The 254,385-nt window shown below is 44.6% G+C and overlaps 4 protein-coding genes across 9 annotated transcripts; 2 read left to right on the forward strand and 2 right to left on the reverse strand.

Annotated features, from left to right (window-relative positions):
• Positions 1-2,622: 2,622 nt before the first annotated feature.
• GM2A (ganglioside GM2 activator) lies at positions 2,623-32,040 on the forward strand. 2 transcript variants are annotated; one of them, XR_014216607.1, is made up of 5 exons: positions 2,623-3,012; positions 12,101-12,253; positions 27,623-27,805; positions 28,768-29,750; positions 30,472-32,040. XR_014216607.1 is itself a non-coding variant. In XM_082211845.1 (4 exons), the coding sequence occupies exons 1-4, from the start codon at positions 2,890-2,892 to the stop codon at positions 28,936-28,938; spliced, it is 630 nt and encodes a 209-aa protein (XP_082067971.1). In that variant the 5' UTR covers positions 2,623-2,889; the 3' UTR covers positions 28,939-32,040. The 2 variants fall into 2 exon arrangements, 1 of the variants encoding a protein (XP_082067971.1); XM_082211845.1 differs by having other exon boundaries at positions 28,768-32,040.
• A 12,827-nt stretch (positions 32,041-44,867) lies between these two features.
• Positions 44,868-91,538, forward strand: LOC309525976 (proton-coupled amino acid transporter 1-like). Of its 3 annotated transcripts, none has more exons than XM_082211797.1 (11): positions 44,868-45,011; positions 50,167-50,314; positions 52,191-52,281; positions 55,220-55,308; positions 56,159-56,254; positions 57,230-57,314; positions 58,204-58,422; positions 59,609-59,707; positions 61,973-62,139; positions 71,252-71,421; positions 86,263-91,538. In XM_082211797.1, the coding sequence occupies exons 2-11, from the start codon at positions 50,172-50,174 to the stop codon at positions 86,523-86,525; spliced, it is 1,422 nt and encodes a 473-aa protein (XP_082067923.1). In that variant the 5' UTR covers positions 44,868-45,011; positions 50,167-50,171; the 3' UTR covers positions 86,526-91,538. The 3 variants fall into 3 exon arrangements, with proteins under 3 accessions (XP_082067923.1, XP_082067924.1, XP_082067925.1); XM_082211798.1 differs by lacking the exon at positions 44,868-45,011 and adding an exon at positions 45,576-45,678; XM_082211799.1 differs by lacking the exon at positions 44,868-45,011 and adding an exon at positions 46,828-46,887.
• A 10,477-nt stretch (positions 91,539-102,015) lies between these two features.
• Positions 102,016-113,846, reverse strand: LOC309525990 (melatonin receptor type 1A-like). Of its 2 annotated transcripts, none has more exons than XM_082211829.1 (2): positions 112,768-113,846; positions 102,016-104,769 (listed from the first exon to the last, which is right to left on the reverse strand). In XM_082211829.1, the coding sequence occupies exons 1-2, from the start codon at positions 112,802-112,804 to the stop codon at positions 103,991-103,993; spliced, it is 816 nt and encodes a 271-aa protein (XP_082067955.1). In that variant the 5' UTR covers positions 112,805-113,846; the 3' UTR covers positions 102,016-103,990. The 2 variants fall into 2 exon arrangements, with proteins under 2 accessions (XP_082067955.1, XP_082067954.1); XM_082211828.1 differs by lacking the exon at positions 112,768-113,846 and adding an exon at positions 108,849-112,710.
• A 2,292-nt stretch (positions 113,847-116,138) lies between these two features.
• On the reverse strand, positions 116,139-235,500 carry FAT2 (FAT atypical cadherin 2). Of its 2 annotated transcripts, none has more exons than XM_082211730.1 (24): positions 235,352-235,500; positions 195,178-198,450; positions 194,462-194,776; positions 178,132-178,193; positions 174,237-174,548; positions 173,275-173,485; positions 168,413-168,552; positions 164,970-165,245; positions 163,664-163,874; positions 157,797-161,852; positions 156,869-157,065; positions 155,135-155,288; positions 154,067-154,300; positions 151,734-152,123; positions 151,138-151,352; positions 149,710-149,847; positions 148,843-148,986; positions 147,312-147,509; positions 145,634-146,444; positions 144,225-144,370; positions 128,380-128,821; positions 124,037-124,193; positions 121,540-121,958; positions 116,139-118,018 (listed from the first exon to the last, which is right to left on the reverse strand). In XM_082211730.1, exons 2-24 carry the CDS (start codon positions 198,440-198,442, stop codon positions 117,495-117,497), a joined length of 13,017 nt encoding a protein of 4,338 aa, XP_082067856.1. In that variant the 5' UTR covers positions 198,443-198,450; positions 235,352-235,500; the 3' UTR covers positions 116,139-117,494. The 2 variants fall into 2 exon arrangements, with proteins under 2 accessions (XP_082067856.1, XP_082067855.1); XM_082211729.1 differs by having other exon boundaries at positions 121,378-121,958.
• Positions 235,501-254,385: the final 18,885 nt, after the last annotated feature.

The raw sequence follows: 254,385 nt of genomic DNA on the forward strand, positions 1-254,385 counted from the left end.
AGTATGGACATAGCTGGGGGAGGGGCAGGAGGAGCAGCTGCCCCCCAATCAAGTAAATCAATAAAAATACTTAACTAACTGAGGTTCTGCATCTGGAGCACCAAAGGTTCCCCACCTCTATGGTGCATTTCCATTGGAATATACAGCATAACTAGAAAGTGGAGAAGTCAACAGAGTCTCCTCTATAGTTTCCTAGGCTCTCCAGTTCTCCAGCTGAAGATAAAGGTGGGGAGGAGAAAAGTGAATTAAGTTCAGTGGTACAGCATCTGCTTTGCATGCAGAAGTTGCATGCAGGTAGGGCTGGGAGATCCTTGCCTGCAGGGCCACCCATGAGGCAGACTGAGGAAGCCGCTGTGGGAGAAAAAGTGTGTGTGTTTGTCTGGGGGCTAAATTAAATCCATGCACAAACACATCCTGCCGTCTGCAGATTTAGCCAAATAATGCCTGTTCCTTCTAAAATAGGAGCAAAGGAGAATGAAGCAAAAGGTGAGGGGGCTGAGCCACACCTGCAATTCAGGCATTGGTACAGAGCCCTCACCTCTGTTGAATATGGGAGAACAGCAACACATTTATTCTAATAACTCGGCTGTTTATTGTTTACAGATGCCCAAGTCCAGGGCCGGCCTGCCCATGCGGTAGACTGAAGCAGACGCTTTTGTTGGTGGAATCCTGCTTTGATGGCTATGGCAGAAGCTTCCAGGGTCGGAACTCTCATGAGATCTTGTGAAACTCCCGCGTGATCTTGCGAGAACTTGCCGGAAGGAACTTATGGCCCTGGTAAGTGAAGCTTTGGAGGGAGAGGGCAGGTGTTGAAACCAGATGGGCCACTCCTGCCCAGGGCAAAGATCTCAGGCCAAAGAATTAATAATACAGTGGTACCTCGGGTTACAGACGCTTCAGGTTACAGACTCCGCTAATCCAGAAATAGCACCTCGGGTTAAGAACTTTGCTTCAGGATGAGGACAGAAATCGTGCTCCGGCGGCGTGGCGGCAGTGGGAGGCCCCATTAGCGAAAGTGGTACCTCAGGTTAAGAACAGTTTCAGGTTAAGAACGGACCTCCGGAATGAATTAAGTTCTTAACTCAAGGTACCACTGTAATAAATAATAATAATAATAATAATAATAATAATAATAATAATAATAATTCATTTATACCCTGCCCATCTAGCTGGGTTTCCCCAGCCACTCTGGGCGACTCAATAGAATATTAAAAAGCAAGTTCAACTTAAGTGGGAAACTGGCCCTGATTAGTAGTCCATTTGGGCCTCTCAGGTAGCTAAAGAGAAGTTTATTCTGGCCCAACCACTTAACACAGGTCTCTGCCTCAAAAATAAAACAATCCTACTCAGTTCTCTCACACGACCTACTTATGCTGAGCCCTTCTGGGCTTGCCTCTTGAAGAGGCAGTATACAACACCCACCCACCCACACCACGTACACATGTACCCTTGGCCCAGAGGTTGCTGAATGGCTCCCCACCCTTCCCTGTCAACAGTTGCCAACAGCAACAGCAGCCCACCTGTGGCAAGGATGGGGAAAGGTGTAGCTCCCCAGGCGTTGTTGGCCTCTGTCTCCCTCCAGACCCAGTCACCGAGGCAGAGAGAGGAGTTTACCAGAGGATGCAGGCAGATTTAGCCCCCAAAGGGCTGGTGACCCTGAGGCCTGAGCAGATGCATCTTTACTTCCTCCCATAAAAGTAAATGACTGGAATTTGTGATGGAGTGGAGTGGAACCTGCTCAGCATCCAAGCATCAGATGCTTTAGTTTTCATCAGCCAGATATATTATCCTTTAAGAAATTAAGGTATTGTGAATTCAAGTGAATGGGGCACATAACTCAGCTTCCTTCATGATTTTTGTTTCTTAGCTTGAAGGGTTGCTTTATTTTTTTAATATCTCTACTCAAAAACAAAAACACCCCTTGCATACAGTACCTTGGATATAATTCCACAGAATGACAATGTATGCATCTTTTCAGTGACCTTTAAGTAAATTATTGTTTGTAATTTGGGTCCCCTGCATTCATCTGCAATTATATGTTTACACTGGCATTCCTATACATGTTGCATCCCACGGATTTTAATGGGATTTACTTCCAGGTAAATGTGTATAGAAGTGTAGCCTTATTATTAACAAATGAATTATAACCAACAACCCTTGGCCCTCAAACTAAAAAATACATAAAAACCATTCCCCAAAAGTGGGTCAAACCTGAAGTTCCCGTTTATAAGTACCACTTTATTTGAACAGGACTCGCTCTCCCTCCCTCCCTCCCCACAAAACTATTTCTTAGGCTCCGGAATTTATGGCTACAGAAGATGCCTTTGTGCGCGTGCAAAGGGCCCTGGCCTCATCGCTCTAGAGTAGCCAAGGCACAGGTGGGGTGAGAAGGATGCGATGCTCTCGAATGCCTGATCCTGACCTTTTATTTAATCAATGAAACACGGTCTGCGCGTGAATGGAAGCCCCTGCGTCCTCCTCCTCCTCTCCCTTTCCTGCGTTATCTGGGGGGAAATGCGCCTTCCATCCCAGCAGAGGGCAGAGCCGCTTCCCTCCATCAAGAGCATGCTGGGTGATCATTTCCCGGTGCCTGACCTCGAGGGGGGGGGGGGAGATCCCTCTTTAAATGCGATTGAGGGAGGGGAACCTGTGTGTCTAGTGCCTGCGGGGGAAAGGACAAGCCGGTACTTGAACTGAGCAAGCGTCTTCTGCTACGCTTGCTTGGGACGGTGTCAGGTGCTTTCTGTCTCCGACTCCTGAGCAGCTAAAGTCCAGCGTCTCGTTTTGCACCCGCCCTTTCGATCCGCCTACTCGCTTCTCTTCCTCGGTCTCCTTGGCGCTGCGTTCAGTTTCAGCCTCGCCTTCCTGCGTTCCGGAGCAGACCCAGAAATGCCCGCTTTGGCGCTCTCGCTGGCGCTGTGCGCCCTGCAGATGTGGCCAGCTGTGGTCGGGGGCCCTCCCCAACAGCGGTTCGCCGTGCTGGACAAGCACTGGCCCCTGAAGCTCACCAAGGTAAGGGGCCAGCTGTTCGGCATCTCTTGCGGGGTGGAAGAAACACCACGGACAGAATCATTGCCACACACAGGGAGAGTTCCTCTGAGTTCCTCCCTTGCGGTTTTAGAAATCATTTAATGTGTCAACACGAATAGAAGTGCAGTTGTTGGAGGAGGGATTATTATTGTGGCCCATCTTTTCGTGCCTGCCTAACAGCCGTGTCATGCTTATAATATTTTATTCTCTTGTTAATTATGCTGTCTTAAATGTGCATTTTATATTTGACTTCTCTTCGCAGTGTTTTCTTTTGAAATGTTTAAGATTTTGTTTTTTGTTAACTTTGTGTTAAATATGTATTCTGTAGTTGACCTCCTTTGTAGTGTTTTCTTTTGAAATCTTTTGAGGTGGTATTTTGGTTTCCTGTTAACTGTGTTGCTTTGACTGTACTTGATATCTAACTTTCTTCAGAAATGTTTGAGTCTGCATTGTTTTATTGATGTTTAATATGCTGTAAACCACTTTGAGATTTATATTTCTTAAAAATATTTATATTTCTTAAAAATATTTATATTTCTTAAAAATATTTATATTTCTTAAAAATATAAAGCGGTATAGAAATGAAATAATAATTGAAATTAAGATTTTGGAATGCAGAACTACTGTAAAGAAAATCATCAAATCTAGCACATGGGGGGGCAACTTTATCTAAATTATATAATTCTGGATTTGAACGATTGGTATTAATAATTGTATTATAAATTGATATTGTTATAATGAGGCTATAATTGGATTGTAATTGAAAACTAATAAAACTTACTATTAAAGGGAGTGTGGGATGGGGGTGTTGTTGTTAAATGGGAAATATTCGGGTGGGGGGCATGTCTCCAATGTTTGCACACTGGTGGTACCCATCTTGGCACTGGTGAGTCACACACATCTCTGCTAGGATAGCCCATTATGGCAGGGCTAGCCAGCATATCTTCCTCCAGATGTTGCTGGATGAACTGCTACTCCCCTTATCCCTGACCTTTGGCCATGATGGCTGGGGTCAATTGCAGGTGCACTCCAATATCTGGAGAGCAGTATGTCAGCAATCTCTGCTTCAACATATTTCTCGGTTCCTAAATTTGCTTCTGCAGAAGTGTGTGCCTTGTAAAAGCCTTCAAAAAATTGCTTTCTCTTTCAGGCTATGAGTGCATTTCTGCACAGAGATGCATTTGCATGTGGAAAACACTTAAACTCTTCTCACTCCATGTGGTGGGAGGCTATTCTCACAGTTGACGCTGCCTGCTTCCTTTAGCCTCTCTGTTGCTCTCTGCATTGATAACTAGCCCCTTCCAAAAGTCGATATAATTAATGAAGCTCTAGCAACAAAGCTAAGAGTCTTGTGGCACCTTAAAGATTAATAAATTTATCATGGCATGAACTTTCAATGTGCTGCAATCAGGAGCTGTTCAACGGTGGAATGGACTCTCTGCAGAAGGTGGTGGGTTCTCCTTCCTTGGAGGTTTTTAAGCAGACGTTGGCTGGCCACCTGTCAGGGATGCTTTAGCTGCATTGCACAGGGTTGGACTAGATGACGCTCGGGGAGCTGTGCTATGATTCAGTCCTTAAACTTCTGTTTCCATAGGCAGCCACAATGACTCTGCATATGCTAGGTTTAGTGTTTCAGTTAATGCTTGCCACTTACGGAAAGTGAATTAGATAAGTGTTAATTGGATAAGTGTTAGATGTTCATCAGTGTGATGGTGTGGCATTAATAGGTTTGCATAACATAGTCCAGGCTCTAATTGGGCCAGCTTGACTCTGCCAGGATAATACTGCAGCCGCTATTGACAGGTGGAATGTGGAGCATTACAATCTGCCCAGCTGACGTGGGATGGATCAGAGCCAGTTATTGGGTTGGAAGGTTTTCAGACTGTAATGATCTGTGGTAAGCTCATCAAGCGTTATTGCTGTGTCATTCAGCGGCAGCGTCTTGACCCAGGCGAACATGGCTACTTGCAAAGCTACACCTGGGTCATGTGGACTTGTACAAGTCAAGATGTAAGGTAGTAATTACAGTTATAGTGTACGACTTATTTGCACCAGGTTTTCCTGTGTGTTTGCAGCTGTTTGCGTTCCCATTTAATTCGCAGACCACAGGACATTGCCCTCAAAGAACAGTACAGCGGTACCTCGGGTTACATATGCTTCAGGTTACAGACTACGCTAACCCAGAAATATTACCTCAGGTTAAGAACTTTGCTTAAGGATGAGAACAGAAATCATGCTCTGGCGGCGCAGCGGCAGCAGGAGGCCCCATTAGCTAAAGTGGTGCTTCAGGTTAAGAACAGTTTCAGGTTAAGAACGGACCTCCGGAACGAATTAACCCGTGGTACCACTGTAGTCTCAATACTTACCCCCTGTAAATTCAGGTTTGCCCAAGGTAGGGGAAAATGGGGCTCTAAACTGCTCCACCAGGGTCACAGGCTATTTGTTTCAGTGTTTTGGGGTGGGTGGATTAATGGTCACTTTCTGCTATCCTCCTTTCCATGCCTGCTGCTTCCTTAATGCTTTCATTTCCCCCCCAGCTGTGGTCATAACTACCGTATTTTTTGCACCATAACACTCACTTTTTTCCTCCTAAAAAGTAAGGGGAAATGTCTGTGCGTGTTATGGAGGGAATGCCTACGGGTGGCATGCCTACGGATTTTCCTCCTCTAAAAACTACATGCGTGTTATGGTCGGGTGCGTGTTATAGAGCGAAAAATACGGTATTTCCGGTGCTCTCCCGATCTTTTTGATCCCTCAGATTTGCAGAAAGCCAGAAAACTGCAGAAGCAAATCATATTTTAAAAAACATCACCAGATATATTGGGCAGCAATCCGAAAAGTGTGTGTTGAGTGTTTACAATCACTTTAATTTCTTTTCCAGCATGCCAGTAATGGAGAGTCAGGCACTTAGCCTCTCTCTCTCTCTCTCTCTCTCTCTCTCTCTCTCTGTTCCCTCAGATTTGCAAGAAAACTGTACAAGCAAATTTACAAGTTGCCTGATGGTGTGCTTTTGCAAACTTCTTGAGTGGGGAATCTTTTTTTTAAAAAAAGGCTCTGTGCACATGCCTTGTCAGTATTTAACTGGCGTAATAGAAGCAACAAATTTGAAGGCAAACACAAGCACAAAAGGGAAAGCCTGCTGTTATGATTGGGAAAAGAACAAAGCTGTTCCTCATATGCAAATTCACATGTGTGGGTGTGGATTTCTGTGGTCTAATTCAAACTGGTGGGGGTAGGATGGGGAGAGAGTTAACAGCAGAGTAATGCTCAAGTGTGGACAAGCCCATGGATCGTAGTAACTGTTTGTAATAGGAAAATGCCCAAGGCTTTGCAGCTGAATATGAATTTGAATCAGAATTTGCCTACACGCCCCAAACCTCCCATTGCTCAATATGCTGATTTCTCTTTCTTTCCATTTCATTTCAACCATAAAAACGATGTTGCAAGTACAGTTAGATGTCTCTCTTGGCACTATGTGACTAAGCAGCGTACTGCGACTGATCCTCAAATATTATAGCTCAATTGGTAGAGCATAAGACTTGTAATCTCAGGGTTGTGGGTTCGAACCTCACGTTGGACAAAATGTGCATTGCAGGGGGTTGGACTGGATGACCCTTGTGGTCCTGTCCGACTCTACAATTCTATGATTCTCTATAGCAATAAGATCCTGAAGCAAGTCATTTGTTCTATCTGTTCAGTACTGTGTATAATATAAGAGTTTCTACATCAAAAATGGGGAACCTGCGGGCCTCTATATCACTTCAGCTGGTGGTTGGGCCCTGCTTATATGCAGATGCTGAAAACTGAAACTGATCTTTTGCAATCAAAACATGTGAAATACAGCACTTCTCCATTCCACGCCTTGAGTCCACATGCTACCTGGGGAACTTGTTTTGTTAAGAACACTTGTTCCATGTCTGAAAAAAGAAATTTTGTAGAGGTTATGACAAGCAGAAGTGTTTCTTCCATAACCTAACTGTAAACAGCCCCCTCTCCAATTTGTTTTTTGTTTTTTTGTTTTTTTTGCTACCTCTGAATTCCAGCTTTGTATTAGTAGCAACCTTCCCAAGACATTTAAACCTTGGGAGAAAACTTTCCTGTCTAGAATGGTTTGTTTTTATTAACTTATTTTATTAGTTTATGAATCACCTTCTACATAGGTCCGAAGGCAATTTACAAACATAAAAACAGCTGAGAATAATTTTAAAAAGAGTACCCAAAATAAATGGTGATAGGTTTAAAAATGATACAAAATGAGCAATACAGAATTATGTGTACTCAATTCCTGTACTGGCAACATAGGAAGCTGTCTCATACTGAGTCAGACCATTGCATCCCATATTTTCTGGCTCTCCAGGGTTTCAGGTAAGGAATTGTTCCCAGCCGCTGCATCCTTTCCCAAAATCTAGTGCCTAAGAAAAGGATCTAGAAATATGGACAAATTTGAAGTTATCATTGTTAGGCCGAATTGCTGTGATAAAAATGAATGTGCTGCCAAGGATGTTGTTTTTGTTTCAAACATTGCAAATTTTGGATAAGATGGACTGTTTCAAGAAGTGGCAGAAAGATATTTCTAGATTTGTTTGGCAGGGCAAAAAGCCTCGAATAAAATATAAGATACTAACTGATGCCAAAGAAAGAGGTGGATTTGCCCTGCCAGACCTTAAACTTTATTATGAATCAGCTGCTTTTTGCTGGCTGAGAGAATGGCTGCTTCTTGAAAATACTGACGTGTTGGATCTAGTAGGTTTTAATAATGTATTCAGTTGGCATGCATACTTGTGGTACGATAAGGTAAAAGTACATAAAGCGTTTAAAACCATATTGTTAGAAAAGCATTGTTTAATGTCTGGATAAGATATAAGGATTTGTTAGAAAAGAAAACCCCAAGATGGTTGTCACCAATGGAAGCGAAGGCACAGAAAAAACTCAATATGGAGGCCAAGTGGCCGAAATATTGGGAAATTTTGGAACAAGATGGAGACAGATTCAAATTGCAGAGCTTTGAAAAATTGAAAAACAGAGTGCGAGATTGGCTCCATTATTATCAAATAATGGAGGCATACAATTTGGACAAAAAAGTTGGTTTCCAGGTGGAAAAATCAAAATTGGAAACAGAATTGTTAGATCCAAAAATCAAGAATTTGTCAAGAATGTATAGCTTGCTGTTGAAATGGAACACTCAGGATGAAATGGTGAAATCGGTTATGATTGAATGGGCACAAGATGTTGGACATAACATAATGATGGCTGACTGGGAACAGTTATGGACCACAGGTATGAAATTTACGGCATGTAATGCCCTAAGAGAAAACTTAATGAAAATGATTTATAGGTGGTACATGACACCAGTCAAGCTTGCAAAAATTTACCATTTGCCCGACAATAAATGTTGGAAATGTAATGAGACTGAAGGTACATTCTTTCACCTTTGGTGGACATGCCCAAGGATTAAGACATTCTGGGAGATGATTTATAATGAAATGAAAAAGGTATTCAAATATACCTTCCTGAAGAAATCAGAGGCCTTTCTCCTGGGCATGGTCGGCCAACTGGTGCCAAAGAAGGATAGAACTTTTTTAATGTATGCAACAACAGCAGCAAGAATACTTATCGTGAAGTATTGGAAGACACAAGATTTACCCACCCGGGAAGAATGGCAGATGAAGTTGATGGACTATATGGAACTGGCGGAGATGACTGGCAGAATCCGAGACCAGGGAGAAGAGTCGGTGGAAGAAGACTGGAAAAAGTTTAAAGACTACTTCCAGAAATACTGTAAAATTAATGAATGTTAGAAAAATGTTGGAATGAAGTTATATGGCTTTAGTAGAAATGTTATAAGGAATTAAGTATAAATAGATTAATAGAGTATTAAAGGGAAAAATAGGGTTAGAATCTGTTAAGATAATTAAAAGATAGAAAGCAGAGGAAGATGGAAAGGAATTGCTGAAACAATTAACAGAAGTGGAATACAAAAAGGGAGGTGTGAGGAGGTCACTGAAATAAGTGAATGAAAGATAAGGTACGGAAATTGTTTGATGTTTTTTTAAATTGTTTTTGTTCTGTTAGTTTAGTGTGTTGTGTAGTGTTTTTGTATTGTGTTGTGTTGTTCTTTTTTCTTTTTATTTTCTTGTGTGTTTGAATTGTTGGAAAAGTAATAAATATTATTTTTTAAAAAACCCAAAATCTAGTGCCTAAGGTTTTCCCCTCCCTCTTGGGTCACATTTGGAGCTGATCTGCATTGTCAGAAATGCCACGTAGCATTTCTGGAACTGTGCTGCTTCAGAATTCAGGCATGCTATTGTACGATGGAACTTTCTTCCATTTCAAAACTTGTATGCCTGTGGGAAGCTAGCATAGAATCATAGATTTGGAAGAGATGCCCAAGGCATCTCTACTAAAGCGTCCATGACAGGTGGCCATCCAGCCTCTTCTTCAGTGAAGGAGAGTCCACCACCTTCTGAGGAAGTCCGTTCCATGGTCAAACAGCCTTTTCCATCTGTGACCTCTGTGAAGTCCAAAATGAAAGGTTAGCTGGTTGGTCAAATGTAACCAGTTATAAAAGCCATGGGTATTCAGTACTTTAATTTACCCTTTCAAAAAAATTATATTTGAAGGAGGAATGTCGTTCTTTAATTACAAGGGCAAACCAACGATAATCGTCTTGGTGAGATGTTGTTCACTGCCAAAATGTTTCAGATAATTTCCATAACCAGCACTATAGTCCACATTTCACCAGTCACAGAAGTCAGTTACAGAGCTAATTGTAGCAATCACTTCAAAGTATATTGCGTAACTGTGGCTAACAAACTGTGTCGACATGCTGATGTGGGAGGAGGGTTGTACATTCTGAGCATATATCTGAGCAGGATGGGAGAAAGCCAAGGTTATCTTGCTTCTGGAATGCCAGTGCCTTCCCTCCTGACAGTTCTACTTGCTTTAGGGCAAAAACTAGGCCTGTTTAACAGGACCCACAGTGAACTTGCGAACATAAGCTGATGTCCCAGTATCCTGTCAAATTCTTTACTACTTTTTGAAGTAGTGTACTCTTGCTGATTGCTCAACACCAAACTGCTGCCTTACTCTGGATGTTCTAATTATCATAGAATTGTACAACTGGAGAGTTGGATGGTACCTCGAGGGCCATCTAGTCCAACCCCCTGCAATACCGGAATCTTTTTGCCTAATGTGGGGCTCGAACTCACAATCCTGCGATTAAGAGTCTCATGCTCTATCTATTGAGTTACAGCAACCCAGAGTCTCTGCATTGACCACTCTTGAGGCGCATGGAAATTGTTTGTGGAAGTCCCCATTTGCACCCGCAGAAAACTGAAACCTCTTTTCAGTGTTGCACTGAAGACCTTACTGGCATGCCCAAACCTTTTCGTTACTCGATATATTTTCATGCTTTGTTTTATACTGTTGCAAACTGCTCAGAGGCTTGTGAGTTTGTTTTGCGGTGAAACAGTTTGTAAATGTTGTCAAACAAGAAATAATGCCCGGCCTTAGACATGTTTTGGCAACGTGGCTTTTCATTTGCAAAGATACAGTGGCCCAGTATTTTGGTCCTTGTTGGGCTAAGTGGATGGTCAAGGGACACTTTAGACTACGCTTCCTCAAACTCAGCCCTCCAGATGTTTTGAGACTACAATTCCCATCGTCCCTGACCACTGGTCCTCCTAGCTAGGGATCATGGGAGTTGTAGGCCAAAAACATCTGGAGGGCCAAGTTTGAGGAAGCCTGTTTTAGGCCAGCAGTGCCTCACTTGTGGCCCACTGGTTTTTCCTTGACTCAGCTCCCATCATCCCTGAGCATGGGCCATCCTAGCAGATGGGATTTGGGTATCCAACCACCTCTGGAGGGCCACAGGATTCCCAACCCTGCTCTTAGACCACCGCTTTTTAGAGAGAGCCTCATGAGAACACCCTTCCATATCACTTACTTAATGTTAAACGTTGGGAGTCTGATCTCTGATAAAGGACCCTAAGCTGAAAAATGGGATGGGGGAGCCTTAGAAGGATACGTGCCTTTCTCAAGGTTGGTGAATCATTGAAGTTGGGCTGTACCCCAAACGGAGGACAGCGGGCAGGACACCATGAGCTTCACGGAGTGTCTGAGGAGTGCTGCGGCTCCAACATGTAGAGGCCTGGAGTGGTGTGTGATGAAATAAAATTTTGGTGCTGTACTCTGTCAAAAGAGATCCTTGGGAACATCTAGGCAGGTGCCCTTGAGATGACAGAGGTTTTACGGGTGGGGCCAAGGGGAGTTGCCCCTGTCTAACCAGTCTGTTCAACGGCTGAATCAAACATTGGGAAACTCCTAAGGCCCAAAAAAAGCACTTCTGGGAATGAGTTGGAGTCTCAACGGCAGGCATGCTTGCCAGGTGTGCTGGATGCTGATTACAGAGCTTAGGAAATGGACGTCGCCTGAGGTGACCTTAAAAGTGCCGTCATCACCTGCAGATGAACATGGATCATGGATGCTTGCCGACAAAAGGGGAGGGGAACAGCCCTCCAATAGTGGTGGGAAATGAATTGAAGACCACCATAGGAAAGCCTCCCAGCCATCCAATTTTATTATGTGCATTTGTCTTAAAATCTGTTGGTTTCATCTACTTTTGATAATTTTATTACGTCTGCTGGTTTTGTTGCAATTTTTAAATTAAGGTTTCATGCCTTTTTGTTTGTAAGTTTTTTTGTTCTTGATTAAGTGGTGCAGAACTTTTGCCAAATAAAGCCTCTTCCTGGAGGCTGGCGTAAGGCAATGGCATAGTCTGCTTGGTGCATCATCGCCAAGTTTTCCAGTACTGTGACGCCTGGGTAGATAGAAGCTTGTTTGTGTTATCAGAAGACAGGAATGCAAGGTCCACGGAGCGTTGTTTGAAATAGGACTCCCGCTTCCCTTAACCAAGGCCTGCTGGTTGGAAGATTCCCACAAAAGTCTGCTTTGGAATCTTCCGCTATGTTCACCTTTGCTTTACTTGCTGAGTGTGATGGCAAGGGCCAGACTCCTCCACTTTAAGCTCCACACGTTTATTCTAACGTATTTTCTCCTCTAAACCCTTCAGATCCAAAACTTCGCATGGCAGAACTGTGGCCCCCCCTCTGATCCTGCTGTAATCAGGAGTTTGTCCATATCTCCAGATCCTGTTTCGATGCCGGGAGATGTGACAGTCAGCGTAGCCGCTGCTACCACTGTGGCCCTCACTTCACCTCTGAAGGTATGTATGTGGAAGGCCGGTGGGCCAAGCCAAGCAGAAGTGGTTCCTTCACACTGGGAACAGTTTCAGTGCTCTAATGAGGACAAACATGACTTGATGAAGCGTGTTTGCAACTATGGGCTCCTCTGCACTTCCGTTTGCCCCACTGCTTTCTCCCAGGAAAACCCGCGGTTTCACACGGAGTCAGAACAATCTGCAATGGGGTTTTCCACAGGTTGCCGTTTGTTCCCATTTTGCACTAAACCACAGGTTTACCCGGGAAAAGAGGCAGGACAAAGGCAAAACTGCTTGGACTTGTGCTTTTTAGGCATGGGACAAGTGGAAGTGCGGACCGAGGCCTATCTGGGACTGGCACTAGATTGCATTGGGCAATCAGGAATGCCAAATCCAGGTGTGGACCACAGCTTTCCCCACTTCCTTCCTTTTTCTTCCCCTCCAGAGTTGTGGTCAGAAAGAAGACATCTTTTCCAAAAGGACAGGCATGGGGAACTTGTGGCCTTCTAGATGCTACAAGACCTCTGCTCCCATCACCTCTGACCATTGGCTGTGCTGGCTGGGGCTGGTGGGAATGAGAGCTGAGTAGCAGGAGCTAGAATAGAGGATATACAGTGGTACCTCGGGTTACATACGCTTCAGGTTACATATGCTTCAGGTTACAGACTCCGCTAACCCAGAAATATTACCTCAGGTTAAGAACTTTGCTTCAGGATGAGAACAGAAGTCATGTGCCGGTGGCACGGCAGCAGCAGGAGGCCTTATTAGCTAAAGTGGTGCTTCAGGTTAAGAACAGTTTCAGGTTAAGTACGGACCTCCGGAACGAATTAAGTACTTAACCTGAGGGACCACTGTATTCAAGATTTACAGGCCCCTCTTTTCTTTTCTGTTTTTCTTTTCCAAGTAAAGGAATTTGATATGTAAGTGCATGTCAAGAAAATATGAGCCAAGAGAATATGATCTGGGGGGAAAAGGACTTCATTAGATGGGACGAGTCTCTCTCATTGACATAGGATCTCCGTCCGAGTCTCTGAATGGAAAACTGAAGTCACAGAATCATAGAGTTGGAAGGGACCCTGAGGGTCGCCTAGTCCAGCCCCCTGCAACACAGGACTATGCAGCTGTCCCATACAGGGACTGAACCTGCAACCTTGGCATTATCAGTACTGCTCTCTAACCAGCTGAGCTATCCAGTCCTGTGTTTAAACGGGAAATATCCCTTAGGATAAGGCAGAGGGGTGTGCACTGCCTTTCCCCCTATAAATCAGCCAGCATAATACAAATCTTTAGATGGGGCAGGGCTTGTGAAAAGCTCCTGAGGGATGTTTTCCCTAATTAGAGGTTTCCTTTCTCTAACGTGCTAATGTGGGGTAATTTGAGCCCAAAACATCTAGTCATTAGGTAGACGACATATGAACATTTCTACTTGACATGTCGCACAGGTAGGCTGAGCAGAAAAGGGAGCTTCTGCACAACAATTCAGACCCCTTAACAGGCTGCCACGGCCAAAGAAACAAAACTGGGACAAGCTAGTGCTCCAGAATCCCCTTGTTGAAATAGAAGCATGTTGTGCTGAGTTGAGCAAACCCCTTAGTCCTGTGGCTGGTAGGAGCTGGCCTTACCATGACCACCTATGCTGAAATGTTACTGTGTGGTTTTCAGTGGGATCAAGTTCTGCTGGTGTGGGTATGAAGCACTCGAAATTCCTGCTATGCTAACCACCGCTGAGCACCTGACTGCCTATCAGCAGGAACTGGGCTGGGCCCAGCCGCATCCTCCCCTGTTAAGCAACTGCACGACCATAGAATTGTAGACTGGGAGGGACCTTGGGGGTTCCACCCCCTGCATTGCTGGAATAGGATGTTGAAATCTGTTTCATTTGCATGTGTTAAGTCTCAACCTTACCTCTTAGTGCAGCCAAGTGGGGCGGGGTAGGGGGTGGGCTTGGGGGCTTGGCAGAGAACCCTGGAAGAGGCAGTGTCAGTATTGAAATGGCCTCCCTTTTGGAAAGATGGTGATTATTTATAGAGAATACTCCTAACGCAGGCGAAAACATGCTGGTCTGTGTTTGTGGGTTGCATTGAAGCAACACATCTGATCAATATCTTGGTAGCTAAGATATGTATACAGTGGTACCTCAGGTTACATACACTTCAGGTTACAGACTCTGCTAACCCAGAAATAGTACCTCGGGTTAAGAACTTTGCTTCAGGATGAGAACAGAAATCATGCTCCGGCGGCGCAGCAGCAGCAGAGTCCTTATTAGCTAAAGTGGTGCTTCAGGTTAAGAACAGTTTCAGGTTAAGAACGGACCTCCGGAACGAATTAAGTACTTAACCTGAGGTACCATTGTATGTCAAATGCCTACACACAAAGACCTTCTCTTTCCGGGCCCTAGGCCTGGAAACTTTGATTGTGTGACTTCGATGATGCAAGTCATTTGGGTCTTGCTAGTACAGTCATACCTTGGGTTAAATGTGCTTCAGGTTGAGCGTTTTCAGGTTACGCTACGCAGCGACCCGGAAGTAACGGAGCGTGTTAATTCTGGGTTTTGCTGCTTGCACATGCGCAGACGCTCAAAAAAGATGTCACGCGCATGTGTGGAAGCGGTGAATTGCGATGCACGCACGCGCAGACGCGGGTTCCGTTCACTTCAGCATGCAAATGGGGCTCCGGAACAGATCCTGTTCGCATCCAGAGGTATCACTGTATAATTCTGCTGGTGATTTTCAGAACTGCCTTTATTCTCATGCCCATGTTTATTTTTTTTTTTAAAAAAATGATATTTATTACTTTTTCAAAATTTCCAACACAGCACTACAAACACAGAGAAAAAGAAGGGAAAAAAAGAAAAAACAATACTGTCAGAGCTGCTACCAGGTCCCAGCTCACATAGGACCACGCCACACAGCGTCCACTTTAAAAGAGTCTTTATTGAGTTACAGGTTTCATTTCCGAACTGCAGCGTGCAGCTCTACACCTTCTGCTCTAGGTCGGCGAAGACCCGTCTGAGTCCCCGCCTCTTGCACACCAGCTTAATACCCTAGCCTTGCTCCACCTCCTTCGCCTCTCCCTACGTCTCTGGGTCCTTCTGCCCCCCTGGGCCTCCTCCCTTCTACTCTCCTCTGACGCTGACCCCCCTGATCCTTCTGCCTCCTTGCGGCGGGCTTTAGGACCTGGCTCACTCTCCGGGCTGCTTACTGCTCCAGCTTCCGCTGCATTTGAACTTGGCGCGCGCGCCCAACTCTCTACTTTCCTCTTAACCGTTGCCTCGCTCTCTGAGGAGGGCGTGACCACCCCTGACTCGTGCCCTCCCTCCTGCTGACAGCCTCCGGAACCCGATGCCTGGCTACCTTCCTCCCTGCTGCTCTCAGTCTTGAGCGTGGGTCCCGACTTCCAGCTGCTGCCGCCCTCAGTTATGAGCGTGGGTCCCGACTTCCAGCTGCTGCTCTCTGAATCTCCTCTGTTCCCTTCCTCCTGGGGTGTCCCCCCGGATCCCCCCCTTGCTCTGCTCACTGGGGCTCCCTTTTGGGAGTCCTCTGACTCACTGCTTAGGCTTGGAGATCTCGGGTCGTCATCATCACTCATTCTCCCTTCGGCTTCCTCCCCCTCGCTCTCTGTTTCCACCCTTCTCTGCGTCTCTGCTTCTGAACCCCTGACATCCATCCCCCCCTCGAAGCCCCCCCTTCCCCCCTCCCCGCTGTCAGGTGTGGGTGCTGGGCGCTCCATCATCATGGGAGGGAATGCTGGATACAGGTCGCTCCCCGTGGGTGGCCGCCAACTGAAGACCTCCGAGTCTTCCCCCTCGCGGTCGTCGACGTTGACTTGTTGCTCTTCCATCTCTGTACCGCCGTGCTCGAACCCGAGGTCCTCCCCGAACACGTCCATGTCAGTCTCTGCGTCGGTCGCTCGACCTGGCATCTCCAGCCACTTCCTGCGCCATTGCTCCTCTGGTCGATCGTCCCACCAATACGAGTTGCCTGATGCCGAACCTGCCGGTGAACCTTCTGGGGAACGGGTGCTCCGTGCGGGTTCCCCTTCTGAGTCGAATCCATGGAACGTGCTGGAAGAAAGTGTGGGTGTGAACAACCAGTCGTCGAAGAAGCTCGCTGGCATGGGTTTGTGTGGGAAGAGGGCATGAAACTCGTCCTTGAGCAGGGGTTCCTCCAAAGCGTAGTCTGGTACCCAGCTATTGGCGCTGGCCCGGGTGCCCTCTCTGGCTAAGAGGTATTCGACTCCCTCTTCCCCCCATCTGGAGTCCAAAATCTCCGTGACCTCGTTGATGTGGTCCTGGTGCTTCACCTCCCGCGTCTCCGTCCGTTCCCGGAGCGGACTTGGCGCCGTCCCTGGCTCCTGGAACCTGTGAGGTGCCTTGTAGGGAGTGAGCACCGACCTGTGGAACACCGGATGCATTCTGGAACCCTCCGGCAGCGCCAGTCGGAAGGCTACCGGGTTGATCTGCGCTTCGACTTGGTACGGACCGATCTGCTTGTGCCCCAACTTCTTCTTGGCAAGCGACCTGGTCGGCACTGCGTGGGCTGCCAACCAGACCCAGTCTCCCACTTGGATCGCTTCGCCAACCCGCCTGTGCTTGTCAGCTTGCACCTTGTAGGCGTGCTTAGCTAGCTCCAGCTGCCGTCTGAGTTGATCGTGGACCGCCTGCAGCTCTGACGCGAACGCGTCCGCCGTCGGTGGTTCTCCTTCCCCCACTCTCTCCAGTCCCGGGAAGGTTCTGGGATTCCTCCCATTGTTGGCAAAGAACGGCGTCACTCCTGTGGACACGTGCTTCGTGTTGTTGTAAGCGAACTCGGCTAGCGGCAGGTAATCCACCCACGTCGCAGGCTGTTGATTGGCATAGCATCTCAGGTACTGCTGCATGATGGCATTGACCCTCTCTGCTTGCCCGTTGGTCTGCGGGTGTCTTGCTGATGCCAGATTGACCTTGACATTTAGAAAACCCATCAGCTTCTGCCAGAAAGACGAGATGAACTGGCGTCCGCGGTCGGACAGGATAGACCGTGGCAGGCCATGCACTTTGAACACGTGATCTATGAACAGTTTGGCGGTTTGTTCCGCCGTGGCCACCTTCGCACACGGAATGAAATGTGCCATCTTGGTGAACAAGTCCACCACCACTAGCACAGCTGTCTTGCCTCTCGAGCTGGGTAAATCCGTCACAAAGTCCAGGGCCACCCTCTCCCACGGTTCAAACGGTGTTTGCAGCGGTTCTAACAGTCCCGCCGGTGGTCTGTGTACCGGCTTGGCCCTCTGGCAGGTGTCGCACCTCGCGACGTAGTCCGCGACCTCTCCTCTCAGCCTGGGCCACCAGAAGTCTCTCGCGACTAATTCCATCGTTTTCTCTGTGCCAAAGTGACCGGCCGTGGGTGCGTCGTGCAACTGTTGCAGTACCTTGGCGCGAAGGTCGTCTCCTGGTACATAGACAGCCCCTTTGCGTAGGAGCAAGCCGTCCCGCACCTGGAACTCGTCCGTGGTAGCCGTGCCTCTGAGCAGTTCCGCCATCTTGTCTTGCGCGAATGAGTCGTCCCGCAATGCACGTCGCACCGCATCCAGGTCTACTGTAGCTGAGGCACACGCCCACGCCGTCGGTGCGAAGATGTGCATGGCCGCCGCTGGCGTCACCTCTTCTAGGTATTGCGGTTTTCGGGACAGTGCATCCGCCATGATGTTGGTGTCGCCTGGGACGTACTCTATTCGGAAATTGAAGTCAGCAAAGAACTCCGCCCAACGTATCTGCCTCTGGTTCAGGAACTGAGCCGTGCGCCAGTGCTCCAGATTCTTGTGGTCCGTGCAGACCTGCACCGTGTGCTTGGCGCCGATTAGGAAGTGCCTCCACGCCTTGAAAGCTGCATGAATGGCCAGCAACTCCCTGTCCCAGATGGTGTAGTTCTGCTCCGACTTGCTGAGCTTTCTGGAGTAGAACGCTCCCGGCCGCCACACCCCCTGCGGGTCTCGCTGCAGCAGGACAGCTCCCACGGCTCTGTCTGACGCGTCTGTCTCTACCCTCAACGGTTTACTGGGGTCGATATGCAGCAGTTGCTTCTCCGATGCGAAGAGATGCTTGAGCGCTTGAAAGGACTGTTCCGCCTGCTCCGTCCAGATGAATTTCTTTTTTTTGGAGCTGAGCGTGTCCGTAATTGCTGCCGTCTGCATCGCGAACCCCTTGATAAACTTGCGATAGAAGTTGGCGAAGCCGACAAACCGCTGGACCTCCTTCCGGTTGCGCGGGCTTTTCCAATCCAATACCGCACGAACCTTGGTGCTGTCCATGGCTATCCCCTTGTCCGACAACTTGTATCCCAGGAAATCCACCTCCGTCGTGTCGAACTGGCACTTCTCCAGCTTGGCGTACAGTCTATGTTGTTGCAACCTGCTGAGCACCTCCCTCACGTCTCGGTCGTGAGCTTGCTGCGAGTCAGAGAAAATCAGGATGTCATCCAGGAAGCAGACGCATGTCTTGTAGAGGAGTCCCTCCAACACGTGATGCATAAAAGCTTGAAAACAGTGAGAGCCATTTTGTAATCCAAAGGGCATAACTCTGTATTCGTAGGTGCCCAGCGGTGTGAACATGGCCGTCTTCCACTCATCGCCCTCCCGCATGCGGATGAGATTGTACGCCCCTCGCAGGTCCAACTTGGTGAACACGCGTCCCTTGCGCACCGTCGCGAGGAGGTCGTCAATCCTGGGCATGGGGTAATCAGACGGTTTGGTCATCTGGTTCAAAAGGCGGTAGTCCACAACTAGTCTTTTTTGGGGCGTGTCTTTCTTTTTCACGAAGAAAACGGGACTGCCCCCCACTGCCTTGGACTCTCTGATGAAGCCACGCTCCAGATTATGCTCGATGAACTGTTTGAGTTCCTGCATTTCATCTTCAGACATGGAGTATAGCCGCCCCTTCGGCAGCGTCGCCCCCGGTAGGAGGTCAATCTTGCAGTCATATGGCCGGTGAGGGGGTAGCTTGTCCGCCTCCTTCTCGCAGAAGACCTCCAAAAAGCTCGCGTATTTGTGGGGGACCGCTTGCAACGTTCCCAACTGCAGTTGTGATTCCTCCTCCTCTCCCTCCCGTCGGGGCAGGATGCAGTGTTCTGCGCAATAAGAGGAGCCGAAGATCAGTTGTCTCTGGTACCAAGCCAGTGTCGGACTGTGCCTGTCCAGCCAACTCATGCCCAACACAATGGGCGTGTCCGACAGTTGGGTGACATTAAAACTGATGACTTCCCTGTGGTTGCCAAGGCGCATCACCATCGGTGGCGTCTGCTTCACCACCTGCCCCCCTAGCAACTCTCTGCCATCCACTGTGACGACTTGCAGGGGCAGAGTGGCAGGCAATAGCTGTATAGCGTGCTGCTCCACAAAGCTCTGCGCTATAAAGTCTGCGTTGCTTCCAGAATCCACAGAAAGCGGCACTTCGATAGTGACGCCGTCGGGTAGCTGGAGAGATGCTGTGAGCTGCACTACTGGTTTGGGTGGGAGGGGATCCGTGGGTTGCAAGATTGCTGGGGACTGCTTCACAGATGCGTCTGGCTGGGCCCCAGTGCCTCCGTCTCCAGCCAGACATCGTCGTTTCCCTGCTGTGGTTCTCCTTGCTGCGTTGCTGCAGTCACCATTGCTGAGGCTGCAGTGTGCTTGTGGAGCCTCCGGGGACACTCCTTCGCCAAATGGCCTGGATCCTCGCAGATGTAACACTTCCTGTTCCCTCTAGGAGGCTTCGCATTCACTGCTGCCGGTGCTAGGGCTCTGGCTGCTGACTGAGCCCTTGCACCTCCAACCTCCATCGGTTCCCCTCCCCCTCCTGGCGGAGGTGTGGATTGCGCACGCGCTGCTTCCCTCGGAACGAAAGAGAAACTTCTCGCTGCTTCGCGCCCTCCACGTCCTTCATCTCTGCACCATGGACGTTCTTCCAGCCTCACCCCCACAGTCAGCGCCCTTTGGACCACCTCCTGCGTGCTTCGGGGCCTCTCCCCCCTTGCAATTTCATCCTTAACCGCAGAACTTAGACCCTCCCAGAAGAGGTCTCTGACAGGGGGCGAATCCCGATCCCATTCTAAAGCACTGACCAGCGCAAAAAATCGGGCGTGATACTGCCGGACGCTCGCCCTCCCTTGTTTTAGTCCATGAATCTCCCGTCTGGCAAGATCCACATCAATAGTAGACAAAAAACACGCATCCATCGCTTTGATAAAGGCATCTGCATTCTGAAGCGCCGGATCTTTATCCCTCCACAAATTGCGCAGCCAGGCTTTGGCATCCCCATGCAAATGGGACAATATGAACCCCACCTTCTCTTCCTCATCTCTAAAGTCTTTTGCCAGCAGTTGCAGTGCGCACATTACGTCTGCTCTAAAATTAGGGTACTGTTGCAAAGTCCCATCGAAGTGAGCCACAAGCCCTCCTGCTCTCCGTGCCAATCCCACGCCCTCCGGTCTGGGTCCCGGTTGCCCTTGCTTAACAAGCATTTCAAACCTGGCGTGTAGGTCTCTGTAGGCGGCTGTAGTCTCCTCCTCCCGTTTCTTGGAAGCCAATACCTCTGAGGACAACTGGGTCACTGCCTCTTGCAGCGCGGAGATCCTCTGTTCTTCCGTCATCTTGCTAACCTTTGTGAGCTCGCTTACAGACACCCCTCTTCCTCCCCTAGCGGCTTCTGCTCCCGCTGCGAGGTTTCAGGTTTCTGAAGCTTTGAGGAGACGGGTCTTACTGTCAGAGCTGCTACCAGGTCCCAGCTCACATAGGACCACGCCACACAGCGTCCACTTTAAAAGAGTCTTTATTGAGTTACAGGTTTCATTTCCGAACTGCAGCGTGCAGCTCTACACCTTCTGCTCTAGGTCGGCGAAGACCCGTCTGAGTCCCCGCCTCTTGCACACCAGCTTAATACCCTAGCCTTGCTCCACCTCCTTCGCCTCTCCCTACGTCTCTGGGTCCTTCTGCCCCCCTGGGCCTCCTCCCTTCTACTCTCCTCTGACGCTGACCCCCCTGATCCTTCTGCCTCCTTGCGGCGGGCTTTAGGACCTGGCTCACTCTCCGGGCTGCTTACTGCTCCAGCTTCCGCTGCATTTGAACTTGGCGCGCGCGCCCAACTCTCTACTTTCCTCTTAACCGTTGCCTCGCTCTCTGAGGAGGGCGTGACCACCCCTGACTCGTGCCCTCCCTCCTGCTGACAGCCTCCGGAACCCGATGCCTGGCTACCTTCCTCCCTGCTGCTCTCAGTCTTGAGCGTGGGTCCCGACTTCCAGCTGCTGCCGCCCTCAGTTATGAGCGTGGGTCCCGACTTCCAGCTGCTGCTCTCTGAATCTCCTCTGTTCCCTTCCTCCTGGGGTGTCCCCCCGGATCCCCCCCTTGCTCTGCTCACTGGGGCTCCCTTTTGGGAGTCCTCTGACTCACTGCTTAGGCTTGGAGATCTCGGGTCGTCATCATCACTCATTCTCCCTTCGGCTTCCTCCCCCTCGCTCTCTGTTTCCACCCTTCTCTGCGTCTCTGCTTCTGAACCCCTGACAAATACGAATGGATCAAGCAAAAACAAACAAAAACAATTTAAAAACACCTCAAACATTTTCAATATCTTATATTTCATTCACTTATTTCCAGTGATTTCCTCACACCTCCCTTTTTGTATTCCAGTTCTATTATTTGTTTCAGCAATTCCTTTCCATCTTACTCTGTTTTCTGTTCTATAATTATCTTAACACATTCTTGCCATACTTTCCCCTTAATTTTCTATTAATCTATTTATACTTAATTCCTTATGACATTTCTACTAAAGCCATGTAATTTCATTCCAACATTTTTCTAACATTTCTTAATTTTACAATATTTCTATAAATAGTCTTTAAACTTTTTCCAATTTTCTTCCACTGACTCTTCACCCTGGTCTCGGATCTTGCCAGTCATTTCCGCTAATTCCCTATAGTCCATCAACTTCGTCTGCCATTATCCAACACTTCAGTGTTTTCAAGAAGCAACCATTCTCTCAACCAGCAAAAGGCAGATGGTTCACATCAAAGTTTAAAGGTCTGGCAGGGCAGGTCTACCTCCTTCTTTAGCATCCATCAATATCTTAAGCTTAACTCGAGGCTTCCTGCCCTGCCAGACAACTCTAGGAGCATCCCTCTGCCACCTCCTGAATCCCTCCATCCCATCCAGAGCTTGCAATGTTTGAAACAACAGCAACATCCCCAGCAACACAGCAGCCCCCATCCCCGCCACAACAACTCGGCCCAACAGTAACAACTTCTGGTTTGTCCATATTTCCAAATTCCCCTTCTCTTCAATCCAACATCCTTCACAGTTGTCCTTAAGCAGATTCACATTTTTGGCGGTCATACTAACCCCCAAATACCTCTCTTTCTCAACCAATGTTGGTCCTGTCACCTCCTGAAACTCTGTCAGGCTTTCCTTCTCCAACTCAGACAGGGCTCTGGTCCCCAAATTCATCCGCTCTTCTTTAAGTTCAATCATAACGAATGTCAGCTTATGTTCATCAAGTTGTCTTTGTATGGATGGGACTCTCCTCTCCAGTTGTACCACCTTAAGTTCAGCAGCAAGGGTTTTTCCCCTGACTTCATCTGCAGTTTGCCGTATCAGAGTAGATTCCTGTATCAGTTTCAGAGTGGTTTCTGAATTGGTATTCACCTTTTGTCCCAACTTATTTAAACTTTCTACAATTAAATCAGTCTCAATATTTGCAACATCCAATTTCACATTCCTCGCATCTGTTTTCTTATGGAGTTGTTCCAGCGAATCGTTCATTTTCAATAATGCAGCCACTAAGGCCTCCTCTGTCGACATCCCGTCTGTTTTTCCCCTTCCGTTTGCCATAACACTTAAGAGATTCAAGGTCAATTCCAACGTCTCAAACTTTTCTTATCTTGCAGCTGGAAATTCCCCTAGCCCAGCTCCTATAGAGTAACCAATTTCAAAAGCTTCCACTAGGGGAAAACAGGTTGTATTTGTATCAGTCAATATGTCCTCTTTTAAACACAGTTTCAATAATCCGAAGTTAGTTTCAATTTTCAGTTACTTTCCTCCTTTTTTAAAAACAGCCGGAAACAGTAGAAACAATGTATTTCTCTTGTTTAGCTAGCTGTCAATGAACGTTCTAAGCGCTGTCAATGAACATTCCAAAAAAAGAAAAAAAGAAAAACATCAGTCTTACTAGCAGCCCGTTTCCAGGGTCAGAGCGGCGGTGTTTTAAGCCTCTTCACTCTCTCCCGCAGGCATACTCAATCCACAACTTCCCCCTCTCTTCTCCTGCCTCCAAGAGGGGGTTTAATGTTCTTTACTGTTGGAAATTTGATATTTTACAAAAGACCTTCCAAGACTCCAGCTTGCAACTTCATTGCCTCAGTCTGTTTACAAAAAGGGAAGGCGGACTTCCTGTTTTGAACCTCCCCGTTACGATACCAAATTAAACTTTTAGAGATCCAATTCTTCCGTTTCAGCTCTACTCATGGGTAATTACTTTAAAGTCAAATTGTCCACAGGAAAAGGTTAGCGCTCTCCGGCAACAGCTATACGGCTTCACTCCGTGGAAGAAGCAGACGATTCGATGCACCGCGCCGCTCACCCCACGTCGCTCCAGAGCCCCAAAAACCGGGGTTCCCCGCGAGTGGGGGAGGCGCAAAAGGTGCCCGCCGAATCCCACGTTCACAGGCTTCTCCCACCTGTGATTTTAACGGGTCTCCGCCTTCGCCCAGATTTCCATGGAGCAGATTCCTCCCGGTCAGAGGAATTCTGCCATTGCCGGAGGCGCCTCCCCCGGAAGTCCATTCTCATGCCCATGTTTAGTGGTGGTATTCCTGCTTTAGAGATGAAGGAAACAGAAGCACAGAGCTCCTATGTGTAGAATCATAGGTGAAAGGGATCTCTAGTCCCCATACAATGCCAAATTCACATCTACAGAATCCCTGAGGCCATCCAGCCTCTGCTTAAAAACTTCCAATGAAGTAGAGTCCACTACCTTCTGATGTCCGGTAGTCAGTTCTGCTGCTGAGCAGCTCTTCCCTTCAGAGAGTTAGGTTTAGTCGGAATCTTTCTTGTAATTTGGATCTGTTGGTTCAAGTCCTACCCTCTACAGCAGGAGAAAACAAGCATGTTCCCTATTCCATGTGACAGCCCTTCAGATATTTGAAGAAGGCTATCGTATCATATCTCCTCTCAGTCTCCTCTTTTCCAGGCTGAACGTATCCAACTCCTTCAACCATTCCTCTTAAGGCTTGGTTTCCAGACCCTCCTCTGCACACGTTCCAGCTTGTCTGATGACCTGCAGGGAAACTGATGCACTCCACTGACCATGGGATAACCTATAGGACTTAACTAGCAGGGAAGCCCTTTAGCCTCCTTAAAGACCTTTCTTATAAGCAGCTCCACACTCGAGCTTATATTGGGCCTTTAGGCTACCAATTGTTTTTTGCCACTTTCTCTCCTGTGACAGATTCCCTGGACAGCTGCAGACATGGAATTCTTCCTGGGTTGGTCCAGGTGCCACAGCAAACCATGATTTGTCAAGCGCACGGACTTGGTGTGAGGGTTCGATCTTGGTTCCTTATTCTTTCCTGCAGGGCAAGCACAAACCATAGTTGGCCCGTTAGGCCAAAATGGCAAACCGAGGTTGCCGCAAACCAGGAAAGGAGGCGGGAAATTGCTACAAGGGAGGGAGAAGTGTGTGCTTGGATGCTCAGTCCGGGCTCACATTTGTAATGCCAAACCGTGGTCTGCCATTCCATCTTGCCACAGCAAAAGCATGCACCTTTCTCGAATGGGCTTGAGATATGAGAAAGAAGGCTGTGATGAGTGTTTATAACCAAGTAGATGTAGAGAGTTTAAACGTGAGGCATCGGAGGAAGTGCAAGTGAGCTTCACTTCCTTTTACGAGGCTTCAGATACAATATGGAAAGAGGAGGTGACCTCCAAAGAGGAACCTGTGTGTGTGTGTGTGCGTGCGTGCATGCACCACCTGTTTCCCATTCAGAGAGCTGTGGCCTTTTGCTTCATTCTCATTGTGGGTGCCACCATTTCTGGGACCCCAGTGGATGCCTTGCCACCCTTCCATTTATACTGCCTTCCTGCATCTCCCCACAAGCTCCCTAATTATTTTTTTTTTGCAAGATTCCTTTTTTGAAACATGGGGAAGAAGCGTCACAAGAGGTAGCATGACTTGCTTGTGTGTTCCTGTCCAGTGCTGCTTTTTAGGACTCTGGCACAAGGGGACAGGAATCCTCCTTGAGCTGGGGCTGGCGCACTCTCCCTGGTACCTGTCCTACTTAGCAAGACCACATTGGTCCATAATGGCAATTCCTAAAGAAGGACACTGTCAGAGAACAGCTTGCAGGAGAAAAGACTTGGGGAGGCAATGCCGGGTGCTTGAGCAGTGGGATCAGGTACACCCTGGGAATATCCTTACACTGCCTCTGGTTTTCTCAAACCCTCCATGCAAAGTGACAGCTCAGGCAAAGGAAAGCACGAGAGCCAGTGTGGTGTAATGGTTAAGAGCGGTAGTCTCGTAATCTGGGGAACCGGGTTCGCGTCTCTGCTCCTCCACATGCAGCTGCTGGGTGACCTTGGGCTAGTCACACTTCTCTGAAGTCTCTCAGCCTCACTCACCTCACAGAGTGTTTGTTGTGGGGGAGGAAGGGAAAGGAGAATGTTAGCCGCTTTGAGACTCCTGAAGGGGAGTGAAAGGCGGGATATCAAGTCCAAACTCCTCTTCTTCTTCCTCCTCCTCCTCCTCCTCTTCTTCTTCTTCTTCTTCTTCTTCTTCTTCTTCTTCACGGTTAAACTGTGGAGGCAGTGCTCACCACCAACCTGGATGGCTTTAAAAGAGGATTAGACAAATCCATGTGGAGGAGATGAGGCTAGCAATGGCTAATAATCACAATCTGTTCTCCTTATACTGTCAGAGCCAGTATTCCTCTGAAAGCTAGTTGCTGGGGAGTGCAAGCATGGAGAGTGCTCTTGCACTCAGGTTCTGCTTAGGGGCTTCTCTCAGGCATCTGGATGTGAGAAGAGGAATCTGGACTAGATGGGTCTTTGGCCTGATCCATCAGGGCTCTTATGTTCTGATGACAGTGAAGATGCAGCTGGGGCAGAGGGCTATGGGCCCACTTAGGCGCCACGGCAAATGCCTGAATTCTCCGATGTTGCAGAAAAATGGAACTTTGCTCATTGAGGGAAATGCCTGGCATTATTATACAGAGCAGCCTTATGTTCAATGAGAAGAAGGAAAATAGCTAAGCTCAGCTGCTCCTGAAACATCTCTGAAAGCAAGAGAGGCCTTGTGAGCTATCATGCAGGTAGGGCCTGTTTTCAAACCAGTTGGAGCTGGGAGGCTTAATTAGGGTTGTTCCTTGCTTATTCAGCCAGGTTGCATGTTTAAACCCAAGTGTGGCAGAAGTACATATAGAAAAGATCTAGGGGTCTTGGTGGACCACAACCTTAACTTGAGTCAATAGCGTGGTGCAGCAGCAAAAAAAGCTAATGATCTTCTAGGCTGCATCAACAGAAGTCGAGTGTTCAGATCAAGGGAAGTCATAGTCCCGCTCTGTTCTGCCTTGGTCAGACCACACCTGGAGTACTATGTCCACAAATTAAGAAGGATATTGACAAGCTGGAACATGTGCCGAGGAGGGGAGACCAAGATGATCAAGGGTCTGGAAACAAAGTCTTACGAGGAACAATTGAGGAAGTTGGGTATGTTTAGGCTGGATAAGAGGAGACCCTCTCATTGAGAGGGAAGATGCAGAGGGGAGAAGGAATTCTGAGCAGATCAGTGTCTGGGAAGGAAATGGTTAAGCAGTTCCTCTGTACACAAGCACACTTTGAAGCAGGAGCTTTTCATATCTGGGACAAGAACTTGCTCTAATGTGGCCATTCATTTGTTTCTTCTCAGTTTTACGTATTGCCTCTGCCTGTCGAATGTTGCAGTGTTGTTCTGTGTTTCTTTATTGTTGCATACTGCCCAGTAATCTGTTACAGTGAAGGTCAAGTCAGGGGGGGGAAGCATAAAGAAATAATGAATTGTTGCTCCTTACTGCCCTCTTGTGGTGGTACCTAAGAGCTGACTCCAATCAAAGCTGCAAATTAGAGCCCACTCAGGTGCTTCTGGGGACTGACAAGTTCCCAGCCTCTGGTAATAAGAGGTACCATATATTGATGTTATCAGTGGTGATGATGATGAGGCCAACGATGAGGGATAATGGGAGTCGCGGTCTTTCAAATGATGATGGACTACAGGCTCCCCAACCTTGCCCTATAGGTAGGATGGCCAGTTGTCTAAGCTATAGTAAGCATTGAGCTGTGGGTGATTTTTGAGGAGGAAAGTCGGAGGTTAAATTAATGTTTGTGTGTAATGTTTACTTCTAGGGAGAGGTTGTTTTGGAGAAGAAGATTGGCGATATGTGGATAAAGGTCCCCTGCGTGCAAGATCTTGGCAGCTGCACCTATCAAGATTTGTGTGCCATACTGGATCAGGCTATTCCTCCCGGCCAGCCATGTCCGGAACCATTGCAGTCTTATGACATTCCTTGCCATTGCCCCTTCAGAGCGGTAAGTTTAAGCTTCCCCCTCTTGGGAACCAAAGAAACAAATCCCACATGAGATGGGCAGCTGCAAGGCATGACACCAAATTCCACATCCCTGTGGAATGTGCAGGTCCATCAGAGAAAGACAGGGGTTCCATACAGCTGATAGGCTTAACCAAGGTTTGCAGTCAAATTTGCTGCATGTTTAATAATCAAGGAAGTACGGGGGCAGGGCAGATAAGAAAGCTTATAGATACATCTCCATGTAAAGATTTGAAACCCCCGTAGTGCAGTGCACTGCACCTATAATTAAGCCCATGTGCATTAAAAGAAATTAAGGGAGAATGATGAAGTTCAGTAAAGGAATGATGGAGCTGGCTGTCTTTCCAACAGATAGCTGGGTTTCCTCTGGAAAACCAAGACTTGGAGCCTGAAAGATGAGTTTTAAAACGGCATTTCTCATGCAAGTTTTGCAGACCTTTAATTCAGTCCGATTTCTGCCCAACTCTGCTCCACATCTGCATCCTGTAAACCGAAAAGGGGCAGCCTACGAGGTATTTTTCAGGGATGCTTTTAGCAGCTCCTTGTGTCCTAAGGCAAGGTTCAGAGTTAGTGCATTGCTCATATAGGGATATCTCTAGGCGGCAGCTTGGGGCTTATATGCGATGGAGTAGTCAGAAGCTGCTGACTCCAGCTAACCCACTCATTCTTCTAGAAAAGAGCATCTTCTAGATTTTGACAGGCTTGAGTGCATTGGTTTGTATGTTTTCAGTTGTGCAAACTGGGTGAGCCTGCTGGCTCCCAGTGAGGGGCTGGAATATTTCAGTGGCCATACCTATCAACCTGTAATTTCTCCTTGATTTCATACTGTAAAAGATCTGCTTATTGAGTGTTACCTATTGGCACTGTTAGTATACCTGATGGAGGGAGCAGAAAGTGTTGGCTGATATGGGCTGACAGATTTTTGTGTGTGTTTTCTCCTTTCAGGGTTCTTACAACTTGCCTTCCTCCACCTTCTACATCCCCACCTTGGATTTGCCTCCCATGCTCACCAATGGGGACTACAGGTTCCAGGTTGTGCTGAGCAATGGTGACCAACAGCTGGGCTGTCTCAGGTTGTCGCTTTCCCTGCACTCTGAGAGCCGGTGGTATTGGTGACTACAACGCAGGCATCTTTGGGCTTGAGTGCCACATTTCTTACCCTCTCCCCCCCTCTTGAATTGCTAATACTGAGACTTCTTAGCTGCAACTGCTTTTATGATGGCTTCTGAGGAGGAGCCAAGATGATGATGTGAACAGCAGCCCCTATCTTTCACTCTGCTTTAAAAAAAATTTTTTTTTAACTTCTGCTGATTGCTTTTAATCACTTGGAAAAACCACCAAACTCAATGAAGAAATGTTCAGAAATATATTTTTAAAAATCAGAAATTGAGATGTCTGTGCCTAACCAGTGTTTATGCATTGGTTATAATGAGGGCAGCTTTCCCTAACCTTGGTCCCTTTTCCCCCAAGGCATTGTTGGACCAGAGCTCTCATCATCTCTAAACATTGGCTAGCCTGGCCGGGGATGGTAGAAGGTGTAGTCCAATAATGCCCAGGGGAGCCAGTTGGGGAAGGCTGAATGAGGACCACATCACCCTGGATATATATGCTACACAGGGGTAGGGAGTGCATAATGGCTTTGAGAATAGATGTAAGTGCAGCTTCTCAGCGTGGTAAAGTAACACATGCATAATCTTTATGCGTCACTGTCCATAAGATTCCTCTACACCCCCAGGGTCTCAGACTATGGGGTTGTGAGAATACTGAAAGGTTGTTGGGGTATTCTGACAGGATAGCTTGAGCAGACTCATGAAGCAGTAACCCAAGGAAGAAACCACACTTCCTGCTTTCTGCATCACAGATCAAAATAGCCAGGCAGGCTCCACCATCTCCTCTGTATTTACTTCTGCAACCCCTGCTTGGTCAAGGTGGCTCCTTCACTCTGCCATACACCAAGCACGCTATATGATCAAGCAGTTCCAATCCCTCAAAAGGCCCATATCTGTTAGTCTTGTGCTGCCTAAGTTGAACTTCGTGCATGAGGACTAGATCCAACCAAGAGAGTGGGACAATGAAGGGAACTAACCCTTCTATAACACACACACACACACACACACACACACACACACACTTTACACCTCCTGATTCCAAACCGTATATGCTGTTTCATGCTCCTGTTTATCTTCTGAACAGAAGTTGGGTGCTTGGTTAGAGAGAGGGGTTTTGGGTGGGATTGATCTGTTCAAGTTAGCTTCTGATAAAAGCAGAAGGAAAACACTCAACATAAAAGATCTGTGTGGTATTTCATGCAAGACTCTTGCCAACTTTTCTGGAAAAGGACCAAATGCTTGCAGTGCTCTCCCAAGGTATCTGGACAGTTTGGGGACTGTTGGGCAAAGTGACACATGTCCATCTCTGTGGGAATTTTCTCTTCTTGTTCAACTAGAAAACGAAAGATACTTACTTAACTTCTATTTCCTAAGGAACCAATTAATCCCACACTGATGGGAGTCCGGGGGGGGGCAGTGGCGGGGGAATCACAGATCTCTATTATTCTCAAGGAGATGTGCTCTGGATTGAAGGAGAACAAAAATTCTAACATTCTAAATGGTACCATTATGAACCAAGTAATCTAATTGCATGAATCAGCCAAGTAATCTGGTGACATGAATATAAGATGTATAGTTGTTGTGCCATATGGCGACTGTTTGAGTACTGTGTATAATTTCTGTGTTCTTTGAGGTGATGAACAGATTTGTCGAATACATATTGCATGTGCGGAACTGGTAAAAGACTGTTACAATGAGCCTGGACATCTGGACTAAGAATTAGTCACCTGCTTGGTTGGTGCTCATGGAAACTCTTCCCTCAACCTCCATAATGTGTGATGGAGCCCTTGGGTGTGTTTCCTCCTTTTCTTTCCCTCCACCTTGCTTTCCTCCCAATGAGACCTTAAGCTTGTAAGGTGATTGTTTTAAGCCTCGCACGTTTTTAAGGATTTGTACCTGTACTCCAGGTATACAACATACTTTGCCCTGTTTTATTACCCTTGTTGGTACTGACATTAACTCTGCCTGATGTATTCAGTGGTGGTGTTAATTGTAGTAACCCTCCTTACCTTGTGCCATACTGGATAGGCCATGATGACTGTGCACTTTATTTCACAGTGCCATCTTGAATATCTGAACTCCCCAAAAGCTGGTCCTTCCATGTTCCAAACATACTTTTGTGTCTAACCCATCTCTACCATGCACCATGTGCTTCTTGTTCCCCTCCTATGCAAACAAATATTGAGACTCGGGGGAAAATGCATTGCAACTTATAGAGGAGCAAGAGTCTAAAGGAAAAACTACCGTACCATCATAGTCCTTCCAGCCAACTTCCGTCTCTAGTCCTAACAAATCATTATTCCAGTCCACTTAAAATATCAGCCTGGAGGGCCTAAGTCCTAGTGACAAATCCCTTTGTCAGTGCTAGACTTGGCAAGGCAGCATTGCTTTATCTGCGTAGGTTTTCAAATATATTTAATATATTTAATGTGCACACATCCAGAGTTATGGGGAGTGGCACAAGAAAATATATTGCCCTCTAGCTTACAAACAACACTTTCGTTTCCTCTTGCATCATACAATAACCCCACAGCCTCTTCCAAATAATTGCACCCAAATGCATCAATAAAAAAGTGTTTCCCCACAGCACTGCCTAAGAGGTTTGCACACAAAACCACTGCTGTGCTGTCTTGCAATGTAAGCATGCAGTTGTTATTGTGCTCCCCATGTTAAACTGTCAGACCTGTGCCCTGGGTATATGGCAGCCTGCTAGTATTACTCCATATTTTTATATGACCATGTTGCTAAAGTGCCTTGTAAGCCTTAAATAATAATGGCCGTGGTGTGTCCAGGTGCTGGATATAATCACATGGATAGATGTATGGAAAATGATGGATGTAGCATATTACCTGTGGAATATATTACTTAGGAAAACACCTTTCATTCTTCAAAAAAACCTTTTTGAGCTTGCTACATTTCACAAATAATCACAATTTCCTACTGATTTCATCTGCATTCTAATCATCTCTTAAATTATCTTTACCCTGAATGCTTAGCAGCGGCTAGCTGATTTATTTTGTGGTATCCATCTTTATGATGGAAAAAAAATCAAGTGGCCTTTAGTGTTGGTGCCATAAGAGAGTATTGAATAAAATCTTTTTATTCCATAGCTGCTGTGTTAGTGTCTGATTGGTCTACGGTTGTGTACTTATGTGGAAGTGTAGCACCCTGCTTGTGGTTAACGCTTAGCTGGAATGAAATATTCAACGCAGCAATAGAGAAATTAAAATAATTATTTATTTGTCAGACAAATAAATGAGAGGCACAGTGGTATATGGTTACCAAGCTCTGGCCTGGCTCCTGCCATTATGGCCAGCCCTTATATTCCCTTAATCCAGCCCCCTTTGCTCCTCCTGTGGCTGCCTCTGTCCAATCAGCCTAGTTGGATTTCCTATTGGCTGATTGCTATACCCAATCCTAAAAGATACACCCACATCCTCCTGTCCTTATATGGAACACAAACAGCTATATATTGTTACATCTATAAATGACAAATAAGTAGTAATATATCTTACATGTGTCTCAACAAGGAATCTTAATTACCAGCTCACCTCTTGCCCTCCTTGCCCTTTTGCCTTCTAAAACAAATGGTTAATCTTAAATTTTTATCTTAAACATATGTCAAGGATCTTGAGTTTCACATCAACATTGAAAGATCTCCTTCATTTGAAGGTTTCTAAACAAATGTTTGACAACTAATAAATCAGGACTGCTCAGGACGGCGTCTCTTGTCTAGCAAGGGGGGGCAAGACTGGTGGCTGACTTAATTTCAAAATACAATTCTTAGAACTATATGAAATCTAGCATTTCTTAAATCCTTTGCATAATTACATTTAAGACAATATATTTAATACATAACATAGGTAGCCTTTTAAAAGGAATAAGGCCTTTGTAAAGTAAAAAGGAACTCAGTAAAAAAACAGCTTCAAAAGAAGCCTCTCCAGTTTACAACCCCTCCTTCAGCCAGCTGCTTTTCCCATTAGACAAAAAGACTTGCTAGCTAGATGCTTCCCCATTTGGTCTTGGCCTTTTAACCTTAGAAAGAAGATCTGGGTCATTTACTGGGAGGCACATTGATATTATTTTACTATTTACCAACTATTAATTATGTTTATCTCTGCCTTTTTTATCTTCTGTAACATGTAGGGTCAGTTTCCTGTAATTTCAGCTTTTACGACTTTGAGAATTGTTTTCTGCTATCAATCAAAGGGGCCCTTGTCTAGAAGAATAAACATTACCAAGGTTGTAAACTGCTGGTCTTCTGGCTTGAAACTTTTGAAAATCTTTAAGCTCTCTTTAATATACAAGTCCTGATCAAACATTAATAAAATGCAGGCTTATGCCTGATGCCTCATTCCCCCCTTTCAAGCTCAAGGACCTTCGTCCCAAGTGTCCTTGATAGCTTGACCTTCATCATATTCCTGAGGTAAAGCTCTGTATAGGGCCATGATATGAGGTAGAGTTTCATTTGAAACCATCTTGCTAATTGTACTTCTAAAACATGAAATGATACATGGCATCATACATAAAACCATTACCACTACTGTCAAGAAAAACAAGCAAGACAATAGTATCCCTTTGAGTCCTGTGACATTAGGTAACCAATTGGTGAGCCATCCCATATCCCATCCTTCCCATGTTTGTACTGGGACATGTGCTATATTCTCCATCTTTGTGGCCAACACACGGATTGCCTCACCATTATCTGAAATGTTAAAGCAACAGGCATTCCCTGTCAAGTTCAAGACTCCACATAGGCCTCCCTGCTTGGCAAGTACATAATCCATTCCCATTTTCAGCTGCAAAATGGCGGCTCTACTTTCATCCAACTGTTGTGCAATAAGTCTCAAACTCCGGGCCGTTGCATTGGTTACAAGTTCCACTACTGCTTGCAATCGAATTATTCTGTTTAGATTATAAATAGGATCCCGTGCCCCTTGTATGAGCTCACCAGGATTCCAGGAGGCAGGATCATAATAGGCTATAATGCGCTCTGGTGGCCAATCATCAGTACCGCTCCAACTTTGGGTACTTCCTCCTGCTATATGAGAAATATCAGCGTTTCTTCGTGTTCGCTTGGCCAAATTAGTGGGCATAATCCACATTGGTGGCAATACCCATCCCAGGAAACAAGTCCCACTCCATTTGGAGGGGAGTTTCTTGTATGCCCATTCTCCACATATCCACCACAACCATCGTGTCTGAGGTCTTTGGTACGTGGAGTACAGAAGGCGAAATAGCAAAAGAGGTAGAGAGTTCACAGTGCAGTATGTTAGATTGCCTTTTTCTGTCACAGTTATGTTCCATACCACTTTCCATGCATGAATAAAAGGAGGTGCACAGGGCAAGGCATCCCGAGTTCGATAGGTAGTATCGTGTGCCCAGGTATTCTTAATATTATCCCAAGTATAGTGACAATGAGAAGAGCCTATCATGGTAGAATCAGCTGCATCTGATGATTTATGTACACAGAATTCCCCTTGTACAGGTATAACTCGTAATGGTTTAGTTGAGTTCCATCCGGGGAAATTCTGTACTTCTGTTTGGTGTGGTATTTCGCTTACCATACCAATGGCATCTAATGGTATCGGTAATAAGGGCATACCTCCCTCTGAATCATCTGGCCCGAGAGAGCAAACAAGGCAATTGGTCCTATTTGCAACATTGGCTACCATTTCAGCTAAACCTACCCACATATTGTGGTCATGGTGGAATCCATATTTAGTCAATTTGGCCAGATTCAAGGACCCTTCCCCTTCCCAAGGGATCAGGATTAATAATAGAATCATGTTGATGTCTAGCATATGCATTCCTTCCACAAAAGATTACCTTATAGTGATAGCAAATAAATATTAGTCCCAATATAATTCCCCCAGTGACAGGAATGGGGAACCACCAAGACCAAAACATATATCCCGAGGATCCCCAATGAGTAATATCTCTGATAATTGTTCCACAAGGGGGGGGCAGTCAATCAATTGTATAAGAGAATCTTTCCTTTCACAATCGCTGGTTCAGATGCTCCTCAAGCTTCAGGCGTGCGCAGGTCAGCCAGCTTCCAGGTTGTGGCTGCAGCAGGCCGGTCGTCTAATGTTGCCCGTGACCTAGCCCGTTCCCGGTAGGGCTAGATACAGGGGTTTTTGGAGAGAGTCAGTTTAAGAGGATTAGAGGGGTCACCTTTGCACGTCCAACTGCCTTCGGACTTCTTCAAACGGGAGTGATGAATCCAGGGGGTCACCTCAGCTACCTTCACCGCTGTTGGAGTAGAGAGCAAGACGGTGTAAGGTCCACGCCACTTAGGTGCAAGTGGATCACGTTTCCACTCTTTCACCCATACGCTATCGCCAGCCTGGAACTGATGAATCGGCTCGGCAATGCTGCACGGCGTGCGCTCGAGGGCCCACCTGTTAAGAGAAACAAAAACACGGGAGAGAGATTGCACTTGTCCCTGTGTCACATGGTCTCCTATTTGTTTAAGGTCAACTGAAATATCCTGAACAAAGGAGGGCGGTCTCCCATACAGGAGCTCAAAAGGTGACAACTTAAGTCTTTTTGTGGGTGCACACCGAACACGAAACAGTGTTATGGGTAACACATCTACCCATCCCAATCCCGTTTCCTGGGTTAATTTTGCCAATTGGGTTTTCAAAGTCCGATTCATTCTTTCAGTTTTCCCTGAACTCTGAGGTCTATAGGCTGCATGCAGTCTCCATTTCACTTGTAGGACTCGACATACTTCTTGTACTACTTGATCAATGAACGCTGGCCCATTGTCACTTCCAATGCATCTAGGTAACCCAAATCTCGGGATCAATTCAGTGAGGAGTCTCTTAGTTACCTCTCGTGCCTTTTCAGTTCGGGTGGGAAAAGCTTCAACCCATCCGGTAAGAGTATCCACAAACACAAGGAGATACTTGAATCCCTTAGAAGGGACCAGCTCTGTGAAGTCCACAATTAGGCTTTCCATGGGGACATATCCCACATGTTGGATTCCAGGAGGTTGTACCGGTCCCTGCCTGGGATTGTTTTTAGCACAAAGAACACATTTCTGTGAAATGCAAGTTGCTAATTGTGATAGATTAATAATATACAACTTCCGACTGAGACTCTCTCTGGTTGCAGTACCGCCAAGGTGAGTAGATTCATGATAATTTCTTACAATTGTGCCTGCTAGGTGATGAGGTACATAAATCCTATTGTCCGGCAGGATCATCCAACCGTCCTTCACAACCGCTCCTTCCTGTTCAGCCCACTTCCTCTCTTCTGGGGTATAGTGAGGTTTAACTTCTTCTGGAACTACCTCTGGTATGAGGGCTGCTATAAATCCTCCCACAGGCTTTTGGGCTGCCTCTCGGGCTGCTTTGTCAGCAGCATGATTTCCTCTGGTTATTGGATCCCTTCCTCGTCCATGACCTTTGCAGTGCATTACAGCAATCTGTTCTGGAGCCCATACTGCTTCTAACAGGATTTCTACTTCAGGTCCATATTTCAAGGCCTTCCCGTGGGCTCCTATTAGACCTCTTTCTTTCCATAGAGCACCATGTGCATGCAGGGTTAAGAAGGCATATTTAGAATCAGTATAGATGTTTGCCTTACATCCGGCTGCCAATTGCAGAGCTCTAGTTAAACCTATAAGTTCAGCTTTTTGTGCCGAGGTGCCAGCAGGCAAAGCTTCAGCTTCCACAACTTCCTCATTGGTGACCACAGCATATCCTGCTCGTCTGGCACCTTCATGCAGGTAACTGCTACCATCAGTATAATATACAACATCTGGATTTTTCAATGGTTCATCTTTCAGATCAGGTCTACTGGAATAAACTTCATCCATTATTTGGAGACAATCATGTGATTCTTCATCATCTACCTCTGGTAGGGGCAGCAAAGTCGCTGGATTGAGCATATTCACTACTCGTAGATGAATCCTGGGATTTTCACACAATAGGCCTTGGTACCTAGCCATCCTTGGGTTCGTTAGCCAATAACTACCCTTATATTCCATGAGTGTCAGAACAGCATGAGGTACATTCACATACATCGTCTGGCCGAAGGTAAATTTATCAGCTTCTTTGACAAGGCTGGCAGTGGCCGCTACTGCCCTTAGGCATGGAGGCCATCCTTTTGCTACTGAGTCCAATTGTTTTGACAAATAAGCTACTGGACGGTTCCAACTTCCTAATCTCTGGGTCAGGACTGCCGCTGCAATCCCATTCTGTTCATGTACATACAGCTGAAAGGGTTTTTCTGAATTAGGCAGTCCAAGGGCTGGGGCCTCCATAAGTCGTTGTTTGATAACTAAAAAAGCTTGTTGCTGCTCAGGTCCCCATACGAATGGGTCCTTTTCTGCACCTCGAGTGCTTTCATGTAAGGGCTTGGCCAGACTGCTGAAATCAGGTATCCATAGTCTACAAAACCCTGCTGTTCCCAAGAATCCTCTGAGTTGTTTCCTTGTGGTAGGTTCCTTGATAAGGCAAATAGCTTCTTTCCTCTCTGGTCTCAGTGCTCGTTGTTGGTGTGAGATGTCAAAGCCCAAATATTTGACCTTTTCTAAACATAACTGTGCCTTTTTCTGGGAAACTCGATAGCCAGCTTGCCAGAGCAAGTGGAGCAGTTCCTCTGTACCTTCTTTACAGGTATCAAAATCCTTTGCTGCTAGTATAAGGTCATCTACATATTGCAGAACCACCTTTTCTCCAGGTATTGAGGGGTAACTTGTTAGATCCTTCGCCAAGGCAGTGCCAAATAAAGTTGGGGAATTTTTGAATCCCTGGGGCAATCTCGTCCAGGTTAGCTGGCCTTTTGTTCCTGTCAAAGGGTCTTCCCACTGGAAGGCAAATATAGGTTGGCTCTGTGGTGCCAGCCGGCAACAGAAGAATGCATCTTTCAAGTCCAATACAGTAAAAAATGTTGCTTCTGGTGGGATCAAACTCAGCAGGGTGTATGGGTTTGGTACATTTGGGTGCAAGGTCTCGATAGCCTGGTTTACGAGCCTCAAGTCCTGCACTGGCCTGTATTCATCTGTCCCAGGTTTTCGAACAGGCAAAAGGGGTGTGTTCCATTCTGATTGGCAGGGTTTAAGCAGACCATATTTTAATAGGCGGTCCAAATGTTTTTGGATGCCCTCTGCTGCTCGCCGGGGTAAAGGATATTGCTTTACAGATACAGGGGTAGCCATAGGTTTTAAGGTTACTACAATTGGAGCTATATTCTTGGCCATTCCTGGTGGGCTATTTTCGGCCCATACTCCTGGTGGCACCTGTAGGGTTCGGAGGAGCTTGTTTAACTCTGTTTCCAATGTGGGTTGGACTTGCAGGGCTGACATTAGGCGCCATGATTGTTCCTTAGGTACTGAGAGGGAAATTATTCCTGCTGCCTTTGATGGCAGTTTCATTTCTGGACCTCGAGGAGTGAAGGTGATTTGGGCCTGCAATTTGGACAGCATATCTCTACCTAAGAGAGGTATTGGACACTCAGGTATATACAAAAACTGATGGGTTAAACGATGCCCCCCAATCTGGCATTCCAAAGGTTGGAGGAAAGACCTCTTAGCTGACTGACCAGTGGCACTTTTAATGACTACACTTTTGGATGCCTTTTTCTGCAATAGTTCTGGGAGTACTGAGTATTCAGCCCCAGTATCAATCATAAAGTCTATTAAATGGCTTCCTAATTGAATCGTGACCGTGGGCTCCTGGAAGCCTAACTTTATGGAGTCCGGTCGTTCCTAGTCTTGGGTAAAATCCTCCTCTGCCAGTCCAATGAAATTGTCTCTACTCTGTCCTTGTCCAGGTCTCTGATATCTTCCATCTCGGATCATTCCCCGTCCCCGTCCCTGGTTTCTTGGGCCGGAGCCTGGGCCTGGGCCTGGGCCTGGGCGTACTTCTTCCAACCTCAGGGGTTCAGGACACTCCCGCTTCCAATGACCCTCCTTCTTGCAATTTGCACATTGATTCCTTCCCAGTGGTGGATTCCTTCCCCGCCCTCTTCCTCCATTTAAGGGGCGGTAGTCTTGCTTCACTGCTGTGGCCAGCATTACCATCTTTTCCTTCTGCCACTTCTTCTTCTCTTGCTTCTCAGCCTCATCCCTATTCCGATAAACTCGGCGTGCAATGGCCATAATTTGGCTCATCAGCATCCCTTCCCATCCTTCTGATTTCTGAATTTTCTTACGAATGTCGGAAGCGCACTGGGCCACAAATGTAGCAGTAATCATTCTGCTGTTTTCAGGGGCTTCAGGGTCAAAAGGAGTCCATATACGATAGGCTTCCTGCAGCCTCTCTAAAAAGTCTCCTGGACTCTCATTTGATTTCTGTTCTACTTCTGAGACTTTAGACATATTAGTGGGCTTCTGGCATGCCCTGCGGATACCTTGCACAAGCGTCTGGCGGTAGGTGGTAAGCCTGGCCAGATGAATTGCATTGTTTGGATCCCAATTAGGATCTTCCAAGGGAAAGTTGTCTTGGAGATGACGGTCAATATTAAAAACATTTCCCACTCTGGCCTGCTCACGCAAATATATCTGTGCCTTTTCAATTATGTCTCTCCTTTCCTCAGTGGTGAACAGAGTATTCAGGAGCTGGCGGCAATCTGTCCAAGTAGGACTATGAGTATTTATTATTGAAGTCACCAAGTCCATCATAGCCTGAGGTTTTTCTGCGAAAGATGGGGTGTGTGTTTTCCAATTCATCAGATCCGTAGTTGTGAATGGAATGTACTGAAGGGTCGAAGTTCGAGGTGGCCGTCGTCCGGGTTGCCCGTTAACCAGCACAGGCTCCTCAAGTGCATCAAATACTCTTCTGAGAGGGGCTAGTACGTGATCTTTCTCTTCGCTTTGCTCTAGGGGCCTCAAATCATAGGGGATGGTATTTGTCCCAAGGCGTTCTTTTAGCAGCCTTATACGCCTGGCTGTATTGCTTGCTGACCGATTAAGGTCTCCCTGTAACTTCTGTAATAATTCTCTAGGACTTGGATGTACAGGGGTTTGGGGTAGGCAATCAGTTGTTCCACTAAAAGAGACTGTAGATGGAGTTCTACTGGGACTCACAGATGGAATAACCACTTCTGCTTGGGCTTTATTATAGGCCTCCAATGCCTCCTGAAGATATTTATCATAATCTATCAAGGAATCAAGTTCTGTGGCTCCAGCCCCATTATTCATTCCACTTTCTTGCCTTGGGGTTACAACTGGTGGAGTGTTTGGATTAGGCTCCCTTCGATGTGGAGCATAGGGTGGAGGTGGAAGCAGCTCTTCCTCTGGTCCCTCAAAAATGGGTTTGAGTTTATTTGGCAAGATTCCTTTCCTGGCTTCGGCTTTTACAGCCAATAATTTGCATCGTTGGACTTTGCATTCCCTTATCCATGGAGGATTTTTATTTAATGTGCTCAGCCAGGAATCTATATATGAAAATTGTTCTGGGCATCCTCCAGTTTCTTTGGCGATGTTAGACCAAAGTTTGCTTACTAAATTTATATCAAAGGTTCCTTGAGATGGCCATTCAGTATTTTGCTTCGGCCACTCTAATTCACATAACGTTCTCAGGCGCTCTGGTGTCATTTTGACTCCATATGCCCCTGAGAAGGCTTTCTTAAAATTACTTAACATGCATTCAAGAGGTGTATTTCCCCCCTTTGAACCCCCAACTCCCATTGTATGGCCCTGTGAAGTATCCACTCAGTCACTCACACACACACTTCGTGAGTTTCCTTGCTCAGTGAAGTCGCCTTACTGAGAACCGAAGTACTACCCACTCCACACTCAGGTCAGCTACAGATTGCTCTGTACTTTCTCACACATACAATGCGCTAGATACTTCACCACACACTACCTCCCATTCTTCCCTTTTCCCCCACCAGACCACCATCTGATATACCCAACCACCTAGCGTACTCAGTTCCCACTTACTGAGACGCAGAAGTTTGATCAAGACTTCTCTTCCTCCCAATTAATTGGAGGGCCAAAAATCCCTTTGTGCACTTACCCTTGGTTGGTTCCGTTTCCCCCCGGTCCGTCGCCGCCAGTGAGCAGGGTATCAGACAGATGAGACTTCTGCGTTCCCCTGGAAAAAAACTTTCCAGTGCGCGCTGGGTAAGCAGTTTAGAGATCCTCTCTCTTGTACCCTGCCCAGTAGGGCGAAGGGGCTGCGTTCCAGCAGACCACTTATCCGAGTCGCAGGCACCATAAAATGTAGCACCCTGCTTGTGGTTAACGCTTAGCTGGAATGAAATATTCAACGCAGCAATAGAGAAATTAAAATAATTATTTATTTGTCAGACAAATAAATGAGAGGCACAGTGGTATATGGTTACCAAGCTCTGGCCTGGCTCCTGCCATTATGGCCAGCCCTTATATTCCCTTAATCCAGCCCCCTTTGCTCCTCCTGTGGCTGCCTCTGTCCAATCAGCCTAGTTGGATTTCCTATTGGCTGATTGCTATACCCAATCCTAAAAGATACACCCACATCCTCCTGTCCTTATATGGAACACAAACAGCTATATATTGTTACATCTATAAATGACAAATAAGTAGTAATATATCTTACATGTGTCTCAACAAGGAATCTTAATTACCAGCTCACCTCTTGCCCTCCTTGCCCTTTTGCCTTCTAAAACAAATGGTTAATCTTAAATTTTTATCTTAAACATATGTCAAGGATCTTGAGTTTCACATCAACATTGAAAGATCTCCTTCATTTGAAGGTTTCTAAACAAATGTTTGACAACTAATAAATCAGGACTGCTCAGGACGGCGTCTCTTGTCTAGCAAGGGGGGGCAAGACTGGTGGCTGACTTAATTTCAAAATACAATTCTTAGAACTATATGAAATCTAGCATTTCTTAAATCCTTTGCATAATTACATTTAAGACAATATATTTAATACATAACATAGGTAGCCTTTTAAAAGGAATAAGGCCTTTGTAAAGTAAAAAGGAACTCAGTAAAAAAACAGCTTCAAAAGAAGCCTCTCCAGTTTACAACCCCTCCTTCAGCCAGCTGCTTTTCCCATTAGACAAAAAGACTTGCTAGCTAGATGCTTCCCCATTTGGTCTTGGCCTTTTAACCTTAGAAAGAAGATCTGGGTCATTTACTGGGAGGCACATTGATATTATTTTACTATTTACCAACTATTAATTATGTTTATCTCTGCCTTTTTTATCTTCTGTAACATGTAGGGTCAGTTTCCTGTAATTTCAGCTTTTACGACTTTGAGAATTGTTTTCTGCTATCAATCAAAGGGGCCCTTGTCTAGAAGAATAAACATTACCAAGGTTGTAAACTGCTGGTCTTCTGGCTTGAAACTTTTGAAAATCTTTAAGCTCTCTTTAATATACAAGTCCTGATCAAACATTAATAAAATGCAGGCTTATGCCTGATGCCTCAGAAGTGCAGCCATGCAAATCTTTGGGAGGGTCACAGTGACACATGCTACAACACTGGATTTCATTGACAAAGAACAAAGGTTACAATGATCACATACAGAAGCAGCCCACTGCAAATTCAGAAGACATTGTTGTCTGGTCCTGGGTTCTTGGAGCTTGTCGAACTGGCAATTTGTTGTGCAGGCAGTTGTATTTATAGTTTCTTACCACAAGCTGCTGCCACATCTTTTCAACATGTGAATCCACCTAATGGTAAAAATGTAAGAATAGAAAAAACACTCTCTATCAACATGGAGCCAAAAATTTATCAATCGTCCCTATAGGATCCTTTCTAACTTACACTTTTCGGCAGTTGCGTACACCTCCGTTTTATGTAAGTTTTGCATTTATCTTCAAGTCTTCAAATGCAAGGCTTATTTTAAGACTGGCCTAAACTGGGGTTGCCTAGGCATAATACAAAATGCACCCACGCTGCAATGCTGCTGCATCTTTTTTCCACTATTTCCTCTGATTATTATGCCAAAGTAGATAGGAGAGATATGCTGAAGGTTGAGGATTGGAGTATTACTGAGCCTTGCGCTGGATTTTTACCATTACTCTACATAACTACATCTGGATAGAGTGGCTGATAGTTACAGAGATTATGTAGTCCATTTAGCCTCAGACAGAATACAGTGGTACCTCGGGTTACATACGCTTCAGGTTACATACGCTTCAGGTTACAGACTCCGCTAACCCAGAAATATCTCGGGTTAAGAACTTTGCTTCAGGATGAGAACAGAAGGCAGCAGCAGGAGGCCCCATTAGCTAAAGTGGTGCTTCAGGTTAAGAACAGTTTCAGGTTAAGAACGGACCTCCGGAACGAATTAAGTACTTAACCTGAGGTACCACTGTATTCTTGTTTAGATGTAGCAGTGAATACAACGCTATGGAAATCCCATTATAAGTGAATATGCAATGCGTACACAAGCTCAGTTGAGTCTCAGACCTTGAGATGAATGCTGCTTGGTGGTGGCATCTGAGGAATCATCAATTCTGTATTTGGAAATCAGCTTTTTTGTGACCGTGGAATGCAGGAAGCTGCCTTCTACCAAGTTAGACCCTTGGTCTATACCTGGGATGGGAAGCTTGTAGCCCTCAAGATATGTATGACACCCAACTTCCATCCGTCCCAACCTGCATAGCCAATGATCAGAAATTATGAGAGTTGATCTGGAGAGCCAAACATCCACCCATCTCACCCAACAGTAGCTGGTTTTCCAGGGTGTCAGACAGAAGCCCCTTTCCCCCAATAGCTGGAGCTTGCACCTAGCACCTTCTGCATGCAAAGCAAGTCCTCTACCACTGAGCTGCACCCCTTCACCAGTCTGGTTTGGTGCTGTAGTCCCAACCTGGAAGCTCAGGAAGTGTCCTGGAGAAAACGCAGGTAAGCTCCCACATCCCATCACCCTCTCTCACTGTAGAATGGGAGCAATGTGCATTGTGCAATTTGTTGTGGTGGTCAGCTATAGAATGAGGCAGAGCCTAGCGCAAGCCTGGCCTGAGGCGAACTGCTCCCAGTTCTTGTAGATAAGGGAAGAAGACAGCACTGCGTGGAAATGGCCAGAGCCCGGCCCTCCACCCAGTCTAAGCTTTGGCTTGCTTTCTTTGAGCAATCAGGGTGTGGTTCTGTTTTTGTCATTAAAGCAAGTTGCAATTTTCAGCTTCTTGCCTCTGTTGTGGAAGCCCTCTGTCGTGAGAGAGAGTCAAGATTGCTGTTTACACACACCACACCTTTTAAGCACATATAATTTTGACAGAATATATACTTTTTAATTTAATATGTTTTAATTGTTTTTAATGATCGTCTTTGGCGGTTCTTTTTATCTGCAAGCCACCTTGAGTCCCATCGGGGGGAAAAGCAGGGTGTAAATAAATATATAACAACAACAAGTCACCCTGTAAGGGGTAATCGATAGGGTACCCAGAAATCTCTGAGGGAAAGAGTGTGCTTTTAAAAGGCCTGAAGCATTTGTTGCAAAACTCTTTGAAACAGCTCAGTTGGTAGAGCATTAGATTCTTAATCTTAGGGTTGTGGGTTTGAGCCCCACATTGGGCAAAAGATGAACTTCGTGAGGGTTGGGCTAGATGACCCTCGTGGTCCCAACTCCACGACCACATGCAAAGAAGGCGAAGGTGACGACCAGGTGGGGCTCCTGCAATGGCAGGTCACCTCAAACGCCCCTGCTCCTTCCTACTCTGGGGCTGGCTAGCCAGCTTGGGGTCCCCAGATGTTGTGGGACTACAACTCCCATCAGCCCTAGCTAGTGGTCAGGGGTGATGGGAGTGGTAGTCCAACAACGGCTGGGGGGGGAATCCACATTTGAACACCCCTGGAAGAGTTCCTTTCTGGCGCTGCCCTCTAGGAGGCGCGCCTAACCGGCAGCAGCCTCGCCGTCCAACCTAGGCGATGCTCCGGCTTCGCCGCTGCGCACGCGCGTTATCCCCAGGAGCGCTCCTTGTCCGGGCGGAAGTGGAAACCGGCAGCGTCGGAGAAATCCCCACCCTGGGCTGGAAGAGTTCGGCGTGACGTCCGCGCCTCCGGCTGAGCCACGTGAGCATACAAAGCCGGTTCGATCAGATGACCTGCTGCAGGAAGAGGCCAAGATGGAAAGGCGGTGAAAGGGGAAAGGCGGAACAAGGATACTGCCTGCCGGGGTGGGACTGGTGAGTGATGGAGCGGGGGTCAGAGCGGGGATGTTTGCAAGGCTTGCGGGGAAGCTGGCACGGGGGGGGGGCGGGCGCTGGGGGTTGCTGGGGCTGGTGCCAGCCTAAGTGGGCGCGGACGCAGCCTGGCAAAGGGGGCCACGCGCGTTCCCTGCTGCACGACGGGGAGATGCTAAGTCGGTATTGTAGATGTCTCCAGGCAGCAAGGTTAAGTGGTGTAGTGACTCGGCTCCAAGGATAGGTGCGCAGCCCAAGGAGTGCGCGCAGAGGTGTGGGCTCAGGAGCCTGTCAGGTGCATCTGCATATGTGCTTGCGCATCAGTGGGGGGGGGGGGATTGATTGGCCGTGTTTTTGTTTTTGTTTATTGTTATGATCTTGAATAACGTACAGATCTGGAATGGGTCACGAGACAACGTACCCCAGAAAAGGGCACGTCAGAGGCTAGATCATGAGATGCATGCTTGGTGAGGACGAATTATGTTGTTGTTTTTAACGTTAAGCATGCAGATGTCATGGGTGACTTTGTTCTTTGCCAAGGATAACGTTTGGCTTGCCCTGCAGGGCTGGGGTGGGTGGGTAGCAGTCATTGGAGTGTCAGTTCAGGAATCATGAAGGAGGGAAACAAGAGCTGCTTAACAGAGGAGAGAAGGCTGCACTTGCGAATCGGGTAGGTGTCATTTTATTATTCTTTGTTTAATGCGCTTGGACGCTGCTGTATGCAGCAATGTCCAAATTAGTAGCCGCAGCAAATGACTGCACGTGGAGATGTCCTTTTCATGTTCTAATCAGAAGCTATTTCTGTTTGGGAAAGCGAGGGCCCAAGTGGAGGAAGTTGCATAGCAGAACTGGAATCCAGTTACCGGTACTTTGCAGTAGTTACGCAAGTTAGGTGGAAGTAGCTGCTAAAAGAAGGTTTTCTTGCTGAGGAACCAGTGTAGATTGGGAAAGCCGTGAAGAAATGTAGTCCAGCAGAGAGGTTGGAGCGGGCGGAAAATATATGGTGGATTTGAAGTGCCAACTAAATCTCATAGACAATATCTCTCAGCAGTAAGTGCTTGGGATACAGAGCTCAGTAGGAAGACACTGCTAGGTTAATTAAATTTAGGTGAGGATGCGAGGAAGGAAGCATGCCTCAGGGACTGGGGCTGTCATTGAACTGCTGTCTTCTAGGAGCTACCTGAGCACTGTGTGTACACAAGGGTGGTCATGTAAGTATGTTATGGGCATTTCTCCTCCAAGACTTTCTTTTTCTTTACTTTACTCCTTACAAAGTATTATTACTGTTGCTGGTTTTGGTTTTTCCTTAACAATACAACCAATGAAGAAAAACAAGAAAAGGAAAAAGAAATCTCTGCAATGGATCATAGCAATTTGTAGTGCGATATCAAAGTAAACACAATTGGGGAAAAACTAAAGGAAGGACAGGGGTTGGGGGGGAGGGAGAGTCCAAGTCGTGATTAAAAGCAGTGCAGAATCTGGAGCAATTCACAAGCTTGTGATTTTCCGTGGCAAGTAGATATTTGCATTTACTTCAGTGAAGGCCCCTGTGAGTGACAGCATTATCAAAGAATTGGCGAGGGGTCGTAACTCACTGGCAAATCCAACATTTGTATGTGGAAGATCACAGCTTCAGATGGTATCCAGGTAGGACTGGGAAAAATCCTTGGAGAACTGCTTTCATTTCATTTTCTGGGGGGACGCATACCCCTAAACATTTTGTGAATCTAAGTTTGGCCTCATTGTGGGGCAGTATTTCAATATGAGTGGGAAAATGAGAGTACCCTTAAACATTTTTTTAGATAAAAAGCACTGGGACCAATAATGCAGCTGTTTTGCAGTACTGAGGAGGCAGTCACCTAGGAGACAACAAAGCTATGTAAACTTTTTTCTTTTTACAGTACTGTTGCCACGATTGATTTTTCACTAAGGTATATGACCAGTTATGATGTCAATATCTTCTCAGGATCTCTCTGTTCTGTGATTTTTTTCTTCTTGTATCTGAGGTTGTAACCCTTCCTCCAGTACTTTTCCAGGTCTCACCTCCTCTAGCTGTTCTTGCTGATTGAGTGGAATTGGCCTCTTGCGCTTCCTGCTACTTCATAGTCTCTAATCTAATCCATGCCATCAGTGGGGAGGAGACTTTTTCCTGGCTAGTTTTCAAAAGAGAAGAACCCCACTACCTACTGATGGGGTAATTATAGGATGGCATTATGCCAGGGGTGGATAGGAGAATAAGAGAGCGATTATCTGTGCCTTGCAGTACTCAGACTCTAATACCTAGTTGCTGAGTGTTCCGCTTCAGCTATGATATATCTAGTGGAATAGGAGGGAGTACACAGCTATTGCTGTGTAATTATCTGTACTTGGACTACTTTGTGCAAGAGTTTTCTTTGTGCACAACAGCTTGCAGTTTAAGTCGTTAGGCTCTGTGTAACTAGGGTTTGCTTTGTTATATAAAGGTTGGAAATTGTAGCCTTTTACAATTGCAAAAAAGGATAGAGTTTAGGGTCCATTTTTGGTGAAAAGGCTGAGATTGCTCCATGTTTAATATGTTTTGGCAGTGGCAGGTTATTGGAATATTCTGGATGTATGTTAAATTCAGCTAAGATGGTGCAACAATTGTTTTTGTGAGAATTTAATGATGAAACTGAAACTTCCATTCCATTCTGTGTACAGTGAAAACTTATCTCTATACTATGCATTTGCATAGCTTGCATATTTCTGAGGTGTGTTCTGTAGTACGTTTCTATTGCAGGTTCAAGATATGAGCTGTTGGAATAGAAATCCAGATAAATAAATTATACAGTTACTACTGGCACTGAATTTGCATTACAGCAAGATAGCCCTATGCTGAAGAGTGAAACAAACATATTAATATAAAGCAGAATAGGTGCCAGACAAATTCCAGCAGAAAAGCAGTTGCCAGCAGAAGAGCAGCAAAAAATATCAAAAAACTTGCACCTGGCAGTCCAAAATCTTGGCAGATTTTAAGTCACATTAGAATTTATAATACCTAAGGGAAGTGAACCTACAGAAACTGTTGTTAATTAAATATATGAATAATTTGGTTCACACATTATGTGTATATGGAACTGTATGGGCTGCATGGCCATAAAACAGACAAAAAATCTTTTAAATTCTTCTTAAACAATGCCTCAGATAGATGTAACACAAAACCATGATTTGGTGGTACATGAATGAGTATTCCACTTTCTCATTCTTTCCTCTTTCTAGTTGTACAAACTATCATTTGGCTGTAATGGCAAACTGTAGTTTATCACTAACTCTGAATAACAGGAGAGAATTTATGTCTTTGGAAGGAGAGAACAGAGAATCACAAAATAGGTTTTTGATCTTCTAAACTGTGGTTTGAAGCACTGGGAATAGTAGGTCTGAAGCAAGGCAGTCCAACATGCGGCTCTCTAGGCTTCTTTTGGCAGCCCTTGGCAACATTTGACGCCCCTGGCAGCCCTCATGCTCCCTTCCCAAAGTCAGGTAAGGAGGTGCTGGGCTTTGGGAAGGAGGCATGAGAGCTCTGACAAGTTCCTAGAGTCCTCCCACTTCCTTCTGGAAGCCTGGTAAGCACTTTTCTTTTTGGGAAGAAGGTGGGAGGGGTCTAGGACCCTGCTAGAGCCTTGCACGTTCCTTCCTAAATCCTTGCACCTTGCTTAGCAGCATGAGGGCATGTGTGTGTTAAATTTTGGTCTTGCTCCCCCTTTGCGACAAGGCAATGCACGGCCCGCAGGTTCAATGGGTGTGCCTCCCTCTTAGTTAGTCCTTATTAGTCATGCCACTTATATGCATCAAGCCTACTGACATATTTCTAGTTTGTTGCTCCTAAAATCGCAAGGAACCATCAGACTTGCTAAAACTGTTTTCTTGGAAATCAAAAGCCATAAAAGCTTGGCGGGGGGGGGGGAGCCAAGAAATAAGTTCTTAATCTCCACAGTGAACTTCATTTCATCCAGTCTTCTGCAGACTGAGTATCAGTTATCATCATAGCTGTCAACATTTCCCTTTTTAAAAGGGAAATTCCCTTATTCTGAATAGGATTCCTCACAAGAAAAGGGAAAAGTTGACAGCTATGGTTATCATTTCCAAAAGAGAAAAAGAAAGGTGTTGAGTAGCATCTGTTTGTTTTCTTGCATTTTATTTCCCAATGGAAAGGTATATTTTAGCAACAGGAGGTGTCTAGGAAGAACAGGAATAGCTGAATTGACCTTTGCCAATCTGGTGCCTTCCAGGTGTTTCATACTACAGCTCCCATCAGCCCCTCTGTTTAGGGACAACAGCTCCCATTGGCCTTGCTGGCTGAGGCTGATGGGAGTTGTAGTCTGAAACAACTGAAGGACATCACCTTGGCAGAGGTTGAGATAGATAACAGTCTTTGTAGGTGAAAGTACTGTAGGATTTACCTGCTTAACCTAGAAACATGTGGGAGCCTGTATCTGATGTTAATCACTGCAATGTTTTAAAAAGGTAGGGGTGAACTCTTTTGTACCCAAGTTGATCAGTGTGCATGGAAGAGGAAGCAAAACTTTCAGTTCTTTGCATGAACACTTTCCTTTTCCTGAAATCTAAGCCCACCTCTTTAACCTGGGTGATAGAAAAAGCCCCCGCCCCCTTTTTTAGTTTTTCATCAGTATCACTCAGGGGCAAATTGCAGGATTCAGGAAATAGGTGTTGACTTCTAATGTGCCTCTTATTCTGATTGTGGGGGACAGGCAACCGACACAAATGCAGCAGCTAAATTTGGATACCTATACAGATAACGTTCAAGGTAGCTGCGATGGCTGAAGAAATCAAGAGTGGCTGTCTCGGTTTTGCCTTCAGGGGGAAAGTGTGGGTGTCCCGGACTTTGACAGGGTTACTCTTTGACTCCAGTGATAATTATAGCTAAGTGCTGGTGCTAAAGCACTCCTCTGATCTGGAGTTCTCCTCTGAGGTTGCTCCTGTTGCAACTCCTCCTGCGTAGGTCAGGAGGTGTGCCACTATATAATAACTCTCCCTGGCAGCTCCTGCTCCACGGGATCAGAGCAGGGCACCGGTGCTGCAGCAATGTCCCATCCAGAGAAACCTCATGCGATGGATGCAGCCCCAGGAGGAAGCATTGAGCTGGCAGGGGCTGTGGTTTCTAATGCTTCTTCTCCCGCAGCCACAATGTCCACCAGGCGGTTGCGCAGTGAAGACTACAATGACTACAGCTCCACAGAAGCGTCTCCGGATGGTAGCCCTCCCGAGGGCTTGAGCAACTTTTCCAGCCCCTCGTCCTATCAGCGGTTTGGAGAGGCAAACGGGACAACGTAAGTGATTGTGCTCTTCATCGGAATCTCTTTGCTTGCTGTTGCACAGACAAATTGCTTTCAATGAGGTGAGAGAGATAAAATTAGTGGACATTGCAAGGCTTTATCCAGGACATAAATACCAAAAAAAAACCCTCAGAGAGTAATCATATGCACCACTTATGCATGGCTAAGTTTCTAAGTTTGTTGGGACTTGAACCCAAATTCTTCTTTCATCTAGCAGTTATGTCACTTGTTGGGGCACTTCTTAGACCCTTGGGTGCATGAATTCAGTCCACCAAGGTTATTGTGAAGTTTCAGATTATTTAAGACCAGGGCTCTATAAATTTTCTGGCCCCTTTATTTCCACAGGACTCAATGATTTGCAAGCACACCTTTTTTCCAAGAGGCATTGCACATCTACATTACTTCCTCTGGGCTACTCTGAACTTGGAAAACCTGCCCTCTGCCCACGTTCTGTGTACTGAAACCAATTAAAACAATGAGCCCTACTTTGCTTTGCTCTCTGTTTATGTATTGGGTTCCTTGAAGTCCCAGGCTTGGTGTCCCTGATCAGTAACAGTTATGTGCAGGAGCAAACCAAGACTTTGCTGTAGAGAAATGCAATAAATTTGTGTTAGTTTCCAGGAGAAAATGCAACGCTTCCCAACCATCAAAAAGTATTTGATTTCATAGTTCTTCATTAAAATGACCGAAACATCTCTAACTTATATCGTATGTTATTTTGCTCTTTGCCCTGGCTATCGTTCTTATCACTCTTTTCCCATACAAAAGGAGTTTCAGGTGCAGCTGGTTAATCCGTTGAAGAACTTAGAGCAAACTTCAGAGCTGGGTCCTACCTGAAGCCTGGAGTTTGTTTTTACAGCTTCAGTTGATTCACCTGTTGATTCACCTTTCCTGCAGACTAGAGATAGACAACATGATGGCCTGCAAGTGATGTTGGACTACAGCATCTATAATCCGTGTACACTGTCCATGCCAACTGGCACTGATAGAAGTTGTAGTCCAACAGCATCTGGAAGGCACCATGCTGACTATCCCTGCTGTAGACGAAAGATCTGACCGTTGTTCTGAAGGCTGTGATATGTCATTATAGCATGCTCTCTGTACTCTAGAAATCTCAGCTGGTCTAGAATGCTGCCAGCTGCCAGAAGCATGTGAGAGCAGTTGCTCATTGGCTACATCCTACTGATTTGTTTCCAGATTAGACTAAATGTGTTTGACTGCTTAAAGCTTGGGCCTGGGTTACCCTTAAAGAGTGTCTTCTCCCATATATTCTGTTCTACCTTGTGAGAGAAGACTAATGGGAATTATTCTGCTCTAAATGTAAGACCTGAAATAAGATTGTATGCCCCAAAATTCAGTTCTCTTGGTGGTTTATGCAGCTGCCTCTCTAGAGAGGCTTGTCTAATGCATCAAAACCTTGCAAGTGTCTAGTGAAGATTCATCTGTTTTGCCTTCTTTCAAATGAACTTAATCCACCTCCATCTTTCCTTCTTCTTCACCTTTTTTATTTTGTCCACATTATCTTAATCATGATGGTTCTTTGTTACTACGAAGTTTATAAAATATGTTAATAAAAGTAAAAAATAAAAAAGATGTTAGTTGGCCTTTTATTTTTATTAACCACTTAGAGCATCTTCTGAGTGGAAATAAACAAATAAGTTCAAATATAAGTTAATAACAGAATCAGTTTTTCAGCTTGTCCATTAGTGCATCCTAATCCTTAATTGTATCTTAACTTTTGCATGGAGTTTAAACCACAATTGAAAATAGTTTCTCAGATTATATACAATTCACTGTCTCCACTGGGGAGAAATAGGGATGCTCCCTTGAATGTTATTGATGGCCTTCTCTCCATTTGTTTTCTCCTCAGATGGTTTCAAACCTTAATACACCTTTTGAAAGGCAACATTGGTACCGGCCTGCTGGGGCTCCCATTGGCCATCAAAAATGCTGGCATTGTGGTAAGACTTTTGCGTTTGTTCCAGTGGCTCAGATTCTGTGGTTACTTTCAGCCAGCTTTTGTACAAGGCAAGATGAGCTTGCAGGTTTCATTGTTTGACAAATGGCGTGTGTGCTGATGGCTTAGGACAGAAGAGGGAACCTGTGGGGTTCCATATATTTTTGCACTACAACTTCCATCATCCCTAAGATCTGAACTCTCGGTTCTAATCTTAGTTGGGCTACCGCAGTCACATAATAATCTAATCACTAGCAGTTGGTTAGCTGCACGTTCATTTTGTGGTGGGCATGGGAGAATCACCAAGATAGCAAAGGTGAAATGAAATCTGTGGGTGACTTCTCCCCATCCCTCCCCCCCTTTTTTCTTCCTTTCTTCCTTGGGGCTTCTGTATCAGACCATGTATATTGAGATGCTGGTGCATTTTCTGTGTACCTGTATCTGGTTACCGATTCACTCGTTGTGGGAGGGAGAATCAAAGGAAAGAATAAAAGAAACCAAGGGAGCAATTTCTTCATTAATTAGAGTTGTAGCATGGGAAGTAGTCCTTGACTGCTTTTAGCAAGCTCCAGCATCCTACTTCAGGCTGCAAGCAGAACAGAGAAAGCATGTACTAAGACTACCCGCCCTTTTAAATAAATGGAAGCTTTCAGCCACAGAGCTGATTTCTAGCAATTTCAAAGGAGCCATCCAAAACATCTAAGCAAAAAACATTATCGGGGTTCTCTCCTTCCTGTTCTACTAGTAAGTCCCCACAACAGCAGGGAAGTGCCTGTTTGTGCATTATGCAACAGCAGCCCAGCCCAGCCCAGCCTGAGCAACAGATCTACTCTCTGTTTTGTAACATTGCTTGGGTATTAGATGTTTGTAGGCCATAACCTAAAAAGAATTTCCTCAAGCGTGTTGAAATTATGCTCCCTAACTTTCTTCTAGGATACACAATGTGGGCATAAGCATTCCAGCTAAACATTCTGATGAAACATCAGGAGAAACTATCTGGCAGTGAGAGCTGTTAGACAGTAGAACAGACTCCCATGAGAGGTTCCTGGAAGGTTTCTTCAGCAGAGGTTGGATGTCCATCTGTCATGGATGCTTTAGCTGAGATTCCTGCATTGCAGGGGGCCTGACTAGATGACCCTCGGGGTCCCTTCCAACTCTGCAGTTCCGTGATTCTTCCAACACAACAAGGTTCTTCAGGGACACATAATCAAGATGATGAAAACTGCAATTAAGCTATGTTGCATCAAAATAGTTCTAATTTCATATTACGAGATACTGTATACAAAAGAATTTATGTTAGCTACACACAAGCTATTAGCAATATTTTAGCCACAAACAAGTTAATCTGTAATATTTATTGTTTTTAAATCCTAAGTGCTTGATACCGTAAATAACTTGAGTTAAAAAGAACAAACTCTACCCATGGGCTTACCAGCAAACAAGGCAATTTGGAAAAGGGAGTGGAAAGGACCGGAGCAGGTACATAACTCTCCCAGTGAAATTGGCTGAGAGTGGCACTTAAGCGTGGCTGGATCGTGAGCCGCCTTTTGCATACGCCATGTTTCCAAGGAGGAATGGTCAGAGCAGAAAACAAGAACCAAAAGGAGCCAACAAAGAAGTAATAGAAGAAACTGAACTTTTTCAGGTGAAAAAAGTGAAATAGGACTGAAAAGAGTTTCTTCAGGATATAGTTGTGTTTAAATAAAGCAATAGGCATGCACAAACAACTAGTGCCTCCTCTACTTAACAGTGGAACCTCAGACGCCTCCATTTTGAAGCACCATCACCTCTGTGATTGCGTTTGGTGTATGCGCCTTCCACCCCAACCGTGTGAGGCAAAGAGCCTGCGCATTAAGAAGCGATTCCGTTTCCCCCTTCCTTATCCTTGTTCTAGTCCTCCTCCTTAGCCCTTGATCTATCAAGCGGTCTCCTCCTCCTTCTGAGCTGCTGATGTTCTGCTGCTCTTGGTTTGCCCTTGAAGTGTAGGAAGAGCCTCTAACAAAGGGTCCTTCCTAGCCAGCAGTGAGCAGGAGGTGGTGTCCTTCTTCAGCACTGCTGGCAGAAAATGGACTTTCCTCCTGCAAGTGTAAGGCTGAGATGTGTGTCTTCCCAAAAGGTGAAACCTAGCAGTGCCATAAGGAGGGGAAATGGCCTTTGCCAAGACACCAGGCCCTTTCCGTGCCTTTCTTGATTACTGTGGTAACTGGACCACTTGATGCCCATCTTCAGAGCTCCTCTCAGTTACACAGACCTCTATGCTCCATTAGAGTTGGTGCAACATAGTAGCTGAGTGACTAAGTTGTCGATTAGGAAGTCCCAGTTCAAATGTGACTTGGGTCATCAACTAGTATTCAAGAGGAAGAGCCTTTGCCAGATCAGACTAATCCAGCCTCTTCTTCCCACATTGGCCAACCAGCTGCCTGTGGGAAGCCCATAAGTAGGACTAGTGAACAAAAACACTCTCCCCATTTGTGCTCTTCAGAGGCAGACTGTCTCCGGTGGTGGAGGCATAACATAGCCATCCAGGCAAGCCAGATCTGGTAGCCTCCCACCTGCAATGTTAAGTTGCCACACAAGGTGGTGTGTAAGCCAGGAATGGGAAACCAAAGGCCCTCCATACGGCCTTGGACTACAACGCCATCATCCCTGGCCATTGGCCGTGGTGGCTGAGGCTGATGGTAGTCGTAGCAACATCTCCTGGGCCATGACTTTGCCATTCCTGTTGTAACAATTAAAAGATACAAGAGCACACGCACATGCTATGTTCTATCATTGTTAACCCAGTGATGGTAAGTCCCTCGGAAACAAACCTCTTGGAGAGCGTGAGCTTCTCTTTCTGACGAGTGGCTATGGTTGGGTTTACTGAAATGAGAACTTGCATTTCTCTCTTCAGCCACAAGAGAGTGTACTCCTAATGCTCTTCTCTTTCTTGCGCTGTTTAGATGGGTCCTCTCAGCTTGCTTGCGATTGGAATAATTGCGGTGCACTGCATGCAGATGCTGGTTAAGTGTGCTCACCACTTCTGCAACAAGTAAGAAGAAACTCTGACTACTGTTATTCCTCAAAGAACATGAATTTGCCTTGCCTGTCAGTGACATCCCTCTCTGTATTCCTTTTCCATTCTTTGAACATAATGGAACTTGGGGGAGGGGGAGGGGACGCTGGCTTCCAGGACTGCCAGTCTGGATAGACTAGTTGTACCAGAGGCTTTCAGGTAGGCTGGCACCAAACTCTTCTTAAGATCCTTCTATCCCTGGATGGGATGTTTCGGGGGGTCCAAGACAAATATTTAGGAGGGGAAGCAAAAAGAGCATCCAGCTTTTGCTTCTCTCTCTCTCTCTCTCGCTCTCCAGAGCCCAAGGTAACTTGGCTTTCTCTGTCAAAGCCCACTTACACACACGCACACATAACATGAACCAAGTTGATGAAAGTGTGTGAGGAGAGGCAAGTTTTCTTTGAGTCTCACTCAAGCCCACCCAAGAGTGAGATCCAGTGCCGGGGGCCTTCTGGCGGTTCCCTCATTGCGAGAAGTGGGGTTACAGGGAACTAGACAGAGGGCCTTCTCGGTAGTGGCGCCCTCCCTTCAGATGTGAAGGAAATAAGCAGCTATCCTATCTTTAAAAGACATCTGAAGGCAGCCCTGTTTAGGGAAGTTTTTAATACTTAATGCTTTATTGTTTTTAACACTCGATTGGGAGCCGCCCAAAGTGGCTGGGGAAACTCAGCCAGATGGGTGGGGTATAAATAACAAATGACTTTTATTATTAAGACTTGAGGCCGAGCGTCAGGCAGCAAACAGTCTGAGAGGCTTCCAAATTGTCTTCGTTTTCTCCCTTCGCTCCTTGCTCACGTGTCCTTTCGTCCCCTTTCTTTTCAAATAGGCACCAGAAACGATTTGTGGATTATGGCGATGCTGTGATGCATGGACTGGAAGCCAGCCCCGTTGCGTGGCTTAGGGCTCACTCCATCTGGGGAAGGTACTTGCTCACCTTAGTTGCATTGCTGGAGGTGTGAGTCTGGGTGTAAGCAGCTTGTGCATGTGGAAGAAAGAGGCTAGGGAAGCATTACAGCGACATCTGGAAGGATGCAACTCTCATCATTCCTGAGCTTTGGCTATGCCACTTGGGCTGATGGGAGTTGGAGTCTGACAACATCTGAAGGACACAGATTTGACCCCCCTCAATCTCTTTAGCATCTTAAGTGTGTGTGGGCGGGTAGTGGCTGTGGTGGGAGAGACAAATGTTCTGTTTAACAATGCTTTTAAAATATTTCCTTCATGGAGCGGGGAGGTGCTCATTCATTGCAAAAGTTCATGGTTGTCCCCCCCCCCCCATGGTTTTTATTGTTGGTTTAACGATTATAAGCATTATGTGACTTAGCTGCATTAAGCTGTAAGTAAAAACCAGCCTGTTTGGCACAGAATGTATAGATCTTCTATATTTGGCAGATGGTAGATGATTGATAAGGTGTGTTGCATTTATTCTGCAAAGTTCTTGCTATGAAATCAGCTTTCTAAATATGAAAAACATTTATATATTAACTTGGTAATCATTATAATAGAAAACATAAAAAAACAAATCTACTAGTGCCATTGACGTCCCTTTTGGCAAATAAGCTTTCAAATTTCTGAAACCATGAGGGCTTTTTAAAAACTGGAAGTTGGAGTTCTGACACTAGTGCTGAATGCTGAATTTATCTATTTAGACCTGTGGTTCCCAACATGGGGCACATGCCCAGCAGGGGGCAATTTGATTTTTAAGGAGGAGCAATTCAAGAAGGAGTTATTAACAGTTAATGGCCTTTTAGGCTTTCTCCAAGTGAGTAGGAGTTCACTTTTTGAATAATAAGAATTATATGTCACAGAGTGGGGGGATATGCTTAGGTGGGGCATGGCCAAAAAAGGTTGGCAACCACTGATTTTGACTGAATTGCTATAATTCATTATTTTTCAGGTACCTAATTGGTTTTTTCTTGATTATCACTCAACTGGGGTTCTGCTGCGTATATTTTGTATTCCTAGCTGACAATCTGAGACAGGTAAGTCTATAGATAATTGACTGGTTCTTTAGTCTGCAGACAGCATAGTTGAGAATTCAGGGATTTAAGAGACCTTAGCATCTTCATTACTGCTGTAATTAGTAGAAAATGCTAAGACTGGCAGAGAAGGGACTTGTTTCTACCACTAGAGCTGTCTTAGCTGGTAAAAAAACCCAACCCTTCTTATTCTCCTTTTAACTCGTGACAAATGCATGGCTTAGCTATGATATACAAAACTCAGGACTCTCTTACATATCAGGCTTGGTCTTGCCTTAGACCTGTTGGATAATATGTTGCCCCTGTATTTGGCCTGGAATAGGGTGATGTACCCAACAGGCACCCTGTGGCTGTGTACCTGCAGATACAAATTATATAAACACAGGTTCTTTGCCTCAAAGTGCAAGTAGATAAATAGGTACTGCTCCGGTGGGAAGGTAAACAGCGTTTCCGTGCGCTGCTCTGGTTCGCCAGCAATGGCTTAGTCATGCTGGCCACATGACCCGGAAGCTGTACGCTGGCTCCCTTGGCCAGTAAAGCGAGATGAGTGCTGCAACCCCAGAGTCATCCGCGACTGGACCTAATGGTCAGGGGTCCCTTTACCTTTACTTTTAAAACTCAGAAATAGTGGCGTCCTGAGATATTGTGAACTACATTGCTTATCAGCCCCAGCCAACATGGCCAACCAAAACCTCATTGGCTACTCCTGCTCTAATTCCTAGCCCCTTATAGTCCCCTAGTTAGAATTAGATATTAACTTACTGACAATCACACACTCAGCATCGTATTACAAATCAAGCAAAAACCACCTGCTTGTTAATCACCCATTCAACTTTCTTCTTCTTCTTCTTCTTCTTCTTCTTCTTCTTCTTCTTCTTCTCTTGATCCTTAGGTGATATCTGCGGCCAATGGCACAACCAACGACTGCAGTGCCAATGAAACTTCGCTATTGGCTCCAACCATGAGCTCCCAGCTATACATCCTGTCCTTGTTGCCATTTGTGATATTGCTCGTCTTTATCCAGAATCTCAAGTTCCTTTCCATTTTCTCCATGCTGGCCAATCTTCTCATGCTGAGCAGCCTGATAATGATATACCAGTACATTGTGAGGGTATGTACAAAGATCAGTGTGGAATCTTCTCAGAATTTCCCTGTAGCAATGGTGGTGCCATTTTGCAGGGCCTCCTGCAATTGTAGGAGGTTGCTGCATCTCCAAGGTCACCACAGTCCCTTGGATGGAGTGTTTCCATTTTAATATAGCACCCTCAATGTACATGGTGCTATATAGAATAAGTAAACAACAAGACAGGTTTCTGCCTTTATCGGCCTACAATTTAAATTTCAACAGAGAATGGCAAGCAAAATGTGTTTTGCTTCAGTTGAAAGGTGAAGATTAAGAGGTTAAAAACCAAGCCTTTTGCATTTTGAGTAGAATTCTGACCCAGGAAAAAGTGCAAAGAGTTAGATTTTTTTTTTAAGTTCAACAACATCTAGAGGGCTGGAGGCTCACCTTTCCTGATGTACAGGAAGAAGCAGAATGCTTTTGCTATGGGTTGAACACAAGGAGAGAGAGAGAGAGAGAGAGAAAACACTTTGTCACACGGGCTACAATACATCCCAAAAGATTAGCCACCGCTAGTGTTGCAGAACTGATATTGGTAATGTGTTAGGCAAGTTTAGGAATAAGCATAGTGTTACATGGGCAAGTTCTCTAATGTTAGTTGGCTTTTCCTTGCATTAGTTCTGTTGTGAGGAGGGTGTAGGAGTGGTAGATAAATATTAGATATTCTACATTTCCTCTCAGAGCAGGTGAGCTAAAAAACAAAGTAGCTATGTGGTACAGCTGATGCTTTACAAGCAAAGGGTAGAATTTGATGTCAAGCTCTTCCACTTCTGATCACACACACACACACACACACACAGAGAGAGAGAGAGAGAGAGAGAGAGAGAGATGCTGTCTAATAACAACAGGGAACATTCCTCAGTACCAGGAAGAACATACGAGGTGGCCACACCACACTCGCTGTCCTTTCACAGAATTTGCTTAAAAGGTACCTGCACATTTTGTCCCATAGCTTCCTAGGAGGGTCAACAACACTCTTTAAAAATGAAAGTTCAGAGTCTGGGGGCAACTGCTTGGGGGCACCAGTGAAAGCCTTTATGGGCACTGGGCTAGATGGACCGGTGGTCTCAGCTGGGATGAAACAGCTCCGTTGTTCCTATTGGAACTCCCCCAAGGAAGTCTTTGGGACCTTTTCTCTCAAATGTAAATGACCTTTTCTCTTGCCCTTTGCCAGGGCATCCCAGATCCTTCCCATCTGCCTCTGGTGTCTCAGTGGAAGACCTATCCTCTGTTTTTTGGCACAGCCATCTTTGCTTTCGAAGGCATTGGAGTGGTAAGTCTTTTCCTTGTGTGTGCTTGGCTTGTTTTGCATAAACATTTAATTAGGGGTTTGGATGCAGCAGCTCCCTGGCGTGCTGTGAATCCTGTAGCACTTAGGCATCAGTTGCTGAACATATGGGATGGCAATCTATGCATTCTAGTCATAGATATTTTCTTGTTGCCTCAGTTTTTGGAGAGAGTCCATGTTTCCCTTTGCAGACTATTGATAAGCCTGCAGAAAAATGGTCTGGGGTACTGGGATCAAACACTTTTAGGTTGTTTTTCCCCCCTAGCTTAAAATTTGTAATTTGCAGTTGTGACGCATAACCGATGTATGTGAGTTGACTTGCCTGCATAGCTTTATTTTCGTGGTCTTCAGAGCTGGCTTGCTGGAGGAAAGTGGGGTAAAATGGGAAATGTTTGATCTCTCCCATCCTTCCCTTTATTCCTCAGGTAATTGTCTCTTTTTATGGAGCAGTGGTTTTAGCTTCAATTTAGTTCAGTGGCGATCTTGTTTCTGAGCTCCTGGTGCCATTCTGCGATGCATTAGCTGAAAAAGCCTTGCGTTCACAACAGTACACTTCTAATCAACACTGGTTAGGTCACAGCTGGAGCAACTGAGTTCAGTTTTCAGTTCTCTCGTTGAGAAGTATGTCAACAAATTGGCCAGGGTTCAGAGCAGGCAAGGTGGTAAAAGGCTTAAAGTGCAAGGTGTATTATGAGACTCTGAAGGAAGTAGATATTTGTTTAGTTGAGAGGGAAGGTATGAAATGGGTTAGTACGATCGCTGTAGGGAGGTTGAGAGGCAAAGAGGTTATGCTGAGTACATCTAATCAGAACAGCAAGGAATGTTCTTAACTGGAAAAGATAGTTGATTTGCACATTTATAGAATCTCTTGTTCTGGTTGACTTGCATGTTTGTAGATTTGAATGAAAAAGACTTCAATGTTTGGGTTGGTCTGTGTATACACTGTGAAATATCTAAATTCAATAACTAAAAATTCTGTTGGAAAACTGACCTGCATCTTTGCTGTTTTGATCTTTGTTGATTGGTCCACAGATTTCTTTCTTTCTTTTTTAAAGAAAGCAGGATATTTAAAACATATACATGCATATATGGCAGAAATGCAATTTAAGTCATGTAACGTTATGAATTTGTGACTTGTAGGTTTCATCCATGATTACTTGTGTTTGGTTTTGAAATCTCTAAGTCCCTTCTATATAGAGCATCTCTGCTTGTTTCTGTTTTTCTTTGTAAAGTGCAGATTGGCTTATTGGTCTATGAATTCATCAAGGGTCAGGGCTGTATTGTGTATACAGTACAGTATACACAATGTTGAAGAGTCGTTTTTTCCTCTCACCTATGTACACTTGTATTCTCTGGAAGCAGCAGTTGTATTTGAGTCCCTGCAGATTGCTTCTTGTGTGTGTGTCTTTTTGAATCCTGTAACACAAGAAAAGTGTCTTACATTTATTTGGCAAGGGCTAGAATGGCAGAAAATGATTTTCAGACAGCTTTTAGAGATGGACTTTGAGCTTTTCATTATTGGTATACCAGGAAGGGTAGCTTTAGCTGCCCAGAACATCCGAACATGACCCACTGAATAAGGGGGAGGAATTTGAAGCTTTGGATGGAATTTTACTTAGCAACTGTGCTTCGTGTCCTTTATCGTTATTGGGTCACTGTGTAAACATCAAAGTCGATTAAGATTTCTTCATTGTTACAGAACATCCTGTACAACAATGGCAGTAATATGTGTTCCTTAAATGAGCAGTGAGAAGAAATTAAAACTTTTAGTTTTTGCAGTCCTTTCTTCCACAAATAGAAGCCCGTTAAAAATAAGGTGCAAAATCATTAGTGGAACATAAGATGCATCTCGTATGCCACCAAAAAATCCTTTATATTAAAAAACCCCCATATATTGGGGGGTTGCCTGGGGGCTCAGTGGTACTCCAGAGGTCTTTCCCTGGTGACTGGATTAGAAAGCTAACTGTTCAGTAGATTTATTGGTGGCTATAAGTTATCAAGATCTAGACATCTTCAGTGTTCAAGAGATGGTGTATTTTGTTACCAGATGCTGGGGATTAACAGCGGGCTGATACTGAAAATACATTTTTGGCATCTGGCTGAATCCTGAGGAGACTGGATTGATGAAATTGGTCTGCCCTGGTGCATTGTGTTATGTTTTTTGAGGTTCTGTGGCAGAATTCACGGGCTGAAGCGTCGTTCGAGTGAAGAGTAAGGTGACTTAAAAGATGTTTCTCTTTCCCCACCAAGGTGCTTCCTCTGGAAAACAAGATGAAGACCCCTCACCATTTCCCCATCATCCTCTATGTGGGAATGGCCATTGTCAGCACCCTCTACCTCAGCCTTGGAACCCTGGGATATTTGCGCTTTGGAGAAAACATCCAGGCCAGCATCACTCTCAATCTGCCTAACTGTTGGTGAGTTGAGGCAAGGGAAGTCTCTCTCCCGGTGCAAATAAGCTTTGGAATGACAGGTTACTCTTGGCTGGTTTAGAATGGAAATACGCAGATAGATGCTGAGGTGTAGGAAACAATGTACAAGAGACCTAAGGCACTCACTCTGTGCCCAAAAGATGTTCAAGTGGAGTTCACTGTGTGTGTTTGTTTGTGGCCAAGCCTTCATGGCTTCGGGCTCCTCAAGAGTCATCCTTCTGCCCTGTGCTCATAATCACTCTTAACAGTCCACTTTTCTTCCACTCATCTTTGTGTTTTGACTGAGATGACCCAGAGACCGGTTGTGGTGCTATAACCAAGCAGATACTTCCTGTCAAAAACTGATGATAAAGACAAACACTTCTGAGTTGCACTGGGTGTAGCCATACAGGAGGCTAGTATCGCTCTGGGGAAACATATTTAATGGGTTGCTGCCATGGAAGCATTAAACAGAGCAGCCAACGCCTGTAATTGCAATACGTCATCTTGCTTTTGCAAGTGACCTGCCTACTTCTTGTTTGACTTTCTTAGGATCCGGTACCTGCAAAATTTCCTCCTTCCTTATTCATGTCCCTGAAAATCTGTTTACTATTCAAGTAATTTGACTGCATGTGTTGCCACATATTGGACACTGCCTCTTCTGAAAGTTCATTGCTGGTTATGAAACAGTGACTATGACCCAGTCTGCAAGCACTAACTTAACTTAAATCTTTGTTTCTTTGATGCACGGCTCAATTCATGATGGAAGCTTTTTTGGGGGTGATTATTCTCCACATTCCTGTGATATATACTTTACAGGCTACTTTGAACCTGAAGGCGCAGTGCAACATGAGGCATCTTTAAATCCAGAACTCCTAAGGGAGTTTGCATGTTACATTCGAGAGATATATTTTAACCTAGTGTGATTCTTGGGCTCTCAAGCCCTTCTCTCCCTTGGAAAGAAAGTAATAAAGGAACTCGTATGTGCCATATTATTGGATGCAAGATCTTCCTGACAACCTAATATTCTCCAGGAAAGCATGGAAAATTTTCAGCTGGTTAAGGGAATACTGCATTCAAGGAAACACAGCATGGGGAGTTTCAGTCACTACTTTGTTTTAGCAGGAAAGGGAGATATGTATTCATGCCAGGTCAGGATTTCTTAATAGAATATAATAAGAAAAGAGACTCCCATACTTATTCAGACATTAGCTGTGCAATTCTTTGTGCATCTATGAGAACTTTTGCATCAAACGTTCGTTTTCAGGTGGACCTGATTTTTGAAAGCAGTAGTCCATTCTTGTATTTCAAAGGATGTTGAAATAATCTTTCATCATTGCCAGTGATGCTTAAACTGGAACTCTTTCAGTTTCTGTTTGTCATCTGAGTTTTTACCAGCTAACACTTTGCAAACTTGTCCATTACCAAATCAGAATGAAGGAAGGATTGAAAGGTGGATTGAATCTAGTGGATTCCTTGCTCTACAACCTGCTGCTTCAACCTGAATCTTTCTGAAAATGAAGGGTAATAGTTTCCACAGCGCTCTGAAATCAGAAGTGCAAAATATCACATTAGGTTAGCCTTGTGCGTTGCAGTGTGACACATTTTTCTTAGTAATCAAAGGCAACTCATGAAGATACTGTTCAAAGCCAAATGGGTCCAAGCTGTGCCACTTGTAGCACATGGCATTAGATAGTTTGTGTCTTGGTTTTTAAAAGATATGTGTCACAATCAGATCTTTAAACACACTGGCTAAAAGGATGACGCCTAGGGCTGCATTTTCATAGAGAATAACATTAAAATTCCATAGGAGGCCCTAGACAAAGCTTTTGCTGGTTGCAGTGATCTATAAGCCCTCAATGTCTCTACATAGCTGCTTTATCTTTTGTGCAAAGCCCATTTCTAGGGACTAAGCAAAGCTGAGGTTTGCGTCAGATGAAAAAATATATAATTAAATGCCTAGTGGTGGCTGCTTTTGCTGTCAGTCTTGGTTGCTTGTTCATTTTTTGGGGGGGAAATTTAAAGGCCATGTTAATTGGTCAATCATTTTGTCGGCACACTTTATAAAGTGTCGGCGATCGAGGTCAAAGAAAAGGGGTATGTCTCTCTTCCGCAACTACTAGCCTGAACTTAGGGCCTCCTCCTGGCTGATGCCAGTCGGTCTGCTTCAGATGCTTCTAGGCGAACTCAAGTCTGCGTGAGCCCACTGCTTTTGCAGCCAAGAAGTCACCTAACATGAAGCATCTGAGGAAACTGCGGATACAAAGCTGGATCTCGCTTAACTACATTTTAACAAACTGAACACCAGCATCAGGCATGTTCACAAATTCTGTCCATGGTAGCTAAATAGTATGACAGCACCAACACTGATCAGATTTCTCCTGGATCTGACTTTTACTTTAGACTGTGATTTCAGATCTCGGGTAAAAGGGGACGCTGATTCACCATCATAATGTGTGTATTCGGACACATGGTTTGTCATCATTTATTATGGGGAGCATCAGTCGTAGGAGGTTGCATGAGATTGCAAAAAGTGTCTTGTAGTGTGTGAAATGGCCCCCAAACTGGCTATACCTGGAGACAAAAATACATGCCCCCCAGCAACTTCCTTTGGCTGTGATGCTGGCTGGAGAGATTTGGAAAATAGCACTGAGTTAAGGTCGATTCCCACCCCCCATCATGGCATTTTCATTGGTTTGGGCTGTTTCATGTCACAAAGGTGCCTGAGGGTGCTCAAAGAAGATCTATATTAGGCGTACCTGCAGCACACAAAATGTCGCTGGTCTACTGCTCCCTGACCATTGGTCACATGGACTGGGGCTAATAGGAGTTGGAGCCTGGCAACACTCGCCCCCCCCCCCAATCTAAATCCAGAAGTGCTGGAAGAAATCATTGCTGGGTGTTGGGGGTGGAGAGGTATGATATAATACAAGCTTTTTCTCTGCCAGCAGCAATGTGGATTTCGGTGCTTGCTCTGAGCTCATTTTGCGCCGCGTATCACTGCTACCAGCCTGCCACGCAGATGGGCAGGGAACAACTGTAGGCAGAGTGGGCACGCCACATGACTTCCAGGCATGGGATGTGCAAAATCAGCACTTCTAATTAGGACTGGGAAGCTTTGCTGTGCTGCGGAACACACCTTAGGGAAGTGTTCCATTGCGTTGCCGGAGCTTAGAGACCTTTTTTGCAAGACAGGGAACAGACTGTTCAGTCGGGGCAAGGGGCGGGGATTGTACTGAACATGGACTTTGAAGCCACCGAGGATTGTGCAAAATTTCTGTTCTTGTCCTGTGGCAAGCAGCTGCATGGCATATTATTTCTGTTCCTTGCAAGGCAGGAACACTTTCTCCTCTTGTCTACTGTTCATTGCATTTGTTCAGATCACCAGAAGGCCTAGTTCTCTGGGTCCACATCTTTCCCATCAGTCAGACCTTATATGCAGCTCCTATTGACCCTCTTTCTGGAGAAAATAGCCTAGAGCAGTGGTTCCCCATTAGCTAATTCAGGGCCGTATTTAGGTTTGATGAGGCCCTGAGCTACTGAAGGTAACAAGGCCCTTTATATGTCCTGCTGTCCTTTGTCAACAACAAATTGTCTCTTTTTTGTGTTGAATATGTGCTGTATGGTAATTTATGGACCTAATAGGTATCTAAAGCCATTTGCACATAACAAACTATGTATTTGATCAAAGTAATTGTTGAACTGAAACCAGTAATATTTTAGGGAGCAGGCTAGCAGGCAGGGTCCATTACTTACATCATAGGAGCCTACACAACACAGAACACTGTTGCTGTATGTAGGTTTTATTTTATTTGTTTTTTATCTTATATTTTGGAAATGTACTTACAGTTTTTTTCCCCTTTAGATTTTTTTGGTGCCCCCAAAAGAGCGGGGCCCTAAGCTATAGCTTGTTTATCTTATACGTAAATCCATTACTGAGCTAATTACTGAGAAACCCCTATTTTTCAAAAGCCAAGGCACGCTCCCTACTTTTGAAATTTTTGATAACTCTGTGATAGTTACCTCTGCAAAAATTTTTTTTTGACAAATATGTGGGATAGCCTCTAAGAGCAAAGGATTTTAGGTATACTAAAAAACAGACTAGGACTGAGCAATATCTAGTTTTCAACATTATATCAGCAGCTAAACAGCAAAAATGACAAAAGTTTAGTTGTGGGGGAGGCAAGGAATGGGGCTGCAGACCCTTGGGTGTGTTCTGCGGACCCCCAGAAGTCCCCGGACCCCTAATTGGGAACCACTAGCCCAGAGCTTTGTCATGCATTGCAAGCTGCAAGGCTCAGAGGACAGAGAGAGCTTTACATGCACAAATGCATCCCAATCTAGGCTTTGTAATTTGGAATTTATGTGATGTGATTTGATTTGATTGGTCGGTTAATATATATATATATATATTTTAAAAAGCTTTATTTCTGTTTTCACTAGGATGCTAATCAAATGAGAATTCCAATTCATTCGCTTTCTTGCTTAGTTCCTTGATAATACATATAACTCATTATGTGCCTTCTGAATTATTCATCTTAGTTCCAGTAAATTATGCGTTTGATTTTCAGTAAAGCAGTTGATATATTTACTTATTGTAATCTGACCTTTCAGCTGTTGCTGTGGATAGTCAAGTTTATTTGTTTGTCTTCGTAATTCAATAACCAAGGGGTTAATTAATTTGTAATCCAATTCATTAAGTTATCACTTTAGAGTTAGTTAGTAATTCAATTATTCATTAAATAATCACTTTGTAATCCAATTTATTGTTTTATTATTTCAGTTCAAAGTTCATTTGTTTGACTTGGCTTAGTAATTCCGTTCCTTATATGCCTATCACTTGTGTATGAAATCTTTGATCCACTATTTCCTTATCAGTTTATCATTGGTTAATTTATATCTTCAGCTTCTGTACATTCCTTGTTCCTTTCACCAAGTCCTAGTTTAACTTTGATCTTATTTCTTTCTTCGCTCCTGTAGTTCAATGTCCAGCCACCTTTTTTCTTCTTCTTACGGCTGCAAAGTATTCCTTAAACTGCACGGCGTTCTGCCTTGCTGCCTCACTTTTTGCCAAAGCTGCCTGCCAAAGTAGCAAGTCCCTCTTGGGGTGCTGCACCCTAGTGGCTGCCTTGCTCTTTATAGGCCCCTGTTGCTACTGAACCCTCCTCTCTCTTGAGATGCCTGTTCTGACCAGCTGTAGTGGCTGAGAAGCAAGCTCAGTTCAGCATAGACTCGGAAACTGCAAATAATCTGGAATGTGGCTGCCAGACTTGTGACTGGGAACGGCTGTCGGGACCATATAACACCAGTCCTAAAAGACCTATGCTGGTTCCCTGAGCTCAGTTCAAAGTGTTGGTGCTGACCTTTAAAGTCCTGAGCAGCTTTGTCCCTATATACCTGAAGGAGCGTCTCATTAACCTGGACACTGAGATCCAGCTCCTCTCACACCGATGGCTCGCTTTCCTTCTTTGCTTGTTTGTTCTTTCCCGGACTTTGGATCGTTGCCATTTTTACGTAACACGCTGTCTTCCACGTAAACATGCTCTATGGGTAGCTCCTGAAATAGCTTGCCTGTGAGCCGAGCTGGTGAAAGTGCAAGCAGCGATGACGTCTGTATTGCATAGGACTTACACCCGCGCTAAAGCTGGCAAGTGCTTGGCTGTGGGAGAAAGGGAATAATCAAAAACTGTGAAATATTCATGACTGAAACTGATAAAAAACACTTTGAAGGTATGCTTCAGCTTTTCCTTTAAAAAGAATAAAGTCAGGGTAAAATCATGCTTGCTGCTGCAGGATGGGACAAACGTCTTTTCAACTGCACATAGAAATTCCTCAGAAAGATGCAATGCAAAGGTTTTAGGTTACTGATCATCGAAGTAGCCGGGTGTGTAGTTACAGCAGCTGGCACAGCTCAAACATTGGAGTGACTGGTGCTGTTGTGGAGCTACAGTTTTAGTGGCCTGATCAATTTCTGGGTGCTCTTTCAAATTTTCTCTTCCCTTCTCCATGCCCATCTTTCTTCATTCACTTGCCAAAACAATGTTAACGCATTTTGATGCTCTATAGAGAAAAAAATAAGTATATGCAAATTTGGTTTTAATCTGCGTGATTGCGGGCATGTAAATTTGGCTTCCTTGACGTAATCGTTGTGTTTTCGGAGGGATTGTTTACAGTATGTATAACCCTTGGCATATGGCTCCAAATTATAGGTTCAAAACCCAGTGTTGGCTTGTGAATGCGGCTGATAGCTGGCTCCTTCTTTTGACAGTGCGAAAGCAGACTTCCAGAATGTTACAGCTGTTCTTGGGCAAAACTTTTTTTTTTTTTGAAAAACAGAAATTGTGATTATTGCAGTCCAGCTAATCTTATAACCATCTTGGCCACTCCTCTTTCCACCTGCTCCTCTTTTAAATCGGGGAAGGAGAACCTTTTTCAGCCTGGAGATCACATCTTCCCCTTCCAGTGGCCTCAGCCTGCAGCGGGCAAGGCAGAAATGTGCAGAGCGTTAAATGTAACTTTTACCTTAGGCTAGTTTCTTCACACTCATACACAGACATGCCTCTCTCTCCTCCAGGCTAGCAAGAAGCTCTATTGGAGTTCAAGTCCAGGCAAAAACCCTCCAAGAGCGGGCAAAGTAGGCTTGGTGAAGGTTATAGAATCATAGAATGATAGAGTTGGAAGAGACCACAAGGGCCATCGAGTCCAACCCCCTGCCAAGCAGGAAACACCATCAGAGCACTCCTGACATATGGTTGTCAAGCCTCTGCTTAAAGACCTCCAAAGGAGGAGACTCCACCACACTCCTTGGCAGCAAATTCCACTGTTGAACAGCTCTTACTGTCAGGAAGTTCTTCCTAATGTTTAGGTGGAATCTTCTTTCTTGTAGTTTGGATCCATTGCTCCGTGTGCGCTTCTTCGGAGCAGCAGAAAACAACTTTTCTCCCTCCTCTATGTGACATCCTTTTATATATTTGAACATGGCTATCATATCACCCCTTAACCTCCTCTTCTCCAGGCTAAACGTGCCCAGCTCCCTTAGCCGTTCCTCATAAGGCATTGTTTCCAGGCCTTTGACCATTTTGGTTGCAAAATGGTTGTGAATCAAGTAGGTGTGTGGTCTGAAGAGAGTCACTAGGGCCAAAGAGAGAGTGACCTGGAAGGCAACTTTTGCCCCCCATCCCCAGGCCTGAGGTTCCCCATCCCTGTTGTAAGCAGATGAACCAAATAGGATGTAGCATTCACTGGCCCCACCCAGTGCCTTTCATCAGTACTTCCTGTTTCATTAAAAGAGAAAAAGAACCCTGTTGGGTCAGACCAAAGGCCTGCTAGGGCCGCATCCTGTTTCCCACAGTGGCTAACCACATGCCTCTTGGGCATTCTGAACCACTGTTTATAGTCTACCGCCAGAATATTTTTTTTATATATACCGCAAAGCTTTGTTTCATGATGCTGTAGTTAAAAAACATTCCGTATGCCACTCAGAGAACAGTGGGCAGCTTTTATATACATTTGTGGGCAGTTTTATATATAGAAAGCCCTCAACTTACACAGGGGTTATGTTCCGGGGATTGCCAAAGCTGCGTATTGTCAAAACCCATTGGGTGCATTGGCAGGTGGGATTGCCCCCTTTCAGCTCCCTTTTTTAAAATTTCAAAAAAATAATAATAATAAATTGCCAGGTGCTTAATGTGCCTAAGTTGCAACTTTACTGTACGTACAGTAGATAAAATAAAATAAGTAAGCAACATGAGCAATAGTCCTCTCCTGCTTTTGTTCCCCAGCATTTCTAATCCTAAACTTCATCTTCTATGGGTTTTTCTGACTTTTTAGAAGCCATCTAAGTTGGTGGTGGCGGCCACATCTTGTGAGCTCCATAGTGTGACAAAAGTGCTTCCTTCTGCCTTTCTTGAACCTTTTATCCTTCAGTTTCAGTGGATGGCCCTGGGTACTGTAGTATTTATTATGAGAGAAGAAGGAAAACCCCTCTCTGTCCACTTTCGCTGTGATCACTATACATAACTAAGATAAAATTACCCTGAGCTGTGCACAGTATTCCAAATTTCAGTGCGCTGTTGAGCTGCACAGGGACCTTACAGTATTGGCAAGTTTTAATTCATCCTCCATTCACACACACTGCAGTTGCAGAGTATCCGGAAATCTTTCCTGCTCGTTTGTTTTCAGCTGTTGAGCCAGCCAGTAATGAAAATGCATAATTACATGCAGAACTTCAGTTCCTTTCAAGGATTCTGTTTATTTCTATTTTTGTTCTGAAGAACAAAACACCCTATTCACCCTTCATATCTATTTCTTGTCTTTTAGCAAGGCCATCTAATTTTTCGGCGTTGATGGGTTTCATCAGTACAATCACATGTCGTGGTGGGATGGCCTGCTGTTATCTTTGCTGTATTTACTTGTTTTGCTTGGAGATGAACTTTAGGAGATTGATTTCTGACACTTCACAGGCTACGTTAATGAAAGTAAAATCCAAACGGAAGAGTCTATGAAAGAAATTAACCCTTCGGACAAACATCTGTACATAATGAGGAGACTTCCCAGTGTCCATTTCAAAGAAGGATCCTTAAGTTGTCTCCCACTAAGTTATACCCTTATGTAGACCCACTGTAGGTATACACATGTAACCTAAGCCCATTGATTTTGCTGTAGGTCTTCTCCGACTATGACTTGATTAGATACAATCCCTTGATTTTTGCAACCCGTAAACTTGTGATTATTTATGAAAGAAGAACTTCAGTGATATCTGGACAGATAGCTTTTCAGCATCCTTCCTCTTGACTCTGAAAAAGACATTGCTTGCCCAAGGAAGTCCATGCCTCATCATACCTCAGCGAAGTCATTAGATCAGGGCAAGTGCCTTTCCGTGTTAAGCTTGGTCTCTGCAAAGCCCGGGATTGGAACAGTGTTCATATTCTCTCTCTCTCCCCCGCGCCCTGCAAATGGAAATTGCACACCAGAGTCCCTTGGTACTCACGGGATTGGGGAGCAGAAACATTCCAGATATGCTTTGTCTCTGGGTTGTGTTCATTTTTGGTTTTGACATAAATGCTTCACCTGGGAGGATGAGTGGATGTAACTCTTGGTTCTTGTATTATTTTTGCAGGTTGTATCAGTCTGTCAAGCTGCTGTACTCCATTGGGATCTTCTTCACTTACGCACTACAGTTCTACGTCCCTGCAGAAATAATCATTCCTACGGCCATCGCTCAGGTCCCTGAGCGCTGGGCATTATGGTGCAATCTGCTGCTGAGGGCATCCTTGGTCTGCGTAACATGTGAGTAAGAGATCAGAGTGGTTGTATATTTTCCATTCCATTTTGGCACAGTGTCCTGAACAGGGGAATTGCAAAATTATGACTACTTACTCCACTTAGTGAGATGGCTTTACTGAGGTGTCTGAAGCAAGTAGTAATGATTGCTGCTGACAAGAAGTTACTTGGTGGTTTTTTAAAAAGCCCTTGTAAATGTGAAGGGAAAGTTGCTAGCATGGGTTTCCATGATAAAAATCATTTCTATAACTTATTTTGAGTTGAAGCCCACAGATGGAATCTAGTATATAGAGTTCCTGTCAGTTGGCAAAGGGGCAAGGCGGTTTTGAATCTCCATGAGGTCCTTCTGTGACCCCATGAAAATTGACTCTGGAGGTTTGGGGGACCCTCCAGACCAATGTGGGAAGGGTGAATTTATTCTAAAAGCCATTGACAAAAATTGTGTATAGCATAATTTTAGAACCAGAGGACAAATCAGGCATCTTTATGGGAAAATAAAAAGGGCTTATATGACAGGAATTGAACATCAAAGAATGGAGATGGAGATAGGCCAAAATCCTACCAAGATTGGTTTTCACAGATATAAAAGAGAACTTCCTTAAAACACAGTATCTCTAGTATCTGTCGCTACATAGACCAGGCATAGGCAGACTCGGCCCTCCAGATGTTTTGGGACTACAACTCCCATCATCCCTGACCACTGGCCCTGTTAGCTAGGGATGATGGGAGTTGTAGTCCCAAAAACATATGGAGGGCCGAGTTTGCCTATGCCTGACATAGAGTATTCTGGATGTATTCAGCAAAACAGAAGATGCAGAGCTACATGAGCAAATTTCACATACATATTTGGAAAGCCCCATAATCTGGGTGTTTTGAAATACCCCCCCCCCCAAAAAAAAAAGAATTGAGGGGGAAATGTTCTATTGATGTCAGAATGGTTTATTAAAATCTAGATGTTCATAATGGTATGTAAATTAAAATACTGTAAAAGAGCAAGTAACAAATAGCCAGACAAGTTTTGCTTTGACTTCTCTGTTCTCCAGCTTGAGAAGAAGTGTTGGTAGATAAAACTAGTCTGGCAAATGTTGATCATCACTGGTGCCAAGTGTCAGAATGGTGGAAGCCTTGCATATGCTATTTAGGATCCAATATAATTTTATCTCCCAGCCAGTATCACTTGACACCACATACTGTCAATGTAATTGCTGCTGGATACAACCCAGAAGTGGCTTGTCGTAAAGGCTTCAGGCAGAGTTCATTGCTGCCATAGAATATATTCATTTTCTCCTAGCCAACGTGCACTCATTCCTGCATGTGCACACAGATGCAAAGTGCTTGCCTAACTGCGGCAGGGAGAAAGGAGGTATCTAGAAAGGATCCTGCCTGAACCTTGTCTACAGATAAGTAGATGAAGAGTAGTATACAAATGCAATAAATCAATCAATAAATAATGAAAGTATTGAAAATTAATGTTTCAAAAGAAAACAAACTAGTTCAAATATGAAATGCACGTTTAAAACAGAATAAAATAGTATCCTAAGCATAGAACGTATCTCCTGCTGTTGCTGCCAATGGTAGGCGGTGGCTGTGGAAGCTCGGGCTTCATGATCTGGGTCTGCACTAAGAGACAGCCAAGATGGTCTCTGACCTCTTCAGCAGCCTCAGCTTTTGCAGCTGGAGTCAGTCAGGGCCTCTCCCTTCCAGGCCAGGTGGGAAAAGACCTCCATGGCTGGGAGCAGCTCTTCTAGGACTCACAGCCAAGATCGTCTAGCCCAGGGGTGTCCAACAGGTCAACCGTGATCGACAGGTCAACCCACGGTTCTTTGAAGTCGATTGCGGTCTCTTTTTCGTCTGCAGGGGGAAAGGAGTATTCGGCCCCTCCCTCTTTCCTTTATCTGCGCACAATTTCAAGAACGGAAGACGAAGTTTCCACTGGCGGGATGACTTATTGTTTATCGATTTATGTTGCAGCCCCCCCCAAGCAGCAGAAGTATTTGCTGTCCCCCCCTTTAAAAATGCTCAACAACTTTGACCTGCACCCACACCCACACAGTGGGTAGATCATTGCCAGTTTTTTATTCTGTCAGTAGATCGCAGTCTCTTGGGAGCTGGATGTCCCTGGTCTGGACTAATCCAATAAATGCTGTTTTATTCTAATGGGCACAATTAGAATCAGAAGCAAAATTCTGCAACAGAGACTGATGCATCAGTCCAAGGGTGCTTCACAGCACCATTGGAGATCACAGATGTGCAAGAGTTTGAGCATTTGTGCTGTAACTGAAGCTGCCATTACATCACAGATTGCATAGAGTGCTCAAAGAGATTTCATTTTTGATCTAATGAAGCAGCTGGTTTGCAGGCATAGGTATTGTATTATATATTACAATGAGACTATCTAACCCAGTGAAAAGAAATTTCACCAAAACAAAATGCCTTTTGAGGAGGATGAGTTAGGACTGACACCCAGGCCATGTCTGCACACTTTTCGATTTGGTGGTGTGGTGTTGAACAGGAAGCATAAGAACAGCACTGATATCCTGAAGCCGATTCTGCAGTTCCTGCCATCAGTTTATTTATCAGATTGCTCTCCTTCTGTGGCACAGATGGCTATAGCAGTGAGGCTTCAGTCCTATCAGCACTTTTTGCATTCATACTGCAAGTTCAGGAGTTCATGTTTTTGCCCCTTACAATGCACTTACATTTAAAAATGTTTAAGTATAGCTATCTTCATAAAGATTTATCCCATCTCCAAGTTTATTTTTCAGCTATATTAATTCCTTCCTTTCCATGTTTATTCTCGAATGGCTTACTGTTGCTCCTTTGAAACTGAGCGGCAGCAAAGATGTGGTTAGCAAAAAGGGCTGTTAAAACTACTTGCCTTGCTTTCTTTTTTATCTCCTCTTTGAATTAAGTGTAATCTTAGAATGCGGACAGTTGTATTTTATAAGACTACAGTGGTACCTCGGGTTAAGTACTTAATTCGTTCCGGAGGTCTGTTCTTAACCTGAAATTGTTCTTAACCTGAAGCACCACTTTAGCTAATGGGGCCTCCCACTGCCACCGCACGATTTCTGTTCTCATCCTGAAGCAAAGTTCTTAACCCGAGGTACTATTTCTGGGTTAGCAGAGTCAGTAACCTGAAGCGTATGTAACCTGAAGCATATGTAACCTGAGGTACCACTGTATTCAACCAGGGAGATGGGTTTTTAACAGTTTGGCATGCTAGAAACCTGTATGTACTGTACAATGGGCGTGCTTGTACAATTGTTGCTTGCTGCATGTGAAGAAAACCTTACACATACTTTCTGCTGGTGCAGACTGTGGAATTTGTTTGATCTGGCGCGACCCCCGCTAATTGATTTATGATCCTCAATTAGCTCTTTACTGCCCGGCACACTTCTCCTGCCGCACGCTCTGCTCCGATCTCTCAGTCATGCCGTAGCAGAGATTACACAGCGGTGTAAAACTGTCATGTAGCTTGGCTTCCAGACAAACACACACAGTCCAGGTTTGTCTATTTACAGCTTTTATTCCAACATTTCTCAGGAATTTCCAGGACTATTTGCAGCCATGACAAAACTGCATCCTTTCCCCACAAAGTACCGAGTGGGACTGGCATACTCTTCCCAAGCTCCTCCCAAGCTTCCAAAATTGACGTCAGAATGGTGTGGCATCATGGGAAGAACTTAACCCGTTAAGTTCCAACCTCAACACCCCCCCCTTGCTGCACATTCTGACAAGACCTTTTTGAGCTCAATACCTTACCCTTTGCCTTGTGCTCCTTCCCAGCATCTTTCCCAGGCACCTGTTGAACCCTTTCAACACTCCCAGAATCACACTGTGCGAATCTCGCCCACGCACATGTTGCCTGGTATCTTTCAGGTGGAATGCCCTTTGTTGTGCGACTAGACCTTCTGGGCATAAACTCAGATGTTACCTCTGACTCACTGCCACCAGGAAATGTGTCCTCAGCATCATGGGATTCCCCCTCTGACTTAAAACGTTTTCGAATCCTCTCCATTACACTCACAGGAGAACTAGGCTCGCTTTTGGCCTCCCTTTTTACAACTTGTGGAGAAACTACCGATACCTCCTCCTGTTCCTGACTTTGGTCAGTTACCTGATCGTCATCATCAGACTCAGCTTCTTCTTCCTCCCCCTCATAATCTTCCTGTTCTGAATCAGAGAGACACTCTGAAAGAACATCACGCTTGACAGCAGCTTGTGTCTTTTTATCCTGCTCATAGAACTCAGCGTGTTTACTGATCAGTAACTTACTCTGATCACCTGATGGAAATGCAAATCTCCATGCACTCGCTGTTGGCTCATACCCACAGAAGATCATTTTTCGGAACTTGGATCCGTCTGGCCCCTGCAAAGCAGCAGGTACCGGCACAGACGCACGTGACCCGAACATACGCAAAAAATGAATCTGGGGTTTCCTGCCATGCAACAACCCAAACGGTGTGTCCCCTACCATGGAATTGTAGGTGCGATTCCAGGTGAAGCTTACATACTTGATTGCCTCCAGCCAAAACCTTGGAGGTAACCCAGAGTCTTCCAGCAACACCTGTGCAGTTTTAACCAGAGCCTGACACTTCCGCTCTGCCGCCCCCCACTGATTGGGTGAAGTCACTGTGTGACGTATCCCTTTCTTGCGAAAGTACTTCTGCAAAGCAGAACCTGTAAACTCAGCTCCTCTGTCACTTGTGACAGCTTGCACTTTGGTGGAAAACCTTTGTTCCACCTCCTCAATCCACCCTTTGATCAGCTGTGCTGCATCATCCTTGGATTTGAGGCCATGTATCCAGGAATTCTGAGTAAAATCCTCCTGCATCGAGAGCAGAAACTTTGACCCTCCCAGACTTGGTTCCTTTACAGGACCCCACAAATCTATGTGAATCAGTTCAAAAGGCCTTGTTGTTATCCTTTCAACCTTTGGATAACTGCATCCTTTTACCTTTGCCAGTTTGCAAGTTTCACAACTTACAGCATGTCCACATTCTGAGATCTTACAACCATTGGAAACTTCCGGCAGCACCTGTAGTTCTTCAAGAGAACTATGAGCTGTACGTGTATGCCAAGCATGTACGCATGAATCATGATTGGGAATTGTAGCACGCAGTGCTTGTGCTTTCTCAACCTTCCCACCACCCTCCAGAGACGTTTTAAGAATGAAGAGATCATTCTGCCCTTTTTTAACCTTGGCAAGCATCCTCCCTCCTTTGGAGATTGTGCACACATCACCCTGAAAACAAACCGTAAATCCCTTTTTCAGTAAATAAGGCACAGATAAAAGACAGTGTTGCATCCCAGGAACAGTACAACACTCCAACGTTTCCTGTAAAATACAAAAATGCAAATTTACAGCATTAGTCATATTTCTTTTCTGTCCATTTGCAAACAGTACAGTTTTCCCGGCAGGAATTGCCGTGCAGTTCCACCTCTCGACAGCAGGTGTCTCTGGAATCAAATTGCGATTAGCTGCAGAGTCAATAACAAAACTTAGCTCTTGGCTTGTCCCACGGCTGTCTTCAGCCAACGCCAGACTAGCCGTGATTTGATAAGTCTCCTGACGTTGTTTTCCTCGTCCTTCTCTTGCGTTCTCACGCTGACCTCCCCTTCCAGACTGGTTCCCATGGAAACCCGACTGATTTCCATGGAAAGTGTCCTTGAAGCCTTCCTGTGCAGCTGCTCTCTGTGGGCAGTCTCCTTTGAGATGACTGTGAGATCCACACACGTAGCACCGACGAAATCCAGTGGAAAAACACTGCCTGGGGCTCCTCCCAGCTGGCCTCCTTCTCCTTCTTCCGGAGAAGCACTCCTTGCCAGATCCGCCCCCCCTGAACTGCCGCTCCATTCCAGCAGATTCAGTGGAAAACTTTTCAAACTTGCCTTTGGAACTTTCCGCCCCCCCGACTTGCTCACTAGCACTCCTTGAGGCTAAATCATCAGGAACAGGGGCTCCAGCCATCTCTAGGCTTTCAGCTTCCATCTGCCCTAGGCCTCCTGCTGAGCCTTCACACAGACGTTTCAGCACACTCCAGGCCTCACACGCAGATTCAATGCTTTCCAGATGATGTTGCAAATTAGCATGAACACCTGCTCTCAACATGCAGACCTCAGCTCTCATAGCTTTCTCCCTCTGCATTTTCTCCTCCAGAGAAACAGACTTCAGCTTTCCTGCATCTCTGTCCACCAGTTGCACTGGTTCCCTCTGGGAAATGTCCCAAACTTCCGTGGCTATGAACCACGCTCTCACCCATCTTGCCCAGGTATTCCACGCTTGGGCGGTGAGTTCCTCAAGCTGTTCAAACGGAGCTTGAACCACCTCCTGGCCATCTGCCATGTTCTCCCGTTCTCCCAAGTTGGCCCCAAGCTGTACTTACAAAAGCACCAGCTCTTCTGGCGTGGAGAAACGTTTCCTTGCTGCTCTCAGCTCACAGCTCCACAGCATTCAGCAACAGCGTCTTTCAGCTTGCTTGCTTGCTTGCTCCCGTGCTCCTCTGCTAGACACCGCAGATTTCTCAGCTCCCGGCAGCTCTTCCGTGACAGTATTACGATAGGTGGTTTAGGTTACCCATAACCTGTGGAATTTGTTTGATCTGGCGCGACCCCCGCTAATTGATTTATGATCCTCAATTAGCTCTTTACTGCCCGGCACACTTCTCCTGCCGCACGCTCTGCTCCGATCTCTCAGTCACGCCGTAGCAGAGATTACACAGCGGTGTAAAACTGTCATGTAGCTTGGCTTCCAGACAAACACACACAGTCCAGGTTTGTCTATTTACAGCTTTTATTCCAACATTTCTCAGGAATTTCCAGGACTATTTGCAGCCATGACAAAACTGCATCCTTTCCCCACAAAGTACCGAGTGGGACTGGCATACTCTTCCCAAGCTCCTCCCAAGCTTCCAAAATTGACGTCAGAATGGTGTGGCATCATGGGAAGAACTTAACCCGTTAAGTTCCAACCTCAACACATCACATGCAAGGTTTGACTTCATGAAAGGTAAACCATTAACTTTAAGAAAATGTTTCTAGTCCTCATCACCGTGGAGAGCTCTAAAAAATAAGAGCAGTTTCTGGCCCAAACTAGAGGGAAGTTGAAAATCATTTTTTGCATTGATGGAACAGATCTGGTAAGATACCCATTGCCTAAAGCAGTACAGAAATGAAATGAATAATAATAACTTGAGAGATAACCAGCACCTGCTAGGAATGTAAGGCCAGACTTGAGCAGTGGGTAGGCTGCAATTCAAGTTTTGTCCTGAGTTGTGTTGGTGGCAGGATGATGACAAGAGTGGTACAGACAATTGGGCTCAGCATTCTAGTCCAGAGACCCTAGTTTCTAGGTCCATGGTGCCTTATGCTTTCATCTTCTGCTACCATGGACCCTCTATTTCTAACAAAAAAAGAGAGAAAATCTCCTAAATGTAGCTCTGGTTTGCATGACTTATTTTTTTGTTCACACTTGGTTTTGCCAGGTGGACTGGAGAGTTCCAATTCTGAAACAGAATCCTCTGATTTAGAAAGTAATCTCTTTGCTTACAGTCCTCACTTACCTGAGAGCAAATTCCCACTAAATTAAACTCAAGGAAACGTGTAGGATTGCACTGTCAGTCACTCCTATTACAGTGGAACACTGCTGTGCCCCTGAATACCACAAGTGGATGGAGTGCTTTGGGGTTCACGTCCTGCTTTTGAGCTTCTCGTATGCATCTGGTTGGACACTGAGAGGGCAGGATAGTGGACTAGATGGGCTATTGGCCTGATCCAGCAAGTCTCTTCTTACATTTTTGTCAGCCTTGGTCGGAAAGCCAACAGGATGGTGGGTTCATGTAACTGAGAAAGATGGGCTTCGGTGAATCCAGAGCTAAACAAAAGTGAAGGGCAAAGATTTAAGGCAATGGCTTTAGGTAGCTGATGGCATGTGGCTGCAAGTGGTTCCCCCAGATGTGGCGATGGGGAAGAAGTAGACCTGTGCTGGAAAGGTGCTCAGGGCAAGCACGCTTTCCATTCTAGAAGATATCCCTGATCGGCAAGGAAGTAAAAGCTTCTTGGGATCTCAGCAATGATAAAAGCAATTAAGTGGGTTGCATGAATATTAAATGAAATGATCTCCTGGCCTCAAAGCACGTCTGCGTCACTGCTTGGGTGTCTGAAGAGAGGATGTAATTTTGGGTTTTGAAGTGCTGAGCAAAAGGAAAGAGAGGTCTAGTTTAAAAGCCCTTTGAATTGATATCTATGGAAAGCATAACCGTTGTCTCCTGAGGGCTGAAGAGCTGCAGCTGGGTAATTTAGTTTTGCTGCCTGTCTGTTTTTATTTTTTTTAAGTGGGCGTTTAAAATCCTGTTTGCTGTGAGATGAGACAATTGGCTGAGTCATAAAGGGGCTCATGACGCTGGGTTTGGACAGGCAGCTAATCCGCTGGTCCTGCTGAGCACTCCTGGGTGGGGGCTGTGTCTTGAGAGGATGGAGGGAAGGTAGAGATGAAAGGGAGAACATGAATCTGCTTCCGCTTATTTCCCCTTGCGATCAGCGTCTTCCTCCTCTCAACCCATAGCCATAGACTCTCCCCTTTGGAGGGCACCTTCAAAAGCTGTTTGTGCAGCTTGACCCTCCTGCGCACGCTTATTAAAAAAGTTAGGCCCACATTTCAGTCTTCCTCAAAACCTGCTTCCTTAAGTCAAAACAAGCTTTTGCTTTGTGAGGCAAAATCTGAGAGGTGTGCTGTGGGTGGGGAAGGCAATTGTCAAAGTTTCTCCTCAGGTCTTTCCAGGTCAGGTTGTCTCTTCGATGTCACACCACACACACTGCACTGCTTTCATATAAAATGAAAACAATATTATCTTCAAAATGAGTTCCCACGTTGTTTTTGTTTTTTCCTGAATGTTTTTTTGGTAGATACATGTGTGGATAATGTTGAGAAACAGACAATATTGTGCTCTGGCCCAAGACAGCAGAGTTCAATGGAAGTTGCTTGCCCTCAACCCCTGTCCCTGTCAAATAGATACCATTGAATAATTGTGGGGGAAAGGCACCTTCTGTTGTGTTTGTTTTCTGGCACCACGATTGTAAGGCATCCCTTAGAACACTGGGCTTTGGTCAATGTCCAGCTGTGGATCTGGTAGGGCAGGACTTTGGAGTAGAAGACCAAAACTCCACTCAGCTGAATGAAGAAGAGGACCCCCAAACAGAGCAGAGTTGGCTTGCCACATGTTGAAGTACAGTAGTACCTAAGGTTACATACGCTTCAGGTTACAGACTCAACTAACCTAGAAATAGTACCTCGGGTTAAGAACTTTGCTTCAGGATGAGAACAGAAATCGTGTGTGTCGGCGCGGTGGCAGCGGGAGGCCCCATTAGCTTGAAACTTCAGATGCATTTGCTGACAGAGGTCCTTGCATACACGAAACATAGAATGTATGCATTTTTGATTTGCTGTTGTAAGCTTCCCTAAGGCTGGAGGACAGTCTGTAAACATGGCAAATAAATACATAAATGGGACCTGTCTTTGCATAAGCTTAAATCCACTGCTACTGAATTGCGAATTGGCTCCTTCGGGACAATGTTGTGTAATCTGGACAAGTTAGCTTCCCTTTGCCAAGGGATACATAAACAGCAAAACGTGATTCCCAAACTCAAAGCCTCAGCAGATTGTTCAGGCACATCCTAGCTGTTTGGGTTAGATAAGGGCTGTGACTTGTTTGCTTGCTGCGCTGCTTTAAAATCGAACTCCGTCACTGTGAAATAGCTTCATTCACTTTCCTCAGTTTCACAGTGAAGCTGGAGCTGCTGCATCCCTTGGAAGCTTCCACCTTGTCAGTCATGGGGAATCCGTGGCACAGCAGAGGTTGTTGGGCATCACTTCTCATCAACCCTTACCAGGATAGCTAATGGGGATATTATGGGAGTTGGAGCTCAGTAACATCTAAAGAGAGCCACAGGCTCCCCATCCCTCATCTAAACAAAGCATCCATTGTCTTGCTTTGCAGTACAAATAAGTTCTCACCCCACCCCAATACCCCACCCCTGTGTCACCCATAAAGCAGCTGAGTTTTTCATTTTAAAATACTGCCTTGTTTCTTGCCTCCCTCTCTAAATTTGATTTGTCCTAGTCCCCCAGGCTTATTGAGAGCGTTCTTCCCACTGATAATATGAAGCCTATAGGAACTGGAAAAGCAACATCCTACTTTGAAAACACACCAGATTTTTTCAGGAAATAAACCAATTCCTCCTCCTCTCTGGTCATGGTATTCTTCTCTTTGAAGTGCCCTACTTCTTTGCCAACAAAAGCCAGCTTTATTATGGAGAATTCTCCTCTTTTACTGCTTCATTTTAGCAGGAGTTGTCTATGCCTTAAAATACCACAGAAGCACCAGGCAGCAGAATCACCCCCAGGTTACAACTCTAATAATAATAATAATAATAATAATCATCATCATCATCATCATCATCATCTGCCCATCTGGCCATATTACTTTATGAATTGAATTTATACCGCCCTAAAGAAGGCCAGGGTGGCAAACTCATGTGTTAAAACAATGCTATTAAAAGCATAGTAAAGACAATTATGTATATTCACAGAGATATTTTCAAGGTTGCCATGCACAGAAACTTTCAGAATTCAAATGCACGGGTAAACAGCAATGTGCTAATGTTACTTAAAGGCTTAAAAAAAGGTAAAGGACCCCTGACAGTTAAGTCCAGTCGTGGATGACTCTGGGGTTGCAGTGCTCATCTCACTTTACTGGCCGAGGGAGCCGACGTTTGTCCGCAGACAGTTTTTCCAGGTCCTGTGGCCAGCTTGACTAAGCCACTTCTGGCAAAACCAGAGCAGCACATGGAAATGCCATTTACCTTCCCGCCGGAGTGGCACCTATTGATCTACTCGCACTTTGTCGTGCTTTCGAACTGCTAGGTTGGCAAGAGCTGGGACGGAGCAACGGGCGCTCACCCCATCGCGGGGATTTGAACTGCTGACCTTCTGATTGGCAAGCCCAAGAGGCTCAGTGGTTTAGACCATAGCGCCACCAGCATCCCACTTAAAGGTTTACCTCTGTCTTAATTCTCTGACGCACTGTGCCTTCAGAGCATCAGTTTCAGGGCTTAATTTCTGGATGCAACATCTGGACAATTAACATTGTGTACTGTGTACTGTGTGTTGTTTTGGCCAACTTTCAACCATGGCTTCATGCCTGTGCTTGTTTTGAGACCATTACCCATAGCTTCCCATAACATGCAAACCCGCAAACCGTGGCTAAGTTTATAACATGCTGCGCCCTGACTTTTATTACACCTCATGCATAGGATACAACAGAGGAGCAGGGAAGAAGTTAATAAGCCAGGGATTTTGGCTTAGTGTTAAATGCATATTTGCTGTGGGTCAGCGTGCACCACACAGGCCTCCTGCTAATATACTGCAAGCCCAACAGAACAAATTATCTGCATCATATGCTCCTTGTTTGTGGCACTTGGTCATGCTGGCTGGGGCTGATGAGAGTTGTAGCCCAACATTAGCTGGAGGGCCACGGCTTTCCCTAGCCCTGTATTATTTAATAGACTTGTTTACAGGCGTTTTTATTTTATTTTTAGGAGTGTATCCCCGCAAAAGGAGTAGCATAGCACACAAACAAAAGAACAACGAATATGCAATACAAAAACACTGCTTAAAGCTTATTAAGAGGCCCAAGATCCTGAAAAACAATGGTCGGAGCATAAATCACAATCAGCCTGGCATTATCATAAAACAGAAAAACAGCCCCACTGTTCCTCAGTCCAATTAGATTCAGTCCATAAAAGCAGCAGAGAACAGATGAGCCCATTTAAACATTTGTCAGGATGGGACTTGTTTTATCTTAGATTTTTCAAGCAGGGTTGTCTCTCTCTAGACGGGCTTTTACATTCCTCCAAAACTGTTACTGCTGAGAGAAGAAGAGAGAGGAGAGAGCAAGATGGCAGAGGCTTAGGGAAGCTCATGATATACATGTTTTTGATAAGCTTTGCCTTTGCTGGAGCAAATTTGTGTATCATTTTATCAAATCCCCCAATATAAAAATGGTCTGGCTTATGTTTAGCTCAATATCTGTTTTCTTCTAACCTGAGTGCCTAGTTGTTCTTTTTTGATTTCTCATTTCCTTCAATACAATATCTTCTTCTTCTACCTGAAGTCCAGTATTGTTGGTCTTCAGGCACAAATGAACTTCTTGTCGCATTTTTAAAAGAGAAGCCATAGCTTCTCAACCCAACTTACCTCACAGGTTAGTTGTGAGGATAAAGTGGGAAAGAGGAGTATGGTGTGTGGCTGCTTGACTTTCTTGGAAGAAAGGCAGGATGCATATGTAATAGTAGATAAATGAAGCTACAGAATATGTCAGAATCCTAAATGAATAAATTCCAAAGACTGTCCCTCCCTTACAATATTACCTGCTCAAATTCTTGTGCTGAGGGTGAGATAGAATGAGATGAGATAGAACTGCAATGCACTCTATGTGGGGCTACCTTTGAAGGTGACCCGGAAACTACAACTAATCCAGAACGCGGCAGCTAGACTGGTGACTGGGAGCGGCCGCCAAGACCATATAACACCGGTCTTGAAAGACCTACACTGGCTCCCAGTACATTTCCAGGCACAATTCAAAGTGTTGGTGCTGACCTTTAAAGCCATAAATGACCTCGGTCCAGTATACCTGAAGGAGCGTCTCCACCCCCATCGTTCTGCCCGGACACTGAGGTCCAGTGCCAAGGCCCTTCTGTCGGTTCCCTCGCTGCGAGAAGCCAAGTTACAGGGAACTAGGCAGAGGGCCTTCTCGGTAGTGGCGCCTGCCCTGTGGAACACCCTCCCACCAGATGTCAAAGAGAAAAATAACTACCAAACTTTTAGAAGACATCTGAAGGCAGCCCTGTTTAGGGAAGCTTTTAATGTTTAATAGGTTATTGTATTTTAGTGTTTTGTTGGAAGCCGCCCAGAGTGGCTGGGAAAACCCAGCCAGATGGGTGGGGTATAAATAATAAATTATTATTATTATTATTAATATTATGTGCTGCTTGTTCATAACTTATTGCCCAGAAGCCAGTAGCACAAGTAATACCTTAAGATCCTCAAGTGGATTTTTCAAACAGAAGGGGATGAGTTGCCCCCAGGGACCTGTGATTGGGAGTTCCAGATGTTAAGGCTGCAAGGGTTTTATTTGGGGTTATGAGCCTAGCCTCTGATGTTAGGATGGAGTGGTATGAGCAGCTGGCTGGGGCTGAGACCCAGGGGGCTGGTTGGAGCTGGGGAACGAGCCAAGCTGACTTCATTGGTGGTTCTTTAGTGGGAAAAGGCCCTGTTAGTCTCTAGCCATGTCCTTCCCAGGCATGTATCCCCCTTGAGTATGAAGCAGCTGCTCTTACAAGTCTCTGGAGGTCCACTCACCCAGCCATTGCTCAATCTTTGGGAATTTCTAGCTCTGGCAGGGAAGTCTTGGGGTTTGCTGTGCTATGGATCTGAAACAACATCCCTGTTCATCTATGGATAATAGAAGGGGAGGTTGTTGGTGTGTGGGTCCTTTCAACCTAGCCTCAAAACTTCCTGGAAGAACGCAGATGCTATGCTGCTCCCAAATGAGCTAAACTGAAGCAAGCAAACTTGTGCTTCAATCCAAAGCTCATTTATTTGAAATGTGACCTTTACCCTATCCATGCATAAAAGTTGTAATGGTCTCCAACTAATGGTAGCAGTGTGGAATAGCATCATATGGTTCTCTTTCCAAGTGGACCATAGATTTCTGTAGTACTCCTGAGTAAACCTGAGAGTCTAACATGTGGAATGTACAGTGGTACCTCGGGTTACAAACACTTCAGTTTATGGACTCCGCTAACCCGGAAATAGTACCTCAGGTTAAGAACTTTACCTCAGGATGAGAACAGAAATCATGTGGCGGTGGCGCAGTGGCAGCAGGGGGCCCCATTAGCTAAAGTAGTACCTCAGGTTAAGAATGGTTTCAGGTTAAGAACAGACATCCAGAACGAATTAAGTTCATAACCAGAGGTACCACTGTATTTCTAAAATTCAGTGGCATGGTAGATCTGGGGATTGAATTTCCAAATTGCCCAGCCTCTTCCCCACCACTGTACCATCTCTGCTACTAGAAGGAACCTCTAGACTGGTTCTTTGGAAATTTTGTAGCTGTTGTTCACTGAATTGGACCATTTGCCCATCTAGGCCAATACCGTTTGTTCCAGGCGTAGCCAACGTTATTGGACTATAGCTTTCATCATGTGCCCTACTAGAGTTGGGACCCAGTGGCCTCTGGGGCGTGCCCTGTTGTGTTCCCCAGAGTGGCAGCAGGTCTTCAAGGTCTCAGGAAGGAATGTTTTGCATTACTTGCTACTTGAGATTTAATTAGGAGATGTTGAGGATTAAACCCAGAATCTTATGCATGCGAAACATTCTGCTGCTGAGTTTTGATCTCTTCCACTACAGCCTCCCTCTACAGCAAAGATGCCAACTTGAATAAAATATGGGGGGGGGGCAGGTAAGCCATGCCCACATAATCGATCACATGACATGGCACACCATTTGAATGGCAATGCCTATTAACCTCGGGGGGGGGCTAGGCCCCTCAAATTTTTTTTGGGGGGGGGCAAAGAGACCTTGGCTCCTAGGAGTTGGCTCCTATGCTATACAGTGCTGGATAAATTCACAGTTTTAAAAAAATCAGCCACAGTGCTCTGTTTTCTCTTATACATTTAAAGTTGATGGCACCCTGTTGTAGCATCTACTTTGGCTAACAATAAATGTTTTCAATCAGATGCATTCCTAACCAAGTTTTTATTTCCTCTTGTTTCTTTGTGTCTCAGGTCTGCTAGCAATCCTGATTCCTCGACTGGGCATTGTCATCTCTCTGGTGGGCTCTATCAGCAGCAGTGCCCTCGCCCTGATCATCCCGCCCCTTCTGCACATTGCCACCTACTACTCCGACGGCATGCATCCCTTGACCATTGCCAAAGATATCCTGATCAGTTTCATTGGTTTTGCTGGGTTTGTGGTGGGAACCTATGAGTCTCTCTTTGAACTCATCGTACCAACTCCCACCGCCGTCAATGCCACCCGTGCCTTATAAATGACACACTAAACCTGTGCACACCTTTCTATTTTTCTTTGCTATAGAATATTTCGTCAGCCTGGCTGGATCCTGGTTTCCTTTGTAGCAACTGCAGTGACTTGTTGCCACTTCTTTGCTTCCCAACCGTATTTATTTTGCTGATTTAAATGCAAGCAGACAGTGGAAAAGGCAGGACTCCGATCCGCGTCTATGCATCTTTATGTACAAGTCAGGGGCGGTTGATTTAAGAACCTTCACAGCACAGTTATTAGTCTTTGATAAGAGTGGAATACTGTTGTCTGCGCCAGTGCACGTTTCTCTGATAGAATGATGCTGAATGGTCTGCAGGGATCTTGGTTTATATAGTCTCCTCTGGAATCTAGAGAATTAATAATTCCAATACTGTCAGAAGGGCGACAAAGCCCTTTAAACATCATGTTACCATTCCTTGGGAAGAGAACCCAAGACCCAAGTGTATGGGCTGGAGGCACAAGATGCCACCACTTTGCTGATGCTAAGCAGGGTCGGGTCTGGTCAGTGTCTGGATGGGAGGCTGCCTGGAAACCACTTGAATGCCACCTTGGATTCCATGACAGAAGTATGATGGGATTGATTGATTGATTGAAACAAACAAAAACCCTTGAATCTCTTTGCTGCTGTTCTGAAATGCTTCTGTCTGACAGCTTACTGATTGCATTGAGCTTCAAATGTGTATCTGCATTTTTGGGGAAATGACGTATAACTTGGAAGTGGCAACAAGCACAGAACAGGAGAGAAACCAGCAGAAGTCTGTTAGCAGTTTTTTTAAGTGGACTGAACAGATTGAAGAGCCTGTTGGTTATGTTCCCTTCTTGCTTTCTGCCCTGCCCCCTTCTCCACCTTTGGGTTCATATCAGCAGGAACGACGGAGTTGTAGGTAGACTCAAGCACAATAAAATACAATGCACAGTACTTGAACCACTCTAATTGGGCTGTATGCAAAAGATGGCAGTTTCTGTTGCTTCTCAGCAGTACTCCTTGGCAGGGTATACTTGAGACCCTGTGGTTTCAAGAATACTGGGAGAAAGGTGCATGTATGAATTGGGCATAGGATACAGTAATAATTTCAAATAGGGAGGTAATATTGATTATAATTCACGGCAGGACATGGTCAACTGTAGGATACAAGCCATCCTCTCCTGTTTTGCAATGGAAGTTGCAACAAGCAGTTAGTTACTAAACATACGGTTTTGAAGAAAAGGAAGCAGTGACCATACAAAATGTATAGAAATCAAAACTGTTGATGCTGTGCCCATGTATTGGGCCATAATTCAATGGAATCTAACTTTGCCTACAAACGAGAGCCATTTTACATGAGAGAGGAAAATAAGCACACCCATCTAGAGAGAGAGACGTGAATTCGGCTGCCCCTCTTGTGACTCCTATGTGCACTATTGGGAGCTTGCTGTTGAACATGACTTTCGTTTATTCTCATCTGTGCGGTCTTCACATGTGTATATTTTTTACTACACCTGCCGAGTAAAATGTCCTATGTTAAAAGGCCCTGAAAAACTAACCAATCAAAGCCCCCCGCCACCAAAAAAATAAAGGTGTTGAATATGTACATGAAAAGTCTTTTTTTTAAAAAAAAACCTTGCGTTTTTTGTCTTCTACTATATTATTTCCTCTTCTGTTGATACAGGTTTTACAGAAAAAGCAAAACTTAATGTGCCAGCTTGATTTGATGAAGTTATTTTGTCTAAAATCCAAATTTTGCACATAGCTAACCATAACTTGGAGTGCAGTCCTAAATATGTCTACTCAGAAGTGACTCTTACGGAGTTCAACTTAACTTTCAGTGTATGTTGCATGGTATTGTACACTTACCCATTTTAAACTTTATAGTGGAAGCAGACCAACTTCCTTTTTAAAAAAAATTGCTCAGAAGTATATTTTAATTGTTTGTTACGGCATTAATTTATTGAGTATGTAATATAACTGCTAAAGTCCTTGCACATACGTACAGTCCTTGCACTTCTGTCTTGATTCGTCAAGGCTTCCGAAGATTCCTGTATTTATTTCTCTGGGTGTAAGCCCTATTGAGTTTAATGGGATTTGCTTGTGGGTAAATTTGTGCAGAATTGTACTGTTAGTTTCTCAGCTAAAAAAAGAAAGATATGATGTGCATGGCAGCTAGAAACTTAGAGCAGCTAAGCAATATGGCTGCCTTTAAAGAACTATAAAACCCCAAATTTCAGGCCAGGGGGTTAGAAGTGGGAGATTTCATGAGTGCCAGAGATTACACTTCAGACATTGTACTTTACTGTTCATAAAATAAGTTTCTGAGATAGCTTTGCCCAAGTGTAAGTGTAAGGAAGTACTTATTCATACTTCCTTTTTAAAAACGTTCCTTTAACTCACTCTCTCTATATATATTCTGGCTTTAAATATGTAATCATGATGCTTTATTTACTAGTCTCCAATATAAATCCTACTACCACTCTCAGAGAAATGTAGAATAGCTTTCTATGCCCCTTCTTAATTCTCATAACACTACTACAAATGTAGCCTTTCCTTTGAGGTAGACTTTAGGTTTACACTGGAAAAGCGTTTCTCTTCCTGCATGGTAAGGAAGGCAGGAGTTTAGAGAAATAGAATTAAAAACTGGACAAATTCACTATACAGTGGTATCTCGGTTTAAGAACAGTCTTGTTTATGAACTATTCGGTTTATGAACTCTGCAAAACCGGAAGTAGTGTCCCGGTTTGTGAACTTGCCTCGGTCTAAGAATGGAAGCTGAATGGTAGAAGGGCACCAGCAGTGGGAGGCCTCATTAGGGAAAGAGCGCCTCGGTTTCAGAACGGTTTCAGTTTAAGAATGGACTTCTGGAACGGATTAAGTTCGTAAACCGAGGTACCACTGTACTGTCTTGTTACTTAACGCTGAGACATTAATTGAAATTACTTACGTTTTGCCCACTGGATCCAGAACCTCAGTGTGGGCACTTACAGTGCAAAACCCTGCTGTGTCAGTAGGTAGAAATTAGGGCACAATATTTTTAGATTATATTTTACAGAACACTCACACAGCTTTAAGTAAAAATTACAAGAGATAAAATTAAAATGGCTTTAAGCAGTAATTTCACAGTAGGGACTCCTTTTTTATGAGCTGGCATTTAGGCAGTCCATTCCTTCAAGACTGTTTCTGATTGTTTTGTATTAGTTTACTAGAATCATTAGGCTTACAACTCGTAGGGACTTTCACTTCCAATGTTGTATCTTAAATTTTAGTGTCCGATTAGTGTCTAAAGACCAGCAGCTGTTTGTTGTAGGGTAAACAGAACAAGGGAACTTTAAAGGGGCGATGAAGCAATCATCCGAGAACCTGAATTGCCTTCGTTTAGCCCTGGAGCTCATCCAGCTTCTCAGTTGAGTGCCATTTAAACTATTTTGCATGTCCTCTTAAAAATAACCTTCTGGAAGAAGATGGTTTTTGCATTCTCTGGGTCAGAATGCTGCCCTCTTCCTTTCTCTTCGTGTTATGATGTGTCCTCCTTGACTTTCATCGCTCCCATAATGTCCAGCATGGATAAACATTGAATTAAACATTCAGTACCACTGCATTTAGAAACATTTTAATCTGTCTTAATCTGTTACTGTGATGGTACCATAGTAATTTCTAGTCTATTTAAATATTAGTTGAAGTGCTCCTTTCAGTGGGAATAATGGTTCTACCTGACTCGTAGATAAATAAACTGCTTTAACAGCCATGAATCTTTAACTGGAGATTGTGGGGGGACACCACAGATTAGTATCTGGATTACTGCTAAATATACTATGCATTGTTTGGGTGGTGGCAAATACTCTTATCTGTGCAGCCCTGTTACTGTTACTGGGTATATCGTGGTCTTTGGAGATCTATGGTTTATGAAGTACCCATTTTACTTGCTGTTTAAAGTACCATGCAGGTGAACCAAGGCCTAGTTGTGTTTTGTACAGAATGCAGACAATAGGAGATTTTCCAGAGGCACTGAACTGAATATTTTTGCCCTGTTAAACATTTCCAGCACCTTGTGATTATATCCAGAGAAGGGTTTCTATGTCCCAGATTATGGACAGTTGATATCTGGTGAAGTTTCAGAATAGTCTCTTGGTCTAGTTGAGACAATAATCTGACCTTTCACATACTCTCTCCATGAAAGTCATCTGTATTGTTATTTCTGTGTTGACTTTGAAAAAGGATAGAAAGGGCATTTCCGTCTCAAACCAAATGTATGCTTCATTTATTTTTATTATTGTTGTTTTAATACTACCATGGTGACCAGAGTTGTGGGAAAGATGCTTACAAGATCCAAACGCAACTCAGGTCTTCCATTAAATTTCTATGGGAGGAGAATTGCTGGCTGTGACCTTCATAAACTCACAGCAGAAGCTCCAAACTGGTAACCTTTCGACCTGCACAATGACACAGACAACATGGTTGCCAGATTGAAGCACAACATGTATCTGCCTCCTTATAGAAGACTATGGGAGAGCCTTGTTGCCTGTGCAGATCCAGCCTCCAGGATTACTTTGAAATCCCATGAGGTTATTCTGGGTTTGCCTAGAGGAGAATATGGGAATGGCTGTGTTCCTTTGAAGGACCTTCCTATGTTGTCTCATTTTTTAAAATATATAATATAGGGCAGATTCAAACAAACCAGTTTTTAGAGCAAGTTAAATTGGGGAATATGTTGTTGTTTCTCAAAAATGACCAAGCAGAAGGAAATATATAGGATTATCCGCAAAATGGTTGTGAAAGAAGAGGTAGCTTTGAAGATGGGCAAAGGGGTGTGTGTGTGTGTGTTTGTGTGTATATGGAGTCATTCATTATGTATTTATTTGTGCCTAAATTTGTCTGTTGCAAGCAAATATTTTGTTTGCTGCTACTGTGCATATCAAATGGAAATGCTCAGTTGTGTATGTGTGTATAATGGTGCTCTACCTGAATCATGTTCTTTGCTGGATATATTATTCAATAAAGTCTGTTTTTTACTTTATAAGTATTCAACAATGACTTTGTTTGGAATGTTTTTGGATTGTTTGTATACGTCTCCTAATATCTAACTTCAGCAGATTACTAATTTTAGTTTTTAAGCCTCTGTGGGTGAGGACTGGGTAGCCAAACCATGAGCTGGGTTGCTTTTTTAACCGGAAACTTGGTGAGATGTCGCACAGAGTATTGTATGTTCCGATTTGTTTTACCTGGATTTTAATTGTCACTGTGTTTTTCTTTTTGTAAATAGCCCTGGAAATTTTGTGTATAATATAATAATAACAACAAAAATAATAATAATGGTATGATGATTTCTGAATATGAGATCTTGATAAGAAACATGGTTCTAATGAAGAAAAATAAACTCAAAACTGTCTAGTCCTCCTTTATTATGCCTTAATGATATGTTTACCATCAACCTTTGATACACTGTTTTGTGAGAGCACTGTTTTCAGGCAAACAGTCTCAGATTCTGAAAAATATATTGGTTTTCCTCTCTCAGAATGGAGGTTTCTTTTGCTGATCAATTTACAGAAGTGCTTTAGACACCATATTTTTATGGGCTGTCCTAAAGCTATTTCAAGGTAACCCGCTGTTGCAGGCACGGGCAACCTGTGCAATCCCTTGGCCCTGATGTTGTTGAACTACAAGTCCCATCATCCTTGACCACTGGCCATATTGGCTGTGGCTAACCCTAACCTCCTCCCTGCTCTGAGGCCTTGTTCCCACAATGTGGTTAAGAGCTGTACTGTATCTGAATTGAACTTGACTGCAAGTTGGGAGCTCATGTGATGGAATATTGCCCATTTTGTTCCCACAATGTGGTTAAGAGCTGTACTGTATCTGAATTGAACTTGACTGCAAGTTGGGAGCTCATGTGATGGGATATTGCCCATTTTGAAGGAAGGAAAATTTAGATACATGGTAACCTAGCTTCTCAAGAAGAAAACTAAGCTGGGAACTTTCTCCTTATCTTACTTTTCGGGTTGGGTTTTGTTTTTTTGTTTTCTTTGTATGGGACAGTATTTTATCATTTTAACCCTCTTCCCACCTGCCCTCTGAAGAGGAGTGCAGTCCAGTCCAGTGAGTGTCTACCATCTCATGTGTTTGGGATAAATACACTTAATTTGATCTTGTCATAATTGGACTTCTAATCCAGTATAACACTTTTCACAAAGTACTTCTTGCATCAGTTTCTGTGTACTGGATTCTGCTTCATCAGATGCATGAAGTGTAATACTCATTTGTGGGGTGTATATAAATGTGTATAAAAAGGAAAACATGAAAAATTTGGGAGTTTAATTGGCAATTAATGCCATTTAGGGAAGTTTTTAATGTTTAATGCTGTATTGTGTTTTTAATATTTGATTGGGAGCCGCCCAGAGTGGGTATAAATAATAAATTATTATTATATTATTATTATTCTAGTGGCAATGCAATTGGGACTTCAGTTCATGCAAAATAAGCACAGTGCTTTTCACGACTGCAGGAGTTGGTGATAATGCAATCTTAGAATGGTTGAGTAAACCAACCCCCGTAGTGTGACAGGGAAACCAATGTGTCTATTTGTTTGAGTCTGAATAATGACTTGCTGGTGCACTGCAGGTGTTGGTTTACTGAGAGTGAAATAAAAATAATCATAAAAACTCATTTTTATATCTTCCCCGTTATCCATAAGAAATAGATTTGACTAATTTCTAATGAGATCTTTATTATTCATAACACCCAGTCATTTTCCCTCCAACTCCTCCCATCTCTCTCCTCAACTACTGTGTCCTCTTCAGGACAAACCTTTTAAGCCCAGACTTAATAGTTAACTGTCTATAACACCCATCTGTCTGGCTTGCCAATCAATATGAAATTGGAAATGACATCAGTGGTTGTAAACTAGTCTTCCCAGTGAATGAAACTTCAATATATAAAACAAAATCCCAACACCTGGGGTCTTGAAGTCCTAGATTCCCAGACTGGGATAGCTTGGGAGGACTTGGGAATGTTGACGCTTGAGTGTCAATCTGAAGTTTTTGGAAACACTCCAACATCTGAACATCTGTGTGTTCTTTGAGGTTCTGTTTGCCCAGACAGCATAGTTGCTGCCTTTTAAACTACTCATGAACATGATGTTTCAATGCATGACTATATGTGTTTCTTCTGAAGAAGAAGAGAAGAAGAGTTTGGATTTGATATCCCGCTTTATCACTACCCGAAGGAGTCTCAAAGCGGCTAACAATCTCCTTTCCCTTCCTCCCCCACAACAAACACTTTGTGAGGTGAGTGGGGCTGAGAGACTTCAGAAAAGTGTGTCTAGCCCAAGGTCACCCAGCAGCTGCCTGTGGAGGAGCTGAGACGTGAACCCGGATCACCAGATTACGAGTCCACTGCTGTTAAGCACTACACCACACTGGCTCTCTTCTGCCCAATGAAACGAGGCAAGATTCTGTTTGATTGAGTTCAAAACAAGTCTGCAGTTGGTAGCTTGAAGAAGCATCTCCTGTTCATCTCTTGTGCTTTTCGAATCAATGTCCAGAGATGACCAGAGTACATCTAATATTTCTCTTCCTTCTCCAACTTGCTTTCATGCATCTCTGATTACTGATGCCCTGATTACAGATCCCAATGTCACTCTTGATTCTTTGCAAGTGCTTCTTCCCAGTGTGTGGATCCTGTGTGCAAAGGGAGTCTTCACAGTCTCCCAACACACTGGTGATTTGTTTGTGTGAAGTAAATTGAAGGTGGCAGCAGAATTAAAGCTTTTAAAGTTGGTTTTATCCCAGCTTGGTTTTTTTTTTAATTATTAGGGTGCATTTGCATCAGAAGAATAATATACATTTAAAGTGCAACTAGAGAATTACTCATGAGGCTAACTTTGCTCCCTGATTTCAGTTTATTTTCTAAAATGTGACATCGCCTATAAAAGCAGTGCTTTATCACAAAATTTAGCTCTGTGAAATATAATGTAAGTTATATCATAGCATAATAGCCACGATCCAGTGTCTCTTAATTGTTTTTTTCTTATGCGCTTCACACACTCTGGAGAGTAGGACTGCAACAACTTAAGGCTGCCATTGATCTCTCTCATTTTTCATTATGATCTCTCATTTAGAATTCAGAACATGGCACCACTGGCTAATAGTCTGTGAAATTAGAATGTTTTAGTACTGAAAATTGGAAACCCAATTTTGAGATTGGCACATTTAAGCTCTGAAGTGAAAAATGGAAACCATACTTCCCGAGGTGCGGGAAGAGAAATGAGCAAACAGGGTTTGTGTGTCTCTGTACATCTTGGCCATGTCAGACATTCAAACAAGTGATTTTTTTTCCTCCTGGGGACTGAGTAGATGATGGCCAACAACTAAAACGTCATTATGCTTGCACCAATGATCTGAGAGGTGAAAAATTCCAAGGATTCCTGGATGTATGCAGCTTCACTTCATTTTTAAAAGGACCACACAAGGCTTACGGCATTCTCAAATATTTGCTTTTATTTACAAATATGCAGTTTTAAGCTGTGAACTGCCACTTGTGCTCAAATCACACCACAAAACACTGTTCCCTATCATATTTGGGGGATTGGGGACCCCTTCAGAGTGCCAAAGAAATACCCAGCACTGACCTTGCCTTATAGTGGGCTGTATAAAACTATATTCAGAATGTAGGGACGCGGGTGGCGCTGTGGTCTAAACCACTGAGCCTCTGGGACTTGCCGATTGGAAGGTCGGTGGTTCAGATCCGTGCAACGGGTTGAGCTCCTGTTGATCTGTCCCAGCTTCTGCCAACCCAGCAGTTCAAAAGCAAACTAATGCAAGTAGATAAATAGGTACTACTGCGTCGGGAAGGTAAATGGTGCTTCCATGCACTTTGGTTTCCGTCACAGTGTCCTGTTGCACCAGAAGCAGTTTAGTCATGCTGGTCACATGAGCCGGAAAGCTGTCTGTGGACAAACGCCCGCTCCCTCGGCCTGAAAGTGAGATGAGTTGCCTTTTACTGTACTTAATTGTACTTAATTTACCTTTACCTTACCTTTACCTATACTCAGAATATAGCCACTGAAATAAATTGATTTAACATTACTCGTGTCCATTGATTACAGTGGTTGTGGTCTGGGTGTGACTTAGTCTGAAGCAACTCACAGATTCCAGCTGCAGCCACAAGCTGCTTGCCTTTATGCAAACACTGGTTTGCATGGGCCGTTGCTGTGAGGGAGGAGGGAGGGAGGTGAGCAATCTCCCTAGCAAAGGAAACATACTTGACTATTCTGTTAATGACTCCAACAGCCTGTTTACTGAGCATCCTGATTTGCTTGCATAAAGCATATGTCAAGGTTAGGCTAGTTTTTCTAAGCATGCATCCCAACTTGTTTGTAGAGGGTTTAGATGACAAGGAGTATTCGTCCCACTTTGCTAGTGGGTTGTTAATACATCTTCTGATTAATTGTTCATCTGAAAATTTTCAATACATTTTACAGCCTCTTTCCGAAATGGTTTTTTTTTAAATGGATTTTTTGAGCTAAGACAACAATTGTTTAACCCACTTTCATTATGCAAAACTATTTTTTCTGACATGTGCATTTATCCCACCCGCAAAATAGTGAACGTATCCTAAAACAATCTCCAGTTTGGCACTTTTAGGATCTAGAATCCTAGATGTTTGGAGGGGGCCTGTGAGGACACCCAACCCCAATCCTATAAAACTATGAACCTAAGTAAAAATACCCAAACCAAGCATCAAACTTCAGATAAACCAGTATGTAAATTTGATGCATCAAAAAACTGTAGCTCCTTACATGGGAAACCTCAGTGGAGGCAGTTCACATTGTCTGCTGCAAGTCACAAAATGCTGGATAACTGAGTGGTGTCCATGAATGTGTCAAGTGGCCTTTTGCAATGGCAAACAAGAAACGAGTCTGACACATGGGACTTTGCCAGTTCTGTATGTCAGATGTGTGGCTTACTCTTCTGACAAAATGTATTTTTTGGTTATTTTTCTACAGTTCCCAAAATGACTTCAAAAACACCCCCGGGGAATTAGCAATCATCACATCATACTTTCCATGGGTTGATTATTTACACAGGAATGCCTAGTCTTGCCCTCAGATGTTGGGGAGCAGTTTGGTGCTGAGGGGGCGGGACAGGACGGGACTGGACCACATGTTCTTCTATGTGACACAGTTGCAAGATTCTTTAAGATACTCCAAGTATGAGGCATAGCGACATCTTAGTCTATCATTTCAAAAGACTATTGTTGCACGCCACCCCATTCTCCGAGCGATGCAAGAATCTAGAGCTTCTAGGCACTTACCAGAGGTCTAGGTTTCCTTTTGAGGCACAGAAAAGACTATGGTGTCCTTGTGATATACCGTTTATTTCAGGGACGCGGACTTATAAAAAATATTGGGGGGGCCCGGGAAAGCTCATGAATAATAAATAAGCTCATGAATATGCAAATAAAGTGGCTCCGGCCCTAAATAGGGCAAGCCACGCCCCCCAGCCAGCCGATTGGCTGGCTGGGAGGTGTGGCCAGTCGGGATTACCCTGTTCTCGCGGGGGCTGAAACCGCCAGGAGGAAGGAAATCCCCCCCGGCAGTGCCTTGGCAGTGGCGGTGGTGCTGCGAAGCAGCGAGGCAGGAGCCCCCGCCCCTGGGGATTCCCTAATCTCGCGGGGGACGGCCGGGGCTCTCTGGCTAGGGTGCGCGGCTGGCTGGCTGGCTGGCGAGGGAGCAGGTGGGGAGGAGGCGGGGGACGGTGGCGGCGCTCTGCTGGAAGGGCGCCCGAGATTATTGGGGGGGCTGAGCCCCCCCAAAATTTTTTTTGAGGGGGCTCAAGCCCCCTCAGGCCCCATGGAGTCGGCGCCTATGGTTTATTTACACAAAAGAGGTTTAAAGACTCTCTCATGGCAAATCTAAAAAAATGTGGTATAAACATGACAACTGGGAAACACTGGCCTGTGAGCTCTCCAATTGGAGAGCAGTATTTACCAAAGGTGTCATGGGCTTTGAAGACACTTGAACTCAGGACGCAAGGGAGAAATGAGCTAAGACGAAGGCACGCTTGGCAAACCCTCACCGTGAACAACTCCCGTCTGGAAACCAATGTCCCCACTGTGGAAGGACGTGTGGATCCAGAATTGGCCTCCACAGTCACTTACGGAATCACTGTTAAGACCGTGTTCATGGAAGACAATCTTACTCGGTTATGAGTGATTGCCAAAGAAGAAGAAGATGGTGGGGCTCGCAGCACTGATACCCCAAAAGGGTCTTGCTTCTCCCATAGCTGCAACCTTGGATTCAAACAGAAATCAAACATGTGGCTCTGACCTTCTTCTCAGCTTGCTGCCTGCAACATCACTGCCAAAAGCCCATCAACTCTAAAATTCTGATCTTGTCTTCAAACTAACTCAGAGCTGAGGGAGGGGCCTGTCCCAAGTTCCATCTGCCACAGAGTCCCCTCTCTCTAGCTTTCCTGATGGCCTATTACCTACCCTATGTTTTTGGTTAAGGGCTGATCTCCCAGGTCATTTCCTGCACACAGGAGGTTGGTATGGCCTGTTATTTTAACGCTTTGCCAAATCCAGTGTCCGGCAGCCAATTTTAACACTCCAGGCATCAATTAAGTTCTAGCACCCACCAGTCCCAGGAATTTAGGGGAATCTGGCACTCACAACTCATAACATAACTTTAGGAACATTTGTTGGCAACATATGTTTGGCATCTTTGTGTGTGTGTGTGTGTGTGTGTGTGTGTGTGTGTGTGTGTGTGTGAGAGAGAGAGAGAGAGAGAGAGAGAGAGAGAGAGAGATTATGATAAAGTATTGCAGCCGATTCCACTTGATTGTTGAAGCTTTGGCAAGCCCTAACAACCAGCTGATCCTTGATGCTTGCAGAAACCCCTGTGCTGCACTTTGAAGCCCCAACAATCAGCTGATAGTTGGGGCTTCAAAGTGCCTTTCAAAGGGTTCTGAGGGTGCAACCTCCTTTTTGCCCCAGCTGTGACTTTACACACCTGATAGGGCAGGGTGGAGGTTCCCCACCTCTTCTGTATACTATAGCATAGTATTGGATAGAAATTTGAAGCTAGAGTTCTCGGAGGATGGAATTTTGCTCTGTTAAGAGGGGACACTCCTGGAGGAGGAATGGTGTCATGGGGAGGCTTGTTCTCACCAATGCCTCTTTCCTCCCCTGCAGCTCACATTCTTCTCTGGGCAAACTTCTGGAACAGGGTGGGTAGTGGTGGCTGCAGGCAAAACTGCAAATCCTCACCTCCCTCCCCCCCTGTGGTGCTACCAAGGCAGGACTTCAGGACAGATGTCAAAACTCATTTTAGGGGGAAAAGCAGACTTAGGATACAAATGTGATAGGAGCGGGGAAGCAGAAAAATCTGGAGCTTGTGGTAGATTTTTATTGTTGTTGTTAAATCACTCCTAGGGCCTGAGAACCTCAAATTGATTTTTGGTTGGAATTTTTCATAGGGTTCAGCTGAAATGAGTTCAGCTGAAGTCTGAGCCAGATTCCATTGTCCAGTTATTGTATGCCTGGGAAGCGAGAAGCTGATCTTGGCATCCTAAGGAAGAAGCATCAGAAATATGATGTTCCCACATTGGCCTCTGGAAAAATATTGTGCCGTTAGGAAGAATCTGTGTGCTTTCTGTCCACCAGAGGGCACTTCACTTGGTTTCGAATGTGCCATTGGCACCTTTACAATTGACAACTGTGCCAGGAATAACACAGCCGTCCAAGTTGGTCTCCCCAGGCAATCAGTGTACAGTGTGAAAATGCACAATCTGTCAATCATTTGTTGAAGGGGACTTGAAGCATCTTCCCATAATTTCTTCTATTTCAGTTATGTTTTCCCAGCAACCAAATTGCAAACAGAATCCTTCCCTCCAGCAAACATAGAGTCCTAAGAACTGGAAGGCATAAGACCCATTGAGTTCAATGGAGTTTACTCACATATAAGTGCACAAAATATTGCAGCCTTAGCCAATCCATAAATCATTCCATTAAAAATCTAAAGCCATTGATTGGCTGCTTCTGATTTTTTAATGGGATGATTTAAGTCCCTGGCTTTTCATAAAGATTTGAACTCTCCATGCCCTGAAACTCAACATACGTTGAACATTACTTGTAGATTCTGGGAAATGTTAATTAGTGTCATGGTTTTCAAATCCTGATAAGCACACCCTCCCCCCAATTCTTTTGGACTTCATCAGATATTTAGAGAGCAATTTTCTACATCACTGCTGATCAAAGCTTCCATGTTCCAGTGCCAAATTTCTCCTCATGTCCTTGTACTGAAAATATTTGTATTGCCTGAATTCTATTCTGCGGTTTTGAGATGGCTGTGAGAATAGAGGGGCTTGGTTTGTATTTTTAAACAGTGAGAAAAAACTTGGCTGACATAGTAATGAGATGTGCTTCATTTGAAGGTGAAGAGGTTACGTTTTCCTCCCCCCTACGCATGGGTCCTGTAGCTTCCCAAGTGCCATCTTTTGCATTATGGTTAAATGCACAGAGGTTCTCTCCACCTCTGCATCTGGCCACTTTCCTGTAGGGACAAGCAACCCATGGCGCTCCAGATGTTGCTGGGCTCCAATTTCCATCAGCAGCCCTTTCCCCAGTGTAGTCAATAACTAAGGATGATAGAAGCTGTTGTACATCATCTGGAAAGCCACAGGTTCCCCACTCTTGCTTTAATGGGGAGAACCCAAATTTTCCAGTTTTAATCATGGAAAACATGTTGTGTACTGTGACTTCCAAAGCTGCTACATCCATCCATCCATCCATCTATCTATCTATCTATCTATCTATCTATCTATCTATCTAATCTATCTATCTCTATCTATCTATCTATCAATCATCTATCGAGCCAGCATGGTGTAGTGGTTAAGAGCCGTGGACTCGTAATCTGGTGAACCGGGTTCGCATCCCCACTCCTCCACATGCAGCTGCTGGGTGACCTTGGGCTAGTCACACTTCCTTGAAGTCTCTCAGCCTCACTCACCTCACAGTGTTTGTTGTGGGGGAGGAAGGAAAAGGAGAATGTTAGCCACTTTGAGACTCCTTCGGGTAGTGATAAAGCGGGATATCAAATCCAAACTCTCCCTCCCTCCCTCCCTCCCTCCCTCCCTCCCTCCCTCCCTCCCTATCATCTCTGTTTCTATCTCCATCCATACACACACACACACACACACACACACACACACACACACAACCGTTTTAACAGGGAATTTGCCATGTGTATGACACGTTTGTTTGCAGGTGTGTTAAATCCATACCTGTTCCAATGCTCCTGCAAGATGTGCCACCTCTCAACATTTAAGACAATCTGATCCTGCACATTTCTTTAGAAATGTGATTGGCTGGGCTCTCATTCCTAACCCAGGACCTATCCCTAGACTCTGTTCCATGTGTTAAATTTTTTAAAGTTTCATTTGTTGCGGGGACTCTGCACACCAGTTAACAGTTTCTAACTTGCTGCTGGCCACCTTGAGGTTTTTTGTTTTTTGCTTAAAGAAAGGTGAGATGAAAATGTTACCTTAAAAAAATACTGCAAGTGTCCCAGGAAGCGAATTTAAAGAGAAGGCAGGAAAGATGGGGGCCAAGAGAACCTTTTCTCTGTTATTCTTTAGTGACGTATGGTGATATATGTAACAGATAAAGGCAGAGAAACTTCCAGGCTCTTAGTATTGGAAGGGAAGGCAGTGCTGTCTCCACACACAGAAGGACAGTTTCAGTTTCTCATTTTTCCAATTTTAAATTATCCATATTTTTGCATCCCTTTGTGATTTTTTCCATTAAGAATCCTTCACCCGCATTTCTCCTAATATGAATGTTTGCATGCAATATTCCCTAATGTAATCTATTTTTATGTGATTTTCCCTAATAAAACACATTTTTGTATGTTATATTCACTAATCTGTGTGCACTAATTTCTGTGCACACTTTACCCTAGTATATGCAGTTTTGTGCACATTGCTTGGCTGGAGAACTGCACTGCAAAATTCAGAGAATGCGAATTTTGAAAGATGGCAGTGTTTTGGTTTCTGTATTGTTCCATAAAGTGTGAATTATGTAAGCCCTGGACTGAATCAAACCCTATTTCCACAGAACACTGACACCCTTTGAAAAATGACAAAGCCCCTTGTACGGTGGGAGGAAATGCAGCTGTTTGCTTTTCCAGAAGAGGAAGCAGATTTCACAAGAAGATTTAGCCCAATCCAAGTCTTACTCTCCCATTTTCCCAATGTACAGGGATGGGACCAGAGTATCCACAGCCTCCATGTCACATGTGTCAATTAGCCCCACCCCTGGGGACTACATGTAGCTATGCACACCAAGGCTCCATCCTTGCAGATGTTTGTGCTGTAAGTGTGGACACCAGGGAGCTGGGACTAGTTTGCACCTGCGACATCAGAGGTATGGCTACTCAAAGAATTCAGAGCAAAATTTCCTGTGTTTATAGAAATTCCCAGTGCAGGCTACAGAAAGAAATACACATGCATTTAGAGTAGTGGGTTGCATTTTATATGTCAGAGGGCAAGAGAAGGCTTCAAGCAGTTCCATATCCATCTCCTCTCACCATCAGTCTTTCAGCTTGTTGGATAGGTCACCCTCTATTTATTTACTTTTAAATGATTTATTGCATTCTGATCCATATCCATGAGAGTTGTTTCAGCAGCAAATGTTCTTAAAGCCTGTTGCACCAGGATTGCTGAAGATTCCACACAGAAACTTGGCTCGGTCTTTGGGGTCTGCTGCTCTTCTATCAACCTGGAAAGGTTGTGATCATTTTCTGTGGAATTTCATCTAACCCAAATGAGTTGTAATGATGGGCTGGGTTGTAGAGTGTCCTTCTGACTACCTTCATTTTTCATTTAAGGGCTTTCCATTATCCTTGAACATCCATCTCAATAGTATTCACATTTGACCATCAACTTCTTTTGAAAGTTTTCAGAAATACGTCTTCTGCTGAATCAGACCATTGTCCTCTCTAGCTCAATAGGGTCTACACTGACTGGCAGCAGCTCTCTAGCATTTTAGACCCTCAGTTTTACCCAGAGATGCTGGAGACTGAAAATGGGATCTTCAGCATTCACAGCAAATGCTCTACCACCAAGCTAAGGCCCTCCATAGACCTCTCTGGTTCTCTTACCCTTTCTGGAGATGTGCTGGGTGTCTCTGTACTAGGCAGATAGACAGACAGGGACCTGGCCTTCTTCAATATGCTTGGTTGTGCTTGGCATAAATGAGCAAAATGTGGGCAGTAGAAAACTGGAAAGATTATCCTGCTGGACTGTGCACTGACCTGGTAAGGCCTGACTATCCTACCCCTACTTGACTCCATCCCCTGCCTTGCTGAGTTCAAATCTGCTCTGGGACAGGTATGAACAGTGGAAGGATGGAAAGCCGATTTCTGCATTGCCTGGAAGGACATGGCCTCATTCCCACCTTCACTCCAAACAAGAAGAGCCAAGGGAGACACTTCTTCAGGTAGTCAAGGAATAGCCTCAGGGATTAGATCCCTGTAATTGCTTATTTTTCATTTTGGGGGAAAAACACAGCATTTTGGAGCAGGCACACAGACTCCTCTAGCTCACAATATGGGACTTTCCAAAAGTTCAGCCTGAGGTTTTGCAGTGGTCTTCCTGAAAGCTAGCCTTCTCCTGTCCCTTTTTCCTAGCTTGCACTCAGTTTTGCATTCCTCCACCAAAAAAAAATGATACCCAAAGTGAATTACGCAGATATTTTCCAAATCATTTCACTTTTCATCAAAGAAACCACAAGAGAAAAATCTGTGCACACTTTTGGAGGTCCGCGATGCATGTGTGAACATAGATTTTTGAACTGGAATAAAAAATTGTTCATACCAGGACTATTTCAATTTCAGCAGTCCATTTCTCTCTCTCAACCCCACACCGTTTTTGTGTACTCAGCACAGCTGATGATCCATGTACAAAAACCTACAGCTCTTTGCAGACTGCATTCTCAGGATCTACCGAAGAAAGAAATCTACCAAGAAAGCAAGCAAGCACCAGTCTTAATTCTTTCCTAGTCAAGGTCCCTGGACTTCGTTCAACAAAGCCCATTTTGGGGCTTTTGGATAGCTTCTCAATAACAATCTCAAATGCCGTGGGACTTTAATAATCAAGTGGAGAAACCAGCAAGATGTTCTGTATGGAGAGCAGGTCAAAATTATTACAAGCATTATTTGCTAAGAATTATTTGGCTCAGCTCTTATCAGCCACCACGGTGATTTTACTGATAAGAAAAACGGGGCAGGTTGTGGGTGGGAGAAGGATTTAAGGAAGCTGATGTTTGCTATGCCAACACAGCTCTCAAGTGCTACTCTCAAACCTCATTGAACAAGCCATCATTGAGTATCCTGTTGCAGGCAAGTAACAAACAACTCTTTTGCAAATTACTTTGCTATCCGAGACCCAACCTCTCCAACCCATTTGAGCTTTGGTGGATTTCTTTCAGTCAGTTCTGCAAACCAGCTGGCAAAGGGTTAGTATGATTTTCTTGTACTCCTTTCGGAAATTGTGATTCAGGGCTCCATAAATCACGGCGTTTAAGCAGCTGTTAAAGTACGCCATGAAGTAACTGCCCGTGAAGAGCCATTTAGGGATGGAAGGCTCCAGCGCTGGATTCAGAGCCACGACAAAACCAATAAAGTTCAGTGGCGCCCAACAGATGGCAAAAAGCACAAAGACCATAAACATGGTGAGGAAGTTCCGGACGTCGTGTGGCTTCATTTTGGGCCGGACGTCGGGCTTGACTCGCCGCCGCACCTGGAGTACCAAGGCCCAGATCCTCAGGTAGCAGAAGCTGACGATGGCAATGGGCAAGAAGAAATGGACCACCACCACCGCAATGGTGTAAAGGGAGCTGACGGACTGGGCAAAAGTGCAAGAGTACACCCGTGGGTCGTACCTGAGGGAGTCCACAAAGAGGTTTGGCATGATGGCCAGCAAGGTGAGGGCCCAAACGCCCCCCACGTAGCCCAGTGTGTTGCTGAGGGAGAAGACCTTGTCATACTTCAGGCTGTGGCAAATGTAGCAGTAGCGGTTCAGGGCGATGCCGGTGATGTTGAAGATGGAGCCAATGACGCTCATCCCCATCAGGAACCCGCTGACCTGGCAGTGGAGGTAGCCCATGACCCACTCGTCGTGGAAAATGGCGATCAGGGCCAGCGGGTAGGGGTACAGAGCTACCAGCAAGTCCGCAAAAGCCAGGCTGACCACAAAGGCATTCCCTAGAATTCAAAAGTTGAACAGTTAAAGGCACTTGAAAAGTAACCATTGTTAATAAACAATTAGCAACGTCCTTTTAAAAATAAAAACTACCGGTGCCTGCATACTTGTACCCTTAAGCTTCTTGTCTATATTTGAAATACAGTCGTACCTTGGAAGTCAAACGGAATCCATTCCATAAGTCTGTTGGACTTCCAAAATGTTTGGAAACCAAAGCACGGCTTCTGATTGGCTGCAGTCAATCGGAAGCCGTGTTGGACATTCAGCTTCCAAAAGAACATTCGAAAACCGGAACACTCACTTCCGGGTTTCGATCGTTCGGGAGCCGATTTGTTCAGGAGCCACGGTGTTTGAGATCCAAGGCACGACTGTAGCTTGAGTTTTCATTCCGCTGCAGAAAAAGGGACTAGATTTCATGACAGCAGGAGTCATGCAGGAACAGAGAGCTGGCTCCTAGGATGGCAGAGGTGGAAGGGACCATGAGGATCATCTAGTCCAAGCTGTTGCGATGCAGGAATATTTTGCCCAATGTTAGGCTTGAACCCACAGCCCTGAGATTAAGAGTCTCATGCTCTACAGACTCTCAGAGGGTAAACAGCCCACCCACTCAGTAAAAAATGGCCTGCTTTCACCTGTGTCCTTGTCACTCAGCACAAAAACAAGAGGAAGGCATTTGTGCACTTGATGTTCTCGAATTTTATTTATAATAATAATACTTTTTAAATTTATATCCCGCCCATCTGGCTGGGTTTCCCCAGCCACTCTGGGCGGCTCCCAACAGAATATTAAAAACACAATAAAACATCAAACATTAAAAACTTCCCTAAACAGGTTTGCCTGTTTTATTTTAATTACAGGTTAAATGAAATAGCCCTTAATCAAAATATTTTAGACGATGTACACTTGAGTTTCTGCCCTTTCACAACTTACCGGTACTTTGAATACTGAGATCATGGGCCTCTGGTATAAGCGGAAAGTGAAATAGAAGTGTGGTCACCCATGCTAATAATTGTGAGCGCCTGGTTCTGTTTCACTATTGCTTATGGCTAGAAAGCCCCTGCTGTTTGATTGACCCAAGGACAGAGAAGGTGTATTTATTATTCCAGATATGGATCTCAGCAGTAACCCCAGAGCTTATAATTCTGTGTTTTTCCCACCACCCCTTGTCTACGAAGCATTTATAAGAAGTGTGTCATTATTTTTGCTACTTTATATTAGAAACACTGCAAGCACGCAAGCTGTTTGCAGTGTCTACAGATGGACAAAACCAGCAAGAGAGCCCTACATGTTTATCCCCAAACAGAAGTGCAGCTGCTGTTTGCTGAAGCTGCTCACAGCAAAATTTCAATAGACTGAAAGGCTGTTTGTTCCAGACACCCTGGGTCAGGCACAAGCAGAACTAAGCAGAGAATGCAAGTGGACACAGCAGAGCCAGCCATATCCTTAGGCTCAAAAGCTTCAGCCGTGTTTTCTACTTGAAGATAACATGCAATGAATTCAAACTACTTGTGCAGAAGTGTGCTTGAGATATTATTGCTCAATGGGGTTTTCGTGTAAGCACAAAAAGGACAGCCATTCCGAGCCAGGTGGTGAGACCAGTTTCCGTCCCATTTTATCTAGTTCACCCTTCTCCAAACTGATGACCTCTAGATGTTTTGGATTTGCAACAGCCCCATTCAGAATAGTCAGTGATCAGGAATGATGGGAGTTGTAGTCCACAGCCTCTGAGGAGAGGGGAGGGACACCAGCCTGGTCTGTTATCTTGCATTAACAGGGATTAGTGATGTTTACATATCAGACAACAGCCACATAGGTGAAGCTGCCCAGAAATTATCAAGTAACCTATGGCTTGTAGCCAGAGGCAGAACAAGGTGCGTGTGGTCCGCCCCAGGTGTCATCTCGGGTGTGTGGGTGTGTGACATCGCCGCAGGCTCCACCTCTGCCCGTCCCTATGAGCACTGCATGGTGGGCTCTGTCCCTAGCCCCTATGGGTGCCATGCTGCGTGATGCAGACCGCCCCAGATGCCCGAGAAGGCTTCCTCTGCCACTGCTCGTAGCTTATCTCCTTAAATTCCTTCAGTGCTTGCTTCATGCACCACTGAGTCCACCATGCCCCACAACCACAAATTCAGTATTATGGGAATTCTGTCAAACCTCCCTTCCCACTGCGGTCGGACAGGACCCCTTCCTGTTGAACTTCCAGCACCTACTAAGGTCTTCTAAAAATTCCAGCAGACATGTTAATTGAAGTCTGCTTTTATAGTTTTAATCTTTTCTGTATTGTATCCCTTGTATACTGCTCAGAGATGCGTGCAGTTAAGTGGTATATACATTACTGAGTAAAATTAAATTATGCAAAACTGTACTAAAACACCCTGCACTTTCCCCACCTTCATGTAGCTGATTCCGAGTCTCTGTGTTTTGGAGATCACTTTGAAGGCAACTTCAGATAATTTTGAATCAGGGACAGGGAAGCCTATGGCCAGATATTGTTGGATACCCCCAGCCAGGATCAGAGCCGTCTTTCCCATAGGGCTTAGTGGTGCATTGTGCCAGGGCGCCGGCCTCTCAGGGGCGCCCCAGCAAGTGGGGGAACTGCACGGCTTTGCCTCCCCTTTCCCTGAATGCCCGCCAGCTGCGCCCCGTCAACCACATGGCTGACAAGTGTGCAGCTTCCTTCCCAAACCTCCACGGAAGGAGAGCAATCCCTGCAGAGGCTTAGGAGGGAAGCTGCGCCCCATCAACTATATGGCTGGCGGGTGCGCAGCTTCCCTCCCAAGCCTCTGCGGGGATCGCTCTCCCTCAGAGGCATGGGGGAAGAGTTGCGCACCCCCCATGGTTGGCTCCCTCCCCCCACTATCCGTGGTAATTTGGGGGGCGCTGAGTGGATATTTGCACCCTGGCACCGCATCTGCTAAAGACGGCCCTGGCCAGGATGGCCAACTGGACAGCCACAGGGTCCCAACCCCTGCTTTACAAGTTGTGTTTTCTAGAAAGCAGGACATCTTTCAGAAAATGAGGTGTGAGGGTGTTAACAATATCTTTCCAAAGCAAATCTCTCTAGTCTTCAAAAGAGAGAATTGCTATTTAGAATGATGGTATTTAATAACCAGGGCACTTTCAAACCATCTAGCTATTTTGGGGTGAGATTCAATCACACACCAGCTAATTCAGGCTGCACAATTAAAGTTGATTTTATGCTCCTGCACTGTGGACACACTCTCCTAAAAGATTGGATTGGGACTGTGTGTGTTTTGCAATAAGGAAAGTTGCAGGGGAAATGTGCTGGAAAGTGTGGCTAACACACTTGTTTTGATGCATGGCTGCAGCCAGGATTTTTGTTAGGGGGGAGGCAGCCAAAGTTCAGCTTTTTTTAGGAGATGCCCCCCCCCAAGTTGTGGAGCTTTTTGGGGGAAATATACCCGCCCCAAGGAGGACATTAACGAAGGCAGGCTTCTCCAGGGGAGGGATGGGCACAACCTCAGTTAATTGAGTTCTTTCATTGCTTTTCAAATATTTTTGTGGATCTAGGGTTACGCCCATATCATCTAATGTCCCTGCAAACAGTGCTCAATAAACATGCCACCTGCACCCTAGAAAGGGAGTTTGTTCAGGACACAGGTGCCCTTGAATGAACCCAAGGTGGCATCCTGCACTTCTTCTGACCAAGAAGGAGGGTCCTGCTCAGACAGCAAATATCTGCATGCCTAAATAAAATAAACACAATGTCTTCTGCATTTCATCATAAATTGTGGGGGAGAAATGCCTCTCCAGAATCTAATTTGGTGCTACAAGAAAATTTATCTTGGAGATCCTGCTGGGCAGACACAGCATGATATTCTGCTTCTGCTGGAGTGAAGACTCTCAGCAGTTCCTCAGACAGGCGGAGGAGAATGGGAACTTGGAACAAGGAGGGCAGATTCTTCTGCATCCTGCTACCTTTACAGGCAGGTTAAAGAATGCGCAGGTAACCCCGTCCCAGGCAAACCCTGGTCAGTTATGGCAGCATCGGAGGCTGAACGAGAGCGGTGCGGGATGCTGTCTCTGGGGACAGGTGTCCTTTGGCCAGCAATGCCATTACCTGCTTTCCTCAGCTTCTTGTTCTTGTACACGGACAGGATCACCAGCAGGTTGCCCAGAATGTCCACGGCGATGGTGACAATGAGGACGACAGCGAGGAGGGCCGCCACCCAAACGGGATAGGGACCAGCCTCTTCCCTTTCCAGCCGGGCAGACTGGTTCTTCTGCGGCAGCCACCCTTCCTCTTCCATCCTCGCTTATCGGGGGTTGGGGTGGGGGGCGCCCACCACCTCCGATTTCCGGGCGGGGGGAGGTGAGCGTGCAGGGCAATCGAGGGCGACCCCCAGTTTGAGAGGAGGAAGCTCATCGCGCGGGGATCGAGGGCAACGCTTCCCAGGCTCCTGCCAAAGCCGGGCGCGAAGGAAGAGTCCAGCAACGCTGCATGGCCCCTTTGGAAACCGGCGCAGAAAACACTAAGGCCGGAGGAGAGCGTTGCGCGCCGCCTTGCAGAAGTTTTGCAGAGAAGTTGCTCGCGGCGGGGAGAGGCGCATGGCCTGGACTCCTCCTCCTTCCCGCCTCGTGGTAAATCCTGCTGACTCGCAGGCAGCCGGGTGGCTTCTTTGGAAAGACTCTTGCCGGCCGATCCACAACTCCGGGGTTTGGCAAAGACTCAAGGCAAGGGCGGAGGACTCGGGGAAATCTTCCCGGCTGGTTTCGTCTGGGCGCTCCGTTCCCCGATCCCGTCTCGCCTTTTCTTAGGAGCCGCGGACGGATCGTCCAGAAGCTGCTGCGCCCAGCGAGATCTCCCGGCTCCTTAAAGTCGTGCGAGCGAGGCTGAGCAGCGGGGAGAGCAGCTGAGGGTGACCGCGGGACACTTGGAGAGGAGGAGGAGTGTGGGCTCGTCGAGGGAGCCTAGCCACGCCGCGGCTGCTATGGCCACACTTCCAGTTCAGTGCAGGGCGCGCTCACGCGCGGGAAGGATCTGCCCTGCCCCTGCCTGATGCAGACGGGCTCGGGTTCAATCCCCAGCGTGCCCAAGTAGGGCCGTCGAGCCGCCTCTCGGCGCAGACAAACATTCAGCTGCATGGGACGGATGCTCTGACTGCAGAAGGCAGCTTCCGAGGTTCCCGCGGCTGTGTCTCTCCCCCGAAGCTGCTCTTGTCATGCACGCGCCTTGCGACCGCCGACCAACTCGCCTCGTATGGCTCTGCCCCCATTCATACCCGCGATCCGCCCCTCTCCCTTTCTTGCGCTCCGCCGGCCGCACTGGCAGGCTGGAGGGGACGCGCGCTGGAGGGGCAAAGTTCTCTGGAGATGCGGGAAAGGCGTCGGCGAGGCGAAGTTGCCAACTCTTTGCCCTCTTACTTTGAGAACCACCCCATCAATTCTTTCTCTCTCCTCCCTCCAGAACAGCCCCGGGTCTGGCCCGAGGGGGCTACGATTCGGGGGTGTCTTTCCTACCCTCCTCTCGGCTCTGGACGCGTCGGAGGCAGTGATGGACTGCATCCCGCTTCCTGCGGTTATATAGTCGCTGTGCCTGCACTTGTTGCTGCCTGCGGACGCTAGTTCGGGCTATTAACTCCTTCCAGCCCGCGAGGCAGACAGAATGTCTGGCCGGGGCTCTTCAAAACAAGCCTATCTATTGCTTTTGGTTGTTCGAAGGCTGCTCGACGATTACGTCTGCACACGTTCTCGATTTAGTGGGATATTTTCTTTGCAATGAATTACCACCTTTTCCTTCCTATTTACGAATTCCATCAAAAACATTTGAATGCCAGTGGGAGGATGTCATGAAGCCCACAAGTCTTTTCTTTCCTGAACATCTCCCCACCCCGTACCCCGCACCTGATTTTGTCTGGTTGCCATTCATTCCTCTTGAAAATGGCTCATAGGCGGACTTTTTCATGGGCATCGATGTCATTGATCAGGACAACGAATTTGGCCAAGGCAGAAATAGCATTCTAAGCTTGATTATAAGTTCCAAAACCTTCCGTGAACTGAAGTTTCCTCTTACCTGAAGCTTAAAACGTTCTCTTTGAACTGAATCTTGTGTATGTCAGCGAGCCTTGCTTCCAAAATAAGACTTTAGCCTTAACAAAATAACATATTTCCAAGTCAGTGGAACTTACTTTTGGGAGTAAGGCGGTCATTCCATGCACTTGCCAGGAAGAAAGACCATTTACTTCTGAGTAGACATGTCTAGGACTGAGTTACAGTCTTTTATGACCGTCTCCTGGAAGCAAAATTAGCTTCCCCACAAATCTCCCCCCACCCACAAATAAAACTATGCCAAAGTTTTGTGCTAGTTTTGCAAAATTACTGATTCGTTTCTGGGCTCATGTCAAAATACCGGTTAGCCCTAAATGGCTTAAATCAGAGGGTTCATGTGCTCTGGGTCTAGTGGCAGGTTTTTCCTGGGCATATGGTTGGCCATTATGAGAACAGGATATTGGACTGCAATGAGCCTTTGGCTTGATCCACTAGGCTGTTATGTTCTTATGCTCAAATCTATGTGCACTTCTTACATCCAAGTATACCCTATTGCATTGTTCAGTGAGATTTGTGACCTCCGAAGTATGCATAGGACTGAGACCTTGTGCTGGGATATTGTAGGTGTTGGTGCGGGGGGAGTTCATTTGGAAACAGAAGGTTTCCAAATTTTTTGCTAGGTTGTTCCTGGACCCCAATATGTCATGGAGTGGTTTGAGCCTTTCCCAAGCTGGTGTCCAACAGCTGTTGCTGGACTACAACTCCCATCATCTCTCACCATATCGGCCGGGACTGATGGGAACTGGGGTCCAACAACATCTAGAGGGCATCAGCTTGGGGAGGCCAGCATCACACACTACCCCAGCCCACAAATATTTTCATGTGATAAAGTCACTGGCTAGCAATGGCTAGACACGGAGGGCTTGCCTTTTCCATTGCGCACCTGTGTCTTAAAAGAAGCAGAGGGCCCAAACATTTATTTATTTCAGGCTTATTTAGATTTTTAATTGAATGGATAATCTATTGCTTTCCTCTTCTAATTTTGGAACCTCTTTGAAGCGCCTATGAAAAAGTGGAATAAAAATGTTTGAAAACAAATAAAACTTGCCCCCCCTTTGAGATCATCATCAGAAGCTCTCCTAGGTTTCCCAACATCTTGCAGATGCCTCCTAATTGGCACCAGGAAGAGGATCTCCAGTGGTTTCACCCCAGCTCTGGAACTCCCCCATTCTGTTGGCCTGACCTAAGTTAGTTAAGTAAAGGAGATGCTATCCCATCAAAATTAGACTGGCAGAACAAAATGTGAGAATATGTAGAACTAGCTAGATTATCAGCAAAATTCCAAGATGTCACTGACCAAAAATTTGATAGAGAATGGAACGTATACAGAGTCTATCTGTAAAAATGTAAATCCGTTGGCAGGCCTGGATTGACTTTCTGCATGAATTAAGAGTACTTTACAAGATTAATGTAACCGAAACAACTTAGAAGAGGTAAAGCTTAGTTTGTAGTTAAAGAATGCAACTTGGGAATCACAATGGGATGACCGGAGGTCATGATCACAAAACGTCACATACAATAAGTATTAGGTTTGGAATGAATATTTTATCCCCACCCCCCGTTGATTGCTTTGTGTCGTGTTGTTTTTAGAACCAATAAAGCATAATAATAATACTAAAAATCCCCAGGTTAGTTAAAACCTTCCCTTTTAGGATTTTTTTGAGGGTCACAAAATGGTTGCTCCCTTTTTAAAGTGGTTTGATTTCCATGATTAAGGGTTGCCACATTTCTCTCTGCCCTTTTAGTGTTTCCCGGCTATTTTGTTGCATTTATTGCTGCAGTCAAATTGTTTCAGATGTTGCTAAGTGGGCAATCCTAACCACCGGATCTGGAACTAGTGTATTTGATCCCCAGCCACCACCCACCCCATTGGAGAGGCCGTAATAAAATAAAAATACTAGGAGAATGCTACTACTAATACATTTTCTCACCTCTTGCCTTGGTTAACACAAACCACTTTACACCCATAGTCCACCCACAGTCCCACTCTGATTAGGGCTGCTAATCCATGCTGTTTGTCACCATGGGCTTATTGAGGCAATGAATGTTTAAAATGAACAAACTGGGGCTGCAATCTTAGACCTGCTTATTTACTCAGCAGGACTGATCTCTGAGTAGGCACTGGAGTCTGTAAGTACTGGTATTCACTGAAGTGGGTTGTGAAGTAGCAGCAGTCATTTTCAGCAAAGGATTATGAGAAAGGCACACGGACACTAGGCTTCTTTTTCTCTATGGTGAAGCTGATTGGATTGCAGTTTAAGGGGACAGCTCAGCTGGTAGAAAGGGACGTGGGTGGCGCTGTGGGTTAAACCACAGAGCCTAGGACTTGCCAATCAGAAGGTCGGTGGTTCGAATCCCTGCGACGGGGTGAACTCCCGTTCCTCGGTCCCTGCTCCTGCCAACCTAGCAGTTTGAAAGCATGTCAAAGTGCAAGTAGATAAATAGGTACTGCTCCAGCGGGAAGGTAAACGGCGTTTCCATGCGCTGCTCTGGTTCGCCAGAAGTGGCTTAGTCATGCTGGCCACATGACCCGGAAGCTGTATGCCAGCTCCCTCAGCCAATAACACGAGATGAGCGCCACAACCCCAGAGTTGGCCACGACTGGACCTAATGGTCCTTTACCTTTACCTTACAGTTGGTAGAGCACGAGGCTTTTAGTCTCTGAGTTTGTGGTTCAAGCCCCACGTTGGGCAAAAGATCCCTGCCTTGAAGGGGGTTGGACTAGATGACCCTCGTGGTCCCTCCCAACTTTACAACGCTATGATTCCCTAATTTTAGGGGGCAGGGATTTGCTCAGTGGCCATGGACGGGAATCCAAGATCAAAGGAGACTTCCCTAGAAAGGCAACTGGGAGGAAGACAGTTTGGTTTGACCTCGTTTCCACAAGTTCGCCACCTGGGTCTTGCTTTTATAATCTTGGAACGCCTGCAGAGGCTTCTAGTTAGGAGCAGATAAAAGGCGCCCGTCTCTCACAAAGCAACCCAGTTTCTTACATTCAAAGCAGTAGGTCAGAGAGAGTGGCTGGGGAGGGAGGGAGGGAGGGAGAGAGAAGCTGTTCTAAAATAGCAATTTATTTCCCCTGTCTGTGTCGGCCAAAAGGTTGGGGAGAAATAACAAACCACTGGCTGCTCTTTTCAAGGCAGGCTTCTCCACTGAACTCGAAGGCTCTCTGAAAAGACATTTGCAGCGCACCAGGGTGTGAGGAAAGTGGGCAATGAGGTGCTACTTCCATCAATGCCATTTTCTTAGACAAAGCCGTTCCCTTCTTAAAAGGTCCCTTCTCACTTGCAGCTGCACATCTCACAGTGTGTCTGACTTACTCGAGTGTTGGCAACTGGTTCAATGTCACTTCTAACCCTTCTTTCTTCCCTTGGTTATCTTGAGGAATTTAGGGGATGGGGGTGGGGTGGGGCAAAGAGGAAACCCTGCAGAGATTACAAAGCAGAAACTAGCACAGTCCGATTATTGGTTTAGAATTCTTGTCCCAGAGAGCCTCACAATTTGGGGGGGCACAGAATCCCTATGGAGACATGACAGGCATATTTTCTGGAAACATAAGAAATTTATTTTTGTTTCAGTGAACTTTTCCATCTGGATGAAAAGGTCTCTGCTTCAGGTTTTAAAACAGTACAAAATAAATATACAAAAAAGTTCTTCTGCTGTTTTTTAGCTGTTTTGTGGTATGTTTGTAAATTGCTTTGGGACACATGTAAAAGCAATTTATAAATATTTACCACTTTTTAATTTTTTGCTCAGAATTCTCATAGGGAGACACCAGCAGAAGCCACTTCCCACATGCTCTCCTTTTTCTCTAATGGCAGCAACTTAAATGCCTTGAAAGAACACAATTGCCACATTACCTGGCGATTTCTTTTTCTGGCATCAGGCAACAACAACCCCAGTTGGACCAGTTTTCCAACACATAAGCTCATAGGAGGAGGATAGTTCCTCACTTCACTGTGATTGTCTTTTCCTAATACAAAAGAATGAATAATAAATAATCACCGCAGCAGATAGTTGGTAAGGTAAAGGTAAAGGGGCCCCTGACCATTAGGTCCAGTCGTGACGGACTCTGGGGTTGCGGTGCTCATCTCGCTTTATTGGCCAAGGGAGCTGGCGTACAGCTTCCGGGTCATGTGGCCAGCAGGACTAAGCCACTTCTGGCGAACCAGAGCAGCCCACAGAAATGCCGTTTACCTTCCCACTGGAGCGGTACCTATTTATCTACTTGCACTTTGAGGTGCTTTCGAACTGCTAGGTTGGCAGGAGCAGGGACCGAGCAACGGGAGCTCACCCCGTCACAGAGATTCGAACCGCCGACCTTCTGATCGGCAAGTCCTAGGCTCTGTGGTTTAACCCACAGCGCCACCTGCATCCCTAGACAGTTGGTAGGGATGCCATAAGAACAACTAACAGTTGCTATGTTGCAATTACTTGGTTTTTCTACATGAAAAACTCGTTGTGGTTAAGACTTTGTAGTCAGCAAGCTTGCATTAGAGGTTATTTCCATGTTGGGAAAAATATAAATAATGCCTGATAAGAGATGCGGACTTCTATTTTCTTAAGACAAGAGAAGGTAGGAGAGTTTTTCCTATAGTAAGGTCTGCTGATTGCTTACTGATAGAGAAACATTTGCCACTGCATTGTACCAATCATCAGGTGCCTTTTTAAGCTTTCAAATATCATAATAGAATAATTGGACAATGATGCATGTGCATAAGCAGTTTCAATGCATTTAACCAACGTGGAGGTACAGCTACATCTCAATGTACATCTGAGCCCTATTGAACTGGACGCATGCATGCATGCATAAATAAATAAATAAATTGTTGTGAAGGGGGATGTGCAGTGAGATTTAGGGGCCATTAGTTGTTATGTCTGACAAACGGCCTGAAATTTGGATGTGAGAAATTCCTGGAGGATAAGCCAAACAATGGCTATGAGCCATGATGGCTGTGTTCTACCAGCACTGGTAGAGGCAATATGTCTCTGAATACCATCTGCTGGAGATCACATGTGGGGAGAGTGCTTGTGGGCTTCCCATAGGAATCTAGATGGCTAGTGTGAGAACAGGATGCTAGACTAGATGGGCCTTTGGCCTGACCCAGCAGGGCTCTTATCTTCTTACGATTACAGTGGGGTCAAGGCCAGTGTCTTACTACTGAGCTGACTCAGTAGAGCTGAATGCTCCTGCGGTTTGTTTGGTTTGGGTAAAAATTCCATAGCCCTGTCTTTAGTGTGATCTGTGCTGATTGCTTGCTGCTGGACAGCTATCCAGTAACTCAAATTGATCTGCAAATAACACATTTAAAAAAGTCCACTTTATTGCTTTTGATAAACAAATGTCCATAATAAACTCTCACAGAGAAATATTTCATTTAACTAAAGATGCACAGTGCATTAAAGGTACAGGCCAGCCTTGTATTAAATAATCCACTCCACACCCAATTTGGGCTCTCTTTCCCCATGTTTGTCCGTCAGTAGAGTCGCACGCATTCTCACACACATCACCTTGCACAAGTATGTCCATATGTATATCTATTTATATATATATATATATATAGAGAGAGGAAATATACAGTTACATGCCCATGGTTCATGGCATGTACTAAAGCTGATGCAGATGGAGCCAGCACACTCTGTTTACTCATTTCCTAGGGCAGCAACACAGTAACACAGGCTCTCATAAATTATGGGAATTGTAGGAAGATAGACTGATCATCAACCACCACCCTTGACTTCCTTGATCTGGTTAATATGGCGCCCTTGTGGAGGACACCACTTACAGGTAACAGACAAGGCTTGTGGTACAAATATGGCACATTGCCTCTATGCCCTTTCCTAGTCTGCCATCTGCATTCATTACTTTCACTTGACCTCTAGTGCCAGTGACAATTTGTGGCCTAAGATAAGGAGACAATGCTTTCTCCTATAAAAATATAACTGTTCTCTTTCTTTCTTTTTCTTCCCCAGGCCCTTTTCTTTTGCAGGGCTCGAGGGTGACAGGCCAATGAATGAATGGATGTGACAGTAGAGTCCCCCTCTCTATGAAAGGAGCAAGGGGACATAGAGCTGCAGGGCAGCCCATTCTCACCCGCCTCCTTTTCTCCTCGGGGAGCTTTCTGCCTAATGTAAACCTTTGATGCCAGATCCAAAGGCAGCACTAAGAGATTTCTCACCGCCACTCCAATGTTTCCCTTATATTTTACAATAAGCAATCAGTTCAGCCCTAATTACTGCTGCTTTGGCGACTGACAACCACAAGTGCCCGTTGTTCTATGGTTACAATGCATTCTAACGTGTTCTGTGTAGAACGTGTCCATGCAAGGGGTTGGAAGATGGCGTTGAAGTTCTCTGTCCACTTCTGAAGGACTCCCTATTGCTCAGAAGATGCCAGTGTTCTCTTTGGCTCTCGAGATACAATCCAGCTCAAAAAACAAACAAGCTCTATTTGAAATCCAGTCCAAAGCTGAAGTGGTTGTTGACCAGGGCTGTGGCACCAATACTAATTTTCAGTGTAATTATGTGCATGGATGAGGCTGCTTAGAATACCACAGGAAGTCGCATGTTCCGGGAAATGGATACTCCAAAGAAAGTTGCCTCTCCTTCATTGTGCAGATGAAATTGGAAGTCCTCCTCGTTCCAAACACGAGTCCTACTAAAACATCACCTCCTCGCAGCTCCCATAGTCACTCTCCACCATGTCAGAGCCCTCGTAACTGGGAGGCGGTACTGGCTGAGTTCTGATAGTGGACGTAGGCCTCACCTCGCAGTCTGCGTAGGACGGCTGGGCCACACTGAGTCTCATGCTTACTCTCTTGTACCCACTGTCTGGGTGGTAAGGTGGCCCCTCGCTCTCTATGCGCTGAGAAGGGTAGTAGCTAATGGCAGTATATTCATTCTGGCACTGGGAAGCAGGTAGCTCTCCAGGAACAGGAGGTAAGAAGTCTTCCAGATTCTGGTTGCTGTAGCGGGGTGGTATTGGGGCCCGCTTGTTGCTTTGGTCAAGCGGGAAAGGAAAGCCACCATAAAGGCCTGTTGCCTCTGAGTCTACGGAAGGAGGAGGAGGCCTACGGCATGGAGAAGGTGGAAGAGGGCCTTGAATCACTTCATACTGATGGTACTCTTGGAGATCGGCTGGCTGGTATCTTGGAGGCCAGTAGGTTGTTTCTCCTGGGTACACTAGAAGAAAATCAGAAGCATGTTAATAATACCTCCCAAGGAATGTGTAGGCTTTTCTAGCCATCTCTGCACTTTCTGTCTAGAATCAGTTCATCATAATAAGTTAGAATGAGCTATTTCCAAGGGAACACAATCTTTCACACTTGATCTTAGCCAAAAGGCCCAGAAGCGATTGGGGAACACAATACTTGAAGGATGAGGAAGAATTTGGATCCTCACACAGTAAACTTCTCCCCTCCTTCTCCTGTTGGTTTATATAGCCATTTGTATGTGTGGTATTGTCAAGGTGCTCAAATTAAATCTTCAAAGCGCTAAATGACTCAGGCTCCAAATATATGAAAGACCATCTCTTTCCCTGCAGGCCCTCTTGGGTGTTAATATTAGCAGTAGGAGTCCTTTTCTTAATTTGGCCATCCTCAGAGGTTTGTGGGCAACACACTGGGAGAGGGCATTTTCAAACACTAAACTGTGGAATTAGATCCCAGTTGCATCTGGAGTCTTCACTGTGCAGTTTTTGTCCTATGCACCTCTATACCGTTGACACTTCAGATATATGTTTTTAGACCCACCCCATTCTTTTGATTGTAAGTTGTTTTAACTGTTTTAACTGATTTGAATATTGTATTTTTAAATTGCTGTATCCAACCCTTATGGCGAATAGTGGGTAAGAAATCTTTAGCAACAGCAGCAGCAGCATTATTCTACTCAGCCCCCTCAAGCATGGATAACCCACATGTTAAACATCTCACTAGACATCAAGGGGATGTAGCCAATGTTAGTTCTAAGAGTAAGGTAAAGGTACCCCTGACTGTTAGGTCCAGTTGCAGACGACTCTGGGGTTGCGCATTCATCTCACTCTATAGGCCAAGGGCGAGCTTCTGGGTCATGTGGCCAGCATTACTAAGCCGCTTCTGGCGAACTAGAGCAGCACATGGAAACGCTGTTTACCTTCACGCCAGAACGGTACCTATTTATCTACTTGCACTTTGACGTGCTTTCAAACTGCTAGGTTAGCAGGAGCAGGGAGCAGGGACCGAGCAACGGGAGCTCACCCTATCGCGGGGATTCGAACCACCGACCTTCTGATCGGCAAGCCCTAGGCTCTGTGGTTTAGACCACAGTGCCACCTGTGACCAGCTGAAGAGTAGACCAACTGAAATGAATGATCTTAAATTAGTTATGACCATTAATTTAAATGAGTGTGCTTCGAGGACTTAACGTAGGCTACAACCGAATGCTATTCCTTTGTACCCGTCATGTTGTTATAGCACTGAATACTGAATAATTCAGTAACAGTATGCAGTGTGAAGTTTGAGGCACCTCTTGGCAAATATTTTTGCTGTTTGAATCACATTTAGTGGTGGATGGAAGAGTGGTGCAAGCAGATTATACAGATGTATTCTAACATCTGACAGTGGGCTCTTGCTAACAATGCCACCCACTCCCCTTGGCTAATTCTTGTAATTAATGTAAGCATCATGTTGGGGCTGGGGCTGATGGGAGTTTGAGTCCAACAACATCTAGCGGGCAACCCCCCATTGGGCTGCCTTGGGATCAGCAAAGGCCTCTTGTTATGGGGCCAAACTTACCATGGAGATGCTGTTTCTAGTAGTAGCCCCATGTTGAGTGTATTGGGCAGTTCCATTATTTCACCATGGAAAACAGGTGGGAAGACTTCCCACCTCTTTTTTACCTAGCCTCTAGTGATCAGAACATTAATTACCTCCCACATATTAAAAAATTCTGGGATCAAACATGCAAAATTTCTGTTCTGAATGTGACCATTCTTCATTTCTAAGCCTGTGGTCATCCCATCCTCCCTTATCCAAAATGCAATAGTGGTGGACCACGATATTTTCTCCCATTCTGATCGGTTATCTCATTCACTTTCCCTTTAATATGGCACATCCATCCATCACATTACTTTGTTACTGAAATATGTTGTTACTGGCATTTGAGATTCATAGGTGGCCTGTTTGACTGCTATGTGAGAAGTGAAAGCAAGTCAGTTTGATGGACGTGATAGCCTCTGACACTGAAACCTGGCTTAAAAACCATGAAATATTTCCATCATGAACTGCATCAGAGCTCAGCTTGCCCACTACTTTGTCTATGTAATTAACTCCTGCACAGTAATGAACTTGGATATATTATTGCCCCTGAATGTTGCATCAGAGTGAGTGTTGAAACTAATCAATAGAAGTTTTTGTGTGGGCTGTGGGTTAGAGTTAACAGAAACCCAGAAGTGTCATAGCAAGAAGCCATTCAATCAAGACTGAAACCTACATTGAAATTAGCAATTCCCTGCTTAAAGATGATTTCATCTTATTTGCACACAGCTTCTGCTTGCAGGGGAAGGAACTTCAAGCTGATAAATGCCATAATATTTCCCCCCAATAAAAACTGATTGCCAAGCTGCTCTCTTTTTATAGACAGGCAAGTATAATCAAACTTTGCAGGCCCAGACAAAAGCACTGCTGCATTGAAACGGATCTAGGCAACCCAGTCTTGTTTCTGGTGTGTGAAAATGCCCTTTCTGACAGAACATCAGGCTCCACACATTTCAACAGCAGGGCATACAAGGCTGCATGAAGATTCCAGGGATCAAGAGCAAAACAATGGGGCTGGAAGGAGCAAATATTTTGCCTGCATTACTTTTGTCTCCTATCTGAGCTAGTGGCTTCTTGTTGTTTTGCTGACTGCACACTCATTCTTTTCAGATAATACAAAAGCACAGATCAGACCATTTCCCCATCTAATGGTTGTGTGTGTGGGGTGGTGGTGGCGGTAATCTTGCCTTGGTGTGATAGTCATACAAGTGGTCACCAAATCCTTTTACTCAGAGGGAAATCTGTGCACTGGTGTGAGAGATAAGGAAAACCTACCAATCAACGATTATTATTTTTTAACAATATTTTAAAGTGTTGCATTAATGAAGGATGTGAAGGTAGCCTGGCTAGCTAGCTCACTTCTGTTTCTTTTAAGGGCAACATTAAGTTCCCGTGCTTTAGGGGTTCAGAGTGGAAAGCTTCTCAAAAATTAAAATCCATTTTTTTTGAAAGACCACAAAATGGCGTAATGGGCACAGCCAAAGTTACACAATACTCACATCAACCCTAGCACAACCAATGATCTATACTGGGGAGGGCAAAGTAGAAAATATGTTCCCCCAGAGACAAAATATTGTGTTTTGAAGGCAAGAAATGGAGATCCCTGTGACAGAATGGCTACTGTGAGACACAGACATCTCACACAATAACAACTGCGAGCACTAACTGCTGGGAAGGAACATCACTTGGAAGCGCCCCAACACAGCAGAGGGAAGGGGGGGGGGGAGAGAGAAAGAAGGTCAAACAAACCCATCTTTTCTCCAGCCCAGGTGCTCTTGATGACGGGCTCATTTTCAGGTGAGGGTGTGGCAATTGGGAGATTGGGGGCCACACTGCACACAATGGCACCCCGCTGTTTCTGAACATGGTTTGTGTTGAAGGTCGCAAACTCCGATGTGACAGCAGGCTTGCCTGGGTCTAGTGCATCGAGATGGTGGTGGTGACCGTCGCTGAGGATGTTTAGTTCAATGGGGGTAAGACCTTGAGTGCCAACCCCGACACTTTTGGATAATTCGCTTTTGGAGAGCAGGTCTGGGTCTTCTTTGGCCACAGGCTTGTGAGCCTTGACTTTGTGGCAGTAGAATTTGCGGATAAGTATAAATGCTGTCACCAGGATGAGGACACCTAACAGCCCAGCAGAAATCACGGCAATTTCTCCAGACCCCAAGATCCAGCTGGATGGACTAATTGTTGGAGTCACAATTTTCTGCGTGCAGAATGCTCCCTGGAAGTCGCCCGTGCAGATGCAGTGAATGGAACCATCAGAATTCACACAGCGCGCAGAGTTCAGACATGGGTTTTCCAGGCATTTCTCCGCAGCTTTTTCACATCTGCGGAAGAGATGGTAGAAGGCATCATTAGACAATGTGACATCACATGTATCAGAGACTCTACCTGTGAGATCATCGGGGAGTTACAGTGCCAGAGGAACCAAAAAACTGCATTCCACTCTAGCTAAAAATGGTTGTGTCCATAGTACCATTGAAGAAACAATTAGGTATCTTAACTCATATTGCCTTCAGTGAAAGAATTACAATTAAGTGTAGCTAAATCCAGCCATTGGGATCTAATTCAGAAGAACTGATTCAAAGTGTATAGTTGTCAATATGCCAAAAAAAAAAAAAGAAAACCAAAACCCAGGGTTAAAAAAACAATGTTCTGTTCAGAATGTTCATTTAATTCCTTTTTAAATGTTGTTGTTTTTTCCCTGTAAATATTGCTGGTGTGCTAACAAAACCATTTCCATTTTAATACTATAAAAGTTCATAATAGTTCAAAATTTGAAGTCATTTCTCTTCAGTGATAATCATTCTATAGGATGACCACACTTTGAAAACACTTTGGTGTATAGCCTGTGTATAACATGGTATCAAAGATAAACATAGAACAAATGTTCATAGAAGGCCAGACAGTCTCATGGTAATGGCATGGGAATGCTGGCGAACAGGATGAGAGGCCATAAGCTTTATGAATGCCAGATTTTTGTTGGCCTATGTCATCCTAACAACAGCTCTAAAAGTATCCTTTTGACAGAGAGGCCCAAGGCTGGTGCCAAACTTCAGGCGGGTCATTGGCACAATCCAGCCAATGTCTCCCCCCCCTTGACCTCCCCGCCTCCAGTCTCCTTTTTGCTGCAGCAATTTGACCACAATTCCCTTCCCCCTGCTCCCCACAGCCCCCTCTCCTACTTTTTTTTTTTGTTTACAACCACTTCTTTGCCATCTGGGTTCTGAGATGGAGCCAAAGGCATCCTTCTTCAGACAAAGAGATTTTAGGTAAAGTCACTGAGAAGGCCTCTGGGGCTAATGTGCATTGCTGTGCTGGAAAGCACTTTTACAACTTTTAAAGCTTAAAAAACCCACTGAGTTTAGAAAAGCCACAGTAGCGAAAGACTGCAGTGGGTGAGGCATTTTTCTGGCCACCTCAACTACAACACCTGGCTCTGAGGATACCCTTGGACCTTTCTCAGAGCTCCCAAAAAGCAGGTGGATGGAGGAGGAAGGGGAACAGCTAGCTGGATGGGAGTCAAGCTTTACTGCCAAGTGAAGTGATGCCTACACAATGCCATCTGGGCCTGGTGGTGAGTGTTGGTCAGGCTGGTGAGATGCTCTTCCTAGCCCCGAGGCTTTAGCCAGAGCCTGACTTGGGCAATTGTTGGTGCCCCAGCTGTCTCACAAAAAAGGGGGGTAGGCAAAAATGTCTCAGCCCCTAGGATCTGGTGTGTACAGTATAGCCTAGGGAGATCCATAATTGGGTTCCCATAACCCCAAACATCCTGCTACTTGCCCAAACAACTGTATTTGCTATGTGTGTAAATAATTTCCCATTTAATTAATTAATAATAGTGACATTGGTGGCAGGTAATAATAATGAAAATACATTACTCAACACTTATGTAGCCAAAGACCTACAGAATAACCTGATGTGCTTGTACAGCAGCACCATCTAGTGACGATTTGTGCATTTTCCTCACATAGGCAAGATGAGGAGAGTTATTCTCCTTTTTCATGGTTGTCCTCAAACCAAGATTATTATAAATATTAACTGGCCTTTCCTTTTCCTCTAATCACCTGAGTGAATTCAAAGACCCGCCAACAACATTTTGTTCTGGACCTAACCACGAGATCTCACCTGACTTCATATTTAAGTAAGAGGCTGCCACTGGTTGATAGTGAAACTCTACAGGCAGTTATCATTTCGCTGTGTTTTTTTTTAAAAATGGAATTAGGGCATCCATTCTGAACGAGCATGTGTCTGAACGAGCATCTAGCGTCTGAAACGTGTAAACCGACTCCTCTGACAGATGTTGCATTTCAGACGTGGCATGAAAACTATTGGTAGTGCTATGATTCTCTGCTTCTTGTGTCATTCAAGCATGGAGGGGGTAATGCTTAAGGGCCACACTTACCTTTCTCCCCAGTACCACTCTGGGCAATGGCAAGTATAGCCGCCTTTCTCGGAGAGGGCACAAGTCCCCCCATGCAAACAGGGCTTGCCTTCACAAAGGTTATCAGCAACTTCGCAGTGGTCTCCAGAAAACTGGATGGGGCAGATGCAAGAATAACCTAGTGACAGGAGGGGGAAAAATGGAAAAGGTTTGAAAAACAAGTGAAACCAGAATGACATTTTTTCATGTGTGGAATCAGGGAACCAGCCCGGAGGCAAAGGACAAGATAGGGCCTCCCACCCAATTCAATATAAAGAAGCTGGATGACAGTGGAATCCTACGCCCTGCTGCCCAGAAATTTGATGATAGTGTTTCCCAGTGCACTTGAGGGTGGTAGAGTAGTTATGAGGGAGAAGGACAGCTCTGTGGCACGTATTGCTCAGATCTGCAAAAGGGGAGAATGGCCAGGGGCTCAGGAGGAATATTAGGGCTCTTGCCCTCCAATCTACTGCCTGAGGCAATTGCCTCACTCTGCCTTATGGTACAACCAGCCCTGTGTGGAATGCACCGTTGTTACAGCCATCCATTCCTGGGAAATAACATTTACAGTGCACCGAAACAAATGTTGAGTTGCTGGGAAAATCGGAACCGTTCACTGCTCAAACAACTACAGTAATTATCACTGCAGCTGCACTACCTCAACTGCGCCAGCGTCATGGGCACCTATTGGACAGCACATGTGGAATCACGGCCACAAAAGACATTACTCTCCATTGCCATTTCGCTTACTATATTTTGCACATTCCTGTTTTCTCCCAGCACAGGTTCCCAAGGGAAATGCACTTACAAAATGATCAGACGATGCTCAGATACCAATTCCAGGGCTGTTCTAGCTTATTGTTGGCATTCCAGAACACCACAACCATGGCTACTGCATTTATGCAGGCACACACTTCGTACGGGCATCTTCCCACCATCACACGGAGACCGTCATGCATGTCCTCAAGCATGCTGTCCCCGCGTGCTGCAGAAGCGCATGTAAATCTGTGAGGACATGAACTTATACGCCCTTGTCTCTCTGAAAATTGTTGTCTGACAAGTGCGCCTGAGCTGCTGATCTGACAAGACAAGAATTGTAAGCCTTTTGCTCTGAGCTGAAGGAAAGGAGGACGTGTGCTCTCCACCTTTTGCTAACTGCTCACCTGTCAGGGCATGCAACTCGACAGCAGGCTTCAGGCAGAAATAACAAAAGGTGCACATGCCTACAGAAGGTGATTCAAAGTGTTTCTCAGTGTGTGTCTCCCATTACCACACACTGCTATCCAAGTCACCTCCAAGCACCCATCAGTCCCACCACCACCCCAGGATAGGGAAAGGAAAAATCTCTACAAGCCAAGGAGCACCTTTGCTGGGTGCCCTCCTTGCTTATAAAATGTGTGGCTTTGTCCCATGAGCATTAGGACGGAATGCTTTCCACAGATGTGGACACTAGTGACAGAGAGTGTAAAAAGGATTCTGCTTAAAGCTCATTGCACATCATGCTTGTGCACTAGAGCTGGAGTTTATGATTTGTCTTTCCCCCCCAAGTGAAGCTCATGGGTTACCGAATGGAAATAAAACCAGTCAATCAAGTGTATGAATGTAAAGCCCCACTTAGAGTGTACGTTTATACTGCTTTAAAGAGTCATAGCTTTACCCAAAGAACCCTGGGAAGTATGGTTGATAAGGGTGCTGAGAGTTGTTAAAGGTAAAGGGACCCCTGACCACTAGGTTCAGTCATGACCGACTCTGGGGTTGTGGCGCTCATCTCACTTTACTGGCCGAGGGAGCCGGTGTACAGCTTCTGGGTCATGTGGCCAGCATGACAAAGCTGCTTCTGGCGAACCAGAGCAGCGCATGGAAACACCATTTACCTTTCCGCCGGAGCGGTACCTATTTATCTACTTGCACTTTGACATGCTTTCGAACTGCTAGGTTGGCAGGAGCAGGGACTGAGCAATGGGAGCTCGCCCCGTCGCGGGGATTCGAACCGCCAACCTTCTGATTGGCAAGTCATAAGCTCTGTGGTTTAACCCACAGTGCCACCCGAGTTGTTAGGAGACCCCTATTTCCCCCACGGTTACAATTCCTAGAGTTCCCTGGGAAGAGGGGCTGAATGGTAAACTGCTCTGAGCTCTGTGAGGGGAATAGTGGTTTCCTAACAACTCTCAGCACCCTTAACAAACCTCAGTTCCCGGTATTCTTTGGTGGAAGCCATGACTGCTTAAAGTGGTATGAGGCTGCTTGAAATGTATAGTACGGATAACTTCTGGGGTCACCATTAAAGCCATTTGTTCAAGGATCAGTGTTCTCATGTGGCCCCCAGACTAGAGACAGCTGAAGGCCTAAGCCCCCCCGCTCAGTGGGCACCAGAACAACACACATTTTGCTATATGTGATTTTGCTGGGGGAGAAGGACTGGTTTAAGTATGGTGCCAAACCCCTAAAAAGCCCTCATCTTTTCCTCTTCTAATGTGCTATCGTTCCACGTCTAGCTTCCCAATACACCTCCATTCTAATTGGAAATTATTACTCACTGACTTTGGGCCTGAGTACATGCATGCCTTTGTAATGAATATGCCTCTCTTTGGAGTTCCCAACCCAATTATTTAAGCCCCTTTCCCAGTGCCACTCGCTTGCCTTCCAAAATACTCACAGGCCAAAACAGGTTCCCCTGCTCCTCCCATCCTGCCAGCCTAAACATTCTTGTTATCCAAATCTTCTTCGCTGGCCACAGGCTAAAACCTTCATCCATTCCACACCCTTCCCCCTTTGCAGCAAATGCTGGCAAAGAGAAAATCCCACACTTTTCACATTCTTGTCCCTTGCACTGTTGATTTAAATGTAAAGGGGGAGAGGCTGATGTGTAGGAATTCAGCAGCTGCCATTTGTCTGGCAGCCCCGCAATAAGCTCATTGGGTGACTTGAGGCTAGTCCACCCAACCTCAGCTTAGGGTTGCTATGTGGAGAAAATGCCTTGAGCTCCTTGGAGGAAGGGCAGGATACAAATATTGGGTAGGAAGGTACAGAGAAACCAAGTAAACCTCTACGCCTGTCTGACAGTACAAATGGATCTAAAGACCAGACTCCCAAGTGCTTAAGATATTGAAAGAAGGGACAGGAACAGAAAATTGGAGGAAGAACTTTATTTCTGCTGCCTTTACCCCCAGGCATATTTGAATGAAGGCAATGAAGCAGTTTGGTCTTTCAATGATCAAATCATTTGGAATTTCCCAGTTGACCTTATCAACTCAAGAAGTTCCAGCTAGTAGGAATTCCTGGCAACAGCGGCCAGAGTCACACACAAGCCCAGTTCACCTGTTACACTGCCAGTTCCATAAACCATGGCTTAGGAAGCCTGGGCCAAGTCTCTTGCCTCTGCCTTCCTCCTCCCCTTGTGTGCTGGCTTTGACATGAAGATCCTGGCTTGTTTAAACCAGAGTTCCTTGGTACATCCCAAACAGAGAAGTCTGCTTTAATGTTGGTTAACCAATCAGGATATTAAGCAAATGTAAAGGAAGTGTGGGCAGGCAGTGTTATTTTTCTAAAAAAAGAGGTGCTAGAATTCACCACGAACACCTCCCTCATTCTCTTAGAATGGCAATGGTGCCCACCTGAGAGGTACTGGAACCCACCTGAGAGGTGCCGGGCTTGAGTTTCTGTGAGTTTCTCCTGAAAAAAAGCCCTGTGACCAGGTTTTAGGCTCATTTCTGGCGGTTCCCTCATTGTGAGAAGTGAGGCTACAGGGAACCAGACAGAGGGCCTTCTCGGTAGTGGCGCCCGCCCTGTGGAACGCCCTCCCATCAGATGTCAAAGAGATAAATAATTACCGGTACCTGACATTCAGAAGCCATCTTAAGGCAGCCCTGTTCAGGGAAGTTTTTAATATGTAACGCTGTACTGCCCAGAGTGGCTGGGGAAACTCAGCCAGATGGGCGGGGTATAAATAAATAAATAAATAAATAAATAAATAAATAAATAAATAATTATTATTTCTGGCTTCTTAAGCCATGCTTTATGAAGAGGCAACATGACATCCTAAACAGACCAATGTCTCCAATATTGTTCATATTTTCACAGAAGCCATTTTCCTTAAATGTGACTAATCCCTGCTGTTATTTCTCTAGGTCAGCCTTCCCTAGCTTTGTGCCCTATGGATGTTTCAGAGTACAACTCCTATCAGCCTCAGCCAGCATGGTCAATGGTCAGGGATGTTGGGAGCTGAAGACCAAAACATCTGGAGGCTGTCAAGTTGGGGACGCTGCTCTACCCCCCCAAAAAAAACCTTGTACATTGCCCATTACTGTTATTAACACAGCTCTTACCTCCACCTTGTATCTCAATGCAGAGTCCGTCATTGAGGCACGGGTTGCTCCTACAGGCACCGGTGTGTGGGCAGCATTGCCGAACGCCTGCCTCTTCAACAACACCCCTGGACCTCTTTTCCTTTGGTATGGCCACCAGGTCTCTTCCATCGAGCGTAATGGCATCCAGGCACCCTCTGAACCCATCAGTGACCCTCTGAGCCTGATGGTGCTGCACAAACCCTCCAATGAGCAGATCTCTTCTGGAATGGGAAGGGTTGCAGGCCTCGGGGAGCTGCAGAGAGGCATTTCCCAAGCTGTCAACAAGCAAACGGATGGAATTGCCTTTCACTTCCAGGAAGACAGAGTGCCACTTTCCGTCACCCACAAATTGGCTGGACGAAAGGTTACCGCTGAAACCACTCCGACATCTGTACCCAAGGCGAGGCACTCCATTCGCAAGCTGCAAAACATACCAAAACAGGCAGAGGTGTTTGCTTTTTAAATAGATAGATAGATAGATAGATAGATAGATAGAGTCCATTTTGCTTTCTTGTTCTGTTTTTAGACTCTGGGGCTGCATTCACACTATACCTTTAAGCACATTCTAATCTAAGCACATTTCCCTCCTCAATGAATTCAGGTCATGGCAGTTTGCTAAGGATGTTGGGAATTGTAACTCTGTGAAGGGTTAAGTATAGTGCCCAGAATTCTTTGACTGGGGGTAGGGATGTGCTTCAAATGTGGTTTAAAGGTACAGTGTGTTCACAGCCTAAGCATCAAACACAATTTTACAGTGGTATTTTATTGTGGGTTCCCTCACCAAAACGATATAGATAAACCAAACAAAATGGAAACGTGAATCCGAAGAAGCTAAGAAAATACAGTACATACATGTCAGGGGTTCAGGAGCAGAGACGCAGAGAGGGGAGGAAGCAGAGAGCGAGGGGGAGGAATCCGAAGGGAAAATGAGTGATGATGACGACCCGAGATCTCCAAGCCTAAGCAGTGAGTCAGAGGACTCCCAAAAGGGAGCCCCAGTGAGCAGAGCAAGGGGGGGATCCGGGGGGACACCCCAGGAGGAAGGGAACAGAGGAGATTCAGAGAGTAGCAGCTGGAAGTCGGGACCCACGCTCATAACTGAGAGCGGCAGCAGCTGGAAGTCGGGACCCACGCTCAAGACTGAGAGCAGCAGGGAGGAAGGTAGCCAGGCATCGGGTTCCGGAGGCTGTCAGCAGGAGGGAGGGCACGAGTCAGGGGTGGTCACGCCCTCCTCAGAGAGCGAGGCAACGGTTAAGAGGAAAGTAGAGAGTTGGGCGCGCGCGCCAAGTTCAAATGCAGCGGAAGCTGGAGCAGTAAGCAGCCCGGAGAGTGAGCCAGGTCCCAAAGCCCGCCGCAAGGAGGCAGAAGGATCAGGGGGGTCAGCGTCAGAGGAGAGTAGAAGGGAGGAGGCCCAGGGGGGCAGAAGGACCCAGAGACGTAGGGAGAGGCGAAGGAGGTGGAGCAAGGCTAGGGTATTAAGCTGGTGTGCAAGAGGCGGGGACTCAGACGGGTCTTCGCCGACCTAGGGCAGAAGGTGTAGAGCTGCACGCTGCAGTTCGGAAATGAAACCTGTAACTTAATAAAGACTCTTATAAAGTGAACGCTGGCGGACTTGGTCCTATGTGAGCTGGGACTGGGTGGCAGCTCTGACAGTAAGACCCGTCTCAGAAAAGCTTCGGACACCTGATATCTCGCAGCGGAGAGAGAGGCAGCTGGAGGAGGGGATCGGTGTTTGGGAGCAAGCTCACGACGTTTAGCAGAGATGACGGAAGCAGAGACAGTTGCAGCGCTGCAACAGGCAGTTACCCAATTGAACGCGGAGGTACTGGCATCCAAGAAGAGGGAGGAGGATGCGGCAGCCGCCTACAGAGATCTCCACGCCAGGTTTGAAACATGGGTTAAACACGGGCAGCCAGGACCCAGACCGGAGGGGGTTGGGTTGGCACGGAGAGCAGGAGGGCTTGTGGCTCACTTCGATGGGAATTTACAACAGTACCCCAATTTTCGAGCAGACGTAATGTGCGCACTGCAACTGCTGGCAAAAGACTTTAGAGATGAGGAAGAGAAAGTGGGGTTCATACTATCCCATTTGCATGGGGATGCTAAAGCGTGGCTACGCAATTTGTGGAGGGATAAAGATCCGGCGCTTCAGAATGCAGATGCCTTTATCAAAGCGATGGATGCGTGTTTTTTGTCTACTATTGATGTGGATCTTGCCCGACGGGAGATTCATGGACTAAAACAAGGGAGGGCAAGCGTCCGGCAGTACCACGCCCGCTTTTTTGCGCTGGTCAGTGCTTTAGAGTGGGACCGGGATTCGCCCCCTGTCAGAGACCTGTTCTGGGAGGGTCTAAGCTCTGCGGTCAAGGATGAAATTGCAAGGGGGGAGAGGCCCCGAAGCACGCAGGAGGTGGTCCAAAGGGCGCTGACTGTGGGGGTGAGGCTGGAAGAACGTCCATGGTGCAGAGATGAAGGACGTGGAGGGCGCGAAGCAGCGAGAAGTTTCTCTTTCGTTCCAAGAGAAGCAGCGCGTGCGCAATCCACACCTCCGCCTGGAGGGGGAGGGGAACCGATGGAGGTTGGAGGTGCAAGGGCTCAGTCAGCAGCCAGAGCCCAAGCACCGACAGCAGTGAAAGCGAAGCCTCCTAGAGGGAACAGGAAGTGTTACATCTGCGAGGATCCAGGCCATTTGGCGAAAGAGTGTCCCCGGAGGCTCCACAAGCACACTGCAGCCTCAGCAATGGTGACTGCAGCAACGCAGCAAGGAGAACCACAGCAGGGAAACGACGACGTCTGGCTGGAGACAGAGGCACTGGGGCCCAGCCAGACGCATCAGTGAAGCAGTCCCCAGCGATCTTGCAACCCACGGACCCCCTCCCACCCAAACCAGTAGTGCAGCTCACAGCATCTCTCCAGCTACCCGATGGCGTCACTATCGAAGTGCCGCTTTCTGTGGATTCTGGAAGCAACGCAGACTTTATAGCGCAGGATTTTGTGGAGCAGCACGCTATACAGCTACTGCCTGCCACTCTGCCCCTGCAAGTCGTCACAGTGGATGGCAGAGAGTTGCTAGGGGGGCAGGTGGTGAAGCAAACGCCACCGATGGTGATGCGCCTTGGCAACCACAGGGAAGTCATCAGTTTTAATGTCACCCAACTGTCGGACACGCCCATTGTGTTGGGCATGAGTTGGCTGGACAGGCACAGTCCGACACTGGCTTGGTACCAGAGACAGCTGATCTTCGGCTCCTCTTATTGCGCAGAACACTGCATCCTGCCCAGACAGGAGGGAGAGGAGGAGGAATCACAACTGCAGTTGGGAACGTTGCAAGCAGTCCCCCACAAATACGCAGACTTTCTGGAGGTCTTCTGCGAGAAAGAGGCTGACAAGCTACCACCGCACAGGCAATATGACTGCAAGATTGACCTCCTACCAGGGGCGACGCTGCCGAAAGGGAAGCTGTATTCCATGTCTGAGGACGAATTACAGGAACCCAAACTGTTCATAGATCACGTGTTCAAAGTGCATGGTCTGCCGCGGTCTATCCTGTCCGACCGCGGGCGCCAGTTCGTCTCGAATTTCTGGCAGAAGCTGATGAGTTTTCTAAATGTCAAGGTCGATCTGGCATCAGCAAGACACCCGCAGACCAACGGGCAGGCAGAGAGGGTCAATGCCATCATGCAGCAGTACCTGAGATGCTATGCCAATCAACAACCTGCGACCTGGGTGGATTACCTGCCGCTCGCCGAGTTCGCTTACAACAACACGAAGCACGTGTCCACAGGGGTGACTCCGTTCTTCGCCAACAATGGGAGGAATCCCAGAACCTTCCCGGGACGGGAGAGAGTGGGGGACGGAGAACCACAGACGGCGGACGCGTTCGCGTCAGAGTTGCAGGCGGTACACGATCAACTCAGACGGCAGCTGGAGCTAGCTAAGCACGCCTACAAGGTGCAAGCTGACAAGCACAGGCGGGTTGGCGAAGAGATCCAAGTGGGAGACTGGGTCTGGTTGGCAGCCCACGCAGTGCCGACCAGGTCACTAGCCAAGAAGAAGTTGGGGCACAAGCAAATTGGGCCGTACCAAGTCGAAGCACAGATCAACCCGGTAGCCTTCCGACTGGCGCTGCCGGAGGGTTCCAGAATGCATCCGGTGTTCCACAGGTCGGTGCTCACTCCCTACAAGGCACCTCACAGATTCCAGGAGCCAGGGACGGCACCGAGTCCGTTCCGGGAGCGGACGGAGACGCGAGGGGTGCCGCAGCAAGACCCCATCAACGAGGTCACGGAGATTTTGGACTCCAGATGGGGGGAAGAGGGAGTCGAATACCTCCTAGCCAGAGAGGGCACCCGGGCCAGCGCCAATAGCTGGGTGCCAGACTACGCTTTGGAGGAACCCCTGCTCAAGGACGAGTTTCATGCCCTTTTCCCACACAGACCCATGCCAGCGAGCTTCTTCGACGACTGGCTGTTCACGCCCACACTTTCTTCCAGCACGTTCCATGGCTTCGACTCGGACGGGGAACCCGCACTGAGCACCCGTTCCCCAGAAGGATCGCCGGCGGGTTCGGCGTCAGACACCTCGTATTGGTGGGACGATCGACCGGAGGAGCAATGGCGCCGGAAGTGGCTGGAGATGCCAGGTCGAGCGACCGACGCAGAGACTGACATGGAAGTGTTCGGGGAGGACCTTGGGTTCGAGCACGGCGGTACAGAGATGGAAGCGGAACAGGTCAACGTCGGCGACCGCGAGGAGGAAGACTCGGAGGTCTTCAGTTGGCGGCCAACCACGGGGAGCGAACTGTATCCGGCATTCCCTCCCGTGATGATGGAGCACCCAGCACCCACACCTGAAAGCGGGGAGGGGGGAAGGGGGGGCTTCGAGGGGGGGATGGATGTCAGGGGTTCAGGAGCAGAGACGCAGAGAGGGGAGGAAGCAGAGAGCGAGGGGGAGGAATCCGAAGGGAAAATGAGTGATGATGACGACCCGAGATCTCCAAGCCTAAGCAGTGAGTCAGAGGACTCCCAAAAGGGAGCCCCAGTGAGCAGAGCAAGGGGGGGATCCGGGGGGACACCCCAGGAGGAAGGGAACAGAGGAGATTCAGAGAGTAGCAGCTGGAAGTCGGGACCCACGCTCATAACTGAGAGCGGCAGCAGCTGGAAGTCGGGACCCACGCTCAAGACTGAGAGCAGCAGGGAGGAAGGTAGCCAGGCATCGGGTTCCGGAGGCTGTCAGCAGGAGGGAGGGCACGAGTCAGGGGTGGTCACGCCCTCCTCAGAGAGCGAGGCAACGGTTAAGAGGAAAGTAGAGAGTTGGGCGCGCGCGCCAAGTTCAAATGCAGCGGAAGCTGGAGCAGTAAGCAGCCCGGAGAGTGAGCCAGGTCCCAAAGCCCGCCGCAAGGAGGCAGAAGGATCAGGGGGGTCAGCGTCAGAGGAGAGTAGAAGGGAGGAGGCCCAGGGGGGCAGAAGGACCCAGAGACGTAGGGAGAGGCGAAGGAGGTGGAGCAAGGCTAGGGTATTAAGCTGGTGTGCAAGAGGCGGGGACTCAGACGGGTCTTCGCCGACCTAGGGCACAAGGTGTAGAGCTGCACGCTGCAGTTCGGAAATGAAACCTGTAACTTAATAAAGACTCTTATAAAGTGAACGCTGGCGGACTTGGTCCTATGTGAGCTGGGACTGGGTGGCAGCTCTGACAATACATTATAACCCAAACTTGCATTGTCATTAATTAAGACTGATTCTTCCTAGAATTTACAGCCATTCAAAATTCATAGTAATCATGCCTGCCATTTGGGCCTTAAGATGTTTCAGAAGTAAAGAAAGAACACTGGCACTCGGGAAGACTTGACTGACGACTTGCCTACCAAATGGCTGTGCAACAACTCTGTTCTCGCCCTCTTGTTAATGCTATAGAAGTTGCTGCCTAAGCTGGAGCTGCTCTTTTGCTGGCGCCAGTAGAGGAGTGTTGGCAGAATCCAAACAGTGGAAGGCAGCTGACAGTTTTGCACCGGGGAGAGTCAGCAGAGAGCACAGAGAGGCAGAGAAAAAGACCGATTGTAATAGTCAGCAGCTTCTCAGCAAGATGGAAGCAGAGACCAGCTGCTCCAGAAGACCTATCTATTCAGCTAAGTTGTTGTGTGCACAGAACAAGGTCTCCCCCTCCATGCCTCCTAAATCTGCTCTGGAAGATTGGTGAAACCCCCAGAACAGGGTTTTTTGGGGGGATGGGGGTGTCCTGCACCCCCCACTTAGTGCTATGTTGAATTCCACCCTGAACATTCACCCTGATTTGCTTACACAAAGCTAATGTGGAGGTTAGATTATCTGTTTTGATTTGTTTATGCAACCATGAGCACTGGTCCTGCATTCATCCAGATTTGCTTGTAGGAATGTGGGATGCCCACATTTTTCAATACATTTTCCCCACTTTCAAAACCACAAAAAGTCTTATTATAAAGTGGGTCTGTTGTGCTGGGTGTAACAGAGCCCTTTGTTCCACTTTAATTGCAAAAACCTAAAGTTACAGCATGCTCTTGAATCCTACTAAGCGCAATAGTTCTGTCAGCAGAAGCATTTTGGCTTTCCAGATGGAATTACCCCCATTTTACACCACTGTGTGCTGCTCTAGAAGTTTTACTGACTCTCTCCAGAGTCAATTCCAGGGGGAAGATGAAGGCAGAGGGTGCAGGAATAGTGGTAAAGATCTGCCTTGACAACTGCTATGGTATAGTGACACATACTGGAGTGGTTGTGGTGAAATTGCAACTTTACACAGATCTCAAGGTGTGTACTTTCCCTAAGGATATCCTTTCTACAGAAATTATATAGTATGAAAAAGGAGCTAGTTTGTTGGATTTTGTTTAAAGAAAATCATTATTCTCAATGAGGTGGGATTACAGTGGTTTTCTTTGGAATGAATCATTACAAGTCAAGGAAATACTATACCTTACTTCCTTTCTAGAACAATATTTATTTTATTCTTCTGAAACATGCTATTACTATCATCAATATTCTCAATAACAAATAAATCATAGTGAATAGTAAGATATACATATACCCACACGAAATCCATAGCTCACAGATCACAAGATGAGCCTGCTGAATCAATGCAATGACCCATCTAGTCCAGCTAGGAATCAAAGCAGGGACCTTCTGTACGCAAGGCATGTGTTTGGGCATTGAGTTATGGTTCCTGCCCTCTTATTAAGCCCATCCTGTCACTTATGTTTATGGAGGGCTGCAGAAGAGTGCTTGCCAGAATGCCCTTCCCTATGGAATTTATTCTCCGAAAAGGCCTGTCTAAGCCCAGCCTATATTTCGCAAGTGAAAAATCTGTTGCAATTTCTGCAAATTACATTTTACTGTCTTTTTTTTGTTTCCTTGTTAGGGAGGGGATTCATACCTGTTTGATTGTTGGCTGTGCCTTTGTGCTATTTAACAGACCTTTAGTAACATTATTTTAATTTCATATGTTTTACACCATTTATGAGCCACGCTGAACAGCTTTGCTCACAGAATGTGATGTAAATAGCTGTGGAGGAAAGCTGTTGGTTTGCAAGATGTTGGGAGGGTGAAAGGAAGGGAGGGGGAAAATCTATTTCAAGGAATGAATGATAGAACAACCGTAAAGATACAATTTGACCAAAGTTAATCACTTTAAGATGCTGCTGATGTCAGCCAAGCAGACTGCTTCATTCTCCCGTTGAAATCATTAGGATTTAAATGTGCTTAGGACAGATTGTGCACTGAAGTATCAAAATGAGTAAAATAGCTGTGTGGTTTTTTTTTAAGCTAAACAAATGGGGCAAGGGATTCAAAGGTAATTTTAAAGTAATTTGTTTTCTCTGCTAAGTGCTGTGCTGTAGCAATGGCGAAAGATATATTACAATTTTGGAATCAGTAAGTTACAAGCTCCTCTTTCTGCATCAAGGTGCATTAAACTCAACCAAGGACCATCATATAAAAAGAAAACTGTATCTGGAGGGTGAAGTTCTTCCTCTGCTGCCAAGGGAGAAGCAGTGAGCACACCTTTGAATTCCATAAAGATTCTAAAAGTACAGCCAAAAAATAAAGAAAGGGGAATGATATCAGATTAAAATGTTCCTGCTTCTGGCTAGATGTCTTGAGTGATGAAACTCATCAAGAGAAATATAAGCACATGTTGGTGCTTGACTAACTCTCTTCTTCTTTCACATGGGCTGTTCATCAAGGAGTAAGTCATGTAGGATGACCCTGAAAAAATGCCTGCCATCAATTAAAGCAGGGGTTGGCAACGTGCAGCCCATGGGCTGGATGTGGCCCACAAAGACCGTTTTACTGGCCCCCGAGCTGCCCCCGAACCGAGCCACCCACTCGGTGAGTCCCTCGAACACTGCGCTAAACCGGCACAGTGCGGTGCGGGGACTTGCTGAGCGATGCTGGAAATCGCGTCTGCGCACATGCAGATACCGGAAATCGCGTCTGCGCATGTCCAGATGCCAAAAACCGCTTCTGCGCAGGTGCGATTTTCAGTGTCTGGGCATGTGTAGAAGTGATTTCCGGTGCCACAGACATGTGCAGATGCAATTTATGGTGTCATGCTGCGCCAGTCTGGCTCACGGACAATCTCCGTGGGAGTGATCAGGCCCATGGCCAGTAAACCTTGCTGACCCCTGAATTAAAGCTTAGGTCAATGAAGACTTGGGTCATCACCTCTAGGTTAGATTACTGCAATGAGTTATACGTGGGGCTGCCTCTGAAGACAGTCTAGAAACTTCAGCTGGTGCAGAATTCAGCAGCCAGGTTGCTCATCCGGGCAAGATGGTTTGAGCATATAATGCCAATCCTGGCCCAACTGCACTGGCTGCAAATTAGTTTCTGGGCCTAATTCAAAGGGCTGGTTTTGTCCTATAAAGCCTTAAACAGCTCAGGACCTCAATACCTCAAGGATCGCCTCTCCTCGTATGAACTGACCTGGATTCTGTCATCATAATCTGAGGCCCTTCTTCATGTGCCTTCTCCATGATAGGTTCAGAGGGTGGCAACATGAGAACAGGCCTTTTCTGCAGTGGCTCCCCATTTGTCAATCAATCAATTTCTTTATTCGACCGATAGTCAGAGTTAAAACATTACACAATAATTAAAAACTATAACATCATAGGGGGTACATAAGTAAGGTAGGGACACAGTACTAGACCTCTCACAGATAACCCACGTCAAAGCATTCAGTTATACGTTTCCGACACTTGAGTGCCAGGAAAAGAAATTTAGCCACTGACAAGGTTGTTTTCCCAGAAGACTTATTTAGCAGATATGCTGTCTGCATTCCTCTTTGTCGGGAACTGAGCTGGGGTAAGTATGGAGTTATAAGATACTGTCTTAAATCGTTGTAGAAGGGACAGCTCAATAAAATGTGCTCTGTGGATTCTACCTCACCCAATGCACAGTGGCATAATCTCTGGTCATACGGGACTCCTCCATATCTTCCCTTCAGGACCGCCGAGTCAAGAACATTCAGCCTAGCCGCAGTAAATAGTCTGTGGTATTCCACGTAGTGGATATCCGCCAGGTAGCGAGCTGGAGCAGCCCGATACAACTGCTCCCCCAGAAACAACCCAGGTTTCACACGGGCTATGTCCTCCTGTCTGGCAATATCCCTTAATCTTTGCGCGATCACCGCCTTTGCGTGGCTATACGTCATGGACTCTATATAAAGGGAGGACAACCCGCACTTCTGCACTTCCTCCACTATCTCCTCTTCCCATGGAGATTTAAAGTTATCCCTCAGAATCAAGGGGGCCAAACCCATCGGTCTGAAACAGAGCTTGAGCCATAGCCATAACTTCGCTTTCAGGGCCACATACCTAAAGGCTTGGCAACCGGTTTCCAATCTCATGATCGCGCCTGCCACGGAGGGGGGGATCCTGAGTATGGCCCTGAGGAATTGGGTTTGGATAGATTCCAATTTTTCAAAGTCCCTACGTGAGCCCAAGGCAATGCCCACCAGCAGAAGAGGGAGGACTTTCATTTTAAAGAGTCGTAAGGCAACATTGACAATTTGTGCCTGTTTCTTGGAGTACAGGGTTCTAATCACCAGGGCTGCTTTGGATGCGTTCGAGGCTATGTATTCTCTGTGCGCCAGGAAGGACCTATTTGATCTTACAACCTGACCCAGGTACTTGAAGCAACTGACCTGCTCTAAAGGAATACCATTGATTGACCATAAATTAGGTTTTGGTCGAGCAGCAAAGACCATTATTTTGGTCTTGGCATAATTTAATTGGAGCTCGTGTTGGGTCTCATATTCATGAAGAGCTCGAAGCATCCTCCTTAATCCGATGGGGGAGGTAGCTAATAGGGCGGCATCGTCCGCATACAGTAGGACATTTAAGGCTCGTCCTGCCAGTTTTGGTGGATGGAAATCAGCATTTGCCATATGCACCACTAGCGAATTAATATAGAAATTAAACAGAGCAGGGGCAAGCAAACAGCCCTGTCTTACCCCCCTAGTGGTGGCAACCGGATTGGAGACTAGCCCCTTACTATCTATCCTAATCCTCAAGAGGGTATTTGTATGCAAATTAATAATCAGCAAGAGAAGGCGGCGGTCGATAGATGTCGCTGCCAATTTTGTCCATAGCTGGTTCCTGGGAATTAGATCAAAGGCCTGCTTAAAGTCTATAAAGGCGACGTGGAGGGCTTTTAGGCCATTGCCAGCGTACTTGGTGGCCAAGTGATTTAGGATTAAGATTTGGTCTGTTGTTGATCTTCCAGGGCGGAAACCCGCCTGTTCCTCTGCGATGATATTGTTGCTTTCCATCCAGGTCGTTAATTTGTTAAGTAGAAATCTTGAATAGATCTTCCCGATAACATTTAGCAGGCTAATTGGTCTAAAATTGGCCGGGTCTGTGCGCAGCCCTTTCTTGTGAATTAACACAATCAGTGCAGAGTTCCAGCTTGGAGGAAATTGTGCTGTTTTGTTTATATAAGTAAAAAGAGCTGCTAGAGGTGGACACCACCAATCCTTATTGGCTTTAATAACATCTATGGAAATGAGATCGTCTCCGGGTGCCTTGCCCACCTCAAACTGGCCTATAAGTGTTTCCACTTCAGAGCAGGTAACAGGATCCCACTCTGGCAAGGGGGCCAAATCTAACCTTCCTCCGCTGGGTGCGTGAGCTGCATATAAATCGGAGAAGAATCTTTCCCAGGTGTCAGCTGAAATTTGGGGTTCTATCCTTGACAACGGTCTACCCAGGTATTTGGAAATTTGGTGCCAAAAGGAGGAGGGATTTCTATTTTCTGCAGCTTTTAGAAGGTTCTTCCAATCATTTCTTTCTGCCGCAAGCTTCTTTTCCTTTAATAGTGCTTTATACCTTCTCTTGAGGTTCATAAGGTGACTGCTAGGTGCGGGGTCATTTGATGCCCTATATGCCAAGAATTCGTTATATAGGTTGTTCTTGAAGTGCCTACATTCCTCGTCAAACCACTTTTTATGAGAGAAATGGTTACTATTCATTGCCGGGGTCTTAGCCAACGAGGGTTTTAGCAGTTCTACTAAATTATCATATATTGGCAGTGGCTCAACTGCCTGGATAAGGGAGTCCCTTGTCTCTTGCAATTGGTCAGACCAAAGGAGTTCATTAATCCGTTGAGCCATATTGTCGGTCCATTTTAAGGCAGTGGGCCTCATCTGAAGCTGGTTATTTGTAATAGGCACACAGGAATAGGTAGCCAATTCTCCATCCAGGATCAGAGAAAGTTCTAATGGAAAATGGTCACTTTCCAGCCTCGTTACTACCCTAAAGTTGGAAATTTTGGGAATTAGGTCTACTGATGTCCAAATAAAGTCTATGGTAGAGGCTCGGGAGCCTGACCAGAAAGTAAATTCGGCAGGGTAATCAGAACTGAGAGCTCCGTTTAAAAGGTGAAAATTAAGAGCCATCAAAGTTTGTCTACATTTAAAACCTGCATATGTAGCAACACTGTCTTTAAAATTCCTGGGTAAAAGGTCTGAGGTTAAAATGGGTAGTGAGGGATATTTCTTATATTTAGCAAATAATGATTTATCAGAGTGAGACAATCGGCCATTGAAATCTCCTGCAACTAGGAAGGTGGCTTCAGGATATTTCTCTAGGAGAGTTTCAAGAGTCTGTTGAATTTCCCTCCATCTTTGGTCCACCAGGTTTTTCTTATAGATTGGGTGCAAATAAACATTAATCACCACGAACACTTCCTCCGCTGTTTGTAGCTTTACACCCAGCATGGATGACGACTGGATGTCGATTTGTTCCACCTGCAGGTTTAAGGCCAAAGAAACTAGGGTAGCCAACCCACCTTGTGGTCTGCCAGGTGATAGTAAATTCTGTTGTGCATTCAGGTAGAAGCCCTTATACCCTGATAGGGAGAAGCCCTCACAAGCCCAGGTCTCTTGCAGCAAAAGAATACGACTGCCTTTTATGTAGGCGACAAAGGATGGATCCATCAGCTTAGGTTTAATGCCAGCTACATTCCAGGATAAGAAAGTAAGTGATCTCCTGGTCACCCCTTCGAGTCATGCTGGGCCTTGCGGAACCAGCACGGCAGAATCCGCCTGGGAATGCATGCGGCGAGGGGGGACAATAGGCTGGAAGAAGGAAGTAATTGTAGCTTGCTTACCAGGCAATTTCCGAGCGCCACTTACCGCAGCAGCAGCCATGGATTGAGGCTTAATTATTGGTAGCTGCAGGGATGGATTCTGGTGCACGGGAGTATCACTTAACGACAGGTCCATAGACTCTACATTTAAAGTATGCTCTAAGAATGAGGGGGGTGGGCCTTTTGGATCTGCGGATGCTGTAGGGAACATGCAGTGTAAGGCAGGTGGAAGGCATCCTTTTCGGTTTGCCTCCAAAAGAGCATCCAGTCTTGCCACAGCTTCCGAGTTTGACCAGAGGGTTGTCGAATCTTCCACTGTATCCTGCCTGGGCTTGACATCCCGAGGCCGTGTACAGCCAGGTTGCAGATCAAAGGTCGTTAAAGCAGGTACCACTTGGGCTTGTGTAGACTGATCTACAATTGGTGAGGAATTCATCTTATTTACATGAGCATGATCTTCTGAGTTACGGAGACAGAGTAGCAACTCGTCCAATCTGTCCATTATCTCTGTTCGCTCCCGTTTTGGCAATTGGGGGAAGGATAGAAGTAACTCACGCTCCGTAGAATTCTCCAGATGTATAGCCTTTGTCAGTGGAGGCAGGGGAGCGTCAATCCAGCTGATTAGATCTGCAGCCAGGCTCCCCATTTGTAGAATTCCCTCCCCAGGGAGGCTCGCCTGGTGCCTTCGTACTTATCTTTAGGCACCAGGTGGAAACATTTTTCTTCTCCCAGGCCTTTGGCTAATTAAACAATCTACACAGCCTTTTAAACTGAGGAAGGGTATTGTTTTGTTTGTTGTTATATTGTGTATTTTTGTGTTTTTCTACTGTAAACAATCCTGTGATCCTCCTAAAGCCACCAAGATACACCAAAACCACTAAAATACATAAAATAAATGTTATCTGTCAAATCTGAACCATTACTAATAAAAACACAAGCTATGGATAACATAAAAACAAAGATAAGAAGTTAATTAAAATTGTGGTGAAACAACTAAACGGAGACCTCAGCTTGGAGGCTGTGCCTGTGATAGCCAGCGCTAGGAAAACCTGTGGAACTGGATTTCCAAAAGTGCTAAGCATCTCTCTAATTCCACCAATTTCAGTATGAAAAGCCAGAGCTAGATCAGGATCGAGAAATTGGGGGGATTCTGTCCGACAATAAGTGACACTGTCTTCCAGCAAAGTGTTTCAGCCAGAAAGATAAAACTATTAGGAGATGTGCGAGAAAAACAGCAACAAGACGTGCGAGATGTTTTTATCTCAGACTCATTGTGTAAACAGGCTAGATCATTAAAAGCTAATGAATTATGTGTAGCAATTATTATAAACTGTCATCAGACTACCTGAATAGCTATAATTAGCTGAGCGCTTTGCCTATTCATCTTTATCCAATGGCTCTTGAGTGTTAGAAATGTAGGAGGCAATTCTGTGACTGCCTTCTCCCCTTATGAATCATCAAAGGATATTCAATATTTCTAACCACATGCCCGTTAAGCATGTTCTTTTGCATTGAATGCTGCGTAGGAGACCAGACAGCCATTTTGTTGAGCAGTCATTCTTTTTTTCCCCCCTGCATGAAGATTAGTCAATGCTGGCTATTTAACAAGCATTCACTGCAATCTGTTTGCTGATGTTGCATCAAGGCAAGCATTCCTCACACCTCCCAGGAGTCTGATATTTTTGGGGAATAGGTTTGTTGTACAACCTCTGCAGATCCACCATAATTGGGTGATCTGAATGTGCAAATTTTGTCTTGAAGATTAGCAGCTAGTCTCAACCTAATTCAGTTTAAGCAATTTTATGAGTGTTGTTTAAGAAAGTGGGTGGTGAAGGTAAAAAGCCCCCACAGACTGCATGGATAATGCCTGTCCTTCACCCCCACAGTGGGGTTAACAGTAGGTTCAGGCTGAACGGGAACACATGGGGTGGGAAGGGGTGAAGTTCCCATTCCCTCAGCACTGCTCTGTTGATTAAATTAGGTGCCCGATATGTAGACAATCTCCCATGGCTGCTTTAAAGGGGGGAAAGGGTCATAGCTCAGTGGTAGGCCATCTTCTTGCATGCTAGTTCAATCCTCAGCATCTCCAGGTAGGGCTGGGAATATCTTCTGCCTGAAGCATGTTTCCTCCATGTGGAGATCTGTGGCCAATCAGTGTAGACAATACTGAGGTAGATGGACCAATGATCTCACTCAGCGTAAGGTAGCTTTCTATGTTCCTATGTTAACAGGGTGAGTAGATGACAGTCTCCTGCACCACATCAGTTTTGACCCCAAATGTGAGAAGCTTATTCATTCATCCAGATCAACTACATGGCCCATGACACTATATTTCAGCACATCTCCACTTGAAAGACACAGATATGTATTGAGATAATTATGGCAGCCCACTGGAATTGATGACTGCTGTTTCCTGTGTGGCCAGGATGAGAGGAACTGAACCATGAACTCAAATCATGGTGAAATGGAAGCCCTGAGGCTTCCCAAGTTCATAAGTTCATTGAATTGGCAGGTTACCCTGATACTGAAAGCTCTGCATTGATTGCCAGTTCATTACCAAGTTAAGACTGGTATAATCTGTATAAAGCCTGATGTCCCAAAGTTATTACATATTTGTTTAGCTTCTACACGAACTAAGGCCTTTAGTACAGTGGCACCAGGATTCTGGTACACTGTTCCTGCTGAAACCAGAGGGGCACCTACAATTTCAGTTATTTCATTGCCTGCTGAAAACAGGCAGTTGTAATTGGAGAATTAATTTGTTTCAGTGTTGATCGTTTGTTCTGTATGTTATGATTTTATAATTCTATTATGTTTTAATGATTTTATCGTACACCACAATGATATTACTTTTATAAGTTCAGATACACTTCTTTAAATAAAGATGGAAACTTACTGACTTCTCAAGAAGCCACAATGGTTGGTTTTTGGCCTCCCCCTCCTTTTGTTGTTGTTGCAAAGTGCACTTCTACATATAGAATCAAAGAGTTGGAAGGGACCCTGAGAATCATCCAGTCCAATGCCCCGCAATGCAGGAATATGCAGGTGTCCCTTGCAAGGATCAAAGCTGTAAACTTGGTGTTATTAGCACCACACTATAACCAACTGAGCTATATATGTAGGTGCTCTACATTTGAGATGGGGAAGGACATTGTGCCTGCTTCCTTGGGTTGCAGGGTAGTGGAGGATGTAAGGATCCACAATGCCTACCTGCAGAACAGCACTATTGGTTCCATTGGTAGTGAGCAGGACGGCATGGAGCTGATGGGTTTTCAAGTGGAACTGCATTTGCCAATCCCTTTTACCTTGGTGGTGGTACCATATGTAGCTGTGTCCACTGAACTTCAAAGCTGTACCTGGAAACGAAAGTTTAAAAAAGGCTGTTTTCAGAAACAGGACATCATACAGTACTCTTCCAGTTCTATGCATTCTTTATCCTGAAAATGATCTATAGTGATACTTAATAATAATACTTCACGTTTATTTACTTTTGAGTGTGATTTGGACATGCATGACCAGATCCATGCAATAAAGGAAGCCAATATTGCTACCCCCAGTATTGCAGGTGGGAGGACTGAGAGAGTGTAGCTTGCCTAAGTCTACCTAGTAAGTCCTGGCAGAGGTGAGATTTGAACTAGGGACACCCTGATTCAGAGCTCAGTTTCTTTAGCTGCAAGGCTACGCCAGCTCTGCTTCCCCAAGGCACAACATCACAGGGGTTTGAATGAACATCCCTTGCAATCCACATCACAAAAGTGCATCAGACAGGGAGTGAAGCCGTCAAAATTCACATTTCCTACTGGATGACAGTCTCGAAAATTAATTTCCGGATGCCTTCATCTGCCCCAGCTGCCATAAAACACCTCTCTCCCATATTGATCTCTACAGCCACAGCCACTCTCAAACAGTTGGACTTTATCCCTGGTGGCGCAGTCTTCCGTTGCATCTTGAGACAGACAGATGCCATCAAAAGCCTATTGCAAGCACTGTGAAAACCATGAACACTGTGAAAACCACACCTAGTTGAAGCAATACTAGGTGTAGCAGCATGTCAGGTATCTGAGAGAGAGCGGGGAAAGGCTGAATTCCATGGCTCACCAGTCCACTGCTGCTGGAGCAACAGTGCAAAGAAATGGGTGTATAGGATAGAAACTGGGGAGAACAAGGCAGGCAGGTAGGTTTCACAGGGATTTCACAGGAGGGCAGGGGGAAGGATTGGACCCTGTTGTGCTTCTAGTGACTACATAGGAAGCTGACTTCTTTGGAGTCTGGCGGTTGGTTGATCTAGCTCAGCTGACGGGCAGCAGATGTCCAGGGTTTTGTATGGGAGGGATTTCCAACCCTATCTAGGGATGCCAGGGATTGAATCTGGGACCATCTGCATGCAAGGCGAAGGCTCTACCACTGAGCTACAGGTTAGTTTGGGGGTGGAGTAGCTATTTTCTGAGTTTTTGGAAAGACATTATTTTTGGTCTGAGCGACAGAGATGCAAGAAGGATGTGTGTGTGTGTATGTGTGAAGAAACAAAACATGCAGGGCATTCTACAATGTTCAAAAAGGACACCAACAGAAAACCCTAAAATACTTCAAGGAGGTGATTTATCAGAAGACTTTCTCACCATTGCAAGAACACATTTGTTCCAAACTGTGCCGAGGAGTGAGAACGCTGAGTCGGGCGGTACTGTAAGTGAACACCATGCCCGGGTCAAGCTGCATTGTCTCCCTGCAAGCACGCTGAGTGGTGCAGCCCCCCTCCTGGCATGGGACATGAGTCACCTTCTTCATCTTCAGCCCTACTCGCTGGTCCATCTCTTCAGCTGACTCAGAAATCCGGCTAGCAAGGAAGCTGGGCTGAAAGAGCGGATGATGAGGCTCCCCAATGGCCAGCAGAAGGTCCACTCCACTGGTAGCACCTGAAGGCTGCAAGCTAGCCATGTGTATGTTCTGCCGCCTGGTTTCGAAGAGGCTTCCCAGAAACCTTTGCAGGTTGCGCCAGTGATCGCCTATAAACTCCTCAGGGGTGAGGTGGCGGAAGTGCAGCACCACCGCCTTATCCACAGCTTCCTGGCTGAAGGACCACACGTGGATGTGGACGCTGGTTGTGGCTGCAAAGGTCCCATCACTGACAGTGACATTCAGGGCATAGTGACCGTGCGGGAGACTTTCATCTGCAATTATCTTCCCATCTGTAGCCCCCACGGAGAAGTGTCTCTTTTCCGGCCCTTCCGACTCCAGAGTGTACAGCAGAGTGTCGTGAGGGTCTCGATCCGTGGCATGAATTTTGCCAAGAACTCCACCGCGGAATGCTCTTTCATTAGTACTGATGAAAATCTCTAGAGAGAGGGCTGAAGGTGGATATCTGCTTTGCTGCGTCACCCGGATGTTTACAAATGCAGATGAAGAGAGAGGAGGGATACCACTGTCTGTGACCTGTTGAGGGAAATTCAGCAGATGTTTACAACTTTGCACTAACACTTATGCTCAGCGTGTTGCTAGCATGCCTCCGTCTCCTACTCAAGTCTCCTCCTCAAGGTAAGAAATGATGTAATATACATTTAACGACTCACACTTGCATAATGAAAGGGTTAATCTGAGTTCAGGATGCCAGTGGGAGTGGAGTTTAGCAGGCTCCCAGTAGCCTTTTGTTTCCTCTCTCTTTGAGCTTCCTGGAAGAAGGAGTCATGCAGCCATGGCTCCCTGCAAGTGAACTGAATCTCCCTAAATGGAGATTTTATAACCAGCATCTTTGCTAACCCAACGAAGGAAGGAAGGAAACCAAGTGCTTTTATTTTTAAGTTGTTTGGAACCATTTCCCCATCTTTATTTTACTGCTGGCAGATGGAGACATTTGAAATTCTGTGGGCAAAATATTCACTTACTTGCAAAGCTGAGTGTCTGTGATTTATTCAAGGCTAAGTATTTTGTGAGGAATGTTTGTTTAAAGGTGTGCGTTGCCAAAGGGTCTTTCTGTGTGGGTTACCAATGCTGTTGTAGCAGTGGCACTGGGGAAGAGGCTATTTTACCCAACCAAAAGTGTGCTTTTGCAATCAAAATACTCACTTCCACGCTGCTGCTTGCTCTGTAAGGTATTTGTATCTTTCTCTCAACAGCACAAACAGCAGGCTACCTAATAGGTGCACTTTTGATATGAGAAATGGTCCCTTAGCCAGCATTGCTGCTCTAAAGAAACTGGCAGCTCTCCAGCCCTGTGGTTCCATTTCATTTATAAAAAATTGCTGGGAGAGCCACTCAGAATCTTCCCATGTAATGTGTGATTTGAGCCTAAGATGGATCTACCTGGACTTGCAGAAGGTATTGTTCTTTTGTTCTTCTGTTCAGGATGGATGATGTCAGCAACACTCCATCCTGATTGATCTGGAATGCCTTTCCATCATTCCCTTCAGTGATCTGGAAAGAATATGGAGGACCGTTCTCTGGGGAGTCTCTGTCACTCATGATGAACTCCAGGACACTACTGCCAACTGGAGAGTTCTCCTGAAATGTTCAGAGAAAAAAGTTAGAGAAAGACCAGTTGTCTAGCTAGTTACAGAATGGCCAAGTTGGCTTACATGTTCAAGGTTCATTTGCAGCTACAGCTTTGGTCAAAGGCCATCACAAAAAGAGAAACAAAAAGTGCTAGGGTTAAGCATGTGCAGAGCATGTGAGCTTAATAAAATGTCCCACTTTGTATACCTCTTTAAATGTTAAGAGATATTTTGGTAATTATGCTATAAAGAATCTTCTGACCAAATGTGGATACTGCAACACAGTTAATATCTTCATAGAATCATAGAGTTGGAAGAGACCACAAGGGCCATCGAGTCCAACCCCCTGCCAAGCAGGAAACACCATCAGAGCACTCCTGACATATGGTTGTCAAGCCTCTGCTTAAAGACCTCCAAAGTAGGAGACTCCACCACACTCCTTGACAGCAAATTCCACTGTCGAACAGCTCTTACTGTCAGGAAGTTCTTCCTAATGTTTAGGTGGAATCTTCTTTCTTGTAGTTTGGATCCATTGCTCCGTGTCCGCTTCTCTGGAGCAGCAGAAAACAACCTTTCTCCCTCCTCTATGTGACATCCTTTTATATATTTGAACATGGCTATCATATCACCCCTTAACCTCCTCTTCTGCAGGCTAAACATGCCCAGCTCCCTTAGCCGTTCCTCATAAGGCATCGTTTCCAGGCCTTTGACCATTTTGGTTGCCCTCCTCTGGACACGTTCCAGTTTGTCAGTGTCCCTCTTGAATTGTGGTGCCCAGAACTGGACACAGTACTCCAGGTGTGGTCTGACCAGAGCAGAATACAGTGGCACTATTACTTCCCTTGATCTAGATGCTATACTCCTATTGATGCAGCCCAGAATTGCATTGGCTTTTTTAGCTGCCGCGTCACACTGTTGGCTCATGTCAAGTTTGTGGTCAACCAAGACTCCTAGATCCTTTTCACATGTACTGCTCTCAAGCCAGGTGTCACCCATCTTGTATTTGTGCCTCTCATTTTTTTTGCCCAAGTGCAATACCTTACATTTCTCCCTGTTAAAATTCATCTTGTTTGTTTTTGCCCAGTTCTCTAATCTGTCAAGGTCGTTTTGAAGTGTGATCCTGTCCTCTGGGGTGTTAAATCCAGTTAAACTCAAGGGCTATGTAGAAAACTGTGAAAGAATGAAATATTCCTGGAATTTCACCAGATTGGTTTTATTATTACTGTAAATCTTGAGTTGCCTCTTAGCCTATAGGAAACCCTGTGATTAACATGGCAACTCTTAGGATTATCTTTGAAAAAGACTAATCGGGTAAGGCTGATGATTTGGAATCGATACTTTACCTGAACAGTCACACTGTAATTGAGCTGAAAGAACCTGGGTGGGTTATCATTGACATCAGACACCCGAATGAGTACAGTGGTGTCATTGAAAAAAGGCACCTGTCCATTGTCAGTCGCTCGGACTTTGAGAGAATAGCTGGATATCTAGAAAATATAACGCATGCACCAAGGAGCTTGGTTATTCCAATACACATTAAATAATGATTAAGTAAAGTATCATTTATGGCCTAATATTATAAGTGCCTTCTACTTTACTAAGACTTTCAGGGTTGATGAATTCTAAGTCCATGTCAGTCATTCAGTAGTAAATTTGGATATGCAGTAAATTAAAATATAAACAAGGAACCGCAGAAAGAGGGGAAGGGGAATCAAGAATAATTGTGATTTATTTTAATTTTTGTTCTGTATATTGCAAAAGCCTATAAATAAAATTTAAAAAATAAAAATAAATTAAGATAACTACATTACCCTTATTTTATAAACAGAGATCACAACTCACAGACGGTGAAGCAAGGGTGGAGGATGTAGATGAGATTAGGCTTATACACCAAGTCAAGAAACCACAAATATGGGTATTCTAACCACTGAATGCTCCTGTCTGCCCATTTAAACAGCAGCTCTTACTGCACATTCAAAGTAGCCTTCATATCGATTTCTATGCCCAGTGAATGTTAAGCTACCCTTTCTTATTGACTATCACATTTTATTAGTATTAAGAACATGTTCGGCAGGTGGACACCATTAACTTCCATTGTCATTTTTGGAAAAGTCCCTCTTTTGTCTTGCGGATGTGTTGCCAGTAGTTTAATTATTCAGTATTAAACCCTAACACATCTTAGCCTCACTCCCACTGAATCTGTCACTCACTTCTTCTCTGTCCAGGTGCTTGGCAATATGGATTTGTCCACCTTTGGGATCAATGATGAAATGGCCCAGTGGATTCCCTACCACAATTGAGTATGTGATCTGGTTGTTCATCAACCCATCCTTGTCATCTGCTAGAACCTGTAGAGAGAGAAAGAGCTGAGTTATTACCACCAGCAACCTTTAGCAGGAAAGAAGCATTATCTCTTGGACAACTTGTGAAGGTTTCACTAAAATAAGCAGAATGGGTGGGTTGGGTTGGCCTGATTTGGGGGGGGGGGAGCATGGATCAAAGCCATGGGGCAGATTTTGTGTGTGTAGCCCTAGGAAATGATAGTCCTGTTTGGAGGTGTTGCTATTTCCTCTGTGTAATGCCAAAGCCCATATCAGCCTATTTAAAAGGTGCCAAAGATTGGGCTGATCACTAATATAAACTCAGTGGCCTGATTCTCACACAACCCTAAACTATGCCTTGGCTTTAGCTTTATGTGTGAACCCTGCTCACTGGCGTAACTATGGTAACTATGGTTTGTTTATGGCCAGAAAAACCTCATTCTGAAACCATGGTTTGGTGTTGGTCTGTAAACCCTGGTTTGTTTTAACTATGGCTTGGTGCTATGCATGAGCCCAACATTCTTCCTTAACCATGGTTTCTTTGGCCACCCAGAGACATGACAAGCTGCAAAGTCACAAGGCAAGAGCAGCTGGAAAACAACCAACTTTGGAGAAGCAAGCTATGGCTTGTTTGATAGTCTGTGGAACCACTCATGGTTTGTTAAAGATGTTAGATGCAAACCAGGCCAGTAATGGCTGCTTTTAAATGTTTTCTCTTTATGTACCATGTACCAATATGTACCAATATTGTGCCTGGTCTGATGATGATGAATGGAGTGTTGAAATTGCAGAGTCCTTTGCACAACGGAATGATGAACAGTACGTGCCACATGCTTAAAGTTGCTTTATTTTCAGTTCAGAGTTGAGAAATTACAAACATGCATCTTGCCTCTGCGGGAGCAGAGAAGCAACCATCCTTCTTCTCGGAATAACAAACACCGAGAGAGACAGTGAAAAACAGGAAACCAGTGTACGTCACATCCAGCTTCCCATTCCCGTGGGAAAACCCAACAGTACTCTGACTGTGGAATGTAAACATTGTCTTGTGACAAGCACTTCGCTGCACAGTGAAGAGAGCTGAAACTAACATGGAGATGGCTCTCAGCTAATATGCCTAACAGCGTCTTTTCACACTGTCTTTTCTCACTTCTCCCATTTACTGCATCCATTATTACACCAGGACAACGGCTCATCTTCTAGTAATAATCCTGTGCACTGCCTAGTGTGTTTTCCTCCACAGAGGCCATTAGAACACAAAACTATAGTGGCAGAGGCTGTGGCCAAAATGCAGTAGTGAAGTCCCATGCTATTTCTTACCATGATCACCATTTCACCAACAGCTGCATCTTCACGGATGTCGGCAATGTACGGGTCTTGGCTGAACATTGGCACGTGGTCATTTATGTCTGTGACGTTGATCACAACCATGGTGATGTCACTGAGAGAAGCAGAGCCCTTTCTTATACCCTCGATAGACAAGTAATATTCATGGCTAACTTCGAAATCCAGGCTTCCATTAACATATAAGATGCCTGCGTATAGATAGGGACAAGAAATGTTTTGAACACAGGACAACCAACACACTAGCTATACAAACTAAAGGGATGGGTGGCTATCTCACAAGAAAATATAACTATTTCAGATAAAGCAACATTTCCATTCAAAAGTGACCAAAATTTACTGCTGTATTTTTGAGTGAGAACAAAACAACCACTACTTTTTCCTTTCCCCCACCCTATAAAACCATTGCTCTCATTGTTGATAGATTTGTCGTCGGATCTGTATGGAAAGGGACCAGGGGAATTCACTGAGGAGTGCAAGAGAAGCACCTGGGATAGACAGGAGAAGCCAATTTGCTGAAGAACAAAAGTATCATTGGCTTATCTTGCCTGCTGAGTAAATAGCCCACTTACCTGTGCTGGAATGGAGCCTGAATTTCCCATGATCATTTCCATTCATAATTTCATACTTGATCTCGGTGCCCTGAGCGCTATCCCTTGTTAATGAAGACAGATTCAGAATCTCTGTGCCAACAGCCACGTCTTCCTGTACCACAACCACGTATTCCGTATCCAGGAACACCGGCAGATATTCCTTCAGATCCACTACTGAGACGGTGACAGTAGCAAAGGAGGAGAGGGAGCGTGGAAAACCCCTGTCTGTGGCACACACGGTGAGCTCCAGCGCGGTCACCTGTGATTCTTTTAGAGGCTTCTCCAGCCGGATCACACCAGTTGCCTCCTCAATTGAAAAGTGGCCATTAGCTGACTCAGGAAGAGCATAGACAACTTCTGCATTAAGACCTGGGGGGAAGGGTGGACCCACAAGAGACAGAAATATTACAGGAAAGACCATTTCATTTCCATCATTATTTAATACATGGGAAACAAGCATATCTAGCATCTCATTTCTTGCCTTAATAATCAGAGATCCAGGCTTTAACCTGGAGTAGGTGGCAGTGCTTCCTGAAAATAGCATAAATTATAGGTTTAAGTGGACGCTATAGATTGCGTTTTGTTATTATTTGATGAAGAGTGGAAGGTTACTGTGTTTAATTTTGCAAGTGCTTGCAGGTTAGGCGTATTGTCATGGCACAAAACGGGGCAAATCAGATTCTAAGATTCATGTTTCTTTGCAAGAAACAGTTATGATCCAAAAGAAGTGGAATCCTTCCACATGATATCATTTTTTAATAACTTTGGATCACCTGGGGGGTTAAATCCTCCATAATAAATGAGAAAAATGATCTGCAGCAAACTACTCTATAGGCAGCATGGGTGTTTCTGCTGAATAAATATCAGGTTTTTCCATCTGTTTAGATTAAAAAATATATATATAAAACCATGCCGCAGATTTATAAGCTGATTGGAAACAGCAAATAACTGGTTTTGCAATGGCGTGAATAGGGAGAGCTTCTTCATCTCTGGTAGGAAAGTTTAAAAGTCAGAAAATTTTGGAAAATAGTAATTAACTTCAAAGAGACATACTTGAAATATATTATAATCCAAGAGGCTGAAGGCTTCAGGTATCTAGTTTCTGTTCAGTTTCAATTGCTCTAGTTCTGACTAGGATTAATTATGTTAGGCTATATAGAAATGAATGACTATACAAAATCTGTGAAACAATACCATTGGCATTATAAAGTTACCAGATTGATAGGGTTGCCATATTTCAAAAAGTAATATGCTGAACTTTTATTAGAAACTCACTGGGTTTCCCCTGATACTGTATTTTGCTGATGTCCCAAAAACCAGGACATGTCAGGAATTTTCCTGACATATGACAAGTCTACCAGATTGATGAAAGAGAGCTGTCTCCAACAGCCAATGGTCTGTAGTAACTAGATACATAGGCTATTTCACATCATTTACCTATGATACGACACAGCTACTCTAGATCTGGGAATTGTTTAATATATTACAATCACATTCGATACACTTTTATATATTACTGTCATGCATGATACAATTTGGATCATACATTTTGTATTAGCATACAAATTTTTGCTCTTCATTAGAAGAAGAAGAAGAAGAAGAAGAGTTTGGATTTGATATCCCGCCTTTCACTCCCCTTCAGGAGTCTCAAAGCGGCTAACATTCTCCTTTCCCTTCCTCCCCCACAACAAACACTTTGTGAGGTGAGTGGGGCTGAGAGACTTCACAGAAGTGTGACTGACCCAAGGTCACCCAGCAGCTGCATGTGGAGGAGCGGAGACGCGAACCCGGTTACCCAGATTACGTGACTACCGCTCTTAACCACTACACCACACTGGCTCTCCAGTGAAATGTGAAAAGAGTCGTCCCAAAATGACACACACACCCAAAGATTTTCCACTGCAGAAAGAATTTCCCATTATCTATCTAGGCATAGCTAAACCTGAAACTCAAATTTCAGTAGCATTTGATTTCCACATCATATTTGCACAAATCTGTCAATGGTCCATCAAATAGGTGCTTGCCTATGAGATGTCTTCCTAAATATCCTGAAATCTCAAATATCTCTCTCTCTCTCTCTCTCTCTCTCTCTCTCTCTCTCTTTTTAATCATTAAATTGCTTTGGGATGCTTCATGGGAAGTGGTTCATTAACAAAATAAATAAACACATACATAAATATCTTACAAAATTACAGAAAACACTCAAGATACTGAAAATTAAGTTACTCATGAATGATATATTTTCTTCATTTGCCAAAAACATTGATCTGTTTGTACTATAAACTTGCAATAAACACCACATTTTGTCTCACCTTCATCAGGGTCCCTTGCGGAGACAACTGCCACGGGAGTCTTTACTGTGGTGTTATCAAAGACAGCTACTGCACAATGACTGGGAAAGAACCTGGGAGCATTGTCGTTTGTATCCTCTAGGTCCACAGTTATGCCCACCTGGCAAAAACGTCCTCCTCCATCTGTTGCCTTGGCAACAAGCTGGTACTTGGACTTCAGCTCCCGGTCAAGTAATGAAGAAGTGGTCAGCTCCCCTGGCGTGGGAATGATCAGAATGAATAAAGACATAAATACGGGGCAGGTTCCATGGCATCCTGGGCTTTTAAATTGATAAAACATGCATGCTTACCTAAACATTAAAAAAAAATGGCTCCAGGCTTTGGAACTCATACTTAATAGCCGATAGCCTTCTCTGCTCTGCAGAGTATGCTGTTCTCTCTTGGACTGGTGCAGAGAATTATGGACAGCATGTAACAGTCTCTTTATAAATAGACCTTACTAGATATTATACTACTGAAAGATCACCTTCTTCAAGAGCTCATACCATGTGGGAATATTCTGAAAATAGTATAAATCCAGGCCAGGGATGTCAGAAGGCAACAATTTCCATTCTGATGTGTATTCTTCACAATCAGCGCTGTTTCTATTCTGCTGCAATTCGGTTTTCAACAAATACTACATTATTTATCCCACTGTCTGCTCATTAACAAGAGCAGCACAATTATTTATATAACATCAACTGCCCTTATGTAACTTAAATTCATTGTGGTATAAAGACAACATTAAAAAGTAATTAATTAGGCATGGTTTGTGGGCTTAAAGGCGTTCCAACAAAATTGTGAATGATTACCAATTGTATTTTCTTGACAGGCTATGCCCACGTGTGGTGGATATCCCTGCATTCAAAATGCTGCTCCACAACACATGCTGACTGGGGCTGATGGGAGTTGGAGTCTAAAACATCAGAAGGGAGCCATGTTGGGGAAGGCTAGCACACAGGGACAATATTCTGATCTCTAATGTATGTGCAAAGAGTGGGAATGAGAGTCAGGGATACCCTGGAGGGTTGAGGAAGATGCCCGTCTTACCTGTATGGGGGTCTAATCTGAACTCATCAGCACCAGATCCATGGAGACTATAGGTAATTTGGCTATTGCTACCAACATCAACATCTGTGGCTGACACTTTCAAAATAGAAAACCCTTGAGGCGCATCTTCTGAAACTCTCTCTTCGTACGGTGTCTGGAATGAAAAGAAAGGATGTTTTCAAGTGAAAAGACTGACTTCATTCCAACTGAAATGCCTTGCTAAAGTGGTCCACTCCATTAACAGATGCCGGGATTCAGAATAGTGATGGAATGGTCATTTCTTGCATTAGCTGAACCTATCTAGTTCAACCCCGATGCCTAAAGTCAAGGCTATGCACCCACAGGCATATGTATTGACCTGGTTGACTTTGCTATAGCAAATGGTGAAGCTAAGGAAATGCGGACCTAGAGAGAAGAAGACCACTGGAATCCTAATGAAAGATGCTTCAAGCTTTCTAAAAGAATGAGCTACATATATAGGCTATAAATACAAACAGCCATAGATCAGCCTCTGCCATCCTTACCACATTGTGTGTCCTAGGCAGAGTAAGAAAAGGGAAACAGTTACAAAATTCCAAGGAGCATAGCTGCTCAGGAGTACCTAGCCTCCCAGTTCTGGTGTCACTGCGAGAGGGCAGTGCAGCAGGGAGATATGCGCTGTGCAGATGCAGTGCAAGGAGCACTGGATTGCTACTGTTTGTGTACCCATGCAGGGCCACCCTCTCTCAGTGTCACCCTTCCCTCTCTTCCTCCTGGTAAGTGGTACTGGCACAGCTGCTGAAAGGCCAGGTACAGTGGTATGTCGGGTAAAGAATTTAATTCATTCTGGAGGTCCGTTCTTAACCTGAAACGGTTAGCTAATAGGGCTTCCTGCTGCTGCTGCTGCGCCGCCGCACAATTTCTGTTCTCATCCTGAAGCAAAGTTCTTAACCCAAGGTACTATTTCTGGGTTAGCGGAGTCTGTAACCTGAAGCGTCTGTAACCTGAGGTACCACTGTATATGATGGAACACCTCCCCGCAGACCACTCACTCCTGCAACTGTTCGTTAAATAAGGCCAGTGAATCCTCATCATCTAATACTCATAAAGACCTAAATCAGGCACCCCCAAACTCGGCCCTCCAGATGTTATGGGACTACAATTCCCATCATCCCTGACCACTGGTCCTGTTAGCTAGGGATGATGGGAATTGTAGTCCCAAAACATCTGGAGGGCTGAGTTTGGGGATGCCTGACCTAAATCATATCTAATCACTTTCAACCTAGTTTTTTTCTGGGGCAAGTTTTCTATGAGAGTGCAATTCCATGCATTTATGATTCCTTACCCTGTGCAGCTACCATTTTGATATCCAGAACCATCAAAAATATAGTTTGTACAGGCCATAGTTTGTACAGAGTGCAATTCTGCTCTGTTTTGCTATTCTCCATCTTCTCCACCTTGAACTATTTTATATTGCCTCCTCCTTCTCCCCTAGTCAGGTACGAGGCAACAGAATCACAACACATGTCACAGTACTTCTAAACAAGAGGAATGGGATGACTCAACACTGCCAACATGTAATTGCTCAAGGGATTGTCCCACCTTACAAGGTGGCTTCTCCAGGTCAGCTTTGGTTCCAAATTGGCACACAGCTAGTGGTGTGGGGTTCTCTCTCTCTCTCTCTCTCTCTCTCTCTCTCTCTGTGTGTGTGTGTGTGGACGAGGAGATCACAACTTTATAGACATACACAATCACCTGCTTGCATTCAGGGCTGTTATCATTGACATCAAGGACTGAAATCTCCACTTCTGTTGCTGCTTGAAACTTTCCATCAGATACCATGACTTTGAGCAGATATTTTTCTCTTTCTTCCCTGTCCAGAAGCTTCTTGGAAAAAACCTTCCATTCTCCATCAACCTCAGCAACGCTGAACTGTCCCAAGATATCTCCTTCTGATAAGGCAGAGAAGGCATCATAATTGAAGACAATACAAAGTAAAACAAAAAACAAAAAAAACCTAAGAGTTTAAGGGGAAGAGGTAAACAAAGGAGACAAGCACCCTGACATTGCCATCCTATGCATCACACTCAAAAGTAAGCCCCATTATGTTGAATGGGACTTACTCATTCTTACTTACTTACTTAAGTATAGGATTGTATCCTGTGTCTCTTAAGTCTCAATTCTCTGTGTGAGATGTTTGCCCTAGTTATAATGAACACACTGCCCCACTGACTGCATCTATGTACTTGACTCTGAGCAGAATCAAAACTGCTATATTAAGACTATATGGGCAAGATTCAGCTAATGAGCTCGACTACCAGAAGCCCACTTCTGCGATGGGGCTTTCCAGTCACCACCTCCCACGCCCCAGAACAGCATGAGGAGGAGAAAGGGGAGCATAATGTGGTTTAGGAAGGAGCCAGGGGTTGCTTTTGAGTTCTCTGATTTCAAAGGGTTGTCCTTCCAGGCAATGTCGGCATGTAGTTTTCATGCCTGCACCCCACAGTACCACCTGATTTGAAACATGTTGCATGACGCGGTCCTTGGTTAATAAAGGCTATCATCTGATATTATCAACTGCAAGACTAATTGTAGGATAAGGTGCTTCTCAAAGTCAAGCAAACCTGCCAGAAAACAAGTTGTATTCTATTTTATCAAAATGTTAGGAGAGATAGGTTCTTACCAGTGATGTAACATGTGACTTGTCTGTTCTGTTCTGAAATATCATTGTCTACAGTTCTAAGTGTGGTGATCATTTGCCCAGGCTCAGCGTTCTCAACCACGGACCCTTTGTAGATTTCAGAGGTGAACTGTGGAGCATTGTCATTTTCATCAGTTATGGTGACCACCACAAGGGCTTTAGAAGAAAGCTGGTGTTTCCTACCATGGTCTGACGCCACAACAAAAAACTGGTAGGTTTCTTGAACCTCACAATCTAACTCTTTAAGAGTCATGATCCAACCACTTTCACTGTCAATGGTGAAGAGCTCTCTGATGTTGCTTGGTTCTGATCCTAAGCTATAACTCACTTGCCCATCGCTTCCAGTATCTTGATCATTGGCAGTGACCTGAATCACAGTAGTTCCTGGTGGCATGTTCTCCATTACAAAGGCCCTGTAAGGATCAGCCTCAAAAATAGGCTTGTTGTCATTGACATCTTTTACATGGATGTTGATGGACACCAAAGAGACCAAGTCAGTATCCTGGTGTGAGCAGTGAGCCAAAACATCAATCTGGTACCATTTCATCGTCTCATGATCCATTGCCTTCTCAATAGTCAAGGCGCCTGTTCGTTTATCCAAAGCAAATATCCCCTCTTTATTGCTTTCGGCAGTGGTACCTTTCACCAAACTATAGATGACAGGGTCCTCTGCCACAGCACTAACTGATCCTATTTCGGATCCCTCTGGGAGGTCTTCAGATGCTGAGAAGGTGTATAGTGGCTCAGAAAACCTTGGCAAGGACACCTCCTTTGGAACAACTTGAAGATTCACTGGAACAACAGAATTCCAATTGGGAGGTCCTGCATCTTCAGCTTTGACTTTGAAGTTCACTGTCCTGTTTTCTAGCTTGCGGAGACTCTCTTTGACTTGAACAACTCCAGTTGCAGTGTTAATCTCAATCACATCCTCTGCAATAACCTCCTCCACTGAATCAACAGAGTAGGTGACATCAGCATTCACTCCTTCATCAGCGTCATAAGCTAGTACTTGAATGACTGGTGACCCTCTGCTCACATTGGACTGGATAGACAAGATGTATTCAGAAGCTTTGAACTGTGGCGGGTTGTCATTTTCATCTGTGAGTATGATTTTGACAGTACAGAATGCCACCTTTCCTCCCCCGTCCTTGGCCATGATTTTAATTGCAACAACTCTCTCTGTGGAATTTTCTCTGTCCAACTTCTGCAGAGTTTCAATGCGTCCCTTGTCATCTATTGCAAATTTCTCTTGGCCAAGCTTGTTTATGATGGTGTAATCTACGGTGCCATACAGGCCATCATCTGGGTCAGTGGCTAGCAATTCAATCACTTTGGTTCCAACCTTGGCATTTTCAGCCAATACGGCTTCATATACATCCTGCTGAAATGACGGACTGTATTTATTTACATTTGTGGTATTGATGTATACTGGCACTGTGGTTTTAAACACGCCATCTGATGCAGAGACTCTGAGGTTGTAAAAAGACTCCAGGTCCCTTTTGCAACGATTCAGTGTGGAAATGATTCCAGAAGTGCTGTCAATGGTGAAATGCCTTTTCTCATTCCCTGAAAGGATTAGATATTCCAATCTATGGGTGTCCCCGCTATCAGGGTCAAAAGCCTGGACTTTTATCACAACATGGCCACAGGGGACCATTTCGCTCACATTGGCTTCATAGTGAAGCTGACTGAACTTGGGTGGGTTGTCATTGATGTCTAACACACTGATCACCACAAGGGCTTCAGTGCTGAGAGGAGGCATTCCATGGTCTGTGGCTCTCACTCTAATGCGAAATTCATGGTTGGCTTCATAATCTAGAACCTGAGTTGTTGTTATTTCCCCTGTGCTGGCATCAACATTAAATAACTTTGACGCGTCTGAACGGTCTTCCAAAATCTGATATGAAACCACCTTATTTCTCCCTGAATCTCTGTCAGTAGCAAGGAGCTGTATGACAGGGGTCTGAGCTGGCAGGCCTTCGGTGACTGACGCAGTATAAACCACCTGAGAGAATTCAGGAGGATTGTCGTTGATGTCCTCAACCTCTACTTCTACCATTGCTTCTGAAAAGGCACCCATTGCTGTGTCTGTAGCTCTGACTGTAAAGGCGTGTTTTGTGTCAGATTCATAGTCTAGTTGGCTGGCGACCATAAGCACACCGGTCTTGAAGTCAATGTTGAAATGTTTAAGAGCTCCTTCTTCCACAATGTTGTATATTAAACGCAAGCCTTCGGGGCTCCGAGCCTGGATGTGGAGAATAGATGTGTAGAGTGGAATGTTTTCAGGCACTTTCACAGTATAGAAGAGGCTTTGGAAGAGAGGGTTGGATTTGTCCCTCACCATGATCAGAACCTCTTCTTCAGCATACAAGGGAGGTTCACCGGCATCTCTGGCAATCACTTTTAGTATGTATTTATTCAAAGTTTGAAAATCAAGGGGTTTCTTGAGTGAGATGTCCCCTAAGTAAGGGTCAATCCGGAAATACTTGTAATCTTCTGCAAAGGAATAAAAAATGACTCCATTATTCCCCAGATCCCAGTCAGTGGCAGAAACCTGAAAGATGACATCACCTGGCTCAGTGCCATCCTGCATAGCTATATAATATGGCACATTTTCAAAATGGGGTGCATTGTCATTAATGTCGTCCACATAGATTTTGAGCATTGCTTGAGACACCCTTGGCGGATTTCTAATGTCCTTTACTTCCACTGCAATATCATAAGTGTCTTGAGTTTCGCGATCAAATTCTACACCCTTGGTCTGTAGCACTCCTGAAGACTGGATCACCCTGAACTTCTCTGTGCCATTCATGATGGAGTAGAAGAGGGGTTCATTCAGTTGATTCCCAACGACACCAAGAGCAACCAGAGTTTGGATATCTGTGGTGTTTTCCTTCACTGTTGCTGTATATAAATCTTGATCAAATTTTAAGGTGCTGTCGTGTGGTTCAATAAAATGAATCCTAACCATAGCACTAGCTGTATATAAACCATCTCCAGCTCTAACTGTGAGTTCATGATAGCGTTCTAAGGTGGTAGCATTCAGCACAGAGATGAGGCCAGTTGTCGGATGAATGTAGAAAACGTGATCAGGATTCCCTTCTACTATACTGTAGGCTATCTCTGAGTCCGCATCTTCTGCATGTACGGTATAAAGCTCCATCCCGTGATGGACAGGAAGCCCTACAGAAAGTTCATAAATATCTTTTGTAAACACAGGAGGACAGTCATTAACATCCTTGATATAAATGGTGACCTCAGTGGGTTTGGAAGCAAATAAATTGGGTTTCCCACTGTCACGCACATGGACATTGAAGTGATGAACTGGGACACGCTCGTAATCAATTTCTGCGCAAGTAGTAAGAGTGCCCATGCTTGGATCAATTTTGAAAAAATCCAGTGCCTCTGGCTGCAAAATTTCATAGACCAACAAGGCATTAGAATCTCGGTCAGCATCTGACGCATGAATCACAAGCGGCGCATTGTTTTCATCCATAATCATACTTCCCAATGGAACGTTCTCATTGATCCGGCCAACAAAGGAAGGCTTAGAAAAGATAGGCACATTGTCATTCTCATCTATTACATAAACAAACACCAGAACATCCATAAATGCTCCGGCCATATTGGTGCCACGGATTTTCAGCTGATAAGATGAAGCCTGCTCAAAATCTAGATTCCTTTGTGTTGAAATAAGGCCAGATTGATAGTTGATGGAAAATAAGCCATCTTTATCTCCTTCTTTTACTTCATAGGTAACAGACGAAAGGCTCGTGGCTGAAACAAGGATGACAGGAGAGCCAATAACAGCAGATTCACTGATCTCTATAACGTACTCCTCCTCTGAAAACTGTGGAGGTGTGCCATCAGAGGGCTTCATAAAAATGTTCACAGTAGCAGAGTCCTTCAGTTGTGGAAACCCTTGATCTTCTGCCTTTACAGTGAGAACAAATCTCTCTTGCTTGGTCTGATCCAGTTTCTGAGACACTGTAATAATTCCAGACAACTTGTCTATAGCAAAGAAGTCTCCATTGTTCCCTGAAAAAAGAAAGAAAGGCTCACATGAAGAACGAAAAACCACCTTTAAATTGCTGTTGTGTTTATTGGTTTTTGTCACCCATCTGATCACCCACCTAACATGTACCCATTTCATTTATTAGGAGATAATTGCTCTTAAAAACACTTGTTGATGGGACCCGCCCCCCAATTATTTTCCCCTGAAACTTGTGCTGTTAAGACAGTACCATATATATATGTATATATATAAAACAGCATTTCTAACAGTTAAAATGAAAGGCTTAATAGTCAGTTCTGATCTACTTTATTTGGAAGTAAGCCATTGCTTTTTCAGTGGCGTTTATTTCTGGAAAAGGACTGTAGCTTTAGGGACAAATAGCCTTACTCAACAGAGCATAATGGGAAACAATGCCTTCCCTGGCAGGCTACACTTTGTTTAAAGAGATTTAGAAATGTGAAACGGTATTAGCCGCACATCCATTCAAAAAGTTAAACAGACTTTCATGCTACACTTAGGAGCTGCTGGCTTGGAGATGTAAGGCTGTGAAAAGTGATAGGGAACAAGGTGTGTTTGTGTTGCACTGCAGACCAGAGACCTGAACTCAAAGAAGAAAAATGCTCATAGAAAAAAAATCGCAACTCAGATTCGTTCAACACGTTGGCTAAAATGGTGGCCCATTTTTATTTTTAGATGCCACTTCTGTCTAGAATGAGCAGAGTGATACTGACCTGCTGAACATTTTATGATGTGTCCACATGGTGGGGGCGACAGGAGAATGAATGAATGAATGAATGAATGAATAACTATAGTGCTTTGCTGGCTGGCATAGCTGAGCAAACAAGTGCTAAGAAAAATTTCCAAATCATACAAGCCTCATAAGATTGGTAAGCAGCAATTATTTATGTGCCTTATGATCTCAAGTGATTAAATTATGGCTATAGCAGCTTTTGGAGTATATTTGATATAACATCTATTGTATTAATGGAATTGATTATTTAAAGTAGCATAGCCTTATGGTTTTAAAATGTTTATACATGGTATATTGAACCCATATGAATTATTGTTTTGTGTGTTTGGCTTTGCAGCACTATGTATAAAGGATGAAGGATATATATACTGATGAAGGATATATTTGGAAATGGGTGCTTTATGCTAGCTACTCTGCCTTTTTCTTGCTCATTAGCATTTGGTGCTGAATACACTATTATTCATATAAACTGAAATTTCAAATCAGCCTTTTTGAGCATGTTTTTGTCTTTTTTTGCTTTACCAGGCAGAGAGCCAAGGAGCAAGCAAGCAGTGGAACCTACTACTGTAGGTTCTTACAACCCCTGTAGTTTAGGCCTGAATGAGAGGCAGGTAAACAATCAGGTTGTAATGGTGATGAGAAGGAGCAGGTCTTGTTGGTGGGCTTCCACTTGTGGTGTGTGCCCTTGGCAGATGAACAACCATCTGACTCTTGACTTGATGCTGGTTCTGCCTACTAATACAATGGGAATGTGGTCAATGAATTTGGAGACTGTGGTTAGACATGGGGTACCCAGAGGCACTGTCTTCAGCACACAAGATGGAAAGTGAAAGGACAGGGGCTGAGAAAGGACACGAGTCCTGCAGAACCAGGTCCATCTAGTCTAGCATCTTGTTCTCACAGAGGTCAACCAGCACATTCATATGCCAATCCACTCCAGTTCATGCAATTTTCTTGCTCCTATTAGTCTTGCATTTATAGCACACTGGGGAAAACCATATTTAGATAGCACATGCCATTACACTCAGTATTCAGGGAAACACTTGCATTCATAGGCAGCTATAAATTGCTTGAGTCCCTTACCTGCCTCAAGGCAGTAGTGGATTTCAGCATTCACTCCTCGGTCTTGATCCAGGGCTCGGACTTGCACAACCTCTGTGCCTATTGGGGCTGCATCCAGAACTTCCGCCTTGTAATGGAGGCTGGAGAACTGGGGAGGGTGGCTGTTGCAGTCCTCTACGTGGATGACAATTCTGGCAAAGTCTCGCTTGACCGGGACTTCCTGGTCTCGCACCTAAGTGGCAGAACAGGTGGACGTGTGAAGGTCAGTCTTAGAGAAAAGAAGGCATTCATTGCAATGTGACACTTCCCAGCTGCAGAATGCCAAATGGACCTGGGGGAAAGGGACAGTATGGACTTTGCATTGCAACCACTCTCATTCATTTGGATGAACCCATGAGCCACATCTCAATCTCCTGATTCCAACAGCAACAGAAAAAGACTCCTACCCTGCAAGTGCATCAACTCCCAGTTCACTGCTGTTCTGCTCTATGTGCACCTACATGGTGGAAGGCAGGGGCACCACAGACATCTAGTTGGCTGGTGCTGTTGCACCATGTCCCAATTGGAGCTCAACCTCAGGAGCCAATAAGAGCCTTCATTTGGTGGGTGGGCAGGGCTTGGGTGTGGACCAGAGGGAAGCCTTGTTGGAGGTGGATGTAAATAGGAGCCCTGGGCTGTGGCTTCAGCACTCAGTGTCATCACCAACTTCCCCTCCCTCCCTCCTACAGTTTCAGGATGTTCTTTGGTCACTGGGTAAAAAGGTCGCAGTTGGCCCATGACTGTGAGGTTATTGCCTTTCCCATAGCAAGAATGTATGTTTGTGTATGTTTATCTATTCCTTCCTGTCACATTTTTTGCAGGGAAGGGCATTGGTGGGGATCCATAACTTATGGGGGGACCTGGGGAATAAGGGGTATTGGGCGTGGTGCTTCAAGGTCTTCACCTTAGCTTGGGGGGCCATGGCCAATGGCCATATATTGGCACATACCCCAGGTTGCCATCTCGGTGGCCCTTGGCATGGTGGGCTGCATGGTGGCCTCAGCAATTGGAAAGGGTGGTGGTGGGCTGTTCTTCCCAGCAGACAGATACTTACCCCACCCCAACCCAATATATTGACTGTAACCAATAAAGTAATGGCCTTGCTTAACCCACAATACTATCTTTGTGTTTCGGTCATTGCACCCTGACACAACACCTAGCTGTGCACGGCAACAAGTACATGTTGAATGAAATTGAGAAAAACTGCTGTAAGGCACTCCAAGCCCATGGGATAAAGTTGGATATAAATCAAATAAATATACAAGTTGCTTTCCTGTGACTCCCATACCATGACTGTCAGGGTGTGCAGCGACATGGATTGCGAATCAAGTGCTTCCACCATCATGAGTGTGCCACTGCTTGGGTCCATCTGAAAAAGCTTCATACTTCTGGGATCCACGCTGCTCTGAAGGGTGTAGATCAGTCCTTTCCCATGGTCCTTGTCTGTTGCACGGACCCAGGCAATTTCTGTCCCGGGAGGCGTGTCTTCTGGAATGTAAGCCTCATATTGATACTCCAAGAACTTGGGGGAATGCTGGTTAATGTCAATCACACGGATATAGGCCTGCAAGAGTGTAGGGAGAACATATGTAAGAGAGAAGGCAGGGTGGGGGCTGAAATGATGAGGTTAATTCTTAGACAGGCACAGCAATTTTGACAGAAAACTCTAATGCGGTTATTTTTTGTAGCTTTCAGCATGCCAGAGTTAGCAGGCTTTGGACGTGTGTTCCCTGCCAAGTGCATAAATGCATATCTAAAACTTGTGTTCCAGAGAGCTTCTATGCGGTTTTTGTCAATGACTTGATGTGAGTCCTGTTCTAGGCTTGAGGTCTTTGGTGGACGACTTCTGCTCTGGATATGCCCTCCGTGCTGGTTTCCCACAGGCATCTGGTTGGCCACTGTGAGAACAGGAGGCTGGAGGTGATGGGCCATTGGCCTGATCTAGCAGGTTCTTCCTATGTTCTTATGTGGGCTTACATGGCAGTGGGACCAGGTGACATAGGGCCACTGTTTTCATTCCCCACCATGTCCCCGAGTGATGGTACTTCAGGGGCATGGAATTAAAAGTACAGTGAGAACTGCTTGTGATGCCTGTCTGGAAAAGAACGGGGGCCACAGGGCAGGTGTCAGTGGTGGGCTCTAATAGGGTATCCAGCTTGAACGAGGTGACACTATATCTGAAGTGATGACCTCATGGAGGAAGGACTGCAGCTCAGTGCTAGAGCATCTGCCTTGCATGCTGAATTTCCCAGGTTCAATTCCTGCCATCTCCAGGACTGGGAATGTCCCATCTGAAACCTTGGAGAGCTGTTGCCTATCAGCGTAGACAATACTGAGATAGATGGACACCGCATAAGGTAGCTTCTGATGCTCCTAAAACAGGATGAGGCATCCCAGCCAATCATACTGAAGTGTAGGCAAATGAGGATTATGAAGGTGAAGGATAAGGGTAAGCAACAGCAAAGGGGACCGAAAAACTCAGACACCATTAATGTTAGGTGATAATCAGTTTAGCAGCACTGGATGTACATACTGTTTTGAAACAAGCACTGGAATTAGAAACTTATTTGGTGTAGTTGCACTTCTGCTTATTTCATCCCAGGAAACTAACAGAATAAGGACAGGAATGACATGGTGGGGAAAGTGTACAATATATCAGAAGCAGCCTGGCAATGTATTTGCAAGAGCCTGGAAACGTATTTGTAACAGAAAAAAATAAACCCATCCCTAAGCTCGCTGTCAAATGTTGCAAAGAGAATTTGGCAATCCCTGTCTATTTGATCCAATTGTTTTTCATTGCAAACCACATCTTGGAAGGAGACGACCTGATGCAATCGCCTGCTTTCTTCAATGAAATCCAACTTGCCATGATTTTGCAAGAGCAGGTTCACCAACATACCCAGCAGTGATTGTCAATGCCAAAGTAAACAGAAGAAAAGTTCCTGGAGGCCGGGATTGCATGTCAGCCAAGGTGTCAGAAGATGACTCTTAGTGGCAGCAGAACAATGTTATAAAGACGTTGAAAATACCATCAATCTACTACTGAGTCACACTGAAACAGCACCCTCAGCATCTGCTTCCCACCATCTCCTAGGTTTTACATAACTTTGGTGGCTATCAGTAAAGCAATTATCAGATTAAATCCCTGCTAGAAACCTTGTTTTCCCAGGCAAACCTCTACATATTCACTTGTTGGCAGGAGTGAAAGATGAGGCTACCTACCTGTTGGGAGACAAAATGCATGTCTACATTATAAATATCAGGTCACTTTTGAACTCATTAGCTGTCATGGCTACTGGACAAAGACACCCTGAACAACAGAGATCACAGATCTATAGCAAGTAATTCTCAGTATCCTGACAAAAGTTACAATTCCCAGATTGCTTCAGAGAGACTCTGACAGCTAAACTAGTAACAAAACAGTTTAGACGTGCCTTCGGATCTTGCATTGACACGTGCAAAGGAAAGAGGTGGATTGGTGGAACCATTTTTGGTCCTCACCTTTCTCCTGGACTTGCTAATAGGCCTTACAAATCCTGCCAGTTATGTGCAACAGGCAATTGAATTAGATGCAGAATTATTCTGACTGCTCAGATCCTGGGACATAGAAATCTGCCTTACCCTGAGTCAGACAATTGGTTCAGCTAACTCAGTATTGGCTACATAGACTGCCAGCAGCTCTCTGGGATTTCAGGCAGCGTTCTCTCCCAGGCCTACCTGGAGTTGCCAGGGATTGGTAATGAACTTGCCAATTTAATGAACTTAGGAAGCCTCAGGGCTTCCTCTTCACCATGATTCAGATTCAGGATTCAGTTCCTCTCATCCTGGCCACACAAGGAAGAATACTCATCAATCTCAGATGCCTGCCATAATTATCTCAATACATATCTTCATGTGGAGATGTGCTGAAATACAGTGTCATGGATGATGTGGTTGATCTGGATGAATGAATAAGCCCTTTGTTGTTTTGGGTCAAAACTGATGTGGTGCCGGAGACTGTCATCAGCTCACCCTTTTAACATAGGAAGCTACCTTATGCTGGGTGAAACCATTGGCCCATCTAGCTCATTACTGTCTACATTGACAGGCAGCAGCTCTCCAGGGCTTCAGGCAGCCCTACCTGGAAATGTCAGGGATTGAATCTGGGAGTTTCTACATGCATAGCAGGTGCTCTAAGCTGCAGCTCTCTTCCATGTGGAAGCTCCTGGAGATGGCTTAGTACAGCTCAACACAGCAGCACAATGACCAGGTAAGAGGAGAGGGACCACAGTCTCCTCTCTGACAGACTGCATGTTTGCTCATTTACATTAAGCAGTGGTTAGGCTTAGCTTGCGTGCAAACTGAGTCCCTGAGTCTCCAAGTACTGTACCACAGTTGGCCAGCATCTGCAGAGGAAGGAATTTAAGAAAAAGTGACACCTTTGGTAAGTGTTCTTATCTTTATTTTTTTGCTGTGCATTGAGAAGAATTTGAGCATTGAGTTTGGGGTGTTTTCCCCAAGTGAGCTGGCATGAAAGATGATGCCATTTTGCTAACCTACACAGGCCAAATTGGGAGCCCCTTATAGCCCCTTATCCCCCAGTCTTATGCAAATTCAGCTGAAGCATGAATTTTTAGCATTTTGATAAAGTAATTTTTTGAGAGAATTCTGTGTATGTTCTGATCCTAGGTTCTCATAAAAACTCTCCCTGAGAATACAGAAAGCTTTGGACAGGGCCTTGTGGATGCTCACCTGTGTCTTGATGATGCTCGATCCATCGGTGACCTGCACTGTGAGGTTGTAGTTTGATCTTCTCTTTGCATCCAGGGTTCTCGCAATAACAATGCTGCCAGTGCTCTTCTCGATGTCAAAATCCATGTCATCATCACCACCTTAGAGGAAAGAGATAACTTAAGTATATAGGGTAGGAGTTATGACGGAGGAGGCCAGGTGTTTGAGTAACATCATCTCCCCGGGCAGGCCGGGATCCAAGAGGGGGAAAAGTATCATTGCAGCTGGTAGCATTTGCAACAAATAAAATATATCCAGAGGCAGGCAGCAGAATAGCAAAAAAGGTGGGTGGAAAACCTCTGTGAAAGGCTTCTATTGTCCTCATTGCATCTTTGTTTATTTCCCCTAAGTTTTGCATAGGCTTGAGTGCGCAATAATGCCTAGTTTGTTGTTGAAATGCTATACAAGGTGAAGGGAGCTGAAATTAACCAGTGGGACACAGAAGGGCATGTTCTGTTGAAAAGAAGGACTATTGGGAGAAATTGGCAGGGGAGAGGACATTTGCTGGCTTTGCTTCAAGGTGTGATGCTTAAACCAGTTCCCCTCTCTCTGTTGAGACTTGCTTCAATTCATGGATGAGTCCTGGGCAAGGACAAACATCTGTAAGATTTGCAGTGGAGCAAGCCACCCCAAAAGAAGATGTTTTGGAAGCCACTGCAGAGTTCTTGTACATTTCCCCACCATTAGTTACAATTGGATAAAGACTTAAATAATGCACATTTAGCATCTGAAGACTGAAATAAGACAGAAAAACCCGCAGCTTTATTCTCCAATAGTCCATAAAGCTAAAGAGCAGGCTGCATAGATGATGAAAGGTAGTCAGAAGCCAGTGATTCTGGCATGAGCTTGAGCAACCTGCGGCCTACCAAATGAAATGCAGCTCACCACCAACAATAATGACCAGGCAGAGGCTGCAAAATTGCGAGGTTACCTGGCAGGCCACAATACCCATTTGGTGGGCTGCTTTCAGCTTGGAGTGTCACAAGTTGTGTAAGGCTGACTATGATAATCTATGGGTTATTCTCCAAGTAAGGTTTCTTAGAGCTCTTTGTGTGACTATACACTGAGTTAGAGAATGTATCCTGCTTCTACGCTAGGCATCATCTTGTGGAATAGTGATGTCACAGCAGTGTTCCCTGACATCTGCATGACATCATGAGCGAAACATCCTCCCATTTTTCTCCTTTCTCTGCCTCACCCCATCCCCAGAGCTTAGAAAATACAAATTTTCAGTACAATTGGCTAGCTGCATAATCTTTTCCTGCCACATAAGGCCTGTATAGACTGCTCTATTTTGTCCACCATAGTCCACCTCTTTTCTCTGGGAATCAACTCTGTCATGTTAATCCTTCCATTTCCAAATAGCATTTCTTCTACAGCTATTTCTCCCCCCCATCCCCCCCAAAATTGCAGGCATATGTTGAGGTGGGAGGGGGATCATGATCAGAATGGGAGTGATAGTCCATACTACAGTCCTGACAAATATTCCTTTCAACCAAGATGATCAAGGGTCTGCAAACCAAGCCTTATGAGGAATGGTTGAGGGAGTTGGGGATGTTTAGCCTGGAAAAGAGGAGACTGAGAGCAGATATGATAGCCACCTTCAAGTAGTTACAAAAGTTGCATCGGGGAAGGGCCATAACTCAGTGATAGAGCATCTGATTTGCATGCAGAAGGCCCTAGCTTCAATCCCTGGCATCTCCAGGTAGGGCTTGGAGAGATCCCCCGCCTGAAACCCCAGAGAAGTGCTGCGAGTCAGTATAGGCAATGCTGAGCTAGCTGGACCAATAGGGAAACTTCCTATAGTCCTATTTGTGTTTCAGAGATCTGAAAGTACAGTTCCTTGAAGCAAAACAGGAGCAACTGGGAGGCTTTGATGGAGGGTCACCATGGATCTATTGTGTCATGGATAGAGCGCAGCCTTGATGCAGGAGAGATGGGAACTACTGTGGTCCCTCGGGTTGCATATGCTTCAGGTTATATATGCTTCAGGTTACAGACTCCGCTGACCCAGAAATAGTATTTCGGGTTAAGAACTTCGCTTCAGGATGAGAACAGAAATTGTGCTCTGGCGGCGCGGCAGCAGTGGGAGGCCCCATTAGCTAAAGTGGTGCTTCAGGTTAAGAACAGTTTCCGTTTAAGAACGGACATCTGGAACGAATTAAGTACTTAACCCGAGGTACCACTTTATGGCCATTTTTAAGAAGCTGTAGTTTCTGTGATAAGAGAAACAGTTTCACAGATAACAAGGGGAAACTAAGATGCTATTGTATGAGTTCCTGAAATGGTGGAGCAAAACTATATGGAGTAGGTAAATGTAGTTCTGCTCATACAGGCCACCTGACTTGACACGTGAACACTCCTGGCTTGGGTGGCATTGGAGAAAGTAGTAAGCCTCCAAGTTTAAAAAACTAAATTTCAAATAAAATGAGGCAAGTAGAGAATATGTCAGAGGTGGTGAGGCACTGGTGGTCATCAGCGATCTCATGGGTAATAAGCAGTTAGGGCCTGTTACATTTATAAAAGCCTATCCCACAATAGCAGTTCCAACAACCATTAATGGGGGACCTGGGAAAGAATCTTTGGTCTGAGTACTCAGAAAAATATGTCCCTAAGGGAAAATGTGTTTGGCTCTCCTGAAGTAATTTAGGAAGAGCCAGGAATGAAAATGAGAGTGGATCAGAGGCACCAAGATTTTAAAGAAACAGTGCCTTTACAGAAAACGGAGCAAAGGGGAAAGGGATGGGGCCAGACGACGTCTGGAAGAAAATGAACATGTAGAACTATTTGAGCAGACAGGTGTGGACATTGTCTGACTTGCATTATAAATCACTTGAGCAGACAAGTGGAAGGGAAGGGCGTTATAGCGCCAAGAGAAACTTTTGGCTTTGGAACTCAAGGGCAGCTCTATGTGTGAACTTGCAGTGTCCTCTGCTGTGACACTAGGGAAAGTCCACACTTTCTGGGGAAGCCTAGTCATCCGGGGATAGCTCAGTTGGGAGCGCATGAGACACAGGGTCATGGGTTTGAGCCCCACGCTGGGCAAAAAAATCCTGCACTGCAAGGGGTTGGACTAGATGAATCTTGTGGTCCCTTCCAGTTCTACGATTCTATAATGCTAATTGGACAGTTGCAGAAACAGACCATGTCTGGGGAACTAAAGGTCCTCCAGATGTTGTTGATCCCTACAGAGGAGCCCCATATACCACTTTTCCCACTGCCTAAAGCAGAAGGCTGCATTCTGTTTCCTTCTCACAGAACTGTTGTGTAGATAAAAAGAGAGAGCTACATATCATGTATGCCATCCCAACCTGAGCTTCTTGGGGAATGGAGGGGTGTAAAACACAATTTCTAAAATAGAAAAGGAAACTCCGCCAACACTAGCTTGAGTATGCCAGCCAAACAAGGTAATGATTCAGGGCAAAGGATTACCCAGACTCACTGCGTGAAGGAGGTCCCATATTGTAAACAGTGTCTGATTTAGGAGAATAGATAAATACTGAGATTAAATTCCAAAGAAAATACCTGCAAGGGGACACAATGCGGGCAGACTGTCCCACACAAAAGTAAACTTTCCTTAAGCATTGTCAATTCTGTACTGTGTTGATTCTTGTCCTGCCTTCATTGTATTTGTACTCTATTATCCATGCCCAACTGCACCAGGCACAGAAGCATTCCTTGGAGGTGCCCTGAGAAGGACAATTCTTGCAGGTCTGCAAACTATCTGCCTTCGGGAATGGCTTCACTCAACAGAGGCAAAACAAAAACAAACAAACAAACAAACAGCCCCAAAGCCCCAAACTAAACCTTAAGTCTGCAATGTAATGCCAGGAAATAGGAATTACGCACTCACAGATCAGTACAGCTGAAAGATACATCAAAGATCAGTCAGATGTGCAGGATACAAATGAAATGATCTTGGCACCTAAGAATTATTTCAAAAATCTATGCATTCCTGAAATTCTACCATTAAATGTGCATGAAAACCTACATGAGCCTGGGGAACAGCTTACAGATGTTCCAATATACTATGAAAAGGTAAACCCCTTTCAGAACCATGAGTTCTTGAAGATGGAAGTAGGACCACAGTGGACACCCACTCGTGTCCCAATTATTAATCCCAGTGAGGTCCATATCTCCAACAAAAACAAAAATGCATTGATCATTACACTGGAATATCTAACTAGAATGGGTCACTCTTAACTCTTGCAAAAATATACAGATGAGATTTGTATCTTTAGACATCCTTCTAATGCATAGGGCATTTCCTACTAATGGGGGAAAGTAGAGAAGAATAGGAATAAAACATAATAGATTTTTATCAAGGGAATTGCTGAGCATTCATAGCAGCTCCCTACCAACTTAACATTTAAAGACTTTCAAAACCCCTTGTGGTTTCTCTCTCTCTCTCTCTCTCTCTCTCTCTCTCTCTCTCTCTCTCCTGTTGGTTTGTTTTTATTGCTGTGGGGAATAGTTATGATTACCACATATTTCCTGTGAGCTGCAAAGATGTGTTTTTGCCCGTTTGCAACACAAGAATTTTCATTTAAGGTTGGGAGAGTGCCAGAAATGCCATTTTGCAAAGTGCGATGGGTAGGTAACGCAAGACCTGCACAATGCTTTATGTGGGACAACTGCTTGAGTCAGCCTCCATGCTGCTCCTTGCCAGCGCCAAGGCCTTGACTCTAATGTGCCTGCCATCTAAAATAAACAGCCTTTGTTCGCTCGGGGCATGTGCGTGCCAAATATCTGGGGAACCGAGGCAGCGTTTTGTCAGCCCAGAGTCACCCTCAGAGCTCATTTCCCAGCCGCATGCCACTCACCTGTGATATTAAACCAGAGTTGGCCGAGCCCAGCCTCCACGCTGATCACTCCCACCATGTGGTTCACTGGGTCTGTTTCCATGACAGCAAAGTTGAAATGAGGCTCATCAAAAGTCAGAGGCTCTGAGGACGGGAGGGGCTTAGGGATCCAGTTGACATGCAGCCTCACGCTGGAAGAGAGTGGGGGGCTCCCACCATCAGTAGCCTTGACCTGCCAAGAGAGACACCAGCTTACATGCAGTGGAAACCAAAGTTGCTCTTGCCAATGTTCCGAGTGAGCCTAATAGGAAAGGACATCAGCCTTTCATGGTTCTATTGCCAGAAGCACCACAAAGTGGGCAGCCTGCAGTTGCCTTTGCCTTCCTTCAGCTGGTAGGTAAAGTGTACACCTGGATGGCATCCATTTGCTTGCCCCTGTTAACTTAGCAGGGTTCATGCAATACAAGAGTTCGATAGGATTTCTTTGGCAAATGTAAAGCTGCTGACTCTGTAGCCTGCAGAGCTTGTTGCTCAACATACAGAGGAAAATAAGGAGACCCCTGCTGGACCTGACCATCTAGTCAAGTGTCCTGCTGCCCACAGTGGTCAGCCAAGATGCCTCCAGGAAGTTCACAAGGAGGGATTGAAAATAGCAACACTGTCATGCTACTCCTCCCCAGTAACTGGCGTCCAATGATGACCCACCAAACTGCTCTTGGACTACCCATGCAAACTGAAGAAGGTGATGGAGTATTTTGTCTTCTGCAGCATACGTGTTGCTGTTGTTTCATGGCAGGTTTGGGCTAAATAGGTTTCACAGGTTCTTGATGTAATTATGTTGCCCTGAGATCTATGAATGAAGGGCAATATACCAATGAGACAACAACAACCTGAATACCCTCTTTGACTACAAGGCTCTTAAATACTCAAGCAAAAAACTACTGTCTGCCTCCATCCTCCTTAACTTCCTATATCTCACTCACCGTCAATATGTTGTACTCCTGGACAGGAAAAGCCTTTTTGGAGAAGACCATGCCTGTCACTGGGTGGATGCTGAAGACTCCGTCACTGTTTTCTTCAAGGCTGTAAGTGACTTGGCAGTTCAGTCCCTCATCCCGATCTGTGGCAATCATCCTGTAGACTGGCAAAGGAGTCTCAGATCCCATTTTCTGTGGTAGATTAACCATGAAGAACTTCTCGGAAAATGTGGGAGGATTATCATTGACATCTGTGATGTGGATTACAACTCTACTGGTGGATTTCAGAGTTGGATCCCCATTGTCTGAAACCGAGACCTATAAGGAAAAGCCGACAGAGTATCAGATCTGAAGCCTCGAGAAAACAGTTAATGCTCATGAAACCCAGATGTTTCCCTGCTATTTTTTTTATATAAAATTTTTATTGGTTTTACAAAATTTTAAAACACAAACAAACACTTAAAAAAGACATACAAACACGTATAATTTCATAACGTTTTTTCATAGACCTCTTTTCCGAGACTCCCCCATACCCCCCCTTTCTGCATCCCAATGTCCATAATTTTATAGCAACTCCCAATTATTCCTTTCCAACCTCTGTCATCTTAATCTTCTCTCTATTCTAACCTTATATCGCTGTATCCCTTTATTCCTAAAGACCACAACATTCTAAGGTTCATCAAGTTTATAGTAGTTCTTAAGATAACTTTTAAATTTTCTCCAATCTTCTTCCGCCGTCTCTTTCCCTTGATCACGTATTCTGCCTGTCATCTCAGCCAGTGTCATATAGTCCATCACTTTCATCTGCCATTCTTCCAGAGTGGGTAAATCTTGTGTCTTCCAATACTTTGCGATGAGTATTCTTGCTGCTGTTGTAGCATACATAAAAAAAGTTCTATCCCTCTTTGACACCAATTGGCCGACAATGCCCAAGAGAAAGGCCTCTGGTTTTTTAAAAAATGTACATTTAAGTACCTTTTTCATTTCATTATAAATCATTTCCCAGAAGGCCTTAATCTTCGGGCATGTCCACCAAAGGTGATAGAAGGTACCTTCAGTCTCTTTACATTTCCAACACTTATTATCAGGCAAATGATAAATTTTTGCCAGCTTGACTGGGGTCATGTACCACCTGTAAACCATTTTCATAATGTTTTCCTTTAAGGCATTGCATGCCGTGAATTTAATACCGGTGTTCCATAACCATTCCCAGTCAGCAGACATAATGTTATGACCAATATCCTGTGCCCATTTAATCATAGCCGATTTAACTGTTTCATCCTGTGTATTCCATTTCAGCAGCAAGTTATACATTCTTGATAAATTCCAGATGTTTCCCTGCTATGGCAAAGGAGAAGACCCAAGGTCCTCCAGATGTTGCAGGATGCCTGTAAGCATAACCAATGCTCTGGGATGATGAGAGTTGTAGTCCAGCAACATTTGGAGGATCTCCTAATATCTGACAAAGTCTTCTGGGAGTGGTTGAAGTGTTACAATGTGTGGTTTGCCTACATTGAGGGTTAAGGGTTTTATCCAATGCTGCTGTCACATTCAGGCAACAGACTTCTGCTTGCTCAATGGAACCTGCCCCTGCTTCCCCTCGGGCCCCCTGTGTACCCTCAAAATCTGCTCCAGAGCATTGGGGGACCCTTTTGGAGCATGAAAGGAGAGGAGAGGAACAGGAAGTCCTGCTGTGTGAGGAGAAGACCCATCATGCAAGGTTGGGTACAACCTTACAGAAGCTGCCTTACTTTGAGTCAGACCATTGGTTCATCTAACTCGGTGCTGTCTATACAGACTGGGAGTGGTTCAACCCAGTTTCAGAAAGTGGAGATGCGAGGATTTCTGCATGCACAACACTGAACGGCAACCCAAACAGTTTGGTGTGCATGTGTTAGGTGGAGAGATATTAGTGAATAAAAAACCAGAGACCACTCATGAAGGTGTCATCTCAGAGATGCTGTCCAATACAAAGCATTCTCTTTTGCATTGACTCTTACCAATAATGAATCTTTGAGCAAGCTGAATATAGCTCATTTGAAAGAGCTGCTGTTTGTAGAAGCTAGCCTGCAAAATGGAGCAGATTCTCTCAGGCAGCAGCCAGGAGCTAGTAATGTAAGTTTAGACTAAGAATGCCAACTGGCCAGATGGGAAAAGGGTGGTGGTGATGGGGAACAGTCTGTCTGAATTCCCCTTGCTTTCTTTGGAGTTATTTGGTAGAAAGGCAAAGAGAAAGAAAGGATGAGGGGCATCTTATGTTGTGTGCTGGGATCTATCCAACCTCCACACCAGACCCAACAAAAACTGCTAAAGGACTCCAAGTCTGTACTTGCTTCTGAAAGTGCTTCTGTACTCCACCTTCTGACAGAGACAACTCTTCAAAAGTTGGCAATCTGATATGTGCTACATTTATTGAAATGCATTGTTCCTACCAGCACCCATGAATTTTGGTATGAGCTATTTTCTCAGAATGTGTTTGAGTGCAGCACAGTGGTTAGAGGAATGGCCACAGCTTGGTGGTACAGCATCTGCATCTGAAGAGCCAGTGCCAGTCAGCATGGACAAAACTGCATTACATGGCCCAGTGATCTGACTTTGTGTTAAGGCAGCTTCTTATGTTTCTTTTGGAGGACGGGCTAAAACCCAGTGGTACACCTTGCATGCAGAAGGTCACAGGTTCAATCCTCAGCATCTTCAGGTTATAGCTGGTAGACACCCCTGACTGAAAATATAGTCCTTACACTAAAACCAGCCTTCTCCAAACCAGGGCCCTTTGGAATTTTGGACTACAACTTCTATTATCCTTAACCACACTTGGCCATACTGGCTGATACTAAGGACGGGTGAAAATGTCCATTTTGTTTTTTCTCTGTTTCTCATTTTCCCAACCTTAAGAGCAGTTCCCAGACATCCACATCAGTCTGTGATATTATTTTTTCTTAAAGTCAACGAAGATTCAGCATTCTAGTGTGCATTTCTCTTAATATACACATTTTCACATAATTTTGTTGAATAAATACATTTTTTTTTGCAAAGCTAAAGAAATATATTTCACTAATACATGCATTTTTATGAACACTTTACCCTAATTTGTGCATTTTTGTACCATTACTTTTCCGGAGCAGAGTGTGAATTTTGAAGGGTGCCTGTGTTTCAGTTTGCTCATTGTTTTGGAAAGTGTAGATTGGATAAATTTTCCTTTATATGCAAGTGGAGTCAAATTCCTCCCTTCTCCCTGTCTGAGACTGATGTAGTCTAGAACAGGCATGTCCAAAGTCTGTTTCAGGGGCCTAATGCAGCCCGGCCGATCAGTTTAATCCAGCAGTTTCTTTCCCGGAGTAAAATCCTAAAAAAACCTCAACAACTTCAACCCTAAAAAAACAACTTGAATCCTAAAAAAAAAGCCAACTTTGGTCAGCCTTTTGGTCAACCCTCAAGGCCCTTCACTTCATCAAATCTGGCCCGCTTTGAAAAAAGTTTGGACACCACTGGTGTAGAACATCTCCTATGAAGTCCTCAGAACCTGCCACCTACTACCTCTTAGCTCGGAGACTGCATTTCAGTACGATGCAGTAATGAAATCCCCTAAGTGTCCATTTTGTCAAAAGGGGCAGGAAACCACTTGCCCCCCTTTACTCTGTAAGGGCTTAGCAGCAAGATTCCTGTTGCAGCCTTTCAGTTAAGAAGCTAAGCCAGGAGGTATTAGCGAGGCTGGCACTGGGGGCAAACCCACAAAAATGCAGAACAAGCAATTATCTTCCTGAGCAATTTGGAACTGATGGAATGAGTCCTCCTCTTTGGTGTGCTCTGACTTGCAAGGAAATGTTCTTTGAGGACTTAAAAAAACAACACACACTACTTTCAAGTAAATAAAAGTAATTACAACTTCGTCATCACTCACCTCTAAGATATGCTCAGCCCTGTATTCGCGATCGAGCTGCCGAGATGTGGTATAAATCAGGCCTGCCATGAGAGAAAAAGACCACAATCAGTTCCAAGAGCCCATGTGCTGCTGTGCCTCGCTCACCTGCCATGCCAACGTGACCCGATTCTAAAGGTGGTGCTGCCCTGAAGCAAATCTATGCCACAAGCAAAAGAAGCTGATAGTTTTTTTTTTTTAAAAAAACACTTCCTGCCTCCCAACCATGGAAGTTTTCCATACTTCTTATATTAACCAAAATGATTTATTTCATTCCCTGGCACTTCCAATAAGTTTTCCCATTCATCTCACCAAATAATGCAATATTTGAGGCTCTCCACCTCTGGAGATGCCATATCAGGCTTCAGAGTCGAAGGATAATACTAATACTAATACTAATACTAATACTAATACTACTAATTATAATTAATTTATTATTTGTTCATTTATTAATTATTATTTCTACCTCGCCCCAGGGCCGTCTTAAGCATATCCGGTGCCGTGGTGCAAAGCTCCCTCTGGTGCCCCCATTTCCCAATTTTTTAGGGAGGACGGCACTGCCAGCAGGGCTGGAGGAGGCAGGCAGTGGCTGGAGGGCGGCTCCTCCGGTGGGGAAGAAGCGGAGGCTGGACGTGCCACTTCCCGGCTCAGCTGGATGCTTCATGCCGTGGCGGCCACTGCAGATGGAGGCTCCAGGTACGGCCCTGCTTCAGCGTGGCATGGCTGAGGCGGGCAAGGGCGCCGAGCTGATGCCGGGAGGCGCCGCATCCAGCCTCTGTCTCTTCCCTGGCAACCTTCAGAACTTGGCGCCCTGGCGCCCCGCGCCATTAGCCTCTATGGGTAAGGTGCCCCTGCCCTGCCCATCTGGCTGGGTTTCTGGAGGACTGAGAGAGCTCTCAGTTGGGCACAGGAACTTAAGCAGCTGTCAGTCCTCTCATTCATCTAGCTCAGGGTGCTGGTATTTGGAGGCATACAGCCTTTGAGGTAGAACATAGCCATGAGCTTCCCTGGTGAGAACATTCCACAGTCAGGGGCTACCACAGAAAAGGTCTATCCTCTGGTTGCCGCCACATGTGGTAGAGGGGGCAACAGCCTCCTATAGCGGTGATACTACCACCTACACCCTTAATTAAGGATTAATAATAATAATTTTAAAAATCGTAAGCCAGCATTTTGAACTATGCTTCCTTCTTTCTTGTTACACATGTACCTCCTCAGTCCTAGGGTCCCTACATTGAAAACAATGCCAACAAGGCTAGGGCAGGTGTTGTTGAATGCACATTCTGAGACGCACTTCATATTGCAAAAACATCAGCTCCATTTTGAAGGCTGTAGATTTCAATCTTTCCTGATGTATGCATGTATGGTTAGCAGCATATCTTGTTATCTTCAGCTGCAAGAAGCTCTGGGAAATGTCATGGTTGTTGTTCAGCTTTCGCAAATGAAGTACGCTACATGGAAAAAACCCAGCCGATGCTGTATTTTAGAGGAAGCTGACATGAGCAAGCTAACAGATAGGAGATAAGACCCAAGGGTGCCGGAAAGACAGATCAACATGCCTACTACTAGGGATGGGGGAGTCCACCAACTTCCGATTCTTTCAGTTTCCTCTTTGTCCAACTCTTACTCTCTACAAAAGTTGGTCGGTTTTAAAAAATTCTCATGACCATTCAGCATTTTAGAACAAATTTCTAATGAACACATTTTTGTAGCAGAAAATTTCACCTTCTATACTTCATTTTCAGATGTTCTTTTCACTAATGCATGCCTTTTAATGCATACTTGATTTGGCTGAAGAACAGCATTGCAGAATTCAGAGGAACAAGCATTTCAAGGGAAATTTCACGTATTGTTTCAGAAAGCGCAAATTAAGCAGGATTGCCTATAAATGCAAAGGTAATCCAATTTCTACCTCATCCTTACTTACTGGTAACTGATCAGCCAAAAAGGTAGGATTGACAGGATTTAAACTTTATTATCCTTTGAGATTACTATAATTTCCTTAGCATCAGTGGCATTATCCTTCCCTCAGACTTCCAGGACTGATCTGCCCTAAGGATATAACAGCATCCTAATTATGGGAGTTGCAGTCCAACAGCCTGTGGAGGACCACAATTTCCCCATCCATGTCCTAGAGCAAGTACGTAGTTTTACTAGAAAACCAGACAACGTCTGTTGATCCTTGCTCCCTCTATATACTTCTGTTCTCTCTAGTTTGGTCACTGGCATCATGCCTCTGAATCACCTTAAGGCAAGAGGTTAACTCTAGACCCATTGTTCACTGATCCAATCTCTCGCTTCATTTACCTGCTATGGGGAAATATTCCTCTAAAGGTGAAGAGACAAGTTGTAAACAATGTGTTGCCACAACCCATTATTTCGATGGCAGCCTCTGCTAATCTGCTGTCATTTATAGCTGGTGGGGGGTGGGGGAACAATGTTGCAGGGGCAGGAAACAGGAATTAAAGTGAGGAGGGATTTCTTTTTATCTCAGGATGCATGATCTAAACAGTGTCAGCCCTCCTACATATCAGAGTGAATTGCACCATATCAGATGGCACCATGAAAATGGGGAGGGGGGGGATGAAGGCAGGAATCAGTGCCTGAACGATGCCGCAATACACTGTAAAGTATTGGACCTACCAAAGGGGATGCCATTTGGGTTCCACTTCAGTCAACAACATGCAGTGTGCTGGCACTGGACCCAAGTCTTGAGGATAAAATATTGCACTTTAACCCAACAGACCAGTCTAAAAATCCAATTTTACCCATGATGACATATTGTTACTCCACTACACAAATACAGGTATAAGAAGTGCAGGAAGCCTGCCCTCCCCAACCCCCTCCTAGTAACCTAAATGGAGCTCTCTAAACACTCTAATACTCACCTAAAGAACCTAGGATGAGCCCTGCTTGATAAGACCAAAGGCCCATCTAGTTTAAATGACTACTGAATACATTTTTGTTTAGGAAGGCTTTCCCTGAGGCGTAACCCAGCCATTGATGGAATATTAATTTTATTGCCAATTAAATTGTTTTGTAGGGCTTGTATGGATGGTTTTATTGTTCTTAGAGCTTGTGTTTCCACGCTTTATTCTCTTCTGATCTTGGAGACCACTTTGATGGCTTTATGCTGTGAAGTGGTCCATAATCTTGTATAATAATGATCATAGACTCCAGTGTCCTGTTCTCACAATGGCCAATCCATGAGAAGCAGGACTTAAGTGCAACAGAACTTGCTTGTGATTCCCAGTGACAACTGCTATTTGTCAGGGACTGGGCAGAGGAGGAATTTTACCCTCATTTGCCTCCCCATCCTGACCCTCCCAGGGAGGAGGAAGAGGAAGACAGTGCAGATTTACAACAGTGGTTTCCGGGAAGTCACAGCTCAGAGGCAGATGAGGGTAGGGAATTAGGAAATAATGGGAGAGGGGGAGGAGGGGGAGAAAGTGGAGCAACAGCTGATGGACACGGTGTCATTGGAAAGCCTCCCAGACCCTCCATCTCTCAGAGCCTTAAAAGTAGGAGAGCAACGAGCTCAAAGACAGAGGGCACATAGCAGCACCCATTGAAGTGACAAATGAGAAAATGGGAGACGTGGGGGGTGGAGATTCACTCAGAACATCACCATTATCCAAGAGGCTGGGTTCTATAGCCTCTCTCTGTAAATATATTGAATAAAAAAGGACGGTAAGAAACCTTCCCTTGTCTTTATACTTTCCTGGGCAACCAGCCAGGAGCTGCTGACAGCATCCTGATACTATTCAGTGGGAATCTGCCTCCAACGCTAGAGGGAGCACATAGCCAACATGGCTCCTAGCTCTTTGGTCCATAGATTCCAGTTCATCATAGTTTCTATACAGGCCTGGCCTATGCAGCCTGTGACCCACCAAACTGAGCACAGTCCACCTGTCATGTATAGTATAGCCTACAAGAGGCTTTATATCTTGTTATTACTGTTTCTCTGGGACTACAAAAGGCATGGGATTGACTGGCGACAGCAGTACAAGACACGTGAGTTGGGTTTTGGTTTGGCAGGTTGCAAGTTGCGCTGAGCAGCTATAGGCAGAAGACGATTCCATGGGAAAACAGGACGTGCTATCCAGCTCCAGGGATTGTGATGTAAGTATTTGGAACAGGGCTTCAGTTAGCAGTCATTACTTGTTCATTACTTTCTCCCTCTAAGGGATTATGGATATTTGGCTTATAAACTACGTTTAAAACCAAAGAACACAATGTGTTACAACAAGACGAATTTAATGGACTCTGCATAGAGCCCACGTCTGGGCTGCTGTTTGTTTATTTCATCCTTACATCTTAAGCATGAGCAGAAGATCCCAAGGGCAACAACGAAACTATAAAGGAATGTTTGCATTCCTCTTCGCGGCCATGAAGAAAGCTTCGGGCAAAGCACTTAAGCATGTGGTCTCTGAAGTGCAGCCCAAAGGTCTTTGCAAAATTGGGTCCTACATATGGAGCCAGGATGACTCATGCAGAGCAGAGAATGAACGCACCGTGCGGAGGTGCTTGTTGACAGCTGCCCCTTACAGATGTTCTAAGTCTGCAGCGTGAGCACACACAGGTGAGGAGGAGGCTGGCATCCTGGCAACAACTCCACCTCTTCCTACACGTATTCAGTCCACACACTGAAGGCCAAATTAGATGTGATGCTATTAATGTCCTCCCATACCAGTGTTCTGGTCCTCAGTGAGCTTTTGTACTCATTGCTACAGCAGCCTGTCTTCTCTCACTCTAGGCCCAACTGAGGAACTCAGGGAATTGGTGGGAGCACCTACTGCTGTTCCTCCTTCTCTTCACCCCAACTTCTTCACTAGGCTGGGCAGGATGGGCAGGCAGTGAGGAACCTGCTAGGGTGTCCCAGCATGCAACAGTGAGCCACTTCACTGAGCTGTGGGCCTTACAACTGTTTGAGGGAGCCAACCCCCTGATGCCAGCCATGTCCCAACCTCCTGGCCAGGCATCTTATTCCATATTACCCTCCCCACCATCTAAAACCAACAGCTGAGGCTTTTCCTTTTTCTCTGTTATAAGTGAAGCAGGTAACAACTAGAAAGAAGGCCCTTTCAGGCTTGGCACCCCATATATTGAATGTCCTCACCTGGCACAAAGGCTCCAAATCTTGTTTGTACTCTACGGTTTCTTGCATTTTGATATTTTTAATCCTGGAAACTAACCTGAAACCAACTTCAGTGAAGGGAGGTTTATAAATATTCTAAACAAATCAACTGACTGTGTGACTCAAGGTCCATAACATAATGGGCTTCCCCACCCATGAACCATATCAATTGAGGCTGCTAATTATGGCAAGAAAACCCACAGCATTTGACTCACATGGCACACTCATGGCTTCCCCAGTGGGGGATGGGGAGCACACCACAAGGATCCTGGTTTTGATAGCAAAACTAAAGGCAAATTCTCCATTAAGAGGAGAATGGGCAGGTAGAGACAGATTTGTGTGGTAATACGAAAAGTGACTCACTGCGGTTTTGGTGCTCTGCAGAAGCTGAGTGTTCCTCCTATATTTTATGACCTCATTTACTTGTGAGTAAGCTTTAAAATAAACTAACAGAGCAATAAGAAATTGCCACTTTTCCCTCATTCACATTTGGAAAAACAAAACAAAACATCACAACACCGATTGAAAGGGTTCTCATCCCAATTCCCGTGGCAATAGTTTAAGGAATTGCAACAAGACCTTTAACTATTTGCTGTCTCTCAGCGTATCATGCACCAGAGGGAGAACTATATACAACAGCTTGAGCTCCTTGTAAGAAAGGTGGAATAGAAATGTAATAATAAATAAAAGTAAAAAAGGAAGCTTCACAGGACAGGGGACAGGAATCCTAAAACTGGTATCATATGAGCTGTGATGAAGAATAATGCAGTAGATGACACAAAAGCAAAGAACTAATAATTTTTACTCTGCTGGACTGCTGGTATGAGATATTAAAAATATATAAAAAGGAAGAAAATTTGTTACTTCCTGAAATGTAGCACCTTTATTCCTATTAACCTATTTTTAATTTTTATTCTGTGCTGGAGTAATATAAAGAACAGGCTGAAACAAACAAACAAATAAAAAAACCTAAACAGAGAAAATGCATAGTGAAGGAGCCAAGTGTGAAGGCCGGTGCACAATTTTTTAAAAAATCAACATCCCGAAATTATTGTTTTGCTGGAAGACAACTGGAGAGAACCCAAATCATCCTGGAACTTTTGAATAATAAGAATAGAACTGGGAGAATCTGCAACTAATCCTTATTACATGGAGCCCCTTTGGGGCATTCGCAAGGGAGAATTGGCAGGTACTTATTCCTCCCACCACCAAACTCTTCTTTGCAAATGTCTCCCGCCATTTTTTTACCCTAGCCACAATTAATTCTGGTTTAAGAGCCTGGAGAAGCATTTGCAGGGGAGAATCATTAGGAGGAAGAAGACAGAGCACCTACATCTTCTTCCTGATGCTCCCATACTGCACAATGACCACATGTTAAATCAGGAGTAATATGTCTGCCTTCCCACCCGCTGCTGCCTGCTTTGGGGTTTATTTCCCCAATTTCTCTCATCCTGCTTTTAATTGTTTTGCTCCTTGACAAGGCAGTTGTACTTTTAGAGGGAGATCTTGTTTGGCTGCCCTGTGATTCCAGTCCATGCCACACACCCCACTGATTTCCTTACAAGGTCTGTTAAACACCCTGTAATGAGATATGAGAGGAATTGTGGTTAATGGTTAATTGCACTAATTCCAAAATAGAGCCGTGATGCTTTTGCTCCTGCACACAAATATGAGATGTGTTGACATGGATCCATGTTCACAGCACATCAAGGAAGATGCAGTGACATGGAGCTGGCATTAAGGAGAAACTAATTAGAGTGAATGCGCTTTCTTATTCAACTGCCGCTCATTTCCCTATAAAAAGCAAAGGGTTAGAAATACAGGCAGGGTGCAGCATCTAAAGCTTTTGTTCCCCCAAAGATATACACTTTTATTTTTCACCACTTTAGACAGAAAAAAATAAATTCTTTTTCGCTTTTAATAAGCATGCTGTCCTTCACTACACTTCACATTTTTAGGTGTACGTCTAAGATGTTTTAAATGAATACCTACACATCTAAAGTGTCAATGTGACTAAAATATTATGGAAAATTGATGTCCAGAGCATAAACATTACTGTTTTATTTAGCTGGGCTTGGTGGTGGATTGAATCGAGGTGTCCCTCTGTTTGGTTCTCTCGGCTGAGCTGGTCTCCTGCCAGTCCCTGCAGTGCTGAGTGACCTTTGCCTTTTGCCCCCACTGAATGGGCAGGTGGGCAGGAGGCCCACAGGAAGTTTGTTAGAATTCCTGCTCTGTGATTACAGTCATGGGATTTTTGTCTGTCACATGACGGTGTATTTTTTGACTCCACAAAGTGGGGAGTGACGGAGACAGGATGTTTGTGTTACTGTGTTCCCTGAACAGATAGGTAGCCGTGTTGGTCTGCCATAGTCAAAATAAAAAATTCCTTCCAGTAGCACCTTAAAGACCAACTAAGTTAGTTCTTGGTATGAGCTTTCGTGTGCATGCACACTTCTTCAGATACACTGAAACAGAACATCACACATACCATCTCGGGACTATTTAATTGCTCATCGTCTAACATTGTGTATGCCATCAAATGCCAACAGTGTCCTTCAGCTCTCTATATTGGACAAACAGGCCAAACCTTACGCCAAAGAATAAACGGACATAAATCTGACATCAAGAATCACAAAACAGAGAAACCAGTAGGAGAACACTTCAATCTCCCAGGACATTCTATACAAGATCTCAAAGTAGCTGTTTTACTACAAAGGAATTTCAGAAATAGACTGGAAAGAGAAGCTGCTGAATTGCAACTCATTACCAAACTTAAAACCATGGAGAGACCTGGTCTGAACAGAGACATTGGATTCTTATCTCATTATACATGACTAAGCCATTTCTCACCTTCTCACCCCTTGCCTTTTCCTGTAAGACCTATTACAGTCGTTAAGAGTCGTCAACAGGCTCATCTTAGCTATCTGCCAATCTCCCATTCCCACCACCCTTCTGAGTAATACCCCTCCCCACCTTCTCACTATATAGAAGGATCTGGCAACTTCTGTTTCAGTGTATCTGAAGAAGTGTGCATGCACACGAAAGCTCATACCAAAAACTAACTTAGTTGGTCTTTAAGGTGCTACTGGAAGGCATTTTTTATTTTGTGTTCCCTGAAGTGGGACTATTGTCCTTTGTTCTTTCTCTTTGCTGTCTGATGCTAGAGAGAGAGGGAGCCATGTTGCAGTATGTGTTTATATGTAAATAAAGTAGATTAGCCAAAATGCTGAGTTGCTGAGGTCTGTTACACAAGCTGCGAAGACTCTGCAGATCCCTAAGTGTGCTGATGTCTGTTGGCATCGGTCACTGTGATGTTCGCGCTGAAGAAAGCTTTTGAAGCTCCCGAATGATCAACCAGGAGGGAGAGAACATGCCAGTCGGGCATGTGTCTCTGCCAGGGTCCTACTCGAGTGTAGGACGAGCTCCTGACAGTTTCCCTGCCAGCAGAATCCAGTGGAAAGCCCTGGGGAAGAGGTGGAACTGAACCAACCCAGGAGCCACTGGACCTCACACTCTGGAGCTGGGGCAGGGATCAGCCCTGATTGTCCAGCTCGCCACCTCACCACCTCCCACTGCGATGTGTGTCCAAGCTGTGAAGGTGACTCTACTGTTCCTCAAAGCCACAAGGATGAAGGGTGAAGAATGCAGCCCTACTTACTGTAAATAAACAAGCCTTTGGGTGGGTTTAGGAGTTAGAAGGCGGGCTTGACCCTCAAAATGTATTCATGAAGCAATATTCAACACACTTTCAAGTATCTGTGTACAACCATGAGTTAAAGACATTTCTGAAAGGCTGAGAGTCCTCAAATCCCCCATCCATCGATGCTGCTAATGCTGCTTTGGCATAATGTAACATCTGTGCCCTCTGCCAAAAATCACCAAGAGAGAAATGACTAGAGCACTGGGTCTCTTAGAAACGCCGGGGCAATCCTTCCTATTAGGCTGTTACCCTAGTTAATCGGTAACCTGAGTGGTTTCATTACTAAACTCCTGAAAAGCAGAGCACCAAAGTGTTTATGTTGATCAATCAATTTGGATTACAAATGGACTGACACCTGATTGTAGCTCTGAAGTGTCTTCCACACTCACTGCAGAATTGGATTCATGTAGTCCTGTGTCTGTGTGCTCTACATAATTCAAAGGCCTCTCAAAAGCAGTGTTTTCCAGTCACAGAAAAATAGTCCAGTAGTGTTTTGCTGATTTATACGAAACGTAGAATCCTTCCTTGCTAAGCTTTCCCTGCCCACTTCCCAAATCCTGGAATTAAAAAGGTAAAGGTAAAGGGATCCCTGACCATTAGCTGACAGTAAATCTTAAGTTCGATCCGGGAGGTGGAAATCAGGTGAGCAGGACTTGCTTAAACCAGGATGAGTAAATTATGGAGTCCATCCTTTCCCTGGCCGAATTAAGGTCGCTGACGTAAGGAACCCGAGAGATGACTGTGGTACAAACTCTTGGTTGTCATAGCTTCCTCTATGGAATTACAGGTGCTGCCATTTTGTAAAGGTGGTGGGTATTCTTTAAAATAATGTTTATTGTTTGAATTCTTGTTTGGTTTTTCTTATTTTGAGTGGGACTGGAAAGGAAATGCTGCATGCGCAGCAGATAAATGTCACAAATAAATACATTCTGTTTCGGTGCTTCTGAGCATTTTTGGAAATTCTGTGATTCTGCTGCACTTTAAAAGAACAAAATCGCCACATCGATATGTCACCTTTCCTCCATGTCCCCCCAGTTTTATCCTGCAATAATCCTGTGACACAAGTTATAATGAGAGACTGTGGCTGACACAGGTCACTCAGCAAGCTTTATGTCTCACTGGAGATTTGAACCCAGGGCTCCCAGGTCCTCACTCAGCACTGTATTACAGTGGTGCAAATGGGCCCTGAAAGTACTTCTGATTGTGCTGAATTGTCCTTTAGAATCTGCTCAGGCCTCAGAAAATGGTACATATTCTCCCATTGTGTGATGGGGAATGAGTGACTACACTTCATGGCAAAGCAACTGACCTTCATATGCTAGCAGATTTTGCCATGGTGTTTGTGCCTCAGGGTTCATTTCTAAAACATGGAGGCAAAGCCTCTGTGTTTCTTTACTCCTGGTTTGGAGTTTGCTACCTATATGGCTGAGCTCACATGTAGAAAATTGGGAACGTATCGTTTCTGCCTGCAGTTATGGAATGCCTGGCTTCTGCTTTTCGTCAAGCAAAGAGAAAGAACATCCAGTCATGTCAGAACAGAAGCAGAAATATTAACACTGCACAGTTGGCCAAGCATAAAAAACCCCAATTTCTCTTGGCAAAGGTGGAGCTGAGGACAAAGTCCTAGTTCAACCTTATTAGAAATTAAGGATTTAAAAGAATGCGAACCAAGTTACTGGGCATGTCTGTGTACGTTGTGGGAGGGGGGTACCAACTAAATGAGGTTTAAGTGGTTTGCCTAAAATTTGCTGCTTTAGCAACAATTTGCATTCCTTTTTCTTTGAACTCCTAGGGACTGAGAGTGTGAGTGCATAATTCTCCCCACCCATCCAGATCCTGTAAATTCCTACAAATTGCAGCATTTGGTTTAGGGTCCAGTTTTTTCAGGATCCAGGTTGTGTGTTTGAAGAGGATGACCAACATGGTTTCAAAAAGAGCATTGCTCCTGACTCAAGTTACTTATCACCTGACACGTTGAACTTATGCAATTTCATAAGCTGTGGTCGACATCTTTCAACATCTTCAGAGAAGCCTAGCCCAATGCAGATATCAGGGGCTAGTATCTTATTGCTTTTGGTTTGCAAGAAGCAGGTGTCCATAGCAAACACTTTTATTTAAAATGCATCTCTGGGTTATTCATGGGACATAGGAATTTGTTCATTTAAATAAAATCCTTTTATTTAAAATGCATCTCTGGGTTATTCATGGGACATGGGAATTTGTTCATCCCCCCCCCAAAAAAAAATATAGTCTGGCCCACCACATGGTCTGAGGGATGGTGGACTGGCCCATGGCTGAAAAAGGTTGCTGACTCCTGCTCTTAACCATAACCGATTTGACTTTGAAGCTGTCAAGCCTGCATGTAGGTTGACTGTAAGCAGTGCAGACTGGTACTAAAAGAACTTAACTGTGTGGAAGCAGTCCTCCCCCCCCCCGGGGGGGGCATTTCAGAACATCTACTTGTCCATACACAGAAGCAGAAAGGGAGATAATCTGAGTCAGGAGTGGGCTTTTCTACATGTACCTCTTGGGTTCATTTTCTATCATTCCTAATTCCAAGAGTCAAATCCAGGAATGTAAGACTTGATAATAAAAGGCAACAGATTATGTTTTGGAACAGCCTGAGCATGCAGAGGCTTGCTGCAGGAGGAAAGGTTAGAAATCTAAGTTCTCCAGTTACTACAAAAGCCTTCGATCCAGTATCATCCACTATTCTTCTCGCTGAATGCATCCGTTTCTTTAGAGATCTTCTCATCCAAGCATTAACTGCCGTTTGCCAGTATCGCATAACAGGAGTCTCAGTCAGCAATGCAGGGCCTGCTTTTAATGCCCTTTATTCTCTCTCTCTTTCTCTGTTTGTGTAAACATATCCTTTGCATTATGAGCAAACTTCATCTCCAAGTGTGGAGCCTTATGTAGCTAAACTGGCATTATCTTGTGCACAAGAAGGATGCGTCTGTTGACAACAGGCTTTAGAGATCCCCGAGATTTGTAGAAGATGATTAATTCTTCAATTAATTAAAATAATATAAAGAAACCCTCTAAGAAAGAGGGAGCCCAAATGGCTCAATGTGGGTGGCAGCTGCGTCCACACATTTTATTGCTGAATCAATGGAGATTGCGCACTTGTTTTTTTTCTACAAAGTCCACCCTACCATATAGATCTACTTTGCATTCCTTTGTCCCTAAAAATTGGTTCTTGAGAAAAGGGTTTCATTCCAAAAATAAAAGCTCATTGGAGATTTAATTTTGTATCATCTTGTGTCCATCTGAATACCGATGCAAGTGGTCCCAGCTGCCCAGTGATGTTGTGGGTATGCATATCACAGTCACCAATTCCTTCTTTGTACACCTGGGGGTGTGCAGAGAAGAAAATGTGTTGTTAACCACACTCACCCTTGCGGTATCAAGGAACCACACTCACCCTTGCGGACAGCAGCATCTAGAATTAATCCAGATTGAAAGCAGCATATTAAGGCAGAGCATCAATGATTCTGGATTGAGAAAAACTACATATTTGTGCTTCAAATGGGTTAGTGTAGACACAAGCTGAGCATGCTCAGTAGCCATGGAATGCTGACAGGGGTTGTGGTGGTAAAAGAACAACAACAGGGAGAGGGGAAAGGGAATGGAATATCTTGGAAAATGTACTGCAACACATCTCTGTTTTCTTTCACTCTCTCCCTCCATCTTTCCCTCTCTTAAAAAGGAAAAGAATAAACCGAGGGTAGAGCAATGGGTGTAACCTACCAAATCAGGAATGAAACCTAGCTTAAAGATGAATGATATAACAAGCTACTCTTCACAATTAGCCCTGACAAGGCCTGCGGCGGGAAAATGAGCAATATGTGGTTGGAGAAAAAGACAAGACTAGCCAGTTTATGGCTAATCCATAATGTGTAGATTAATAGATCTTGGTTAAAGCGATGCCTGATGCAAAGAAGAATTCTGAGCAATTTCACCAACCAAATGACAGCATAATACACAAAAGCTGAGCTACCCTTTGAATCAGGAAGCGCCCAAAGAAAAAAAATATGTGACCTTGAAAGGATGCTGCTGCACTGGCTGGTCCTGGTTGTCATTCCAGTCAAGCATGTCTTCCAGAAGAGAGAGTTCAAGAAAATAAGATGAAGGGGCTTGCTCTCTCACTTGTACAAAGAGATGCATTGGGGCTTGGACAAAGAGAGCATTGGAGACTTCTCTGAGTAACCCAACATTGTGGAAGACAGCTTGGGGTTAGTTGATGGTGAAAGAAAGGCATTCTGTACATGCCCAGGAACCTAAAACAGCCATTTTATTATTAGCTAAGAATCACACAGATTTGACAGCAGAAGCTCTTTCGTAAAGAGTTGAAGTGTTACTAACATTTTATAAGGTTTACCAAAAGAAACATTATAGCTATGTAGCAGACCCATTTAATTAACACTGCATTTTTACACCAAATCTTTTGTTTTCAATTTCTTTAAGCAGGAGGACCCTGGTATTATTCCTGGATATGTTAGTCTGAGGCCCGCAAGCTGCCATAGACAGTGATCCAAAGACCTTTGGGTAGATGGAGCTTTCTTGCTACTTTGTACAGCTCAAAATCCAACCTGTTGCTGGGTTTCAGAAGCAGCTGGCCTTCTTGGCTGCTTGAGCTGCAGCAAGAAAAGCTTCAAAGAAAATTCCAGCTGAATGCCTGGTTCCCGAGCACATGTGCAAATGGCTTCTTTGGACTGTAAAATCTCCCCAGTGAGAAAGCACTTGGCAAAAGCTCAGCTGGGCCATCAGCTTAGGTAGGGATATAAATCCATTGCCAGCGGCAGGTGGTTTGAAGTGTCACAAAGGAGCTGCAAACTGCTGCCATGCGGCGCATTCCCTGCGCAGGATTTCAGCCAGTTCTGGCTCATCTCCCAAAAATCTATTCAACTTCCTTAGCTGACATTGCCCTTTGCACACGCATCTCATTCACTTATACCTTCCTCACTTTAACAAATCCCTCACATATTTAACTAAGGTCATCATTCCTCTCTTCTAGCACCTTAACTATCTAGAACAGAACTAAAGAGAGAACAACAGCAAAAAAAATACTGAAACTTTTACATTTCATGTGGCTGGGGTGGCTCCCAACAGAACACCAATAACAATAATAAAAAAGCAACAACATCAAATATCTAAAACTTCCCTAAACAGGGCTGCCTTCAGATGTTTTCTGAAAATCAGATAGTTGTTTATTTCCTCGAGATCTGAAGGAACAGCATGTTTAGTTCTGGTCATCTCATCTCAAAAGAGTATTGCAGAGCTGGGAAGGTGTAGAAAAGGGCAACCAAAGTGACCAGAGGGCTGGAACAACTCCCCTATCAGAAAAAATTTACAGTGTTTGGGGAATTACAGCTTAGGGAAAAAAGATGAGTAATACGCAATAGAAGTGTATAAAGCACAACAGAGATGTGTAAAGCCATGCGTGGTGCAGAAAAAATAGATGGGGATATATTTTTCTGCCTCCCCCATAACCCAGAGTCATCTAATGAAAGTGAATGTTGAGAGATTCAGGACAGTCAAAAGGAAGTGCTTTTTCACACAGCACAAAGTTAAACTACAGAATTTGTTACCACAAGATGCTGCAATGGCCGCCATTATGGGCAGCTTTAAAAGGGGATTGGCCAATTCATGGGGAGTGAGTATACAAATGGCTACTAGTCACGATGACTATATTATTTCCAGAAGCAGAGGAAGTGTGCCTCTAACTACTAGCAAGAGAGTGTGGTTGCACTCATGTTCAACTTGTGGGCTGCACATAGGCATCTGGTTGGCAACTGACGGATACTGATGGGCATTTGATCTGATCCACAGGACACTCTTTGTGTAGGAGGTTCTGGGGTGTGCCATCACTTCACATAAAACCTTCTGGCTAAGTGAAAAATATTGACTTTTATTCTGTTATATGCCGTGCTTCTCAGGACTGCTCATTTTACAGTTAATGGAAACGGTTGTTGAATTAATTAATTCTTATGGATTTAACAGATTTATTGTATCCTTGCTCTGGTTTGGATATGATTTTGATCTTGACTTGTTTTGTTTTTTGATATATTATTCTTGGCTACATTGATTGATCATTCTGATATGTTGTGGTCCCTTGGGAATGAGAAGCAGGTTTTAAGCAACAGACGAAAAAAAATCAAAAGACAAAGCAGTTTAGAAGCAGTCAATGAAATGAAACTGAAAAGATACCAGGCATGCCAGCTACTGGCACTAGTTGTGGCAAAGGTTGTGCCAGAGTCTGCATGCTCCTATTTAAATGCTGTAAATCCCAAACTACAAAGCCAGTTTTGCTGCCTGAAGACAACATGGTGCATCAACAATTCTCTCCTACTGTCAGCCACAAACTCAAAACTAGGGAACTATTCACCCATATCCCTAATGTACACATACAGCAGCCCAATTGGGAACTCATCGCCTCCACATCGTGCAGTGAATGAAGCCAACGTCTCTAGCATTGCGTCACAGCAGGAGTGCTTTGTTTAAAGACTGGCCCAACACCAGACCCAGAAGACTACTTTTCAGAGGCAGTTTACATTAAACACTGGTAGGATTTGAACAATCTGGATGGATCTGTTCCCTAAGCTAGAGATGACACAGACATAATGGAGGCAAAAGGCTGAGTTGATACCTCCTCTGCTAACACTGACAAAACAAGGGAAGTGATAGACACAGCTCAGATTTATAGAAATGGTAAAGCAAGGGGAATTTAGCTAGTGTTGATAGCAGTTTGCATTGAATACGAATGCTGAAGCCTGAACTTCTAAAAGGCCATTTCTTGTCAGTGTGACTGCTCTTGATGCACAAACTGACTCCCAGTTCCCACAATAACAACAGTGGTTTTTGGTTGTTGTTGTTTAATTCAAGAAAGTAACTGAACACCCTGGGACTCACTTTATTTTTTTAATTTTTATTTTTGTGATTGTCAGCTGTTTTAATCTGTGTTTAGCACTGTGTTTCAGTTGCTGTGACCCATCCTAGGCCCTTAGGGAGAAAGGGCAGGTAATAAATCACAACAACATCAGCAACATCTGGAAAGCCACAGGCTTCCCTTGCATGGTGTGAATGAATTCTCAATATCCTAAGACCTATATTCAGACAATAGTAGCCTATTCATGTTTTAAACTCATTGTGCTGAAAAAGCAATGATCAATATTTTTTATGTTTTCTCATACATCTATCTTCCACCTGCTCCAAGCAAGGAAGCCAAGCAAGAAACATTTGTTCCCTCTAGACATCTGAACATTTTATTTGTTTGTGGTGACCAGCAGCGGGGGGGGGGGGGGAGGGTGTCTTTGACAGAATTGTAAGTATTTTCTAATAAGCAGATACCATACTGAGATTGAGCCTTTGTAAATGGTGGGCATTACCAGACTTTACTCCTTGTAAAACAAACCTCATACACATTAGGAAGGATTAAAAAACAAACACAGAATCTGCATGTGTTTATTCCTTACCTGTGACAGGATTAATGGTGAAGAATCTATTATGATTTTCATTTATGATGTGGAAGGTCAGCTTCCCTTGGGAGCCAGAATCTGGGTCAGTAGCTTCAACCTGAAGGATGGAGGTGTTGGCTGGGGAATTTTCCATGACAGAGGCATAAAAGATTGGTCTCGACATCTGAGGCGGATTGTCATTTACGTCAGTGACTTCAATGTAAATGTCAACCACAGAAGACAGAGGGACTGATCCTCTATCAACAGCTAGCACCGTCAACCAATAATAACTGTTGGATTCTCTGTCTAGTGGACCTGTGGTAAAGATTGTACCTAAGAGAAATAAAAAAAGGGGGGGATATACGGATTCCACAATTAGAAATATATATATATGTATATAAGAATCCCTTTCAAAAATTAAAGTAATTGGATTTCTTACTCCGAAGCCCTTTAAAAACAAAGTAGCCCATGCTTTCTCAACCTTGGCCCTCCAGATGTTTTGAGACTACATTTCCCATCATCCCTGACCAGTGGTCCTGCTAGCTAGGGATCATGGGAGTTGTAGGCCAAAAACATCTGGAGGGCCGAGGTTGAGGAAGTCTTATAAACACAGATAATACTAGCAATTTTTTTTAAAAAAAAATGCTGGCACATGAAAATTTCAGGCCAAACAACCCAAGCCATTTAAGCCATTTTTTCTATCTTGTCTAGTGTCCTATTATTATTATTATTACCTGTGTCCTTTTCAATATCGAAGACAGCCAAGCCTGTTCCCTCTCTGATGAAATACTGGATTTCTCCATCTTTCCCTTTATCACCGTCGTTCGCTATCACTGTCATCACTGATGTCCCTTCTGGTCTGTTTTCCTTCACTGACCCTTCATACACAAAAGAGGCAAAGCGAGGCGGGTGCAAGTTTTCATTGACGTCCAGAACATCAATCTCAATATGGCAGAGGGAAGAAAGAGACAGGGGTGTCCCAGCATCGCTGATTCTCACAGTTAGATTGTAAGAGTCCCTCTTCTCATAGTCCAGCTCTTTTTCCAAGACCAGTGCCCCTGTAAACTCATTCAGGTGAAACATATCCTCATCATCTCTGAACAGGCTATATTTCAGCTCTCCCCCAGATGCAGTATCTGGATCAAAGGCTTCTAGGAACAGCAATGTTGTCCCAAGGGGCAGGTCCTCAGGAACCTTCACCTTATTCAAGGCTGGGATGCAGCGTGGGGAATTGTCGTTTACATCTTCCAAAGAAATAACCAGATCAGCCACTGCAAAGAGCTGCTGGCCTGTTAGTGGCTGGTCTCTGGCTTCAACTTTTAATATGTAATGAGGACACGATTCTCTGTCAAGGGGAACAGTCACTGCTACTTCACCAGTGATGCTATTGATGTCAAATTTATCAGAAGGTGCCAAAAAAGAATATTTCACTCTCCCATTGTCACTTGTATCCGCATCATCGGCTTTCACCACGGTTATGGTTGTGCCTATTTCTACATCCTCTGGTATAGTAACCAAGTATGTATGTTGCGAAAATTTAGGAGCGTTATCATTTGTATCCAGAATGTTTACCGCTAGCAACTTCCAGGAAGACTTCTGAGGAATGCCAAGGTCGTACACTGTAATGTTAAGTACGTAGAAACTTGTTCTTTCATGGTCCAAAGGAGAGGAGACCAGGAGGAGACCCGTTTCTGTGTCAATGTAAAAGCGGCCATCCTCATTCCCAGAAGATATTACATAGACCATCTTTCCATTAAAGCCGGTATCACTGTCTACAGCTCTCAGCTGGGCAATGGTTGAGTTGACTGGGGTTGTCTCCATTATATCAATAGATCTTGGGAAGGCATCATCGAACTGTGGCACATGATGGTTTATAAGATGCACATTCAAGGAGGAATCTTCATCTGGTTTTTGCTCTGGAGACTGGGATTCAATAGAGTGGATCATGCTCTTAGTTAGTTCCTTAAGGACCCCAGTATCCTCACACTGAAAGTCTACTTGGGTATCCTGGTAGACCACAGTGATATTTACATAGGTTGGGAAAGCAGAGTTTTCTCCGTCTGTGGCTGTGATTTTTAAAGAGTAGGACGTCGCTAGTTTATCATGGAGATCTCTTAGAGGAGCTCTAAGAGAAATCACCCCAGACACAGGATCCAGTTCAAAAAGCTGCCTCTCATTGCCAGACATGATTTCATATTTGATGGGCTGAAGCTCGTCATTATCAATGGCTGACACTGTGATCACAGAGTGGCCAACAGGCAAGTCCCATGGAATACTTGCATTGCAGTTAATCTTCTCAAATGCTGGTGCATTATCATTCATGTTATTCATTCTGAGGGAAACGAAGACCTCGGTCTGAAGGCGAAAAGGAGACCCTGAGTCTGATGCCCAGACACGCAAATGGTACAACCTCTGCATTAGCTCATAATCCATTAACTTGGAGATGGAGATGACACCTGAAAATGGGTCAATGGCAAATGGAACAGCTCTCTGGTTGGCTATGGTATATGTGATGAAACCGTTCTCCCCAGAGTCACTATCTGTAGCCTTCACAGACAGGATGCTGGTGCCCAGAGGCAGATTTTCATCAAAGCTGCCATGGTACGATGGTTGGTTGAAGCTTGGAGCATGGTTGTTGCAATCAATAATACTAACCAAGACAATGGCAAAGACCTCACTGTAACTTGTTGTAACTTTGAGTTCAAAGTGGGACTGTTCCTGGAAATCTATTAGTTTGTCTGTAGTTATCAGGCCAGTCTGAGGGTTGATTTTAAAGCTTGTGCTACCAGAACTGGGTTTCAGAATGTATTTTAGATTTGGGAGAACTGGACTAATCTGAACCACTGCAACATGACTGCCAGGAGGTGCAAATTCACTGAGCTGGACATGATACAGATCTTTTTCAAATCTCGCAGAGGCGTATTTGGAAGGTGGTATTTGAATAACTACAATCTGAGAAAGAAGAGGTGGCTTGTTTTTGTCTTTAGCCCGTAGGCTGAGATTAAAACCATGTGGGTTATCGTTCCAATTGATCTCTCTGGCTGACACTACCATGAACTCATTACTTCCCACATAGGATCTAATGGATTTGAAGTGCCTCCTTGGATCTCCAGCCACAATGTCAACTGAATCTACCCCAGCTCCTGATCCACCTACTTCCACACTCAACGTAGCATAAAGGAGATCCTCAGGAGAATCGGATGGCCTCACCATCACTGAAGTTATAATGGGGGGTTTCTTGATAGATGGCTCCACCTGGATTGTAAGACTGGCCACGTTTCCAAAGCCACTTCCTTCAGAGATCTTCTTCATTCTGTCAACAGCCAGAACCTTTAACTGGTGCTTCCCCCTGTGGGTGGAGTTCAGTTTCACAGCAGTCATAATTACCCCACTGGTAGGGTGAATGGAAAATAGAGGTGACCTTGTACTAAACGCATAATAGAACTCTGCATTCTGACCAACATCAGCATCTGTGGCACTGACTGCACCAATGGAGGTTTTCAGGGGTGTATCTTCTTGGATGGTGACTTTATAAGAGGGTGGTGAGAACAGAGGCTTCAGGTCATTTCTGTCAAGGATGTGGATGAGTACTTTGGCCCAAGCCTCATAGGCAAATGTTTTCTCCAAGGCTTGGATTATTAACACGTACTTGTCTTTGAACTCCCTGTTTGGCCGCTCGGTATTACCACTTTTAGTCCTGATCCTCAAAAAGCAGAAATCTCCCACAATATGCTCCTCTGTTTTAAACAGGCCACTCGTGTCCCCAGAAGCAATCTTATATCTGATGTCCCATGCTGGGTCCGTGATGTAAATGCCCATTTTGACATAGCTCTCCACATAGGTTTTGGGAGGGGAATTTTCATAGACTGTCGTGTTATAAAGGGGATAAGTAAAGTGCAACAGGGAAGCATTGCCTTTTTCTGAATTCCCTTCACAAGCCAGAAAAGACGTCAGGCACAGTGCAACAGTCACGGCGAGCCTCCTTGTTTCGATTTCCATTGCAGGCCCTAAAGGAAGGAAAACGAGAAGAAGTGAGGAGGTGGAATTGCCAAAGGGAAAACAAGGTACAGAAAAAAAATAATACAGAGCTGAAGCTAGATGCAGTGGTGACCAGCAGGATGTGGTTGGGCTGTGCTGTTTAGCTGACTTCCTGCTAGTTACTGAGAAGGAAACAGGCAAGGCAGCAGGGAGGTCAGTGTGGTGTGGGTGCAGTGGCGGAAGCATCAGATTGGCTTTCCCCCTGCACTGCACCAACCACCTCACTGCCTCACCCATCTCCCTCACATTTTCACTTCTCCTATACCCTGGTCACATTTCTGTCTCTCCTGTGTCAGAACCTAGCTTTTTATTATTATTATTTAATCATTTTTTTGATACAAACAACAACTGCAAAAGACACATACAACAAAAACCATAATAACAATAACAACACAATTTGACAATTCAGATTTGAATACACTGATATACCTATGACTACACCTTTTAAAACAATATTTTCCCACCTCTCTCTCTCCTCCCCCTACTTCCCACCACTATCCGCCTTATCACTTAAATACCGTATTTTTCGCTCTATAAGACGCACCAGACCACAAGACGCACCTAGTTTTTGGAGGAGGAAACAAGAAAAAAAATATTCTGAATCTCAGAAGCCAGAACAGCCAGAGGGATCTCTGCACAGCGAAAGCAACAATCCCTCTTGCTATTCTGGCTTCTGGGATAGCTGCGCAGCCAGCATTCGCTCCATAAGACGCACACACATTTCCCCTTACTTTTTAGGAGGGAAAAGGTGAGTCTTATAGAGCAAAAAAAAGTATTTGTTCCAGATTTCTTCATATTTATCCATTCTCATTTTGCACTGACATGCAATTCGTTCGTATGTAGCTAATCTGTCCATATTATCAATCCATGTGCTCAATGGGATCTTTTTGGGGCTCTTCCAATTCATCAAAACAAGTTTTTTTGCTTCTAATAAACACGGTACATCCATTTTTTGGACCCCTTGAAATCTCCAATGTTTCCAAAATATAATTTAGAATTAAATTCAATTCCCCTAAATAACAATTTTTTTTTTATTAATTACTCTTGCTATAAATATCCTCACCTTGCACCAAAATGATCTTATCATCGGGCAGTTAATCATCATATGTACTAAGTTCGCATTTTTACTCCCACATCTCCAGCAGTTGTCTGCATCTGGTGTCAGAACCTAGCTGCCCTCTTTCTCTCTTTCCCTCCTTAACACATGACATGCTTTATGGCTGGTCTCTTCAGTTACACATCATTTTGTTAGTGATACTAAGGATATCACAGAGGAAAGGGCTTAAGGCTAATCATAATACTGAAAATATTTTTGCAAAAAGACAGGTGAATGCTTTTTAAAATTTGCATTCAGGGATGAAAAGAGAGAATATTTACATACATTTTGGGTTAATTATAGGTGCCTATATTTACCCTAGAGGGACGCGGGTGGCGCTGTGGGCTAAAGCCTCAGCGCCTAGGGCTTGCCGATCGAAAGGTCGGCAGTTCGAATCCCCGCGGCGGGGTGCGCTCCCGCTGCTCGGTCCCAGCGCCTGCCAACCTAGCAGTTCGAAAGCACCCCCGGGGGCAAGTAGATAAATAGGTACCGCTTACCAGCGGGAAGGTAAACGGCGTTCTGTGTGCGGCTCTGGCGAGCCAGAGCAGCGTTGTCACGCTGGCCACGTGACCCGGAAGTGTCTCCGGACAGCGCTGGCCCCCGGCCAATAAATGTGAGATGGGCGCACAAACCCCAGAGTCTGTCAAGACTGGCCCGTAAGGGCAGGGGTACCTTAACCTTAAATATTTACCCTGGATATCCCGGGAGATCTCTATCAGGTGCTGTTCCTTCCTGTTTTAAATTAAAAATCAATGATCAAGTACCTGCCAGATGTTTGGCACTATCCTGCCTTAAACAAGGCAGACTTGTTCGTCCAGACACTTTTTCAAGATCCAGCGTCCAAAAATAGTTTCACTTTAAGTCAAATGTACGGTGCACATAGCCATAGCCTCAGTTTGTAACTGTGCTGGTTATGTGTGTATGAGTCTCACTTGTGGAAATGCTTTATTAAACTAGATACAGCGGTACCTTGGTTGTTGAACTTAATCCATTCCGTGGGCACACTGGCAGAATGACCGGATTGTCTTTGCTTATGCACCTGCATAGCCCCAGCCTCACCCTGTCTCATCCCAATCTTCTAACTACTTAGGCTGCTACTGGATATAGAATTGGGCAGGGGAGGGAGGGAATACACATATTTTGCCAACCAAAATCTCACAAAATTGCATGCAGTTCTACAAAACTTTTTTATCAGACTAGATGGTAACAAAGCAGCAGCAACAAAAGGGACAGGGACACACACACACACACACACACACACACACACACACCAGTGTATCTTGTAGTGAAGTCATTTGTCTCCATTTTGTAAGAGGCCAAAGATGAGGTGGGGAAGGAGGCAACAGTCAAGCAAATGAGGTCTACAGTGGTACCTCGGGTTAAGTACTTAATTCGTTCCAGAGGTCCGTTCTTAACCTGAAACTGTTTTAACCTGAAGCACCACTTTAGTTAATGGGGCCTCCTGCTGCTGCCGCGCCACCAGAACATGATTTCTGTTCTCCTCCTGAAGCAAAGTTCTTAACCTGAAGCACTATTTCTGAGTTAGCGGAGTCTGTAACCTGAAGTGTATGTAACCTGAAGCTTATGTAACCCGAGGTACCACTGTATTTGGTTGCCATTCAGGTTGTACTACCCAAACGAGTCACGATCCAGGTCTGTCCTCCATCCTTAGACAAAACACACAGGTTCCTTTGTAGGTGGGCAACAAGTAAACAGAAGAAACAAAGGAAGACATAGATTTTAGGTGCAGTGCTATATCCCTCCCCCAAAAAACCCCCAATCGAAGCCAGATTGAGTAGCTTTACCTAACAGTTGGAGGGAATATAGATGCTTGAGATGTCAGGTATTGGCCATTAAATTGACAGTCTCCCTTGGGAGGTTGTGGACTCTCCTTCCTTGGAGGCTTTTAAGCAGAGGTTGGATGGCCATCTGTCTTGGATGCTTTAGCTGAGATGACTGCATTGCAGGGGGTTGGACTAGATGACCCTTGGAGGTCCCTTCCAACTCTACAATTCTATGAGTCTATGAAATTTATTTGATAGAAACCAATGGTCATCAGAAAAATACAAACAGCAAAGAAGTACGTTTTAGAATACATGGTATCCTAGCATGCAGGACTCCTTGATATACAATGATATACAATGACATTTTGTCTGATGCTTTGGGCTGCTTAGGGAAACATAGAAGCTTTATATGTAGTGTATCTATTTCTATCAACAAATAGCAGATTTGCTCCCTATACTGTTATAAAGGAAATTCTCTAAAGAATTCCTTTGGGAATTCTACCCCTGGGAGAATAATACATGAATACATTGCAAGGAGCATAATGAAATATTTTTCCCCACCTCTCCCTGGATGCAGATAAACAGGCATTCTGGCATATGTCCCATCCAAATACGCTGTGGGCATAATTTGAAATCTCAAAGCTGTAAATGCCTCCCTCAGCATGTCAACCAATCGCTCAAAAAAAAAAAAAAAAAAAAGGAATCTGGAAGACCATAATCTGTTTTCTCAGAATGACAAAATGGTGAGAACTGCATAGTTTGGAGATGACATCTAGCTAACAGAACCTCCCACACTTTAACTTAATTTATAATGCACTGTTTTTCAACTATAGGAGTAGCAAACTTGGGGGCATTAACAATCAGTCCATATTGGATTATGAGGGTTTTCACACTTGTACAGCTGTATTAGGGACGCAGGTGGCGCTGTGGTCTAAACCACTGAACCTAAGGCTTGCCGATCAGAAGGTCAGCAGTTTGAATGCCTGTGATGGGGTGAGCTCCCGCTGCTCGGTCCCAGCTCCTGCCAACCTAGCAGTTCGAAAGCACGTCAAAGTGCAAGTAGATAAATAGGTACCACTCCGGTGGGAAGGTAAACGGCATTTCTGTGCGCTGTTCTGGTTCACCAGAAGCGGCTTAGCCATGCTGGCCACATGACCCGGAAGCTGTACACCGGCTCCCTCGGCCAATAAAGCGAGATGAGCACCACAACCCCAGAGTCGTCCTTGACTGGACCTAATGGTCAGGGGTCCCTTTATTATAAATTTGCTCCAAATGACATGTTTTTGGGGTGACAGTGTCTGGCATATTCTGCTGTTTCAACCAATACAGAAGCGAAGCAGTATGATCTGTGGCCTGTCAGCTACTGAAAGAAGGGTTCACTTCCCCTCAAAGATGCTTGCCTACCCATATGCTGAGCAAATAATTTGAGAGACACAAGTGCTCTTAGAGAAAAATGACAGGTTTGGGCTTTGAGAACAAAAGGACGGACACGGACACACGGACACACACACACACACACACACACACACACACTGCTTATTCTCAGCCAGAGAGCCATGATTTTAACAGTGCGGTTCATGTCACAACTTTAACAGGGTTGAAGAGTCAGGGAGCATGCAGGAACTTGTTTCTCTTTCTCTTGGTTCCTCATCTGCTGATCCTAGAAAGAAGCCATGCAAATGCTGGTGCCCTCAAGTCCTGTGAAGCAGGAAGGATTTCATGTCTCATACAGTAAACGAAATGAGCAGAGGCTTCATAAGATATCAAGAGGGACGGGTCCTGCTGTGGAAGTTTAGGTAGTCAAAATTGGCATCAGGGCTTCTGGTCTTTCACAGGTGGTCTCCTTGCCCAGCAGTGGCCAGCTGGTGACAGCATGAATGCAGCGCACTGATGTGCTTGGTGGGTATTCACTGATTTTGCAGTTCTATATTGTTGTGATCGATTCATTGTATTTACTGTAATGTTGTTCAATGCTTTTGGTGGGGCTTGGGCCAAAAAGCAGTATATCAACCAATCTGTTTGTTACAGCCAATGACCACTGTTCAAAAAGCAGTAACATAAACAAACCATACCACAACATGCCCTAACATTTCACAAGTCACGTGAACCAGCTTGCCATGTGCCAAGGCTCTAGACCATGGGTGTCCAAACTTTCTTCAAAGAGGGTCAGATCTGATGAAGTGAACATGTGTGAGGGCCGACCAAAGTTGTTGAGCTTTTAATCCATGGGGATGGATTAAATCAACCGGTGGGCCAGATTAGGTCCCCGAAACAAACTTTGGAAATGCCTGCTCTAGACCATCTGTGAGCAGTTGAGCTGTGCCCACACCATACAGATAAGGCATATTTAAAGCACACCCCCACCAGTAATCCTGGGAACTGTAGTTTGTGAAGGGTGCTATGAATTATAGCTCTGTGAGGGGTAACTACAGTTCCCAGGATTCTTTGGGAGGAGGAAAGGAATGCGTTTTAAATGTATGGGGTGAATGCAACACCTTTTGGGATAAAAAATAAAGGTGCCAATCAAGCAAATCTTGATAAAAGTGGGTGCCTTGAACCTCACTCAGTGCAGCTGTTTTAACAATGGTGTGACTTTTTCTTGGCCATCAGTAATCAGGCTACTGAATTTTGCACTAGATGGAGCTTCCAAATCAGACACGCATGGAGCACATTACAGCAAACCAGCACTGACGCATGGAGAACATCAGAAGAGCCTGCTGGGTCAGGCCAATGACCCATCTAGTCCAGCATGCTGTTCTCACAGTGGGCAACCAGATGCCTTTGGGAATCCCGCAAGTGGGGCTTCAGCAGAATGGCACTCTGCCCACCTGTGATTCCCGGCAACTGGTATTCAGAGGTATTGTACCACTGATGGTGGAGGTGGAACATAGCCATTATGGCTGTTGAAAAGAAGCAACATAGACTACACCTCCCAAGGACAGCATGATGGGGAGATCAACAAAGGAACAGAGGAAAGTTCTTCATACTGAGCCACATTATTGGTCCACCAAGCTCCACATTTACAGTGACTGCTGGCAGCAGCTCTCCAGGATTTTAGACAGGGGACAGTCCCAGCCCTACCTGGTGATGTCAGAGATTAATCAACTGGGGACTTTCTGCTTGCAAAACTGTTACTCTGATGCAGCTGGCGCTGTGGTCTAAACCACTGAGCCTTTTGGGCTTGCCGATCAGAAGGTCAGTGGTTCAAATCCCTGTGATGGGGTGAGCTCCCGTTGCTCTGTCCCAGCTCCTGCCAACCTAGCAGTTTGAAAGCATGCCAGTGCAAGTAGATAAATAGGTACACACTGCAGTGGGAAGGTAAATGACATTTCCGTGTGCTCAAGGTGTTCCATTGTGCCAGAAGTGATTTAGTCATGCTGGCCACATGACCAGAAAGCTGTCTGTGCACAAACATCGACTCCCTCGGCCTGAAAGTGAGATGGGCGCCATAGTTGCCTTTGACTGGACTTAACCATCCAGGGGCCCTTTACCTTTCCCTTTTTTTCTGCCCTGAACCATGGCCCGAACTAAAAAATGTTTGGGGCCATTTCCTACTGACAGATGTACACTACAATCACTATGGAACACTCCGCCTAATACTATCCTTGCTTTATTGAAGCTCAAACCTTGAAGCACGGAATGGACGGTTTCACCTGCACAACAACATGAAGGGCTTCATCTTCCACAAAATCCTCTCCCTATACAAACACACTTTCCCTACCATATCCACAAAGGTCAAAGAACACTTTGCTTTTCTTGGACCCCAATGTATTTTTCAACTACTGCCAACTATCAAGCTTAATGCAGTTGCATCAAGCCCAACTACAGTGGTACCTCGGGTTACAAACACCCCAGGTTACAGACACTTTGGGTTACAGACTCCACTAACTCGGAAGTAGTACCTCGGGTTAAGAACTTTTCCTCAGGATGAGAACAGAAATCGTACGGTGGCGCAGCGGCTGGAAGCCCCATTTGCTAAAGTGGTACATCAGGTTAAGAACAGTTCCAGGTTAAGAACGGACCTCCAGAATGAATTAAGTTCAAACCAGAGGTACCACTTTATTGCCAACTGAATGGGTCCCACAAGCCCAAACCCAAAGACAACTGATAAGGTAGACAGTAGTCTATGAAAGCTTATACCATAATACATTTGTTAGTCTTTAGGGTGCTACAAGGCTTTACAATAGTTTATGCTGGCATACATTCCTTGTCCTGCTCCCAGCTTAATGGAGGAGAACATATATAGCTCAAAACAAAAGATCTGAAGCTGCAGTGCCTGCAGTTTGAATAGTAGAAGGGAATTATGGGCTGGGCTGGGGGAATGCCATATAAGCTATGGTGTACTGCAGACATCAGGTGCAATTAATTAATTTTGGGTTCTATAACACACCTTTAAGGTGGGGAAGGGATGCTCAAGGTGTGGCCTGTCTGGTACTTTGCCTCAGAAGCAGCAGCAGATGCCTACAAGGCATCCTGGTGTTTATGAGGGAAACAAATGTACAGAAGTACCTTGTGCTTTCATCTCTGAGGACTTCAAAAAAATTTCTCACTTTGGGACAATGGGTGCCAAAACTTTCTCTAGGAAGTACTCAGATCCGTCATTATGAGCTGTTAGCAAGGCATTGTGGGTAGGCCACAATCTCCTTCCCTAACTTAATACTGAGAGTGTGGAGGTGGTCTGGCAAGGATGCAGAGGGCTCTTTTCATGCTCCACATGCTACTTTGTGTGTGTAGGCCATGCAGAAAAAGCATCAATCCATAAGGTACATCCACTACATTGTATTTTGGGAAGACTGCCTGAAGTCGTAAGTGAGTGAAAGTTTAGAGCAGGAAACGTAAAATGGATTCACAAGGGTCTGGTAATGTGAAAATGAATAGATAGTTCATGGCTGGAATCTAGCATATAGCTTAATGACAGCTTCTGCTCCGCTGTGTACTATAAAATGAACAGAAAGCAATGCAGTCTTTGATTACATCAGTGTTAAAGTAGGGAAAATGAGTCTTCTTTTACGAAAGCAAGAGATGTACAACTGGCAAACTGTGGCCTGGATCCAGCTCCCAAAACAGTTGATTCCTGGCAGGTCTACCAAATTTTAATCAAGGTGTGGTGAAACGATTGCCTACAGATTAACTCCTAAGAAAAACAACTATTTAAGTGGTAAGAGGAAAGAGCCCACAGGGACTGTGCCTCCCCCCCCTCTCTGAGTTCCTTATCTAATGCCCTAGCAATATGTGCACAACTGTGCATGTCGGAAACTCCTAGAATGATCAGGAACTCAATGCATACAATCCCACTCCACCAAACATACATACATACATACATACACGCATGGAAACAGCTTGAAACACTGTTCATTAAAAACAGTGCTACATGATCAATCTGATTGTGCATTTTTGTTCAATTCTAATTCCTCCTTTAAAGATACAATGACTATTGGGGAGATTTTGCTACACTGGCACTGAGGTTATACAATATGTATCCCAGCAAGAACTACAAATGCTTAAACTGAAAGGTGTTTTGATTTCATCTCAACTTCTGCAGGATCTCAACTTCTGCAGGATTTGCGTGGTATCCTGCGCTGAGTTCTCTGTGGGTCCTCAGAAGAAAATATAGGCAGGGGCGAGCCTCACAGCTGAAGGAAGGAAGAGGGATTGACTAATATTTGTGTACCCTTTATGTTGCAAGCCTACCTGCCCCAATGAACTGTAATTCCCAGAGCCCCAGCTCTGTCTCTTTTATTTTTAAAATTAAATTTCTAGTATTTGTATAACCTTAGTAAAGGTAAAGGGTAAAGGGACCCCTGACCATTAGGTCCAGTCGTGACCGACTCTGGGGTTGTGGCGCTCATCTCGCTTCATTGGCCGAGGGAGCTGGCGTACAGCTTCCGGGTCATGTGGCCAGCATGACTAAGCCACTTCTGGCGAACCAGAGCAGTGCATGGAAACGCCGTTTACCTTCCCGTCAGAGCGGTACCTATTTATCTACTTGCACTTTGACTTGCTTCTGAACTGCTAGGTTGGCAGGAGCAGGGACTGGGGAACGGGAGCTCACCCTGTCACGGGGATTCAAACCGCCGACCTTCTGATCGGCAAGTCCTAGGCTCTGTAGTTTAACCCACAGCGCCACCCGCGTCCCTTGTATAACCTTAGATATGAGGTAAAATGTACCAGCACTATTCTCATCCTTTGTGTTTGTGTGCTTCCCCTATCAGTCTTTTACTTTGCCCCCAATACCACCACAAAGCATTCCTGTGGACACCCAGGTATCCTACCTTGTTTCACAAACCCAGGCAACATTAGGGTTGCCATATTTCAAGGAGTAAAATTCCGGACTTTGAGCTTTTCTTTTTTAAAAAAGGAATTACGCAGAAAAAGGCATTTCCTGCTTCTGTCAATAAAATCCTGGGCATTTTGCTGATTTCCTGAAATTCCCCTGAATGCTATTTTCACCGCTTTAATCCCCGGCAATGTAGACATGGACATCCACCCATGATGATGAGCTTCAATTCAAGAATTTTCAGAGCGGGATTCTGGGATCTATCAGAAGCCCCATATTGGCCCCACCTTTCAGACTTTGCGAAGGTTGTCTGAAGCCCTTTGCAACTCAAGCAGGCAGGAAAGAAGGAGGCACGGAGCCTGCCAAAACAAAGGAACCGGTTTGCAAAGGCTTGCTAGTCATCTGCAGATGCTGGGGCCAGGCAAGGTGCTGATCTTTGATACAGCAACTGGTGAGAAAAAGCAGAGCAACAGAGGTGTGCCCAAGACAGAAGCGGGGAGCCCCAGGCAGGTGTGCCTGCTATACTGTGTTATGACTGGCTGGACGGAGAGAGGGGTGGGGTTTTGCTTTGTGGCCATACTAGAACCAGCATTACTAATCTCCCCACTTTGTCCTTGCTGTTTGCTCTGGTGGTTTGGGAATCCTCCTTGTAATAATACATTGGTAAGAAGAAGAAGAAGAAGACACACCAGCTACACAGGTGGTTCCGTGTTAAGCGCTGGTAGGTAAACACCAAGCGATCTCTGCCAAATGACTCATGATCCTCACTAAAGGTTTCAGGTTCTTAAATATAAGTACACTTCCCAAGCACCTCATTATGTTTTTAATTAATTCAGCATTTTAACTGAGCAGCCATCTTGGTGAGCTTAAATTAAAACCCCATTTGACTCTACCTTTACAAGTCTGGCTACGACATATTCAAATGAAGAGGCTGGCACAAGGGTGAGGTTCTGGAGAGGAATTTCTTTGAAAAGTGGGAAATATTACTGGCGACCAATAATTATATATTGTGCTCAAGGACTAATTCATCCATCTGGAGTTTAATGAATGCGTACACACACACACACACACACACACACACACACACACACACACTATTTCCTTTCTTGATAATGTAAAAATATGTTGGCCTTTGATTCTTTGAGACCTACAGCAGCAGCAATGAGGACACTGGCAATGCTCTCTATTTGGGTGTCTTCTATTAAAATCGCAAACAAAATGGCTGCAGAACCTGTTCCAAAACAATACTGGGGAGTTATCCCATACAAGCCCCAGTAAAAGAAACTGGAACATCACAAGAGCACTACCAACCTTTTTGCACTGTTTGCAGGTATAATGAGGATGGGTGATACTAAAGGTACCCCATTCCCTCTGCTGCCTTGGTTTCTACTTCTGCTTCTCTTATGCCATCCATGAAATTGTGATAGGGAGGGAAAGGAAGTTATATTATTACTACTGCAACTGTTGCTGCTAGAAGTGCCTAAAATTAACTAAGTGCTGTCTTTGCATTAATAACAAGGCAGTTCCTGGTCCACGTGCTTACAATCTAAAAGATGCAGCACACTGGAAGAAAAAAGGGATGCTGGCAAATTAGAAAATAAACTCCAGAAAAATAATTTCTGTAAGAGGATTGAACTGATAAAACTGAAGTTCTGTGGAACTGTCCATTTAAATGGGGGTAGTTTGATGCAATGCACACTTCATATGAACTGCTAGACCATTTATATTATAGTCGCTTCAAAGGAAGGAACAGTGATGTGTGCAGAGTAAATTCATTCTTGACCACCTGTAAGTACTTATAAACGCCATCTCCAACTCCTCGAAAGATTCCATCAACGGTGTCTCTGAAAATTTGTACACATCACTTGGGAAGACAGGCAAACTAATACCAGTGTACTGGAAGAAGCAAAGATCACCAGTGTTGAAGCAATGATTCTTCAGCATCAACTTCGTTGGACTGGTCATGTTGTGCGGATGCCTAATTGTTTGTCTTCCAAAGTAACTACTCTATTACGAACTTAAAAATGGAAAGCGTAATGCTGGTGGTGAACAAAAGAGGTTTAAAGACAAATCTAAGGCAAATCTTTTTTTAAAAAGTACTATAAACACTAACAACTGGGAAACACTTGCCTGCAAGCGCTCCAACTGGAGAACAGCCTTTACCAAAGGTGTCATGGGCTTTGAAGACACTCAAACTTAGGACGCAAGGGAGAAACGTGCTAAGAGGAAGGCACGCTTGGCAAATCCACACCGTGATCAACTCCCACCCGGGAACCAATGCCCCACTGTGGAAGGACGTGTGGATCCAGAATTGGCCTCCACGGTCACTTACGGACTCATCGTTAAAACTGTGTTTATGGAAGACAATCTTACTCAGGTACAAGTGATCACCAAAGAAGAAGAAGAAGAAGCCCCAACACACCTGTCTCCATACAGATCCCCTTGCTAGCCCTTTCACTGGGCAGCCACAGTAGTGTGCATTTTGCACCTTGCACCATGATGAAAATATGGATTCCATGATGGTGTACATAAACAATTTCCAAACTCCCTGACACAACATTAAAGGCAGCATCAATCATTCAGCAAAAATACATCTGAACTGAGAGGAAACCCTTGTCTGTTGAATTGGTAAAGATTCCATAGAAATGCGGTTTTCCATAAATGTGCGGTTTGGCAGCGTCTAAAGTGTGCAGCTCCTTCCTTCCTTCACAGTGGTACAGCTTTCGCCCCAAGAGTAAAGACACAACTCCTTATTCTGACATTTGACACGAAAGTATTTTGTTTTGTAGCATCCACAGTGTTTGATTTGAGATGGAAAGAAGATAAAGTCCCTACCAGAGAGGAATGGCAAATCAAGCTGTTGGAGTACGCCAAAATGGCAAAATTGACTGAAAAACTCAGGAACCAAGAAGACAAAAAATATATAATTTATCTAGGAGACCACTGCAAGCAAATGAAAACATTAGCAGGATTCCAATAACACTTGTAATGTAGCAAATATCATGGTCAATATGGAGAGATGTAAAATATGGATTATGACAGTAGAAAAGGTTGACAATAGGAGCCATGGAGGGGAGGGGGGGAGTCAGGAGATTCAGAGAAATCTCTAAATATGGATTTGTATTTTGAATTGGTATAATTCTACACTTGTAAAATCAAATAAAAATTATTTCCAAAGAGAGAGAGAGAGAGAGAGAGAGAGAGAGAGAGAGAGAGAGACAGGAGGAGGAAATGAGGAGGGAAAAATGGTTTGATTTTTTGGTTTGAATGGTTTGAATGGCCCTTGTGGTCTCTTCCAACTCTATGATTCTATGATTCTATGATTCTATGATTCTATGATTTTGGTTAGAACAATTTTACTGTTCTGCTTGCTTCCATCATTGTAACTGTTTTGCTTGTTGTTATAAGTGCATGACTATATTGTTGTGTAACCGTTCCTTGGACCTTATGGTGAAGGATGGGTAGGAAATCTCGTAGGAAAATAAATACTGGACGTGACTACACAGTCTGGATAACCCCCACCATATTTTTTTTTTTTTATAATAATTTTTATTACATTTTTTACAGAAATAACAAAGAGATAAAAAGAAAAAAAGACAAGAAAAAAAAGGAAAAAGAAAAACACGACCATTTCGATAACTCATTTCAAATTTCCATTGGACTTCCCCCATCCCTCACAGAATGCATTTCTTGACAATAAATTTATCAGCAAATTATATCCTTATTTCGTGTGTTTCTTTCTATTTTCAATTACAATTTAAGTTTAAACCTCTTGATCAACATATACTCTAAGCAATATACCATAATATCGTTTTTACCCATTTAAACCTTGGTTCTTTCGTAAATCTTATCAAATTTCATAAATAATTAAGTTTTGTTACTGGGGCTAGATTCCCAATCACACGACATCTTATGTTTCATATAACTTATAATACTTTTGCAAATAGTCTTTAAATTTTTTCCAGTCCTCCTCCATTGCTTCTTCTCCCAAGTCTCGGATCCTTGCAGTCATCTCGGCTAATTCCATGTAGTTCATCAGTTGCGTGTGCCAGTCCTCCAGTGTGGGCAAATCTTGGGTCTTCCAATGCTTAGCGATAAGAATTCTTGCTGCTGTTGTAGCGTACATAAAAAAGGTTCTATCCTTTTTAGACACCTTCTGGCCGACAATGCCCAGAAGGAAGGCCTCTGGTTTCTTGGGAAAAGTGTACTTAAACACCTTTTTTAACTCATTATAGATCATTTCCCAGAAGGCCTTCAGTCTTGGGCAGGTCCACCAGAGGTGAAAGAATGTTCCCTCAGCTTCCTTGCATTTCCAACATTTGTTATCGGACAGATGGTAAATCTTAGCTAACTTAACCGGGGTCATGTACCACCTGTATACCATTTTCATAATGTTTTCTTTCAAAGCATTACATGCAGTAAACTTCATACCGGTGGTCCATAACCTTTCCCAGTCATCAGACATAATATTATAACCAATGTCCTGAGCCCATTTTATCATTGCTGATTTAACTGTCTCATCTTGAGTGTTCCATTTAAGCAGCAAGTTATACATTCTGGATAATAACTTGGTCTTTGGTTCAAGCAACTCTGTCTCAAGTTTCGATTTTTCCACCTGGAAACCTGTTTTTTTGTCTAACTTAAAAACCTCATTAATCTGGGCATAATGCAGCCAATTTTGCACCTTATCCTTTAGTTTTTCAAAGCTCTGCAATCTCCAGTTACCTTCAATATTTTCTATTATTTCCCAATATTTCGGCCAATAAGCCTCCATATTGGTTGTTTTCCGAGCTTTGGCCTCTATTGGTGAGATCCACCTCGGAGTTTTACTTTCCAATAAGTCTTTGTGTTTTTTCCAGACCATATATATTGCTTTTCTGACAATATGGTTTTTAAACATTCCATATGATTTACCCTTGTCATACCACAAATACGCATGCCAACCTGACGAATTGTTAAAGCCTTCCAGATCTAGGACATCAGTGTTTTCTAATAAAATCCAATCTTTCATCCAGCAGAAGGCTGCCGCTTCATAGTATAACCTTAGGTCCGGCAGGGCAAACCCCCCTCTCTCTTTTGCATCAGTTAATATCTTAAACTTTATTCGGGGCTTTTTGCCCTGCCAGACAAACCTAGAAATGTCCTTCTGCCACTTTCCAAAACATTCCACTCTGTCCACAATCTGCAAGGCTTGAAACAGAAACAACATCTTTGGCAAAACGTTCATCTTTATAGCTGCAATTCGGCCTAACAAGGATAATTTCAGTCTTGACCAAATTTCTAAATCTTTTTTAACTTCTAACCAACATTTCTCATAATTATCTTTAAATAGATTCAAATTCTTAGAAGACAGATTGACCCCCAGGTATTTCACTTTCTTAACAATATTTAGTTCTGTCTCTTTCTGAAACCCTTCTGTTTCCATGGCCGTCAAGTTTTTCCCTAAGACTTTAGTTTTTTGCTTGTTCAACTTAAAACCCGCCACCCAACCAAATTTCTGGATCAGTTCTAAAACTCTTTTTGTACTGGCTTCTGGCTCCTGTAGTGTTAAAACCAGGTCATCTGCAAATGCTTTCAGTTTATATTGTTTCGCTCCGACCCGTATTCCTTGTACCTGCCGATCCTCCCTTATCATGTTCAGCAAAACCTCCAGGACTGAAATAAACAATAAAGGGGATAGGGGGCACCCCTGTCGTGTTCCTTTCTCAATATGAAGTTCTTCTGTCACCACATTGTTCACTATCAACTTAGCTTTTTGTTCTGAATAGATTGCTTCTATTCCATTCTCAAACCCCCTTCCCACTCCCATCCCTTCCAAATTTTTCTTCATAAATTTCCAGGAAATGTTGTCAAAGGCCTTCTCCGCATCTATAAAGATCAATACTGCTTTGGTGTTAATATTTGTTTGTAAAAGTTCCAAGATATCAATAATGTTCCTGGTATTGTCAAACAAATGTCTACCTGGGAGAAAGCCGGCCTGGTCTTTATGGATTATCTCATTTAATACTTTTTTAAATCTGTTGGCCAAAATATCCGCAAATATTTTGTAATCCACATTTAGGAGTGAGATGGGACGGTAGTTCTTAAGTTGAGTTTTTTCAGTTTCCACTTTGGGTATCAATGTGATGAATGCTTCTTTCCACGTATCTGGTGCCTTCCCTCCCCCCATAATCTGGTTACAAACCTCCTCTAGTGGTTGTATCAAATAGTCTTTTAGCGTCCTATAATACTTGGAGGTAAGTCCATCAGGTCCTGGAGATTTGCCCAGCTGCATATTCTGAATGGCATCCTCGATTTCCTGTTGTGTTATTTTACAATTCAAGGTTGATCTCTTCTCTTGAGATATTTCTGGAAGACCATTTTCTTTCAAGAATTGTTCTATCTCGGTTACATCCTCGGGTCCTTGTGTATACAACTTTTTAAAAAATTTCTGGAAACACTTTCTAATTTCTCCCGGTTTCTGGATGTTCTTTCCTTCAACTTCTAGATTGGTAACATAGTTTAATTTTTGTCTCTTTTTCAACTGCCAAGCTAGCAGTTTCCCACATTTATTCGCCGATTCAAATGATCTTTGTTTCATTTGTTTAATTCTCCATTCCACTTCTTGGTTGATCAGTTGCGCATATTGTGACTGGTGGAATTTAATTTCTCTTAAGGTCTCTTTGGATTTTGGGTTTAATCTTAATTTTTTCTCGCCGTCCCTTATCTTCTCCAATATCTTGTCCTTTTTACCATTCCAGAGTTTTTTCTTAATCGTATTCTGTTGTATCAGAAACCCTCTCATAACAGCTTTGCTCGCGTCCCAGATTATTCTTTTTTCCACCGAGGTGTTCAAGTTGATTTCAAAATAATCCTTTAAAGCTTTTTGGGCCTTCTTTACAATCTCTTGATCTCTTAGCAGGTTGTCATTCATTTTCCATCTGAAGGAGTCGGCAGTAGTAAATCTCATTTCCATTTTCAAAGCGTTATGGTCGGAGCAAGTCTTTGGGCAGATTTCTATTTTTGTGGTCTTAGGTGCCAGCCCTCTAGTTGTCCAAATTTGGTCGATCCTTGTCCATGACAGGTGGGCCTCAGAAAAGAAAGTTCCTTCTTTACCGAGGGGGTTTCTCGTCCTCCATGAGTCAATTAAATCCATATTGTCAGTTAGTTCAAAGAAAGTTTTTGGTAGTCTTCCATCTTTAGTCAAATTCTGGTTCTGTGACTTATCCATAAAGGTAGAGACAACCCCATTCATGTCTCCCATCATAATGATGTTCGAATAGTCCAGATAGTCCAATAATGTCTCATGCAGCTTCTTATAAAATTCTGATTTCCCCTCATTTGGTGCATAAATTCCTAATATCAAAATTTTCTCTCCTTGGGTCGAAATCTCAATAGCCAGGATTCTTCCTTGTTCATCTTTAAACAAAAATTTCGGTGAAAGAGTCTCTTTGGCGTAAATCACCACGCCTCTCTTCTTGACTCTATCTGATGAGATAAATTCTTGGCCTAATCTTTTATTTGTTAACACCTTCCTGTGAGCCCTTGTCACATGGGTTTCTTGCAAACAAATTATGTCCAAGTTCTCTTTCTTTAGGATATGGAAGATCCGTTTGCGTTTTTCTGGGGAATTCGCGCCATTAATGTTCCAACTATACAGCTGCAGAGACATCTTGTATCAATCTGTTGTTAGTCTTGTGGGGTGTCTTCTTTTTTGTCCGAGTCCGAAGGTGGTAACTCTTTCCCTGACTCTGGTGGTGGCCAAATAGCTGCTCCTTTCTGTAGGTCTTCTCCGTGATCGTGTAGGATGGATAACCCCCACCATAAATTCCCCTTGACCTCTCACCCGACTCCCTCAGCCCCGCTTCCATTTTTGCATATGCTCCGTAATCTCTGTCCCAGTTGCCTTTCTGATCTTTGCACTTTTACAGCCCCAATAAAACTGACCCTTTCTTGACTTATCTGTGGAGCTGGAAGAGTTATTTCCCTCCCCCTCCATCTTCATTCTTCCCTGTAACCTTTAGAGAGAGGGTAGGCATGTTGCTGCATGTGGGTCTTGTGTGGCAACAACATAGGCAGCCTTTGTCCAGGTGATTGGGAAAAGTGGGGGAGGAAAAGGAATCCCTGCCATCTCATGCAAGGAAGCGAGCCAGCATTGCCCAGAAATCTGCTACTGTGCTCACCACCTGGCTCCCTGATAGCATTACCTGGAAGCTGCCTCAATAAATGGGTGAATAGGAGAAAACAAGAGGGAATACTCCACTAGACCAAAGAACAGGGATGGGCAAGCCTGTCAATTTCAGTTTCTTCCCCTTTCTTATTTTTCCAAACTTACGATCAGTTCTCTGTTTTTCCACACTAGTTTGTAAACTTTTTTTTTTAAGTCCTCAAGAGATTTAATATAATTTTGCATTTAATGCAATTTTCTCCTAATATTTCCACTTTTATAGGCCATTTTGCCTAATGTACACCTTTTTGCAAAGCAGTTTCCCCTAATATAATGCATCTTTGTATGCTATTTTCACTCGAAAGATTTGCTTATATGCACACTTTACCCTAGTTTATGCACTTTTGCGGACATTAATTGGCTGGAAAACTGCACTGCAAAATTCAAAGAGGTGCAAGTTTTGAAAGATGGCTGTGTTTCACTTTGCCTATTGTTTCAGAAGGTGAAAATTAAGTAGGTTTGCCTTTAAATCGGAACTGAGTCAAACTTCTTCTCCCAACCTTACCAAAGAACATGTACATATATGAATCTGTATAACTAAGTTAATAGAAACAGAGAGCTGGGTGGCACCCAACCCCGAATTATAAATCCGGAGTCAGAATATCCGCAGCAGACATCTCTGCTTGAATACCTCATGAGAGGAATCCCACCCTATGCAGCACAAGGTAATTGGTTCCCTTATTCTCTTATCATCAGGAAATTTCTTCCAATGCCTAGTCAAAGTGTACAACTCAGTGTGTACATCAGTGTTCGCTTTGGATGTGTGTACACATGATCATGTAAAGTGTGTTTAGGAGACTAACGGGCAAAGCATATATGATACGAATATGCATAAAAGGACTAGGACTGACTACAGTTCCTTGTTACATGTATATATGCTTGCAGACATGGGTTTGTGGACACATTATACAGGAGGAACTGGATAGGGTGGCCCTGTGGTCTCTTGGGCTTGCCGATCAGAAGGTTGGCGGTTCAAATCCCCGCAACCGAGTGAGCTCCCGTTGCTCTGTCTCAGTTTCTGCCAACCTAGCCATTCAAAAGCATGCTAGTGCAAGTAGATAAATAGGTTCCACTGCAGTGGGAAGGTCAATGGTGTTTCCATGTGTTTTAGCACTCGTCACAGTGTCCTGTTGTGCCAGAAGTGGTTTAGTCATGCTGGCCACATGACCCAGAAAGCTGTCTGCAGACAAGTGCCAGCTCCCTTGGCCTGAAAGTGAGATGAATGCTGCAACCCAATTGTTGTCTTTGACTGGACTTAACTGTCCAGGGGTCATTTAGCTTTTTCTTTACCTTTTACAGGAGGAACTCCTCTCCTTGTCTGGCCCCTTTGAATTTGTTTGCAGACTTTGATGAAAACCTGAATAACAAGGAACTGATTTCACACCTTGATCTCAGTAATCTGGATTATTGGTATTCCAAGACCTGGCAAATCAGCCTTCTTGAAAAAATCTCACATAAAATTTGCCCAGAGGTCAAAGTCCTCAAGTTCACTGCTTTGCCTTTGGTCTAATTTGATTTTATATGTGAGTACAGTGGCTCAGGTGTGTCAGGTACCACATGTCTATGTAACTGTCTTAATTTAATATTCAATATTATTCAATTCAATAATATTCAATTCAATATTATTTTTATTTTCGTTTCTGAATTTTTAAATTATTATTTGGACTATGGAACCCTTTATCATTATAGGCCACACATCCTTTTCTTCTTGGTATGCTTTATTATTGACTCAATTATTTACATAGCTGTATTCACACCCTTTTTTATTGGTAACAGTTTATCCTTAAAAAACCTAATTTTTCTTTCATTCCTTTTTTTTCTGTAACTTTTTTATTGTTATTAGAATTCATTTAAAAATATCTGGATAAAAATACAGAAGATATCTTTCCCTGCCCTGGTGTTTAACAGATTCACCTTTTAAGAAAATCCCAACTTTTAGGTTAACAGAGGACTGCAAGGAAGAAGACTGAAGCAGAAACAAAGCCAGCTCTTAAACTGAATCCTGTGGCAAAGGGGAGACAACAGCCTGTCAAGAAGAAAAATAGGGTTTATTCTGTTAATTGTGGTCAAGGCCAAGGTTACTCAGATGCCCCAGGCATAGACATTGTGGTGCAGAATTGGGCTTGCTGGGAATCTCAACAAGTTTCTAGTTCCTGTGGTTATTGAGGTCTTTCTTATGTCAGGGAAGTACCTAGTAAAGGCTCTGAAACTTGAAGATGTGTTGGGCAAAACTGCCGGTGGTCAAGGGATCAGTTAGGGATTTAATTTCCTTTGGTGAATACGTTTGATGATAATTTTTTGGGTGCAGAAAAAGTCTGACCTCTGATAAAAGTGCTTATCAGATACTCAGGTAAATAGCAGGCAGCCTGAGAAAATTCCATTTTATACTATGATTGTTGTCCTATCTCAGTTTGAATAGGGGCAACAGGGGCTGTTTTGAGTGTGATTCCCTTGTCCCTGGGTCAAGAAAATTGGGAGTTCACTGAAGCCAGTTTCTGGTTCATACAGAGAATGCTCAAATTAGTACAGTATCAGTTTTGCACTGGATTCCATTCTCCCAGGGATCATCCTTCTAACAGAGTATGTGGGTTTCTAATATCAGTGTCTTTCCATGATATCTCCATCCAGATCAAGGGATAGAGCAGATAGGAAAATCACAAGCATGGACAATAGGAGCTTTCTCTCTAAAGGCTAAAAAAACAGGGCAGAAGTGGGGGTGGGGGCAGGATGTGTTTCATTTATAGTGAGGCTGGGAAAGTAAGGATTAAAATGACTCTCTCTGTATGTTGTGGTCCTGATGAAAATAGAGAGACTTGCCTACTATTATAATTTTTAAAACCTGACATGCTTCCCAGTGGTATGTTTAGCATCACATGTTGTTTGGCCATTTGAATGTAGAGCAGGTGTAGACAACATGGTGCCTTCAGATGTTGTTGGACCACAACTCCCATCATCCATTGCATTTGGCCATGCTAGCAAGGACTAATGGGAGTTGTAGTCCAACAACATCTGGAAGTCACTCCAATGGCTGCTCCTGGTAATGTAAGCAGTGTTTGGTGTCAACTACAAAAGTCTATGCTGACCTGCACAGCTTCCCAACCTCTGTGATGCATGTGAAGTAACTATCTTTCTACACCATATTTTTTTATTTGCAGGGGGCGAGAAGTATTGTGTGCTATTTTGCATTTTGTGTCACTTCTCTCCCTACTTAATTTTCTTTGGAAAATGCCACGACAAACCAGTTTCAATTTCACTTCTTGATTTTTCATGGTTAATTCTAAATCAGCATGCCAAAGCAAAGTGTGTTTTTGTTGACCAAGTGTATTTGTGAATGCTTATCCAGGATTGAATTTACACTGGATTTGGCAGGGTATGCTTGGGGGGGGGGTGTCTGAGCTTTTGGGGAGAAATAGACTCAACTGGATGGAGCAACACAGGCAAAATGTACAGTTAACTGCTTTCCTAACAGCCTTTGAATTGCAAGTTCACTTAAAACACAAAAAACCCAACCCCCAAACCCAAAAATTTTGCTTTTTAGAGCACTGAAATATTTTCCTAATTGCCAAACAGCCTGCAGCAACATGATATGGGTAACCATCTAAAAACTGGAGTGTTGAGCATTTTTGTTTGAAATTTCTTATTTGGAATGGCCCCTGGCTATTCCACCCGTATTTGCAACACATTTTTTATGGTTGGTAAATATAGGGTAAATATAAGTGCAAATATACACTTTACATTTAATGAGTGTACCATCTGTGTACCTGTGCACACAACATTTGTGCTGCCCAAATCAGCAAGGATACACTGTTTTGCACAAGCACTTGCACATGTGTGGAGACAGCTTGAACCTGTGTTCAGTGAAACATGTGAACAAGCCGTATATGATTTGAATAAAGGGCTAAGGCTGCAATCCCTCAAACCACCAAAGCAGGTTGTTGGGGGAGGAAAGCGGGGAGAGGTTCCATTGCACTCACAGAAGTTTGGCCAAGCTGTTTTCCTCTAAAAGCTTTCTCCACTGCTACTGAAAAGATTGGGAAGGGGCCTTACACTGATGGCACTGGCATGCATTGGGATTCCAAGAGCAGAGAAGCAGCAGGCAACTTTCCTTTAAAATGCTCTATGATGTGAATCAAAAGGGACACGGGTGGCACTGTGGTCTAAACCACTGAGCCTCTTGGGCTTGCTGATCAGAAGGTCAGCAGTTCAAATCCCCGTGACGGGGTGAGCTCCCGTTGCTCGGTCCCAGCTCCTGCCAACCTAGCAGTTCAAAAGCACACCAAAATGTGCAAGTAGATAAATAGGTACCACTCCGGCAGGAAGGTAAACAGTGTTTACGTGCACTGCTCTGGTTTTGGTGTTCTGTTGCGCCAGAAGTGGCTTAGTCATGCTGGCCACATGACCCAGAAAAACTGTCGGCGGACAAACGTCGGTTCCCTCGGCATGTAAAGCGAGATGAGTGCCACAACCCCAGAGTCATCTGCAACTGGACTTAACTGTCAGGGGTCCTATACCTTTATGATGTAAATCAGGGCAGTTTTCCCCAAACATCTTTACGATTCAGTAAATCTCTCCCCACCCTGCACCCAACCCAACCTACAATCAGATACTCTAGCTCTCTTATGAATATCATGGGCCTGGCTTTGCTTCAGGGTGGAGGGTACAATACCCCACCCTTCAATTATAGGCATTTTGATATGAGTATTGTAAACATTGTGACGGTTCTTTGTGAGAAGTAGGAGTCCTATAAAGTAAACAAAGAGGTTTGCGCTGTCTTCAGAAAAACTGTGCCCCAGGGCAATAAAGACAGATAAATGGATAAATTAGCAGATTAGATAGCAGAAATGTCATCGCTCTGCTTGCACATGCCTGCATGGATGTTTTGGTTAGTTGTGGAAGAAGCTCCAGTGGCTTCTGGTCCTTCGGGCCCAACTCTGTATTGGAGAAGCTCAATTGCTACTCTGCTCAGTTCAGACACAATGTGAGTCACATTCAGATGATCACACCTTGGTTTAATAACCTAAGACAGGGGTCTGCAACCTTTAAGACAAAAAGAGCCACTTGGACCCATTTCCGAAGGGGGAAAAACTGGGAGCTGCAAAACCATTGTGACATTTAAAGCATGCGCGCCGCTGCCCTCCGATCTGACAGCGGAAGGTGACGTCGGGACGGTGCGTGACTAATGCACGCACTGCCCCCATGCAATGTCACAGCCAGTACAGCGCCTGCCACAGTGGGCACACAATGCGCCTCCTCCCCTCGCTAGTATCCGCCCCAGAGCCGCGGCAAAGGTGTAAAAGAGCCACATGCGGCTCCAGAGCCACGGGTTGCAGACCCCTGACCTAAGATATGAACAAGCCTTGTGATTCTGTATGCAGCCACTTCACTCCTCCCTTTGTGTGGGTGAGCAACAAGCCAGGAAACCTTCAATAGCAAGGGTGGGAAATCTCAGGTCCGTGGGCCAAATGCAGTCCTCCAGGCCTGTCTTGAAGCTGTCATGAAGCTGAGGATCCAATACTTTGGCCACCTCATGAGAAGAGAAGATCCCTGGAAAAGACCCTGATGTTGGGAAAGATTGAGGGCACAAGGAGAAGGGGACGACAGGCCGAGATGGTTGGACAGTGTTCTCAAAGCTACCAGCATGAGTTTGACCAAACTGCGGGAGGCAGTGGAAGACAGGAGTGCCTGGCGTGTGCTGGTCCATGGGATCATGAAGAGTCGGACACAACTAAATGACTAAACAACAGCAGGCCTGTCTTTCTGGCCCTCAGGACTCACCGGCTCTGCTCCATACTATCTTCAAGTGCTTTTGCCTGGAATTAGTATGTCCTTTTGCTGGTCTGGATGGAGAAATTTGTGTGGGTGTTTGTTTCAACACTTTGCATGGCTAGAATGCAGCCTACTGTACAAAGATAAAAGCCACACCTCCTGTCCTCCCCCCCACTATTGCCCACCACTGGAAGGTTGACCATATAAGCCTCAGGCTAAAAACTGTTGCCCACCTTAAACTACAGTTTCCCATTTCACCCAAATCAGGAAGCAATAGTATGGCTTTGGGATGAGACAGGTTTGAAGTTGACTTCAGATCTCCTGGCTTCTTTGAAAGCTGCTAACCATGGTTTCTGAGTTTAGATGAAAGAAGAAACTACAGTTAACCAAACCCTTTCTGATTAGTTTGACAGCTCACACAAAGGGAAGAGTAGCATGGCTCCGTGGGAGCACGAAACTCATTCATTAAGCCAATATATGATTATCAAAACATGGCTAGTGACTCTTACATGATTTTCTCTGGAGTAGCACATCACTCCTTGGCTCAGGTCTAGCAGCGTTCATTTCCAAGTAGTATTTTAAAAAACCAACACAATGGCAGCCGCAATTTGTGGTGGTCTGTTTTCAAGCTGCTTTGGTAGTATAAATTTCAACAGCAAGATGATCAGCTCTTGGATGGAAGCACCAGTTTACCCAAATGTCTCTTCTGCCTATTTTGTTGCTGGAGTTTACAGAAGGTTGGCGGTTCGAATCCCCACGACAGGGTGAGCTCCCGTTGCTCTGTCCCAGCTTCTGCCAACCTAGCAGTTCAAAAGCACACCAGTGCAAGTAGATAAATACAGTGGTACCTCGAGTTACAGACGCTTCAGGTTACAGACACTTCAGGTTATATACTCCGCTAACCCAGAAATAGTCCCTCGGGTTAAGAACTTTGCTTCAGGATGAGAACAGAAATCGTGCAACTGCAGCACGGCGGCAGCGGGAGGACCCTATTAGCTAAAGTGGTACCTCAGGTTAAGAACAGTTTCAGGTTAAGAATGGACCTCCAGAACGAATTAAGTTCTTAACCCGAGGTACCACTGTAGGTACCACTGCGGTGGGAAGGTCAATGGTGTTTCCATGCACTCTGGCACTCGTCACAGTGTCCTGTTGTGCCAGAAGCGGTTTAGTCATGCTGGCTACATGATTTGGAAAGCTGTCTGTGGACAAATGCTGGCTCCCTCACCTTTGACTGGACTTAACCATCCAGGGGTCTTTTACCTTTTTAGCTTACTGCAATGTCTAAATTGAGCCTCAGATGTTACAGGGGGGTTGAAGGACTGCTCTGTCAATTTAAGGACTAAGAACTAGGCTGCATTTTTATACCTCACAAAGCTATGATTCCCAGCACCCTTAGCAGACTACAATTCCCAGGATTCTTTGGAGGAAGTTATGGTCTGCATGCAGCCCTATAAAAGGAGAGACCAGCAGGGGCCTTGAAGTTGCCCATCTTCAACAGTTAGCACCTGCTTATCAAGAGCATCCAAAAATTGGTCTCTGTAAATAATAATAATAATAATAATAATAATAATAATAATAATAATAATAATAAATTTTATTTATATCCCGCCCTCCCCAGCCGAAGCCGGGCTCAGGGCGGCTAACAACACTAAAATAGTGCAACATTATAAAAACATCATAAGAATTAATTAAAATCAAAATTGATGGCAACTTCACTTCATCTTCAAATTCATCTTCACACCTTCACTTTCTCTCTTCAGTGGCATTTTGAGACCAGATATAACTCATGCCAGCACTGATAATGTAGACATCTGTCACTCTTCACCTTTTCCTCTCCCTCTCATTCCAAATGTGGAAATGGCAAAGTACATTTTTGCTTTCCAGACACACACACAAACAGGATCATACAAGTCCAACCGATTGGGAAGGAAAATAATCAGAGGTAATATATCATCTGATCATTACTTATTACTTGACATAAACAAGCCTGACAGTTATTTATGCTGCTAATAGTCAAAGCACCACTAATACTTTATAATAATATAGTAGTAAAATACACTGCGAGTCAGGGAGTCTCTGAATTCTCTGCACATTTTAGGGAAAGAGGCCTTGCTGCTTTTGAATTAAGCTAATCCAGGGGTGGGGTGGGGGCTTCCAGATGGACTCCAACTCCCATCATCCCTGACCATTAACCATCCTGGCAGGGCTTGATGGGAGCTGGAGTTCAAGAAATCTGGAGGGCCACAGGATTCCTCAGCCCTGAGCTAATCAGTCATTGCAATTACCTTAATCATCATCCCACCTGACAATAAGGAAACTGAGGCACAGAATTAAGTTTGAGAATCTAAATGACAGGATCCCCCCATTTTTTTTGAACAACGTATGTGCAGTACAACTGCCGTTCACTGTTAGTTTGGATTTCATGAGATGTACTTTGGAATTCACGGTTGTGAATTTCCAACTGGAAAAACCCCAAAACACCTGGGAACACATGAAGCTCTCTTTTCCCAGGGCAGAATGCTTGTCCATCTCGCCCAGTATTATCTTCTCTGTCTTTTCAGGGTCTCAGGCCAATGTTCTCCCTATCAGCTACCTCTTAATCCTTTTGGCTGGAGAGGCCAGGGGGACATTCTGCAGGCACTGCATGTGCTCACCATTAGGCTAGGCCTGCCCCCATCCACTGAGTTTTCTTCAGGTTCTATCTGCACTCTAGACCACTTTAAACATGGATTCCCTCAAAGAATCCTGGGAGCCAATGTTTGTCTTAAGGGTGCTGATAATTGTTTTAGGTGACCCCTATCAGAGCTATAATTCCTGGAGTGGTTTAACAAGCAATTGCTCTTACTGGGGAACTCTGGGAAATATAGCTCTCTGAAGGGAATTAAAAACACACATCACAAGCGGCATAAAAGCGATGTACAGAGTATTAAAAGCCTGGGAAAGTAAATAAAGGACATTTCCTGGTGCCAAAATGACATCAAAGTTGGCACCAGGCGAGCCTCCCTGGGAAGAGTATTACATGGCTGAGGTGCCACCGCAGATGGCAGAGGAACAACACTAAAACTAACATTTTTGTCAACAGACCCCTCCTGTTCTGTGAGACACTGAATGATTATTAAAAAGGAGTTGAACTTGACTTGGTAGCCTTAATAAAACTAAAAGTCATGGGCATGGGCCAGTAAAAATTATGCACTTTTATTTACTACTTATTTCCATTAAAGTGTCAATCACATTCTCAAATCTTAACTCTGGCTTGATAGTGTGCCATATTAATTTCTCATTCTCTTTATTCCTTTGACTTGTTTCTTCTCTGTGCTCCACTCAGTTTCCTCAGAGTACAGTGGTACCTCAGGTTACAGACGCTTCAGGTTACGCGTTTTCAGGTTATAGACATGCCGAAACCTGGAAATACCGGAACAGGTTACTTCTGGGTTTCGGCACTCACGCATGCACAGAAACACTAAATCTCGTTTTGCGCATGCGCAGAAGTGCCGTATCACATCACACGCATGCACAGATGCGGCGCTGTGGGTTGTGAACACTGCAGGTGGGAACGTGCCTCCCGCATGGATCACATTCGCAAACCGAGGTTCCACTGTAGTAGCCTGGGCTATTTTGCAGGTCTCCTCTCCCTTCTCTCAGTTGGTCTCTTAATCTGACCCCCTTGTGTAGCAATAGGCACAAAGATAAAATGAGAATAATTTTCTGACTTCAAACATTTCGGTCCTGACCTAATTCATCATATAAATTGGTGGCTGAAAAGCAACTGTATTCAACTGATTCACCCTCTTAGCGCAAGGATTACCGCTAGCACAACCAACCAACCAACCAACCAACCAACCAACCAACCAACCTTCCTTCCTTCCCAACCAGCCTACCACATTTATATCCCACCTTTCCTCCAAAGGAGCTCAAGATGGCATATGCGGTCCTGTTCCTCCCTATGTTATCTTCACAACCACCCTGTTTGGTAGGTTAGGCTGAAAGACAGTGACTGGCGGGAGGTCAGCCAGTAAGTTCCATGGCCAAGTAGGGATTTGAACCCAGCTCTTCCAGGTCCTAGTCCAACACTCTAAGCACTACACCACATTGGTTCTTTCCCTCCTCCTGTGCATGCCCTACACCTTCCCCCCCCCACATGACTGGGGGGGTCCCTAGAATAAATTTAGGGGGATGTATCGTGCAAGTAGATAAATAGGTACCACTCCGGCGGGAAGGTAAACGGTGTTTCCATGTGCTGCTCTGGTTCGCCAGAAGTGGCTTAGTCATGCTGGCCACATGACCCAGAAGTTGTACGCCGGCTCCCCCGGCCAATAAAGCGAGATGAGTGCCGCAACCCCAGAGTCGGCCACGACTGGACCTAATGGTCAGGGGTCCCTTTACCTTTACCTAGTTTGGACAGCACACTAAACTATGGTTAATCTACACATGACCATGGCAGAGAAGAAAGTGGAAAACTCAAGGCTCACTGAAGCTCATGTTTGTCACAATAAACAAGTGTGATGTCTTAATAAGGCCTATTTAAAGACAGAATAGCAGTTAAATCAACTATTGGTCTTATCACTTGTTAGCAACCCAAGTGATAGCCATGTTAGTCTGTTGCAGCACAACCATCAAAGTCTTAGATCTGTTAGTCCACATCTCTTAGTAGTTTTATCTCTTCTTAGCCAATTCAATGTCCCTGAGAGACTGTGAAAAAAGTTTCATATCTGATTGCAGTCCTCTCTCTCCCTGATCTTATATTAATAAGAATGGTTGGTTCCTCTTCTAATTTCTCTGTCCAGTTTTCCTTGGTTGAAGGACACAAAAATCAGGTATTATGGCATTGAAACAACTGCCATTTCAGACTGCAGTAGCATTGAAAGAAATCTTAGGATGCAAATAAAACTGTGATGGATTACCTGTGAAAATATTTGCAAAGACTGAGAAGCACCTTGAAAAGATAGGGGTTTTTCTTAAGTTATTACGGTATATTGTACAACACTATGGTAACTTCTGGTTTAAAGGTGATATATAAATGATTTTAATAAATCAGTAAATTTGTTTGAAGACAATGGTGTTAGAATGATAAAGGAGGACAGAATGCAAAGAAAGGGGCATGTCATGTGCATCTCATATGTGCACTTGCCCCAAATTTTAAAACAGGCCTACAGAATCTCTTCTCTTAATCGGAGTATTTCTGGTGATCTGCTCCTATGAACTCTCCACACACAAATCTCCAGTCACACAAACTGCCATCAAGATCCTCCATTAATTATCCGTTTCCCTCCTTTGCAGGCAGAAATACTCCTGGGCTACTCTGGAGGAAAGCGTAAGAATCACTTTACCTTCTGTAAAAAAATAATTCACCTACTTTCAGGCTTGGGATCCAAATACACCTGTTGTTTTTTTACCTCACAGTTTGTGGAGCTAGGTGAAGCCAACAATCTTCTCTTTCTGTTTGCTGTCGGCTTTAAGACTCTTGTCACTGCCTGTCCCACTTCTTCCAGACTCTTCATACTGTTGAGTTTATATATGCAAAGAGGTGAAAAGGGATGAGGTAATGAACTCAGCTGTAATGCATAGGAATGCTTCCAAGGGGCTATTAAAGCCACAAAGAGATTGATGCCTACAGTAGGGATGGGCAACCTGTGCCCCCCCCAAATGGTGCCGGACTACAACTCCCATCATACCTGACCATTGTTACCATGGGATATCAAGTCCAGCAAAGAGGAAGGGGCAGGATCCTCAGCTCGGGCTGGGGCTAACCATGTACAAGCAAGGACAGAATCCTGTGCGTTCAATAAATGTGTAGAAAGGGGCATTTCAACAGGGGCAAGTTATTTTCCTTCTGCACAAAAAGCAAAAATTCTTCCCTCCATTGGCATAATTAGTCACAGTCTAGCCAGTCACCATAAGAATGTCATCATTCTATTAAATGTAAAAGAAAGCTTGTAAGATAATACCAAGCCTCTGGGGTGACAGTTTTGACTAGAATTCCCTAGCGTATTACCCTCTTATATGTCGCTGTAGAGTAGCCACTAAATATTCTGAATAGACAGATCAAGAAGATCAAACCTCTCCTTTCTGAAGGAAATCAGCCCTGAGCGCTCACTGGAAGGACAGATCGTGAAGCTGAGGCTGCAATACTTTGGCCACCTCATGAGAAGAGAAGACTCCCTGGAAAAGACCCTGATGTTGGGAAAGATGGAGGGCACAAGGAGAAGGGGACGACAGAGAATGAGATGGTTGGATGGTGTTCTTGAAGCTACCAGCATGAGTCTGATCAAACTGCGGGAGGCAGTGGAGGACAGAAGTGCCTGGCGTGCTCTGGTCCAGGGGGTCACGAAGAGTCGGACACGACTAAACGACTAAACAACAACAACATTCTGAATAGACATGTGTTCATCATTGCACTGATTCTCAACAAACCATGACCCACTAAGCCAACCATAACCAGCCATAGATGGTGGCCCACTAATTCTTCTTTTAAGAGACAAAAAACATGTCCTCCCTGCCTCCTGCCAACACTGGTCGATTTTCAGTACTAGCTAAAAACTTAGTTTTTCAGTCAGGCTTTTAATGATGTGGGTTTTTGACACATTAGGCCACTGATTTTTGTAGTAAGGAGGAGTAGAGGATATATGGATTAATGTTTAAGTTGACTTGAATGTACAGTATTTACAGTGGTACTTCGGGTTACATACGCTTCAGGTTACAGACTCCACTAACCCAGAAATAGTGCTTCAGGTTAAGAACTTTGCTTCAGGATGAGAACAGAAATCATGCTGCGGTGGCGCAGCAGCAGCAGGAGGCCCCATTAGCTAAAGTGGTGCTTCAGATTAAGAACAGTTTCAGGTTAAGTACGGACCTCTGGAACGAATTAAGTACCCGGTACTTAACCCAAGGTACCACTGTATTGGATTTGTTGTTCTGTTAGTTTGATTTTATATTGCATGCACCCCACCCTGAGATCACTTGTTTGATGAAGTGCAGATTGAAAACTAATTAAATAAATAGTTCTATCTCTTATCACTATTTATTTAGAGTGGAAGGCTTTGAAAGATCACAGCCAGGCCAGATACTGAGACTGTTTCCTTTGAAGAGGCATGCAGTATGGACCATGACTCCAGTCTAACAAGCACACACTTTTAATTCTTCAGTATCTTCTATCTGTTCAAAGTCACTTAAGTAAAGTAGCTGGAATCCAGAGATAAAATCCCAGTAACACTTACTGAACAAACTGAACAAAAGAGTGTATAATTTGAAGAGAAAAAAACAGAGGGGATTTGTCTTTTAGGAGCTAAACATATAGAAGAAAACCTCCTTCAGAGCTACATAGCCAGTCAGGGCAAGTGTTACCTCACCAGAGATCATGCCATGTTCAGTGGTTAGCTGATGTAATGCTAACAGAATTAACCATTACATTACAAACTGAATGAATGATTATTACTGTTGCATTTCCAACACTAATTCCTGGACTGTTTACACTGAGAGAAAACTGAAAAAAAACACACACACACAGGTCTCCTGCACTAGCACAACTTGGGTTTACGATCCCACCCACCCAAGATTATTCTGATGACCTCTTAGCCTTTCTATTGAGAGCTGCAATACAATCCCAATTGCTTTTATAACATATGGCAAATGTTTATTCAATACATAAATTGTTCAGACTGCAACAGAAATCCACTCCACACTCATGGGAAACTGTGTTCATGATTGCAGGGGTCAGCAAACTTTTTCAGCAGGGGGCCGGTCCACTGTCCCTCAGACCTTGTGGGGGGCCGGACTATATCTTTTTTTGGGGGGGTGAATGAATTCCTATGCCCCACAAATAACCCAGAGATGCATTTCAAATAAAAGGACACATTCTACTCATGTAAAAACATGCTGATTCCCGGACCATCTGCAGGCCGGATTTAGAAGGCGATTGGGCCGGATCTGGCCCCTGGGCCTTAGTTTGCCTACCCATGCTTCAGAGTAATCAAATGAAACTTTGTTGCATAGCATGACAAAAGTCTGTAATTACAGTATATTGGGACAAGTTGTTTGTTGTTTGTTGTTGCAACAATTGCTTTCTCAAAATGTACCTGAAATGAAAACATTAGTAGGATATATTTGAAACAGTTGACAGCAACTGTCCCAATCTTGCTGTGAATCTCCACATCAACACCAATGACTGCCAGGAATGTGTGGCAAGACCGGCATGAGATTATGCAGCCTGACTGATCTCCACAGTAGGCAGCAGCATTCAAATGTTATAGCCCCAATGTCAAATCTCAGCATACAAAAATCATCTTGGCTTCCCATTTGTATGGCAGTGACAAGTTAGTCTGGTTTATACCTAACACTAAGCTATGATTTGCTTAGGCAAAGTGTGGCTTGTTGGAATGTCCATACCCAACACAGCAGTCTAGCCATGGTTTCTTTGGCCACACATGTGCATGCACTCTGACACAAGTATGTGTTTCAGGATGTACAGGCACGCAAATGAAAAGCCCTGTCTGTAACCAACAACTGTATGGTTTGCACTGGAGCCAGCAGCCGCTTACAACAGAGCATAATGCAAAATGCATTTGTTGCCTGCAGCAGATGTTGGATTCCAGGTGTATGCAAACTTATTCCTTGTTTTCCCCCTCTGTTTACTTGGCCTACACATCCGAAATGCTTCTTCAGATATATCTTATCAGGACAAAACTATCATTCTGTGGTACATGTTTGGCACAATGAGAGATGCACCACCTTTTCTATGGAATAGCTCCAAGCACGCATAAGCCATTTTGCACTCACCGCGTGCAAGCGCATTACGGAGTTGACACGAACACTTTGTGATCCAGAGGATGGTACAATAAGTTCTGCAGGCTCAAGGAGAAACTGGATGTGTGTTCTTGGACAACCCTCCCCAACAATGTCTTTTTGTGTCGTGAACCACCCTGAGATCTGCGGATGGAGGGTGGTGTGCAAATTTAAGAAACAAACAAACAACAACAACAACAACAACAACAACAACAACAATGCAACATTGCAAATCACCATTGCAAAGTGGAGGGAGCTTGAGGGTCTACTTTTCAAAGTACGTAAACAAAGGTAAGAAACCACCCTCAAATCCTTACAGATACACTCAGACCATCAGCACACCTGAAGTCCCTACATCTTACACCAGGCAAAGGAAACCTTTTTGGATTTGGTGGCCACATTCTCTTCTGGTCATCTTTACAAGGGCCACAGACCAGTGGTGGCTGCGACCAGAGGCAAAAGCTGACAAAGCAACAAATGCACGTTTTACCTGTACAGTAAGTTAGTTTCTGCACACACTCATATACCCTCCTCTATCCTCCATCCTGACAAGCAAGGCGCATTATCAGAGCTCAAGGGTAGACCGCAGCCAAGCAAAACACGGGGGGATGGGGAGCAGAAGCAAGGAAGGGGTGGCCTGGGGACAGTTCCAAGGGTCAGACAGAGATGCCTGGAGGGCTGCATTTGGGCCCTTGGCCTAAGGTTCCCCTCCCCTGTCTTACACAAACTAGAAGAATGTATACAGTGGTACCTCAGGTTAAGAACTTAATTCGTTCTGGAGGTCCGTTCTTAACTTGAAACCGTTCTTAACCTGAGGTACCACTTTAGCTAATGGGGCTCCTGTTCTCATCCTGAAGCAAAGTTCTTAACCCAAGGTATTATATCTGGGTTAGCGGAGACTGTAACCTGAAGCGTCTGTAATCTGAAGCGTCTGTAACCCAAGGTATCACTGTACAAAGGCAAACTTAAATGAAAAGATGCTTCATGAAGCTCTTCCCAAACTACTCCTAATTCCAGCACACTTATCCAGTGCCCCTAAGTGAGAGTAGACCGATTATGGCACCCATTAGGTGTTGGCAAGGCTGCAGAAGCAAGCCAAATGACTTCAGCATGACTAAAGGGAAAGGGTGGCGCTGGGTTGTTGGTTTTCTTTAGCAAAGTAAGAAAATAGCATGGCTCACAATCTTGAGCTCTCTGGGGATGTATTGATTATCCGTAGCATTAGGATTTACCTCATACATCCGACTATTTTTGGGACAGAGTCCTCTCAGGACCACTTCCTAGATTACATGGCAGCAGCACATATGTGCACGAGGGGAGTAGAAATCAATCTGAGTTCTTCAGCACATGTGCTTGCCTGCACTGTACATGAATATGTCACATGCTGAATTCCCTTACCCACAGAAATGAATGCGCTTTGGTACACTTAACCAACTCTTTGTTAAATTCCAAGCTACATTTTATACATGTGCAAAGTGGCACACACCACCTCTGTCACATCACACAGCCCTTTGCAACACAGAGAGCTGAGAGCAGGATAAAAACAGTAGTAGACTATGCTTGATCAGAGTTTTACAGCCAAGTTTCACAAGGGACTGAGCAGTGCGGTGCAGCAGTTAGAGAGTTAGACTGAGACATAGGAAAAGTCCATTTCAAATCCCTGCATAGCTATGAGACTTACAGGAGAGCTTTGGGGCAAGTCTCTCATTCTGCCCGAATGATAACATGAGCTACCACAAGATTTGCTGTTCCGAACTCTTTGGGGATAGTGTGGATGAGATTGATAGTTATGCAATGTTTATCATACTCTTATGGAGCTGTGATGTACTAAAACAGGGGGGAAATGGATGTTACAAAATAAGCAATCCCCAACCTAAACCAACTGTTGTTATTCAGAATCTATGTATATATTTTTCTGTGCATTGCATAAATTCATTATATTGTCACTTTCTTCCTCATATCAAGAATTTATGTATGTAATAATAGGAACATAGAAACGTGAAATTGCTTATACTGAGTCATACCATTGGCCCACCTAGCTCAAGACTGTCCGCATGGACTGGCAGCGGTTTCCCAGGGTTTCAGACCAGAATCTGTCCCACCTGGAGATGACTTGTGTGCATGTTTCGGATGGAGGCATTGCTGGGTAGAGAAAGCATTGGTCACACTACATCTAGCCCAATTGCAATGCCTTTCAGGCTCAAGTGGAAATCGAGTCTAATTTATTGTATGAGCTTCAATTTGTCTGTGAATAGTGGAAAAACAAAGAAAAGTCTCACAACCTCATTGGCTGTCTCACTCGCCTCCACCCAGTTAAACTAGAATGCTTTGGTCTAATCCAGTTTTCCTCCATTTAAATTAACAGGGTTACTAAACTGTCTCTAATCCAGATATTCTAGATAGGCTAGGCTGCACCTCCTCAGTACCACATTGTCCAAAAAGCAGATGCTATTGAGCAACTGATCTTTGTCCTTATGGCCTCTTGCTCTTCACCTAGTCGACTTTTAATTCCCCAAGGAGGTTAATTATCTGATAACTTCTGCTCCTATGTTACCTTTGCATGTTACCTTTGTTCTGTCAATGCTGGTCTCCATCTCTCTCTCCCCTAACCTCTTTCATTCACTCTCTGTGGGTGCTGAGAGGAACAGCATCTACACCACTGCTGACTTCAGTTTACTTTAGAGATTGATATCTAGGGCAGTCAGCCATACGAAGGCAGACAAAGAATCGGGTTATCTGCTGACACATATGCACGTTCACTGACAACACGCACCCCCCTTCGAGAAAAGAGAGCAAACTGCAAGGCCTTGGCATCGCTGAAACATCTGTTCAGCACTTCCACAACTAGAGATCTGTCAAGGAGAGCAGCGCTGAGATTGAAGGAGGCAGGAAGGTGTGAGGGACTACCTTTAGCGTAATCTTCAGAGCAGAGAAAGACACGTGTGGCAGCAAAATCTCTTTTTGTTCTGACACAACTTCATTTTAAGTTGCAAGTTCCAATGAAACATTCCCAACAAAGGCACAATATTGATGAAAAGGTTAGCTAAGATAGCTGCCATATGCAAACATACAGAGGCCCATAAAACCCCACTTGCATACTATCTGCGTGATTCAATCACCACATCCACCTTTCCCCCATATAATCATTCAATTCGTAACTAGTCATAACAAATATCCCATTGTAAATTGTCGCAGAATTGGACATCAAAGAGAAATACTCATCTGGGCAGTTATTTCCTAGGCTTCCTGTTCAAGCCAGAATCACATGGGCAAGCAAAAGTAAACGGTTTAAACATTCTCATTAATCTGGGTGATGGATCCAACCCTAAAACCATTTAGACCCTTGATTTTAGACCTTGGACTGCATGACTTTCAACAAGCCTTTTAAGTGGAGATCTTTCCCAGTCTCCATTTGTCCTGGAATTGCTTCTAATGCTTTAAAAGCATTTTTATTGTTTTATCGCATGTTGGATTCCACCCTGCGCACCTTTGGGAGGATGGGAAGGAATATAAATGTAATAATAAATACATATTTCTGGGTCACACTGGAATCAACGGGAGGAACCAAGAGATAAAGTAAAATTTTGATTTGTAAACTAGTCTTGCTGATAATGATACATGGCACTATACATTCCAAGGGTTCAAAGCACATCATATTTATTATCTCGGTAATCCTTAGAAAGACCTTGAAAGGTAGGCCAGTCCTCTAATACCCATATAAAAGATGGGAGGCAGAGAAAATAAGCAGCTTGCCTGATCCTGTGGGATTTCATGGACCACTCCTCATACTCTTGCCGTCCAATTCAAAGCACATTTTCTTGGAGAGAAAGCTCCTTGACTACAAAGGTGCTTACTCCCAAATATGAATCAGATTATAGCCTTAACCACTGCATCACCCCAACAGCTCTCTCTTACATTTTCTCCTTTCCCTCTCTCATAGGAAACTGCCTTACATGAAGTTAGACCATTATTCCATCTAGCAGGTACTCTCGCCAGAGGTTCAGGCAGAGGTCTTTCCTAGTTTCCTACCTGGAGGCATCAAGGATTGAACACCTTGGATCTTTCTCATGAAACACATGTGCTCTGCCCCAGAACTATGGCCCTTCCCTCTCAGGCAGTGATGGCCAAACTCGGCCCTCCAGCTGTTTTGGGACTACAATTCCCATCATCCCTAACCATTGGTCCTGGTAGCTAGGGATGATGGAAGTTGTAGTCCACAATCCTGTTTTTTTCTGATGAAATAATGCATCCCCTCTGCACACACAAAAAAACAGGCTTGTTTCTAAATGACCCAAAGAAGGACCTAGCTGCACTTTCAGCAGGCAATGTGCACACACTCAAATAACGAAAAAAGTGCTACTTGCCAGGCAAAACTAGGGAAATCCTCCGTCAAACAAGTGCTGTCTTGAGAGGCTTAATCCAACATGGGTTTTTTAAAATAAGAAAAAGAAATGTGTACATGTCTCCGCTATCAAAATTGGTGCTATACAGCACATTTACCAAAAAGAGAGAGACCTAAATCAGATTTGTTCAAATAGAAGAAGAATATAAAGGAAATGCTTTAGGAAATTTGGAACACGTGCACAGGAAAGTTCACAACACCATCTTAAAAACCAACAACTTGTTGCCTGTTTTCTGGCTGGTTGAAATGAATAAACTGCAACGAGAAAGGAGGAAAGGGGGAGTCAACGCCTGCCCCGACGAGTCTCCAAAGCTCGGAAGAGCAAAACTGAAACGTGCACCACCAGTTTGTACTGCTCCTCGGCTGCTCACACTCGAACAGAAAGTTTCGCCGCAATCATGCCCAGCTCCCAACCAAAAAAACCTTGGCTCTGGGTTCAACGCGCCTCTTGCTCAAGGCAAGGTCCAGGATGTCCTCCGCAAAGGTGGGTGGTACCCCGTGCAATAATAGAAATAAATATGGTAACGCTTCCAAGCGGAGCTGCCCGCGACTCGCCTTTACCTGGTTGTTGCAGGAGGCGATGTCCTCCTGCAAGCGTTTATCGGCGCTCTCTTTGTCCAGCTGGGTCCTCCTCTGTGAAGGCGCAGTGCGCGGAAAGCTGCGGAGGGCGCATGGCGAGCGCTGCTCCGGCTGCCGCTTGCAAGAAGTTGGGCTCAGCAGAAGTTCCAGGCAGAGCGGCGCGCCCGCAGCCAAGCAGCAGGAAAGACAGTTGCCAGGCAGGAGCTGGGGCGGCGGGCAGGCGCGCCTCTCTTCCGACCCCTCCTCCGGCGGCAGGGGGAGGAGGAACCGAGCGCGCCAAGCAGGTGGCCAGGCCTCCGCGCCCGCCCCGGTGTGCTCACACCCCAAAGGAAGGAAGGAGAGAGGAGAAGGAGGAGGTCTAGCGAAAGGAGGGGTGCGCGAGGGTGCAACGGAGGGAGCAGATATATTGCAACCTGGAGAAGTGTGTGTGTGTGTGTGTGTGAGAGAGAGAGAGAGAGAGAGAGAGAGAGAGAGGGAGAGAGAGAGAGAGAGAGAGAGAGAGAGAGAGAGAGAGAGAGAGAGTGGGGACAGTCCTCAGATCCCCAGTTTTCCGGGCTGTTGTTGTTCTTAAGTTTCTAGCATTTGCAGAGTTCGAGATACAGTATGAGGCAAAATGTACAGGTACAATTCTTGTTTTTCTCAGAAACTAGCCTGCTCTTCTCTTTCAGTTGTTATATCCCCCCACCAAGACGTCCCCAAATTTCTGCAGATGCACATGAATGGGATACTTTCTTTCCACACTGTTTCCTAATCAAATGCCCCCCCCCTATATAGTCATACACGGGTCATACATAAAACGTTCGTTCAGTGTCACTGGTGGGATGCACCAGATTTAGCCTTATGAACCAGTCCATCTGATGCAAAGAGCACAGGATCTTATGCTACAAGGCCATTTGGTCCTATTGTTTAAAATCTCTCCCTCTGTACATCCACATTTCATGGGAGAACATCCCTTGAGTTCTAGATGGGGTTGCACTCCTTCCCTTGAAGGAGCAGGTTCATAGCTTGGGGTTGCTCCTTGATCCATCATTGCCATTGGAGGTTAGGGTGGCCTGAAGAAGAAGAAGAGGAGGAGGAGGAGTTTGGATTTGGTATCCCACTTTATCACTACCCAAAGGAGTCTCAAAGCGGCTAACATTCTCCTTTCCCTTCCTCTCCCACAACAAACACTCTGTGAGGTGAGTGGGGCTGAGAGACTTCAGAGAAGTGTGACTGGCCCAAGGTCACCCAGCAGCTGCATGTGGAGGAGTGGAGACGCGAACCCGGTTCACCAGATTATGAGTCTACCGCTCTTAACTACTACACCACACTGGCTCTCTGGGGTGTGTGGGTGGCCTGGAGCAGCTTTGTATCATGTTCCTGCTTTGCCGTTTCCCGTGCAGAGACATCTTAAGCCACAGTGAGCCACACATTACTTACCTCAAGACTGGATTATCGCAATGTGCTGTATGTGACTCAGCCCTTAAAGTTGGTTCGGATTTGTAGCTGGTGCAAAATGCAGTGGCTAGCATGCCCTTTGCTAAAGGAATTGCACTGGCTCCTAAGCTAAGTCCTTGTGACCTCATCAGGTTCTGAACAACTTAGGACCAGACTATCTGGACTGGAGGGGAAACAATGCCAATACAGATGTGAACTGGGAAAGATCTCAGCTTAAAAGGCTTGCTGAAGGAGGAAGCTCTTCATCAGGTATCAGCAAGGCAGTGCCTGTCTAATATTCATGGGGAGGGACAGAGGTGGACTTTGATCTTTCAAATTTCAGCAGCATCCTCTATGAGGCAAAATAAATATGCCACCCCATGCCTCTCGCCTTCCATGCTGCTCAATTCCCTACGCCATAGTTGCAGTGCCCTGTGGCACCCCCTAGGCTTGGTACCCAGTCACCCCACCCTAAATCTGCCTGGGGGTGGAATTACAAAGGGTAGGTGTCACAGCACTAATTCCTACATTGTGCAGAATTGATCTCCTGTTAAGGTGGTCTTTGCAGGAGGCCCACACCTGCAGAGGGCAGGGGTTGATTGGGTGTATAAGATGTGAGAAGATCTTTTAGGTACCATTGGTCCCAAGCTGTACAGGGCTTTTATACATTCTCCTCCTGTCCTTATCCCAATAAAGGTTAACCAAAGCAGATTCAGTCCTATAAGCAGGCCTAAACCTGTTATTGTTATTACTGTTGTTTGCCTAGCAGCCTCTGTCAGCATTCCTCACTGGGCAGCTGTGGGGTGTGTGGATTTTCACCTTCAGGGTTTCCAATCCTCACTGAATTTTTGTTTTCTTATTATTTTATGTTCTGCAAGGGTCAGGGTTCTGCTGATGCTGATCATACCTCTGTTTTATGCCTGAATGGTGCTGTAAGAGTATGAAATAGGCAAGAAGGATAGATAATTAACTAGCTAGCTAGCTAGATAAGTAGATAGATGATAGACAGGGTTTCCTTTGGACCTCGTTTATCTTTGCACATGTGTGCAAAGAGATGAAGGAAGAAAAATGAATGGCTTCAGAGATGGAAAGAAGACAGAAGTCCCTACCAGAGAAGAATGGCAAATGATGTTGTTGGACTATGCCGAAATGGCAAAACTGACCGGGAGGCTTAGGAACCAGGAAGACCAAAACTTTAATAAGGAATGGGAAAAATTATAATTGACCTTGAAGCAGCTGAAAACATTAGCAGGGCTGCATTAACACTTGTAACGTAATGAGAAATATGGACACAATAGAGTTATAATTTGGCGGCGGGGGGGGGTATTTTTAAAAAGATGCAGTAGAAAAGGTTTAACAACAGAACCCATGGATGGGAAGGTGGGAAGTCCAGAGATTCGGGGGAATCTTGTAACTTTGGATGTGTTATGGTATGATTATAAACTTAAATATGTAAAATCAAATATTATTATTATTTAAATGAATGGCATAGGTGTTATATGTATCTTTAAGGAATGTTGCAATTTAAATGCAAAACCTCACAAGTCAAGGCACAAATATGACAGGCGTTATATAGAAGGTTCAGTAAAGGGCATTTGATATTAGAAGCGGATCAAAACTAACAACCAGCCCTTTTCATTTTGCAATTCTTTCCACTGTAGGAAAAGAGTCTGAAGAGAGTCATATGCGAACAGTTTTTTCTAACCTATGGGGCTTCCCTCAGCAGGCCATGTGCTGTGCCCAGGGCAACAGAAAAGGAGGAAGTGAGTGGGTAGATCTGCATGCTTGGGCAGAGTCTCCAGAGGCCTCTGGGTGCCAGCATGCATGGATGATGTGTCAGCAAACCTTGCTAGCACTTAGAAGCTTCTGAGAGGGTTGCATGGTGCAGAGCAATTTTCTCTGCCACATCTGTGGTTCTCACTGCAGACTCCTTTGGTAGGGGAAGATGAAAGACCTGAAGGATTCCTGGCAAACTGAATCATGTCAGTTGCAAGCACCTCCCCAACATTGCGGTCAGTCCCATAGAAACCCCATGACCAAATTTGCCACTGTCCTAGGATTTAGCTGTACTAGAAAGAGCTTTCCCTGCACATCAAGATACAGAAGTTGCCCTCTGCCCTGCAATATTTTCCATTTGGACGCCCGTCACCTGCATTCTGACTGAGGTCATCAACTCTGTGTGACTTGGATGGCGACGGGAGAATGTCATATTGGTTGTCTCCTGTCGTCGGTGCCTTCCTCCACCTTCGCTTTCCCTTCCAACTCTCATTCAGTTTCAATAAGAGGAGTGAAAAATTCACACAAACAAGAAACGTGCATTTTACAGGGAGCAGAAATGTTTAACCCAATGAATTAATATAATAAATGAATTCAATAGTGCTACTTGAGCTCATTCTCCTGACCAAATGGAGGCAGCTGACCAAAAGCATCAGGCCTACTAGCTGTGATGGCTATGTTCTGCCTCCACCGTCAGAGGCAGGGGGTCTCTGCATGCTACTCAGAAGTGGGGAGAGTGCTGTTGCACTCAGGTCCTGCCTTGTGGGCACTCTTAGACATCTGGTTGGTCACTGTGAGAACAGAATGCTGGACTAGATGTGCCTTTAGCCTGATTCAACTGAACTCTTCTTCTGTCCACCAACCCACCTTTATTTATTTATTGTTCAGGTTTACATTTATACACCACCTTTCCTCCATGGAGCTTAAGGTGCCATACACAGTCCCCCCCCCTTCCCTGTTTTATCCTCATAATAGCCTTGTGAAGTAGGTTAGGCTGAGAGAACATGACCAGTCGAAGGTCACCCACTTCATGGCTGAGTGGGGATCTGATCCTTGGTCTCCCTGATCTTAGCCCAACACTCTAACCACCATATTGTACTTGAACGAGTCTGGCCCTGTGGTTTGATGGAGGTAGAAACTGTCTCCCATGCCTTGTTATGCTGCCGTTTCTATGGGGATATATGCTCGGTATTTATTACCCCAGCTATGCAAAAATCTCCAAATGTGTCCGAACTTCAATGTCTAAAATCCCTGGACAAGGATCCTAAGATCACGTTAAAGGTAGCCAAATTCTGTGCAATTGCCATAAAACGTAAAGAACAAGCTGTGCTATCATAATGATTAAGGCCTTAAATGATAATTTTAGGTTATATGTTAGTGACTAAGTTTTAATTTATATATTTTTTAACTGTTGTTATATCTGTATTGTCCCTGTTATACCTAATTGCAAATTCAAATGTATCCCTATGACTTCCTTGATATTGTATGTAGGCTGGACTGAAATAATAAAATTCATAATAAATAAAATTCATTCATATCGTACTTGCTCTCTGGCTCTTCTGTGCCAATCAAATAAAATCCGGTTGTTGTGGGCTGTTCAGCATTGGAACAGGCAACCTCTGGTGATGGTGGGCTCTCCTTTGATGGAAAAGAGAAGGCTAGACAGCCATCTGTCAGGGATACCCTAATTACATCTTACATTGTAGACCCTGGACTGAGCAAGGGGTTGGATCAGATGACTTCAAAGCTACTTTCCAACTCTAAACTTTGATGGCGCTGAGAAAGCAGTAACAAGTTTTGAGGCCTACCACCTTTGATTGCTTTCATAGTTGGGCTGGTTTTAAGAGGAAATTGTTCCATCCATGTGTGGGAGTCGGTTTGATTAGCAGCAACTGACTGCAAATGGCAGGTGCTTAATTAGAAGAACATCTGCTCAGCTGTTGGCACAATTCATATTTAATTAATATTAATATTAGCAGAAAATAGAATTTGAGAATGAAGACACAGAAAGGAAGTTAGGAGAGTGACTAAGTGACAAGCATTGCATTCCTGCTCCCTGCTTTATATAGAAAATCCCAGGCCCAAAACTGTAGACTGTAGAACAAAAGATAAGATATAAACTATGTAGATATAACTGTATAAAAGCAAGAATCTTATAGCATCATAAAGGCTATAAAATTGATTGCGGCATGAACAATTCACTTCATCAGATGCACCTCTATTCAATAAAATCTGCATAATCCATGTACATATGAGACAAGCAGCAGATCCAAACCATACATTTAAAGTACAGTGGTACCTTGGTTCTCAAACACCTTGGAACCCAAACACTGCAAACCCGGAAGTAAGTGTTCTGGTTTGTGAACTTTTCTGGAAGCCAAACATGCTCCGTCTTCAGTGTTCCGCTTTCGTTTTGAGTACCACACTTCTATTTTGAATTTTACACTTCCAATTTGAGTGTTACGCTTCCGTTTTGAGTGTTATGCCGAGGTCTGTCTGTTTTTGCTATTTATTTCGCATTTTTGTTTTTGTGGCTCTTTTTCTTTTTGTGACTGTGTGGAACCCAGTTCAGCTACTGATAGATAGATTGATTGTGTGGCTGCAGTACATTCTTTATTGCTTTCATTTTATGGATCAATGGTCACATTAGATAGTTAAATTCATGTTAAATTGCTCTTTTAGGGGTTGTTTTTTAAAGTCTGGAATGGATTAATCCATTTTGCTTTACTTTCTATGGAAAAGCACACTTTGGTTTTGGAACGCTTGGGTTTTGGAATGGACTTCTGGAACAGATTAAGTTTGAGAACCAAGTTTGAGAACTGTACACCTACTGTGTACAGTTCTCAAATGGATCCAAACTACAGTACGAGAAAGAAGATTCCACCTAAACATTAGGAAGAACTTCCTGACAGTAAGAGCTGTTCGACAGTGGAATTTGCTGCCAAGGAGTGTGGTGGAGTCTCCTTCTTTGGAGGTCTTTAAGCAGAGGCTTGACAACCATATGTTAGGAGTGCTCTGATGGTGTTTCCTGCTTGGCAGGGGGTTGGACTCGATGGCCCTTGTGGTCTATTCCAACTCTATGATTCTATGATTCTACTGCACATATAGAGCACGTGACTTCTCCCAAAGAATCCTGTGACCTGTAGTTTGTTAAGGGTGCTGTGTATTGTAGCTATGGAAAGGGAAGCTACCATTCCCAGGAATCCCTGAGGGAAGCTTTGTGCTTTAAATGTGTGTTGGGTATGCCTTAAATGTATGGTATGGGTCTGTCCAAGGACATGCATGTGTGAATGCATGCCCATAAAGCAGTAACTCAATGGTATGCACAGGCAACAAAAGTAGATCCTCATAGCTTCATTACAAAGGAGGGCATATACACAGAATGCATGCAGGTGATTTCTACATTGGAAGTATATCATGTGTGAAGTGATCCTGATCATTGATCTTCCTTCACCAGCATCACTTTCCCTCTGGCATTCTAGAGAGTCCAGTATAAAGAATGTAAGTGTTGCTTCCTAGTCCCACAATGCAGTGCATGCAATGACTTTGTGCTGAAAAGGATGAAGTCATCCGTATACGAGGCCATCTGGAGCCACGATGACTTCAGGAACTTGGCGAAACAGAAGGCTTCATGCAAGTTGGGATTGCCAACGTCATGCTGAGGGGGAATATCATCACTCCTCAAAACAGATGGGACCCTGATGGGAGAAGAAAGATGCTCTGACAAAGTCTGGTAGAGCAAAGACCTTGGTGGGGATGCAGTCATGCATGCAGTGAAGTTGCTGGCACCAGCAGCAAGGTGACACACAGTCTCTCTTATCTCTGAGAGTGAGATGCGACAGGGTGATGGACCATGACCGCTGCTCTCCCAGAGTGGGGTAGATGGGATACAACCCAACTGTAGATGTCACCATCAGATGACTTGGCTACGGGTTATGCATCTTACTTGACTAGATCTCACTCATAAGCCATTAGCTCACCTTCAGCCAATCAGCCTCCGTCTGTTCCATAAACTCTTATGTCATCTCCATCTTTTGGCACTGGGAGCTGTGTTCCATCCCTGCAGCCCTATTTGGGATGCGCCAGCCAGAGAATCAAAAGAGAAGGAAGCAGGAAAAGATAAAAGTTCCACAAATGTCCTTGTGTCAGCACGCTGAGGCTCCAGGAATGAGATCATTCTCACCTATATGCTTCAGAGGATAATGAAATCTGCATGACGGCTCAAGACAAGAGTGGCAGAAATTACTTTTGGGGCCCAATTACAGCATTATCTGAGTTGGTGAATAATTCCATTGTTCATCTATGTTTTATTGATTGATTGTTCTTAGACCTCACCCTTCCTCCTGATGGAGTTCAGGGTGGGTAACAACAATGTTAGAAAGTGCATAAATATTTTATAAAAGATGATGCTGATGCTGATAGTAATCTAATATAGTCTCTAGGTGATTTACAAACAAGATCCAAATACAGAATTAAAAACATAACAAGAACCACCTCAATAGTAACAGTTAAACAACAACAACAACCCAGTACAGAAAGTGATGTCAGCTGGATCACTGCTGCTTCCCAGGAGATGAAGGGAAGCAGGTGAGGTCACGGTGAGGTTGGCATGGTGCAAACACACAGACTGAGCCAATCTGGCATTTCTGCTAGTACGTTTTCACTGCGCCAACTTCCTCACCACCTTCTCCTCTGCCTCGCAGTGACACAATCAACTAGTGGTCAGGTGAGAGATCAGCGGCCACTGGCTGTGTATGCCCACCACCCATTTAAAGCACACAGCTTTCTCCAGAGGATCCTGGGAACCACAGTTTCTTAAGGGTGCTGAGAATTGTAGCTCTGTGAGGTGTGAACTACTGTGCTGAGGATTCATTAAGGGAAGCCATGTGCTTTAAATGTGTATTAAATGTATGCTGTCACTGCAGCCTTTGGCTCTCTGTTAGCAGTTGCCTAGTGCATCATCAGCCAGTCAAACTACCTGAACTGTTTCCACCCTCTCTGGTTGTTCTAAGAACGGCGACTTTCAGAACTTGTGCCAAACATGCTTTTTTCCTCTTCCCATCCTCCTCCCCCTTTCCTGTTGTACCTTTTAGATTATAAACCTGAGGACAGGGTGTGGCTTGAGTGTGTGTCTCCCCCCCACACCATTAATGAACTTTAACCTGCTTTAGGAGCCTTTTTGGCTAAAGAAAGTTGTGCAAATGCTTAAAACCAAGCTATTGATTGGAAGTTTTTTTTTTGGGGGGGGGAGTGATGTGCATAAGAACTAATTCTGCTCCATCATTCTTAAAAGGAATATCATCTACCCTTAGAAGAGGCACGCCAAATAACATTAAAGCAAACATGAGGTCGTTGGTCATGAAACGAGCAGAATGATATAATTAAATGTGTGTAGAGGAGAAATATATAAAAGATGAGAAAGGAGGGGAATGTTTCAAAATAATTGGGAATGGGCAGGGGGAAAGGCGAGGGTTAATACTGGCACAAAGAGGAGAGGCAGGCTGGGACTTCACCTGTGCAGCACAGAGAAGCAGAGCAAAGGGTTGGTGTGCAGTGCATGTTCCTGCCTGCCGTCCTGCATAAACCTGTTGCCTTGAGTTATTTGATGCTGGCAGCTTACCCCAGAGAGAGGCTGGAGTTTAGCTAAGTCATGGTGGCTCCCACTGCATAATAATTATCCATCTGAGATGGGTTATGGAGCAGTGACAACTATAAGAGCACTTTTGTTTGTTTGTTTTAAATTAGCAGACGTCAAAAATATATGTGACAATGAAATGCCAAAGGAACTTGAACTTTTCTCCTGCAGGTATCTAGAAAAGAACCTTGCAGCAGATGCAAGCAAATGTTAAGCACCAAGCGTCATAACCAGATATATATTTCAAACTTTATAAGGAGGCAAATTGTCATCACAATTGGACACATGTTTATTCAAAAGTGAGCCCTGCTTTGTTTACCAGGGCTCACTCATACATGCGGCCGATGGGACTAACTTTTTGAGTAGATCTGCATAATATTCCTCTAATGCAATATTGACGGTCTTTTTCAAAAAGTGATGGATGCCAAGCAACCGTGTGAATTGCATTAATGCTGTAATTTAATTTGGAACAGCGAGCCGCAGATGTAAAAAAAAAAAAGGTAAGAAAGAAATCTTGACATTGGGCAAGATGTGTCATTTTAAAATAATAATAATAATAATAAATGTAGTCTTTGTATGTACCTATGTATGTTCCTAGATCTTTAACTTAATAGAGATATGATGCTTTCAAGCATATCTCTGAAATCATGAAGCTTTCATTTTCTTAAAGACAAAACCTGTGAATCTCCAAGTCTGGTTTCTACATGAACCATTCTATTACTATGTGAGTGCTGATGTCATGTAGAAGGTAAAGTGTTGGGATTAGACTGGGGAAACCCAGGTTCAAACACCTGCTTGGCCACAAAGCTGACCAGGTAGCCTTGGGCTTGTCCCTGTCTCTCAGCTTTGCCTACCTCACAGGGCTATTGTGAGAATAAAAGGAAGACCCATTTATGCCACCCTGAGCTCACTGGAAAAAGAACTGGATAAAAATATCATCATCACCGCTGTACACTTCATCTTACCTCCTGCAGCACAAAAACCTACCTACAGCATTAGCGTGTTTACAGATGGTGCTTTTGCATCACCTACAAACATCCTACTATAAAAGGATCCATTGTTAAATAAATGTAATGTACCACTTATCATTACCATAGTTTCACTGAATGTGTGGCATATGAGATTATAAAATAAAGAATTAAATTTTTCCAGGGCTCTTTGCCATATTTCTTTAGCTCAACCGAACTACCTTCTGCTCTCCTGAAGCCACAACAGTGGAAGGCATTCCCTGCTCTCCCCAACCCCCAATTTTGCCATTTCTGTTCTAGGAAATGGTGGCAAAACAGACCTGCCCAAGGTGTCATTGCTTCTGCTCTCTTGCCCACAGTCTTGATGAGCAGCTAGAATCTCAGGGTTCCTTGGGATTCCTTGACCTTTGGAAATATGGAAATAGAGGGCATAAATGAAACTTCCTACCATGGGATGAGGGGGTGCTTTTTCATGGGCTAAACATCCCGAATAGAGTCATCCTAATTTCATTTCCTCTATTGTTGTGGGCGTTTGGCTCCTATTGTTGAACCGCATGGTACCGTCATTCTAACCTTTAACCGTCTACCTCTGAGTCATCCTCTTTCACTGCAAATGCATTCTCACACAGCTTTTGAGAGACAGAGAGGTAAATCTTTGAATTGCTTTGTTTAACATGCCTCGTTTATGTAATGTAAGTGTGCAGTGTATCCATATATACCAAATAGCACTGTAAGCATATTATAGTGTGTACTAAGAATGCAAATGCATAGAAAACAAATTACCCTAATGATAACCCCAGGTATGCATAGATACTGAACCATGGGAAATCCAGCAATTGGGGATAACTAATCTTTACAAAGCGGCATATATTTTGCTTACACCAACCGTAACAGGCAGGTTCTCTGGGCGTGTGCAGGCATGGCAGGGCATCCTCACTGTTGTCTCGATGCATTCCCTTTTCACTGGCTGATGGAGTGGCCAAGACATTTCTCAACAGTGCTGAACAATGTGCACAGATTCTTGCAAAACTGCCCAAAGGGCAAAGCGGTTCTTCTTTGCTGAACTCAGCAGTAAAACCAAAGCTTGTGCATTTGTTTGGGAGTGCAGGTGACTTCATTGAACGCCACAGAGGCCTCTTCTGCAGAAAGAAAGAAAGAAAGAAAGAAAGAAAGAAAGAAAGAAAGAGAAAGATGAGAAAAAGTATGCTCTCAGTGATTGGCTCCTAATCCTTTTCAGAACTACAGATGTTGTTGTTGTTGTTGTTGATAGTATGTTCCCTACTACCTAGGTAACCATTGGGAAAGACAGAATGAAAGACAGAGAATGCCCCCATCCCATCCCTGCTTAGACATTTTAGTGACATGCTATTGCCTTAGCACAAACTTTGGATACCCAAGACTAAAATATATATGTAGCCTGACAGGTAAAGTACATGTTAAAAGATCAGCACTTTCCTTCAAAATTCACAGGAGTGGTGAGATGGAAAGCTGACTGGGTATTTGAAAGAAAACATGACTACTTATCACGGACTTGCCCTTCTCAGCGTACACTATACCAACCTTTGCCAACCGGCTGCCCTCCAGATGTTTTGGATTACAACTCCCATTAGCCCCAGCCATTGTCTCCTCCTCCCTGCCCTCTTCCCTCTTCCTCTTTTTCTTCTTTCCATTGTAGTAGCCCAAGGTGGCTCGCATCCAAAATAAAAACCATTCAACCTAAAGAATAATAACAGAACAAAACGAAAACAAAACAGGCACAGCTGCTAAAAAGTATCAGTTAATGCAAAACAAGTAGATAAAATAAAATCAGGCACCAGCAAGACCATGTTGGCATCTGTCTGCCTCAGGAGATAACAAAAGAGTGTGTATTTGGGAGTGAGGTCAAGCTATTGGAAGGTTACAGAACCTACTGTGGCTGTAGAGGCCAAAGGCATGTCAGAATAGACCTTGTGAACTGCTAAACATGGCCCTGGATGTTTCTTTGACTGAAGGCTGCAGTATTACTAGGGGAAAACCCCAAACCCCGGGAATAAAAGGGTCTTCAAGTGACAATGAAAAACCATCAAGGTGGGATCCAGTTGGTTCTCCAGTTGGTTCTCCTGGGACAGGGCATTTCACAAGCGAAGATTCTGACATGTTTCCACCCACCAGCCCATGTGATTGCTTGGACAGGGTTCTGTTAGAGGAAACAGTCCTTTTAGTAACTTGACGCAAAGCCCTTAGGGATTTCCAGTACAGCCATGTCATCCTCACAATACTCTAAACAGATTACTGAGCTACCTTCAGGGATCGGAAGAGCAAAAGGATTGACTCACTGGTGGCTGCTTCAGCATGCCATATAGTCCCAGTTTATCCCGCTTCTTCCTTCTAAGTGTATCTGTCAATAAAGTGCATAAGAACAGGGGAGGAGAGCATGATGAAGGACTGTGTTTTACCCAGGTATTAAGGGTTCACATTAAAAAAGAGGACATGGTTGTTGAAAATGTATTGCCTTAGCTTCTGGCCTTCTGCTGGATTAACAAATTAGAAGGATCTGGCAACTTCTGTTTCAGTGTATCTGAAGAAGTGTGCATGCACATGAAAGTTTATACCAAGAACTAACTTAGTTGGTCTTTAAGGTGCTACAGGAAGGAATTTTTTTATTTTGACTATGGCAGACCAACACGGCTACCTATCTGTAACAAATTAGCATTTGTCAATCCTACTTTAGTGGATGACGAATGTGCCATAATTTAGGTCTGCTTTCCTTTCTAAACAACATTCCCCCTCAGTCTCCCTCTTTCACATTAGCTTATGAAGAAGATACATAACAACCAGTGCAATGCAGATAAGCTTTACGCAATGCAGATATAGCATGTATATGGAAGTGTATGTCTACAGTGTCTTTGGGTGTGGCAAGGGTGGGCTCTACTGTTAGGCAGAGGGAGGTGGCTGCTTCAGGTGTACAGAACCGTTTGGGCCATAAGGCCCTTCTTGCAGCTCCTAAACTAGCCTCCTTCCCTCAGGTGCAGTGAAGGAGGACAGCCTGTTGCTGGTGTTAAAATACAATTGATCTACCAGTCTTGCCAGCTTCTGTACATGGAATTGGATCAAAGAGCCAGTGGCTTCTTCCTTGGAAAGGTATCAAAAGATCTGGCTACAGATCTTTTGAATGTGAAGGGCCACATCTGAGATGCAGGCAATGGCAGTACATGGAAGTAGGGAAAATAAATAAACACCGGTGTAGTGGGAATTGGGGTTGCTTGTGCTTAAACTGCAAACTGCTTCAAGCTAGCCGTATAGCTAAAACTTTCCCTGGTTTGACAGCCCTTGAAACACAACTGTCTTAGTCACTGGCAGAATCCGTCAGTGGGCGGGACCTAAATTTCTTCCAACATAAAAGTTGTTTGACTCCAAGTCTCCTCCTAGATTCTCTGCGTGGAAGCCTTCTGCGCAGCGTGGGTGTGCCAAGCGGAGGTCCTGTGCTCTCTCCGCTGATTTCACTGGAAGAGTCTCTGAGCCTCCCCTCCGCCTTACTCTCAGCTTCCCCTTTCTCCCTGGTGTCCCCTGGATTTCTTTCCCCAGGGGAAGCTCTCTCTCTCTCCTTGCTAGTTCCCTCCCCTGCATCACTGGAGCGACTTTCCTCTCCTCTTCCCTCTGATGGCAGTTCCCTGACAACCGGCATAGGCACTTTAAGAAGAGATGCTGTTTGTTAGGGATTGTAGGGAAAGACCTGCCAAGGAAACTGAAAAATATTTTCATGTATGCAACAATGGCGGCAAGAGTCTTAATAGCACAAGGATGGAAGAATGAGGAAATCCTGACTAAAGAACTATGGCAAGAAAAACTGATGGATTATGCAGAATTGGCAAAACTGACACACAAACTATGGGACTTTAAAGATGAATGGGAACCCTTTACAAAGTACTTAAAGAAGCAACAAAATGAACTGGACTCCTTGGCAGGTTTTGAATAAACACTCACAAACTTTTTATTGATAACAGCTAGTTACAGTGGTACCTCACAAGACGAATGCCTCGCAAGACAAAAAACTCGCAAGACGAAAGGGTTTTTGGTTTTTTGAGTTGCTTCGCAAGACGATTTTCCCTATGGGCTTGCTTCGCAAGACGGAAACGTCTTGCAAGTTTGTTTCCTTTTTCTTAACACCGTTAATACAGTTGCGACTTGACTTCGAGGAGCAACTCATAGAACGCGGTGTGGTAGCCTTTTTTGAGGTTTTTAAAGACTTTGGTGATTTTTGAAGCTTTTCCAAAACTTTCCCGACACCGTGCTTCGCAAGACGAAAAAAATCGCAAGACGACAAAACTCGCGGAACGAATTAATTTCGTCTTGCGAGGCACCACTGTAGATAAATTAAGGATCTATACAATTTTGTGACATGCAGAGAATAACATTTGTTGATAAACCAGAGAGAGGAGCTGAGGGAAGTCCAGGGGGGAGGGGGGTTACTTTATGGGGAGGGGGGGAAGATTAAGGATGATATGCTTTTTGATAAAATGTCTTGTTGAAATTTCTAATTAATTTTTTTTTTTAAAATAGTACTCCCCCCAAAAAAGAAAAGATGCTTGCTTGCTTTATTTATTTATTTAATTAATTTCTTTATATTGAAAAGAAGGTCAAAATGATATACAAAACAGAAACAAATACAATAGTAAAGGTAAAGGGACCCCTGACCATTAGGTCCAGTCGTGGCCGACTCTGGGGTTGTGGCATACAGCTTCTGGGTTATGTGGCCAGCATGACTAAGCCACTTCTGGCGAACCAGAGCAGTGCATGGAAATGCCATTTACCATCCCACCGGAGCGGTACCTATTTATTTACTTGCACTTTGACGTGTTTTCAAACTGCTAGGTTGGCAGGAGCAGGGACCGAGCAACGGGAGCTCACCCTGCCGCGGGGATTTGAACTGCCGACCTTCTGATCGGCAAGTCCTAGGCTCTGTGGTTTAACCCACAGCGCCACCCGCGTCCCTTAAAATAAAAAACCAATTAAAGAAACATTTCACGATTCTGAAATTAACAGTGGCAAAGCTGGGCTTATCATTTTATATCAAGTCCCTGTTATAGCTGGAAGTGAATCCATTTTTGATGTGCTGAGGCACCATTTCATCACACTTTTTTAGATTTAGATAGAGCTGCATGCTAAAAATGATAGCTCAGCCTCCCTCAAAGGAATACCAAGCTAGATATTAGGAAGATACAAAGAAATGTGGGTAAGAGAGGTGTGGTCTGCAAAATCCATAAATCAGAGGGGCTCCATATTAATTATCACATTAGGCGCCTGAGTGACAAAAAGAAAATATCAGATTTGGGTTTGCTTTTTTAATGTCAATTTGGATTCTCACAAATCCTCTTTAATTGTTCCATTTAATTCATTAAAGGATTACAACTGAGGCTGGGGGGGGGGAGGAACTAAATAATAAGGGTGGCTCTGGCTTTTTGGCAACTCTTGTAGCACTCTTCCAAACAATCAGTCAAACACAATAGAATTTTTGAGGAAATTGTATTTGACCCTTCCATTCATTTGATGAAATAGGCTCTTGCTCACATATCTCCATGCTTCAGTAAACTTGTTATTCGTGTATAGAAAGGTTATACCACACCAAAGAATCCCCAGAGAAGCCAACAATATACTATAAATAACAAGAAAGCAGTATGAAAATGGTATTTTTGACAAGATTCTGTAAAATATAATAATCAAGAGATTTGTCAGTTCATAGTCAATAAGGTCTAAACCAGCAAAGACATGCTAAAGCAGCTTTTGCTGACTTGCTGCCATCCAGATGTTTTGGACGTCAACTCCTTGGGCCAGAGAGCCTTAAGTTGGCAAAAGCTGTACAAAAAAGGTGGGTGTTTCACCAAAACTGAACAAAACTGGCAGAGCTGTTTGGGGCTGGAGTTTCACTCTGCAGAGAACCTCAACATGTGGTGGTCACTTGCACCTCACTAAAAAATATGAAGCATATCACCAAAATTAAGACAACAACAATTTACAATAAAATAAAAATTCATGTGCTAATTGATTTGTGTTCAAGGTCTTGCTATTGGTGTACATTGCCCTGTACAGCTTTGAATAAGGATACCTAAAAGATATTCTCATCCCTTATATCCCCAAACAATCACTGCACCCTGCGGGAGAGGGCTTTCTGTACATACAATCTAATCAGGGGGTCCATTCCATACAATGTTGGACTTAGTATTGTTAGTTTAGTATTGTGGTGCTTACCCATCAGAACCTCCGTTAGTTGTCATAAGATTGCTATGATAGCTCAGTCCATAGAGCATGAGACTTAATCCCAGCGTCATGGGTTTGAGCCCCACATTGGGCAAAAGATTGGGCAGGGGGTTTGGACTAGATGAGACCCGCGTGGTCCATAACAACTCTAGAATTACATAATTCTATGTATAGTCTGGTGCCTTTTCTTTTAGCCTGTTGAAGACATTCCTTTTCCAACAAGTGCAGATTTTTATCCCATTTGGCATCCATATTGCGTTTGAAATTGTTTTTACATATGCAATGGTTTTTAATTGTTTTTGTCCACATAATTATTTTAATTTTTGTATATCTGCAATTGTTTCTTCTGTTTTTCTTGTCCCTTAAAATCACTCAGAGATGCTTCTTAAATATGTTGTTAAATATGTTTCTGAATAGAACTTGAGATCTTAATCATAAAGAGCTGTTGAGTCATTTGCTTTCGGCTGCATGAGCAGCTGTAGCTCAGAATTGGAAGAATACTTCAGAATGTAAATATTGACCAGCGGTACCCAGAAGTTTGGCAATGTGCTTTCTTAGAGAAATTAACACAAAAATTATAGGCAGTGGAAGACAGGAGTGCCTGGCGTGCTCTGGTCCATGGGGTCACGAAGAGTCGGACACGACTAAACGACTAAATAACAACAAGAGTACTGGGGGTGGGGAGGCAAAACATAAATGACTTATTCAAGAAGATATGGAAAGTGTTTATTGACTATGCACTATGTACTGCAGATGATGGACCTTTAGAATTTTTTTGTCCCTTCATCTCAAAACCTGGTATAGAAAATCTAAAGCATAAATAAAATTGTAAGATTTTCAGTAAGTATAGTCATTGAGCTGTCTTAAGCCTGTTCTATTAATACTCACTCTTTGCATCTGTTTTGCTTTGCTTTCTCTTTGCTTTGTATTTTCAAAAAAGTTCAATCAAGAAATATTTTTTAAAATAAGAAGTGATTCATAAAAAGCAGAGAGAGAGAGAGAGTGAATGATATGAAAATTTAGAAACAATTACTGTAATTTAAGTAGAAATACAATGCACCTCACCATAATAAAGAGGATTGTGACTAGGTCATGGGTAGGCAAACTAAGGCCTGGGGGCCGGATCTGGCCCAATCACCTTCTAAATCCAGCCCGCAGACGGTCCAGGAATCAGCATGTTTTTACATGAGTAGACTGTGTCCTTTTATTAAAAATGCATCTCTGGGTTATCTGTGGGGCCTGCCTGGTGTTTTTACATGAGTAGAATGTGTGCTTTTATTTAAAATGCATCTCTGGGTTATTTGTGGGGCATAGGAATTTGTTCATTTCCTCCAAAAAATATAGTCCGGCCCCCCACAAGGTCTGAGGGACTGTGGACCGGCCCCTCTGCTGAAAAAGTTTGCTGACCCCTGGACTAGGTAGACCTTGTTTCTGCTAGGTCAGCTGTGCAGATGCTAATGGTTGATGGGCGACTTCCAGGCCCCTGCTGCTGTCCCTTCTTGTGGTTCCGTATCGTTAAATCAGACAACTCTTCAAACAGGAATGGCCAGCATGATGGGGCAGTGCTACCTTCCGAACATTTGACGTAGCTGCCATAAACCTTGATGGGACTGGGTAGCATAATGGCAAGGTCAGGGCTGTGTGGGTGCGCCAGTGCGCAACCTTGATCAATTCCACCAGCACTCCAGCACAGCCCCGATCTTGCTGCTGCCATGCCATCACACCAGCCAGCTACTTGGCAGTGACACTGCTGTCAGGAGGGCGTCTCTGAAGTCCCACATTGGCCCCTCCTGCCTTCAGATAAAGGACACCTTCATACAGAGAACTGGCTGCCCTTCCAATAGAGAGCTTTCCTTTGTAAAGTAGGCCACCCTACCTTGGTATATGGGATGTGTGGTATCCCACAGATATAAATCTCTAGGACCATGTACTGGCCCAGACTATGGTCTCTTAACTGGGGTGGAGAACCTCTAGTTCTGCGGGCCAATCTTGGTCTGTCAAAGTTGTCTTGCAGTGATGGGGAGAGATAAAGATCTGAACCCTCTAGGCTAAAAAAGTTTCCACATCTGTGGTCTATAATATAGCCTAGCATTATCTCCTCTGACTGGTACTCTCCAGCAGAGAGAAGTCTTTTCCATCACCTTCTGCCTGATCCTTTTAAGTGGAGAGGCTAGAGATTGAGCCTGGGACCTTCGGCATGAGAATCATGTGCCCAACCACTAAGCCAGAGTCTCTCCATAGTCCCGTCTCAGTACTGACTGCAACATTCTTCTGTATATCCATTCCAGACAGGCTTTACCATCCTCTACCCAGAAGTGAGTCCCACTGCCTAAGCCTATACTGGACCTTGTCCCTAGTAGAGTCATATTCCACATTCTTAATAGTTTGTGGAATTAACATACTTTGCCTACTTAATTCATCTTCTTTATCCAATGGCCTCTGGAATGTACATTTGTTTGGAATATGCCAGCTGGTTTTTGCAGCAATAACAGCACATATTCCAATGGCGAGCTTTCCATTTCAGCAAACCTCTTCAACTTTCCAATATATATTTTTTTCTTACATAGCACAAAATGTCTTTTGTGCTATAAGAGCCTTACATTATCAGTTTGCTGAAATGCCAGGAAATTTAAAGGAGAAACAAGAAAAAAAGAGGTACACTGTTACATCTGGAGGTGTTTCCCTTCTGTAGAGAGTTTGATTTTGGTCAGAAAACTTGGCAAGGAAGTATGCGCTTGCAAAGAACTCCCCCACAAAGGGTGCTTCCGGGGTGTGGGGGGTTTTGTGCAATGTGTGCTCCTCATGCACATAAGTGTTGTGCGGAACCCACACGATGTCGTCATTGTGGGATGTAATCCATTGGTACAGTCAAATGCAATATTCCTTATTTCCCTAGAGTGGGCACAAGCAGGGGGACATCCAGTCAGTGTAACTTCCTGTTCCACTGATCTGGAGCTTTCTCCCCCTGCATGTGACCTGGGAGATGG

Source organism: Podarcis vaucheri (genome assembly GCF_965113315.1).
Source record: "Podarcis vaucheri genome assembly, chromosome: 2".
Lineage (NCBI taxonomy): Eukaryota > Metazoa > Chordata > Lepidosauria > Squamata > Lacertidae > Podarcis > Podarcis vaucheri.

What these genes read in the sequence shown, in the direction of transcription:
- LOC309525990 (XM_082211828.1), bottom strand. Translation starts at nt 109,038, where the DNA reads ATGGAAGAGGAAGGGTGGCTGCCGCAGAAGAACCAGTCTGCCCGGCTG. An exon ending in CAAGAAGCTGAGGAAAGCAG is followed by an intron (nt 104,770 to 108,848) that starts GTAATGGCATTG and finishes TTTGAATTCTAG; the next exon opens with GGAATGCCTTTGTGGTCAGC.
- LOC309525976 (XM_082211797.1), top strand. Translation starts at nt 50,172, where the DNA reads ATGTCCACCAGGCGGTTGCGCAGTGAAGACTACAATGACTACAGCTCC. An exon ending in GGAGAGGCAAACGGGACAAC is followed by an intron (nt 50,315 to 52,190) that starts GTAAGTGATTGT and finishes TTTTCTCCTCAG; the next exon opens with ATGGTTTCAAACCTTAATAC. An exon ending in CTTTCGAAGGCATTGGAGTG is followed by an intron (nt 59,708 to 61,972) that starts GTAAGTCTTTTC and finishes TTCCCCACCAAG; the next exon opens with GTGCTTCCTCTGGAAAACAA.
- GM2A (XM_082211845.1), top strand. Translation starts at nt 2,890, where the DNA reads ATGCCCGCTTTGGCGCTCTCGCTGGCGCTGTGCGCCCTGCAGATGTGG. An exon ending in CCCTCACTTCACCTCTGAAG is followed by an intron (nt 12,254 to 27,622) that starts GTATGTATGTGG and finishes GTTTACTTCTAG; the next exon opens with GGAGAGGTTGTTTTGGAGAA. An exon ending in GCCATTGCCCCTTCAGAGCG is followed by an intron (nt 27,806 to 28,767) that starts GTAAGTTTAAGC and finishes TTCTCCTTTCAG; the next exon opens with GGTTCTTACAACTTGCCTTC.
- FAT2 (XM_082211729.1), bottom strand. Translation starts at nt 198,442, where the DNA reads ATGGAAATCGAAACAAGGAGGCTCGCCGTGACTGTTGCACTGTGCCTG. An exon ending in CGATATTGAAAAGGACACAG is followed by an intron (nt 194,777 to 195,177) that starts GTAATAATAATA and finishes TATTTCTCTTAG; the next exon opens with GTACAATCTTTACCACAGGT. An exon ending in CGCAAGGGACCCTGATGAAG is followed by an intron (nt 152,124 to 154,066) that starts GTGAGACAAAAT and finishes CCTTCCCCCCAG; the next exon opens with GTCTTAATGCAGAAGTTGTC.